Source organism: Felis catus, chromosome A3 (genome assembly GCF_018350175.1).
Source record: "Felis catus isolate Fca126 chromosome A3, F.catus_Fca126_mat1.0, whole genome shotgun sequence".
Taxonomy (NCBI): Eukaryota; Metazoa; Chordata; class Mammalia; order Carnivora; family Felidae; genus Felis; species Felis catus.
Window position 1 is genome coordinate 119,984,869 of NC_058370.1, and position 254,417 is coordinate 120,239,285.

General features: G+C 41.9%; 1 protein-coding gene and 2 long non-coding RNA genes across 25 annotated transcripts; 2 read left to right on the forward strand and 1 right to left on the reverse strand.

Annotated features, from left to right (window-relative positions):
* The first annotated feature begins 10,278 nt into the window (after positions 1-10,278).
* Positions 10,279-224,930, forward strand: DTNB (dystrobrevin beta). 23 transcript variants are annotated; one of them, XR_006595887.1, is made up of 25 exons: positions 10,279-10,346; positions 20,053-20,133; positions 25,894-26,107; positions 41,005-41,090; positions 52,591-52,745; positions 64,276-64,381; positions 68,458-68,624; positions 108,323-108,447; positions 147,839-147,916; positions 151,081-151,120; positions 154,290-154,409; positions 158,491-158,540; positions 163,799-163,888; positions 167,062-167,149; positions 176,229-176,270; positions 180,977-181,062; positions 181,910-182,023; positions 186,703-186,799; positions 192,714-192,734; positions 214,115-214,274; positions 215,107-215,196; positions 219,032-219,085; positions 222,578-222,612; positions 224,228-224,360; positions 224,477-224,796. XR_006595887.1 is itself a non-coding variant. In XM_045054839.1 (24 exons), exons 1-23 carry the CDS (start codon positions 10,280-10,282, stop codon positions 222,580-222,582), a joined length of 2,136 nt encoding a protein of 711 aa, XP_044910774.1. In that variant the 5' UTR covers position 10,279; the 3' UTR covers positions 222,583-222,612; positions 224,477-224,796. The 23 variants fall into 23 exon arrangements, 18 of the variants coding, with proteins under 18 accessions (XP_044910774.1, XP_044910775.1, XP_044910777.1 ...); XR_006595888.1 differs by having other exon boundaries at positions 219,035-219,085; XM_045054839.1 differs by lacking the exon at positions 224,228-224,360.
* LOC111559864 lies at positions 74,343-76,608 on the forward strand. Its single transcript, XR_002741284.2, has 2 exons — positions 74,343-75,113; positions 76,305-76,608. It is a non-coding gene; the product is annotated as an uncharacterized LOC111559864 (long non-coding RNA).
* Positions 221,352-223,295, reverse strand: LOC109498346. The gene is made up of 2 exons (XR_002155131.2): positions 223,183-223,295; positions 221,352-222,569 (listed from the first exon to the last, which is right to left on the reverse strand). It is a non-coding gene; the product is annotated as an uncharacterized LOC109498346 (long non-coding RNA).
* Positions 224,931-254,417: the final 29,487 nt, after the last annotated feature.

Genomic DNA, 254,417 nt, shown 5'->3' on the forward strand with positions numbered 1-254,417 from the left:
GGCTGTGTGTGTGTTACTGCCAGCAGTGGGCGAGGGTGCCTGTCGCTCTGCGTTCTGGTCAGCATTTGGTGTGGTCATTTTTGTTCAATTTCAGCCATTCAGTAGTATCTCGTTGTGTTTTAATTTGTGATTTCCTAATGAGAAATGATATTGAATGTCTTATATGCTTATTTATCATCTGTATGTCTTCTGTGAGGTATCTGCTCAGATCTTTTGATCATTTTTTTTTAATTGGGCTGCTTTCTTAAAAAAAATTTTTTTTTTTTTTACATTTATTTATTTTTGAGAGACAGAGAGAGGCAGAGCATGAGCAGGGGAGGGGGAGAGAGAGACAAACACACAAAATCTGAAGCAGGCTCCAGGCTCCAAGCTGTTTGTCAGTACAGAGCCCAACGCGGGGCTTGAACTCACAAACTGTGAGACCATGACCTGAGCCAAAGTCGGGCGCTCAACCGACTGAGCCACCCAGGCGTAATTGGGCTGTTTTCTTACTGTTGAGTTTTAAGAACTCTTTTTTGCACTTGGGATGCAAGTCCTTCATCAGAAGTGCTTTGGAAGCATTTCTTTCACATTAGGGCTTGTCTTTTCATTATCTGAGCAGTATCTCTTGCAGAATGGTTAATTCTGTTAAGATCTAACTGAACAGTTTTTTCTTTCATGGATTCTGTTTTGGGGTTTTGTATCTAAAAACTCATTTGTTTTGTTGGCTTTGGGCTTAGGACATTAAATAGCCTCTTCTATGGGCTTACAGTTTCAACCCTTTTTAGATTGAAGAAACTTTGCATACATTCTCATAGCTAGGACTGTAGTCTTTTTTTTTTTTTTTTTTTTAACATTTTATAGGCTAAGGCTGTGTTTGGTTCTTTTTTTAATTATTAATTTTGCTTCAAAGACATTTATTGTTGCATTGTTTAAAGTAGTAGATAACTGAAAATAATTGTCAATAATCAAGGCTCAGATAAATTTTTGAGGAGTATTTGACAGCTTGGAAAGATGCTCAGATATATTGTTATATTCCTCCCCCCAGCTTTATTGAAGTGTAATTGACAAATAAAATTTTATATATTTAAAGTGTACAACCTGATGATTTGATATATATGTGTACCTTGTGAGATGATTTCCACACACAATCATGTGTGATAGAAAACACATCTATCATCTCACAGTTACCTTTTTTTGTGGTAGTTTAAGATCTACTCTTTTACCAAATTTCAAATATATAGTACACTACAGTATTATCAACTGCACTTACCATTGTGTACGTTTGGTCCCCAGATTGTTCATCTAATAACTGAAAGTTTGTATCCTTTGATTACTATCTTCCCATTTCCCCTACGTCCTAGCTGCTGGAAACCACCATTCTACTCTGCTTCTGTGGTGAATTTGACTTTTTTTTGTATTACTAGATTCCACATATGAGTGAGATCATGGTATTTGTTTTTCTTTGCCTGGCTTGGTGCACTTTGTGCACTGATTTTTTTAAATTGGGTAGGGTGAAACTCCTGAGTAGGGTGATTAGGGTCCACTGAAGATGAAACGTGTTGGCATAAATATACCTAGTGGATTTCTCTGACCACAGGATGAGATACAGGAAGATGTGGGTGCAGAGTCTGAGATCATGGTATCATAGAATTTTATTTGTGCATTCACATGGACAAAGATTTTGGCAGTCGAAATGGGAAAAAGGGGTGGATATGAGATATCATGAGGAAGGAAATGGCAGGGTTTGAAATCAGAGTTAGTATGTGAAGGGAATAATACAGAGGTGTTGGTTATCTCTCGATTATGAGGCTAAGAAAAGGCAAAGTGCCAGGAGTGTGAGTGGAAGGAAGTTAAAGCGATGTGCTTACATTCATGTAAGTGTTGATTTTCAAGGTTATGTCAAGAGCACAAGGGCATACAATCAGGTATGGCAGTAGGATTAGATATTTGTTCATTGTGGAACTGTTACAATCAGAATTAGAGAGCTTCAGTTATTAGTATCCATGGAGCACTGGATGGACTTACCTATCAGTAAGGCTTAGGGAAATCATTTATAATAATCTTAGTTTATATGTACCCGATACATTTGGATTTTATGTAATCTGAATTGTTGTTGGCCTGGTTAAAGTGAAAAGACTTACTGTTTTAAATGGTTTGAGTTCCCCCCAGAAGCTGCCTCAGACAAGGATTTGAGTGCAAGTATTTTATTTTGAAGATTATCCCAGGAAATACCAGTAGGGGACCATGAAGCGAGATAGGGAAGGGAAGTTTTGCAAGTAAAGGATTTGTTATCAAGCAAGTTACAGCTGCAAGTAACTATCTGGAGCTTTCCCACTGGAGAACTCTAGGAGCCAGTATAAAACGTCCTCAGAATTATCCCTCTTGAGGGGGCAAGGTAGGTGGAATATCTACAGTCACTGGTTAGGACTGTTTCCAGAGGGTGGGAAGTCTGTAATATTTCAAGGTTGGCATGCAGGGAATAAAATGGACTTCAGAGGTCAGAGGAGGCCATCAATTTGTTGTTTGTGTTGTTCTGTTTTTGAAGCAGATGCTGTCAGTCTAGTAGACAGAATTGGCAAAGGTTAGGAGATATGGGGAAGGGTATGGATATGCCTCTTTATACTCTGCCTTGTGGTTCTAGCATCTCCAATTCATTTCCTATAGGTCATCAATCACTCTCACTCCGAGGTTTAAATGAGCCAATCTAGCAGTACATTAGGACTGGGTCCAGCTGTCCTTTTTGGAACATTAAATCCAGTGTCATGGGGGAGTGGGCGCCTATATAACAGTTTCCTCACCAACCTTATACTTGGTCCCCAAGTTCAGCTCTCAAAATCCATTCCCAGGTATGTTCTCCCAGGTCCCACCAGTACATATTATCAGGTCCAGTAGCTGTTTTGGTGAATCACCTCTTCACCTTTGGTGAATCATCCAAAGCAAGGACAGTGCCTCCCTGTTCCCATGATGCCAAGACTTGACCCTAGTTGTTAGCCTAGAATCAGTGAATCAGTGAAGCCTAGAATCAGTGAAGGGACAGATCCTGAGAAGTGTCAGCATCTTTTGAGGCATGTATCTCAGATGAGGCCTTTCATGGTCTTCAGGCAGAGGAGACTGCCATCTTGTAGCAAGGGCAAGGGAGCCACTTCTTCTGGCCCAGAGGGTTCAGGAGAATCTTGACTGGAGTGTCAATTCAATATTTTTAATAATTTACCTCCTTTCATAATCAGAATTTGGGCCTGCTTTTTAGCACAGTCTGCCTTCTAGTTGTAGAGGCTGAGGGTTCCTTAAAATGCTGCTGTGGGGTCTTTGGGCTGTCTTACCATACTTTGAGTTGATACCTATATGATTTAGCCCTTGACGTTTTCTTTCTTCTGTGCATCAATGCTACTGAGCAGAAACTCAGCCAATTTCATTGTCTTTAAGATTCTTGATACCCCTATATCTCTCAGATGCTAAAGCTATTGCATAACCTAGTCATCTTTTACCTGTATCTCTTCCTAGCTCCACCACATCAAGAATCTTAGTAATATTGATGCAACAGCTCACCAGGGGTTCTCAACAAGCCACTTACTACCAGCACTGGGAACCTTGTTGTCTGGTTGGCAAGTGATCCACTTACAGAATACATCAGAAGGACCTGTTATACCAGGGTCAAATTGGTCTTGTTTGAGTTACCCTAGAAGCAAATGCTGATATAAAGACTCAAGTGCAAGTATTTTTTGTTAGTTTGTTTTGTTTTTTGTTGTTGTTTTTTGTTTTTTTTTTTAGGTGATCTTAGAAGATACCAAGAAAGTGGAGAAGTCAGAGAAGAGAAAGCAGCTAGTAAAGGGTTTCCTATCAGGCATTGTGAGTCAGCAAACTTAATTCCAAAGAGGGACTTAGGAAGCCAGTGGAAAACATTGTTTTTTGATGCGTAAAGGAGCTGGAGTGTTTATATATTAACTTCCATCAGTGAGAGGGCTCCTCCAGGAATGTTAATTCCCTGGGACTTCTGGACTGCCCTGCAAATGTCAAAGCAGTCTTCAATGGCCAGAAAAACCCTCAGGCAAAGAAATGCAGATGTTGGCAACTGGAAGCTGATCAGTTCTACATGAAAGTAGTAGTATAGGTGAAAGAATAAAGGCAGGATATCAACAGGGTCTTCTACACTCTTAAGTCAACAAATAATGTCAACGTCATGGTTAATGTTGAGTAACAACCTCTTCTTGCACATTGGCTTGGTTTTGAGAGTTTTTTCATATACTTTTATATATAATCCTGTGTCTGAAATGTGATTAGCTTGTCTTTTCATTTCTTACCAGTTTCTTACATAGAACAAAAGTGTTTAATTTTGGTGATGTTCAATTTGTCTTTTTTTTTTTTTTTTTTTTTTTTTTTTTACGGCTTGTGCGTTTAGTGTGATGTACTAGACCATGAAGACTTTATCCTCTGTTTTCTTCTAGAAGTTTTATACTTTTATATTTTACATTTGTTTTCCATTTAGAATTATTTTTTGTGTATGGTGTGAGGTATAGGTCAAGGTTCATCATTTTGGCATATAGATAAGCAGTGTATTGAACACCAAGTTTGTCCTTCATTGAATTTCTTTTGCACTTAAAAAAAAAAAATCAAATGGCCTTTCTAGTACTGTGTTGTCTTGATTTCTGTGGCTTTATAGTAATTCTTAAAATTTGGGAGTGTAATCCTGCAACTTTTTTCTTCCTTTCCAAAATTGTCTTGTCCAATCCTTTTGCCTAGTCATATAAAATTTAGAATTGTCTATGTTTATAAAAACTTCTGCTGGGATTTTGATTAGACTGTCTGGTTAGATGGTATGTCTTTCTGTTTGTTTAGGTCTTTAAAAAATTTTTTGCATCACTCTTTTGAGTTCCAGTATACAGATCCTTTACTATACATATTTTGTTAGTGTATACCTAAGCATCTTATTTTTTGTTAGAGATATCGTAAATGCTGTTTTCAAAGTATTCAATATCTAGTTGTGCAGTGCTAATAATCAGAACTGTGGTTGATTTTTGTGTTTTGATCTTGTGTCCTGCAACAGTGTTAGACTCACTTTTTAGTTCTAGGAGCTTTTTTTGTATATTCCTTTGGAATCTCTACAAAGATAATCATGTTGTCTGCAAGTAGGGATAATTTTATTTCTTCCTTTCCAATCTGTTTGCCTTTTATTTCTTATCACTAGCTGAGACATCCTGTATAGTGTTTAATGGAAGTGGTAAGAATGGGCATCCTTGTCTTGGTCCCAATCTTAGGAGGAAAGCATTTAGTTTTCTACCATTAAGTGTGACTTTGGCTATAAGTTTTCTCTAGATGCCCTGTAGGTAGAGAGAGGTTTTATTTCTAGTTTGAGTAGAGTTTATCATCAGGAATGGACATTGTATTTTGTGAAATGCTCTTTCTGCATCTGGTATAAACATGTGTTTTTTTTTCTTTAGATTGTTGATATGTTGGATTATGTTGATTAGTTTTCAAATGTTGAACTGGTCTTGCATTCCTGGGATAAACTCCTGTTGCTTCCAAGGTTTTTATATATTGCTTGATTCAATTTATAATACTTTGTGGAGGATTTTGCTTGTTGATGAGGGTTTTTGTGTCTGTGTTCATGAGAGATATTTATTTTTGTATTGTTTTTGTCTATTTTGGGTATCAGGATATTGCTGGCTTTTTAAGATGAATCAAAAGATGTTCTTTTGTATTTTCTGGTAGCAATTGTGTGAAATTGGTGTTATTTCTTTTAACATCTTTTCTATTGCTATTCCTTCATTTGCAATATTTTGTAATTATTTTCCCCTCCTTTCTGAAGAACTTTCTTTAGCAGTTATTTTAGAGCATGTCTGCTGGCTACAAATTCTCTTAGCTTTCTTTAATTTCTGAAGGATAATGTTCTCTCAATATAGAATTCTGGATCGACAGTGTTTTTTTTCCCCAGCACTTTAAAAGCCTTGGTCTACCATCTGCGGACTTCCATAGTTTCTGATGAGAAATCTGTAGTAATTCGTATCATTGTTCCTCTCAGACAGGAGCTGGCAGACTGTGGTCTGTGGGCGGACTATTTTCTAAATAAAATTTTAACAAACCACACCCACTTGTCTACATATTGTCTATGGCTACTTTCACACTGCAGTAGCAATGGTGAGTAGTTGTAACAGAGACCACATGGCCTGCAAACCTAAAATATTTATGATTTGGCCCTTCAAGAAAAAAGTGGCTGATCCCTGCCCTATGGGTAAAATGTTTTTGGTTTTTTTTTAAGTTTAAAAAAAAATTTTTTTTTAATGTTTATTGATTTTCGAGAGAGAGAGTTCGAACAGGGGAAGGGAAGAGAGAGAGGCAGACACAGAATCCAAAGCAGGCTCCAGGCTCTGAGCAGTCGGCACAGAGGCCAACACGGGGCTCAAACTCACAGACTGAGATCATGACCTGAGCTGAAGTCAGACGCTTAACTGACTGAGCCACTCAGGGGCCCCCTTTTTTTTTAAAGTTTTTTAAAAAAAGTTTATTTATTTATTTTGAGAGAGAGAGATCTGTGGGATCATGACCTGAGCCCAAACCAAGAATTGAACACTTAACTGACTGAGCCACCCAGGGGCCCCAGTAAAATTTTCCTTTACTCTGACTTCTTTCAAGAATTTTTCTTTTTAATTTTCTTTTTAATTTTTTAAATTTTACATCCAAATTAGTTAGCATATAGTGCAACAATGATTTCAGGAGTAGATTCCTTAGTGCCCCTTACCCATTTAGCCCATCCCCCCTCCCACAACCCCTCCTGTAACCCCCTGTTCTCCATATTTATGAGTCTCTTCTGTTTTGTCCCCCTCCCTGTTTTTATATTATTTTTGTTTCCCTTCCCTTATGTTCATCTGTTATATCTCTTAAAGCCCTCCTATGAGTGAAGTCATATGATTTTTGTCTTTCTCTGACTGACTAATTTCACTTAGCATAACACCCTCCAGTTCCATCCACATAGTTACAAATGGCAAGATTTAATTCTTTTTGATTGCTGAGTAATACTCTATTGTATATATATACCACATCTTCTTTATCCATTCATCCATCAATGGACATTTGGGCTCTTTCCATACTTTGGCTATCGTCGATAGTGCTGCCATAAACATGGGGGTGCATGTGTCCCTTTGAAACAGCACACCTGTATCCCGTGGATAAATGCCTAGTAGTGCAATTGCTGGGTCGTAGAGGAGTTCTAGTTTTAGTTTTTTTTTTTTTTTTTTTTCAAAGTTTATTTATTTTTGGGACAGAGAGAGACAGAGCATGAACGGGGGAGGGGCAGAGAGAGAGGGAGACACAGAATCGGAAACAGGCTCCAGGCTCTGAGCCATCAGCCCAGAGCCTGACGCGGGGCTCAAACTCCCGGACCGCGAGATCGTGACCTGGTTGAAGTCGGACGCTTAACCGACTGCGCCACCCAGGCGTCCCTAGTTTTAGTTTTTTGAGGAACCTCCATATTATTTTCCAGAGTGGCTGCACCAGCTTGCATTCCCAAAGAATTTTTCTTTGTCATGACCTCAGTTTGTGGGATCAAGCCCTGTGTTGGGCTGTGTGCTGGCAACTCAGAGCCTGCTTGGGATTCTCTCTCCCCCTCTCTGCTCCTCTCCTGCTCACGTATATATGTGTGCAAGCTCTCTCTCAAAATAAATAAATACTTTTTTAAAAAGAATTTGTCTTTTAGCAATTTGATTATGATGTGATCATTATAATGAGTTTCTTTGACTTTAACTTGTTTGCTCAGTTTCTTGAATTTGTAGGTATGTCTTTCACTGAACTTGCCAAGTTTTCAGCTATTATGTCTTCATGTATTGTTGAGCACCATATCACCACACTGTTTTCTCCTTCTGGGATTCTGAGTACATGAGGAATGTTGGATCTTTTGTTTTTGTCCACCAAGTTCCTGAGGCTTTATTCCTTTTTTTTTTTTTTTTTTTTTTTAAGAAATCTCTCTCTTTCTCTCTCTTTCTGATGTTCAGATTGGATAATTTCTGTTTGATGTATCTTAAAGTTTACAGACTCTTTCCTTTGTCTTCATTCTACTGTTGAGTTCATCCAGTGAGCACCTCCTCTCCCCCAGTGAGTTTATATTTCAGTTCTAACATTTCCATTTGGTTCCTTTCCTATCTTTTGTTTCTTTACTGACACGTAAGATTTTAACTGACGTTTCTGGGGCGCCTGGGTGGCTCAGTTGGTTGAGCATCTGACTTTGGCTCAGGTCATGATCTCACAGATTGTGAGTTGGAGCCCCACGTCGGGCTTTGTGCTGACAGCTCAGAGCCTGGAGCCTACTTCTGAGTCTGTGTCCCTCTCTTGCTCTGGCCTTCTCCCACTCTCTGTCTCTGTCTCTCTCAAGAATAAATAAAACGTTAAAAAAAAAAGATTTTAACTCATGTTTCAAGAGTGTATGTGATTGCCAATTGGAGCATTTTTATAATCACTGCTTTAAAGTCTGTCAGGTTACTACCAACTGCATCATTTCGTCAGTGGCATCTGTTGATTGTTTTTCCCCTTGTGAGTTAAGATTGTCTTGGTTGTTTGTTTGCCAAATAATTTTGTATTGTTTCCTGGACATACTGAACATTATATTGTTAGACTTTGGGTCTTCTTTAAATTTTATAGAGAATGTTGGTATTTTTATGTTAGCATTGTAGTTTGGTGGACATCCAGATGATCCAGAATATATTTATATTAACTTTTTCAAGATTAACTTGGAAACAAAGATACAATTTAGAAGATTGTCATGAAGAATTTAGAGATCTCCAGGAATTCTTATACCCAACTTTGAAAAAAAGTGATGTAGAGAAATAGCAAAAGTAGAAAAAGGATTTAATAAATGAGATGTGTTATAAAGGATATTATGATATTCTCTTTTAATCTGTGTTTAGCATTTAAGATTTGTTATTACCTCTTCACAGGCCAAGATTGAGGAAGAGGCAGTAAACTTTTAAGTAACTTTCTTTCTTAGTAATTACAGGCTATGGGTATCAACTTCTGTTTTTTTACTGTAGGACTTAGATTTCATTTAATTTTTGCTGTTTCTACTTGCTTTTTCTTTTGGCTTTCTTTCCGTTTAAAATTCTGTTCTCTTGGGGGTAAATTGTTAAGTAACCAACATGTGTGTTGAAGAGTACTTTGTAACATATCAATGATCTAAAATGGTCAGTCTTAATTATCAAAACATTAGTTGTAGGATGTTAAGGATTGCATTTACATTTTAAATTTTCTTTAGGATACTATTTATAATTATACTTTGCTGGGCACCTTGTCTTAATGGATATGTAATTTGTGTAGCCATCATTTAATTTGTTATTCTAACATATTTAAGAGTATGTTATGTAAATAACAGCTTAATTTTGCTTAAGGAAATTGTTAGGTTTACGCTCTTTGTCTAGATATTTTTTCTTCACAGAATAAGGCAAAATGCAGCGGAAATTATCCGAGATTTTTTATCACTAGGGTCTGTGCAATACGCTGTTGGTTTTTTTTTTAGCTTTTTAGGTGTAGAGATTTGGCAATATGCATCTAAAAGCAACAGTTATGTAAGAAGTTTAGTGAAAGGGTTAGGATTTCATCTTCCACTTCTGTTTGTGTGCCCTCAAGCAAGTTAGTGTTCTTTGCAGGCTGTTTCCTTATTTATAAAATGGGTTTAATAAAAATGATAACCAGTATCTAGGGTTGTTGGAAGGATTAAATGAGGTAATGCATGGAAAGAGTTTTAACAGAGTGACAGCCTATGTCTGTCAACCTAAACTATTATCATGTGATAAAAACTTACCTTTAGGAGCTCTTTGAGTTTGGGGATAAATACCTTTTTGTTTAATATTGTTTAATATAAAATAGAATATTTTATTTATATCTTTTATGTATAAGCTAATAACTTCTTATGTTCTTTATTTTAGCTTTTCATTATAATTATTTGCTAAGTTATACTTAGTAACATGTTTATCTTTGTAAAACAGTAGGGATATGGGAAACTGTCTCAGCTAATCCAGGACTCTGCAGAGAAAATAATCAAGGTTAGAAATAAGACATAGCTCCATATTTTCAGCACAGGAAGCAAATGTATGTGCTCATTTAATTATTAACTTTGTAATTATTTTAGAAGCTGTCAGATAAATAAAAGGACAGTTATTTGTCTTTTTCTGTATCAGGCTTCCACTTTGTTTTTACTGATGTTGTCTTAAATGTGCACATACAACTTGGTTTTTGGGGCCTCTTCATAATAGAATGATAAGCTCTTGGTTGAACTGTCAAATTACAGTTGTCTATTGTATCTTTTTTTGTCTCTAGGATGATTGAGGAAAGTGGGAACAAGCGGAAGACCATGGCAGAGAAGAGGCAGCTGTTCATAGAAATGCGTGAGTCTTGAGTGCTTCTGGAGCCCTTGTTTGTATGTGTGGGGATGCCTTTTTTTTTTTTTTTCTGATCAAGTTACATCTTTAATCCTTAGCACATTCCAAGCTTTAGAAAAGGGAAAAAAGGGAGTTGAAGAATCATGGAGTTGAAGGACCTCAAGTCAGTGCATATATTGTAATTGAGTTGACTTGAATTGCTTTCTTTCTTTCTTTTTTTACATATTTATTTATTTAAATATCTACAGCCAACATGGGGCTTGACCTCATAAACTGGAGATCAGGAGTTGCATGTTCTTCTGACCGAGATGGCCAGGTGCCCTGACTTGAATTACTTTCTTAAGTAAGATCATGAATACTAAGGCAGAAATGTTACCTAGCATATCTATGAGTTTAGGGCACACCAGTCAGTTTATTTATTTATTTATTTTTAAGATTTTATTTTTAGGTAATCTCTATACCCAAGCTGGGGCTCAAACTCATGACCCTGAGATAAGAGTCACATGCTCTACTGACTGAGCCAGCCAGGTGTCCCAAGGCACACCAGTCAATTTAGACCTCTTGTTGTAACTCCATTGTTACCATGAGCTTGCAGGTGGTGATAAATAATTAATACATTATATAAATTAAGTTATACTGGATATAGATTCTGAGGTATAGAGGACTAAGTGTTGAAACTTAGAGCTATAGGAATAATTAAAAGTACAAACGTATAGTTTGGTATATTACTTTACGGTACGGTTTTAAATCTTGTTAAAAAATTATATTCTTCTATAAAACTCAAAGAGAAAGGTGGCCGAGAGAAGTGGGTCATTTCCCAGTATTTGAATGATTAGTTTGGTCTCCAATTACTTGTCTCTGTGACCTTGACTCGTGCATTCATACTTGGTGGACCACAAATTCCTTTGCCATGAAATAGGGTTATTGGTCTGTACCAGTGTTCATGATTGCTTTTAAAAGCATTGTACTCTTTTTAAAAAATGAGATCTTACAAGGACCCTCAACACGAGAGTGTCATAGAATTGGTACTGCTTGGTTGAAGAGGGGAGGCAGGAGCCCTGCCTGAGATAGCCCCTGAGATACTTGTAGAATTCTAGAATTCTGCATATCCCAGAGTAAAAATCAGTAGATAAAGTCTCAGAAGCCTCTTTCAACAAGCAAGATATTTTAAATCTTTAGAGTCTTAGTAACGGAAGGCAGAGTCTGACTTAACTGAGATCTATGTTGTCCTGTCAAGCATAAGCTAGAGAAGTATTGAAGATGTCAGGGAAGAAATTTGTGGCGTTGGGTGGGCAGTCAGTCTGGGCGATCTTTAAGGAGTTCTGTAGTTTTGAGTCTCTAATTGCTAGTCATCCAAGCCAGACACCCTGCAGTCACTTCCCTCCACCTCACCTTCCACCTCCAAAGAAATCACAAAGTGCTGTAGAGTTTTACCTCTTACGGGACTCCTGAATTTCTCATGCCTTAGTGGCTTTAAATCCAGGCTCTGCTGTGAGACTATCCGTGTTTGGATCTCGGCTCCCTCATTTTCTGGCTGTATAATCTTAGGTGAGTTACTTAATCTCTGTGCTGCTACACTTGTCTTGTCCATAAAATGGGAGTAGTATCTATTTCATAGAATTATTGTCAAGATTAAATGAGATAACGTCAGGCCTTTAACACGGACACAGAATAGTAGGTATTTAATGTGATTAGCTGTGTTTAATATTTTTATCATTGTTACTTTTCTGAACTAAAAGCAATCTGTTTCGGATCCCTTCTTCCAGTGTCAGCCCCTTCGGATCTGTGATCTGTGATGCTGCCAGTTGAACTGCAAAAATCTGTGTTACTTCCTTTATAAATCCCTTCAGTTGCTCCTCATCGCTTTCCCAAGAAAGTCCAAGCTCCTGGGCATGCCCGGCAAGGCTCTCCTGGCCTCTTTTTCCCTCTGTTCATAGGTTCCCGGTTTCCATCATACACCATGGGTGTCACTGCCCGGTCATACTGAATTGGCTTTTCCCACATCGATCATATGTTTGATGTCTCTGTGCTTTTGCTCATGCTGTTCGGCTCACCTTCATCTGACTCGTTGTTCCTGTTTGCTGTTCAAGGCTCATCATAGGGGTCATCTTTTCTATTTAATTTTTAACACATTTATTGAGGATCTATTATGTTCCAGGAATTGTTCTAAGTGCTAGGGTTAAGGTGAGAACAAAACGTAGTGCCTGACTATCCTCATATTGCTTACACTTTGGCAAGGGGGAAACAGACAAAATAAGGAATCCAAAGAAATAAACGATAATTCCTGATATTGAGAAGTACCTGCCTGGGAGTGGGGGGGATGCCTGGGTAGCTCAGTTGGTTAAGCATCTGACTTTGGCTCAGGTTATGAGTTTGAGTTCTGCACCACTTTGGGTTAGCTCTGGTTCTCTCTCTTTCCCTCTTTCTCTGCCCCTTGTGGGATTCTCTCTCCTCTCCCCCCCGTCTCTCTCTCTCTCTCTCTCTCTCTCTCTCTCTCTCTCTCTCTCTCTCTCTCTCTCTCTCTCTTTCTCTCTCTGCTCCTCACTCACTTGCGCCCTCTCTCTCTCTCAAAAAAAAAAAAAAAAGAAAGAAGAAGAAGTGGGGAGGGTGGGGGGTGGTGCCTTGGTGACTTGGTTGAGTGTCTGACTTTGGCTCAGGTCATGATCTCGCAATTTGTGGTGTTGAGCCCCGCGTTGGGCTCTCTGCTGTCGTTGCAAGCCTGCTTTGGATCCTCTGTCCTCCCTTTTTCTGCCCTCCCCACTCACATGCACTCTCTCTCAAAAATAAATAAACATTAAAAAAATAAAAAAGAAGTGCCTGGGGTGGCTTCAGGAAGCAAACATGGGCATGTGAGAGAGTACAGTGACGGTCGATATTTGGAATAGAAATTGGGTGTTCTGTGAAGAACTGGGTTTACTGCTTAGTGAATATTATTCTGATACATGAGCCCTGGATAAATTACTATTCTCTGTAACAAACTCAAGGATTTGGACAGTTTGGGAGATGTTTGGTATGGCTTCTTGTCTCTCCTGTTTTTTCACGTGAAGAATTGCATTGGTGGCAGTGATATCTGGCCTACTCTCTCATTTCCTACTCCCCCCAAATCTCCAGCATTATTCCCTTCTATGGATGCAGAAATCATCTTTTGCCAGCCTTATCATACAGTTCTACCCTCTAGGTTTTGGGTTGATTTCATGTCAAGTTTGAATCCAGTGATCTTTCTCCACTCTTTTATTACTCTCAATGGGTAATTAATAGATTTTTACTTAAAAGAGACTTAAAAAAGTTTTTAATGTTTATTTTTGAGAGACAGAGAAAGCATGAGCAGGGGAGGTCAGAGAGAAAGGGAGACACAGAATCTGAAACAGGCTCCAGGCTCTGAGCTGTCAGCACAGAGCCTGACGCAGGGTTTGAACCCAAACAACCACGAGATCATGACCTAAGCTGAAGTCGGACGCTTAACTGACTGAGCCACCCAGGCACCCCGAGACTTCACTTTTTTCGAGCAGTTTTAGGTTCACAGTAAAATTAAGAGGCGGGCACAGAGAGTTCCCATCTATTCCCTGTCTCGACACATGTACAGCCTCCCGCATTATCGACATCCCCCACGAGAGGGTACATTCATTAAAACTGATGGGCCTGTGTTGACAAATTGTAAAACCCAAAGTTCATAGTTTACATGAGGGTCCATTCTGGATGTTGTACATTCTATGGGATTATATTATTTTTAAACGAAGACAGTTTTAATTCTTGTTTTTGAAATTCTTATACCTCTTTTTTATTACCTACCTACTCATTAGGACCTCTGATATAAGAACAGGAAGAACAGGACGGATAGCAGCCACCCTTGTCTTGTTTCATACTTTAATGGGGATACATGTAGTATTTCACTGTTAAAATGATATTTGTTGCAGGTTTTGTACCCTTTATCAGGTTAAGGAACTACTTCTAGGTTCTAATTTACCGAGAGTTATTACTATTATTTTCTTTATTCTATATATTTATTTATTATTTCTTTAAATTATGAACGAGTATCGAATTTTATCAGATGTTTCCTGCTTCTCTTGAGATGAATGTATTTCTCCTTTATTCTGTAAATATAGTGCTAGGGCTAGCTATCTTTTCCTTTCAGGGTCAGAAAGTGAGTATTTTAGGATATGGAGGCCGTATAATGAGTTCTCTGTTACAGCGACTGAACTCTGCTGTTATAGCATGAAAGCAGTCATAATAATTTAATAATTTAGATAGGTTGTATTTTTTTTATGTTGTGTGGCTTTATTATTATACCATTGTTATATTTTTCTATAATCTTCTTAAGCTTTTCTGTTTTTTTTTTAAGCTTTTCTGTTTTTAGACCGTATATTTAAATTCCATACTATGAAGGGCAGTGAAATTAGTTTATTCTTTCTTGGTTTAATATTTTCTCTTGTATGGGGCGTCTGGGTGGCGCAGTCGGTTAAGCGTCCGACTTCAGCCAGGTCACGATCTCGTGGTCCGTGAGTTCGAGCCCCGCGTCAGGCTCTGGGCTGATGGCTCAGAGCCTGGAGCCTGTTTCCGATTCTGTGTCTCCCTCTCTCTCTGCCCCTCCCCCGTTCATGCTCTGTCTCTCTCTGTCCCAAAAATAAAAAAAAAAAAAAAAAAAAAAAAAAATTTCTCTTGTAGACTAAGCACTATGAGAATTAGGATCACGTCTCTTCATCCCAGTAGGCCCGGTAGCTCGATAAATATTTATTAAAAGAAGACTGGAATAAATTACATAGAAGGAATTTGGTAGTTTACAATTCTTACATGGTATAAAACTACTAAGAAAAAGGTGATAAGTTAGAACTGTAGTTTGCAACTCTGGAGGTAAAGTGAAAGCTCTCTAGGTCAGGTGATAAAATGCTGGCGTCAGGCCTCCCTCCAGTCTCAGAGACTGTGATTTTGTTTTTTTCTTTTCCCGAATTTTGTCAGTTTTATTGGTCTTTTCAAGGAACTTTTTTGGCTTTTGTCGGTCCTCTCCATGTATTTTGTTTCTTCGTCATTATTTTGTTCTCTTGTGTTTATTATTTTCTTCCTTCTACTTTAGGCAATTCTGTTGTTCCTTTTTCCAACTGCTTATTTTAACACTTTTTTCTTTCTTATATAAGCACTTAAGAACTTCTTTCCTGTGATTTTCTATTTTTGTGCTCCATGTGTTCCGATATATGCCATTTTCATGATCGCTTCTCTGTGCTTTCTTATTTCTGTTAGGAATTTAGAGTACTCTTTTAAAAAAATTTGCAAATAAATGACTTTGAATTAAAAAAAAATACTTAGCTGAATTGGGATATGGATCAGGGAATGAGAGACGTTCTAGAATCTTTGAATTTGGCGATCTTTTTTGTTACATGTTTTTGTAAATATTCCATGAGTGCTTGAAAATAATGTGTATGGTTTCTGCATTATTTAGATCAAACTTGTTACATGTTTTATTCATATCTGTTTTGTCCTTATGGATTTGACTCCTTAATTACTAAAAGACGTTAAAAATCTCTGCTTTGATCATAGATTTAAAATTTTTTCCCCTTAGTTCTCTCAGTAGTTTGAAGCTTTTGTTGGTAGATGCGCATGCATTAAAATGTTACGTCTACCTGGGAGATCAAATATTTTGTCATTATGTAGTTACCCTCTTTTTCTAGTAATGTGTTTTGCTGTGAAGTCTATTTTGTTGTTATTAATATGGCTGCACCAGTTTTTTTCTTTGGTTAGAATGCTTTGTATAGTATCTTTTCAAAACTTTCTGTAGCCTTATGTTTTGTGTGTATCCCCTGGAAACAGCATAAGCTAAGCTATTTAACAACTACCCTTGTGACCGACAGTCTTTGCTTTTTCACTGAAGAATTTATTCTGTTTAATTTTTTTATGAATACAGATAGATTTCATTTTTTCATCCATCTTGCTTTGTGCTTCAAATGTGTCCTTTCTTGGGGCGCCTGGGTGGCGCAGTCGGTTGAGCGTCCGACTTCAGCCAGGTCACGATCTCGCGGCCTGTGAGTTCGAGCCCCGCGTCAGGCTCTGGGCTGATGGCTCGGAGCCTGGAGCCTGTTTCCAATTCTGTGTCTCCCTCTCTCTCTGCCCCTCCCCCATTCATGCTCTGTCTCTCTCTGTCCCAAAAATAAAAAAATAAAAAAAAATAAAAAAAAATGTGTCCTTTCTTTTTTCTTTTTTTCTTCCTTTCTTGCCTTCCTTAGATGAATTGAACTTCCTTCCTTCCATTCTACTTTTCCCTCTTCTTGGTTGTGAGTTTTCGTATTCTTTTCCTGTTCTTTTTGTGGCTACCCTAGAAATTCTCATGTCAATTAAAATGAAGTTCAGAGCTTGATATTTATAACTTTGTTCAAAGTAATACTGGAATATAATGTTTTAGAGTATTTCCTTTATGAAAGATACACCACTTTTAGTATTAACTTTTTTTTTTTAATTTTTAAAAATTTTTGATATTCTGTTTTTAGAGAGAGGAAAAGAGCAAGTAGGGGAGAGGGGCAGAGGAAGGAGGAGAGAGAGAGAGAGAGAGAGAGAGAGAGAGAGAGAGAGAGAGAGAGAGAATCTTAAGCAGGCTTCATGCTCAGCACAGAGCTTGATGCAGGGCTTGATCCCACGATCCTGGGATCATGACCTGAGCTGAAATCAAGAGTTGGACACTCAACCCACTGAGCCACCCATGTGCCTCAGCATTATCTTTTTTAACGCCACAAGTTAGACTTTATAATCCTTTTGTATGATCAGTTTTTCTTTTGTCTCATCTATTTGACTATCACTTTCTTTGCTTGCTTTTAAAATTTCAGTATAGGTGTGCCTGGGTGGCTCACTCAATTGAGCATCTGACTCTTGGTTTCAGCACAGGTCATGATCCTAGGGTTGTGGGATTGAGCCCCGCGATGGACTCCACGCTGGGTGTGGAGCCTGCTTAGGATTCTCTCTCTCCTCTTCTGCCTTTATCCCCCATGCACACATGCTTTCTCTCTCTCTCTCTCTCTCTCTCTCTCTCTCTCTCTCTCTCTCATTAAAAAAATAAATAAATTTAAATCTAAATCTAGGTGGAGCCAGCCATGTGTCCCTACCATTTCCCTTTGTGGTATCGTTTTTCTTTCTTTCTTTCTTTCTTTTTTTTTTTTTTAGTTCACCCCCTGAGAAGTCACCACTCTGTGGTCTGTACCTTCCTCTCTGCTGGGACCTCTGGCTTCATCTCTGGTCCCCAGGGTTTCTAATTGTACTGCCGAAAAAAAAAAATAAGGAAGTCATTTATGTTTATATTTGTTACTTATTCAGACTCACTGTCTTGAAAAGTTTTTTTTTTTCCTTATTAAAAGTGGTTGTAAGTTTTCGGGACAAATGTTGCTATACTTATATTTATTCAGTTTGTAATCTCTTCTCTCCTTTCTCCTTCTCTTCTCATCTCATCAGTTAGAGGCCTTTCTAACAAAATACACTTACCTCCTTGCACCTCCCATGGTCTGCCGAGCACCTCCAGCAAATCCTATGGCTCCCTTGAACATGGTTTGGAATCCTGTGATCTATCTGAAGAAGGCTAAATGTATCAGCATGTTTACCTGGAGAAAGGAGTTGGCTTTCCCACTACTTTTATCATCTCTCTTTATCAGCTTTTCCAAAATTGTATAGCTTGTCTGATACTTTGACTTTACTTGGTATATTTTTGGGAGGAAGCAGATCAGTCTTTTATACCAGTGACATAGAACTTCCTAATTTTCAGTTATTTATCCATTCAGCAAATATTTCAGGAACTAGTCTTAGTATGTCCTACTTTTGGGCATATAATAGTGAACAACACAACAATTAAATGGTTTCTGTCTTCATCAAACTTAGTTTCCTGGAAATGGACATAAGGAACGATAGGGCAGTAGGAGCCATGACTGGGGCAGCTCGGCGGAGGGTGGGGAGGTGGGTCCAGGAAAAGATCTGGGAGGAAGTGATATCTAGGCTGAGTCGGTTCAGTGATGTGATGAAGAAGGGGCTGGAGCAGTAAGTAGCACGTACAAAGGCTCAGATGAGAGGGTTTGGCATGTTTGGGTAATTATATGTAGCCCATACTGATTGGGCTTGGGTGTGAGGTGGAATTTAAGAGTTGCATGAACCAGACCTTTTAGTTGAGTTGGATAGTTAGGTTTCCCAAACCTAGCTTGATTGTAGGACTCTCTAGACTGAAGATTCCAGGTTCCCCAGGAGACTCTGATACAAGCAGATACAATGAAACTCACCCATTTGATTTTTTGCTTTCCTTGGGGTTTGGTTATACAATAGAGATTGATATCCTGTTCTCATGAATGAAGAGAGCCATAATAAAGAAAGAAGAGTTAATCCTTTCTTATCCTTTCCCTCTACGTTTTGGCTACTCAGTATTTCTAGATTGTCTCCTATCTATCCAGGAGCTTCACCAGGCTCTCCACCTGTGGCTAGAGTTTTGCCTGTGTGTTTAGTTAGGACTTTTTGTACCATTTCTTGATAAGCTTGATATGTACTGTCTGACATATTAGTATTAAAGGGACATTTAGTGTATTTCTTATAATGAAGTATTCTCAAAATGAATGATAATGAAATGAACAGTAATCTCTTCTAGTTCAGAATACTCAAAGGGATAATCACTTTAGCTTCTTCACTGGGGACTTTCTGTTCTATTTTTTATGTGCTAAACTACCATATTTTCTGATCAGGAAATCAATATGACGTTTACATAAGGGACATTTTTAAAAAGTGAAGGCTATTCTTAGAGCAGTATATGAGGGTTTTCCTTATAGATATCTGGCAAGAGGACTGCTTCAGAAGAAGGTAAATGTATCAGAAGTTTGAGAACCTGGATGGTTGAATGTTGGTACAATAAGATTTTAATAAAGTTCTAAAGTTACTGATTATATCTTGACTTGTAGAAATTATTTTGGGATTCAGACTGCTGTTAGATTTTAAAAATGATATTATGGCCAGGGATCCCTAGAATGTCTGAATCCTGTGCCATCCCACTGTTACTTCCTTTTTCCACTGGGTTTAGAGGGATATATTTTCACAGCGTAAAAAAAATGGCAAAGGAAAACAGTGATAATTAATTCTTAACTAGCACCTTGAACTTAAGAGTAGAGATTTCTGGCAAACTGGGCTGGAGCTTATGGAGTTTCCCATTTCCCTCAACCAGTTCGCTTTGGACTTGTGTGATACTTGCTCTATGCCATTTTGCAGTACCTAAATCTGACTCTAACTGCACTGGAGAGAGAACCTGAAAGAGAGTGAGTTATATACCGTATGTGCTGACTTTTTTGTACGGTTACTTCTCCAGTGGTAAACGTGGTGTACAGTCTGATTGATCAGATTAGTAATCCTTCTGTTTGGTTAGTTGGGGATGGAACTTTCCTTTCCCAGCTTCTCACATTAGTTTCCCTAGTGTTTCTCATATAAGTGGTATCGAAGGAAAGATTCACTCTAGTTATGAGTGTTCTCCCTCCGAGTTTTGTTAGGCTGGCAGACAGGATAATATAGGCAGAACTGCTGTCATGGTGCTGGGCATGGAGTGGGCATGAAGAAAGTATGCCTGGCCCTTCCTTACCCCTTTTGTTTTCTCAGAAGAAAAGCCTAGTTGCCATGTTATATATAGCCTGTGCCCGTGCTGTGGAATAGAGTCACTTCCCAGTATTTAGAAATTAACTGGTAAGTCCAGTTGAACATATGTTGTTTGCCCTTTTTTCAGGTGCTCAGAATTTTGATGTCATACGACTATCAACTTATAGAACAGCTTGCAAATTACGATTTGTACAAAAGCGATGCAACCGTAAGTCATTTTCACTAATTTCTGTGATAGCTGGATAGTGCTCTCAATAATATAAATAAAAGGTTTTAGTATCTTTTGGTCCTCCTGTAATGTTAATTGAATTATTTTTGTCTTGAATGTTTATTAAAATGTAAGCTTTCTCATGGAAAGGACTTGTCCCTCAAAATGTTTACTAAATTCAATAACGTAATTGGTTTCAATGCTGGCATAGTATTAATGTTCTTTAAGTGGGAGAATTACTTTCTCCTTCTCACCTCTTTAATCAGCTTCTGGAAGAAAAGAAAAACAGTATTTTGATAGAGGTGTGATAAATTAATTTTCTTGATTAAAATGAATTCAACATGAATCAGCCTTTTCTATAAGTAATCACTCCACAATTGCTACTTATAAAATAAGTAAAAAATATATATGTGTATGTACGGATACATATATATACACACATGGATATAGAATCTTTCTTAATTTCCATGAAGATTAACTTATGACAGAATTATTTCACTTTTCTTGTTTGTGTGTATTAATGAAAAACTGTTTTGTGTAATGGAAAGAACGTTGGCTTTGGAATTGGAAAAACCTTAGTTTAGTCCTGGTTTTGGCATTTACTATAAACACATGATGTTGGGTAAGTCACTTTTCATCTAAATACTTCTACCCTACTTGAAGCGTTACTTAAAAGTCCTAGTATGAAATTCTCTCTAGGGAGTTTACCATGCCATCTTAAACTGAAGTCTCTGATTTCTCAAAGCATTGTTTTTCAAATTATGGGTTTTGACCCACTAATGGTTCATGAAATCATTCTGATGGGCTGCAGCCAGATTTTAAAGCACATAATAGAGAAAAAAAGAGAAAGAAAAGAAATCAGAACACAAATTATATGGTAAGACAAAGTATTTTGTGAAACTTTTGTTTTTTATATATTTAGACGTGTGTGTGTGTGTGTGTGTGTGTGTGTGTGTGTGTGTGTGTGAAATATATTTCTGTGGGTTGTGGTAAAAAAGTTTGAAAATCACTATCAGAGCAACTACCGTTTTAATAATTCTTCCTGTAATTATTTTTGGGAAATGGTAGTGTATGTGTGCAGTGTTGAGAGTCTGAAAACAGACTAGTGGCATTAGTAATGTACAGTAAAAAGATGCATTGTTCTAGAAGCTTTATTTTGTCACATATGATTTTTTTCACACGTGAGCTAGGGAGAAAGAGAGAGAAAGAGGGAGGGAGGGAGGGAGGGAGAGGGAGAGAAACTTAAGCAAGCTCCATGCTCAGTGTGGAGCCTGATGTGGGGCTCAGTCTCACGACCCTGGGATCATGACCTGAGCTGAAATCTAGAGTCAGACACTCAGGGCACCTGGGTGGCTCATATGGGCTCAGGTTGTGACCTCACGGTTAGTGGGATTGAGCCCTGTGTTGGGCTCTGTGCTGACAGCACAGAACCTGCTTGGGATACTCTCTCTCTGCCCCTCCCCTGCTTGTACTCTCTCTCAAAATGAATAAACATTAAAAAAAAAAAAAAGAGTCAGACACTTAAGCAACCAAGCCACCCAGGCATCCCTCACATATGATTCTTTAATCAACCTGAAAATTTTTTTTCTGTGGGTGTATAGTTTAAGTAGGAGTAAAATTTCAGTTTTATCCATATGTATGTTCAATTGTCCCTTACATGGTTTATTGAAAAAACTATCCTTTTTTCTTCACTGCCTCCAAATCTTCTCTTCATACTCATTAGGAGAAATGTATAATTGTTCAGGGGCGCCTGGGTGGCTCAGTCGGTTGAGCATCTGACCTCGGCTCAGGTCGTGATCTCACGGTTTGTGAGTTCAAGCCCCGTGTCAGGCTCTGTGCTGACAGCTCAGAGCCTGGAGCCTGTTCTGGATTCTGTGTCTCCCTCTCTCTCTGCCCCTCCCCTACTTGTGCTCCATCTCTGTCTCTCAAAAATCAATAACCATTAAAAAAAAAAAATGTTCATAGCAGTTTCCGCATATGCTTTTAGACTCATGTGTTCCACTGGTCTATTTGTCTATCCTACCAGTAACTGCTATTATAACTTTATAATAAGTCTTAATATCAGAGCAAGTCTTCCTACTTTGTTTTGTTTTTCTTTTTTTTTTTTTAATTTTTTTTTTAACGTTTATTTATTATTGAGAGACAGAGAGAGAAGAACATGAGGAGGAGACACAGAATCCGAAGCAGGCTCCAGGCTCTGAGCTGTCAGCACAGAGCCCGACGTGGCGCTCAAACTCACAAAACACAAGATCGTGACCTGAGCCAAAGTCAGACGCTCAACAGACTGAGCCACCCAGGCTCCCCTGTTCTGTTTTTCTTTTTAATATTGGGACAGTTTTGGTCTTTTTATATTTATTTTCATATAAATTTTAGAATCTAATTAACAATTTCTACTAAAAAGAAACAATAAAACAACACTGCTGGGATTTTTTTCCATCTTTACTTTTTTTTTTTTAGTTTATTTATTTTGAGAGAGAGATAATGTGAGTGGGGAAGGAGTAAAGAGAGAGAGGGAGAGAGAAAGAGAGAGAGAGACAGACAGACAGAGAGAGAATCGCAAGTAGGCTCCGTGCTGCCAGCACAGAGCCCGATGTGGGGCTTGAACCTGTGAAGCAGTGAGATCATGACCTGAGCTGAAACTGAGTTGGACACTTAACTGACTGAGCCACACAGGTTCCCCTCTTGATTTCTTTTTAGTTATAATTTACATATAGTAAAATTTATCCTATTTTAATGTATAGCCCTGTGGCATTTTGTTGGGACTGCACTGAATCTATAGATTAAGTTGGGGAGAATCAACATCTTTCTAATATTGACATTTCCTCCAATGAACATGGTATGTTCCTCCATTTATTTAGCTCTTTAATTTCTGCCAGTTAAATTATAATTTTTTTTTGCTTTTTTGTGGAGATGTTTGCACTTCCTCCATTGGATTTATTCCTAAATTTTTGATGATTTATGATACTATTATAAATAGTATATAAAATTTAATTTTCTTTTTCTTTCTTTTTTATTTTATTAAAAAAGTTTTTTTTGGGGGCACCTGGGTGGCTTGGTTGGTTAAGCATCCAGCTTCAGCTCAGGTCATGATCTCACAGTCCGTGAGTTCGAGCCCCACGTTGGGCTCTGTGCTGACAGCTCGGAGCCTGGATCCTGTTTCAGATTCTGTGTCTCCCTCTCTCTCTGCCCCTCCCCTGTTCATGCTCTGTCTCTCTCTGTCTCAAAAATAAATAAATGTTAAAAAAAAATTTTAAAAATAAAAAAGTTTTTTTTTTTAATGTTTATTCATTTGTGAGAGATGGAGAGAGACAGAGCATGAGCGGGGTAGGGGCAGAGAGAGAGGAAGACACAGAATCTGAAGCAGGCTCCAGGCTCTGAGCGTCAGCACAGAGCCTGATGCGGGGCTCAAACCCATGGACCATGAGATCATGACCCAAGCTGAAGTCGATCGCTCAACTGACTGAGCCACCCAGGCGCCCCTTGTTTTATTTTTTTAAATGAGAGAGAGAGAGAGAGAGAGAGAGAACTGGAGGAGGGGCAGAGGGAGAAAGAGAATCCTAAGCAGGCTCCATACCCAGCACAGATCCTGGCACTGGGCTCAGTCTCACAACTGTGAGATCATGACCTGAGCCAAAATCAGGAGTTGGATGCTTAACTGACTGAGCCATCCAGGCACCCCTAAAATTTCATTTTCTGTTACTAATAGAAATACAGTGACTTTTATATCTTGACTTGTATCTAGCAATCATTCCAGACTCAAATATCAGTTTTAGTAATTTATCTGGAGAAACTTTGATAGTCTATGTGTAGAATTTTGTCATTTCTGAATAATGACAGTTAAATTTCATCATTTCTGAAACTTACATGGATAATTACTGCTTATTTATTTTGGTTTAGGACCCAAAATACAATAGAGATGATGATAGTTGGCATTTCCTTTTTTTTTAATTGAAGTGTAGTTGCTACACAATGTTACATTTATTTCACATACACAACACAGTGATTCTACAACTCTGTATGTTACAATATGCTCACCGCAAGTGTAGCTGCCATCTGTCACCATACGGTGCTATTACGGTACCATTGACTATATTCCCTATGCTGTGCTTTTTATTCCCATGACTTACTCATTCCATAACTAGAAGCCTGTTATCTCCCACTCCTCTTCACCCATTTTGTCCATCCCCCCACCCTCTTTCCTTTGGCAAGGACTAGTTCGTTCTCTGTACTTATGGGCCTGTTCTGTTTTTTGTTTGTTTGTCCATTTGTTTTTTACATTCCACATATAAGTGAAATTATATGGTATTTGTCTTTTTCTGTCTGACTTATTTCACTTAGCATAATACCCTCTAGGTCCATCCATGTTGCAAATGGTAAGATTCCATTCTTTTTCATGGCCGAGTAATATTCCATTCTCTATATATGCCACATCCTTTTTATTTATTCATCTATTGGTGGACACTTAGGTTGCAACCATATATTGGCTAGTGTAAATAATGATACAATGAACATAGAGGTGCATATATATTTTCAAATTAGTGTCTTTGTTTTCTTTGGGCAAATACCCAGTAGTAGAATTACTGGATCATATAGTATTTTAATTTTTAATTTTTTGAGGAACCTCCATATTGTTTTCCACAATGGCCATACCAATTTACATTTGATGGTGAGCCTTTCTCATCTTATTCACACATCATAGGAAAAGCTTTCAACATTTTACTTTTAAGTAATATGTTTGCTGCAGTTTTCTGTAAATACCCTTAATCAGATTAAGGACATCCCCTAGTATTGTGTTTCTTCATTTCTGAACATAAAGTTTATTTGAAAAGTGTTTTTTTTTTTTTTTTGATGATTTCTGACAATCTCATTTTGATCAAAGAACATGGTTGATGTTACTTGAATCCTTTGAAATTTGCCTAGATTAGCTTTATAACTCAGGATAAGCTCAATTTTCAGACAGGTGGTTTGCGCTCTTGAAAATAAAGCATATTCTCTAACCACTAGGGGCAGTAATTCATATAGTGCCCTTTATGCCTACTCTTAATTATCTACATCCGCACTTATGCTTTTGTATGTTTCCTCTATCACTTACTAAGGGAAATGTGTTAATTTCTCCCACTAAGCTTGTGAAATTTGTCTCCTTGAGGTTCTGTTAAATTTTACAATATATACTTTTGATGCTATTGTAGGGGAGGCAAAACTTTTACCCTCTTAGGGTCTCTGGTTGGGCCTGAGAATTAAATGGACATAGACAGATTGGCAGTTTTGCACGCAGAGTTTTCCTGTACCTGGGAGCTCCCATAGGAAAATGAAGAACTGAAGGGGTGAGGAGGCATCAGTGCTGATACACTAGGGAGGAAGGAGTAGCAGTTGTGGAAAAGTAACTAAAATATATGGGGAGACTCAAGGAAGATAAGGGTTATTTTAACAAAGTCTATGCAGATTTCTCTTGGATTCAGTTCACTGTCTCTGGGGATAAGAATGTTTCTTTCCCTTTGGAATAAGGAGGGCATCTTTCACTTGGGACTTTATTTCCTGCTTTCAGGAAAAAAAGAGGAGTTTAACATGACCTTCTTGGCACCTGCTGTTTTTCAAGTGTCTTTAGCTCAAAATAATCCTTATGCCAAAGTGGCATGTTTTGGGGTCCTATTCTGCCTCCTTTCACTATTCTATTAGACATAAATAAATGAAAAGTTCTTAGATCTTTCTGGTGAAATAAAACTTTTAAATTGTTGGCAATTTATTTTCTTTGTGTTTCAGTCCATCTTGTTGATATCTGGAACATGATTGAAGCCTTCCGAGACAATGGCCTTAATACACTGGACCATACCACTGAGATCAGCGTGTCCCGCCTCGAAACTGTCATCTCCTCTGTCTACTACCAGCTGAACAAGCGCCTTCCTTCTACTCACCAAATCAGTGTGGAGCAGTCGATCAGCCTCCTCCTCAACTTTATGATTGCTGCATATGACAGGCTAGTACCTTACATGTTTACTTCATTTTAAGAATGTTTGTCTCTTAGTCATCCTTCTTCCAGAGTGTCTTGCTGAGTTGTCAACTTGGAATCACAGTTAAAAGGGAAATTACTCCATATGAGTTCCTTCTAAAGACTGGTTAAATGCCAGAGTGACTTACTATCACATATTAAACTCCATAAAATTATGGAGAATCACAACACTGAGACATAGTGTTTGGTAAAATTGTAAGTACCTTAGTATAGCTGTTCTCTATCCAGAGAAGTATAGCTAAGCTATGAATTTGATTATGAGGCTTTCTATTTGACCTTGAAGCTAACCTTTCTTTACTCTGGAATAGTAAATGCCCCTTGACTCTAGTCTTGTTTTCTTCTCTTTATGTTTAGGATGCTGTTTTAATTTTTTTCAGTGCAGAACATTACCTTATACACCTTATAACACTAGAAGAAAACTATTTAAATGTACTACAAATTAAAACAAATAATTGGCTATATTTGTATTCATAGAGAATTAAGTTGGTATTGTAAAAAGCAAAAAAGAAATCATAAATGATGGAAGCATAGAATTTAATGTTTATATTCCGGTAACCAAGACTTTAGATTTTTGATTTCTGCTATACTGACAGCCGTCCACTTTGGATGGGTTAATTCTTTCTGCTTCATTTTTTTCTCCCTGTAGACCTACTTTGAGTTTATACATTTGTAAAATGCTTTTGTTTATTATACTTCATAATATTGAAGATTCTGTGCCTTGATAAAACTCTGCAGGTGACAAAGTCAAGTCACAACATAGGCACTCACTAAATTTATAACATTTTTATAAGATGTTAGCAAATTAAATATTGTATCCATTTAATAGAAAATTATTTTAGGAAATTTGAATTTTTAAAACAAGAGTACACATGAGACATAAGTCCCAGAATTTGAATGCCATTTTTTTAGTAATTAGATTAGTGAATCCATAAGGTTAGTTTTATATTGTCCAAGGAATGACTCTTTGGATACAAAGACCTTAGTAAAAATGTTATTCTGTGGTGAATAAGCAGCACTTATCATGACACTAACTCAGTGAGTAAATCAGTTCAGGGTTGCACAATACAAATTAATTCAAGAAACAATTTTTTTTTATACAAAATCAGAAATAAAAGTCATCTTACTTTTAACAACGTTTATTTATTTTTGGGACAGAGAGAGACAGAGCATGAACGGGGGAGGGGCAGAGAGAGAGGGAGACACAGAATTGGAAACAGGCTCCAGGCTCTGAGCCATCAGCCCAGAGCCTGACGCGGGGCTCAAACTCACGGACTGCGAGATCGTGACCTGGCTGAAGTCGGATGCTTAACCGACTGCGCCACCCAGGTGCCCCAAGTCATCTTACTTTTAAAAAATGATAAAGCAGAAATTATATAAATTTTGATTCTATAACCGTATCAAATAAGTTAAGTGCTATGGCTAAGGAAGGAAGAAGGCAGAGCAAAGAGATGGCTAAGAAAGGAAGAAGGCAGAGCAAAGAGATGGCAAGAGAGAGAACAGGAATACCCAACTTAGGAGCAGAAGGTGCAGAGGTTCTGGGACATATTCAGAGATGGCTAGACACATCCAGAGGGAGACAACGGAAAACAGTAAGCAAACAGTAAATCATATGAAGACAATCCATTGAAGGGCATGCTACAGAGAACTAGGAAAAACAAAAAAAGATGAGTAAGTTAAGAAGAGGAAGGACTGTAGTATGACAGTGGTGAATTTGGTAATTCTCACATCATATCCTATTTAAAACTTTGGCCAAAGGCATCAATAAATCCTTATATCACTGCTAACCTTGAAATCTTGAGTGTGTGTGTGCGCGTGCACGCGTGTGCGCCTGTGTATACATATGTATATATATGTACGTACGTAATGTACATATGTATGTATATGTATATATGATAACATCTTGTTTCACTCTCTAGTAATTTGAGATTGGCTTTCACATACTAGAAAAATGAAAGGATCTGGTTATTGGAATTTTATTTTTGAAAATCGTAGCATTTTGTGAAATATTTCAAATATTAGTCTCTGTATTGATTGGCCTCTTTATTACTTAGGCTGGAGAGCGCCTTTGATATGTAGAGTATGTAGTTTTTCATTTTTTAAGTACACTCAGCGTGGAGCCCAACGTGAAGCTTGATCTCCCGACCCTGAGATCAAGACCTGAGCTGAGATCAAGAGATGGATGCTTAACCCACTGAGCCCCCCTGGCACTCCTCTAGTTCTTTATTTTAATTAATATTTTCAGGATTTCATATTTTATAATTCCTAAGTTAAAATTTGAAGCACTAATTTGATTATTCTTAAATTCCCTTACCTCTGAATTTACAGTCAAATTTTGGCCAGCCGTGTTTTGTTACAATTAAAATACATTGTAAGGCTGTAAAACAATAGTAAGAAACAAATAGGATTGAGACTTTGTTCCTCAAGTGTGTATCTTATTAGGAATTATTTTCTTTTTCTGCTGAGGATTTACAATATCTTATATTTGACAACTAAAACACAGAGAACAATGTTGTAAACATCTGTGTGTAGGACATTAGTAAAAGCTATGAGGAATAGCCAAAACACTTGGGTAGCCTCATTTTTTTCCTTATCAGGTCTTTAGTGTAATAATATTGGTGGTAGACATCTGGTCTGGTCTGAAGGTACAGCAGGCGATGCTGAGGGACAAGAACTCTTCCTTACTCTTCTTCAGTTGAGCCAATTCCATTATTTAGGGCTTGTGATTTGCAAACTCCCTTTCCATCACCAAAGTCTGTGTTAGGTCGGCGTCTTTAGTTGTAAGCAGTAGGAAGCCCACTGACGCGTGTGCTTTTGTAGCAGTGGGCGAATAGGCTCACATCACCAAGGAGCCCAGAGGCCCAGAGGCAGGCCAGCCCTCTGTCTTCTTGCATCAGAGCTCTCGCTTCCATTTTTCTCTTCGTAGTGGTTGTGGTTTTGCCCTCCTCTTGTATCAGCTTCATCCTTTTGCTACATCAAAAAATACCTGCTGTCAGCTACTACATGCTTCCTGTTTCAAGTCTAGGTAGCGGGAGAGAGCTGGTTTCTTTCAACACCAAACGAAAGTATATGAGCCTCCCTCCAGAAATGTGCATTTGGGCCATGCATGTGTAGATGTGATGCTTTTTAGCTCAAACAGATCAGGATTTGTGTCTCTGGAGTAGAGTGGTTAAATTCTTCCCCTCATTACATGATGCCTCACAGTGGGGGAGGGGGGGTGTGGTTGGACTAGCTATGAAAGAGATGGCTACGTGTCAACCCGAAACTGCTCACTGAGCATCATAAACTTGTGGCTCCCTTTCTTGTTAAACGGCCCCGTTCTCCACCCAGCTCCTTAAATCTGAAACCTGAGAATCACTTACACCCTTCCTTCTTCTCCACTCCCATTTCCATGCCAGTTACCAAGGCCTGTCATTTCTACATCTGTTTAAAAAAAAAATTTTTTTTAAATTTTACATTTATTGATTTTTGAGAGACAGGGTGAGACAGAGCATGAGCAGGGGAGAGGGAGAGAGAGAACGAGACACAGAATCCGAAGCAGGCTCCAGGCTCTGAGCAAGTGTTCAGACGGAGCCCGATGTGGGGCTCGAACCCACGAACCGTGAGATCATGACCTGAGCTGAAGTTGAATGCTCAACTGACTGAGCCACCCAGGTGCCCCCATTTCTACATCTTGACTCGTTCAGGTCTGTGTGCATCTCTCTGGCCCTACTACCGCCCAGTCTGCCACCGTCATCTTCTGCCTGGACTGCTTCCAGGGCTTCTAACTGATCTTTTTACACGTGCTTTCTTCCCTCATTCGTTCTTAGAGGTAATAAACATCATGAGCCCTACTATCTAACCCAGGAACTTGAACATTAGCAATAACTTAGGTTTATCTCTCCTGTCCCATCCCACTGACCTGCACATAACTAAAGTGAATCCGATTCTGATTTTGCGTTACTGTGTTCTTAACAGTTTTTTTCCCCACGTATATAGGCATAAACACAGTGTTGTTAAATTTTATTTTTACTAATTGTAAAAAAGAAATTCATGCTGTCTGGCTGTCTGTACTATTACCTCATTTACTTTTTTCATTCATTTCATGTTTTTTTTTTTTTAACGTTTTTTTATTTTTGAGACAGAGAGAGACAGGGCATGAACGGGGGAGGGTCAAAGAGAGGGAGACACAGAATCGGCAGCAGGTTCCAGGCTCTGAGCCTTCAGCACAGAGACTGACGCGGGGCTCGACCTCACGGACTGCAAGATCATGATGTGAGCCGAAGTTGACTGCCTAACCGACTGAGCCCCCAGGCACCCCCAGGCGCCCCCAAGTGCCCCCATTCAGTAATATATTGTAACACCTCATTCATGTTGCATGTAGCCATAGTTCAGTTATTCTCGCTGTTGCACAACGTTCTGTTGTAATACTGTACCTGTCGTTTTCTCCAGGTTCTTGCTGCGGGAAACAGCACTGCCTGGAGCGTCCTGGCTCATGCGCACAAGTGTTCTAGACTGCTCTCTTGGTCCTAAACTGAGGAATGGAATTGCCAATTCGGGGTGGGGGGGAGGTGCGGTACATGAAATTCAGCTTTAGAGGATAGTATCAAATTATTTTAACAAATTATACCAGTGCATAAGAGATCCTTTCAATCCACATTCTTTCTGAAAGTTTTAGAATTGCCAGACTTTTTAGTTTTTGCTAAGTGATACCTCATTGTCTTGATTTGCATTTTCTTGATTATCAAGCATGTCTTCATGGGTTTCTTAACCAAATATATTACTTCTGTGAAATGCCTCTTCGTGTCTTTTGCCTGTCGTTCTAGCGTGTTGTTTTTTCTTTTTGTACTGATTATAGGGGCTCTTCATAGACTCTCGATGACAGTTTTTTCTTGGTTATATGTGTTGCACATATGTTCTCTCCATTTACTTTTCATAGGATATCTTTCTCTTCAAATGTTTTTAATGAAAAATTTCAAATATTTACAAACATAGAAAGAATATCATAATAAATCTCAAGCTATCTATCACTCAGCTTCAGTAATTACCAGCACATCCCCAAACTTACCTCATCTGTATCCTCAGGATCTTCACCTCCACCCTCCCTCTTTTCATGCCTTCTTTGAAGCAGATCTCAAGTATCATTATTTCATATGTAAATATTCCAGTGCCTACATTCTAATGTGTTGCAGTACCATTTTCCCTCAGCTTTGCTCCAAGAAATACTACTGCTTAGAATGGAATGAAATTACACCTTAAATGGAACAAACCTATAAAAAAATCATACATCTAATGAAACTAGGTTTGGATAAAATCTTCAAAATACTACATCAGTATTGAACATATTAATGAAAGGTCAGAGTTATTGTTTACCATCTAAAAGAGCAGTATAAAACACTCTTGCTACTTTGAACAATCTAAAGATTTCTTTAGTGTCATGAGTTTTATGTATCTAATTTTGATGGGTAAATATGGAAAAAGTTGCTGTGTAGTTTGGAAATATGGCTAAGAACTGTTTTAAAGTCTTGCTCTGAGAATTTGGACATATTTAAACGTTTCCATGGTTTCCTCTTAATACCGAATGCTAAAAACAAAACAATATAAAAAAACAAAGCAAAAACAAACTCTTTCATTCTAAATAAAGCAGTCGTATTCCTTACATTTTGAATATGCCCAGCTAGCGTATTATGGAATGGACGTTGCTGAAAAAGATAACATTAGGTTACAGTCTTCCTCATTTGTGATTTTTAAGCAAAACTATCATATCCTGGGAGGCATAAATACTTGATATATTTATGTGCAGTATTTACTGTTATCTCTGCTTGTTGTCAGATGGATTCAGGATGGCAAGAAAAAATACAGCCAAATACAAGTGGAAGAGAACTAGGGCTGAGTGGGAAGAGTTTGAGGTTCACAGAAGCAGCACATTTAACTCTTGCAAGGATGTGAGCATAACTCGTTTAGGAAATTTCCGGGGGTTGGTGGAGAATGAGGTAGGGATTTGGGGTGTTTTAAAAAGGTGAAATCCTCAGCGGAAACCTTGTGTGAAATGGAGAGAAACAGCTGCCCTGGTGGACCAGGAGGAGGACAGCCCACCTGCCTGCCCTGCGTCCCCCACACTGCCTGGTGGGTGTCTTGATGGTGTCACCAGAACTGGTTCACTGAGTCACAGTCTGAGTACTTGGTGCCAGGATTATTCAGGGAGCAGAAATGAGTGAACTTGAAGTTCACTTACTCTTCCCATCACTTACTCATTATTTTGTAGCTTTTCTTTCAAGAGAAGTCATGCATTCATGTTAATTTTCAAAGAATCTTCTTGATTCCAGGATATGCAGGTCTGAAAAGGGTTTGACCATTAGCTAATATTTCAGAAAAACAATTTTTTGCTAATTATTTTGGCCTTATCTTACTGTTTCCTTTTTATGTGTTTATTTTTGTATTGTTTTTTTAATGTTTATTATTAAAATTTTTTAAAAAATATTTGTTTATTTTTGAGAGAGAGAGAGAGACAGAGCACGAGCAGGGAAGGGGCAGAGAGAGAGGGCGACACAGAATCTGAAGCAGGCTCCAGGCTCTGAGCTGTCAGCACAGAGCCCGATGTGGGGCTTGAACTCAAGAACCGTGAGATCATGATCTGAGCTGAAATTGGACAATTAACCGGTTAACTGACTGAGCCACCCAGGGGCCCCCTAAATGTTTATTTATTCTTGAGAGAGAGAGAGAGAGAGAGCGAGCGCATGAGCAGGGGAGGAGCAGAGTGAGAGAGAGGGGCAGAGGATCTGAAGCAGGCTCTGCATGCTGACAGCAGTGAGCCTGATGTGGTGCTTGAACCCACAAACTGTGAGATCATAACCTGAGCCAAAGTTGGATGCTTAACCAACTGAGCCACCCAGGTGCCCCTATTTTTTGTTTTTGTTTTTAAGAAAAGGCAAGAAAGGTCATGCTTCTTCTGAGTGTGTTACTTTTTCCTTGCCTTTGTTTCTCTGAAAGTGAGGAGAGAGGTAGTAACAGAGAGATCTCTAGTCCATTCGGTACCTCCAAATTAATCTGATTAAGACACCTTTTTCACCTCAAGAACCTTCCAAAACTCCCTGTGGTTTTTGAACGAGATTCGTACTCCTCACTTCTAATGGTATCAGTCCTTGATTCCCTGTACATACCAAGCTCTAAGTAAACTACTTGAGGCACTTCTCAATTTTTCTAATATGATATGCTCCCATCTCTCTCCAAGCATACTTACCCCAACCCCTACCCCACCCCGCTCAAGTTTTTATATACTCTGTAGCCTTCCTTTTTACCACCAACCCCACTTTTATCCCTTTGATGACCTATGGTATTTGTCTGTGTTATTATTTTGACCTTAAATTATACAATGCTCTAAACTGCTTCGTAAGTGTACAAATAAGGTTGAAAGCCCTTGAGAGCAGAGATTCTACCTTATACTTCTTTGATTACTTGATAAACACAATGCTGAATTCTTAATAAATATTTGTAAGGTTGAAATGAAAATTAGCAGGCATTCTGATTGTGATAAAACTGAATAATATTCTAAGTTGATTTTACTTGATTAAGCCATTTGACATTTGCCAAATGGATTCTTGATTTGCAGGTGATTATTGCATAATCCATTCACTGTGAATTTTTGTAAATTAAGATTAATTGGAAAAATATGAGTTTTTGAAAATCAACAAGAAATGTTCTTTTACTTTTAGCTGCATGTGGTAATTGGACTAGTAGCAGTGTTTGTAAAGTAGAAGTCTATTTTTATGTGAGAAGTACTAATTTATGGTTGGCAGCAGCCACAATTGTTTGTTAAAGATGTAGAAACAGCTTGTTTCTTAAGTAAAAAATGCCCCCTGTAGTCTTGTTTTCAAAAGTATTAATTTGCATAGCAAGTTCTTCTTAGCGCAAAGCTATAAACACCATCCAGATTAGGTTAGTTTAAATATTTTTTTAAAAATAGGTAGAATTTGAGACTTTGCTGAACTGAAATGAGCAAGCTCCCAGCAAAAGGGCACAGGTGAGGACGGCAAGGCTTCTGAAGGTGCCTGCATGTTAAAACATAGCAGTGTTTATTCAGGGTGACTCACTGTCTGCTTAGCTTGGCACGGAGCTCATCGTGGTGTTTTCTCAGTATTGGATAATAAGAACTCTTTTTAGAAGTCATGTGCATGGTTTATTGTCAGACCATAAAATGATAGGTCTGTAGCAGTGAATCATGCAGGGAAGTCTGAGAAAGAGAGGCATGATGTTTCTTACCGAGGGAGGGTGCTCCCTGGAGAGACTCTGGGTGGGGTTAAAATAACAAGTTTCCTTACTCCCATCATCCTCAACAAACACTACCTGTTGGCCCTTTCATTTTAGTATCTTTATGCAGGGGTTAATATTTACTGTTACTTATTTTTTTTAAATAATTTTTTCACATTTATTGAGCCACCCAGGCACCCCTACTGTTACTTATTAAGTATTCACCTACTAACTCTGAAGCTGTCATAGGTCAGATTTTCAGTTGAACCACATTTTTTTGTGATAAAACCGAATCCTATTCGAAGACAGCGGATTCTGGGATGAACTTGGATTTTACCTCGGAAGGACTGAGAACATAGGTGTTGGGGAGGTTGTGTGTGCCACGACCAAGGGCAGCTAACCCTTGAGTTTTAAATGGAACTTGACTTGTATACAGATTAAATTCAGGTGTCTGCTGGGAAGGATTGAGACTTTTTCCAAGAAGAAAGAATCAATTAGATAAAGGACATAATCACAGGGTGTTAGGCTGCTAAGTGGCTGCAGCTCCTCTCTGCTGCCTCTGATTCTAGGCAAGAATGCAGGGGCGCTAAGGCAGCACTAGAGAACACAGTGACAGTGACACTTTCCCTTTGCTTTGTTTGGGGGCAGCTGCAGGAAGTTTTAGTTAGGCTTAAAGTAGACTGAGGAACCAACCCAGTGCCAAGAAAAGCATTCAGAGCAAAGGAGTAAATGCTGACGTTTGGCCTACTAAGCAAACAGTTGAGAGGTGGGGGAGCTAAGATTCTTTCTGTTTGAAGAGAAAAATGTAAATAACGCGATTTCAGCAAGAATTCTGAGTATACCCTTTCACTAATTTTATTAAGTGATTATTTCTGTATGCTAAATTATACTTAGATTTTACATCAGTATCTTTAGTAAGTATTTAAAGTATCCTTAAATACACCATTTCTTAGTTTGTTTATATCAGTATTTACTTTTGAAAGGTGAATAAACCTTTTGATGGTTGAAACTGTGAGCCTAAAACTGTAAGCATTGTAAGTGGGAAGGTTAGTTCGTAATTCAGACCTGAACCCACTGCCCCATTTTCAGGATACACAATTATATATTTATAAACAGATTCTTAAACATGTTCAGTAAGCGTCATTCCTAAATCTCTCTGTCTGTAGGTCCTCATGATCCTTAATCTCAGATACCGCTCCTTTCTCCTTACTTAAAACACCCCCCACCTTGCTTATACGTTCCCTTTATCCTCTTGAGTTACACATTGACACGTACATGGATTTCCCCTCACCCTCAATAAAGCATGTGATGTTACGCGCACACATATTAGCACACCCCAAAAGGGCGTGCAGGCAGAAAGGGGAGAAGATTCACGGTGCGATGGGTGGGAGATTATGTGTGGATATTGCTGTGTGGCTGTACGAATAGGAAAATGATTGGAAAGTAGATCTGAGAGATGACGAACTATTACTGATAATAGTTGAGGGGTGACACACACACACTGTCCTGTTAATACGTCTGATCAGAGGTCAGTCATTGAGATTAGTAATAATCTTAATGAGCGGAGGGGTGGCTCAGTCGGGTAAGTGTCCATCTTCAGCTTAGGTCATGATCTTGGGGTTCATGGGTTTGTGCTCCATGTCGGGCTCTGTGCTGACAGCTCAGAGCCTGGAGCCTGCTTTGGACTTTGTGTCTCCCTCTCTCTCTGCCCCTCCCCTGCTCACGCTGTGTCTCTCCCTCTCTCAAAAATAAATAAACATAAAAAAAAGTATAAAAAATAACGAGTGGAAAAGGATACAAGTGCTGATCTAAGTCAGTTGAGAAGGATGTTGTTATCCTGTATTTGAATATAAGACTTTCTGAATTTGGAACTAATATCTGCATTAAAGCTGAGTAAAGAATATTTGAATAAGGGATACGAAGTATTTTAAATATTAGTATTTTAAATATTAGCTTCTAAAGCATTCTGAAGGTTTTTAAGAAAAAAGTGTTAAGTGCTCTTATGATAATTTTTAGAAGTAAAGGTGTCATAGTACCCATTAAGACCTGCCATATGGCATTTATTGCTGGGTACTGTACGTTAAATCTTTCTTGAGTAACAGAGTTGAGTTTGACCTGGCTCTCTTGTCAGCATGCCGGGCTCTGCCGCACACTTCTGTTTGCATAAATGGCATCAGTTTCTTCTTTGCATCAGGAATAGATATCCTTTTTTCTCTTTGAAGGAAGAACATGAGATTTGGAGCCAGAAAGAGTTATACAATCACAATATGATCAATTCTCTTTAATCTTTCATTATGTCCTTTGATTTTATCATTACCTGCAAAATAAAAGCTGAAGTCTTAGTATTGCCTTCAAAGTTCTGTGCTGGTAGTTTTCAGCTCAGGATGCATATTAAAATAACACGAAAAACTTTTTAAAAATATCAAGAACAGGGTAGGGTTTTGGCATCTGGATTTTTGTGTCCACATTCATGAGGGATACTGATTTGTTTTCTTTTGTTGTAATAGATTATTGTGTTTTTGGTATCAAAATAGTACTGGTCTCATAAAAGAATTGGGAAGCGTTTACTCCTTTTTTGTTCCCTCAAAGAACGTAGAAATGCAATTATTTCTTCTTTAAATGTTTAGAATTCACCAGTATAGCTCTCTGCATGAGGAGCTTTCTTATTTGGAAAGCTTAAAAATACAGATTTAGTTTCTGTGATAGATACGGGCCTATTGAGGTTATCTGTTTCCTCAGCGTGAGCTTTTATACTTGGTGTTCTTCGAGGAGTGGTTTGTGTCTGTCTGGTTCATTTAAGTTGTTGAATTTATGGACACAATGTCTTTATATTTTCTTATTTCTATCATGTTTATAGAAGCCTTAGTTGATAACCCTTCTTTCATTCTTGATATTGGTATTACCAATATCTTTCTTTTTTTCTTAGACTGGCTAGAGGTTTGTCAATATTACTGATTTATTCAAAGAACCAGCTTTTGGTTTTATTCATTTTTCTCTATTTTTCTGTTTTTTAATTTCACTGATTCCTGCTCTTATGCATATTTTTTTTTCTTTTGCTTGTTTTGGGTTTAATTTGCTGTTCTTTTTCTAGATGTCTTAAGATTATTGACTTGAGAACTGTCTTTTCTAATATAAGCATGTTTAATACTTACAAAGTGAAAAGTGCCCATACACTCATGCTTTCCTTTGGCTGCCTTCTTTCCACCCTGGACGCAACCATTGTTATTTTTTCAATATCCTTTCACAGAATGCTACATAGCATTCTAGCAATTATTTTCTTCCATGCTTTGCTTTTTTTTTTTTTTTTTTTAACTTAGTAATCTATCCTGGATATAACTCTTTATCTTTCACATATTCTTTTTTATTCTTTTTTATGATAGCATGAATAGCCAGTCTTTTATTAATGGGCATTTAAGAATAGGGCCTGGGTGGCTCAGTTGGTTGAGCGACCGACTTTGGCTCAGGTCATGGTCTCGCGGTTTGTGGATTTGAGCCCCGCGTCGGGCTCTGTGCTGACAGCTCAGAGCCTGGAGCCTGCTTTGGACTCTGTGTCTCCCTCTCTCTCTGCCCCTCCCCTGCTCATGCTCTGTCTCTCTCTGTCTCAGAAATAAATAAACTTAAAAATTAAGAATAGGGCCTGGGTCTTGGTATTTTTAACATTTTTATTCTTTTTATGCATTTCATTATGAAAAATTTTATGCATACAGTTTATATATTTTAAGTGTCTTTTAACTTCTAGGTTTCCCTTCATCATTTTCTGCCTTAAACCATTAGCCTTGTCCAGTAAAGGTAACTGTCGCTTTCCCAGGATTCATTTATTTTAAACAGTTTATACTGAGAATTAGAAAATGCCTGCAGAAGGATACCTAAAACAGAGTACAGTGTAATGAATCATTGTAAAGCAGATGTCCCATGCAGGTACTATGGAGGCCAAGGAGTCGAGGACTGTCAGCACCTGGAAAGCCTTTCGTGTGGTCCTTTTGTGTCTCCCCTTCCCTTCTCCCACAGGTAATCAGTATCCTGATTTTTATGGAAATCTCTTCTAAGATTAATTTTTACTTTCCCCTGGATACTCTCACTTCATGAAATCTGTATCTGCAAACAACGGTTGGAGCAAGTTTACCTTAAAAAATGTCATTAGCTGTGCAGCGAGGCTCCGTCTACTGTTGATGAGCCCTGCCGCTTCCTTCTTGCTTGCTGGCCATCAGGCATGCCTGCTCCCACTCTGGACTTCAGGAATGTTTTCTTTTGTTGCTTCATCTTTCTGGGCCACTTCACTTCAGGATACAAACTGCATCCAGTGGAGTTCTTAGTTGTAAGCAATAGAAACCATCTCTGGGGGTACCTGGGTGGCTCCGTTGGTTGAGCGTCCGACTTCAGTTCAGGTCATGATCTCACGGTTCGTCAGTTCAAGCCCTGCATTGTGCTCTCTGCTGTCAGCATGGAGCCCTCTTCGGATCCGCTGTCCCTTTCTCTCTCTGCCCGTCCTCCACTCGCCGTCTGTCTGTCTGTCTCTCTCTCAATGAATAAACTTAAAAAAAAAAGAAACTGTCTCTGGCTAATTTATTAAAAGGGTATGTGTGACCCACAGACTCTCTAAGAAGGCTGGGAAAGTGGGCCTGATGACCACACCACCAAGAACAGATCTCAAAATTGTCACAAAAGCGCTCTAATGAAGACACCACTGCCACCTCTCTGGGGCACTGATACTGTTGCTTGCACCCCACATACCACTGACGCTGGGCCGTGGGCCTGCCACAAGTGTCTGTGTCTCTGCCCACTCAGGAAGCTGGAGGTAACTGCTAGTGCAGCCATGCTTGCTGGTGGGATCTTTGGAGTTCCTCCTTCTACAAGCTAATGGTTTTCTGTTTGGTCTAGAGCGGGTGCGTCTTACTGGCAGAGCTTGTGGCATGTGGCCGTGTCTTAGTTTTGAAGAAAGATGGGAAAGCAAGTGGGTGAGGTTTTCTTTGTTTCTTTCTTCACACTTGGGTCATAGGACACGTATTTGTCTCATAATATAAGGCATGCTTAAAGGTAGACTTGGCATTTAGATGGTTGGTGACCAAAAAGAAATGTCCACTGTAGAAGTTCTGTATTGGTTTTAGAAATCCATTCCTCTTAGTAGCTGATGTTCTTTGTAGCTACTCGTGTGGTTTGTACAGTGCAGGGAGTGTTTGACACAGGCATATTCCTTATATTGCCAGGTGCCATATAAGATATGGAGCGGTGCCTGTATTTCTGGAGAACTTTTATTTTAAAAACCCCATCCCAGGGAAGCCTGGGTGGCTCAGTCAGTTAAGTGTCAAACTCTTGGTTTTGGCTCAGGTTGTGATCTCATGGTTAGTGAGATTGAGCCCTGCATTGGGCTCCGTGTGCTGACAGTGTGGAGCCTGCTTAGGATTCTCTCTCTCCCTCTCTCTACCCCTTCCCCACTTATTCATTTTCTCTCTCTCTCTCTCTCTCTCAATAAGTAAAAAAACTTGAAAAAAATAAAAACCCCATCCTAATTTTAGCTAATTACAGGGATTCTGGTTTTATCTTATGAATAAACTTACAGAGATGTAATAGTCGAAAGTCATACTGTAACAAGCATTAGTATTTCCTGGAGATCTTTTCACTGAGAACTTTCTGGCTTATAAACCATTTGCCTTTTTTTCAAGTGCGAACTTACTGTATAAAAGTTTTGGAAAATGGAAGGCACCCTGTTAGGACCATAAGCACTTGCTTTTCAAAACCAAGGTGATATAGTTCTCATCACTGCAGAGGTATTTAGAGGTATTTTACTCTTACTGTGAAACTTTGTAAGCGCAAGCTTTATAAAATGAACACAAAAGCCCATTGTTAGTTTACAAGTGATGACTTTAAAAACCTGCTAGTGAGGTTTTCATCTGCTGTGAAACCAGGGAATAGTTGGATGGAGGGAGCAGTGGACAGTTTGGGTCAGAGGGGCTTGAGGATACTGTCTTGTCTCTGCAGGTGGTGTGTGGCATTATTTTAGATAATTCATGTATGTTTGACATTTCATCTCCAGTTACTAAAAAAGAATTAATATTACTATCCCTTCCCCTTCAGTTTTCTCACAGCAGTGGTATGGGAAGATCTGAGACAGATACGATCAAGCTTCTTAGAATAAACACATTGTAACGTAAGGTTGTCATAGTAAGAACAAAGATGAATGTACTATAAAACCTTTATAGCAGTGTGCACCCTGTGGGTTTACTATATAACAATAAACTGTTGTTATCGTGCTAGAAGGGACACATTTCTGAATCATTCAAACCAGGTGGTGCCTCAGTTTTGAATACTAAAAACAACTCAGTTGTGGATTCAATGTGATAGGAAATTTATTTCTGGTTCATCCATTTGGCCTCTGTCTACATAGCCAGTAGAAAATTCTTTACAGAATGTTTATAAAGCTCATTTCCAAATAATTCAGGTTAGTTTTAGCACTCTTTACCTAACATGCATGAGGCCTTAATTCTACAAAGGAAAAACAATCCAAGGTTTCTAAAAATTCAAGGTAATAATTGTAGAATATAATGGTAGGGGTGAATGTACTGGTTGCTTGATATTTAGTGATACATTTGATTAATGCTTTTGTGGTCCAGATAGCAATTGTTCTAATATAATTTATTTTGCAGTGAGGGCCGAGGCAAGTTGACCGTATTTTCAGTTAAAGCTATGTTAGCAACGATGTGTGGTGGAAAAATGCTGGACAAATTGAGATGTAAGTACTTTCATATTATTTGAAAGATTTTATTTTCCAATTAGGACCTTTAAACAGTTTTAAATGAATGTTGTCAGAATTTTGGATGATGCTGTAATGAACTTTTTTGTGTTTTTACTAGATCATTCCCTTTGTAACAACTGGGAACTGGCTCAGAATATGTCAGTTATGCCACCTACTGTTGAGATGGACAAATTGGTTGAATTAATTTGTTTAGTTTTTTGTTTTTTGTTTTTTGTTTTTTTTTTTTAGAATAAAGTAACAAAACTGAAGAGATTCAGAACAGGAACATGGACCTTAAAAAAGTCTTTTGAAAATGTTTCCTATGTTATTAAAAATATTGCTTGCAGATGATTATGCTGATTGCTTTTAGTTAGAAAAGAAATTTGATTATTTTTACCAGGTTTGGTTAAGATTAGCCCTTTAAAAAATAAGCTTATTCTTCATCAGAGGGTATTTGCTATGATTAAGCTTTTCCTTAGTACCTTAGAGTGCAGCTCAGTTATTTAGAAATTTATAGTCTTTTTTTTTTTTTTTTATTGTTGCTAAGTCTTTTCTTACTGTTGGCCATTTTGTCATTTTACTGTTCCCTAAGTATACTGTAGGATTAAGTGACATCAAAGGAAGTGACATTCACAGTAATTTAATTTTGCTGCTTATGGTTTTCACTTATTCATTCATTAGATAGTTACTAACTGCCTGAGATATGCCAAACATCGTGCTAAGTGCTTTACATATATTTTCTCACTGAATGTTTAAAATTTCTTTGAGCAGCAGGTGGTATTTTCTCCATTTTACAGACAAGTTAACTAAGGGGGTAAAGCTGGGATTTCAACTCAGGCTGCTGAGCTTCTAGCCCTGCTCTAAGCTACTTTGTTGTCCTCCATATACTAATGCTGTGATGGGCGATGCACATACGATGCAGTACAAGGAGCAAAGTGCCATACTACACGTAAGGAGCTCTGGCAGGTTTCAGGGAGGTGAGATTGAAGCTGTGGGTTTTGATGAAATGTTGAGATACCCTGTGAATTGCTTTGTTGAAGAAACTGGGTCATTTGTCCAGTAGCATTTCTCATGGACTGGATTTTGACGATTGCATCCCTATGATGTTCCTTTGCGTCCTACATTTTTTGTTTTAATTAAAAGCTATAAATGCTTGGTTGTATTTAAACACAAGCTTTTGGGCAAGGTGACTTGATAGGTACCTTTGTCTTCTGTGCTTTTTCTTACATGTTACCATGGCATTGAAAGTTGGAAAGCTGGATGGCTCACTAGATATAGATATCAATATTCTAAAGAAAGGTCTTACATAGTATGTTTGGTCAGCTGTTAACGTGGTTTATCTTCATTTCAAAATCAGCGGCAATGTAAACCAAAATTTCAGTAGTAAAACTAGTTTCATTAAATACCCTTCTATGTATTTTTCACATGGTATCTCAAAATATTACTATTTGGGGCTGAAATTTCTTCATATTTTTTAATTCTAGCATGGTGTTTTTCTGAGACAGATAATACAATACGGATGAGATTATATTTCATTCAAACATAAAGGAAAAGAAAGTTGGAATTTTATCTTTCTCTTATTTTTTAAAGTTTATTTATATATTTTGAGAGAGAGAGAGAGCATGAGCAAGGGAGGGGCAGAGAGGGAGGGAGAGAGAGGATCCCAAGCAGGCTCCATGCTGTCAGCACGGAGCCCAACTTGGGGCTGGAACTCACAAACTGTGAGATCATGACCTGAGCCAAAATCAAGAGTCAGACGCTCACCTGATTGAGCCACCCAGGAGCCCGAGGAATTTTATGTCTTTTTTAATGACGATGATACCAGGTAAAGAATATACATTGCCGTCTTTATTAGTACTGGAGAAAGTGGCTGAAAATAGAAAATACATGATATAACTGCAGATTGTAGATGACTCTGGAGTCTTTCAGTTTCTGTGGTTAAATCAGCTATATTTACATGGAACTGGAACGTGGCACATAGTAAATGCCAAAATTTTGCCAAATATCAATTGTTGCTGGAGTACTAAACTAACTGCAATTCCCTGTTGTAACTGCTAGTGAAAAAGTGCAGATTTTAGTATGGTGTGAAATGTGGAAGGGATCCAGGTAATGTCAGGTTCTTCATTTGTTTTTAGGTGGCTTTCAGATTTCTTAGAGGAACACAAGTGATCATTATTTACACGGCACAAAAGTACACATGCTCAGGCCAATGTGACTTGTCACTGTATTCAGAATGCCAGATCATTGCACATCAGATATGGATTGATGAGATACCAGCCCACGCTAGGTCACTAATTACCATATTTGTGTTATGCAGATAGGTCTAAAGTATGGTTTCCTTATCTTCATGTTCAAAGTTAAAGTTTCTTTACCATCTGTAGTTCTGTTTCATTATTTTCATTGTACTATAATTATCTTCGCTTGAAAATGAGATGTTTAACATAAGTAAAACATTTCAGGTATTGAAGTCTGTCTCCACTTCTTAATTTTAATCATTCAGAGTGGAAACCACATTTATGTGGTCTATCACTCTTGTTTTTAACAGAGCTCACTGGTTATAATTTACATATTTTTCCTAACTCGGAGATGTCATCGTCTGATGCATTTGGGGCTAATTGTGAGGCTCTGGGTTGTTTATCCCTTCTGATGTTTTCAGACAACTTTGCTTTCTCAAGTTCTTGAGCTTTTTGTTGGTGGTGGTGGTGGTGTGTGTGTCCCTTTTATCACTGGTAAACATGATAGGATTATCAGAGTACCAGTCTCTAGAAATCTTTCTTTGCTTCCGATTTACTTAAAAAAATTTTTTTTTAATGTTTATTTATTTTTGGGAGAGACAGAGTGTGAGTGGGGAAGGGGCAGAGAAAGAGGGAGACACAGAATCCCAAGCCAGCTCCAGGCTCTGAGCTGGCAGCACAGAGCCCAATGCCGGGCTCAAACTCACAAACTGTGAGATCATGACCTGAGCTGAAGTTGGAAGCTTAACCAACTGAGCCACCCAGGTGCCCTGCTTCTGATTTACTTTTAATATGGAGAAAACATAAGCAAACTTCTGAGCATTCTATTTAAGGTATGAATGTAAGTGATGACTCCTGTATTATGAGAGAAGTACTGGAGCTTTTGTAGTGTGATTGGCAGTTTGTCTGCTGTGAGAATCCTTTTCTCCTTGGTTTTCCAAGTCTCAGCTATGTCCTGCTTCGTTGAGAAGGCTGAATAACAGCTTAGGTAAAAGTGAGCTATAACACTATATTGTAATATCCAATGATATTTGACTATTCACTTTCCTTCTGTTTGTTCCGTTGACCTTTGTTCTCAGTTTCTCCATCTTCCTCCCATTAACTGCATTTTCTGTTTGTTACCTCTGTTAATGTTCCTTTTATTTATTTATTTTAAATGTTTATTATTTATTTTGAGAGAGAGAGCACATAGGAGTGCATGTAAGAGGTGGGAGGGGCAGAGAGAGAGAGAATCCCAAGCAGGCTCTGCACTGTCCGTGCAGAGCCCTACGTGTGGCTTGATCTCACAAACCTTGAGATCATTACCTGAGCCAAAATCCCAGAGTTGGACGTTTAACCGACTGAGCCACCCAGGTGCTCCATGTTAATGTTCTTTTTAAATTCAGTTTTCTAGGGGCGCCTGGGTGGCTCAGTCGGTTAGGCGCCTGACTTCGGCTCAGGTCATGATCTCACGGTCTGTGAGTTCGAGCCCCGCATCGGGCTCTGTGCTGACAGCTTGGAGCCTGGAGCCTGCTTCAGATTCTGTGTCTCCCTCTCTCTCTGACCCTCCCCCACTCATGCTCTGTCTCTCTCTGTCTCAAAAAAATAAATAAACATTACAAAAAAAATTAAAAAAAATAAAATAAATTCAGTTTTCTAATTTATGGAATACACCTTAGTGTTTCTACTTTTCTTCCTTTTATTTTGATCTTTCTGCTTTTTCCCTTTTGTTTTAGATTTTTTTTCCTATAATTTTCTCTCCCTCCTTTTTTGTTTGATATATTTTTTGTTTTTTTATTTTAGTTTCAAGATAGCATTTAGAACAACTTAAACAATACTTGTACTTTTAGCTTGAAACATTTCTTGATTGGTTTTTTCAGATCTCTCTTAAGAGAGTTTCTGTCTCCAGGTAATGTTCATTTATAGAAATAGTTCACTGTTATGGCCATTAGGGACTGTATCCTAGATTCACAGTTAACTGGGATCACATTCTAAATACCAGTGATTTATAATCAGAATACAGACTTTAATTATATGCCTGATCAAACTTAGTAATGTCAGAAACCCTAAAAATAACTCAGAGAACAAAACTTACAGACTGTAAAGCCTATTATTTATGAAATCAGGCTTGTCATTTAATTTATGGGATTTATTTACTTTGTCTAATTCTGCCGTTTGTTTTCTAGGAAATTTAGTCTCTTATTCAGACCTCATCTGTCTTGCATTAAAAGATAGGAGCAGATAATTTGGGGCTCCTGGGTGGCTCAGTCAGTGGAAGGTCCGACCCTGGATATTAGCTCAGGTCATGATCTCACGGTTTGTGAGCCTGTGTTGAGCTCTGTGCTGACGGTGCGGAACCTGCTTGGATTGTCTCTTTCCCTCTCTCTCTGCTCCTCCCCCACTCATACTTTCTCTCTCTCTCTCAAAATAAATAAACATTAAAAAAAAGATAGGAGCAGATGATTCATGTAATTTATATTTAAATTCTTTAAAAACCTGCCACTCCCATTTTGAATGACAGCCTAACCTAACAGAATGTATCAGGGAGACTGTGAAAATATCCACATCCATTGACTCAGTCTGTTTCTTGAGTTTACCCTGAGGAATTAGTCAAGAGTGTGCCCTAAGTTTTATGTATATTTGTTATGACATTTTTTTATAATATGTGAAAGCTTGAAACAGTTTTAGTGTCCAAAGCACAGAACCCAGTTACAGTCTGGGATACTTACATGATTGAATGTAATGTCCTCAAATATGTGTTTCAGATCAAAATGCATAAATGTCATATAGTTTTAGGCAAAAATTTATTACGCACATAGAAAAAGAAATAATATGCCAAAATGATAACAGGCATTTTTTCTGTGTTACAGCATAAAAATGCTTTTGTAATAAGAATAATTTATATTACTTTTGGTTTTGCATGTTTCTGACATACCGCACTTTGAGTAGTCAGAGAAAAGATGGCCTGAGTGCTGATTATGCCCAGAACTGGCAGTTCTCAACGACATTTCAATTGCTTGCTTCCTTCATATTTTACTAACAGCCTGTGGAGGGGCCATCCTTTGCAGTTCTAATGAAACAGATTCACTTGTTTAAAATTTAGCTTCCTCTGCAATAGTCTTTTAACTGCCTGTCACTGCATAGTTATCCTGGCTGGTTTCTATTAACCATCCTTTCTCATCATTAGATGGAAATGACGGTTTAATTTGAATGAATGATGCCCACATTTGCATTTCTCGTATAACCAAAATGTTCTAGAACTGGAAGCAAGTAAGAGATAAGTCCTAAATCAATGTTTTGTCAAAAGGGAGGCCTAGAGGGGTGCCTGGGTGGCTCAGTTGGTTGAGCGTCCAACTTTGGCTCAGGTCATAATCTCGCGACTCTGTGAGAGTTCGAGCCCCGCGTCGGGCTCTGTGCTGACAGCTCAGAGCCTGGAGCCTGCTTCTGCTTCTGTGTCTCCCTCTCTCTCTACCCCTAACCCACTTGCATTCTGTCTCTGTCTCTCTCAAAAATAAATAAACATTAAAAATTTTTCTTTTTTTTTTTTTTTTTTTAAAGGGAGGCCTAGAGACTTGTCTGAGGTAGTTCCTGGCTGAGTCAGCACTAGAGGTCCAAGGCATTCAGACTCCATCCTCTAGCCTCACTCTGACTTAATGAATGCTGTAGGACTGTTCATGAGTTTGGGAATAAAATATTCATTTGGATTTGGTTACATACAGGTATTTATAAATATACAGATGTGTATACATGTTTTTGTGGGTTAGATTACTCAATTGGTAGAAAGATGACAGGCGGTGAGAATCATTTGCCAGGGAAAGCTAACATATGAAAGAAAATGGCATTCTGTTTATAGACTTGAATCTTTATTGTAAACAACCCTATCATCTTGCAGAAGTGTATGATTGGTTATATGGGGAGAAAAAGAGTGGATAGATGCAATGAGTAAAACCAGGGTCATTATCACCAGAATAAAAGGTTGAAACAGATGTGATGATGGTAGAATAGTAGAATTATTTTGCCATTACACAAAAGACAGAATGTTTTTTTAATTTATTTATTTATTTTTCAGAGAGCGTGCACGCGTGAGAGAGAGCATGGAAGGGGCAAAGAGAGAGGGAGAGTGAGAGAATCCTAAGCAGGTCCTGCGCGATCAGTCCGGAGCCTGATGTGTGGGGTTCAGACTCACCAACTGTGAGATCATGACCTGAGCTGAAATCAGGAGTCAGCTATTTAACTGACTGAGCCACTCAGGCAGCCCCAGAATATTTTTTAAAGTGTGTATACATATACATTTAGGGACTTGATTGTGGGTTTTTCACAAGGGAGAAAGCCTACATTTTAATCTGGAAACATCTAATGGGGAATTAGCATAGCTTTTTTCAGAGGTATATAAATAGAAAAAGAATTACTGGGGAAATTAACCAGTGTTCTGGGAAGTAATTTAGTCCCTTAATGCCGAAGGGGTTGAGGGCTTTAATTAGAGGACTAGTTTAATTTTTTATTAAATTTTATTGTCTCTTCTTTTTTTTAATGTTTATTTATTTATTTTGAGAGAGAGAGGGAGAGAGAGCATGCCTGAGCATGCAAGTCGGGGAGGGGCAGAGAGAGGGAATCCCAAACAGGCTCTGTGCTTATAGCACAGAGCCCAGTGTGGGACTTGATGTCACCAATGATGAGATCATGATCTGAGCCAAAATCGAAATCAGACCCTTAACTGACTAAGCCACCCAGGCGCCCCGCTCTTACTTACTACTTTGGTGAGATCTTTGTATTTGTATATAGTAGAGCACAGTAACTTCACTCATTGTTATGCTTCATTTAAGATTAAAAAAAATTTGCAGTACTTTTTTACTGTTTTTCGTACAGATCAAAGAAGCCTAATCTTTTAAAAAAAAATACTTTGTAAATCAATAACTCAAACAATAATAAATTAACTTCACTGTGCCTTCAATTTGGGGGTCTGGCAGTATTTCTCTTATTAAATCAAACAAAGAAACATTTTCTGGTTCTCTTATAATTGTAACATGGCCCTATTAAGTGATAATTTCTTTTTTAGTGAATTTTTAAAAAATTTACTCTGAATATATTATAGGACATAGTAACTAAGTATAATAGAAAATAATACTTTTTTGAGGGTAAGGTTGGTCATTTTATTGTCAGTTATTTCCTTTGTTACTCTGAATGAGTTAGGTATAGATGTGTCAGTGCGAGTATATACACAGATGTTTTTGTAACTGTGAAGCTGTAGATACGTGTATTTATGTGCTGGGCAGCTAAAGTTTCTGGTCTTGGATATTTCCACCATTTAGTTAGCAGGTAGAACTTAATAACTTGCTAATTTATCAGTTATTGAATACCTTGAGTGGCAACAGAAAACTTAACCGACAGCGGCTTCAACACATGGGGATGTATTTTTCTCATGTAAAATTAAGTCCAAAGGCAGGTGGGTCAGAGTTGGTACCATGAGTTAAGGATGTCATCAAAGACTCAAGTCCCATCCTCTCGTCCTGCTCTGCCATATGGCTTTCCTCCTTACGTTCATAACATGACCGCTGCATGCCAGGCCGCACGTTCTCATTCGAAGCAGAGAGAAGAAAGAAGTGCCTCTCTCAGGAAAGCAGAAGCCTTCCCAGAAATCCACTTTAGAGTTACCTTGTACAAGAGAGACTGGGAAGTCGTTTTTCAAGTGGCGCACATTGCCATTCTCATCACCGTCAGGGTTCAGTTGGGGAGCAGGCAGGGGAAGGTAGATACTGAGTAGTAGGCACGTTGCCACATCCCATATCGACCCTTTGTTTTCGTTCAAATTTTCCTCATAAGACTAGCACCCAGCTATTTAAAAATGAAGTTAGGGGTGCCTGGGTGGCTCAGTTGGTTGGGCGTCTGACTTCAGCTCAGGTCATGATCTTGCTGTCCATGAGTTTGAGCCCGGTGACGGGCTCTGTGCTGACAGCTCAGAGTCTGGAGCCTACTTCGGATTCTGTGTCTCCCTCTGTCTCTGCCCCTCCCCTGCTTGTGCTCTGTCTCTCTCTCGCGCTCTCTCTCTCTCAAAAATAAATAAACATGAAAAAAAAATCTTTAAAAAAATAAAATAAATACATAATAAATAAATAAAAATGAAGTTACTATGGTCTCCCCTCCTTCAAAGGGCATCACTTTTTCACATAATTGGCAACATCTTCAAAGCTCTGTATCTGCAGTCCTGAGCTGTGGCCCAGTACTCCGGTTCTAACTACCTGCAGGATGGTTCTGCCTGGACATTTGCTGATTGGTTCAAATACACTTATGTGCAAAGATAAATATTTGTATCTTCAGGGTTTTTTTTTTGTTTTGTTTTGTTTTTTAGTCAGGGTTGTCATTTTCCCAAACTGGAAACTTAGAATAATAACCCTAACTTCTTAAATTCCTTTATTCCCTAATCCAGTTTGCCATCAGCAGGGGTTTCCTGCATTGAAATGTCTTGGAGGTGACCCCCCCACCCCGCCCTGACCTTACTGTCACTACTGAAGTTCACACACTCGCTACCTCATTTGTGCCTCCTCCACAAGGTTTTGTAGCTGATTTCCCCAGTCCTGTTCTTCCTTTTTTATCCATTCTGCTGGTCACTAACGGTCTCATTTTACAGAAACTTAGCTTTCTAAATATCTTTTCCCTTTGTAAGAGTTTTTAAACCAAATTCAAAGTGATTTCCTCTTTCAAAGTTTTCTTTCATGCCAGATACGTTTCTTATTCTGTCTTTATTTCCCTTTATTTCTCAATCTAAATTGTCTCTCACTGAAGAATGTAGTACACTGTTTCCTGCTTTACCCCCCTCCCCGCCCCCCCCCCCCAAAAGATAACAAATTCCTGCCATAGACACTTGCCTCCTCTTCTCTGGTTGTGTCCCCCCAGCCCCCACCTCCAACCTCTTTTGACCTCATCATTCTATACCTTTCAAGGCCTAGCTTCTAATTCCTTTCTTTTAGAACTTCCCTGACAGTTACTGCCTATGTGTTTTGTAACTATTCTAAACTACATTTTGAAGAAGTGTGGTGTGATGGAGTCAGGGAAGTATAACTTTAATGTGTAACTTTAAATCTTGACTTAGTTACTTACCAACTTCTTAACCCTAAGCAACTTAACCTTTCTAAGCTAGTTTCCTTATCTATAAAATTTAAATAATTATGTGTCCACACATACACCTTTTTGTGAGAGTAAAATGAGGTATTGTTTAGTAATGTATAAGGCACTTAGTATTAGGGATTGTTGCTTGAAAACAAAAACCCAGGATAATAGTGTCTTAAACAAAGCTGAAGTTTATTTTTTTCTTATATAAAAGAAGTCCAGGGTTAGGTAGTCCAAGGCTGATGTGGTATTTCATCTGGGACCCAGGCTTTCTCTACCTTTGTTTTCTACCATTCGAGTGCATGACTTCTGTAACAAAATCACAATTACCACATAGTCCAAGGTGGCTGTTGGAGCTCCAGCCATCATAACTACATTTCAGATAGCAAAAGGAGGAAGAGGATAAGGAAAAAAGGGCCTGATTTCCAGCTTAGTCAGCTTTCTTTAACCAACCTTCCTGGAAGTCCCTCATAGCCCTTCTGCTTATAGTCTCATTGGCTACCACTTAGTCACATGACCATGACTTGCTAAAAGGAGGCTATAAGTTTTAATCTCTTAGTGGGGTGCATTGCTGTACAAAATAAAATTAGTGTTCTATTACTAGTAGAAACGAGGATAATTAATTTTGGGTGGCTACAGGCAGCCTCAGCCATGGTTACAACCTGTTGTGGTGCTTGACAAATAGACTTAACAGGCATCTTTATGTCTGTTCTTTCTGTTCCACTTAGTGTCAATTTAACACTTAATTCTTCTTTGCTTCATATGTATCTTTTTTTTTTTTTTCAGCTACACTGAAAGTTTCTTGGGGGGTAAAGACCCCCATCATACTTCTTTGTTGTGTTTCATAACACCTAGCAGAATGCTTGGCACTTGGACCACATAGAAGGAACTTAATATTTGTTTGTTAATTAATTGGTTTTATCTTCCACTAGGATTGTAGTTCTTTTAGCCTCTCATTGAATCTCCCCACCCGCCATGAGTATTTAATACTTTTTCTCCAGCTGCAAACTAACAGCTATTTAGAGAGCATATATTGTAGATTTTCATTCCTTTGATACTTTCTTGTTTTTTAATGTTAATGTTTTTTAAAAGTTACTCTGTGGAGTTGATGATTTAACATTTTATCTTTCTTTAGTTAATATATTTCAAATGTATTTTTTTTTCTACACCTAGTGCTTCAGGATAAATACCTCGAATTAAACCTAAAGAATAATGCATATATAACATATATCAATTACATATATATCTGTTCTATACTTATTAATTATGTATAGAATCTGACTTTTTAAAATGCCACACTTGGCAGGGCCTCAGGAAACCATTTTTCTGTGCATGTTTAACTCACCCATTTGTTTATAAGGAAGCTCAATACTTTGAAAAAAAGCTTAGGTCACATTTCTCTGACACATTGATTTTGAGCTGCTTGTGATTTTTCTTTTTCTCCCCAACTATGGATGAGAAGAGAAGAAGAACTAACTGGAGAGAGAAGACTCTCTCTAAGAAGATAAAGAAATAGTATTACTAGAAATTTCTTTCCCATCTGCTTGAGTCAGACTTTATGGTAAAAATAAGATCTTATAGTATCAAAGTATCTTGGGGTAGAAGAATTTATAGGAGTTCTTTTTATTCTACTTTGGAACTCACTGAATGGAATATTTTAAACATGTTTTATGCTTCCTTCAAATTTATTCCTTCACAGGAATACATTACATTAGTAGCATATGAATATATAAATATAATACAGTTTCATACCCCCAAATCAATGTGCTAATATATTCATAAACCCAAGCATGTATATGTCTTATATAAACACATACATAAATGCTAAGAGATAAAGGTATGTTGCTACAAATTCTTCTTGGAACAAAGTTTGTTATAAATAAAATAAAAAGTATATATCATTCAGTTATGTACACTCAAAAAGAGGAGGTAGGTAGACATACATGAATGTTAATTGGGTTTAATATTTAGGTAGATATTAAGTGGGTGGGAGAGAGGGCTGGGCAGTAAAGGAACTATACAATGTTAATAAGAAGGAGAACACATATTAACTAAAAGTCATAATAGCTTTATGGTACTTTTTAATGGTACTTTTTGACTAGTATACAAATAATATAGAGTCATTTATAAAAAGTTTATATTTCTTTCTAGTTTGACTTTATTTGGTTTTGTTCTCATAGATGTTTTCTCCCAGATGTCAGATTCCAATGGCTTAATGATATTTAGCAAGTTTGACCAGTTTCTGAAGGAAGTTCTGAAGCTCCCAACAGCTGTCTTTGAAGGGCCATCTTTTGGTTACACAGAGCACTCAGTCCGCACCTGTTTTCCACAGCAGGTAAGGACAGTTTTGTAGAATCTAGGACTAGAAGAGCACTCATCCATCCCTCTGCCCTTTATTAGATTTCACCAGATTGCTTCTAGTCTAGGGACATAAAGCCTTGGGTAGAGGAGGGAAAAGAGCTTTAAGTGGGAGGGGTGTGAAAAAGAGAAAGAGGGCAGACAAAAAATTCACCTACGAATTCTGGTTTGGGGAGAGGGGAGTCTTTTCTGGAAAATGGTAACATATGTAAAATTTTAAATTACCGACATCTTAAAGAAAAATGTTGAAGATGAAGTGCTTATATTATTGCTACTGGACATATATTACTTGCCTGAATGAGTTCTTTCAACTGTGAAATAGAAGAATTTTGGCGTAAAACTCTATACAATACTGGGCCATTGTTTTCTCAGCACCAAAGACAAGGAATGCTACACAGCTCTCAGCTGCCAGCTCAAAATCTCTCGAGGGTACACTCTCATTTTCATGTGAAGGAACGATAGACTGGGTTTCCTCTTTATTTGTGAGTGTCCTTGTGTGATCCTGCCCTAGAGATTGTATGTGTGAATTCCTGAGATCTTAACTGTGTCTCAGGGGTCTCCGAGCAGAGTGGATGCTGGCAGTAGCTCCATTTGTGCAGGTAGACATGAGATAAAAGGAGCTTCATGCTAAGCTTAGAAAGTTCTGGAAAGGGGGGAATTACTGAAAAATCTGTGTTAAAACTAATGAGCAAAAGATTAATGGAAGTAGGATATTGACATAGTCTGAAAGTATCTCCTCATAAGATATTTAGTTTTTATTTAAAATTTTTATTTATTTGAGAGAGAGAGAGAGAGTGCATGCATGTGTGCTCAAGCAGGAGAGGGGCAGAGAGAAGGATCCCAAGCAGGCTCTGTGCTGTCAGTGCAGAACCCGACGTGGGGCTCAATCCCATGAACTGCGAGATCATGGCCTGAGCGGAAATTAAGGATTGGATGCCCAACTGACTGAGCCCCACCATAAGATGTTTATTAATTATGAAAGGAAATGTAGTAACATTAGAAAGTTACTATGTTACAATAGAGAAATCTGTCAGATTGACATTAACCGAGTGATCAAAGTCCCTATCACCGGCGAAGGGACAGACTGATATCCTTGCCTCCTGAGCGGATGCACCAAGATGTACCCAGTATCACTGTTGTGGTACTTGGGCCAGAAAAGCACAGTCTGAGTCTCCTCTTCCTTTTTTTTTTTTCCCCCATTTTTAATGTTTGGTTTTATTTTTTACAGTTTTATTGAGATGTAATTCACATATAACATTGTAAAAGCTTAAGGTGTACAACATAATGATTTGAGATCTGTATATCTTGCAAAACATTTATCACAATAAGTTTATTAACATCTGGCCTGAGTCTCATCTTGAGGAACCATCTGACAAACCCAACTGAAGATAGTTCTACAAAATAACTGGCCTATACACTTTAAGAATGTCCATGTCATGAAAGACAAAAAACAAAACAAAACAAAACAAAACAAAACCAAAAAAACAAAAACCTGTTCCAGGTTACAGGAATCTAAAGAGATAAGAAAAACCCAATGCAGTTTATGATCCAGGGTTTCCTTTTTGTTATAAAGGACATTGTTGGGACAATTGAAAAAATCTGAATACGTTTTGTAGACTAGATAGTAGTATTTTGTTATTAAATGCTAATTTCCCTATTTTGATATTTGTATTAAATTATGTGAGAAAATAACCTTGTTTTTAAGAAATATAGGTATTTAATTTAAGGGTAAAGGGGCATCTCTTCTGCAGTGTTAACGTTTGAGAAATCTTGGTAAATGGGGAATTTTTTTGTAATCTTATGATCTTTCTAGAAGTCTGAAATTATTTAAAAATAAAAAGTTACCACATAAAAACAACAAATCTAAAAGTTTGAGAACTGAAAGAACATCGTAAACCAGATCCTTCTGATCTGTGATACTTTGATTCACAAAAGAAGCAAAAACAAACACACACATACCTTTTTTTTTCTTTCACATTTCAAGTTAAGAATTCATATTTATTTGAACTCAGACTTTCAAACACTATTTTGTAATTTGTTTAGAGATTACTCATTAGCTTTAGCACCGAAAGTGGCACCCATAATACTGGTGAGTTATTTTTAGTAAGTTCTGAGGAGATGTTCTTCCAAATTTGTACATTCTTTGGCTTATTGTTTTTGTGGAAATTTGCCTCTACGCATACTTTATCACTTTCTCAGTATAAATGACAATATCAGCTTTTAGCATAGTAAAGATAGCTCTATGCTTCATTTTATTCTAGTATAGTTTGCATTTTCTCCATAAATATGCATTTCTAAATGAGATGAGGCTTTCCATACATATGCTGGTACAGGAATGTCCTTCAGGTATTAAAATGCCCTGAAGCGATGTGAGGATGAGTGTGATAAAGAAACTACAAACATTTTCCATTGATTTTAATTTGTTTTTTAAGTAGGCTTCATGTTCCATTGTGGAGCCCACTGTGGGGCTTGAACTTACAGCTGTGAGAACTGAGTTGAGATCAAGAGCCAGATGTTCAACTGACTGAGCTACACAGGGGCCCCAGACAGTTTTCACTTAGAATTCCTCTCGGTGTTACTGCTTTAGTAGTACCGTTACATTAAACGGTTGCCCCCACAATACTCTGGGGTAATCATATCTGATGTACATGTGGCTTTTCACACAAGATACTTCCTGGAGGTCAGGCTAAAACTTGATCAAGTCCTGGAATGCTACTGTTAAGTAAAGTGTGTCAGAATGAATGGGGAAGGGAATTTTTACAAAGAAGTGTCTGTGAAGAGTAACATCTGACCAGTGGATGGCAGTTATGTGGGGTTTTAAACCTAAAGTAACCTTTGATCTGATTGTAACGTGAGGACTATAATGAGAATCTAGTACTGGAACGACAGTTTAAAATGTTGAAGAATATACAGAAATTTCCAGCTGTTAATCCTAGGAGTGCTCTCTAGGATTCTCCAGATCACCTTATGCCTTTATTGTGAGGCTTTTGAACTTACAGCTTGGCTGTTGCTTCTTATCTGCCTCTGATTCCTATAAAAAACTCAGTCTGTGCTTTGGTATGTGCCAAATTTGAAAAAGTCAGAGCAGCATCTCAGGCTAGAGGAAACTTGAGATTTCCGTGGTCTGTAAAGATGGCCCAAAAAAGGACCCTCAAAAGAAAAAGAAACTACTGATAGAATGACCAAAAATATGAGACTTTGGACAGAGGTTCATGCAGCAAGAGTTAAATCCAATGAGTTTTGGGTTTCTTTTTGAAAATGGGCTTTTCCCGTATGGTTTATTTTCCTACCTATATGTTTTATTTATTTATTTATTTATTTAAAAAAAATTTTTTTTTCAACGTTTATTTATTTTTGGGACAGAGAGAGACAGAGCATGAACTGGGGAGGGGCAGAGAGAGAGGGAGACACAGAATCGGAAACAGGCTCCAGGCTCTGAGCCATAAGCCCAGAGCCCGACACGGGGCTCGAATTCACAGACCGCAAGATCATGACCTGGCTGAAGTTGGACGCTTAACCGACTGCGCCACCCAGGCGCCCCCCTATGTGTTTTTTAACACGAGTTAACTTACCCACCATCAGATAGCGAGAGAACAGGGTCAGTGTAAAGTGGAAATTGCTCTGTTGACTCACATGCAGTTTTCCCAGCATATTAATGTTCTGGGCTGAGCAAACAAGTGATCACAATGAAACAGAATGTAGGACTGTTTTAAGAAAGAAGTGGAAAACCTGCAGAAGTACCTTTCTCTGGTGAAGGAAGCGGCTGGTTTGTAGGATTCATGAACTGCTTCACTTTCTGTAGTATTATGGGGTGAAACTGTGGATGCACAAGAAAGACGTGTGAAGACATTGTTTTTAGGACCCCTCACACCTGTGCTACAAAAATTGATTGATGGAGTTAGCTATTCCCTGGAGCCCGTATTTAGTTTTGATAAAATTGATCTGTCTTAGAAGTTGTATGCCCTTATTTTAAAGAAGGGAAAAAAATGACTCAGGACTTAGGACTGAAACGTATCATCTGATAGTGACCTTGTTGGCAGTGCCTGTGAGAGATTTAATTGTGCTATTAGTGTTGCTATTGTTTTGTTAGTCCTCTGTTTACAAGGTGGCATCTGTTTTTAGGTTTGTGCCAACCCTGTTTTTTCTCACATACCTTATTTTTAAATCCACTGCTTTGCAGTATGTGCAGCTTTTCAGTGATGTCTGTGTTGCATTACAGGAGAAATTCTTGAATTTTTCAAATGATGTGAAGAGAATTACGTGTTTCTTTATTTTAATATAGCTTGAATTCTTTTTTAAAAAACAATTTTGCCTGCTTTTCACAAACAGACCCCCAAAAAGATGTTGGACTTAACATAGTTTTAAAAACACAACAAATATTAAAGGCATTTATAAGCTAATTCAGCAGAACACATCCACTGGAATAGCTAAAATTCAGACTGACAACTAATGTTGGTGAAGGTTTGGAGCGACTAGAACTCTCATACGAGCCACTTTGGAAGATGCTCTGGTGGTTTCCTATAAACCTCAATATCAAAGATTCTTTTATCAGTTTCATAAGCATCTGAGGTGTCCGTAATAAACCACTGGAGTGAAGTTAATTCAAGAAATAGTATGCCTGGAATTTGCTTCAAAATATTCCAGACTGAAGGAATGGTGAAGGCATAAATTAAAATTAGTCATTATTGAGAATTGTTGAAGCTGGGTAACAAGCATATTATACTCTTCTCTCTACTTTGGTATATTTTAAAATTTTTAGAAAAAATCTAGCTGTTTTTTTGTGCTAATGATTATTGTCTGTATAAAGCACAGTGTTAACATAGCACGTCAAGTCTAATATTTTGGTGGGTAGACCAGGTGTATTGATTTTTCATTGTAAACTAACAAACTGACTTTAGAGACTTAAAAGTTATTAAAAAACAAGCAGTGAATATGTTAAATCTCTCCCCAATTTTTCTAAACTTCAGAGTTTAAGGATGAGTTCTGATTGTCCTTAAAAAGATGATTGCTATTTGTTGTGCTACTTATTTTTTAGGTTCATATTGACTTTAGTTTGAAGTGTTCAGTCCACCCTGCAGAGGATCTTAAACTTGATGTCCATCTTTATGGAAGACTGAATGAGTAGGGGAGAGAGGGAGATGGGAAGGGAGCAGTGCTCTTTCACTGGGTGTTGCGGGACTCTCCGTGATTCACGGGGAGGCGGGCAGTGGGTAGAGATGGGATTACATTATCACCAGTGGATTTTTCAGAACAGCAACAGTATTTCTTGTGCCTGGAGATGTCCTCTGGCTATACTTTGATCCACATATCCTCTTCTGCTACATGCCAAAATGACTTTTCTCCCCACTCCATCTTTGAAGTGAGACATTTTCTGGATATTCTGACTTTGTTTTCCTGGACGTTGTATAAAGTTTGGTAAGAATTACCTGGTGTGTGTATATGTGTATTTCCTAGGAATTCCAATTAAGCGGATTTTACAATCTCCATCAGCAGTCCCTCATTACCAAGATAATCTAGTTGGGTAATTACCATGTTTCATTGATTTGAAGACACTCTTTCACACCTTACCATCTCTGATATCCAGGTACCTCATACAGACAATAATATCTTACAGTTGCACTTGGCCAGTAGTTATGATGGGTTGTCTTTTCTTGCACATGTGTGAACTTGGTCAGAGCTGTTCCTGTTGTCACTTCAGCTGAATTATGTCCACGTTTGGTCCTGCATGTGCTGTCATTTCAAATGATATTAGCTCTCACTGAAATGCCAATAACCCCTGACCTTCTTTCTCTCCAACAGAAGCCCTCATATTTCATATCCCAGATAAAATAGCCCTTCTTCTTTGATGCTCTGAATCTTTCACTGTAGGATTAATTGTTCCTCTTCTGCATTCCCATGGCGTGTTATATCTAGTTCACTTATGCCCTGAAGGGATACACCTTGATCTCCTTCAACTTTGTATCCCCGCGACTAACAGTGTCTGGAAAATGATTGATGCTTACTAGAGATTTGTTGGATTAAATGATTTAAATCAAATATGGCATGAGAAAGTGTCTTGGTTTGAATTCTAACTGAAAGCTTAAATCTCATGGATGTATCTGAAACCTTGTTGTTGTTTTCATTGAGATTTTTATTCTGTGATTTTCTCAAATGAAACAGTCTTTGCAGTGAGGAAAATATAGTATTTCAGAAGTACTGAAGTTTTCCCCATTTTTTAACCATAATAAATAAAATCATCTCTAACAAAGAGCACAGCAGGGGTGCCTGGGTAGCTCAGTCCCTTGAGCGTCCAACTTTGGCTCAGGTCATGATCTCACAGTTTGTGAGTTCAAGCTCCACATTGGGCTAGCTGCTTGTCAGCACAGAGCCTGCTTCAGATCCTCTGTCCACCCCCCCTCCCCCGCCCTTCTCTGTCCCTCCCTTGCTTGTGCTCTTTCTTTGTCTCCCAAAAATAAACATTAAAAAAAGAGCACAGCAGCATGATATTGTTATGTCATTACAAAGTACTTTAATTTTTCAAGTTCAAAATAAATTTGTGATATGGTCAAATTCAGTGTCTGATAATAATCAAAAGGCTGACCCATAGCACTGGTCCTATAACCAGTTAATTTATGTTTGTCCTGGTCAGACAAAATATTTTTAACTCTACACAAAAGTTTGTATAAAAATATATTTTTTTTAATTTTTCTTTAACATTTATTTACTTTTGAGACAGACAGAGACAGAGCATGAACGGGGCAGAGAGAGGGAGACACAGAATCGGAAACAGGCTCCAGGCTCTGAGCCATCAACCCAGAGCCCGACGCGGGGCTCGAACTCCCGGACCGCGAGATCGTGACCTGGCTGAAGTCGGACGCTTAACCGACTGAGCCACCCAGGCGCCCCTGTATAAAAATATTTTAATCTAGAAGACTTTAAAAACATTTTTAAAAATGTTTCAGGTTTGTTAACCGTATGTCATTCATGGTTTTACTGATTACCAAGTAAGTCAGAGCAATGAATAAGAAATACTTACCTGTTGGGGAACGTGGATGGCTCAGTTGGTAGAGCATGTGACTCCTGATCTCGGGGTTGTAAGTTCAAGCCCCACATTGGGTATAGAGATTAAAAATAAAAGTCTTTAAAAAAAAAACTTACCTGTTGCCCATAAGGAAATAGGAGGTTTTAATGGAAATGATGAGGCTGGAAATTGTACCTGTGATGACCCAATGCTAAACTAATTTACTTGTTTTCTCATGTTGTTTTAGTGATAACTGGATTTCTTATTTTTAAGGGGTGGTCTCTACCCCCTTTTAAAACAGGGAAAATGTAGTCATGGGTAGAGGGAAGGAGATGAGAATGGCTCTAGGGTAATAATTGTCAGTATTGAGGATTAGAATAACAAAGGGCAGGAAGGTAGGTGACAAAAAGAAATGCTTACTTCCAGGGAAAAATATATATGAGTACACACAAGGATAGAAACAGCCTCAGTGTTTTATAGAGGAAGGCAGAGATAAATCATGGCATCTCAGCTCAGTGGATCAGGCAGCTGTTAAAATGATTAAAAATGAAGACCTTGTAGCAAAACAATTAGTATTTAAAAAAAAGTTAAGTGAAAAAACATTATATATTTTTATCTACCCTATGTACATAATTACATAGAATCATATGTACATTTACAGGGAAATATAGGAAAATGAGAATTGTGGGAAGCAGTTTTTGTAATTTTGTTGTAGTTTTTGTTATAAATACTGTGCTATAAAAATAGAGAAAAATGCGGGGCACCTGGGTGGCTCAGTCGGTTGAGCGTCCGACTTCGGCTCTCACAGCTCGTGGGTTCGAGCCCCACGTCGGGCTCTGTACTGACAGCTGAGAGCCTGGAGTCTGCTTCGGATTCTGTGTCTCCCTCTCTCTCTGCCCCTAACCCACTCGCATTCTGTCTCTGTCTCTCTCGAAAATAAATAAACATTAAAAAAAAAAAAGGTTTTTTTTTAAATAGGGAAAAATGCAAAGAATGTGTTCAACTCAAGGATGAAAAACAAAACAAAAAAGATAAAAGTGCTAACTGGTCATTTACACAGTTATTTACTAAGTCACGGAATATTTGAGCTGAGAAGTCTAGCTCGGCAGTTCTCAAACTTTTTGGTCTCAGGACCTCTTTACAATAAAAATTATTGAGGACCCCAAAGAGCTTTTGTTCATGTGAGTTATTTCTAGTAATAGTTCTATACTAGAAATTAAAATTGAGAAATTAAAGATATTGTCGTGTAAAAATAACAATGAGAAGTCTGTTAAATCTTAAATGTTTTTACGAAAAAAAGCTATATATTTGAAAACATTTTTATGAAAAAAAGCTATATATTCAAAAACATATTTTTATGAAAAAAAGCTATATATCCCAAAACAAAAAAATTTAACAAGAATGCCATGATTCTACATTTTTACAAATCATTTTAATATTTGGCTCAGTTGAAGATAGCTGGATTGTCCTATCTGCTTATCCTTTCAATCTGTTGTGATACGTTGTTTTAGTTGAAGTGTAGAAAGAAATCTGGCCTCGCGTGGCGAATAGTTGGGAAAGGGAGGAGTGCTTTAGTAGCTTTTTCAGATGGTTGTGAATCTGCCGCCTTGCCTCTGGAATGCCCACTGTTTGCCTATAAGAGAATGAGATTGAAAAGGGCAAATAATGTCTGAGAATTCTATGAAAATAGCCCCAGCCTCAGGGACTCATTGAAAATGTTTTAGGAACCAACAGGGCAGCTTCTGAACACACTTGAGAACTACTGCTCTGCCCTTTGATAGGTGACAAAACTGAAACCAGAAGGGTAAGCGATTTTCCCCAAATCACATGGTTTATTGAAGACACTACTGGGACACAGTTCTGGTTTCATTCCTCATGATTTTGGAGGACTTCACATTACAGTATGACCTTAGAACAACTTTCGTAAGCTGACCCTGAGCATTTTTATCAGGGTCTAATGAGATGTCATATATAATTGTTCCTTTTCATCTCGAAGATTAAAAAAGAAGCCTCCATGATAGGTGAGTCAAAACTTTTTAGAGAAAGTAGCATTAGAATTACAGGTAGACTTGTAAAAATTAATTTTAATATTAGATATAAAATAACAAATTAGATATAAAATATATAGAAATATTAATTAAAACATACATTTAAGTTTTGGTTGCTACCTCTTGCTAGCTAAAAAACACTTCTTAGTATCTTCTTTCTCAGTAATGTTACGGGGACACTTTTCATTTTTTTGTTGCTTTGTTACAGTTATGTGCATATCCATAGGAAGAGGCATTTTCTATATCTGGACCTCCATTCAAATGTTTGGTGACTTTCTGGTTTTGTTTTTAATGTTGTTCACTCATTCCTCCAAGATTCCACTGAGGTGTCAGAAACGTTAGGGACTTGGATGCCTGAGATGGAAAACACTTTGGAAAACTTTATTTAGCCTAATTGAGTAGATATTTTTCAAATTTCACCCACGCATGGGTATCTATAAAGGGCCTTTGTATGGTAGGTTCTTACTATTATCACCCTCATTCAGCCCTCTTGCTCGCCCCTTCCCTCCCTCAATTCAGTGTTGGCCTCCAGCCTCTGTCCTGAATCTGAGGCTTTCCTTCCTATTTCTTCATCTTTTTTGAGTTTTATTGCAAAAGCCTTTCTTGCTCTACATCTACTTTATCCTCCCTTTTCTGTTCCCTACTTACCAGTTTCTTTTTTTTTTTTTAAGATTATTCTTAATAAGAATTATCTCCAATTTACATACAATGAAATCAAGATTCTCATAGTTGCCAAACAGATACACAGAAGTGAGTCTGTAGTCTCCTGTTTGCATGATGGAACCATCACTGCAAAGGTGTCACGGTGGATCAGATACAAATGCTGGAGGTCGCCATCCTCCTGACTAGCCACCCCGGTGCCTTCACTTGTTGCTTCCAATTTGAGGTGAACGGATTAGTGATAAAAATCACTTGTTTTATAATATACTGGCAAAATCTTTGAGTCGGCTCTAACCAATTTTTCCTTTTTTTTTTTTCCTTCCTGAAATAAAGTATTTTAAAGTTTTATGGGGAAACACTCCATTTCATATACCCTGTTTTTCACCTCAAGAAAAGGTGGTGGGACTGAGAACGTAGTTACTTGGGAGAGTGAGATGAGATTCTGGGTGCCTTTTGGTGTCCACATGCTCCAGTCCTCATTCCCTCCCCCTGCCTTTGAATGGTGGGCCCAGGGCTTGTTAGAAAAGCACTACTTACTGGGCCTGTATCTCCTGCTCTCCTGTGTTCACCCTTTTGTCTCTGCCCTTCTTTAGGAATAAAGTTGGAAGTGGGGGCCTCCGTGTCCAGGTTATAATCACAGAGCTCTCCCATCTAGTTGTAAGACATTCCTCTTTCCTCCTTTTTTCTTTCCTTTTTTGGAGCAGGAAAGGTGCTTTGTGGGTTAGAGGAAATAAGGAAAATTCATTAATTTGAAAAATTTTGATAATCTGTTCTATCTATATCTCATGACTCTATTTTTTCTAAACTGTTTTCTCATTTTTTTGTATCCAGTGGAATGTAATTATACCGGTGTTTCACATACAGTGGAAGCTTCGTATGTATTTGTTTAAAAGAGAGAAATAAAGATGAAACAGAAAAATGCAGTCTAGCTGGGGAGATGATGTAATGGGGGGGGGGGTGATGGACATTGGATGTTTAGGCTCTAATTTCGTCCAATTCTTCCCTTTAGTTTTCTTTCTTTCTTTCTGTACAAGAAAGTTGTTAAATGATGTTTAAGAGTGTTTGCCCCTCACTGCAGTATTTATTTAGTGATAACACACCAATGTTACGAAATGCTGGAGATACGGTAAACAATAAATGGAGTAGTTCTGCTTTCACTGATTTTTTTAATGTTTATTTATTGTTTTATTTTGAGAGAGAGAGAGCGAGCGAGAGCAAGCATGGGAGAGGAGCAGAAAGAGAGGTAGAGAGAATCCCGAGCAGGCTCCACACTGTCAGTGGGGAGCCTGACTTGGGGCTTGATTCCATGAATGGTGAGATTATGACCTAAGCCAAAATCAAGAGTCGGGCACTTAACCACCTGAGCCACCCAGGCGTCCCTCACTGATGTTGTTTTATAATAAGGTGTGGGATGTCTGTCTCCCCCACTGGTTAACATAAATAGTAGTTTGAAGGACAGCTGAGTTCCTGTGCTGGCTTTGTGTCCTATTTGAGTAGGACCTTCACAAGTCATATAAACGCTTCTTTATTTTCTCATCTGTAATATGAAGTTAGTCATAATACCTAACCTATTTACCTGGTACAGTTGTTTTAAGACTCAAAATAATGTGTGTGGAAATGCATGTGACTATTGTAGTGACATACGGTATATTGCATTGTCTCTAGTAATGTAAAATATTGTATTTTGCTATGGACTTTCACAAGGAATTCATTACAACTTGGTTGGGAGAATTCTAGATCAACGTAATTTTGGAATTCATTAATAATATAAAGTATGTTTGCTCTTCTTCTCTTTACAGAAAAAGATCATGCTAAATATGTTTTTAGACACAATGATGGCCGATCCTCCCCCCCAGTGCCTTGTCTGGCTACCTCTCATGCATAGGCTTGCCCATGTTGAGAATGGTAAGCGGAACTTTTATCATTCAGTTTCTTGTGCTATAGGAGATACACGAGCTGATAGTATTTTGTAATGTCCTTAGCTATTGCCATTGAAAATTATAATTGACATTTGTTGTCACTCTGTCATTTGGATTTGTGATTTTAGCTTTCAAAAGAGGGATATTTCTTTCTTTTTTTAAATTACAAGTTCATTTATTTTTTTAATGCTTATTTTACTCTTGAGAGAGAAAGAGAGAGAGACAGACAGACAGAGCATGAATGGGGAGGGGCAGAGCGAGAGGGAGACACAGAATCTGAAGCAAGCTCCAGGCTCTGAGCTGTCAGCACAGAGTCCGATGCGGGGCTCGAACCCACGAACTGTGAGGTCAGACACAGGTGAAGTCAGACACTTACCCTACTGAACCACCCAGGCACCTCGATGGATATTTATTTCTTAAAGAAAAGTAAGGGAAGGGGACTTATTACTTAGGGTACCAAGAAATAGTAATATCAAACTTTGTGGTTCACACTCTTGGCTTTTCCCCCTGAGATTTCAGGTGATTGTTTTCTACTTGAACCGACCTGATTTACCCATGCCTTCCTTTTTTCCTTTAATTTATAAAATTCATAGTTCTAAAAAATTGCACATATGCAGTATCACCCACTAAAATTATAATGCTTTTAGAGTAGTTTCAAGGAGAATAGCTAAGGTAGGGTTTGGTACTTCATACATCTTTACTTCTTCCTTTACTATTTTACCTTGAATTACTCTTGGTATCTTTTCCAGGAATTTGACTAAATCTGTTTTGCTTAAAATGACAGTTATCTCTTAGTAACTTCTTAATTTTTTCTTCTGCTGTTATCCATTTATCTCATTGTTTAGGTTGTCTGAGTTTGTTAAAGGAAAGGCTGAAGTTTTTTATGTAACCTCCCTCCTTCCTCTCGGGGCCTTTGCCTGTATCTTATTCCGCCAAAGAGAACCAGTAACCAGTGAAAGGAGCTAAAAAGCAGAGCCCTTTTTCCCTTTGTAAGAATGAAATACACTTCCATACTCTTTTTATCTTCTCTCTGTCCCATCCATGTCTTCTGTTTTTAAACCTCTCAGCCTTTTGCCCCACTGTGGCTTTAGTTCACAGGTACCTTAGATTCAGGATTATTTTCTTAAAGGTCTAGAATCTCTTGACTAAACTAAAACAGTTAAATAATTTTTTAACAAGATTTTTGGATAGAGATTTATACTGTTAAATTATTACAGTATTATTAGTTCTTTTGGAGGCAATACTTTTAACCTGAAGTGTTTTAGTGCTTTTATATTCAATTTGTTTTCATGAAATCATTTTGTATTTGCTATGCCAAGTAGAAAGAATCTCTTTTGTTCTGATTTTTTTGTTATCATTGTGAACATTTTATTGTTACTTTGTATATAGTGTATTACTTGTTGATTACATTCTTATGAGGTTAGTGATATTTTCCTCAGCGACAGAGAAATAGTATGAACTCATTGCAATATCTTAAAAATAAAACATGTTACCTATCACGGCAACATTTATCTACATACCTTAATTTTTATGGCGGGAAGTAAATTCTAAAATTATGGTATTTCTCTATATTTCTATATGGTATTTTTGTTGTTGTTTGGGCTTTTTCTATGGAATTCATCGCTGGAGTCATATTGAAGTTACTATTAATAAGGACAGATATCTATTTGCTTAAGCAGAAGTTGCACTTTTTTTATTGAAAAATCCAAGCATATAATATATAAGAAGATACAACATGATGTATTCTTCCAAAAAGAATACTTTTACCAAAACTTGATCCTTTGTACATAGGTGACCTGTACACCAGTACATAGGTGATCCTTTCCTTATTCTGCCTCTCCTTTCCATCTGGTCAGCCCCTTATACTATCTAATGTAAGTGTTGGCTCTTGACTGGTGTAGAAGAAAAGAAAAATCACATAGACATGCATATTCATCCAAGATTATCAGAATATACTTGATAATTTAATATTAATATACCTATATTTAATAAGTATATATTTTTAATTTTTTGAATGTTTATTTTTGAGAGAGAGAGAGAGAGAGAGAGAGAGAGAGAGACAGAGCATGAGTGGGGGAGAGTCAGAGAGAGGGTGACACAGAATCTGAAGCAGGTTCCAGGCTCTGAGCTGTCAGCACAGAGCCCGATGTAGGGCTCAAACTCATGAGCCATGAGATCATGACCTGAGCTGAAGTCGGACGCTCAACCGACTGAGCCACCCAGGTGCCCCTATATATTATTTAATATTAACTGAAAGTTATATACAATTATAAATTCTGATATGCTGATGTTGACTGTGTTGATATTAGCTCCAGATTGATTTGAGAGTAGTGTTCTTTGGTGGAACTTTACTAGATTGTATAGTTTTAATTTGGAGCACAGAGTCTTATCAGCACTTTCATTATTCCTTAGAAATATCTTGATGACAAAATGCTTGAATTTCTTAGAGGAATTATGTCCTTTGGAGTTCTTATTCCTGATTTTACTTTTTATAGTCTTTAATGATCTTGTTACATTGTTTTCTTCACCAAGTGCTCCTTTTTTTTCTTTTCCCCCCTGAGTCTTGATGTACATTTTTGGAAACAGAACCCAAAATCCTTATTTTATTTTTTTGAGAGAGAGAGAGGGTGCAAGTGAGCGAGGGGCAGAGAGAGAGGGAGAGAGATGTGGGGCTCACTTGAAGTGGGGCTCTAGCTCACCTGATGTGGGGTTCAAGCTTACCTGAAGTAGGGCTTGAACTCACAAACTGTGAGATCGTGACCTGAGCCAAAGTCAGATGCATAACCGACTGAGCCACCCAGGCGCCCCCCAAAACCCTTATTATTGAAATAAGATTGGATTTGTATATATGTTGCTAGAAAGAGTTATTTAAATGAAGATTTGAATACTATATGCCCTTTTCCTATTGACTTCCATTTCTTGTGTTCAGAATTGAATTGCCAGAGGGAACAATTATGTTACCAACACTTAAAAGAATAAACAACTGTCTTTAATATACAGTTATGCATTGCCCACTTCCCACTCAGTGAACTGGATGTTCAGGCTGTAAGATAATCCCAGCAATCTCTATGAATCCTGACTGCTACCTGGCAGGTTTGCATAAGGTGACATGCTGTATGAACGGAGAAAAGGGTGACAGGTCCCTAAGATTCCCTTCCTCCAAATCCCCGCTGCTTTGTTGGTCTAGAGTACTTTATTTTACTGTTTTGCTACTTAGAACTCTTACCTAAAACTAACATGGTAATATGTCTAGCCTTACTTTTTTTACCAGTAACCACAAACTTGTGCCCAGGCATGTTGTAGCATTTAGTTCAGCCAACATTTGAAGGCCTTCCGTTGAAGGTACTGTGTAAAATACCATTTTCAGGTAATAGAGACCCATAGTATATCATTCCAGGTGTTATTAGCAACGGAAACAAATGTCTGTACAGCTGACAATGATAAATCTCTTTAAAAAGCAATGGGTTTGAAAAATAAATTTTAGACTGAAAGTTTCTCTTCTTATATATTTATCTGAATTTGAGAAGCATGAGTCTTGTTTTAAAGAAATTGGTTATTTTCTAAGGTGAATTGGAAGGTAATATTCTTCTCTTTAATGTTTATTTATTTATTTTGAGAGAGAGCGAGCAAGCACGCGTGCACATGCAACACATGAGCAGGGGAGGGGCAGAGAGGGAGGGAGACAGTCTCAGCAGGTTCCATGCTCAGAGTGGAGCCCGACAGGGGGCTCAGTGTCACCGCCAGGAGGTCACGGACTAAGCCTGTATCAAGAAGAGTTAGAGGCTTAACCTATTAAGCCACCGGGCACCCCTGGAATGTAATATTGTAACTTGAAAAACTTTTCTCATTTATTGTTTTCCTCCCTTATTCTAGTAAATGGCGGCTCAGTTAACTAGGAGACGCTTCAGAGTTTTCAGTGTTAGTGTTGTTTTCACTTTTGCTTTTTTGCATTAGGTGTGGTTTTCCAGTGTATTGACTTGACTCTCCGAGTGAAAGTAAGATAACTTGCTTCTCCTCCTCTCCCGCCCCTTCTCCCCTGCCCTGCTGTCTGCCTGCCACAAGTCTTCCACCCCGTGGAGTGCTCCTATTGCCGGTGTGAGAGTATGATGGGCTTCCGGTACCGATGCCAGCAGTGCCACAACTACCAGCTCTGCCAAAACTGCTTTTGGCGTGGCCACGCCAGCGGCCCTCACAGCAACCAACACCAGATGAAGGAGCACTCCTCCTGGGTAACTGCTTCGTGTGTCAGTCCGGGGTCCCCCGCTGTTCATCTTTCATCACCCACAGCACCAGGAGGGTTTCCCGATAGGTCCCTGGCAAAGAGGGACGTGGTGCAGTCAGATCTAGGTGCCAACACTTGGGATGGGTTGCGAGCGTGTTGCGCTTCATCACCTGATTTTAAAAGCAGAATCTTTAAAGTTTCAGGAGCTGGAGGTATTATTACAGTTGAAATGGAAAAGTAAGCGAGAAGTGTCTTCTTATTTTAAAACTGTGCAAAGGGTATTCTCCCAAAGCTTCCTCTCTGAGCTTTATGTGGGATTGAAAGTTCTTTTTTTTAAAGCATATTTTCTTCACGTCTGTAGGGCTTAAATGGGGTAAAGAAAGCTGCATGAAATAAAGGGGTTAATTTTTGTCTCTCTGAAGTTGGGGAAATACTGTATTTTACAGTTGCCACATCAGTGTCCTTATTTTCAAAAGTAGTCTTTTATTTGTATTAAAAAAATTTTTTTTTAACGTTTATTTATTTTTGAGACAGAGAGAGACAGAGCATGAAGGGGGGAGGGGCAGAGAGAGAGGGAGACACAGAATCGGAAACAGGCTCCAGGCTCTGAGCCATCAGCCCAGAGCCCGACGCGGAGCCCGAACTCATGGATCGCGAGATCGTGACCTGAGCTGAAGTCGGACGCTTAACCGACTGCGCCACCCAGGCGCCCCAAAAGTAGTCTTTTAAGTAACAGTATTTGGGTGGAGGTTGATGTGTGATTTTCCTATAGTGTTTACAAATCATGCAACAAGCTTAGCATCAATCATTTTTCTTCCCGTCTCTCAATTTATTTTCAGAGTCTTAAAAATGCCATATATTTTTTTAATGTTTATTTGAGAGAGAGAGAGAGAGAGAGAGAGAGAGAGAGAGAGAGAGGTGGGGAGCAGGGAGCAGGGAGGGGCAGAGAAAGAGGAGGACTTTTCACTGACTGCAGAGAGCCCGATGTGGGACTTGAACTCACGAACCATGAGATTATGACCTGAGCCGAAGTCAGGTGCTCAACCGACTGAGCCACCCAGGCAACCCCCACAAAAATGCCGTACTTTTATTTCCAAAAAGTTGTTTTAAAAACTTTTCCCTCTGGTTTTCACTTGTTGGTTGGTTGGTTTGCTAAAGGGTAGAACATATAGAGGGTCATAAGTGTAATCAGGATTTAGGTTCTTACCCTTGGTCATCCTACTGGACTTTAAGTATTTAGAAAGCTTCAATAATCAGGATTTTTTTTTCTTTCCCTTTTTTCTAATTAGTCTTTTTAAAACTCAACCAAGAACAAAAAGAAGGTAAGTTCATATCAGGGATTAGTTAAAAAAAAAAAAAAAGAACAACTTTCAATCCATGTGTGCACTTTACTTCCTACATCTCTGACATGTTAGAGGTAGTTTTTTGTTTTTTGTTTTTTTTTTTTTTTATCAGATAGGTTTTCAGTTACACTTAACCATAAAATTTGTGTTAAACTGAACATCCTATCTGGGGTTTTGTTGTGTTGTAAATTCTAATCCTGTTTTTAGTTGAGGAGTGATTATTTAAAAATTTTTTAAACAAGCAAAGGAAAAAAATACAACGTAGTAGTCTCTTCCCTTTTTCATTGAATAGAGATAATTTATAGATTTCCAAGTTGTTGCTTTTCCCTTTCTTAAAGTACAAGTGTCCCTTGGTGGTAAATGATTTGTTAATGTTTTTCCCACTGTTTTTTGTTTAGAGTCTAACTCTCAGCACTGAGATAGCTCTTTGCTCTGTTACCTTTTGTAATGATTGGATTCATTGGGATGTTTCTTTTGACAATTCTCATCTACATGTTGGGCTAGAGGATGAGGAGCTTGGGGTGCCTGGGTAGCTCAGCCAGTTAGGCGTCCAACTTCGGCTCAGGTCATGATCTTGCGATTTGTGGGTTGAGCCCCACGTCGGGCTCTGTGCTGACAGCTCAGAGCCTGGAGCCTGCTTCAGACTCTGTGTCTCCCTCTCTCTCTCTGCCCCTCCCTCGCTCACACTCACTCTGTCTTTCTCCCCTTCAAAATAAATAAACATTAAAACAATTAAAAAAACAGAGAGAGAATGAGGAACTTGTTCATCTTAATTTGAACTTGCTCATTTAGCTAATTTATAACCCTTTTAGAAATGGGAATTTTACATTTTTTTAAAATATAAGTGACTGAATATTGCTTTATGATTTACAAAGCAGGTTTTCCTGTGCTTTATTTCATTGAGCAAAAGCATACATAAAGTACAGAAATCACAGTGAATTTTTGTGCTTCTGCTTGATTCTCATAGCACTCTTGTGTAGTAAGTCATATCCCCATTTGTTGTTATTTTTATTTCAGCTTTGTTGTTTTTTAAATTTTATTTATTTTTGTTATCGTGACTTAAGATTTCAAGAAAAGTCATGAACAATACGCATGCATCATTTTGAAGTTGCTATCTGTTTTGAATTTTGATGAGTATGTGCATTATGTGTGATTGATGCATCTTGGTAACGTTTTTTAGCAGAGTGTGTGTGTGTGTGTGTGTGTGTGTGTGTGTGTGTGTGTGTGTGTATGTGACTTGTTTTCAGGATTAGAACTCTGTATGTATAATACCCTTGCTCTTTGAGGAAGATCTGAATGAATTTTGAGACTGATGTGGGTAAAGAAGTTTCCACTAACAAAAAGATGTGTAATCTCTTTAATAGTCATTTCTTTGACATTTGCCCACTGTGTTTATACGAGTATTTGAATAACTATTTCTCTGTGTTCACAAGGGATAAATTTAGTGTACGTTTAACAAGTTTGTATATGAATTTGCATTGTAGATTTGATAGGTGTTATATTGGTGCTTGGAAGTTTATTTTGATTTTTCCAAAAGTTTGTTTAATATTTTGTCTAAGTAACTATGCAGTGTAATTCATTATTCTGTCAGGCATCAATCCATTCATTTGACTTTACTTTAGAAAAAAATGCTATATGGTGATTCATTCTGTGCATTCATTATTCATTCAAAAGATATTATTTGAACTCATGCTGTGCGTACCAGGCACTATTACAGGCATATATGAGATACATCTACGAACAGAACCGGACAAAGATTCCTGCTCAGTGGGGCTTGAATTTTAAGGGGTGTGAAAGAGACCATGAGGGCTCACTGACATTGCTCTTTTCCCATTTTTGCTTGGCATGCATCTAGACTACATTTCTCAGCTTCCCTGTATCTAAGAAAAACCATGTAAATACCAGTTAGCAGTGGAATGTGAACAGAGTGATATGTGTCTTCCCAGAATAAGACCATTAATAGCCGAGGGCCTTTTCTGTCCTCTCTACCACAGCTTAGGGGAGAGAACTTCATTAGGACCCAGAGGAAGATGAAACCATAAATGAAAGGAAACTGGGTCCTTGAATGATGGGTGGAGAAGAATATCCTGCTACCCTGCTTGACTTTGATCAAGAGAGCTAGGAGCGAGAGAAACCTTGTGTTAAGCTACTGAGGTTTTAGTGTTGGCTATAGTAGCTGGTTCTGGAAGTAAGTTCTATTACAGCAAAACCTTGAGATTTGTGTTGTTGGCTTAGCAGTCAGGCAGCCCTGATAAGGACACCGATGTTGGAGGTGGGAAGGACAGAAATCTATGTTATGCAGTGGTGACCAGTGGCTAAATTTGTCATCCATAATAACTTAGAAGGTCCACTTCTTGCCACCTGAGCTCTGGGTCAAATGTTGGAAAGAATTGAAGTGCGAGTATGTGTTGACTGTCTTTTGTTAGGTCTTACATGAAAGAGATGAGCTTAAGAAAGAATTGTCTAGTTTTCAAGCAAAAAATGAAAGGGAATAGAGAAAGTTCTGACAGTTGGAGCAGTGACAGGAAAAACAGATTGCTTGTAGACCCTAGAGAGCAATAGGTAAGAGTTGAGAAAGGCTTTGAGCCACAAAGGCCTAGTGAACCTTCTCAGTCAAAGAAAGATGACAGTCCTATGGCAAAGATCGGATCAGGGCATGAGTTCTCATTCTTGGCTGTTCATCAGAATTACCTTGCTCTCACTTACATAGCTTCTGATTTAATGGGTCAAAGGTACATGAAACCTAGATAAGACAGTTTTTAAAAGTTCCCTCAAGTGATTGCATCGTGCAGCCAACGTTGGAAACTGCTGACCTGTTGTTTCATCTGGACTCCAGGTGGCTTCTGTTAGTTCAAAGCGAGAGGGACGGAGGCAAAGACATAAATCAGCCTTAAGAATTATGTCCAGGAAAGGACTTTGTGTGCGGTTACTGGCACATGGAACTGACTGGAAACAAATAGATCAAAGGCCTACTAAGTTTTTGAGGGAATTATATATTGGCAAAGGAACTAGGAGCCTGCACTTAACAAGCCCCTGACTGTTCGAACTGTAAGACTACTTTCTAACGACCCAGAACTTGCTCTGGAAAGAGGTGGTCTGTGAAGGCTGTACGGCCTCTAGGAAGGGCATGCCAGAGCCCACTTTGCCAAGGAGGATATTAGATAAGGAAGAACCTTGTGCTTGTGCTCCTCCATTGTGTGTTGGGCCTGGGGAGGGTGGGTGTGGATCATCTGCCTGATCCGTTCATAGGGTCCATCATTTGGAGCTACGCATGATCCTGATGAAGAAGACTGTGATAGACCCAGACGTCCTGGACTTGTCTTTAGATGCACGGACTGAGTGGCACTTCACATTTTCTTTTTGGAGAGGTTTGAGTGTGTTTTGTTTGTAGGAAAAGGGAGGAAACATATTTTGTGATCAGAAGTACTTATCTATATCCATGTTTTGCTTTTCTTCCTGGACCTGTACCTGGATGATCTAGCCTGTCATCCGTGCAGCCTGACACGGCCATATGACTAGTTCTGACCAGTGGGATTTGTTTGCAGGTGATCTGTGTTACTTCTGGGTCAGGGCTGTTTAAAGCAGATGTGTCTCATCTTCTCTTTACCCTTCCCACTCCCACTAGACATTGGCCACATGGGATGATCTTCGAAGAAAGTAATAGCAGCAGAAGCCCTTGCATGAAAGGGAGCTGGGTACCTAGTAGATGGATCAGAGCCCCTCTGCCAATTTACACTAGACTTGCACATGAACAAGAAATCAAAAAGCAGAATCCAGAGTATAGGGTCATAGAGGCCTTGTTGAGAAAGTGAGATTTGAACAGAGTCTTTGGTGTATGATAGTAGACATCTGGGGAAGAGGAGGCATTTTCCGCATGAATCCTGTGAGTGGGAGTGTGTTTCTGAGTTCAGGGAACAGCAGAGAAGCTTATGTGGCCAGAGTGGAGTGAACAGGAGGAGGTCTATAGGAAAGGAGGACAGCTCACAAGGGCCTTTCTGACCATAATAAGGATGTTGGCCTTAACTCTAGTGGAATGAGGAGTCTTTATTTTTTTACGGGAGGGAAAGAGAGAGAGAGAGAATGAATGAATATGAGTAGGGTAGGGGCAGAAAGAGAGGGAGTGAGAGAATCCCAAGCAGGTTCCACATTCAACACAGAGCCTGACTCAGGATCCTGGGATCCTGAGACCATGACTAGAGCCAAATTGAAGAGTTAGGTGCTCTGGGCATCCAGGTAGCTCAGTCAGTTAAGCATCCAACTCTTGATAATCAGCTCAGGTCATGACCTCACAGTTGGTGAGATCAAGCCCTGTGTTGGGTTTTGTGCTGACAGCACAGACATTGCTGGGATTCTTTCTCTCCCCCTCTCAGTGCCTCTCTCTCTCCCTCTCTCTCTCTCTCTCTCTCTCTCTCTCTCTCTCTCTCCCTCTCTCCCTCTCTCTCTCAAAATAAACAAACACTAAAAAAGAATAGTTGGACGCTCAACCAGCTGAGCCACCCACTTACCCCAGAATGTGAGTCTATAGGGTTTTGAGTAGAGGAATGGCATGGCTTGATTTATCTTTTAAAATGATCAGTCTGGATAGCATGTAGAGAGTAAAGTGGGAGGAAAAGATAGAAGCAGGAAGAGCATTTCAGGAGAGATGATTGCAGTAATCAAAACAGGATACGGTAGGATGGTAGCAGTAGAGGTGGTGACAAGGGTAGAACTAGAATTTACTTTCTGAACCTGCCTAATGGGTTGGATGTGGCTTGTGAGAAGACAGGAGTGAAGATTTTGTCCTAAACAGCTAGAAGGATGGAATTGTCATCAGCTGAGATGAGACAGCTGTGGATGGAGTACATGTAAAGGTTAGGATTGAGAGTTCACTCTGGGAATTCAGTTCAGTTGGATTTAAGTTGCTTAGTAGACATTGGGAGTTGTTGGATAGGCCATTGCATATGAGTCTAAACATAAAGAAGTCTGAGATAGAGATGTCAGCTTGGGGGTCATTGGCAAGTGGTTGATATGTAAAGCCATGCAACTGAACAGTAGCACCAAGTGAGTGGAGATAGAGGCGAGAAGAAAGAAGAGAAGAGGAATGAGAACTGCCCTCAGGGCTCATCATTAAGACATCTTGGAGAAGAAGAGGAACCTGTGAACAGTGACACAAGGTGAAAGCCAGGAGAGGGTGGTGTTCTGGACTATGCGTGAAGGGTGTTTTGAGGAGGAGGGATTGATCCTCTGTGTCCAGTGCTGTGACAGTCAAGGGAGAAGATTGAGAAGTGGCCCCTCATCTAACAATGTAGAGGTGGTCTTGCAAGGACAGTTTCTGTGGAGTGGTGGGGACAAAACCCGACGCAAGTGGGTGCAAGAGGGAGAGGGGAGAGAGATGGAGACAGAGAGTATAGACAACTGTCAGTGAATATCTATTTCTAACCTACCTTTCTTTCTTTCTTTCTTTTTCTTTCTTTCTTTCTTTCTTTCTTTCTTTCTTTCTTTCTTTCTTTCTTTCTTTCTTTCTTTCTTTCTTTCCTTCCTTCCTTCCTTCCTTCCTTCCTTCCTTCCTTCCTTCCTTCCTTCTCGTTTCTTCCTTTCTTTTCCTTTCTTTTCCTTTCTTTTTTCTTTTCTTTTTCCTTTCCTTTCTTTTCCTTTTCCTTTCCGTTCCTTTCCTTTCCTTTCCTTTCCTTTCCTTTCCTTTCCTTTCCTTTCCTTTCCTTTCCTTTCCTTTCCTTTCCTTTTTTCTTTTCCTTTCCTTTTTTCTTTTCTTTTCTTTTCTTTTTTCTTTTCCTTTCCTCTTTTCTTTTCTTTTCTTTTCTTTTCTTTTCTTTTCTTTTCTTTTCTTTTCTTTTCTTTTCTTTTCTTTTCTTTTGAGAGAAAGCGCAAGCAGGAGAGAGGGGCAGGGGAAATCCCAAGCAGGCTCCATGCTCAGCGCAGAGCACAATGCCGGGCTTGATCCCCTGACTCCGGGATCATGACCTGAGCTGAAATCAAGAGTTGGATGCTTAACTGACTGAGCCCCCCAGGTGCCCCCTAAGACTTTTTTTCTAATAGCAGTTCTTAGCAGGATTTTAGGAGACTCAATTAATCCCACGTCACTTTTCCCCACTCACAATTGCAGCCGGGAGTTGGGCACATGGCAGTCTGTTTGAGAAGGTGGTTTTAACTGTGAGGAAATAATGGACTGCCAGTAGCCCCTGAACTAAATATAAGCCAACCCAAGGTGGGCCTTCCCAGCATGCAACGGAGCCTGGAGGCTCATGGCTCTGGGAGCAGAGAAGCATGTTTGCTTTCTGTAGAGCTTGCAGCTACCAGCAAACAGGGGAGGGAACGAGGCTGAGCTAGTATGTTCATTCCTTCTCTAGAACCAACCAGTCTGGTCCGAGGAGCGAGGGGCAGAGAGTGACCACCTGCTGGGGTCCTCCAGAGAAGGTCCTCCACACGGAAACAAGACAGTGGGCCATGGAATCAGCATGGATTTTTATATTCCAGTTTGCAAGGATATAGTCATCATCTTCTCTTGGTTTGGGTCATATTTCAAGTAACCTTGCCATTAGGAGGCCTGCACGTACAGTATTTCAGTTGCTACAAAATAAGCCACTCCCAAACTGGTCACATAAAACAACCATTTTTTTTTTAACGTCTTATTATTTATTTTTGACACAATGCGAGAGACAGAGTGCAAGCAGTGGAGGGGCAGACAGAGGGAGACACAGAATCCGAAGCGGGCTCCAGTCTCAGAGCTGTCAGCACAGAGCCCGACGCGGGGCTTGAATTCACGAACCGTGAGATCATGACCTGAGCCGAAATCGGACGCTTAACTGACTGAGCCACTCAGACGCTCCCAAAAAACAACCATTTTATTTCATCCACGGGTTTGGTGTCAGGAGTTTGAATAGGGCAGGGGGGCTGGGTTGTTCCTGCTCCATGACCTCTGAGGTCTCTGCTGGATGACTGAAGTACCAGTGGGGTGGGTGCTTCTTCACTCGCTTGACCAGTGTCTGCCCTGGGATGGTTAGAAGGCTGGACTCAGCCACACTGTAGACTGGAGCCACCTGTGTGGCCTCTGAACGTGGCCTCTGCTTTCCACAGCATGGTGGCGGTGTTTTCAGAGACAGCATCCCCTGAGGGAGCATCTGGAGAACGAAGTGTTCCAAGAGGACTAGGGGAAACCCATCAGGCCTTTTCTGCCTGAGCTGTGGAAGTCACGCAGCCACATTCTGCCAACTTCTGTTGGTTGCAGTGTCAAGGCACTAGGGCCAGTCCAGCGCAGAGGAGGGAGAGGATGCTGGTGGCGGTGGTGGGGGTAAAGTCCCATCACAAGGAGCATGTGTGGTGTGGTGAGTGGGACGGTGCAGTTACGTTTGGAGATAATTTCCTGGCCTATCGTTAATACTCAGTAAGGATCTGTTAAATGGGTGAATGAAAGGACACCCAGCCGTGCATCCAAGTCTGCCACACAGGAGGAAAGCCTTACGACCCGAACAAGCATTTCTGTTTAAATGGTTAATTCAGCCATAGAGACTACCCTATATTTCTACAAAGTTATGCTTTTTAAAAGAGCACTTTGTTAAAACAACGATGCATAATGTTTACTGGGACTTTTATTCCCTTATTTAAATGATTCAGATTTGGAGAAAGATTCTTTTAAACTATTTCAAATATAGTGCTGTTGTTTTTAATCCCTGTTTAATGATCTTAACCCTGACCTTCATTTTCCTTGGTTGGGGCATCCATGCTTTTCTGTTTTACTTTATGCATCCTTCCCTCCCTCTTTTCCTCCCCCTCTTCCTCTTCCTCTCTCATCTCTCTCTTTCAGTTACTGTGAAATATGTACAACATAAAATTTACATTTTATCTCTTTTTAGGTGTCCACTTCACTGGCATTCAGCACATTCATATTATTGTGCAACCATCACCACCATCTGTCTGGAACTTTTCCATTTTCCCAAAGAGAAACTCTTAACCCTTTCTAGATATATGAGGGCTAGAAAGAAGCCATTTCCTGACCTTCCCTGTGCTTTACATTCAGATCTCTGCTTACCCTGGTCTTCACTTTACCAAGAGGTATTTGACTGATTTCCACTTGGCAGGAAGTGTGTGTGTGTGTGTGTGTGTGTGTGTGTGTGTGTGTGTTTATACAAAATACACTTGTAGCACAGCTACCATTTGTTAGCTGAGTGCCTCAGTAGAGACAGTTACATAATATGGAATATGTGGAAGTTTCGTCTTTCTTCCCAGCAGAGGGCAGACTCCACCTCTGAACAAAGTTACTTCTCGTTCTTCAAAAATCTATAAATGAGGAAGTACTTGGATTTGTTTAGCAATCTGTTAATATTATTGCATCTTTTTAAAAAATAAATATTAACAGGCAACACACGTGTCTAGGATACTTGTTTGGGCATTAGTGATATTAAATAATTTACCTTACTGACTCAGAACATATTCTGTTGTCAGAGACCAAGACCTCTGTCAGGTATTTAATTCTCATGTGACTAGTGCACTTCTCCTCACATCTCTTGAATTCTGAGAGAATATGCATTCAGTGAGAAGAAGGTATGCCGTGCCTCTTGGTACACTTCTGCCCAGTTCCAAATAGTCACATCATAATTAAATAACTCCTTTGTACAGAGTGTAAAACTAGGCAGGAGGATTTAATAATTTTTTAAATTAATTTTTAAAATTCAAGTGCAGTTAACATACAGTGTTGTATTAGTTTCAGGTGTACAATACAGTGAGTCAGCAACTTTATACCTCACTCAGTGATCATCTTAAGTGTCCTCTTAATCCCCTTCACCTATTTTACCCCTCTCCTCACCCACCTCCCCTTGGGTAACCACCAGTTTGTTCTCCAGAGTTAAGAGTCTGTTGTTTTGTTTGTCTCTTTTCCCCCCCTTTGTTCATTTGTTTTGTTTCTTAAGTTCCATGTATGAGTGACATCATATAGTATTTCTTTCTCTGACTTATTTCACATAGCATTATGCTGTCTAGATCCATCCATGTTGTTGCCAATGGTGTTCTTTATTCTTCATTCTTTATTGTGGCTGAGTAATATTTCATTGTATCTATATACCACATATTCTTTATCCATTCATCTGTTGATAGGCACTTGGGTTGCTTCCAAAATTTGACTATCGTAAATAATGGTGCAATAAATATAGGGATGCGTGTTATCTTTTTCAGTTAGTGTTTTTGTTTTCTTTGGGTAAATACCTGGTAGTGGAATTTTTGGATCATATAATAGTTCTATGTTTAATTTGTTGTGCAGCATCCATGCTGGTTTCCACAGTGGTTGCACCAGCTCATCTCCCACCAGCAGTGCATGAAAGTTCCTTTTTAGAAGAATTGGTTTTTTCAAAGGCATAGGGCAATATCCCGACTTGTGGCAAGTTATAACATGAGGTAAGGCAAATACATGAAGACATTCCGAACAAAATCTGTAAATGAGGCATTTAGCCCAACGTCCCACAGTCCTCAGAGGAGCTGCTGAAACCGTGTCCACCATAGCTCCCACCTCGTGTTCATGAGTCGCTATCACCACTGAAGCTGTCTGGCCTTGCTCTTTTGCATGGCACTGCCATTCCCATCGTGATCTGTTGGTGGTTCATTGCCCACCCTCCCCCGCATCCTTCTTACAGTTCTCCACATCTCAAGAACCTTTAGAACTGCTGCTCCTGGGGCTCCTGGGTAGCTCAGTTGGTCAGGTGTCTGACTGGATCTCAGCTCAGGTCATGGTCTCACAGTCATGAGATCGAGCTCCAAGTTGGGCTCCGTGCTGGGCGTGGAGCCTCCTTGGGATTCTCTTTCTCTCCCTCTGCCCTTCCCCTGTTTGCTCGCTCGCTCTCTCTCTCTCTCTCTCTCTCTCTCTCTCTCAAAAAACAAAAACCAAAAAACCCCTGCTGTAATCAGCAAGCTGCCCTCACTTTTACTGCTTCTTGAAACTTTTCTTTCACCCCCGTCTTAATTGAGGTTGACTGTCCTCTAGAACGTCCCCTTCTCCTGCATCCCTTCAGGTGGTAGCTATTTATTCTCCCACATCTGTGAGTTTTAAGGGGTTGGGAAGTGAAATTATTGTTAGGGTGGCTATATAATTTATCATATAAAGCAGACTTACTTGAGAGTGAAACGGGGCACTATTCTTTATGCAGGGACGACATGCATAGGCTGGGATTTCCTGGGTAAACAGTTTATGGACACTGTTTTGGTGTCCTGTTACTGCATAACAAATAACACAAAGTTAGCAGCTTAAAGCAGAAATTTGTTATTTTAGTTTCTGTATGTCAGGAGTCCAGGCAATGACATGACTAGATTCTCTAGGTCTTCCTGGGCTGAATTCAAGGTGTCAGCTCAGGCTGTGGTTATCATCAGTACTGGGAGGTCCTCATGCCAGCTCACTGGTTGTTAGCAGAACTCATTTTGTTGGAGATATGGTATCAAGGTCCCCATTTTCCTGCTAGTTTCCAGCCAGGGGTGACTCTCCTCAGAGGCCACCTGCAGTTCCTTGCCATGTGGCCCCATATGCAGCTTACAGAACGGACATTTGCTTTCTTCCAAGCCTACTGGAGCACATATCCCCGACTTTCTCTTCTGAAGCTAGCCAGAAAAAAATGCTCCTTTTAAAGGGCTCACCTGATTGGATCAAACCCATCAGGGTAATGTCCCTGTAACATAGTCGAAGGAGTGATAGTTCATCATACTCACAGGTTCCAATGATGCTCAAAGGGGAGAGGTTTGATGAGGACAAGGGTTGCTGAGAGTCACCTTAGAATTCTGCATATCCTACTACTCATCCTGGTTATTTTCTTCCTTGCTTTCCACCTTCCACTTCTAGCCCATCACACCCTGAATCTCTTGGATCAAACAACGACAAGAAGCAGGATACTGCCTTGAGGCTCATGCCATTTTAACTCCAGCCCCCCTCTTCTTTCCTGACTGCAGTTAGCCCCTGACTTTCTGGTCATTTTCCTTCACCCCTGTATGGATTGGTACCAGAATTATGGTCACCTCTTGGTTGGTTTCAGTATCTGTATAGTCAGATCTTTTAAGACCCTGGCCACACAGTTTCTTGATTTCCCCAACTCTGTCTTCTCCTCCACTGAGCCTCAGACATCCACGCCCTCACTTATACCTGGACCCTTTTGCCAACTCCACCTGCTCTACTTGAAAACCACTGATTTAGACACCCCATTCTGTGTCGGTACCCGTTGTCGTTCCAGCTGACTTGTTCATCATCTCTCCCTAAGACCGTCCCTCATGTCTTCCAACCTCTGTTCCATTGACCTGTCTGCTTTCGTTCAGTCCTCTCGTTTTTCTTTTCTCCTTACCATTTTAGATACAGCGCTTCCTTCCTGTACCATAAACTCCATTGTCCGGTGATTTTTTGTCCATATCTCTGTCAACTAAATGCATGGATGACTTAAATCTGTCTGCTTTCTCCTAAGTACTTCTGGAGAAAGCCATACAAAAGGGCTGACTAGTATTAGCATAAATTCATGATCCCCAACTTTGTATTGATTCTCAGTAGTGCAGTCCTATTACATTGCTCTGATCACCTTGCTTTCCATTCTTGGCAATAGTCAATTGAAGTTGTGTAGGAATAAAAAACTCCATTTGTTAAAAACCGTCTACCCCCACTCTTCCCTCTCTTTCAAAGGATGACCTCCTTTCTTACCACACAGAGAAAACAAAAGCCAGTAGACAGGAACTCCCATAACGAATTCTTTTTAGGTACTTGCTGCATAGCAGACGTACAGTGAAAACTATGAAACATCATTGAAAGTAATTAAAGAAGACCTAAGTAAATAGAAAAGCCTACACATTTATAGATCAAAAGACTCAATATTGTTAAGATGACAGTACTCCCTAAATTTATCTACAGATTCAATGCGATTTCCATGAAAATCTCAGCTGCATCTTTACATAACCCTATAAGCTGATCCTAAATGCATATGGATATGCAAGGGGCCCAAAATAGCCAAAGCAATCTTGAAAAAGAAGAACACAGTTGGAGGACTCAATACTTCCTGACTCCAAAACCTATATTATCAGTAAAACAGTAATCAAGACAGTGTAGTACTTGCATGAGGGTAGATGTATAGATTAATGAAATAGGGTTGACAGTCCAAAAATAAACTCTTACATTTGTTGTCAATAGATTTTCAATAAGGGTGATAAGACCATTCAGGAGGGGAAAAATAGGCTTTTCAAAATATGGTGCTGGGACAGTTGGATATCCACATGCAAAAGAATGAAACCAGACTCCTACCCTTATACCATACAAAAAATTAACTAGGGGCGCCTGGGTGGCGCAGTCGGTTAAGCGTCCGACTTCAGCCAGGTCACGATCTCGTGGTCCGTGAGTTCGAGCCCCGCGTCAGGCTCTGGGCTGATGGCTCAGAGCCTGGAGCCTGTTTCCGATTCTGTGTCTCCCTCTCTCTCTCTGCCCCTCCCCCGTTCATGCTCTGTCTCTCTCTGTCCCAAAAATAAATAAATGTTGAAAAAAATTTTTAAAAATTAACTAAAAATGGATTAGAGACCTAAATGTAAGAGCTACAAACAGGAAACTCTTAGAACAAAACACAGGCATAGATTTTCACGACCTTGGGATATGCTGCACCTTCTGGATGTGACACTAAAAGTACAAGCAACAGAAGAAAAATAGATAAATTGGACTTCATTGAAATGACAAAGTTGCTGCTTCAAAGGATACCAGCAAGAAAGTAAAAAGACAATTCACTGAAAAGGAGCCAATACTTGCAAATCACTTACCTGATAAGGGACTTGTATCCAGAATTATAAAGAACTCTTCGGACTCAACAAAACCACCAAATAACCCAATTTAAACATGGGTATAGGGAAAGTAGAGTGGTGGTTACCAGGAGCTGGGGGTGGGGGAAAGAAAGAAGGAGAGTCGTGTAATCAGTTTCAGCTTTGCAAGATGAACAAGTTCTGGAGACGTGTTTCACAACAGTGTGAATATACTTAACACTACTGAAGTGAGATGGCCAATTTTCTGTCATGTGTTTTTGTAATGAAAAAAGTAAGGTAACTTTGGGGGGGAAATGGGTAAAAGGTCTGAATAGACATTTCTCCAAAGAAGATATACAAATGGCCAATAAACCCATGAAAAGATGCTCAACCTCGTTAAGTCATTAGGGAAATATCTAATCAAACCCACCATGACATGCCACTTCATATCCACTACAATGGTTAAAATAAGAAAAAACTGACAATAACTAGTGTTAATGAGGGTGTGAAGAAACAGGAACCCCGGTACACTGCTGGAGGGAATGTAAAATTTTTCCATTGTGGAAAACAGTTTGGTAGTTCCCCAGAATGTTTGTTTGTTTTAAAATTTTTTAATGTTTATTTTTGAGAGAGACAGAGTGTAAGTAGGGGTGGGGGGAAGGCAGAGATGGGGAGACACAGAATCTGAAGCAGGCTCCAGGCTCTGAGCTGTCAACACAGAGCCTGACGCTGCAGGGCTCGAACTCACAGACCGCGAGATCAAAATCACAGACCTGAGCCAAAATCCAACGCTTAACCTATTGAGCCACCCAGGTGTCCCTTTCAGAATGTTAAACAGAGTTACGATGTGGTCCAACACTCCTAGGTGAAAATTGTCCTTTGGGAGAAAATACATGTCCACACATACACTTGTATATGAGTGTTCATAGCAACATTATTCAGAATAGCTAAAAAGTGGAGATAATCCAAATATTGGTCAATTGACAAACGGATAAAAAAATGTATGTCAATATAATGAAATATTATTAGACAATAAAAATAAATGAAGTACTGATACATGCTAAAACATAGATGAACCTTGAAACTATGCCAGGTGAAAGAAGACGGATACAAAATGTCACAGATTGTAGGATTCTATTTATCTGAAATTTATCTGGATCGGCAAATGCAAAGAGACAGAGAAGTGGTTGTCAAGGGCTGAGGAAAGGGAGGAATGGGGGTTGACTGCCAATGAGTATTGGATTTCTTTTTTGGGGTGAAGAAGATGTTCTGAAATGACATATTAGTTATGGTGGTATAACTCTTTTGGTATACTAAAAACCACTGAATTGTAATATTAAAAGGGTGAACTTTATGGTATGTAAATTATATCTCAATAAAGCTGTTATTTTTTTTTTTTTTAACCTGGTCAGGGAAAGCCTTTTTGAAGAGATGACATTTAAACTGAGATTGGAATGACCAACTTGAGGTTGGTGGTTATAAATCCAAAGTCAGACCAGTCAGCATAGTTGTGTATTTACTTCCCCAGTGTGTAGAGGGTAAAGGAGCAGAGTGGATAAAGTTGGGGTTTCGACAGAGAGTCTGACAAAGGAAGAGCTGGCAAGAGGGGTTGGAGAGTATGGAAAGAAATGAATATAATAACGGGCCATGGAGTGTAGGTTGGTTAAAGGAGAAATGAGGCCATGAGGTTAGATAAGGAACAACGTGAAGGTGGTAGGCTCAGTGGAGTAGTGGACCTGCTGGCATTGAAGTTCTGTTGAAGGAGTGAGCTAGACAGAAGTTTGTAGGAGAATGGAGCGCTTGACATTGAGATTTTAGGTGACGTACAGTAATTGGCTATAAGATGTGCCAGGATGTGACTCTGAGGCTGGTGGCCGATGTGGAGTGAGGGAAAGGTTGTTGAAGGTGAGTTCCAGGAATCCCAGTGTATAAGTTTCCTATAGCTGCCAGAACACATTATTATACACTTGGTAGCTTAAAGCAGGAGTTTATTCTGTCATAGTTCTGGACACCACAGATTTGAAATCAAGATGTCAGCAGGGCCACACTCTCTCTGCAGACTCTAGGGAAGGATCCATTTGTATTAGAGTTCTTCAGAGAAACAGAACCTATATATATATATTTATCTGTAAAGATTTATTATAAGGAATTGGTTTATGCAATTATGGAGGCTGACAAGTCTCAGGATGTGCATGATGAGTCAGCAAGCTGGAGACCCAGGAGACCTGATGGTGTAGAGCCAGTGTGGGTCTGAAGTCCTGGAAACCAGTAGAACTGATAATGTAGGTCCTGTCTGGGTTTGAAGGCTGGCAGCCTCCAGACCCAGATAGAGCAGATGTTGCGATTCAAGTCTGAAGGCAGGAAAAAGCCAGTGTCCTAGTTCAAAGACTGGCCAGAGCAATACTCTCTTATTCGGGTGAGGGCCAGCCTTTTTTTCTGTTTAGCTCTTCAAACTGATTGGATGAAGCCCACTTATAGCAGGGAGGGGAGTATGTGTTAATCCCATCTAAAAACACCCTCACAGGAACACTCAAAATGACGTCTGACCAGATATCTAGGCTCCCGGTAGCCCAGCAAGTTGACATGAAACTAACCATCACACCATTCTTTGTCTGTTCTCACTTTTGGTGGCTTTTCTTGATTTGTGGCTGCATCACCGCAGTCACAGCCTCATTGGTCACATTTCCTCTTCTTCTTTCTCTTTTCCTTTGTGTGTCTATTTTATGAGGATACAGGTAATTGCATACGGACCAACCGGATAATCCAGGATAAACTCTTCGGTCACGAGATCCTTAACTTAATTGCATTTTGCCATAGGAGGTAGCATTCACTCTTTAGCCATATAGAGTAACATTCTCAGGTTCCAGAGATCAGGGTGTTGGACATATCCTTCGGGGACCACCATTCAACCCCCTATAACTAGCATATGGGAAGGGTCAATTCTATGTGGATGTTGGAATCAACAAGAATTATGGCAGCCGTAATGTTGGACTCCACTACAGAGGGATGTTTGATGCTTTGGTCCGATGACGTGACATTCAAAATTGGGGTTTTAAGGAAAAGAGAAAATGATCTGGGAGTGGCAGTGAGATTCTAGGAGCACGTATCCACAGCTGGAGATCCAGCAGTCTGAGGGTGTGAGAGAGAAAGCAGGTGCATCTTGAATGGCTGTGAAGGGGGGGAGGGTTGGTTGGGTTGGGGGGAGTTGAGCCCTCAGGGAAAGCCAGGTTTCCTCCCAGGGCAAGAAGGTGAAGTACGACTCAGAGAAGAGGATTCTTTGCCAGAGAAGGGATTTGGGGGATGGGGACTATGAAGACAAGTAGAAGGATTTGAGAGTGAGGATTAGTGAGATGGGGTCATGTAAGGGTATTGCAGAGCCTTATAGGAATGAGAATCTAAGTGGGAGTCTTGGATTTCTTGTGGAACAAGCATGGTGTGATAACCTTATGACAAAAGTTGTGCTGGAATCAGCCCCAGATAGTGTCCAAGGCAGACCGTGGTGCTGTCGCTCTGAGTGTTAGTTGGGAGAAGCCTTGCCAGGCATGTGCAGAGCTCTGGGTGCCTATCTTTCCTCCTGTCCCTGTGGTATGAAGGTCTGGGGAGAAGGGCCCTGAAGTTCTCCTGACTGATGGCTCAGCTGACTGCCTCACTGACCAAGCTCCCCCTGAAATTGTGGACTTTCTGGTGCCAGCTGAGAGATAGAAGGAATAGGCTGGAGATATCCTGACAGCATTTATCAACATTTTCAATAGGTTGATCGGGATGTTTAAAATATTGCTTTTTTCAGCATCTGAACATCGCCCCCACTCTACTATGATATTTGGATGCACTATTTATTCTTAAATCCATTTACAGCTGCAAAAGTGCTGAGTTTGAAAGCAGAATATTTGAAATGGACCCAGCTGTTTAAAAAGATGGATGCTTATCAAAGAAAGCATTGGTGTATAGTTTATGAACAATAAGGCACTTTTTTTTCCAACCAGCCTGAATATTCTTAGAGCAAAGAGATGATAGGGTGGTTTTCCATCTGTAGAGAAATGAATGACTTAACCCGAATGGCTTCTTCAAATGAGCGGTCTCCTCTTGGTGGTCATGACTTCCCACAGCCCTTTGTCCAGCTTTAGATCATTCCTGATTCTGACAGCTGGCCACCAGCGCGGAACTGGAGAATGTATACCCTACTTCCATGTGTGGAGAGAATTACAGAGATCCATGTGATCCAGCAATGTGAATTGCCTGTTTCTACGTGAACTCATACATATCAGGAATTGTCGTCTGGTGCTTTCTGAGATCTGTTGGTGCAGATTTAGGGGAGAACTTTTTCTGCAAAGAAGTTTAATATATGTGTATTGTATATTCCTCACATTCTCTGTCCCCTTAATGACTACAAAGTATTCAATTATGGAATGTTCATGTGTTATTGATTAAACCTTTGATTACCTCTGATAAACCAGATATGTGTTCCCTGGCATTCTCTCCTGAACTGTGTTTTCTTCTCTTTCAGTGCCCTCCCTCTGAATTTTTCACACAGTTCTAGGTTTTTAAATGATCCCCCTGGACATGGATAGATTCCTGCAGTTCTTAATTTCAGCCCAGTCTTCTTATCCAGGTTAGGACTCTATGTTCAGTGGTCTAATAGACATTTCCATCTTGAGGCCTTACTGACTTTTCTCTCAATACATGTTTCTAATAATGGTTCAGTCAGTTTGCTTCCACTTCTAAGTAGACAACTGTATCACTTATAGGAAACTAACTTAGTAATTTTCCAATCGTTACAACTTTAAAAAACAAAAACAAACAAAAAAACCTCTGCCTTCTTAGGAACTTCTAGAGTAGCGGTTGCCCAAATTTGCCTGAAAAGACTCTGCTGGGCAGCTTATTAAATATACAAAGTACCAAGCCCCTACGCCTGGGAATTTTATCTTAGTAGGTCTGGGTTGAGGCAAAAGAATCTGCTTTGTTTTGTTTTATTTTTAAAACGAGTACCCCAGGATTTTTTTTTTTAATCTTCAGGCAAGTTTGAAAAGCTATTTTAGAGCAATGTTTTTTTAAAAAAATTTTTTTTTCAATGTTTTTTATTTATTTTTGGGAGAGAGAGAGAGACAGAGCATGAACGGGGGAGGGGCAGAGAGAGAGGGAGACACAGAATCGGAAACAGGCTCCAGGCTCTGAGCCATCAGCCCAGAGCCTGACGCGGGCCTCGAACTCACGGACCGCGAGATCGTGACCTGGCTGAAGTCGGACGCTTAACCGACTGCGCCACCCAGGCGCCCCTAGAGCAGTGTTAATAGTGGTGGTGGTGGTGGTCTTCGGTCCTGACTTTGGCATGTCTGCATCATGGATGGTGTTAATTGACTCCTGCCTCGACTTGTGGCGGTATTTGTGAAAGTCTCTGCAGGTATCGGGTGACCAGGTGTAGTCATACAGGTGGTGATCTAAGCCAGGCAAAGAGCTCTCTGCCCTGGTAATCCTTCAATAAACATTTCTAGTACCTGTTACATTCCAGGCTCCGGACAGCGCTGCTGTGCACAGAAGCACATGGCAGGTCTTCTGGGTTCTTTCGCCCCATGCTTTCTGCCCTCCAGCCTCTCTTTCCTGGGGCCCTGACTGCCTGTCAGTCTACTTCCATAGTACTCGGTGCTCTGCTTCTTTTTGTTTTAGCTGACGAGACCCTTTGTTTGCTGAAACCTGAAGTATTGGTCACATTTTCTATTTTGCCGTGCAACCTGTCACTGCTTTTGAGCCAGAGAACTGTCCGCTCAGTCTATACTAGAAGCAACTTGTAAATCAAATGATCGATAACACACTGAAGTTCTGTCTTACGGAGTAATGTTTGAAAGCTTTTACATGTATCTTTGGTCTGGGACTTTTATTTATCGTTTTCACTCGCAGGCAGCACTCTATCAGTATTAAACTACTTGCAGGTGCTTTTCCACCGTGTTTTCTTACCTTTCTTTGAATCTGTTGTTCTAGCTGCCCCTTTCCTCCTCTCCTCCCCCTCTTCCTTGCCACCTTCTGTAGAGCCTCTACAATTCAGCTTAGCTGCTGCCTCTTTGCCTGGTTTCCCAGGCTGATTTCTGTATCTGTTTGTGCTCTGCTGTGGTACACTGAACACCTCTTTCAAAGCACTTACCACCCCACTGTAAGTATCTGTTCATTTGTCTGTACGTTCCATTATATCGTAAGTCCTCAGGATGTCATAGTCTCTATACCTTAGTGTTTATTAAAGAACTTTCTAGGGGCTCCTGGGTGTCTCAGTCAGTTGAGCGTCCGACTTCGGCTCAGGTCATGATCTCGCAGTCTGTGAGTTTGAGCCCCGCGTCGGGCTCTGTGCTGACAGCTCAGAGCCTGGAGCCTCCTTCCGATTCTGTGTCTCCCTCTCTCTCTGCCCCTCCCCCACTCATGCTCTGTCTCTCTTTCTCTCTCTCTCTCTGTCAAAAATAAATTTTAAAAAAATAAGAAAAAAAAGAACTTTCTAAAAGTTGGCCTTCCCCACTTGTTCCAGTTTTTAAACTACTTTAGGTCATGGACATGTTCATTTTATGCCCACCTGACTCTTTAGAGATTGATAACATCCAGTTCTGGTAGCAATGTGGAGAAGAGGACTCTAGAAGATTCTTGGCAGGAGTGTGAATGGATACATTTGAAAAATAAGATTTTTAAATGAATACAACCTTTGACCCACAATTCCCCATCTAGGAATTCTTCCATAAAAACATTTGCACCAAATATATTAGGATCTCTGTATGAGGCCCATCCCCACCCCCCAAAAAGGAAATGACCAAAATATCCAATAGTAGCAAAATGGTTAAATTTTGTTATGATATATAATAACTATACCTATGAAATTCTGTATATGCAGTCAAAATAAGTGAAATAGATTTTTGTGTACAGATATGGAAAGAAGTCTGTAATACATACCCATTCTCCTTCCTCCTCAGAGGTGACCTCTACTGTGATTTTGGTGTTTAGTATTTTCATTCATATTTTTGTATTTTTTTGTTATACATATGTATGTGACTATTAAAATATATAGCATTCTCTCATATGTATATATATATTTTTTACATTTAAAAATTTTTTTTAATTTTAATTTTTTATTTTTTAAAATTTACATCCAAATTAGTTAGCATATAGTGAAACAATGATTTCAAGACTAGATTCCTTAATGCCCCTTACCCATTTAGCCCATCCCCCCTCCTACCACCCCTTCAGTAACCCTCAGTTTGTTCTCCATATTTATGAGTCTCTTCTGTTTTGCCCCTCCCTGTTTTTATATTATTTTTGTTTCCCTTCCCTTATGTTCATCTGTTTTGTCTCTTAAAGTCCTCATATGAGTGAAGTCATAAGATTTTTGTCTTTCTCTGACTAATTTCACTTAGCAATAATACCCTCCAGTTCCATCCACGTAGTTGCAAATGGCAAGATTTCATTCTTTTTGATTGCCGAGTAATACCCCATTGTATATATATACCACATCTTCTTTATCCATTCATCCATCAGTAGACATTTGGGCTCTTTCCACACTTTGGCTATCGTCGATAGTGCTGCCATAAACATGGGGGTGCATGTGTCCCTTGGAAACAGCACACCTGTATCCCGTGGATAAATGCGTAGTAGTGCAATTGCTGCGTCGTAGGGTAGTTCTAGTTTTAGTTTTTTGAGGAACCTCCATATTATTTTCCAGAGTAGCTGCACCAGCTTGCATTCCCACCAACAGTGCAAAAGAGATCCTCTTTCTCCGCATCCTCGCCAACATCTGTTGTTGCCTGAGTTGTTAATATTAGCCATTCTGATAGGTGTAAGGTGGTATCTCATTGTGGTTTTGATTTGTATTTCCTTGATGATGAGTGATATTGAGCATTTTTTCATGTGTCGGTTGGCCATCTGGATGTCTTCTTTGGAGAAGTGTCTATTCATGTCTTTTGCCCATTTCTTCACTGGATTATTTATTTTTTTGGGTGTTGAGTTTGATAAGTTCTTTGTAGATTTTGGATACTAACCCTTTATCTGGTATGTCATTTGCAAATATCTTCTCCCATTCTGTCAGTTGCCTTTTAGTTTTGCTGATTGTTTCCTTCTCTGTGCAGAAGCTTTTTATTTTGATGAGGTCCCAGTAGTTCATTTTTGTTTTTGTTTCCCTTGCCTCTGGAGACATGTTGAGTAAGAAGTTGCTGTGGCCAAGGTCAAAGAGGTTTTTGCCTGTTTTCTCCTTGAGGATTTTGATGGCTTCCTGTCTTACATTGAGGTCTTTCATCCATTTTGAGTTTATTTTTGCATATGGTGTAAGAAAGTGGTCCAGGTTCATTCTTCTGCATGTTGCTGTCCAGTTTTCCCAGCACCACTTGCTGAAGAGACTGTCTTTATTCCATTGGATATTCTTTCCTTCTTTGTCTTGGCCATACGTTTGTGGGTCCATTTCTGGGTTCTCTATTCTGTTTCATTGATCTCGAGTGTCTGTTCTTGTGCCAGTACCATACTGTAGTATGATTACAGCTTTGTAGTATAGCTTGAAGTCTGGGATTGTGATGCCTCCTGCTTTGGTTTTCTTTTTCAAGATTGCTTTGGTTATCCAGGGTCTTCTCTGGTTCCATACAAATTTTAGGATTATTTGTTCTAGCTCTGTGAAGAATGCTGGTGTTACTTTGATAGGGATTGCATTGAATATGTAGATTGCTTTGGGTAGTCTCGACTCTTTCTAATATTTTTAAACTTATCAAAATAATATCACAGTGCATATATTTTTCTGCAGCTTCCTTTTTACCCACATTGTTTTTTAAATGATCTCTATGTTGTAGTTATTGTCATTGCCATATCGGATTTAATTCTGTTAATATACCACATTTTACCCTCCTATTGACTGACCATTCAACTTGTTTCTAATTTTCTACTTTTCCAAACAAAGCTTTAATGGATTTTCTGGTGCAGGTCGTCCTGTGTGGTGTGGAACTTCTCTCAGGTGTGTTTTTAGGGGTGGGATCCCTGATTTGGGGCACTGTGCACCCTCGGTTTTACTAGATATTGCAAAATTGCTTTCTGAGGTGGCTTTACCTCTGTGTACTGCCACCAGCAGTGTATGAGCCTTACTGTTTATCCACATCTTCATTTATAAGGAATATATTCGTTTTAATTCTCTTATAGAGCAACAAAACTCTTAACAAATTGTTTGAAGAGGAAGGGAATATGAACTGCCAGTTAGAGCTACAGAGAAGGAAGATTCTATCCATGGTATCAAACTGATGTTTTATAGGACAGTCCACACTCAGCATCAGATTTTTCACTGCTGTGTAGACTGTGAAGAGGGCCACCTCCCACACAAATACAACGCTTTCCACTCAGGTCAGCTTGATACGGCAACTCAGTTGGGAGCAAGGCGTGGTGTTGAACTGTGTTTTTGTCTATACGCATTCACAACTTTTTCAGTTTTAATTTACTTGCGTTTAATGTAGCACTCGTTTGTGCTTCAAGTGCCACTGTCACCCAGTGTGTGTAGAACCATAAATACTGTGTTGGCGATCATGGCATCCCTAGGTGGTCAGTCTGTTGATACTGACTTCCCATAGGTCTGTCTTCTTTTTCTCCTGAAAGAGGGGCTGAAGCTGTTCGCTGCTCAGTCCAAGGTACTGCTGTTCTTTGATAGGTACTGCTTCCTACCCCATCTCTTGGTGGACCAGCTGGAATAGCAGTGGTTCCTTTTTTGTGGGTTAAGAGGTTGTTGTAACTTACAAGCATGTTTCAGAAGCCATATGCCAACTAATTACATTTTATTTTACCTAACCACACTTTCATAACTGTCAGAGAGCTAATACTCTTACATCTTGGAAGAGTAACAAAAATTACATGGATTACATTTCTCTCATACATTAATCAATTAAAATTATAGCTTTACAAACTAAGTTAAACTGGAGCTTAGCAATTCGAGTTTTTTACTTTCTGAAGTAGTTATTCTGAAGACCAAAAGTAATAATATATCACAAGAGATATTATAAAATTTTCAAAATAAATTTTTATTAATTTTAACTTAAAAAAAGAAGTGGGCATTCTGTTTCAAGGCAGTGGACTGAGGTCCTGCTGTAGCCGTTCCTTCTTGTCCCAGCTACTTAGAAATGATACATTGGAATTTTAAAAATAATCTGCAAGTATACTAGAGGGGGTAAAAAAAAAAAAAAAAAAAAAAAAAAAAAAAGAAGGAAAACCCGTGGCAGGCCCTAGACTGTGAAGAATCCCCATGAAAAGCACATGGGATCTATTTGCAAAAGAAAACCTTGTTCCAAAACAAGGTCAGGAAAGTATTGCTGCTCAGGATAGGAATAGCATCTAGAAGAATAGTGTCTATTTCGACTTGGAAGCAGTTGTTAAAGGGAGCTGTGAAGGGCTCAGCACAATGACAGAGTGATCCCAGTACCATTGCATGGTGATGGAGGTGTCTCAGGCAGGTGTAGTGTATATAGGAACTGGGGTTGGAGAGACAGGGCTGAGTTCCAGGTGCTTGATGAATTCCAGAATAAGAAGCTCCCATGCTCTGAAGACTAGATACAAAGTCTTTCCATGAGGTGGTACCTCCTGTGCCCCTGCCACTCTCACTGAAGACACGTCTTCCTTCTGAGTAGGTAGTGCACACAGATAGACTGTCTGAACAGAGCCTTGACAACAAAGATGAGCACTTTGCTAGAAATCACCAAAAACCAGAGGAACACAACCTTGCAGAGGAGATAACAGAAGAATTTATCTCAGACATAGAATTAATAGAATAAATAGAACAGATTTTATAATATGTATAGTTGAAACCTTTGGAGAGAGGTGATCCGTTATTTTATCTACCAAACACAATTAAGTATTGATCCGGGAAATTACAATTTTGATTGTCAAAATAAGATTCATTACATGGGCTAATTGATGGTGTTTCCAGCTAAAGAGCAAATTTGTGAGCTGGAAACTAGAGCAGAGAAATGTTCCTAAGCACATTGCAAAAGGATAAAGTAATAGAAAAAAACAGTTAAGACGTGGAGGATAAATGGAAGATTGCCATTTAATAAGAATCCCAGAAAGAGGCTGAGGAGAATGCAGACAGACTATATTTAAAGACGTAATAGATCTAGTTTTGAGATGGTTGACCAAACACTACTTCTTCCTTCTTCTGCACCAAACCCATAGAAATGATAAAACTTTAAGTTAGATGAATAAATTCCCTTTAAAGATTGAAAAGAAAAGGAAGGGTGCCTGGGTGGCTCAGTCAGTAAAGCGGTTAAGTGTCTGGCTCTTGATTTCAGCTCAGGTCCTGATCTCACGGTTTGTGAGATTGAGCCCCGCGTCACGCTCCGCACTGACAGCGGGGAGCCCGCTTGGAATTCTCCCTCTCCTGCTCTCTCTGCCCTTTCCCAGCTTGCATGTGCATGCTCTCTCTCTCTTTCAAATAAATAAGTAAAAACTTAAAAAAAAGAAAAAGAAAAAGAAGCCATAAGACATCTTTAAGCAGAGAAGGTATACATTAAATGAGAAGTTGCAGAAATGAGTTGCTCCCACTGCCTGTTTGAGGTCATCACTACTGCCGGGACCCCGAAGCTGATCTGCCTACTTTGTCAGAACAGATTTCGCATGAGATCCTCTGGCCGGAAGGCCACTGCTGGCTAAGGTGGCAGCTGAACAGTCCCTGTGGGAGATGTTTGCCTGGCCAAGAACCATAAAACACCAGAAGAAGCCTAGCACTGTGAAATAAAAATAGGAGAACAACACGTTAGGAAGCAGAACAATGAGAAAGAAACTTTAAAAATAGGTCAATTTAATTTTCCTAGAGGACCAAGGATAGACTTCCATGGTTCCAAGCATGCTTCCATGCTTCCATGCTTCCGAGAAACAGAGGTTATGAAATGGTCAACAGTAATTAAAATGAAAAATATGGTTGTTGAACAAGCTCATTGGATAGGTTATAGCAAACTGGATATAACTGTGAACAAATTAGTGGACTAATATAGGGTGAGAAATTCTCTCAAAACTCAGCATCAAGAGATAAGAGTTTGAAACAAAGGTTGAGGCATTTAGGACCATGTAGAAGTTACAATATTTATCTAATAGGAGTTGCAGGAACTGAAAAAGTGCAAGCCCTTAAGTGTAAAGAGCCTACTACATGTCAAGAAGAATATATTTTAAAAGGAACAACACAAAACAACACCTATATACATCCCGGTGATAATGAAGAAGAGAAATTCCAAAGAGATACCAGAGAGAAAAGACTGATGGTCTACAAAAGAATGAGAATCCAGATAATATTAGATTTAATCTCTGGTTTTAAGAAAACAGTAGCACAGTGTCTTAAAGATGCTGAGAGAAAATAAATCAGAACCTAAATTCTGTTTCTGCCCACACTATCTTTCAACAGTGAGGGCACTCATAATAACATTTTTAGACTTGAAGGACTTTGACAGCCCTTTGCTGAAAGAACTAATTTAAAGATAGATACACTGCAGTAAGAAAAAAAACAAAAAATGAACCAAGAAGGTAGCAAGAGGATAAAAGAGAAAAGAAGAAGCAGAGAAAGCAGGAAAACAATGTTAAATCTGAGTAAACATTGGTTGTAAAAGAGAAAATGACTTTTAGCAAGTTGTAACTTTAATCAGTAAAGATAACAACATGGGATTTGTGCTTAGGTGGAGTGAAAAGGAAATAAAAGCGTGCATAGGATTGCAGGAGGAGGATGATAAAATGTAATCAACTCTATAAGAAAATATGCGCATTAAAAATGAAAGGGCAGGGGCGCCTGGGTGGCGCAGTCGGTTAAGCGTCCGACTTCACCCAGGTCACGATCTCACGGTCCGGGAGTTCGAGCCCCGCGTCGGGCTCTGGGCTGTTGGCTCAGAGCCTGGAGCCTGTTTCCGATTCTGTGTCTCCCTCTCTCTCTGCCCCTCCCCCGTTCATGCTCTGTCTCTCTCTGTCCCAAAAATAAATAAACGTTGAAAAAAAAAATTAAAAAAAAAAAAATGAAAGGGCAGCTACTAGAATTCGATATAAAATCTAGACCCTTAGAAGGGAACAAAACGTAAGAGACTCTTAAATATGGAGAACAAATGGAGGGTTACTGGAGGGGTTGTAGGAGGGGGGATGGGCTGAATGGGTAAGGGGCATTAAGGAATCTACTCCTGAAGTCATTGTTGTACTATATGCTAACTAACTTGGAGGTAAATTAAAAAAATAAATTAAATAAAAATTAAAAAAAAAGAAATCAAAAGAAAAAAAGAATAAATCAGTCATTCAAAGAAAAAAAAAAATCTAGACCCTTAAAACTATTAGAAGAAAAACTGTAACACACACAAACTGGAACAATCCAAAAGGAGACGTGAAAGTAGAAAAAAAGAAGACCATGGTAAATACAAAGCACAAAATAAGTTGCTATGAATAAATTTAAACATACATATCAATAATTACAATAAATGAAAATGAATTAAACTCACCTACTTAAGAGGTAAAAACTCAGATTTAACAAAACAACAACAACAACAACAAAAAGCACACAGTATAGTGTTTTAGGCAAGGATTCAAAAGTTGACAAAGGGACAAAAAAGGCAGTATAAAATATTAATATGAGACAAAACAAGGCAAACAACATTGGAAGGGACAAAATGGGAGTTCAAAATGCTACCAAAAGGTATAATTTACAAGAGTTGCTCTCAGTTGTGAGCCTATTTGTCTTGCTTTTAATAACTGCATGTCTATTTATGTATGTGTATAAATATATACATTTTGAAATTATTGTGGAGCCTTTCTCCATGGTGTCCCTCATTCTGCACTTGTGACCTTCAGTCTGTTCTAAGTATAGCAGTCACAACGATCCTATGAGACACCTCACATCCTTGCCCGTTCCACACACTCCTCCGGCTTCCCACCTCATTTGGGGTGAAGGCCCTACACCACCCAAGCTCTGCTGCCTCCTCTCTCCTCTTTGCTCCGCTCCCAGCACACTGTACTTCTTGCCATTCCTCCCACTGACTCTGCTTGTGAAGCTTTTTCCTTCCAGTGTCCCCATGCCCCAGCCCCTCCTCTCCTTCTGGCCTTGCGTCAGAGTGGAGCATTCCCCGACCCCAGTGCAGTAAAAGTAGAAATCAGCAACAGAAAGAAGAAATAACCTGTATACACATCTGGAGTTCTAAACTTATGGGGTAAAGATAATGGATAATCAAAATTATCAAAATTAAATGACTGGAAAGCACATGTCTAAGCCTACGTCCTTAAATAATACACAAAGGAAGAATTATTATACCCTTAAGTATATAATTTAGCAAAAAATTATAGAAAATAAACAAAATGAGATTTCAACTCTGAAACTGAAAAAGTACAACTAATAAACCTAAAAAATATGACTAAAAGAACTTTATGCTGATGAGTCAGAAGACCTAAATGAAACGGACAATTTTCTAGGAAAACAGATACTAACAAATTTAGTATAAAAGGTAGAAAATCTGAATAGGTTACAAACCAGTCATAAATATTGGAATGAGAATCACAGATCTACACACTAAAGAAAACCTCAAGCTCAGACTGTTTTACAGGTGTTGTTCTCTCAAATCTTCAAGAAATCGATAATTTTCATTTTATACCTGCTATGGTGGAGCACAAGAAAATACTGGAACCCATCTAACCAATTTTACTAGGCCAGCATAACTTCCATCTACAAATAGGCACCAGAAAACACCAGAAAAGAAAACAATAAGCCATCCTTACTTAAGAATATAGATGCCCAAGGGGCATCTGGGTGGCTCAGTCGGTTGAGCTTCTGAATTCAGTTAAGGTCATGATCTCACAGTTCATGAGGTTGAACCCCATGTGTGGCTCACTGCTGTCAGCACAGAGCCTGCTTCGGATCCTCTGTCCTCCCTGCCCCCGGCCCCTCCCCTGCTCATGCTCTCTGTCTCAAAAATAAATAAATATGTTTTAAAAAGAATATAGATGCCCAAATCCTACATAAAAAAATTAGTAGTGGCACCTGAAAGGCTCAGTTGGTTGAGCTTCCAACTCTTGTTTTTGGCTCAGGTCATGATCCCAGGGTCATGGGATCAAGACCCCCATTGGGCTCTGCACTGAACATGGAGCCTGCTTAGGATTCTCTTCTCCCTCTGTCCCTCTGCCCCTCTTCCCCACTTGTGTGTTCTCTCTCTCTCTAAAAAAAAAAAAAAAAGTAATTTGATGCATGATGAGTAGCATTTATCTTGGAAGCACAAGAATAATTCAACTTCTGAAGTTCTGTCTGTTGCTCCAACTTAAAACTGCTGGCTTCAGCAACATGGTAGACTGAGCTAACTGTAGTCTCCCATCCCCAGTGACAGATAAGCATGTTGGATTAAATGTAACGACAACAAAACTAAAATGCAGAATTGAACTTGAATAAAAGAGAAATATCTGGCTATCAAAAATTAAACCCCAAATTGTGGTGTCCCAAGAGGTTTCAGACTGGATACTGGATTTAGGCCAGTGGTTGGGGTTTAATGCCCCCATGGCATGGGAAATCTAACTTGGATCCATTCAAGATGAATAGAACTGATATTTTTGTAAAGGCTGGGACTTTAGAAGAGCAGCCTCCTTGAAAAAGAGGGACTAAAAATACTCCAGTGGCTGGAGAAGGTACAAATGGGACTCCCATACAAAAAGCAGTCTCTGCTAAAGGTGAACTCATTATTAAAAATTGCAAACTGAGTTATGAAATTATCAGCAAGAGAAAAATAGGAGTTTTAGTGTGCCAACAACTTTAGAAAATTCTACATTTAAAAAGATAAAGAAGTACATTTAGGAAGAGTGACATTTTAGAACGGAACAAGCCAATATGAAAAAGAACTAAGTTGAGCTTCTAGAAATAAAAATATTAAGGTTCATTAGAGGTTAAATGGCAGATTAGAGACAGCTACAGCAAAAATTAAGAAATGGGAAACAGATCTGAAGAAATTAACCAGGATACAGAATATTGAACACAGATACAGGAAAATGGAAAATGTGAAAGGCAATTAAAGGATAGAGCAAGAAGATCAACTTAGAATTCTGTACTTAACTAATCTATTCAAGAGCAAAGAAGAAAAAAGATCTATTTTTGCAAAGATTCTTAGTGGCTTTGCCCCCATAGACCATTGCTGAAGGAACAATAAAGTATATACTTTTGGGAAAAAATAGATTGAAGCAATAAGGAAGAAATGGGATACAAGAAGAATTGGTAAATGTGGGTAAATGTAAATAAGCATCATGTGTAAAATAATAATAATAATCAACTAATTTTGGTGGGCTTGACATAAGATGCAGCTAGAGAACTAATCAACGATGACACGAATGTGGCTGAGGCATGAGTAGAGGGAAAGGATTTTAAGTTAACAGAGTGAGAGTACAGATGCTAATTAAGATTGTGGTAAGTGTTCATGTTAAAATAGTTAGTGGAGGTTCCTGGCTTGTCTGAGGATTTAATAGGCTTATGTTTCTGCTTGGATCCCCTCCGTGGTGGCTTGGAGCTCAGGATGATGGACTCAGAGAGAGTAATTTGAAGCGAACATGACAGAAATGGCCTCCGAGGCACCAATCCTGAGCTTTTTCCATTAGGCTGTTGTGCTCCCAAGTGTCAGGGCCTGTCAGCATGTGCCCTGAGCTGAGCTGAAGCCTGTGCTGTGCAAGCAATTAGCTTGAGGCTGATTGAAAATACCATCATCTGAGCTCAACAGCAGCAACAAAAATTGGGGGGGGTGTCTTAGTGCCTGGCCCACAGTTATCTGAGGAAAGCAAGTTTTAGCCCTGGTGCAGGAGCATACAGGGCAGCAGTAACAGCGCAAGGCACTTCTCCCTCCCTAACTTGGAGTCTCCTTCTCAGTTGGAAACTCTGTGTCCCCATCCCTCAGCCAGGCTTCTCCTTCACAACCTCCATGCTGGTGCTTGGTGTCCCCAGTCTGTTGCTGACTCCTTGCAAGAAGAATGTCTCACTGTCCGGGGCCGTCCCTCCTAATCTCTATGTGTTCTTTTCTCTGAGTGATTTTACCTGTTGAGAGGCTGTGTTATACTGTGAAAAGAATCAGACATGCCTAGTTTATATGAGCTTTAGTTTCTACACCTATAAAATTGAGACTGTTAACACCTAATTCATAAGACTGTTGGGAGGGTTAAATGAGCCTTACTTTGTGTGCAAAGCACCCTCAGGAACTTGACCCTACATTCTTTTTTTTTAATTTTTTTTTTCAACGTTTATTTATTTTTGGGACAGAGAGAAACAGAGCATGAACGGGGGAGGGGCAGAGAGAGAGGCAGACACAGAATCAGAAACAGGCTCCAGGCTCTGAGCCATCAGCCCAGAGCCCGACGTGGGGCTCGAACTCACGGATCGCGAGATCGTGACCTGGCTGAAGTCGGATGCTTAACCGACTGCGCCACCCAGGCGCCCCCAATTTTTTAAAATTATTTTATTTTTGAGAGAGACATAGTGCAAGCTGGGGAGGGGCAGAGAGAGAGGAAGACACAGAATCTGAAGCACATTCCAGGCTCCAAGCTGTTAGTCCAGAGCCCGACACAGGGCTCAAACTCATGAACTGCGAGGTCATGGCCTGAGCCAAAGTTGGATGCTTAACTGACTGAGCCACTCAGACGCCCCGACATTACATTCTTAATAACCACTGCTTCTAGTTCAGGAAAAAAAACAAATAACAAAAAGCAACCACTAAAAAAGTGGACTCAAAGAGTATAATTGCCAGAAAAGGAAAACAAAATGAGAAAAAGATAAAACCTAAAAAGTAAGAAAAGATAAAGATGTAGGGAAAATAATGACATAAATAATAAACCAAGTGATATAATAAGGTATAGAAATAAGTAAAAGTATATTAGTAATCAGCAAATTAAATTTTCCAGATAAAAAGCAGCAGTTGTCAAATAGATATTAAAAATTTTTTTTTTTTTACATTTATTTATTTTTGAGAGACAGAGACAGAGCACAAGTGGGGGAGGGGCAGAGAGAAGGAGACACAGAATCCAAAGCAGGCTCCAGGCTCTGAGCTGTCAGCACAGAGCCCGACGAGGGGCTCGAACTCACAAACTGTGAGATCATGACCTGAGCCAAAGTCGGACGCTTAACCGACTAAGCCACCCAGGCGCTCCTTGTCAAATAGATACTTAAAAAAAAAATTTTTTTTTAAGTTTATTTTGAGAGGAGAGAGAGAGAGAGCACGTGCATGCACAAGTAGGGGAAGGGCAGAGAGAAGGAGAGACAGAATCCCAAGCAGGCTCCAGGCCATCAGTGCAGAACCTGATGTGGGGCTCGAACTCAAAAACTGTGAGATCACGACCTGAACCAAGAGCCAAGATCAAGAGTCAGATGCTTAACTGACTGAGCCACCCAGGCGCCATTTGATAATAATCAAATGGTTATTATTATTTTTCTATTTGACTTCATGCTGCTTATAAGAAACAGTAAACAAACAAACAAACAGAAAGGTTGAATGTTAAGGATAAAAAAAGACATACCATGCAAAGTACCAACCAAGAGAAATTTAGTGAAACTATATTAATTTCAGAAAATAGTTTCAGGGCAAAAATTTTTACCAGAGAGGCTAAAATGGTACATTTTACACTATGCTTGATCACAATAAAGTTGTTTTTTGTTTTTTTAACCAGAGCTAGTTTGCCAAAGGTAGAGGATGCAGTTAACAATTCTCCACATGGGGCACGTGGGTGGCTCAGTTGGTTAAGTGTCCAACTTCGGCTCAGGTCATGATCTCACCATCTGTGGGTTTGAGCCCACATCAGGCTCTGTGCTGACAGCTCAGAGCCTGGAGCCTGCTTCGGATTCTGTGTCCCCTCCACTCCTCTTTGGCCCTCCCCCGCTCGTGCTCTGCCTTGCTCTGTCTCTCAAAAATAAATAAGTGTTAAAATTAAAAAGTTCTCCACAAATACACCTTTACTAATGTAGCTGTAAAATACATAAATAATAGAGGCACAATAAGAAGTTGAAAAATACGTTGTTAAAATGGGTAATTTTAACACGCTTCCCTCAACAACTGTTAGAATCATTAGACAAAACACAGACCATAGGAAGTTTGAGTGTATCCATTAATTACACATTTTTTTCAAACACAAAAAAAAATTGACCACATTAAGGAAGCCTCGAAAGAATTAGTATCACAGACTATATTCTGTGACTATAGTACATTTGACTTAAGAATCAGTAACGGAAAGATGACAAGAAAACTGGTACGTTGGTTACTGAAAACTTAGTTGAAATGAACAAATTCCTAACACAATCCTTCTTACCAAAACTGGTTCAAAATGGAATAAAAACCCCAAATAGTGGTATAATCATTAAAGAATTTGAATTAGTAGCATAAAATCTTTACAAAGTAAACAACCAGGTCCAAATGACTTGACATGAGTTTCAACAAGCACTCAAAGAAAAGATGAATTCCAATATTATGTAACATTTCCCAGATTCCAGAAAAAATAATGAGCATTCCAGTTTCATTCTTGAGGCCAGAAGAACCTTGATACCAAAACCTCATAGGACAGCAAGAAAGGAAACTTATAAGATGTTTTCATGAACAGAAATAAAAGCCTAAACAAAATACTATAAAACTGATTCCAGCAGTGTGTACAAAAGATACTACAGCCTGATCACCCTGGTTTTATTCCAGCAATTAGAGATAAATTATTATAACAACCAAATTCATAGATTGATGGATTAAGTCCATATAATCATCTCAAAAGACTTATAGAGGACATTTAATAATACCCAATATCCATTGATAATTTAAATACACACACACACACACACACACACACACACACACACACGTATACACACACACCCGAAAACAGTTTCAAAACAAAAAACCTTAGCAACCTAGAAATAGAAGGAACTTCCTTAACCTAATATAGGATATTTATAAAAACTGATAGTATCTATTATTTTTACTGGTGAAATGTTGAAATTATTTAAGATTGAAAACAAAACAAAGAGGCTTGCTATCACTGCTTCTGTTCAGCATTTTATCGGTAGTCCCATGCCGCATAATAAACAAGGAAAAGATGTTTGAATTGAAAGGAAACCAAATTGCCATTATTTGATGATGACTGTCAGTGTAGGAAGCCTGAAAGAATCTCCAGATAGATCAGTAGAACTAAAAACTTCTTTGTATCAAAGGACATAAACACAACATAATGAAAAGGCAAACGATGGAATGGGAGAAAATATTTGCAAATTGTATATCTGATTAGGGGTTCATATCCAGAATTTATAGAACTCCTGTAACTCAGCAACAAAAAACAAGCAACTCAATTGAAAAATAGGCTAAGGACTTGAATGGACATTTCTCAAAGATGATATAAAAATGGGTAGCAAGTGGCAGACAACCTCTCCTTTGCTGTCCAGCTTGCTGCTTCCTTGTGATGTATTCAATAAAACTTTTATTTCCTTAAAAAAATAAGTGGCTGGGGCACCTGGGTGGCTCAGCTGGTTAAGCGTCCGACTTCTCGGCTCGGGTCATGATCTCACAGTTTGTGAGTTCAAACCCCGCATCAGGCTCTGTGCTGGCAGCTCAGAGCCTGGAGCCTGCTTCAGATTCTCTCTCTGCCCCTCTCCTGCTCATGCTCTGTCTCTCTCTGTCTCTCAAAAATAAATAAACTTTAAAAAAGTAAATAAATGGCTAACAAGCATATGAAAAGATATGACATCACTAATCATTAGGGAATTGCAAATCAAAACCACAATAAAATATTCCTCACATATATTAGGATGGTTAGTTTTTAAAAAGAAGTGTTGGTGAGCGTGTAAGGAAATTGGGACCCACCTTTGGTGGAATGTAAAATGATGCAGCCACTATGGAAACCAGCATGAAGGTTCCTTAAAAAATTAAAAATAGAATTACCAATGATTCTACTTGTGGGTATATACCAAAAGAAAGCATAGTCTTGAGATACTTGTACACCCATGTTCGTAACAGCATTATTTACAATAGCTGAAACTTGGAAGCAACTCATGTGTCCATTGATGGATGAATGGGTATGCAAAATGCAGTATATATGATGGAATATTTTTCAGCTTTGACAATGGGAGAAATTCTGATACATGCTCCAACATGGATGAACCTTGAAGACATTATTCTAAGTATCTGAAGCCAGTCACAAAAAGGCAAATACTGTAGGATTCCACTTATGTGAGGTTATCTATAGTAATAGATAGTAGAGAGTTCATAGGACCAAAAAGAAGACTGGTGATTGCCAGGGGCTCAGGGCAGGGGGAAATGAGGGGTTGTTTAATGAGTATAGAGTTTCAGATTGGCAGAATGAAAAAATTTTGGAGATTGTTTGCACAACCATGTGAATGTACTTTACTGGTAAACTGTACACTTTAAAATGGTTAATGTGGTGGGAAGCCTGGATGGCTCAGTTGGTTACACATCCAACTCTTGATTTCAGCTTAGGTCCTGATCCCGGGGTTGTAGGATCAAGCCTCTTGTCAGGCTCCATGCTGAGCGTAGAGCCTAGTTAAGATTCTTTGTTCCTCTCTCTCTCTCTTTTCCCCTCCTCCCTCCCCTGCTCTCACACTCTCTCTCTAAAATTAAAACCAAACCAAACAAAAACTTCCTAAAAAAATATGACTGTTAGTCAAAAACAAGTGAAGTAGGAGTTATTTGCAAGATCTAACTTCCATAGGTCTTCCACAAAAAAATATAAACAACTCTTACAAATCCATAAGAGAAAGGCAACCCTATGTAACACTACACCAAAGACAGGAGTAGGCATTTCACAGAGGAAGAAACCAACTGGCTTGTAAATATTGGAAAAGATGCTCAATCTTTTTGGCAGTCAGGGTTGCAAATTAAAATCATTTATCACCCATTAGATTGGCGAATGTTAAAATGTCTGACAATAACAAGGGTTAGCCAGAACGTGGAGATTTAGGAAGTCTCTCACACAGCTGATGGGAATGGAAATTAGTGTAACCACTATGTAAAAACAAGTGGCGAGTGCCTAGTGAAATTGAATGTGTATAACTCGATCCAGTAATTGCACTCTGATAAACTCTTACACATGGCTACCAGGAGACTTAGACAAGAAAGCTTATGGCAACACTGTGATAGGGGAAAAAATGGAAACAACCCAAGTGTTTATTAGCAGTGGAATGGATTATGATATAATTAAGCAATGACATACAGTCAGTTGGTGAAAAAATGAATGACATGTATCAATAGGGATGATTTGTAATGTCATTTTAAGTGAGAGCAGCAAGTTGTAGAAAAATATATCTATGTAAGTCTATATAGGTTTTAAATGTATTAAATCATGTATTTATGCATAATCACGAAAGTAGTAAAATCAAGGACATGATTAATACAAAATCCAGAATACAGGTTACCAGCAGAGGAGCAAGTGAGGTGGGAGGGGGCTCTTAGCCTAAGATCCCACAGCAAGGCTTCAGAGTGACAACCATATTTCGGTTTCTCAGGCACGCTAGTGGGTAGGTGGGTATTTATTTTATAACTTTTTAAACTGCACATACACATTTTATACACTCTGATATAGACTTCTTTAATCGTACCCTGTAGTATTTTGAAGAAATGGTAGGAAATGTTTTGAAATTGACTAATGTGGATTAAGGTATCGAAAACGGGCGAAGTTTGAAAATCATCACCTCAGAGTGTTTAGAAGAGATTTACTTTTTTAGGTTAAGGCTTCTCCATATATTTATCAGTTTTAGAGTCCAAGTGAGGGGAAAGGTACAGAGACAGAAAGTGGCATCTCTTGCAGAGTATTTTACACCAGGTGTGGAAGACACCAGTCCCTGCGCCTCGCCTGCCTTTCTTCCTTCCTCACTCCCTTCTTCACCTCTGTAAATATTTGGTGACTGACTGCCAAGTCCTGGGCATTGTCCTACAGGTCCGGGAGCCTGAGAGGTAATGTCCCTATCTTGGTGCTTAAAGCCGTTTTTGGATTCATGCTTACAGGCTTTATTAATCTTAGCCTCCTAAACTAACTAGATAGCAAAATTCACTTCAGGTCCATATCATAATTTATCTTTGTAAGGAAGCCATTTATTTACATATTTAGACAACCTAACTGAATGCATGTCTTTAAAATTTTCGGAGTAAGGGCGCCAGGCTGGCTCAGTCAGTAGAGCATGCAACTCTTGATCTCAGGGTCGTGAGTTCAAGCCCTACGTTGGGTGTGGAGCTTACTTAAAATAATAAACAAATAAATAACATTTTCAGAGTAATATATCCTCTTTGGTTCGGTCCTAGCCCTTAGTTAATATTGTAATTCCTGAATATGTACATTTATTCTCAGTCTTTTTCCCTTTCCATACATGTCAAAACTCATGATATGTTCTAATCATTTAGAATTGACTTTGATGTATTAATTTTACCTCCCTATCTATATTTTTGAGACTCAAAGTTGGATCTGATCTTAAGCCTTGACTTTAAAGCAGTATTTTCAAATGAATTACAAGCACACTACTAGAGATTATTAGGTGGTACAGAGGGAGCCATTTTTTATTTTAATAGTTATGTAGTTATTTTAATGTTCATTATAAAATATACATGTGAAACCTGTGATTTCATGGTTGTTTTTGCTCAGGATGCAGCTAAAGCAGTCTATATGATAATCCATCTCATAGACTACACGAATTAATGGCCCAGGGGGTTCTCAGACAGCAAAATATCATGAAATTAATACATGGATCACAGATGTAGTGTTTAGTTGTAAAGGTGAATTAAGGTATTCTCTGATGTCCTCTCTTTCCTACTTGTGTTGTAACTCAAGAAATAGGTTTATCTGGTTTGATCAGGAAAAAGCAGTCTAGAAAATTCATCTAGGCCAGTTGTTCAAAAAACATATTCCATTATGGAACAGATCCTGGAACTATACACATGATTAACATGTAGATCCTACCTTTCAGGAGCACCAGTTTCACAGAAATAGGCATGAATTAAAAAGTGCATGATAGCATCGTTAGCATAACAGTGGAAGTTTGTGCACAGTAAGTGGGTAGCTTGGAAAGGTGGTCTCTGGCTTATGAAACTGTGAGAAAAGTCTGCCCGGAGCAAGACTTGCAAGCAGTCTTGAGAGATGAGCAGAAAATTTACAGAAAAATAGACTGGCAAAAGGTGATCTCAGAAAGGCACACGCCAAGGTACAGAGACCTAAGAGAACACGGTGTTTGGGGCTAACTGAGCAGCTTGTCATTTATGCTAGTGTGAGGAGAGGCGGGAGCCAGGTAGGAAAGCTTTTATGTGGAATGTGATGGTGGGTACTTAGATCTTATTCTATAAGTGATTAGGAGTCTTTGAAAGATGTTAAACAGAGAAGTGATGTGAGGTCTGGGGACAGTGTAGAAGTCAGAGGGGAGGATCAAGTCACATTTCAGCCTGTTGGGCAAAGGGGAAATGGAGAGCACTTAGGGGGGATTTTCAGGTTTTTGCTTTGTTTAGCTTCATACGCTTTTTAGGAAATACTACATTTAGGCTTTGCTCAGAATTTAATGTGTTGAAGGGGTTAGTGGTAGGTGATTTGGAGCCAATATATGAAGTTTCTGAAGAAATTGGTATTATTTAGTCCGTGTTATAAACAAGGTGTTAATTAACTTTCCCTTCATAGTCTTAAAGGCAAAGAGTTTTGCTTATTTTGTGTTAAATACGTACAAGTAGCATATAAAAAGTTAAGTGGAGATGTGATATCGATAAGGCACATGGCTGCAAACAAGTTCTGTTTTTCAATTAGAGTGCTACATATGGTAATATGTTGCAGAGAGAGTAGAATGAAATATTTACACCTTTTTGCATTTAACATCCTGCCAAGAAAATTTCAGACAAATATGTTATTTAAAGGGAATTGGGTGGGCAATAAAATCAATATATGAAGAGCTTCCTTTATATATGGGTTTCCAATGTGAATGTTCTGAATAATTTAATTGTGGCATATTGTTTACTAGTGTGTATATTTACTGATACATCTTAGACTTGATAGTCTTTGGATTTGGCGTGTGTGGTTCTACCTTACAGAGAAATGTATTAGTATGCCAACTTATTCTTGTACCTTCCGCATATCTGAATTTACAGTCACGGGTCTGATGCTGACTGCCTGTCTATGTGAGGGCACTCATCTGTGTCTGTATACATAGCCAGACCCTTAGCACCAAATGTTCTGCCTCACGTTTATTTTGGGAATATTCTCTTAATAGGCATGTTTTGGGATGTGACTTCGTCAGCTAATTTGCTAACATTCAAAAGCCACGAGCTCTCAGCATTATCTTAGCCTTTTAGTATTTTAGTCCACCAAAAATTTCTGACTCTGATTGGGAAATTAACTGTAACATCTTACCAAAAATGATCCAGAAGCATCAGAAGAGAGAGTTCATGCAAAGGGCACAGAGAGATGTTCAAAAGGAAAGTTAACGTTAACTTTATAGTCTGACTGCATGGTAGAAATGAGGGAGTAAGTATAGAAATGAAGGACCACAAATGACCTTGGGACAACTGTAGGTCCCATTCTGTAAGGCCCGGTAAGGTTGATTATAATGCAACTTAGCTTGTATTTAAAAGATATTTTCTTTAGTTCTTGTCACCAAGTTCTTTGGAAATTCCTTTTCATTATTTTGAAGATTTAATTTCTTATTTCCTTATTTTCTACTTTGACACAGAAATCCCCTGCAAAGAAGCTGAGCCATGCAATTAGTAAATCTTTGGGGTGTGTACCCACCAGAGAACCCCCACATCCTGTTTTTCCTGAGCAACCAGAGAAACCACTTGACCTTGCAAATATAGTGTAAGTATACACCTGGATATGGATATGGATTATACTGAAATGGAGACCTTGCTGAATTCTTTTGGATCACAGCCAACTTACCTAACATGAACATTTAACCCTCTGGTTTTTACTTTACTTTGGGGGAGCTTAAGACTTCAAGATTTTGGGGCACCTGGGTGGCTCAGTCAGTTGAGCGTCCGACTTTGGCTCAGGTTGTGATCTCACAGCTTGTGAGTTTGAGCCCCGCGTTGGGGTCTGTGCTGGCAGCTCAGAGCCTGGAGCCTGTTTCAGATTCTGTATCTCCCTCTCTCTTTCCCCCTCCCCTGCTCATGCTCTGTCTCTCTCTGTCTCAAAAATAAATAAACGTTAAAAAAAAAAAATTAAAAAAAAAAGACTTCAAGGTTTCATTTATTTAAATCACCATAAATATTTACATGGAAGCATATAGCTCCTGAGCCCTGAAGTCTAAGTGATAATGATCACAAACAGAAACATTAATTAATATATTGAAGAGTAATTATTGAACTGGTTTTAGCAAGGTTACCTTTTGTTGTTAGCGTGTTCTTCCTTAAATCAGCGGTAGTGATCATTTCTTCTCTATGGCTGTAATGCCCACAGAGGTGTTTAAAACTGGTTCAGACAACATGGAAATGAAAATCAACTTAATTTGTTGGTTTTTTTATTTTTATTTTTTGTATTGAGAGAAAATTAGGAAACACAAGATTGTATTCTGTAAACAAAACTGGTGTTTTATTTTTACTTTCTTTGAATATTCATGCTAAATGAAAGAAAGCCAGACAGGATCAAAAAAGAGAAGTAGAGAAAGAGGAAGAGTAAGGAAGAGGAGAAACAATGAAACTTTAAGATTCAGCCTCTAAACTGGTTTCTTCACTTTGAATTAAATGGTGATGTTATGTGTCCTCCTGGATAAAGTCAGTAGGCTTTTGATCATTAGTCTTTCTCGGGTGTCGAGAAGTTTTTCTGTTGGAATAGACATCTGTTTTCTTTAACCTCCTTAAAAAAGCAGTTAGGGTTCTTGATCTTTTATTTTCTTTCTCATTCAATAATCTGAAAAACTTCTTTTAAAATGATACATACCTATAGATTAAAAATTTTAGAATAAAAGAGCATAAAATGAAATGCAGCACATTCAACACACTTCGTTGTGTGTTGTCTGGCTTTTAGATTTGCTGGCAGATACTTCGATATCTCTGATGTATTCAGAGCCCCATTTTTTGACTTCCCAATTTTGGACACTGTTGAATTCCTTCTGTTGTGTAAGGAACCAGTCTCACTTACAACTCTACGTATCAACCCATCCCAGTTTTTCATGATTATATTACCATTTTTAAAGTTGATTACCTGTTATTTTATTTTACTTTTACCTTTGTAATTTTAAATACTAATCCTAAACCTCTGTATCTTGTAACTTCTTTTGACTTGCACTGTGTGAACTGAGGAAATTAGTACCTTCTCTCTACTTCTCCCTTCTCTTTTTGCCTCCTGACTTCTGTCATCTATCTTTTGTATTGTCAATGCTGATATTTCTGTTCTCTTCAGTGACCATAACTAAGTCTTCTGAGATTCATTAAGGGTCAAATCTAAAAGTTGAAAACCCGACAGCAGCACTTACAGTTCATGTTCGTTGCAGAGTCAGTGCGCTTCGGTTCTGTGAACTCTTCCTCGTGGTGCCGGCGCCCCCGTCCCTGTGCAGGTACCTCCCGTCGGGGTGCAGGGGGGTCGTCTCCCGTACACACCACTGATTGCTCAAAATCAGGCCTGTTGACTTTATAACTGGGTTGACTTTCTTGTACTGTTTTTTTGCTCGTCTTTTGGTTTCTTCTTCTTACTGGGAAAAAAATAGATACTTTTGTTCCCCACTGTGTTCCATAGTGAATTTTACCTATTGCTTGTAATCCACTTTTTGATTAAACTTTTCAACCTTTCCCCTTTTTGGTTAGTGTTTGTTACATTTTTTGATTAAAAAAATTTTTTTTTTGCTCCTCCAGTATTGTAGTGGTTTTCTCATTCTCTCTCTCTCTCTCTCTCTCTCTCTCTCTCTCTCTCTCTCTCTCTTAGTTTTGAAGATGTCCCTTTCACTAATGTTTTTAGTTTATGTAGAATGGACTTTTGTGTATGGTGTGGTATAGAATATCCAGTTCTCTTTCTCTCTCTCTCTTTGCATTTGAATAATAACTTGTGTCAGGGCCATTTATTGGGTGATCAGTCATTTCTCCACTGACCTACATTGCCACGGTTGTCGTAAATGAAGTGTCCAAATGTGCATGGTCTGGTTTTGGACTCTCCTGTTCCTTTGGTCAAATTGTCTATCCTTATACCAACATCATGCTATCTTAATTACTATAAGGGATTAGGTAATTTTTTTTTAGAATGTCTTGTGTATTTTTTTGCCCTTTGCTCTTTCATATAAATTTTATTGACAGTTTATTGAGTCCCTCATAAAATTTTGTTGGGATTTTGACCTGAAATTCATGGAATCAAAAAATCAAATAGAGAAGAATTGACATCTTTATAGTATTAAGTCTTCCATGTCATGAATGTGTTATATCTTTGCATTTATTTAAATATCATTTTGTGCTGAGGTATCTGGGTGGCTCAGTGGGTTAAGCATCCAACTCCTGATTTCAGCTCAGGTCATGGTCTCATGGTTGTTAGATCAAGCACCACATCGGGCTTTCTCCCTCTCTCTCTGCCCCCTCCCCACTTGCCCACTCATTTTCTCTCTCTCTCTCTCTCTCTCAAAATAAATATTAAAAAAGTAAATATTAGTTTGTGCCTTTCATTAAAACTTCATAGTTTTCCCCAGAAAGTTACTATATATGATAGATTAATTCTTAGGTACTTAAAAAAATTTTTTTTATGTTTATTGTTTTTGAGAGAGAGAGACAGAGTACGAGCAGGGGAGGGGCAGAGAGAGAGGGAGACAGAATCCGAAGCAGACTCCAGGCTCAGAGCTGTCAGCACAAAGCCCGATGCAGGGCTCGAACTCACAAACTTTGAGATCATGACCTGAGCCAAAGTCGGACACTTAACCGACTGAGCCACACAGGCACCCTGATTCTTTGGTACTTTTAAAAATTCTTCTGTATATTTGTTGCTGTTGCAAATGGTGTCCTTTTTTCTACAGGTTTTTTTGAGATATAATTTACATATGATAAAGGCACCCACTTCAAGTGTACAATTGAATGAGTTTTGTCAAATGCATACACAGTCATGCAAATGGTATCTTTATTGAATTATGTTTCTTAACAGTGTGTTACTGGTATGTGGAAATGCAAATTGTTTCTGTATTTTAATCCACTATCTAGTCATCTTGCCTCATTTGCTTATTAATTTTAGTAATTTGCACTCAGATTTTTTTGGATTTTCTAAAATAATTATATCACCTGCAAATAATGATAGTTTTATTTCTTCCCTCCCACCCCTTGTACTTTTATTTTTATTTTTTTAATCTTTATTTATTTTTGAGAGAAAGAGAGAGAGGCAGTGGGAGCGGGGGAAAAACAGAGGGAGAGAGGGAGACACAGAATCTGAAGCAGGCTCCAGGCTCCGAGCTGTCAGCACAGAGCCCAACACAGAGCTTGAACTCATGAACCGCAAGTTCATGACCTGAGCCGAAGTCGGACACTTAACCGACTGAGCCACCCAGGCACCCCTCCAGTGCAATATTAAATAAAAGTGGTTTAGTAGGCATTCTTGTATCGTTGCTGATCCCAAAGAGATGGCTTTCAGCATTTATTCGTATGTTATTTGATGTAGGTTTTATAGAAGAAATTGTTTATCAGGTAAAAGAGATTCCCTTGTATGCCTAATTTGCTAAGAGTGCTTTTTTTTGGGGGGGGGGGTCATGAATGAATGTTACCAAAGGTTTTTCTGCATTGACATGATCATATGAGTTTCTTTATTAATGTAGTGAATTACATTGTTTTTTAAACAACCATATATTCCTGAAATAAATACAAGTTGACTCTTCTTTTAATACATTGCTAGATTTCATTTGCTAATATTTTATTTAGACTTTGCCTATGTTTAGGAGTTCCAATTGTCCTGTAATTTCCCGGGGTTTTTTTGTTTGTTTATTGTTGTTTTGTTTTATTTTTAAGACAAAGTTTTCCCAGGGCGCTATCTTCAAAAAGCTGAAGAGCATTCTCTCTTTTTATATTTTTTGGAAGAGCTTTTCTAAAATTGAAATTATGTACTTGCTCTTTCAATATTTGGTACAACTCACCAGTGATGCTATCTCTGCCAAAAGCCTTAGTGGGAAAATTTTTAACTGTGAATTCCATTTTTAAAAGCAATTATAAGACTTCATTTTTTATTTCTTTTTGAGTCACTCTAGAACATTTTATATTTGTAGGAATTTGTCAATTTCATCTGTATTTTCTTTTTTTTTAAATTTTTTTTTAACGTCTTTTTTTTTAACGTTTTTTTTTTATTTATTTTTGGGACAGAGAGAGACAGAGCATGAACGGGGGAGGGGCAGAGAGAGAAGGAGACACAGAATCGGAAAGAGGCTCCAGGCTCCGAGCCATCAGCCCAGAGCCTGACGCGGGGCTCGAACTCACGGACCACGAGATCGTGACCTGGCTGAAGTCGGACGCTTAACCGACTGTGCCACCCAGGCGCCCCTCATTTGTATTTTCAAAGTTATTGGGACAAAATTCATGACGTTTTATCTACAGTATGTGCGCTAATGTCCCTTTTTCATTCCTACTCTCACATAATTATAGTTTTTCTCTCTTTTTTTTTTTCCCTCTTGAACAAATCTTGCCATAGGTTTGTCCCATCTAGTGGACTTTAAGAGGACCAACTTCTGGTGTTGACGATTCTCTTATTGTATGCATTGTATTTTTGAATATTATTTGTTTCTACTCTTTATTATCTCCTTTGTTACAATTTCTTCGGGTTTATCTTGCTACTCTTTTTTTTAACTTCTTTGAAGATACGGTTAGCGTATTCATTTCAGGTTTTCCCCGTCCTTATATAAGCATTTAAGGCTGTGAATTTCTCTAAGTAGTCCCTGAGTAGTGTCCAAGTTTTCTTATGTAATTTTTTTTTATTGTTCTTTGAAAAGTATACTTTCCTAATTTCCAAACATGTGAGGATTGTCTAGTTTCCTTTTTGTTATTAATTTTTAGTTTAATTTAATTTTGGTCTCAAAAGCGGTCTGCACTGTTCAGTTCTTTCAAATTTGTTGAGACAGGCTTATATGTAGTATATGATCCAGTTTTTATTATACTCTTAGTAAGCATGAAAACATTTATTCTATGCTTGTTTGGGTTTAGAGCTCATAGTGAATGAATGTACGTCAGGTCAGGTTTGTTAATCATGTTGCTCATATCTTCAAAACTATACATATTTCACTAGGAAGTTGAAAATTTGTTCTTACCTAGTAACTATTTATTCCTAATAATTCTGTATGTTCTCAAGTCTATTTTATCCACTACACCTCTTTTAATATCTTCTGCTATATTTGCATAGCATAACTTTCCGCACCCTTATACATTCAACCTTTCTGTGTCCTTAGGTGTTCAGCATGCTTCTTGTAAATTAAGAGCTGGATTAAAAAATGTCATCTGACAACCTGTCTTAACTGGCGAGTTTTTTCCATTTAAATTTATTATTATAATATTATTATTATTATAGTTAGTCATTATAAGTAAAATTGGCTTTCATTATTACAGTTAAAAGCATTACACCATGGTAATTGGATTTTTTTCTCCTCTCTTATTTTGTGCTATTTATAATATTTAAAAAATTCCCCTTTATTTGCATATCTTACTCTGGTCACCCTTTCCCCAGGAGTAATCATTCTAATTAGAATGCTCATTGTATATCTTTTTCCCAGTACATGTTCTTGAAAACTACGTAGTGTTTTGTACGTCCTTTTAAAAAATTTATGTAAAGTGGCCCTATGCAGATTATACCTATTCGTTCTCCCTGTGATGGACATCCAGTTGCCTCCGTGTAAAATGCTGCGGTAAAGACCTCAGATGTTTTTTCCCAGTGGAACAGGGTAAGACTTTCTTTAAACCTAGGGTACAGTTATTGGGTCAAACGTTGTGTGTATCCTGACCAGAGGAAGTGTGTTGGGGAATCCAGTAGTTTAGTGTATTCTTTCAGTTAATCTCTCGCATCTGAATTCAGGCCCCACATGGCCATCTCTACGTGGTGTGCCTGGGTTCAGAGACTTTCTGGTCAGTTTCACTAGAGAATAACCTCTAGCTGTTTTACCAGGCCTAGAAAAAAAGTAGTCATTTGGTTGTGTGGTATTGGGGACTAGGGTGCTCTGTTTTGTAGGTGGACTTTAAACCAAACCTCTAATTTTTAATGCAGCCACTCTCCCTTCTTTCAGAGGCACCTGGCATCTCTAATTATTGAACATTCCTGGTCTTCTGTGGCTCAGGAGAACGTTCACCTCAGGTTTCTTCTCTCTATATTAAAAAAGCCCTCCTCGGGGCGCCTGGGTGGCTCAGTTGGTTAAGCGTCCGACTTCGGCTCAGGTCATGATCTCACAGTCTGTGAGTTCGAGCCCCGCGTCGGGCTCTGTGCTGACAGCTCAGAGCCTGGAGCCTGTTTCAGATTCTGTGTCTCCCTCTCTCTGACCCTCCCCCGTTCATGCTCTGTCTCTCTCTGTCTCAAAAATAAATAAACGTTAAAAAAAAAATTTAAAAAAAAAAGCCCTCCTCATCTCTGGTTTCTGTTAGAAACTTAAGTATGAATTCAGTTTAGGACTGAGGGCTAAGAATCTGAAACTTTAATATTTCTTATTGATTCTTATCATTTTATTATGTTTACCTCGGATCCTTTTTTTAAAATTTTTTAATGTTTATTTATTTTTGAGAGAGAGAGAGAGAGAGAGAGAGAGAGAGAGAGGCAGAGAGAAAGGGAGACACAGAATCCGAAGCAGGCTCCAGGCTCGAGCTGTCAGCACAGAGCCCAACGCAGGGCTAGAACTCACAACGCATGAGATCATGACCTGACCTGAAGTTGGACACTTAACCCACTGAGCCACCCAGGTGCCCCAGATCTTTCTTGTTGTTGTTGTTATTAAGACTTTATAGATAAAGTTGTGGTTTCCTGTGTTTTTCCTAATCCCATTACCCTTTCTCTCTCCCATAGAGTAGCCCCTAACATTTATTTGGTATTTATCACTCTATACATATTCTTACACTTTTACCAGATGTTCATGCATCCGTAAAATAGCATTATAAAACTTTATATAAGTGGTTATGTTCTACATATCCTTTTGTATGTTTATTTATTAAATAGTATGTTTTTGAGATTTATTGAGAATCTCAAATGACATTCCACCGAATGACTATACAATAAATAATCCATTCTCCTGTTGACAGACGTTGAGGTTGTTCCTAGTTTTTCACCACAATCTACAGTACTGGTGTGAACATTCTTATACAGAGAATTTCTCTAAGGTATGAGTGGAACCACAGGGTCCTAAGATACGAATATCACATAATCAGGATAGATTAGGTGATAATGCAGTGGAAAATTAACCCTCAAATCTCATAGTTTAATGCATGGATGTTTGTCACTCACACGAAGTCCCATGTGGATGGGAAGGACTCTAGAGCAGCTGAACTATGGACAGTGGCTAATGGTTTAGGCTGCTTCAATTTTTGGCTCCACTGTCTTAACATGAGGCCTTATTGATCGATCCCTGCAGCAGGGAAAGGAGCTTATCGGGAACTCATACCCATCTTCCTGTGCTTTGGTTCAGAAGTGACACATGTGGGGTGCCTAGGTGACTCAGTTGGTTAAGTGTCTGACTTCAGCTCAGGTCATGATCTCACGGTTCGTGAGTTTGAGCCCCACATCAGGCTATGTGCTGTCAGCACGGAGCCCACTTCTAATCCTTTTTCCCCCCTCTCTCTGCCCCTCACATGCTCACTCTCTCTCAAAGATAAATAAACATTAAAAAAAAGGGGAGGGGTGCACCTGGGTGGCTCAGTTGGTTAAGTGTCTAGCTTCGGCCCAGGTCATGATCTCACAGTCTGTGAGTTCAAGCCCCTCATCGGGCTCTGTGCTGTCAGCTCAGGGCCTGGAGCCTGCTTTGAATTCTGTGTCTCCCTCTCTCTCTGCCCCTCCCTCACTCATGCACGTGCACACGGTCTCTCTCTCTCTCAAAAAAAACATTAAAAAAATTTTTTTTAATAAATAAAAAATAAAAGAGACGGGACATGCTAGAAAGTCTAACCTTGTCAAGATGGATCTTAGTGTAGAGAATAATGTTTCTTACTAAACTTTTTAGTTTAAAGATCAAATTTGTTATTTTTGTTTGTAATCTGGCTTCCGTTTCATATTTTACATTAATGTGCTCCTCTCAAAATTAAAAGAATATCTGTGTCTATAAAAAATTCTTATTTCTGGATTTTTTTTTCTTTTTTGTTGTTGTCAGATAAAAGACAAGAATTTAAGGGTTTTCTAGGGCACCTGAGTGGCTCAGTTGGATAAGCATACGCCTCTTGATTTCAGCTCAGGTCATGATCTCACAATTGGTGGGATTGAGCCCCACATCAGGTTTCATGCTCATGACAAGGAGCCTGCTTGAGATTCTTTGTCTCTCTCTCTCTCTCTCTGTCCCTCTCTCTCTTTCTGTCTCTCTGTGTCTTAAAATAAATAAACTTCAAAAAAAATAATTTAAGGGTTTTTCTTTCCCAAAATGGATAGCCATTAGTCCCAACTCCATTATTTTCCTGATTTGTTGCAGTTTTAATTTTGCTTTTCTTTTAGCAACTGATACTCACCTTAACACCCTGAGAAATAATATAAATCACATCTGTGTCTATATTTGTAAAATAATTCTCTAGCAAGATGCCTTTACCTTATGGCTTGTCTTTATCTTACTGGCACGTTAAGAAAAGCTTTTGTGAAGAATAACATTTTTGGTGAAGCCTAAAAGATGAATGGGGATTAGCCATGTTGGAGGTCAGTGGAGGAACATTCACAGCAGAGGGGGAACAGTAGGACAGAAGAGAGGGAAAGGCTGCAGAGGTGGGCAGAATCCAGCTGAGATTTTGGACATGATACTAAATTGGAGAGTTTTAGGTAGGACAGAGATATATTTGCATTTTGCATTTGTAAAAGTCACTGCCTGCATGGAAATAGGAGAGTAGGACAAGAGTGAAAAAGAAGAGGCCAGCTAGGAGGTTTTTTTCATAGGCCAGATGAGAGATGATGGTGGTTTGGATTCTCATGGTGATAGTGAGAAAAGTTTGTGAACACATAAAGAATTTAAGGTTTTACCATTATTGGACACCTAGAAATAAAATTAAAACCCCAATGGAAATGTGGGACAGGAATTGAAGTTAAGTATGAGATAAAGTATATTTTAATGTTAATTGCTTACATTTCATGTTAGATGTAGAGATTTATCCAGATCCTCATAAATTCAGGACTCAAGTGTTGTTGATATTTGTTGAGCACACATAGTATTCCAAGCCCTTTGCTCACCTCTCCTATATATGTCATTTCATTTAACTCCTATAGCAACCTTTGCAGTATAAGTATCATTAACCATTAATGGGTCAGGAAACGGTATTGGTGAGTTTCAATGACCTGTCTAAGATCACACAGCTCAAAATGATGGAGTTGGGACTGGAGTCCACACTCAGCCTCTTTCCATCACACCTCACTTTCCTAATAGGCAGACCCAGTAAGAAATTTTTACCCTGGAAACATACAGTCATCAGACCATTGTTTGAGCCCTACGGTTAGTTTTAGAGTGAAGAGAGAACATTGAATAGCTGTATGTTGGTTGACTGAAAAATAGAAGGGAGGCAGTGTGGTATGATAGAAGAAAAATTAGATTAAAAATAGAGACATCAGGTGCACCTGGGTGGCTCAGTCAGTTGAGTGTCTGACTTTGGCTCAGGTCATGATCTCATGGTTCGTGGGTTCGAGCCCCATGTCAAGCTTTGTACTGGCACTGCAAAGCCTGCTTCAGATTCTGTGTCTCCCTCTCTCTGCCCCTCCCCACTCACTCGTGCACTTGCCTTCGCTCTCTTTCAAAAATAAACATTAAAGAAAAAATAGAGATATCAGTTTGCTTTACTGTAAGGTGGTAATAGTAATAATTATCTCAGGATATTGTTTAAGGTTAATGTATTTGAAAGTACTTCTAAGAGGTTAGGATGCTGTAATACTGTATTCTAAACTTTTAAAGTCTTTTCCTCAGAATTCAGTAAATCATATCACAAAAATGTAAACTCCAGAAAAGCTGGGACTTTGTCTGATGCTTCGCTGAGTTCCCAGTGCCTAGAATAGTGCCTGGTGCGTAGTCAGCACTTCAAATGCATTGAATGAATGAATGACACTAAGATGTTTTATCTAAACAGATACCTCCCTCATCCCCTCCCCTCTTTATGTTTGTTTCTTCAGAAAATAGTACAGGTCACGTATCTACAGTAAGTCTCCACTAGATGTCAGGCATATTTCCTTGATTGGCTCATTATGGGTATTTTTTTTTTCCCCTGGAGTTGAAAATATTAAGTAAACAAGGTTTTTCAAATAAACCTCAAACAAAACCAGTTCACTTATCATCCGTACTCTAGCAACTTTTCTTACTTGTCTCTCAGAGAAATTAGGTATTTCCTTTGGCCAAAACATCTTTATAAAACTTCTGATTCTTGATGTCTGATAGACTTTCTGCTAGCCTAATTCAAGCAATTTGCTGTTGCTTAAGATCTAATTATCTAAACACACAGTCCTTATACCTAATTTCTTTAATTAGCGGTTAATCACTATTACATTGCAGTTTATGGTTATTTATTTCTGAGAGAAAGCAAAACTTCCTGGTGTTGTCTTAGTGTATGTATTCCTCTGAATTTTGTCAGGGAAGAGCATGACCAGTGTCCCACTGGACACACCTGTGACTGATGTGTTCTCTTAAACAGGGATTGGCAAGCTACAGCCTGCATATTAGACTTAATCTTAATAGGTTAGACTTAACCTATTGGCTGTCTTTGTGTGGCCCATGATCTAACAGTGGTTTTTATATTTTTAAATAACTGGAGAGAGAAAAAATATTTTGTGAAATAAATAGAAGAGTAACATCATGTGGAAATTATATGAAATTCAAATTACATTGTCCATAAATAAGTTTTTTGGGACAGTCCACACTTACTCCTTTACACATAGTCTTTGTCTGCTTTTGGGCTGCAGTGGCAAAATTGAATCTTTGTAACTAAGGTTGAATGACCCTCAAAACCTAAAATATTGTACAGCCTAGGAAATATAGTCGGTGGTACCTGTAATAGCAATGTGTGGTGACAGATGGTAGCTACATAGTGATGGGCATAGCATAACATACAGACCTGTCCAGTCACTATGCCATATACCTGAAACTGACCGACTGAGCCACCCAGGCACCCCGCAGTCTTTTTCAATTAAAAAAAAATGAGGCACCAGGGTGGCTCAATCACTTGAGCATCCACCTCTTGATTTTGGCTCAGACCTTGATCTCATGGTTTGTGGGATCGAGCCTCCTGTTGGGCTCTGCGCCACCAGTGTGGAGCCTGCTTGAGATTCTCTCTCTCCCTCTCTCTGCTCCTCTCCTGCTCACATGTGCATGCACACATTCTCTCCCTCTCAAAATGAAAATAAATAAACTTAAAATAAAAAATGAGAATATTTATTATCTGGCTCCTCATAAAAAAAGTTTGCCAGCCCCTACTCTGAAGGAAGGGTTGGTAAAAACTGCAAATTTAGAGTACTTTTTGCTTATTGGTATTTTGTTTTTCTGAATGCTCATCATCATCTTTGATGGTCCAGGTTGTTTTTTCAGCCCAAGGATTAAGGTTAATTGATAACTTCTTCTGTTGAAGCTCTTGGATAATGTTTGTTACCTAGAAACCAGACTGCCTTATTGTTTCTTGCTGCTTATGCAAATATAAATATTAGCCTATTTGAACTGAGCCAACTAGTTTTCTCTACACTTAGCATCAAAAGAGAATTAACCTAGATAATAAAAAAAGTTATTTAAATTGTAATTAAAAATTTTAATATGGTTCTATTTTGTTCAATTTTAACTGCCCTTCTATTTAATACTTAGACTGTCTACGCATTATTTTGATTTGATCAAAACATATCCTCTTTTATTTCAACTTCATAGATTTTTTATAACTTTAGACAATTACGCTTGAAACATCTCATCCTTACAGTATTTGTGAACTTATTAGCATAATATGATAATTCTGCCTGCTTTGTTCTTATTCATGACTTTAAGTAAATCAGTAGAAATTTGTGAGACCAGGAATAATGTAAGACCATTTATTAAAACCCTATGAAATTTGTAAGACTCTGAAAAAATAAGTCTAACTACTTGTTTATGTTATTTAGATATTAAGGCACATTTTTGTGATGCTTTTATTTTTTTATTTTTAAATTATTTATTTTTAAGAGAGAGACAGAGAGACAGAACGCGAGGGGGGGAGGGGCAGAGAGAGACAGAGACAGAATCCAAAGCAGGCTCCACGCTCCAAGCTGTCAGCACAGAGCCCAACGTGGGGCTCCAACTCACAAACCATGAGATCATGACCTGAGCTGAAGTCAGACGCTTAACTGACTGAGCCACCCAAATGTCCCATGATGCTTCTTTTAAAATGATGGATAAATCTGGATTTGGAGATGGCTTTTGTGACAAGGATGCTTCTGGGTAATTGTCCTGTGCCAAACTCAGTGCCTCATTGTTTGCAACTTTTTTTATACACTGAATTTGGGTGTTTTCAAAGAGAGTTATTAACTGGCTTTAACTGTATTCCCAAACAAAGTGTGGGGTGCAGTAGACTTTATAGTACTGATTTGTTGGTCTGGATTGAAATCACTGTCTTCCACAACTATTTACTGAATGTGTACTGTGACTGGGGCTCTGTGCTTGGTGCTGAGGGTAGTCTTATTTGAGAAAACTGACAAGATGATACTTTTCTCTTAGATCATTGGATGAGTCTGATGTTCTAGTCACTTGAAGGGAGTATCACATTCATTCTGGGTGTCTTGGTCTTTTGAGATTGAACCTGTTGGGAAGGTTATAATTTTGAGCTGTTTCCAGCAGGTTAAGTATTATAATTTGACTCTTAGATCATAGCTCATCCGATACTAATTCTGTCTTGCATTTTGCTGTAGTGATTTTGAAAAACCTAGGCAATGGTGACATAATCTGCTCACCAGTGGGCCATCAGACACCTTATATTTCAGGTCTATCTAATTTAATCTTTGGAGAAAAGAAAAGCTGCTTTTCATTCTCCTGTTCATGTAGCCCGGAATGTGAAAGCTCTTACGGTTCTTAAGGTAAGCTCTTAGCATCATCTGACACTAATTCTGTCTTAACGTTTGCTGGGATGATTTTGAAAACCTAGCACCTGAGGAATACAAGATTCTCTCAGAGCTTTGAGCCTCTCTTCACCCTGGTTTGGGTGTTCTTTGCTTGGCTCCATTTCAGGAGGATGGTCCAGGGGATTATTCGCTTCTGGGGTTGGGGCAACTTGCTAGCCCTGGAAGTACATCCTTCCAAAAAGAGAGATGGGGCATAGAGAGCACTGATACCAAGGGTCATGTGTCATGTTAGGTAGTCCTAGAAGTAGGATAAGATTTTTGCCTGAACTTCAGTGTGGAGCTGTAAACACGAAGCCACACATGTGAGTATATGTGTACCTATCTGTGTGTGTGTGAGCATGATGGGCAGGTGAACAGGAAATGTGATAACTGATTATGGTGCAGTAAGGAGAAATAATTATTTAATGTAACAAACCTCAGGGTTTAATCCTAGGAGGGTAACTATTTACAAGTGGCTGTGACTTTGGTCTGCGGAGTTTCACCTCCCTGCCTTGGGATTTTCCTCACTCTGTTTACCACTACCTGTGCTTAACACAAGCTGTGCTTCTAAACTCTAAATTTAACATGGTCGAAACATCATCCCTTGTTGTTTTTTTTTTTCTCTCTTCATTGTGGTAAATACACATAACATAAAATTTACCATCTTAACCATTAAGCGTGCAGTAGTGTTAAGTATATTTATATTGTTGTGAAACAGATCTCTAGAACTTTTACAACTTGCAAATCTGAAACGACACATCTATTAAACATCAACTTTTTGTAGTAAAAAAACTACAAGCCTGTGGTAACCCCCATTCTACTTTCTGTTTCTATGAATTTGAGTACTTTAGATACCTCATCTAAGTAGAAGCATGTATTTTTTTTTTCTTTTTGTGACTTTCTTATTTCACTTAGCATAATGTCCTCAGGGTTCATCCATGTTGTAACATGTTTCAGGATTTCCTGCTGTTGTTTTTTTTTAAGGCTGAATAATATTCTGTTGTATGTGTATATACCACATTTTGTTTGTTCATTCCCCAGCGGACGTTTGGTTCGCTCCCACCTTTTGACTGTTCTGAATGGTGCTCCTCTGAAGATGGGTGTACAAAGAACTCTGTGAGACTCTGCTTTCAATTCCTTGAGACATATACCTGGAGATGGGACTGCTGGATGTTACAGTAGTTCTATGTTTAGTTTTTGAGGAACCTCCATAGTGTTTTCCATTGCAGTTGTACCATTTTACATTCCTACCAACAATGTGCAAGGGTTCCAGTTTCTCTACAAACTCACCAACGCTTGTTTTCTATTTTTTATTGTTTTCATTTTATTGAGTTAGTCACCCTAATGGGTGTGAGGTAATATCTCATTGTCATTTTGATTTGTCTTTTATTTTTTTAACAGTTTTACTGAGGTACAATTTACGTACCATAAAATTCACCCACTGTGACAATTAAATAACTCCTAGTAAATTTATATCATTTTGCAACTGTCACCATCATTCAGCTTTAGAGCACTTCTGCCATCCAAAAAAGATTCCTGGTACCGATTTTTGGTTAATCCCAGCTCCTACCAGTAGCCCCAACACAACCGCTGATACACTTTATTTCTATAGCTTTGTCTTTTCTAGCAATTTCATATAAATAGAATAATGTGTGGTCTTTTGTTTATGGCTCTTTCATTTAGCATAATATTTTTGAGGCTTATCCATGTTGCATCCAATATCAATTGTTCATTCCTTTTCAATGCTGAAAATATGCCATTGTATGAATATACTACATTTTATTTATTCCTCAGCAGTTGATGGACATTTGGCTCATTTCCAGGTGTTGCTTGTCTATGAATAAGGCTGCTATGAACATTTGCATCTTTGTGCGGACATAATGTTTTCATTTCTCTTGGGTGGATACCTAGGAGTAGAATTTCTGGGTCATGCAGAGTAAGTGTATATTTCATTTTTTAAGAAACTGCCAAACTGTTTTTGAAAGTGACTGTACCGTGTTGCATGCCTGCCGGCAATACATGAGAGTCCCAGGTTCCTCACATTCTCACCAGCGCTTCGTACGTTGTCACGATTTGGATTGTAGCCATCCTACTTAGTGAGTAGTGGTATCTAATTGTGGTTTTCATTTGCATTTCTCCAGTGACTAATGATGTTGAGTACCTTTTCGTGTACTTACAAGCTACTCATGTGTCTTCTTTGATATGATGGTCTATTTAAGATCTTTTGCCCATTTAAATAGTCTTGTTTTTGAGTAGTTTTAGATTTACAGAAATGTAAAGATAGAACAGGGAGTTCCCGTTTACCCTGCACTCGGTTTCCCCCGTTGTTAACATTTTACAGGTGAACCAATATTGGTATCAGTATTACCTGAACTCTATTCTTTATTAAAACTTCATTCATTTTGCTCCCAATGTCTGTTTTCAGTTGCAGTTCCCATCCAGGATGTCACATTCCATTTATTCATCATGTATCCTTGGGGTCCTCTGAGCCGGGACACTTTCTTTCACCCACTGTATAACTGGGTTGTTTATCTTACTGAGTTTTTAAGAGTTCTTCATATATTCTTGTCGTAAGTTCTTTATCAAATATATGATTTGAAAATAATTTTTTCCAATCTGTGTCTTATCTTTATATTTCCTTAATGATCTTTTGAAGCAAAATTTTAATTTTGAGGAAGCCCAATTTGTTTCTCTTTTTTTGTTTTAAGGATTATGCTTTTGATGTTACATCTAAGAAATCTTTGCCTGACCCAAGGTCACATAAGTTTTCTCCTATGTGTTCACTTAAAAGTTTTATATTTTTAACCCTTACATTTTAGTCTGTCTATAATCCATTTTTGTGTTACTTTCGAACTAATTATGATTGCTAAAAAAAAATCCTTGAAAAGTAATCATTCTTAATATTGGAGAAACCTGCTTTTATTTGAGCTTTATTGCTTCCCAAGCCAAACCTAGAGTATAACTATAAGGTAATTTCATGTAGACATTGAGCCTCAAAATTATATATTTCATCGAATGGAATTTCTTTTTTTAAGTTTATTTATTTATTTATTTATTTAGTAATCTCTATATCCAGCGTGGGGCTCAAACTCACAACCCCAAGATCAAGAGTCATATGCTCTTTTGACTGAGTCAGCCAGGCACCCCTCAAGTGGAATTTCTCAATAGAATGTGTATACTGTGATCTGGTTGCAATTTAGAATAATCTGAATATTTCTTGACACCTTTATAGGTCTTTATATTGCTCACTTTTGATTAGTAAGTACCTGAGTTTAGCACCTACTAAATTAGCCCTTTTCATTTTTCTTAAACCTCAAATCTATCTACATGTTTCTAACAAATTAATCTTCTTGAGTTACTGCCTTTATCATATTACTTCCCTATTTAAAAGTCTGCAAAACTCCACTGCCTGTGGAATTAAGGGGCACTCCTCATGTTGGAATTCAAGGCCCTGTGTAATCAGGACCCACCTTACTCTTTGAATCTTATCTTCTGCTAAATTTATGCAATATGAAGCCTGTGCTTCAGCCAAACTTGCCTCCTTCTTACCCTTTAAAACTTTGTATCTCTTCCTGCCTCTCTGAGCAGGCTCATGAACTTTCCAGGCCAACTGCCCCCTTTCCTCAATGCCCTTCTTTGCCTCTTTCAGACTTTTCCACTTTTGTATATCCATGAGCCAAGCTTAAATTCTGCTCTATCCATGAAACCTTTGAATCCTAGAAACAGCTAACTCGTATGGATCTCTTCTTTCCTTCCCTAAATTCCTTTGGCTTTTGTTGGTTTATCAGTCATTTGAACACCAAAAGTGCTGTTCTTTTCTCTAAGGACTTTTTGATTCTGTATCAGGCCTGGATTCCTTAAAGTTGTAAGCACGTGCTTTGCATCTTCATTTTCTTAAGGGCTCTGATCGAATGTCCTTTGTGTCTGCTATGTTCCAGGTGTTTGTGGGACTAAACTGTACTGACTTGTATGCTTCTTGAGTATGAAGCACAATTGTAAATTCTCATTGAATTAGGTTAAGTTTGGCAAGCTACTTGTAGTCATTCTCTTCAGGGTCACATTTTGGGACCTGGCTTGTTTATTGGTTATGACTTTGCAGACCTTACTGAAGCTTTGGAAAGCAATCAAGGAAAGGCTGCTTAGATTGTAAAACTCTGTATTTTTTATGAGCTTTTGGAGAGGTTTTATTTTACTATTCAGAATAATCCTAGAGGTCAAGATAAGGTCAAAATAAGGCATCTTCTCCTTTGGTAAAGTAACCTTTCTCTTTTGTCTTACTTATTTTTTCCCTTCTGGATAATGCTAATGGATCATCTTCAGGGTAAAACTGGGTATTTTATCTTCAAGCATGAATTTCAGGAACGATTCTGTTGAATCGTATTGAATGGTCTTCCTCCTTGGTTTTTCACTTTTTTAATGGAATTCATTTTGGAATTTAAGTGACTTCTTTCTCTTTAGTCATTTCTTCCCAGCTGTCACCACCTCATGTTTAATTCTCTGTAAGTCCAGCTGTTATTTTTCACTCATGTCCTGTGTCCAGTTTATCACCAGAAAAACATTCTTGTTAACAGCTTCTCCATAGAGTTTCTTGAGATGAATATTTAACATCTTCATTTTAAGAAATTGATTAATTTGCCATTGATATCATCTCTGTGAACCTCAGACCTTTTGAGGGCTTAAAAGTCTAGAAGTGGTGTAACGTGGAGGGGTAAAAATGTTGCTGACAGATTGACACTGAGTATGAGAGAGAGAGAGAAGTCGATTTGGCCTGAACAACTGGAAAAATAGAGATCGGGATACCTAGAGGTGAAACAAGTTTGGGTAGAATGGGAGCTCCATTTGGGTTTTTTTGATACCCAAATAGAGATGTAGGCAGTTTATATATGTCTGGAGGGTGTTCATGTGTATAAAGTTTGGGAGTATAAATTTGGAAATTGACAATTTGGAGGTAATGTTTAGATAGAGAGGAGAAGCGGCGCCTGGGTAGCTGAATCGGTTAAGCTCGGGTCAACTTCAGCTCAGGTCGTGATCTTGCAGTTCATGGGTTCGATCCCCGCATTGGACTCTGTGCTGACAGTGAGGAGCCTGCTTGGGATTCTCTCTCTCCTTGTCTTTCTCTGTCCCTCCCCTGCTCATGCGTGCTCCCTGTCTCTCAAAATAAATAAATAACCTTAAAAAAAAAAAGAGAAGAGAAAGCATGTAAGAATCAGATCCTGTTACTAGTTTCTTTATTAGATGATCATTCAGTTAATTTATTTTTTAAAATTCTTTTTTCCTAATATGCAGAGTTAAGGCAATTCTTTATTTTTTTATTTTTATTGTTTTGAAGTTTATTTATTTATAAACTACACCCATTGTGGGGCTTGAACTCACGATCCCCAAATCAAGAGTCACATGCTCTTCTGACTGAGCCAGCCTGGTGTCCCTAAGGGGATTTTTTAAATTTCCAAACACATGAGACTTTTAGGGGTGTTCCTTGATGCTTTCTGATATTATTGAATTTTGGTCAGAGGTGGTATTCTGTGTGATATAGATTCCTTGGTAGAGTTGAGATTTCTTTTAGGGTTAAGTATGTGAACATTTTTTTCTAAACATCTTGTGTTTGTTTTAATAGATTCTCAGATTATTGAGTGCAGTGTTCCCGGTATTCCCATTAGATCAAGTTTATTAATTATGTGTGTAAAAAAGATTAAATTTAATCTTAAAAATAAAAAATGCATTAAGTGTCTATAGATGGAAATGCCAGCTGGCTGAATATTATGGGAGAAGCTTTTGGTACATTTTCCATTAAAAGCATTAGATACAGAGGAATTGTTTCTTAGCAATTTGGACAGAAATGACCATGATGTACTCTGGAGAACTGTGTGATGACTCAGAGAACCTTTAGTGATGACGAAGACACAGATATCAAAGATGCATTCAAAGAGTTTGGATGAAATTGAGTCATGAAAGTGAAACAAAATTCTGTTTCTAAATTATTGTGTCCTTAAATGTTAAGTAGTGGCAGAAGGAAGGAGAGAAATGGGATAAATAGAAGTGCAAGTAGCAACAAGCTTTTGATATATTTTTTCTCTTTTAAAAATAGGGAAGGCAATCTTTCCCAAGAAAGGATCTCCAAAAACTAACTTGAACATGTAAACCTTTAAATGAATCAAGTCAAATGGCTTCCTGGTGTGGATACAGTGGGAGTAAGTTACAAATGGGAAAGTACTGGTGGATCTAAAAATTTAACATCTTCAAAATGAAAAACACCCTAGACTCCAACTAACACGTGCTCCTGTCTACGGGAGCTGAGCTTCTGATGATTGCGTCCGCCTGTCATTTTCCCCAACCTTTGTTATGGTGGCAGAGGAGAAATAGTGACAGTGAAGACCTTGGGCGAGGGAGCTGTACCAATGCCATTGTCAGCTGTACTGACAGACAAAACAGAGGCATGGGGTGTGGAGCCCATAGCAGTGAGAGCTATCACTTAGGTAATAATTAAAAGGCCTTCACGATCTGTTGCTCCGTCCTTGCAGTGTTTAGGTTTAGAAACTTTTTCAAAGCCAAATAATGTCATATATTAGGGATTTTTCTGTAACTAGAGAATAATGGGTTATTTATGAATATCTCTGAACCTTTGAACATACTAGTACAAGTTGAAATTGGGAGATACGTATCCTGCAATTTTGTTCTTTTGAAAGATTGTCTTGGCTATTTTATTCTTCTCTTATTTCTATATGAACTAAGGATCAACTTGTCTAGTTGTATAAAAAAGGCAGCTGTGATTTTTTGACAGGGATTGCAATGAATCTGTAGATCAATTTGGGGACTATTACATCTTCCAGTCCATGCACGCGGAATGGCTTTCCTTTATTTTTTTAGACCTTCTTTAATTTCCTTCAATGATATCTTATAGTTTTCAGTGTACAACAAGTCTTCCCCTTCTTTGATTAAATTTATTCCTGAGTATTTTGTTCTTTTTGATGCTGTTGTAATTGAAATTGTTTTCTTAATTTCGTTCTTAGATTACCCATTGCTAGTTGATAGAAATGAGACTGATTTTTTGTATTGACCTTTTGTCATGTGGCATTGTTGAACTTATTAGCTCTAATAGTTTTGGGGGTTTTATTTGTTTTTTGTTGGATTCTTTTTTTTTTTTTTTTCAGCCCCACCCCTGTTTGGGGAGTTCTTTAGAGTTTTCTATATATGGGATCATGTCATCTGCAAATAGAGATAGTTTTACTTCTTCCTTTACAATTTGGATACATTTTCTTTTTCTTGCCTAATTGTTGTGGCATACCCTCATTATGGAATGATGATTTGGCTGGATTTAAAATCTAGCCGAAAGATGTTTTCCCTTCATTCTTTGAAGGTATCATTCCTCTGTTATCTTGTAACCAGTTTTGATGATAACAATCTGATTCTCCTTCCTTTCTGTTGAATCTCTCATATTTTACGAGTAACATTAGTTTCCTTTATAACATTAGTGCTATAGTTTTTACTATAATTAAAAAAAATTTTTTAACGTTATTTTTTTTGAGAGAGAATAAGAGAGAGAGCGTACACGTACAAGTACGGGAGGGGCAGAGAAAGAGGGGGACACAGAATCTGAAGCAGGCTCCAGGCTCTGAGCTGTCAACACAGAGCCCGACGTGGAGCTCGAACCCAGCAGCCATGAGATCATGACCTCAGCTGAAGTTGGACACTTAACCAACTGAGCCACCCTGGCGCCCCTACTATAATTTATTTTTTTATTTGTATTTTTTATTTATAATAGTTTTACTATATAATCTATCTGGCTATGAACTCCTTTTTTTAAAAGTTTATTTCTATTTAATTTGTTTTATTACTCAAAGGATTCTTATTCTCTAAAGGCTCATATCTTTCATCAGTTCTGAAAAATTCTCAGCCATTATCTGTTTCAGATACAATTGCCTCTTCATTCTCTTTGGTCTTTCTGGAACTCTGACAGAGAGTTTAAAACTGAATTTCGCTCTCATGTTTCTTAACTTTTAAAGAAAATGTACGATCCGCCTTCCATTGGATTCAGTATTATATTAATCCTGTGTTTGGAGTGTTTTTTTTTTTTAATTTCAATAATTATGATTTTCATTTTTAAAATCTCTAATTTGTTTCTTTTCAAAACATTTTATGGATGTGGGGTACCTGGGTGGCTCAGTCAGTTGAGCATCTGACTTTGGCGCAGGTCCTGATCTCATGGTTTGCAGGATTGAGCCCCACATTGGGGCTCTGCACTAACAGTGCAGAGCCTGCTTGGGATTCTCTCTCTCTCTCTCTCTCTCTCTCTCTCTCTCTCTCTCTCTCTCTCTCCGCCCTTCCCCCACTCACATGCACGCACGCTCTCTCTCTCTCTCTCTCTCTCTCTCTCTCTCAAAATAAATAAACTTAAAAAAAGAGAACATTTTATGGATGCTATTCTATGCCTTAGGTGCCTGAGGATATTAAATATATTAATTTTAAAGACTTTTATAGATGCTCTGTTTTCTCGGTTTCTTTGGAGGGAGGGTGAGTTGAGGGTTTGTTCTTCCAGCTTCCTCAAAGGAGGCAGCAGTCCTTGTGTGGGGGTCATGGAAGCTTTGCACAACCCTTGCTCACCACAGTGGCTTCTTGTTTATTTTCTTCCTTGGGGGATACTTCTTTTTTTAGATTTAAAGAGTTTCCTTTTTTTGCTTTGCTTCTAGCTATGTATACATCAATTTATTTTTATATCTTCAAATCATTTTTCTTTGGTGCAGGAGGGTAAGCTCTCTGCATGTGCTCAACCTGCCACCTTGAACCTGAAGTCTCTCCACTACTTCTTTAGCTGATTTAAAATTCACTGTCACAGCACTGTCTTCAAAGGTCTCTGTGTGGCCTTTCCAGCAGAGACTTTGATACACATTTAATGAATGGTGTGTGGTTCTTTATTCCCCTTGCAAACTCCCTAATGTATTAGGGCATTTCAAATTACTTTTAGATTCTTTTGGCCCAGAAATTAAATACCAAGACTGCTTTAACAGGCATCGCTGGCCTGATGTGTTTAGTCCATATGGGAGGGAAGTGCTGCTGTTTTCATGTGCTCAAGTGCACCCCTGAGCACACTGTTTCATCATCATTAGGCCTCCTGCTCAAGTGTTCTCACCATCCCAAATGGCCTGACCATTAGCTATCCTTTGAATACATATTCTCAATTTGAAATTCAGGTGAGGAGGTGCCTGAGTGGCTCAGTCAGTTAAGTGTCTGACTCTTGATTTCAGCTCAAGTCATGATCTCACAGTTTGTGGGATTGAGCCTCACGTTGGACTCCCAACAGCATAGAGCCTACGTGGGATTCTCATTCTCTCTCTCTCTCTCTCTCTCTGCCTCTCCCCCTCTTGTGCTCTCTCTCCCACTCTCAAAATAAATAAATAAATAATAAAATTCAAGTGAGCCCTGCACCTTTTAGGTTTAGCTAATCCATTGTTTCAAGTAGATTAGAATTATAAGTAGAATCATAAAATGTCATTATTGAACCAGTATTTGTTGAGCACCCACTATATGCCAGCCGTGTGTTAGGTGTGTGGTGTGAACCCAAGGGTGCAGTCAACTCTGTGGGCCCCGTTCTCAGGAAGTTGACAGCCTCTTAAGTGAGACCAATCAAGAAGTCAACGCGAATCACATATAATTGCAAACCGTGATAAGTCCTATAAAGGAAAAGAACAGGCTACTATGCATGAGCATAGCAGAGACTTCTCATTTAAATTGTGTAGTAAGGAGAGGAGTTTTTAAACTTTTTTAAAAAGCAGCAGTGGAATATTTTGTGTATATGACATTTTATGTGGAGCAGAGTGGAGCTGCTTTTATGGAAATGAGGTTGAGATCTGATCCTCTTGCCCTCCTTCATGGTGACTGAAGCACCTCATGGAATCCTTTGGTGCCCAGGGAGCATATGTGGAAGCCACTGTTCTAGAACCAGCTCCCTTCATTTCACAGACCAGTTAGCTGAGGCACAAAGGGCTTCATTGTCCAGAGTCATGTAGGTCACTCAGTCTGCTTAGTGCCAGAATCAGAACAAGAACCCACCTCTCCCAAACATGCATTCTTTTTTTTTTTTCAACGTTTATTTATTTTTTGGGGGACAGAGAGAGACAGAGCGTGAACGGGGGAGGGGCAGAGAGAGAGGGAGACACAGAATCGGAAACAGGCTCCAGGCTCCGAGCCATCAGCCCAGAGCCTGACGCGGGGCTTGAACCCACGGACCGCGAGATCGTGACCTGGCTGAAGTGGGACGCTTAACCGACGGCGCCACCCAGGCGCCCCTCCCAAACATGCATTCTTTTCACTCCCCCCTGCCTTTCTTCCCCCTTCATGTGTTTTTATTATAAAATTAAGGTATTTCGATCTCTGTTGTGCTGTGGTTCTTTTTTTCCCCCGAAATTAATTTTAACCCATTGCTGTTCACATTGCCCTTCACATTCTGTGCTCTGCTCCCCCTTGTCTGTCCTCAGCGTTTGTAACCGTGAGAGATATTATCTCACTGCTATTTTGTTTTTATTTTATTTCTGATATATCATCTAAATCACCTCTTTCATTTTCTGCCAAGAATTCAAACACATACATCCGTTTTATTTTTCAGGTTTTTAAAATCGGTATCAAAGTGTTTATATTAACCAGTTAGCTGTCTGATGTGTCTTGTTGTCTTTTCTTGCCTCTTCACGCATCTTAGCAAATGATAGAATTTTTGCTAGGCACTTAGGTTTTTAGTCTGGGTTTCATTTTGACTTTCCTGTTTTTAGTGTAGTACTTGTATATCTTTTACCATTTTGTTTTGTTTTTGTTTTACTGTGGCAGAGAAGTCAGGGCCTATGTGACATTTTTGCTCAGACTCTTAGGAAGTATAAGGAAGTGGTAAAATAAGACGGACTGGGAGACTGAGGCTGTAGTGTCTGGGCAGTGACTGCAGAAAGGAAGGTGTTTGTCCTCATTTGGGAGACTGGTAGGGAATCAGTGATTTGAAGCAGAATGGCACGTGAGAACTGTTCTTAGGAAAGCAATTTTAGCCATGGGAGATCAGATGAGTAACAATCAAAAGTTCTGTGGACACCAGCGGACTACCAGAAAGCCCTTACGATGTTATTGACGTTGGGCTGGCCAGCTACGGCAGTGTGGGGGTGCCGATGGAGGTGGAGACCGGGGCCAGACAGATGTAAGGGCTACTGAGGAGATGAAAGAGATAGGAGGGCACAGGATGACTCAGAGTGTCAGGGACGTCCTCATCCTGGGAGTGCCCTGTTGGAGGTGTCCCTGAAAGCCCATTCGGCAGCTCACACTGCACAGCCCTTCTCAGCTGCCCTCTGATGAGCTGCCCTTCTGAAGCCAGGAGCTCTTCACATCCAAGGGGTAGGTAGACACCATCGTCTATTTTTTTTCACTCTGCCACCGTTCCCATTAACTCCTCCTCAACAAAACGAGACACCAAGCCTTCCTAACTCTCCCTTCCTCCCAATCCTACCTACCCAGCTTGCTTGGCAGGTACAGTACCGCAGGCTGCTTTCCTGTCAAGCAGTTGGCCATTAGGAGAGGAGGTGGGGGATGCTCCTTAATGGCCCCATCAGAATGGAATTGCCGACTGGATTAATTGGGTCAGTAATTTGCAGCGGAACTTGGATTCTCTTGCAAGAGGTGTGTTTCATGTTTCCGCTTCCAAGGAGTGGTACCTACTCTGTGTGTGACATCTGCCTTTCTGTCATTGGCTGCACCCGACTGCTTGATGGGCTTGCTGACGGATGCAGACGTGTGTTTGCCTTCTAATGAACTGTGCGCTCGTACCTCCTCTCCCCAAGATGCTCCGTGGGATAAACTACCTTGTGGAGAAGATTCTTCGTCATGCGATTGTTCTGTTTCCTTAGAGACAACAGCAGTGTAATACACTAGATGTCAGATCCATAGAGAAAGAAGAGGCTTTTGCTACAGAACGTAAAGGTTTGATAGCTTTTCCTTGCCTTTATGTTTTTGCTGCTTCAGCTGCTGGGCTGATGACGATTATGTTTATTTTTGGCAGGGTGCAAGGGCCTCTGGAACTTCCCAGGCATTTATTATAAAGGGAAAGCCCACTGTTATCTTTTCCTGTCTGCTTCGTTATAAAAATACCTGAGAATCAGCATGTCTTCTCTAATAATGTATCTGTTTCCATTTTTGAACACAGATTTCAGTAACGATCATGTGAACAGTCAGGAAATGACAGTGTTGCAACATGTGTTGACTCTTCTGTGAACAGAAACTTGTTGAAGTTTTTAAGTTGCTGTCTTTTCTCATTTTTCTAGAAATACAAGAGTTAACATCTATATAAAGTATTGACAACTTCCTATCTAAGTTTAATGAATAAAGAGAACAAAGAGAGAGGGATTTAGTGTGGAAAGGTTTTTGAAATAAAATAATACATTTCTGTTGATTTAGTTATCTGTCTTATTAGGACCCTTCCCCTGCTTTTTCAATATAATAACAATTAAACTGATCCGTAGTGCTAAATAATCTAATTCAATAATTCATTTTATAATTCTGTCCTTTTCCAGAGTAGAGCAGGATATCCAGGTTCCTCAGGGTCCCTCTAGCTGTCATCTGGTGGTGAAAGTTCTGTATAAGAATGTGTTTGTGGTAAACCTTTCCTTCCTGAGAAATATTTCATTATAAGTATTATACCACAAATGGCTATGATGAACTGCTAGAAACAGAAATTGAAGCATGTATATCTTATTCATAGGTCTTTATTACATTGATGAATTAGTTGCAATGTGTTTAGTTAGATTAGTAGTTGATTTGGAAACTGAAATCTTTCCTCTTGCTTAATTAATTGTAAATGACCAATAATATCATGAGATGTACTTCCCTAGAAGTCAGAGAAACTTCATTATAAACAAGTAATATCATATTTATACTACGTTTACAGTACCATATATTTTTTTTAACCTTATGGTTTTCCAAAAGGCAGTTTTGTTTGTTTTTTTATTTATTTGCTTTGGCGGATAATCATAGAATATAGTGGAGTAACAGAGATGGTTGGTCTGGTACATAGAAACAAAGAACAAAACATCACGCTACTCGAGGAGCATAAAAATGATCTCCATTTGTCATGACTGTTGTCAAGAGGCGGGGTGTTTTTTGAGAGAGTAATAGAATCATAGAGATAAAAGGGATCTTAGAATCTGTCCTTCTTCATATTTCACCAGAGCTATGGTGTGCCATTATTATAGATCATTGTAACTCTCGTGTATTCTCTTCATCATAATGGAATAATTAGATAAACTGGTTTTCTCATTAGATCACATATTGTCTCAGTGTGGGGTCTGTGAATAGTTTTATAGACTACTAAATTTTGGAAGTTAGTGACGAAGAAGACAGAAACATATACTACCTTCATCCTAAAGTAGTGTTTATCTAGGCTGATCATCCCAGCAGAGATCCCACAGTGCCTGGACCCTAGACACTGACAGTTAACCTTGACTTTTGAAGAAAGTTAATCTTTAAATAAGTGAATATTTTTCACTGATTTGCCCTGCAACCTTCCCCCCCCCCCCCCCCGGGAATAATAACCTCTTTATAGAATTGGTCCTCTCTCAGACCTAGGTGTGCTGTTCTGAGAGAACTCCCAATCAAAGTATTGGGCCCTCTGTCTATCAGAGTGGGCAGATGACTTGAGGTGTTTTCTGGGAATTTCAAATTGGAATTAGGGGAAGAGGTTTTATTCTCCAGTGGTGAAGCTACAGTATTAGGCAGAAACTATTTCTTGTTAAGCATAAAAAGCCATGAGATCTGTATAGACTCTGACCCAAAATGAGATCTCAGCAAAGAGTCAATGTCCTAATGACGTTCCAGTGTCCTGGAAGCCAGCTGTACCCTCACCCTTCATGAAGTTGACTTATGAATTTGTGTTATCATTGGTTATCATTTGGTGATGATACTCAGGAAATTCCCCTTTTTTTCCTAAGTTATTTCATGTTAGATTTGAAGTCAATGGTCCTGTTCTTCCCTGAGAGCTCTGATCTGAAATTTTCATTTGGGTAATATAGGAGTGCCTGCTATAGGATGGTGAGTCTGTAGATTTGAATTATTCAGTGAGTTCAGAACCAGAAAAAAAGTGGGTTCCAATTCTGGTTCTGCCACTTACTAACGTGACCCGGAACATGTTAATTCTCTTCTTTGACCTTTATTTCCTTATTAGTAAAATAGAAATACCATGATGAGCAGTAGCAAGAATTCAGATAATGTATCTGAGGACCTAGCTCAATGCTAATGCAATGCTTGGACTCAACAAGTGTTAGTTCATTGACCCTTCCCTCCCCAACCTTCTCCAGTGTTCTAAAAGTGAAGAAATAAATGTAAACTATTTAGCAAATCTTCTAACTTCATAAGATTTTTCATTCTATTTTGTGGTGCTGGTCTTCAGTTAATTGTTGGAAATAATTAAGTTGTTGTCTTTGTTATAAATGATTTTACACATTTTTGGTTGTACACGATAATTGTCAAATCAGATTTGACTTAAGAATTACAGTACATTAAGCTGAAAACTAAATGCCTGTTGTTGCGACGACTGATGATTATGAGGACTGACTGGTTTATAAACTTGTCATCAGAGACAACCTTCAACTTCATTTTGTTTTTTGTTTTTTTCTCAAAGTGAACAGTGCTAGGCATGAATGAGCCATTGATTTTGGTGTGTTTCTCTATTGATGAAGTCCTTGTTTATTTATATGGAGTTTGTAGTGATCAGAAGGGCTTTGTGGTGATACTATAACTTCAGGAGCAATTTCTCTGGTAGGAGAAGTGAGAAAGTGTAACCTTGCCGAGTCTATGAAGAAGGACATTCCAGGTAGGTATCAAGGGGAAGACTTGAAAGCAGGGGCTGAGAATAATTTGCCTGAAAGATATGAAAGGCCTAAATAGTTTGATAGATTAAAGCATGAAGTAGTCTTCAAGGTAGGTTTTGAATCTGTCTTAAAGTATGGTGGAATCTGCTGCATAATCTTGAGGATGAGAATAGTATGATCAAAGTGAGTAGGGAAGAGCGGTTCAGAAGCAACACAGGGGTCTAGGATTGAAGGCAAATAGCTGGCTACAAAAAGAGTTAACTAAAATCGTTAAGCACTTCATCTGTGAAGCATCGTTGTGGGCGATCATCAAGTAAATGAAAGCATACAGCATAATAAAATCTTTTTCCCTTTCACACTAACAGTAATAAACAGAAACCAAAAAATCTGGTTAAGAAGTCCCCAAGCATGTGATTGGCAGGTAGCTGTCAAGGTAAAAGAGAATTGCAGGATCACGGTCTTAGCCTCTACAAGCAGGAGAATATTCTGGGAAGAAGAGCAAGATAATGAGCAAATACTTTTAAAAGTCTAGGGTAGGGTTAAAAGTATCTCACTGTCTGGATGACTTCCTACAGAATAGGTTCTGTCAAAGGACTTACAGAAGTGACAGCACTTACAGGTGCCCAGGACCTCAGTGTTCTCTCAGGCTTCAGTTGGCTTTGTTCTTGTGTCTCTTCATTCACACATAATTTTTTTTTTAATTTTTTTTTCAATGTTTATTTATTTTGGGGACAGAGAGAGACAGAGCATGAACGGGGGAGGGGCAGAGAGAGAGGGAGACACAGAATCGGAAACAGGCTCCAGGCTCCGAGCCATCAGCCCAGAGCCTGACGCAGGGCTCGAACTCACGGACCGCGAGATCGTGACCTGGCTGAAGTCGGACGCTTAACCGACTGCGCCACCCAGGCGCCCCACACACATAATTTTTAAGTAGCAGTTTTGCTTAAACAACAACATTATACTTTCACATCCTTGGTTAGAGAGTTCTACCCAAAAAGTATTTACCTCTGGATCTAGGTCAACTTAGAAAACCAAAACAAGTAATTACACGCAGTGTTGGTCCTGAGCCCAGTCTTAAAATCTCTCTCTCTTTTTTAATCAGTCGTCTGGCTGATAGAATAGATAATTTGCTCATTAAACCTATGTATTTTGTTAGACTGAGATGAGGAATCCATAACACCTTTGAAATTAAGATTAGATTTTAAATTCATCTTAATAAATTAGGATCCGTTTTGAAGGATCTAACTTACCCAGTTTTCCTTGGGGCAGCCTAGAGGTGGTGAAAGATGAGAGCTCTGCAGCCAGATGGTTTGAGTTCAGATAGACATTCATGATACAGAGCTTTAGGGATGTGATAGGGGAAAGAGTAGAGCACCCCAAAACTACTCCAGGTGTATATTGTTTTACCTTCCTATAGAAACAACCTTTTAAGAACTTTGATCTAACACCTTGCTTTTGTTTATAATTTATAGACTAAACAGTCTTAAGTAAGCTTTTCTGAAAGTGCAGTAATCAAAGGTAGCAGAGACACTACACCATGGTTAAGAACAGACACAGGAGCAGTACCTCCTTGGTTCAGATCCTCCTTCTGCCAGGATTTGGCTGTGACCTCAGTGTGCCTTAGTGTCTCCATCTGTAAAATAGCGTTAGTAATAGTATCTGTCTCATCGAAGGCTGTAAGGTTTAAGTGAGTGAACCCTTGGGAAATGTTTGAACTGAGTGTGACACATATTAGGCACTCAACAAGTGTTGCTGTTGTTGTTATTTAAGACACCCCATTCTGCTGATTCCATGACACAGTCACAGATGAAAACTTGCTGTGGCTGCAAGCAATACCTATATACTTACCCAATATAACAGCTAATAGTGTCATTATTTCATTCTCCAAGAATAGTTTCACCAAACCTGAATTTAACAGAAAGATTACTTCTTATACACTGCACTCCTCTGTATTCTGCATCATGGTGCTAACTTGTGACCAACAAATATTTCCCAGAAGCCTGCTCCATGTCTCATACTCTGCCAGGTACTTGAAATACAGTGATTAAAAAAAAAAAATCACACAAATTTCTCACAGTCTGGTAGAGGAGATAATGTGCCCTGATCTAGTATGTTTTATTAACTTTCTTTTGGGGGATTGTGGTGGTGAGGGTGCTGAGGGGATGTACAATTTTGCATCTACTCAAATCATTTAAAGGTCTTTTGTCTACTCACAGTCCCTCAGTTAAACATCTTCCTTCAATTTACTTTCTTTATGATAACAAAAAATAGTATAGGCTCACTTTAGACAATTTGACTCGATGTTATAGCTTCTTTTTTTTTTGCCTTTTTTTTCTGCTTTATAATTTTTTTAACATTGAGCATCCTTTTCTCTGGAAATCAGGAAAAATTAAACCGGAGAATTTGGGGAAGTACAGGAAAGTATAAATAGAAGGAAAAAACTAGCCATAATTCGACTTCTCTTAACATTTTGACATATTTCCTTCAGTTACTTTGTTTACTTTTATTATTTAGCTGAGAACATGCTGTGTGTATATATAATTCTATTTACAGGGTTACTGTGAAGATAAAATGATATATTTACAGCTCTACACACAGTGTCTGATAGGTATACATCAAACATTCAATAATTGTTAGTATTACCGTAGTTATCATGCCCTTTTTTACCTCTTATGTGGTAAGTATTTAGAAAGTCTTCATAGGGGCGCCTGGATTGCTCAATCGGTTGAGCATCCTACTCTTATGTCGGCTCAGGTCCTGATCTCAACCTGTCTGTGTTGGTGAGGCTTAGTGCTGACAGTGGGGAGCCTGCTTAAGATTCTCCTCTCTCTGCCCCTCCCCTAGCTTGCGTGCATACATGCTCGCTCTCTCTCTCTCTCTCTCTCTCAAATAAATGAACATTTAGAAAATCTTCATAAACATTGTACTTTATTTTTTAATTTTTAAATTTTATTTAAATCCAAGGTCCTTAATATATGGTGTAATAATGATTTGAGGAGTAGAATTTAGTCATTCGTCACTTACTTATAACACGCCGTGCTCATCCCAACAAGTGCTGTCTTTAATGCCTATCACCCATTTAGCTCATCCCCCCATCCAGCACCCCACCAGCACCCTCAGTTTGTTCTCTGTATTTAAGGGTCTCTTATGGTTTGTTTCCCTTTCTTTATCTTATTTTTCTTTCCCTTCCCCTATGTTCATTTATTTTGTTTCCTAAGTTCCACATATGAGTGAAGTCATGATATTTGTCTTTCTCTGATTTATTTCGCTTAGCATAATACACTCTAGTTCCATCCATGTTGTTGCAAATGGCAAGATTTCATTTTTGATCGCCAAATAATATTCCATTGTTTATATATACCACATCTTCTTTATCCATTTATCAGTCGACGGGCATTTGAGCTCTTTCCATACTTTGGCTATTGTCAATAGCACTGCTATAAACATTGGGGTGTTTGTGCCCCTTCAAATCAGCATTTTTGTATCCTTTGGATAAATACATGGTAGTTCAATTCCTGGGTCGTAGAGTAGTTCTAATTTTAATTTTTTGAGAAACTTCCATACTGTTTTCCAGAGTGGCTGCACCAGTTTGCATTCCCACCAGCAATGCAAAAAGGGTTCCTCTTTCTCCACATCCTCGCCAACATCTGTTGTTGCCTGAGTTGTTCGTGTTAGCCATTCTGACAGGTGTGAGGTGGTATCTCATTGTGGTTTTGATTTGTATTTCCCTGATGATGAGTGATGTTGAGCATCTTTTCATGTTTCTGTTGGCCATCTGGATGTCTTTGGAAAAGTGTTCTTGTCTTTTGCCCATTTCTTCACTGGATTATTTTTTCTTTGGGTGTTGATTTTGATATGTTCTTTATAAATTTTGGATACTAACCCTTTATCTGATATGTCGTTTGCAAATATCCTCTCCCATTCCATCAGTTGCCTTTTAGTTTTGCTAATTGTTTCCTTCACTGTGCATTTTATCTTGATGAGGTCCCAGTAGTTCGTTTTTGCTTTTGTTTCTCTTGCCTCTGGAGACATGTCAAGTAAGAAGTTGCTGCAGCCAAGGTCAAAGAGGTTGTTGCCTGTTTTCTCCTCTAGGACTTTGATGGCTTCCTGTCTTACATTTAGGTCTTTCATCCATTTAAAAAAATTTTTTTTAACATTTATTCATTTTTGAAAGACAGAGAGAGACAGAGTGCGAATGGGGAAGGGGCAGAGAGAGAGGGAGACACAGAATTTGAAGCAGGCTCCAGACTCCAAGCAGTCAGCAAGGAGCCCGATGTGGGGCTCGAACTCACAGACCGCAAGATCATGACCTGAGCCGAAGTCGGCCTCCCAACCGACTGAGCCATCCAGGCGCCCCAGGTCTTTCATCCATTTTGAGTTTATTTTTGTGCGTGGTGTAAGAAAGTGGTCCAGGTTCATTCCTCTGCATGGAGCTGTCCAGTATTCCGAACACCATTTGCTGAAGAGATTGTCTTTTTTCCATTGGATATTCTTTTCCTGCTTTGTCAAAAATTAGTTGGCCATACGTTTGTGGATCCATTTCTGGGTTCTCTATTCTGTTCCATTGATCTAAGTGTCTGTTTTTGTGCCACTACCATACTGTCTTGATGATTACAGCTTTGTAATACAGCTTGAAGTCTGGAATTGTGATGCCTCTAGCTTTGGTTTTCTTTTTCAGGGTTACTTTGGCTATTCGGGGTCTTTTCTGGTTCCATACAAATGTTAGGATTGTTTGTTCTGTCTCTGTGAAGAATGCTGGTGTTATTTTGATAGGGATTGCAGTGAATATGTAGATTCCTTTGGGTAGTAACAACATTTTAATAATACTTGTTTTCCAATCCATGAGCATGGAATGTTTTTCCATTTTTTTGTGTCTTCTTCAATTTCTTTCATAAGCTTTCTATAGTTTTCAGTGTATAGATTTTTCACCTCTTTTGTTAGGTTTATTCCTAGGTATGTTATGATTTTTGGTGCAATTGTAAATGGAATCAATTCCTTGATTTCTCTTTCTGCTGCTTCATTATTGGTGTATAGAAATGCAACCAATTTCTGTGCATTGATTTTATTTCCTGCGACTTTGCTGAATTCATGGATGAGTTCTAGGAGTTTTTTGGTGGAGTCTTTTGGGTTTTCCACATAGAGTATCATGTCATCTGTGAAGAGTGTAAGTTTGGCTTCCTCCTTGCTGATTTTGATGCCTTTTATTTCTTTGTGTTGTCTGATGGCTGAGGCTAGGACTTCCAACACTATGTTGAATAACAGTGGTGAGAGTGGACATCCTTGTCATGTTCCTGACCTTAGGAGGAAAGCTCTGTTTTTCCCCATTGAGGATGATATTAGCAATGGGTCTTTCGTATATGATTTTTATGATCTTGAGGTATGACCCTTCTATTCCTACTTTCTTGAGGGTTTTTAATTGAAAAAGGATGCTGTATTTTGTCAAATGCTTTCTCTGCATCTGTTGAGAGGATCATATGGTTATTATCCTTTCTTTCATTGATGTGATGTATCACATTGATTGATTTGAGGATATTGAACCAGCCCTGCATCCCAGGAATAAATCCCACTTGATCATGGTGAATAGTTCTTCTAATTCTCTTGATTCTTTTAATAACTCTTGCTAGTATCTTGTTGAGAATCTTTGCATCTATGTTCATCAAGGAAATTGGTCTGTAGTTCTCCTTTATAGTGGGGTCTTTGTCTGGTTTTGGAATCAAGGTAATGCTGGCTTCATAGAATGAGTTTTATCTCAGATGGGATTGTGTTTCAAAACCCCACACTTCAGAGACCCCTGTGGCTTGGACCCCCGCCGACTCTCTGGGGGAGGATCTTGCTGAGCAATGGCCGGGTGCCAGCTTGCCCAGAAAATGTTCCTGCAATCTGACAGCAGCAGAAGTTCAGAGATTATGGCAAATCACAACACACAGCTAGCATGAGGTTTCATCACACTCTGGCATCTTTGTCCCAATACCAGCAAATGTGGCTGCTCTATGGGGTCCACTAGGACCTTTGCCTGTGGGAGGCCATATGACCTCTACCAAATGCACTCCCTGCAGGGGAACCACTTCTCCCCGCATGGCACCCGTGTGACAGAGCCCGCTGCCTGCTCCTGGGGATTTGCCCTGGTTCCCCACCAGAGCACCACCAGGACTGAACTCCGGAACTTCAGACTCCGTGCTCCACTGTTTTTAGAATCCTGATGCTATTGAAAAACACTCCTTTCTTCCTGTCCGTGGTTTTGGGGAACAGATTTCTTGTTCAGTCACCTGCAGGTGTTTTTACTCTCTCTCTCTCTCTCTATCTCTTTCTCTCCAGCTACTTTCGAGGGAGTGTTTTTCTTGCACTCTCCCAATACACCATACTCTCCCCCTTTCTCTGTCCTCTGTCTGCAAAAACAGCTCCCTATGCTCCACGGCTTTTCTCTCCCCCAGTTCACCTCTCCGCATTGGGTACCTGCCAAGTTCTTTGGCTCAAGTTATGCAGATTGTTGTGTTAATCCTCAGATCAATTTCCTAGGTGTGTAAAATGGTTTGGTGCTGATCTAGCTGCATTTCAGGGATGAGACAAGCTGAGGGTCTCCATGCTACCCCTCCATCTTAACTTTAAAGTCCATAAATGATTTTTAAAGGGGGTATGCATTAGGAAAAAAGTCCTTAGGGTGCCTGGGTGGCTCAGTCGGTTAAGTGTCTGACTTTGGCTCAGGTCATGATCTCATGGTTCGTGGATTTAAGCCCTGTGTCGGGCTTTGTGTTGACAGCTCAGAGCCTGGAGTCTGCTTCAGATTCTCTCTCTCTCTCTCTCTCTCTCTCTCTCTCTCTCTCTCTCTCTCTGCCCCTCCATTGCTTGTGTTCTCTCTCATAAAATAAATAAATAAATAAATAAATAAATAAATAAATAAATAAATAATAACTTTTTTAAAGAAAAAAACTCCTCTTTCTCCTCAAGATTCAGGTTCATTAAATTGAGGGTAGAGCTTGCATATCTTATTTTCAAAGCTTCTCAGATGATTTCTATGCATACCCTTGATTAAAGTTAGTGATTTATTCACAACCTTTTTGGGTCACCTTTTCAAAGCCCATCTATAGGTACATCATCCTTTGGCTTAAAAGCTTTCCATGTTTCCCCCAATGCCATTGGTATAAATTCCAAACTTCTTAGCTTGTGGTAGAACAGGCTTCATTCACATCCTGGCCCTAATCTACTTTTCCAGAGGCATTTTCAGCTGTTCCCCTTCAAGTGCCTTTGAGTCCAGCCAAATAAGTTAAACCCACATATGCCATGTACTTTTGGGCTTCTGTGCCTTTTCCCATACCATTTCATCCATCCAGGGTACCCTTAACTTTTTTCTGTATCTGAGAAACTCCTCAGTGTTACTTCAGCCTCACTCCCATTGCCCCTCCTTTCCTCCAAGAGTAACTGCTCTTCTTTGACTTCTCAATTTTAGCTGCTTTCACTACTTTGCATTATGATGATCTGTTTACATACCTGTCTTCATCAATATGTAGTTAGGTTATTGGGATGAAGATAGCCTTACTTATCTTTTGTGAGTAGGTACCCAGGAAGAATGCTTCTTTCTTTTTGATTAAGATTTTAAAAATTCTCTCCATGTCTTCTTTTGTATCGACTACTTCTGCCTAGCAGATTGCCTTCTGTCTGTATCATCCATCTATCTCCTCAAAAAATTGGCACGTCTTATGAACAAAGAAGGAACCTCCCAAATTTGTACGAAGAGATGGTTGGCGGTCATTTGGGTATCAGGGAACTCATTAGTGTCTAAGGATGCCTTGTTGAGATCTTCATCAAAGGTAGATATAAAACATCTGGTGACATGTTCAAGGTATTCAACACGGTTTTGCATGTTAAAGAAGACCAACAAAGCTGATCTGATGAGTTGTGTCAATTCTGCCTTGTAAGTTTCTGAAACTAGTACTGTTAATGTCTACTTCACACCTGGAAGCATTTTTTCAGCTGTGTCCTACTGGACATATGAAAAAATTTTTTAAGCCAGAAGTCATTCTTGGTGTATCACATCTCCTAGGACCACATCTGAGTTGTTGGTTTTCACAGTGAATTGTGGGTCTAGTGGTAGATCCTAAGTAAAGACTCCCTTTATGTTTTCAAATTCCTCTTTCATCTTGGACTATGAACACATAGTACCTATTTCTCTGGGGAAATGTGTTGGAAGTTCACAAAGGGTATGAACTTTTGGGGGGAGTTAAGATTAGCTTCCAACTTACAATGTAGTCATTACTGTCTGGTTCTGAGTTTAGAGAAGAGGTTTTGATGTATGTGCTAAAAGATAATAATTGAGCATGGGGCCCTTTGTTTGTTGAGCATCGACTCTTGATTTTGGCTTGGGTCATGATCTCACAGTTTGTGGGATCAAACCCAGTTTGGGATTCTCTCTCTCCCTCTCCCTCTGTCCCTCCCATTTGCATTCTCTCTCTGTGTCAAAATAAATAAACATTAAAAGAATGATAATAATTGAGCATGCTATCTGCCAAGAGATAGAGATGATTGTTAACAAGTCTTGTGGCATCAGACCAAACAAAATACTACAAATCATGAAATTTTATCACATGGATCCATGTGTAAGAAATTTTTTTTTAAATTTTTTCTCTTGTCATTTTTCCTCTGAGAATGTCAGAAAGGAAATTGAATGTAGTAGTATCTTCAATATTGAAAAATACTAGGTATCTGTATTCTGAAAGCATGAACATGTCCTTATCTTATTTGGGAAATGGGTCACTAATAATAATATATTAAACGAGCAAAGCCCATTCTGTTTTCAGGACCAGAATGTTTCTGGTGCCCTCAAGGATGAAAAGCTGTGATGTTGGATTTGTTTCTTTCATAGGAATTGTCTCCTTGTTCCATTTGGACATTTAGTCCATTAGAACTAAAGTTAATCTCTGTTCATTTTTATTATTAACCTAAAATGATTGATTGATTGATTCATTGATTATAACTCAGCACAGCTACTTGGCATTAATAGGCTTGAAAGTGTGGGAGGCAGTATTGGATATCTGCCTGAAAGATAGGTGGGGAAATATATAATGTGGAATTAAATTCTAGCCTAGAAAAGCATATTTCAGTTCTGAATGTCTTACTTTGCAACTTGTCACATAAAGGGAGGAATGTGTAATAAATAAACATAGTACTGTGGCTTAAAAGTCAAGAGACCTAAATCTGTTCCCTGCAAATTACTTTAACAATTTAATTACTTTAATAATAAATTAATCCTCTCTGTTAAATGGAAAACCATTAAAAATATTTCCCAGGGTGCCTGGGTGGCTCATCGGTTGAGTGTCCAACTCTTGACTTTGGCTCAGGTCATAATCTCAGTTTGTGGGATCAAGCCGCATATCGGGCTCTGCACTGAGAGCACAGAGCCTGCTTGGGATTCTCTTCTCTCCCTCTCTCTCCCTCTCTCTCTCTCTCTCTCTCTCTCTCTGCCCCACCATGTGCTTTCTCTTGCTCTCTCTCTCTCTCGCTCACTCTCTCTCAAGAATAAATAAATAAACAAAATATTTCCCTACCCAGAAATAAAATAGGTTAAAAAAAAAAAAAAAGAGGAGTGTATAGATAGATACAGAGATAGGTAGGTAGGTAGTCCTTGGCTTAACCTGAAATTTTTCCCTTGCATTTTTGAGTGTATTGTAAAACCTGCAAAACAGTAAAGGCTCTGGTCCCTTAATATTCACCAAGACTTGCTAAGTATAACCTCTACAAAATCACTTTACATAATTAACTCAGCACTTAAATATAAGGAGAAACCAGGAGCTAGTTCCCAAGCACCTAAATATGAAAGAAGGACTTCTTTGCTTCACTTTTGGCTTTGATGGACAAATTTCTCTGAAAAGTACTTCTTTCAACTTAGGAAAGCAAGTGAGAGATTTCCCAGGAGTAATATTTAGCAATAGTCATGTGGCTCCAATGCAAGACAGTAACCCTTTGTAGCTGAGCTTGGTGGGGAGGAAAAAGAGCAAAATCATAGATTCCTTTTGGTAAGTTTGGATTCATTCTTTTAAGACTTTCTCAAAAAGGAGCACTAGATCTTGAGTCCAGAAAACCAGTGCTACAGACGAGTTATCAAATGTACTTACCTTAAAATTTAAATTTAGATTATGTTATTAAAAAAAAGGCATTCTAGGGGTACCCAGGTGGCTCAGTTGGTTAAGTGTCCAACTCTTGATCTCAGTTCAGGTCTTGATCTCAGGATTGTGAGTTCAAGCCCCACATTGGGATCCACAGTCTGCATGGAGCCTACTTAAAAAAAAAAAAAAGCATTCTGATTAGAGGATAAGTATAAAATATGGATTGATTGTTAAGATTCTAGTAAAGCATTAATAAAAGAATTTAGTACTTAACAGCCTGTTTTGGTAAAAAGTATGCAAACTAAATCCATCTTGTTCATCTGTGATCTTCCCTTTCTTGCCGATGACAAACGTGTGCTATGGCTATAGCATCTTTTGGCATCAGAGTCTCCCCATCACCTCCCAACTTGATCCTGTGTTTATGTTGGTCTGTTTTGATGGGCTTTTTCCATCATTCTTTTCTGCCCTCCCCCTGTGCCCACCTGCCAGTTTCTTGACTCTGCTGTGCTGCCTTCCTGCCCATCTCTTCTTCCATCACGGGCCCATTTTTGACACATTGTCCTTCTTTCTGTTCCTGCTTTGTCTCACTCCCCTCCTGAGGCTTGCACTGTGCTGTCACCTGATTCAGGTATGCCCAGGAAACCTAATCCTTTCCACTGCCCTCATCATCATGTCTGTCCACCCAAATCTAAGGGAAGACAGTGAACTCTAACCAAATCAGGAACAACATGCAAGTTGCCATTGTGACCCTCATAATATACCACAAACGTCAAACACCTCGTAACCCTGGAAACACCTAAGATACAAAGATACTAATTAAGTAGCAGAACTCAGTCTCTTGTGCACTAAAACTACGGAACAGAATCCGGCGAAATTACATCCCTGTCATGGTGTGTATGTGACCAGTCGCTCCTCTTGGTGCAGTGCAGCTCTGTGGTCCTTTGGCTTTGAGTGAAAGAACCCTTCTTGTTGAGTTTGCTTGGGCTGCACCTATCCATCTCCACCCTTCCTCCCTGTGAATCCTACTGTGCTTATCAGAAGCAATGATAGTTGGTTCCTTTGCCCCTATCACTCTTTCATTTGTTTCCCCGGTCCTATTGGTAATTATTAATATAATGTAAATGTCTTTCCTTTCAGTCCTCCTCGTCCTCTGGCCAACATGAACGACACCATGGTGAGCCACCTGTCCTCTGGGGTGCCCACCCCCACCAAGAGGTATGTAGGGTCTACGCCTCAGTCACTGCTCAGAGTTGGGTACGGGCCTGGCCGGGGAAGCAGAGATTCCACAGGGCAGAATTCTCCTCCTTTAACTGTCTTTTAAAATTATTTTGTGATTTTTTTTTTTCTTCTTTTTTTCCCCACTAACTCGTAAATGTAGCACCAAAGGAGTCTGCTTGTGAGTGGTGCCTGAGGTGGAAACTCTTCATTTGTGACAAGCAGTGAACATAGTGTCAAAGCAGATTTGGCACTTTGGAAAGCCTCTTCTTTAACATTAAATAATATTTTGATGATCATGAATTTCAACAATTTTGCATTTGCATTCTTTAAATGTTGAAGATCACTTCTGCTTCTTGATTAGACTGTGTGAACTGAATTAATCCCTGATAATTCTCCTAAATCAATGTGTATATGATTCATAAACATTTAAGTTGAAAAGCTTGGGTCTTTCTCTTAGTTTTACAGAGAGTCTCCTTTAGGGTCCTACAAGGAGCTAGAACTGTGTAGTCCTTTCTCTTCTTTATTTAATTTACTCTTCTCCAAAATTCTCTCAGGCAGGACTTAAAAGAACTCTATAAAATGGCTTACTTTCTGTTTGATTTAAGCTGTTCCATAATGAGAGTATTGCAGAAACTCCCTCAAGGGCACAGCCATTAAAGAATCCTTTCTAACAGTCATCACCCAAAAAAGAACAAAAAAACAAAGGCATTCCAACCAACTCCCCAAGTTCTTCCTGAAGAAAAACTTTGTGCCATATGTACTGATTGCTTTGGATTAATTCAGCTATAGAAATGTCATCTGCTTAATAATACTGTGACTTAACATATAATATATGATACTTACGATCAACTGTGTTTGTTTTCATTGGCTAAAACTCCTGGAGCACTCTTTCCCAAATTTGACTGCTGAGAAGATTCAAAAGAATCACGTGGGTCAGTTATTAAAAATACAATTTTCTGGGACCACATCAGACCCAGTGGATCCTGAGATCTTGAGAAGTTACACCTCTAACTAAGTATTCCAGGTGATTCTTATCATCAAGCAAGTTTGGGAAAGAGTCTTAGAAGGAAGCTATGGAGTAAACTGGAATAGAGGGTTTTGGGATTAAATCAGAGTGACCTGATAATGTGTTGTCCACTAGGAAACTCAAGACGACCAGGTAAGAGTCCTTGCCTACAGCCTTGTTGAGACACTACCGCTTCTTTTTTTTTTTTTTTTTTTCATGTTTATTTTTGAGAGAAACAGAGACAGAGCATGAGCAGGGGAGGGGCAGAGAGATTAGGAGACACAGAATCTGAAGCAGGCTCCAGGCTCCCAGCTATCAGCACAGAGTCTGACACGGGGCTCGAACTCACAAACTGCGAGATCGTGACCTGAGCCACCCAGGCGCCCCCCTTACCGCTTCTTTTGAGCAGATTTAAGTGGTATTCTTGACTACAGCATAGACTTGAGCCTGACTGGCTGCCTTTAAGTCCTGGCTCTCACCTGACCTTGAACAAGATTTTTATCTTCTTTTTTTAAATATATAAAATGGGGACAATGATAGTGTCTACCTTGTGGGGTTATGCGAAAATTTAAGATAATTGTTTTCACTATTTAAGAAGTAAACTGATGAGGGGTGCCTGGGTGGCTCAGTCAGTTAAGCATCTGACTTCAGCTCAGGTCATGATCTCACAGTTCTTGAGTTCAAGCCCCACATTGGGCTCTGTGCTGACAGCTCAGAGCCTGGAGTTGCTTGGGACTCTGTCTCCCTCTCTCTCTGCCCCTCCCCCACTAGTGCTCTGTCTCTGTCTGTCTCAAAAAATAAACAAACATTAAAAAAAATTAAGAACTAAACTGATGAGAGAAGAGGTGGTGAAGAAACAATAACTTATAGATGACACTCTTTTTAGCAAAGTCTAGTAGACTTGGTCCTTCCTAGAGGTGGTTATCACAGACTTTGTAGGCATTGACCAGCAGAACAAAGGCAGCCAGAGCCCTTAGCAGGCCAGAAAGGAAGACTGAGCACTATAATTTATGAAGAAGAGTAGTTGCCATATGGGAACAAGATGCTCCCATCCTAACAATTTAGTCCTTAGAATTTTAGATTTCATTTATATTCAGGATGAGATTATGATGTAACACGTGGGCATCAATTGCATAATCCGTAGGTTTGGCTTTTTGTGGCCCAAGTTACCAAACCAATGTAAATTTCCAACTAGTATTCTATTTACTTCCTTAAGGATTCATCAGTTTTTCTTTTTTCCTCCAAATGTCATTAGACGTGTGTCTCCAGAGTCTGGTGAAAGCTAGGAACCCAGCACATCATCCCAGTCATACAGAACCTTTCTCTGCTGGGGCAGAGAATCCTCAAGGAGAATAAAGCTACTCTCCAGAATTAAGAAGTTTCCTTTAGGACTCAGCATACGACATAAATCACTGAATCAGACAAGAACATGCACAGTAATAAAAATGCAGGAAAAATGTAAGAGCTACAGTTTCTGTAAGAGCTACAGTTTCTGCCTTTTCAGGAGGCAGTGCATATGAAAGTAGTGATAGCTCCAAGGGTCAAAAATACTATGTGAGTCCAAATAGAAGATGCTCACAAATGTAAGAGTGACTTTTTAAAGAAGAAAAACTTATCAATGGCAAAGATGCTGGCTGTCACATGAGATGCTGTGAATTATGTTCCTGAGAGGGTCCACTGTAGGGATTTGCTCTATATAATATTCTTCTAGTATTCCTATATTGAAATTTCTATAATTGGAAAGAAATTTCATCTTTGCTTTAGACTAAATAGTTCCTGGAAATTTGCTTTCTTTAAAAAAAACCAGAAGAGGGACGCCTAGGTGGCTCAGTCAGTTGAGCGTCCGACTTTGGCTCAGGTCGTGATCTCACAGATAGTGAGTTTGAGCCTTGCGTCGGGCTCTGTGCTGACAGCTCAGAGCCTGGAGCCTGCTTCGGATTCTGTGTCTCCCTCTCTCTCTGCCCCTTCCCCGCTCATGCTCTGTCTCTCTCTCTCTCAAAAATAAATAAACATTAAAAAATTAAATAAAATAACAAGAACAATGTACTTAAAAACAAACAACAAAAAACTTTCAAAACTTTAAAACAGAGGCTTAAAGTCTCCCCCTTCTACTGGATTTCCTCCAAGGCTTGCTTCTGTCCCTCTTTTTCCCCAGGGTTCAGAATGTGAATGGTGGTATTAGTCTCTGGACTAAGGTACTGTATTATTTTATTTATTCATTCATTTTTATTTTGAGAGAGAGAGAGAGTGAGTGAGCCGGGGGGCGGGGCAAAGAGAAAGGGAGAGAGAGAATACCAAGCAGACCCTGCACTTCCAGCACAAAGCCTGACACGGGCCCAGACCCATGAACAATGAGATCATGACCTGAGCCGAAACCAAGAGTCGGATGCTTAACCAACTGAGCCACCCAGGCACCCACTGTTATACTGTTTTAAATCATAACATATATTCAGACCAATTCGAAAATTATGCCAATATTTTCTAATGTCTTCTAAAGCCTTAGCGTTATTTATGAATATTTAAACTTTTACAATTCTGTGGGCAGTTCATATAACTATGGCAGTAACAAAAACTTCCAATATGACACTTTTTGCTTTGTGCATTCAGTTGGTATATTAGTATTAACTCTTTTAACTTCGTGTATTAAAATTTAACTTAAAATGCACAAACCCAATTAAGCAAGATGAAAAGGTTGTAAACGAACTGCTCTATAGCATTGTGCTCGTAGTTAGTACCAGGTAGATCTTATGGTATGTGTTCTTACTATAGTTAAAAAAACAAAAAGGAAAACAAAAAGAGACAAACCCACAAAGACAAAGGCAAAAGCAGAAAGCAAAGGCAGAAGTGTCCACGGATCACAAAAGCAACTTAAAAGCCGTCGGGATGTCTATCTGTGGCTTCTCCATCTCTTGGTTACTCACAGAATGCCATCTTCATTCCCTACTGCTGCGAAACACCTACTTCTCAATACCGCCGATGGCTTCAGATGCACAGCCACGGCGTTGGCACTCAAGAAGTTATGCTTTTTCTCCCTTCGATTAGAAAACTCCAAGGAAGGGTTCTTAACTGTCCTGGATTGGATTACTGCCCACCCTTGTGTATGTGGTAGGCCACACCCATTAAACCTACATCATCAAAACAGGAGGGAGTGTGTCCCCAAAAGATGGTCATACTGTCAAGAACAGAAGAGAGAGATCGTGGGAAGGACAAATAACAGAGGCTGTTGGCAGACCACCGTTTTGCTACCGAGCACACAAATGTGTGCAAAAGTATATACATACACACACCTTCTCATACAGGTTTCCTCTCCTAGGGTTTTCCTTCCCATAATGTAGCATTCCACGTACAACTGCAAATGGGTGCATGCCTCTCCCAGGAGTCTGTCCACGTGCTGTAACAGCCCTGGACCCTGGTTACATAGATTATGTCCATTCACCCAGGTCAGGTCTAGGTGTGTCTTTCTATGACTCCTTAGCCCCTCCTGCCCTGAAGCAAATGATAAGTTGTAAGCACTTTGCACCCAGTCCACAAAGGTAGAGATCAGAAAGTAGGAGAATTGTAATTCAGACAGCGGGAAAAGAGAGGTGACGGAAAACATGGCATATTAAGCCACATCTGCTGTGTTTCCTTGTGAAACACCACCAAAAGGACAGTGTTGGGATTATTTTGAGTAAAAACCCACAAGAAGAAAGAAAAATGAAAGAGGAGACCATACCAACAAGAATTTGGAAGCAGCAAAGCAGGTGGGTGAGTGGAAAGAGATTTTACAGACTGGAGAAGACTACAGCATAAGCGGATGGGGAGAGGAGCCCAGAAGAAGGCCCGCTCCAGGAATTAGAAGGCAAAGGGAGGATGCAGAACGTTTAGCTGGTAGTCTGTACAGGAAGCGCTTTGAACCACAGACTATCCACATGACTGGGTAATTGTCCCTACCCCGCTCTGCCAAAGAGTTGAGGTTTATATTTGGGGTTTTTGGAACAATACAGCCCCCAGGAGATCCTAATTGTCTTCATTATCTCACCCTTGGTGGGCTGAAGCAACTGGCTTCCAGACAACCCATCTCCCTTCCTTCGTTCTGAAGACTTCGGGAAATCACTGTTCCATCCTGTTATTCCTCTCCGGTGCCTGGAACTCCAGCCATCAGGGGCACAAGATCGAAGCCCCACGATCCTTAAGATCACAGTTGAACCAGTTGCTTTTCTTAGTGGCCACGTAGCAAAGATAGATGTGTCCCCTCCCTGGGATGGAGTGTTGCTGCCATCCATTCCTCAACCCGACTCAGCTAGTTCCACTCAGTGTTACTCCCCACTTCTAGTATCAGTTTCTATTTTAGTCAGAACCCTTGGCTATAAGTGACAGAAGCTCAGTTTGGATGAGCTTAGGGAAAACAAGAAGATTTTTTTGTTTTTGTAGCCAAACTGGGGGAAGAAAAGCAGGGCTGTATGTGGCTGGGCCTCAGGGATGACCAGAGCCAGGGGGGCTATAACTCACTTAGGTGTTTCCCTGTCTCCCTCTGCTACCCTCATGCTCCTTGCTCCTCCCTGTTGTATGTCAGCTGATTCTTCCCTATAATAGTTACCTTTCACACAGCAGGGAATATATCCGTGAGACCTGTGTGTTCATATTTCATAACCTCAACCCTATAGCGATTGCCTTTCTCTTAGTTCCGACTTGGAAACTCCCAGTGAGAGTTCTTTTTGGTCCATCTTGGATCATGTTACCCATCCAGGGGTTTTCTGTTTGGTGGCCCTACCTAGATTACCACGGTTGAATGGGTAGGGGTCGGTTTTCCAAAGAAGGGGGTCTGCTGTCTGTGGAGAAGGTAAGGGTGCTGAAGAGACATTAGCTATAGACTTCTTTTTTGGGTGATTTCTGAAAAAAAAATTGCATACCTAAGTAGATTATATCACTCGCGCATTAGCATAGATTTGTTTCAGGAGGCCCTTTTTACCCCCCTACCACCTCATTTTTATTTTCCTCAAATATTAAACAGTGCTTTCTAGTCTGTTTGGTTTATAAAGATGTATTGTGTGCCACCATCTTTGGGTAGCAACACGTAGCTATTAGAGCCACTAATTCTAAGAAGTTACCAATTACTAGGAATCATAAGTAAAGGCACGATTTTATCAGTCAAAAAATTTTAACTTAACACATACTTCACAAGAAGGAGAAGTATTTTTTAAAGGCCAGAAAATGCCATATTCTATATTATTTCTGAGCTGAAGACACATGACCAAGTTAAGAGATGCGTTGCACTATAATAGTATTACAATGGCTTTCTGAGTGGGTGCCAAGGTAAAGGTTTTATCTTGTTATCTACAGAATACTGAAGAATGACAGAAGCCACAATCTGTTGTTTTTTAGACTGAGAACAACAGAAATATTGGCAAAACGAAGAAAGGAGGCAAACTGAAATTGGTCAAGCCAGAAATTATCCATTTGTGGACTCAGGCTATTGGTGCTCTTCCCTCCTGTGAAATGAGAGTGAGTTTGGTTGAAAAGCAAGAATTAATGAGGGTTTAAGCACGATCATGAAACAACTTAGCTTGCATGAATTCTTCATGAGAATCTGAGACAACACAAGAATTACTTTTTTCTCCAATCTATTTTTGAGAGACAGAAAAGCAGAGTAATTGAAAATTAACACATAATTTTATGTGACTGCAGGGTCCTCAGTGTTGGCAGATTTCCAAAGTCCATCTGATGGCCCAGGCAATCAGCCAGGTTTTAGCTGCCTCTGGGTTGGGATTAAATTCCATTTCCATTCAAGCATTTAAGGTAAACCCTTCAGCAGTTCTAACTCAGGTTAGTACAAACAGAAAGCTTGAGTATTTCCAAGTCCATACTTTAAAGCTTAAGGTTGGAAAATTGAAGCTTACAGAAGCACAGTAACTCCTCTCCTTGCACTGAAGTAATAGTTACCTCCTCTCATTGGACTGAAGCTGGAGGTCCCCAACCTGAGCAAGAATTACATCCATTATGGACTGTCAGCAGAACAGAGGGGAAGAAGGAACAGGTCTGGGGAGAAAAACTGTTGAGTTCAGCATTGCGTGTTCAGACTGAGATGCCTGAGGGATCCTGAGAGTGATCCACAGAGTGATCCAAACTCTGTGGAGTTTGGATGTGGGGGGCCAAGGAAGGGAATAGATGATTCTCCTCTAGGTTCCTTTCTGGCTTACGGTACTTATGGTCGAAACACGGGAGGAAGATTTGGGCAGGAAGATAGCAAGATTATGTTGAATTAGAAGTGCCTGTGGGACACAGAGGAACCAGACCATAGCATGAGTTCTTGTCATCCAGATTCTTCCAGCTACCTCACATTCACACTAGCAAAGGGCAGGCACATACTCAGATCCAACAAATGTACAGAACCCCCCCCCCACACACACACACACACACAATTTTACACATTTTTCACATTTGGAGGCTGTTAACTTGAGTATCTTGACCATATCTGCTCTTAAGAAGCTGACTCAATGCAGGGCACCTGGGTGGCTCAGTTGGTTAGCATCCAACTTTGGCTCAGGTCATGATCTCACTGTTGGTGGGTTCGAGCCCCACGTCAGGCTGTGTGCTGACAGCTCAGAGCCTGGAACCTGCTTCAGATTCTGTGTCTTCCTCTCTCTCTGCCCCTTCCCTGCTTGCTTGCACTCTCTCTCTCAAAAATAAATAAGCATTAAAAAAAAAAAAGCTGACTCCATGCGGTATGCTGCTTTGTAGTGAAAGGGGTGTGCCAAAGGCTTGCACTTATAATGGAAATTCCTATAGCAATGCTGAAATTCCTATGGTGATCCAGTTTAACCATGGCTCTTCACTCCTTCTAACATCAAACTATTACAATATTTTAACTTAGCCGTAGTAAAGCAGATATTTAAAACAAATCAGTGCTGTGGTATAAATTCCTACTTTTTTCATGGATCTTACTAGGAAATCTCCAGTCTACTCCCCACCTCACCCCCAATCTAGTCCTTTCTTTGTTCCCAGACATTTTACTGAAATGCAGATCTAATGATGTTACTCTCCTGGTTAAAATTTTCCAGTGGCTCTTTGTTTCTACAGCACTGTCCAATAGCATAGAAACCAGAATGGTAGCCATTAGCCAAGTGTGGCTGTCAAGCACTTGAAATGTGACAGAGGAGTGAATTTTAACTTAATTTGAGTTAATTTGAATGTAAACAGGTACATGTGGCTAGTGGCAACACAATTCTACAGGATTAGGCCCACATTCTTCAGTGTGGCTTTGGAGGCTGCTCCAAGGTGATGGTTGCTAGTCTCCCCAGCCCTACCTTATTTCATTCTTTTTATTTGGCTTCTACACCCAGAATTACTCAAATCATTTACAGGTCCCCAAGCAGGTTTCTGCACCTGCTCCTTCCTTTTTGTGCCTTCCCTTCCTTTTTCCTTTTATGTCCCTCTCTTTGTCATCTAATTCTTCCTTCTGAACTTAGCTTCAGCTCCTCCAGGAAGCCCTCCCTAATACTCTACAACTAGGTTAAGTGTTCTTCCTCTGTGATTCATAGCATGTTGTACATATCAGTGTATCATAATTACCTGTTTGTTCCATGCTTTTCTATACTATACGTTCATTGAGAGTGAGGACTCACGAGGCTTTATCCAGAAACTTACTCCTTTTCTTCAAGTCGTGCTGCTGTTTTGTATCTTAATCAGTACTTCTTCTGTTAGGAAAGGGGTTTTCTTCTTCAATTACTTCAAGCATGTGGCATCTTATTAACGTTGCCTGCTTATTCCATTCAGGGCAGAGAAATAAAGGACATGAGTTCTACTGAAGTATCTGGTTCTACTCCAGTACTGCATGATTCACTATAGCTGCCCCCACCCCTGGTTATCTGTAACTTTCCTCTCCAAGAGTGAGAAACCCGGCCCCCATCACCCACCATCCCTGTGCCTATTTGTTTAGCCCTGGTAGCATGGATAGTGGTTTCATAACTGTTTATTTCTTTAATAGATTACTGGGACATAATTCATTCACCGTACAATCCATCCACATAAAGTGTACGATTCAGTGGGTTGGGGTATGCTTACAGAGTTGTGTGGCCATCACCACAATCAATTCTAGAACATCTTCGTCACCCCCACTACTAAAAGATCACTCACTGTGGTGTGGAGAATCGACTGTAGTGGGCAAGAGTGGAAGAGGAGGGCAGTCAAGGGCTGTTGGGTGGCACTTGGTGAGACTTGCCAGATAGAAAGGATGGCAGCAGTGGGGGCAGTGAAGGGGGCTGGTTTCGGAGAACAGCCAGTAGGGCTGATTAAGGAATTGGATGTGGGGCACGAGGAAATGAGAAGAAGAAACAAGAAGACTTCTGCTTTGAGCTCGGTGACTGGGTGAGTGGTGGTGTGTTCCTTTCAACTGGTCAGCCTGGGAGAGTGGCAGGCGAGGAAGTGGGTGGAGAGAATGAGCTCTGTTTTGAACATGTTCAGTTTGGGATGCCTGTTAGGCCGCCAAGGGGAGATGCTGACTAGGCCCTCTAATACACAATCTTGGAGCTCCAGGGGGAGGTCAGAGCTGGAAATGTAAACTTGTGAGGATTACAGTAATACCTTTTGGTAAGATTATTCTGAGAATAAGCAAAAGAGCATATGTGAAAGTCTGTGATAAGGTCACAGGTACTCTGCTGATAATGACTACTACATTATCTTCTGTAATCCTTCCTGTACTCTCTAAAGTCAGTAATACATGAGGTAGATTTTATATTATTATTTTACAGATGAGGGGACTGAGTCTCTCTGTGGACAGATTAAAGCCCAAGTTCACATAGCAAGCAGGTATCAGAGTATGGATTAAACCCAAGCCTGCCTCACTCAGAGCCCATGCTCTCAGATGCTGTGCTCTCCTGCCTCCTGCCGAGCAATGAGTCCTGCTCCGGGGCTACAAACTGCCACTCCAGAAGCAGCCTCTGCTTCTGACCTTGTCCCACCACAACTTACCCTTCATCCCCACCCTCACCACTCACATCCCTTTCCCTTGTGTCCTGACCCCACAAGTGTGTCTCTTAACTTCTGCCAAAGCACCCTCTCTTGCTGCCACTGGAGCTTCTTCTGAAGCCACGAGACACTCTGCCTTAGATTCAAAGGCCCCCATCATCTTGGAGAGCAGGTGTCACCCTGGAGTGTGCATCTGGAGCACCTAGAAGCTTGTTTCAAATGCATAGAGCTGGGAGGGTGTCTTGGGAAGGAAAGTATGCTGCAGAGAGAGATGTGCTCATTTCATTGTCACTCCTCTTTTTTAACTCTGGTTTATTCTACTCACCCTTGCTTTTGCTGATCTCCCTAACTGGACAACATTCTATTCTTATGTCTTCTTCTTCCTTTTTGTTTGTTTTGTTTTGTTTTGTTTTTTCTGTTTTGTTCCTTAAGTAAGCTGTACACACAATGTGGGGCTCGAACTCACAACCCTGAGATCAAGAGTCACATGCTCTACTGACGGAGCCAACGAGGAACCCCTATTAAGTTTTCTTAGAGAAGAACAGTGTCCCTGTCATCTTAACACTTACTATATTAGCCATTTTACATTTATTTGTGTGATCATCTCTTTTTCTACTAGACTGTTAACATCAAGAGAGCAGCAGCCGTGTCTGGATCCTGCTTACTGTGGTATGTCTTCCTCTCCTGGCACGGTGCCTGACATCCAGTAGGTGCTCCAGACATTGACTCAAATGCCAAATTTCCATCAGAAATACTACTAGAACTATTGTATATTCTGCCGTGAAAATCACTTACTTTTATGGATGGAATTGACATGTGTCAGCCTAGAATAGAACAAATTATTATTATTATTATCATTATTACTATCGTTATTATCATTATCATTATTTTATGTATTTATCACTTGTGTGGGATTCCAAACTATTCCAAACTACTGACTTTGCTTTAGAAAAACAGATTTCTAAAGCAAAACCTACTTATAAGTTGGGGGTTGTATATAGATTTATATTTTATCAAAAGGAAAGAATTTAAAGGAAAAAAATCTGGAAACACAGGTACACCTTTCAATGGAGTATATATTATCACATGTATATCTAACATAACACCCATACCCTGACACAGAATTGTCAGAAAATACATGGACACTTAAGTGCCTTGTTTACTGTAGATGGCTACTGATAATGCCTTTCATTTTGGTTTAGATTCCTCATTATCTGGCCAAAGACACTAGTTCTGAATAGCAGTTTTCATGGAAAGTTAAAATGGAGTTTAGTTGGACTATTGCTTCTATAGTGAATGCCTACAGTTTCTTTTCTGCCATTCCCTTTGGAACGCACCTTGGTCAGATTTTCACATCCTGTTCGCTGCCAAACCAGTTCTTTCAAGGAGACCAGTGACTTCCTCGGTGTTAAATTCGCTGATGAATTCTCAGGACTTATCTTAATTGATCTATCCATGGCATTTGACATAGATGATCGCTCCCTTCTACTTGAAACGCTTTCTATACTTGCCTCCAGCTATTGTGCTCTTCTGCTTTTCCTCCTCTTCCTTCTTGGCCCCCTTTGCTAGTTATTCCATACCTCTTTGAACTCTAAATGTTAGTATGCCACAGGGAGCACTTCTCTTTTCTGTTTGGCCTCACTGTAGGTGATCCCTTCCAGACTCACAGTTTTTAATACTGTCTACATACCAGTGACTTCTAACCTTATTTTTCCGGACCAGACCTTTTTTGCTGAGCTCTAACCTCATTATCTTCCTCCTCAGTGGTATCTTCACTTGGATCTAATGCATACCTTAGTTAGATGTCCCAAGCTGAGTTCTGTATCTTCCCAACCAAACCTACTTCTCTCAGGGTCTTCACCAGGTCAGTTAATGGCGGTCTCATTCCTGTAGTTGCTCGGTCAGAAGTCTTGATGCTTATTTCGTCAAAAATGTCAGATTATTAGATCAGCTTTATCCAAAAACACTGTCAGAATCTGTCCAAGATCTTGCTATTTCTTACACCTCTACAGCTACTGCTACTTTGCTGGCCACTCTTGTCTCTCATATGGAACGTTGCAGGAAGCTTCTAATTAGCTGCTGCCTCCCCATTCTCTGACACTTTATCTTCCATAGTGCAAATGATCTTATTAAAATATAAGTTCTTTCATACCCTACCTCTGCTCAAAACCCACCAATAACTTCTCATATCAGAGTAAAAGCTGAAACCCTTATGATGACCTTATATAACACTGCTACTTTTCAATCTGTCTTAGAAAGAAGCACTTTTGTTTTGTTTTGTTTTAATTTTTAGTTTGAAGTAGACAAACACTTTACAAAAGTATGATACAAAATGAGTTACTATGGGAGAGAATTCCACGCTGGTCATGGTGAAGTAACTGCTATAAGATTAGCTCTTCCACTATAAACGTCTAGAAAACTATTCTGAATATAACACTGTTTTCAGAAATTAGACAGTAAGTAGGGCAGGACTCTTCTCCAAGGGAAAGGAAGTAAATGAGGAGAGCCCTATGATTGCCCAGGCTTTCTGCTGGGAGGCATTTACCAAACTCCAGTGCCAGCGACAAGCAGAGTAAGCCTTATTTGCTGAGAATAAGAAGACAGAGATTGGAGTTTCGGGAGGCTATCATTTGCCAAGTAGAATACCGGAGGGGAGGAAGCATTTAGAGAAAGAGCTCCATAAATCTGCATACAGGTCTGTTAAGTCTTTGGCTGAAAACAAGCTGCTTGTGCATAGAATGAGATTTCACAGGACCACCAAAGAACAGCTACCTGGGAAAGAACAACTCAACTCCCAGGGATTTGAAAGTAGAACAGCTACTCAAGCTCAGGCCGTTGTTTGGGTTCCAATCAACCAGAATAGAGACATCATGGAACACTTGGAGCAGCCCGGAAAGGCCACACCTTACGAGCAGGGTGAAAATAGCCCTAGATAAAAATTACCATAGAAAGGAAAATATTAACGTAATGAGAAAAATGAAAATAAAAAAGAACCAAGTGTAAACATATTGGAAGTTTCTGAATATATATTCTACTTCAATGACAAAGTTTTAAATTGAAAAATAGAACTTTTAGAGTTGAAAGGGATAGTACCTGAAATGAAAAATTCCATAGATGGACTTAACAGTAGATCAGAAATTGTAGACAAAAAAAGTCCACTGAACTTAAAAACACAGCAATACAAACTATCTAAAATGAAACACAGAAGGGGCACCTGGGTGGCTCAGTTGGTTAAGCATCTGACTTCATCTCAGGTCATGATCTTATGGTTCGTGAGTTCGAGCCCCGCGTCGGGTGAGCTCAAGCCCTGCTTCTGTCTCTCTGCCCCTCGCTCACTTGTGCTCACTCTTGCTCTCTCTAAAATAAATAAATAATAAATTGAATGAAACACAGAAAAGTGGCTGAAAAATTAACAGAGCTTCTCAAGACCTACGCAACAATGTCAAGCAGTTTAAAAGAGGGAGGAGAGAAAAATTATTCCAGGAAATTTTTTTTCCAAATTTCCAAATAAATTTTTGCAAATTAAATGAAAACCATAAACCCATAGATAAGGAAGTTCGGCAAATTGTAATCAGGATAAACAGAGAAAACCATACCAAAGCACATCACAATCAAATTGCTGAAAACCAATGATAAAAAGATATTTAAAGCAGCTAGAGGAAAACAAAATGTTATATACAAGGGAACAAAGATAAGGTTTGTTTGTTTTTTAACTTTTTTAAAATATTTATTTTTGAGAGACAGAGTGAGACAGAGTGCAAGTGGGGGAAGGGCAGAGAGAGAGGGAGACAGAATCTGAAGCAGGCTCCAGGCTCCGAGCTGTAAGCACAGAGCCCGAAGCGGGGCTCGAACCCACGAATGGTGAGATCATAACCTGAGCCAAAGTCGGACACTCAGCTGGCTGAGCCACCCAGGTGCCCCCAAAGATAAGGTTTTGAAGTGATTTCTCAAAAACAATGCACGCTAACAGAAAATTGAATGGCATCTGAAAGTAGTGAGAGAACCCGTTTTTATTTCTTCTAAAATACATAGATTTCCTAGCTTTATCCACTGAAAAGTTCTAGAAACAGTGATGATACTCCAGGAATAAAGAGCACCCTAGTACCCTGACCGTGGTCTCTAAATACTCTTTCCTAGTAACGGGAACCTGGAATCCTTGAAAGAATAGTTGATTCCAGATGTGGCGCAGGACATGCACAAGACGAGACTGGGACATTATACTGTGCCAAGCAAGGAAGCTGATAATATCTAATGGATATATTAGATTAACACAGGAGCCTACTTATAGGGGGCTCCCACTGGCCAAAGACAGGATAATTTGAGCATCTAAAATATTATTATAATGGATTGAAGCAATTGGGTACATAAAAATCTATGAGATCATTAATGATAAAAAAAAAAAAACAAAACAAAAACTCCTTGGTAATCATTGTAGGTTACTAGGGCCCTAACTCATTGTTCTGAAATTTGTTAAGTAATAAATGTCAACCATTTGTTTTACCTTTCTTGAATGAATGATATTTCATGATAAACAAATAGAGAAAACTAATAAATGCAGAAAAGATGATAAAATTGGAAACTGGACGTTTGCAACCCCACAAGAACTAATGAATCTAGGAAAGACTCATTAGTAAATGCTAAAGCCAGTAGGTGAAAAATTGGTGGGGAACTTTATACTAGAGAGATGTGACCAATAACTTCTGAATTCACTGATCAATGTTTATATTCCATTATGTGGCCCTATTTGATTTGTAAGTGCACCGTATTACCTATGACAGATTCTAGCCTCTTCTCAAAAATGAAACAAAAGCAAAAACATCAATCAAATATCCAGATCCAGCCACAGGGAATAGAGAAACAAATTGAATGGCAACAAGGAAGCAATCAGTTAAATCCAGAATGTAGGATATGCTGTTTTCTTCACAAATGACATGAAAGAAACAAGGAAAAGGAAGATTAAAAACAAGAACATACAAACCAAATGCAAAGTGTGTGAACCTTGCTGGGATCTTGATTTTAAATGTAAATGGATATTAAATTGGAAATTTTTAGATGGGTTGGATTAAAACTTTTTCTTAAATGTGTTTAGGTGTGATGATGGCATTATGGCTATATAAATTAAGTATTCCAAAATGAAATAATAAACTGGGATTTTCTCCAGCCACCCCTTTCAAGGCAAAAAGTTGAGGGATAGACTCAGCAAGTTGACAGAATGTTGATTTCTTTGAGGTTGGGTACGTGAAAAGTAGTCATTAGTTTATTTTGTGCACGTTTTAACATTTCTGGAGTAAAAAATTTTTAAAAACTCATGTGCAGGGTCCTACGGAACGTCCATAAAAGAGCCTCACTCAGAATGTATACAGTGTTTTACAATGAGAAACAACTCTGACAAGTTTGGTTTAAGTATCAGTTTTGTGGGAGAAAATAGAATGATGCTAAAGGCAGTATCCTTATAAAAATAAAAAGGTTTAACTGGTATCATGAGGTGACACTGAAAATCTCTTAATGTGTAGACAAAAGCTGTAAAAGCATTAGAGGGCGTTTAGTGATGTTAAATAGACCCAGGCTGCCTGTTTTCCTGCCAGAGGGCATTCCCTAAAATGGTGCGTCCATCCCAGAGCCCAGAACCTGAGTAAGACTGGTGGGCAAGGCTCCTTGGCGACCCCTCCTTGGTTTCTTCTGCTCAAAGGCTAAAGTGTCAGTCAACCAAGGCTGTTTCCTGAGGGACTGCTTTTGTCCAAAGGATTTGTGAAATGTATTCTCTATGGTCTAACACCATATTCCATTATGCATTGTGTTTTTTTATTTTCCTTATCATGATTTTTTTTTCTATTTTTCTTTGAAGTTTGCCCATTTTAATCCATGTTCATTTCTCGCTCTGTATGTGTCTGTGTCATGCTTGCTGTCTTTGCCTCCATTGTTCCTAGGTTACAGTATAGCCAGGATATACCCAGTCACTTGGCCGATGAGCATGCGCTGATAGCCTCCTATGTGGCCCGTCTGCAACACTGTGCACGGTCAGTGGTAGCGCAGCAGCAGCAGGCGGGTAGCCAAGGGCTGATCAGAGGGAGGGAGAGCTATGTTACCTGGGGTTGCCAGCTGGAAAAAGCTCTGCATGTGGGGTTTTTCTTGAGAAGCTACCAGCTATGTTTGGCAGAGCTTAAATAATTGCTAAAGCATTAGCTTCTGAAAGAGAAGGAGCCTTGCCAAGCCCGGGCACTTACCTAAACATATAGTCAGAAATGCTCTTATGAAGTGGAGTTCGCTTCCTTCGGCCCACACGTAAAGGCTGAGCAAATCTCAGACAGATGTGCAGTCTCAAGATGCACATGCACAGAGTTACCTGATGCCACGTCTCACTGTTCATTCTTGTCTAAATAATGACCCCTTTCTGTCGACATTCAGGGCTTAAGGTTGATCAACCCACAGATGTCTCACTTTGTCTTGTCTAAGGTGCCATCACCCTAGAACGTCTTTACGTGCTACATCTTCATCTCTGTCTCCCAGATCCATCATTGATTAACTGAACCAGTGGTTTTCAGCAGTGATATTGGATCATTGTCACCCCAAAGCCTTTTCCAAAACATATATCCCTCCTCATATTGTATGTATTATAATAACTCCATGTACCCCTTTCTTTGACAACTGCGGTAGGGACTCACTGTTAATGTGAGAATATGCCTGGTTCCTCAGTGGGTTAGGATGGAAAAACATTTGATAACCACTAACTCTAGCAAAGTTAACCCTTTAAAAGGATTAATACCAATCTAAGTGCTGTTACATTCAGGCAGACACAAAGCTACCTGTCCACTCTGTGCCCACACCTACCACCATTCTGCAAGGAGAATAGCAGGTAAAGTTTAAATCATATAAAGCCATCCCTCCACTTCACCTAGCAGCAAATAAGAGTCACTATGCCAAACGGATTCTTAATTTTAGAGAGGAAGCCATAATTTATTAACTGAGCACATAAGAGAGCTGGAGCCTTGCATTTTGATCTTAGTTTTGCACAGAACCTGCGATGGCTTCATGGGAAGGTCATTTGAGCTTGTTTTATTTCCTGCGATGACAAGAATAATTAATGTGAAATATATATCTTTGAAAAGGATTGTTTTTTATATTTCATACCATTTCCCATAATTTTACCAGTGTGACTAAATAGCATTGATATGTTTAGGCATTTATCTCTAAAGTCTACTTCTTTACTTCCCAAGTATGTTTAATATAGGCCTATCCTATAGGAGGGAGGGAAGGCCTGATAATTATGCATTGTATCACAAAGAGTGTCTCTTCAACAGATGATTTCTGTACACTCTGTCTCAGCTCCTGGGATCTAGGAATAGAGGTGTTTCACCCCTGGCAGGACAGCTTACTTATTATCAATAAGGGCATTTGTGTAGGTGATTAAAAGTTTCCATGGTGAAAATAGGAGCAGAATGTTGGGCAGGGACTGCTACCTGATATTTCAGCCCAAAGAGATTTATGGTGGGTCTAGCTTAGGTCCTCAAGCCTCCTCGCTTAGGGATTAGGCTTCCTGCGCAAGAACTGCTGGCTGGGAGGCCTGGGGGAACATGAGGATTGGGTGAGTACTGTATCTCTTCTTGAACCTAGCTTCATGCTTCCTCAAAGAAGTCAGAAATTTCCTGGCTAATTCTGAAAATGAAAGTTAGCTCAAGCAGAAAAATAAGGAACCTTTCTAATTTTCCTCTTAATTTTCATTGACCTTAAAACCTCTGATCAGCATAAAGTTCTAGTTTCTGACTGGAAAGCATAGCCAAATAAAGCAACCGTGTCGTGCACACTTGTGTATAAATGACAAACAGAATTAACCTTCCTAGGGGGTGGAACATGGTGGAGGAGAAAGGAGCTCTTTTGCATAGAGGGAAAAAATGAAGTGTTTGTTACATCCCTTGCCAAAACAAAGGGCAGACGCTTTCAGTCCCATTTCTTAGGCTGCCACTCCCTCTATAATATTATCCACTTGTATTGTTAAATGTTCATTTTTGTTGTTTATTCAGAAGGTAAAGGTAGTTCTCTTATTTCTAACCAACATCTTTAAGGCACAAATATTACAGTTCAGCCTTGACCTTGGGGCCTTGGCCCTAATGTATTAAAGCCAACTGATGCTAGCATGTTCTTATTACAAGATCATCTTTTCAGAGGATGATGAGACATGCTGGAGACTGATACTTGCATACCTGAAATTATCAAATATTCTAAAGTGGCACAGGCAGAAGACTTAAAGCACCTTAAAAAAAAAAAAATCCATCCTAGAAGAAAGACCAAGTTAATCTTAAAGAATCAGCCACAGAGATTGGAAATATAGAAAGCTGAAAACATCTAGGAAAAATACATAAATAAGGTCAGACACATCTCTATAGATTTAACATCACCCTTCCCAGATTCCCCTCAGTAATTATTACAAGATAATGTAATGGATAAATGACAGTTGATGTAACATGCTAAATTAAAGGAGTGAATTATTTCATAATCCAGTCCGAAGTTCATTGCATCACATATATACAGAGCTAGCTTCTTTCATCCAGGTGCAGCAGTATTTGCTATCCCAACTAGGTAGGTCTTTCAGTTTTGGGGGTACCAGCACTCTTTTGAAAGAGTAATGAAGTAAATTAATTTACTCTAAGATGAGTCTATAATGGTAACAAGCTTGGTAAAAGAAGAAAAAGGAGCGTTGAAAGGGAAGGTTTGATACCATGGATTCTTCTCTGACTTTAGCATATGTTGGACTTGCCCTTGCCTAGGCTTCTTACTTCTGTTCAGCCAGTGTTAAGTACTTTTCCTTAGCCCTGTTTTTCATGGTGCTTTAGTTTTCTCTTGGTCTTTTTAAATTCAAGACCTATGTGTAAAAGTCACAAGTTCTTCCAAAACATTTGATTAGAAACCCCTCTTTCAGATTTTGCAGATGGTCTGTCTTTTCTCAGACCTTGAATTAAAAAAGAAGTGCCCCTTCTGATGGTGTAGGAGCAGGGAGATAAGTGTGGCGTATGTGGCCTCATCATTTCTCTAAACCCCCTTTCTCTCAGAGGACCATTAGTATCTATGACCCAGGCTTCTGTTTCTTTTGCTACCATACTTGTTTACAAGCTTTCTCCCATCTGTTCTTTCTAAAAGAAAAACAAAGGTAGGGGATGTTTAATGCACACCTATTGAATTTTTGTCTCCTTCGTAGTGTCCTGGACAGTCCTAGCCGACTGGATGAGGAACACCGGCTTATAGCTCGCTATGCTGCCCGGCTGGCTGCAGAAGCAGGAAACGTGGTGAGTAAATGGAAGGTCCTAGCAGAGTAGCAGAAATTAGCATTATTTTAATATGCAAATGGTAGAGGGATGGTAAACTTGAAATTTAGGAGAATAGATATAGGTACCTCAGGAACAAAAGGAGAGGCATGGGTTTAGGGAAGGGATTACAGTGACCTTTAGTTTTATCTATAATATCCTCCTTAAAAAATGAGTCAAGAAAAGAAAATCAAAGAGCTAGAATTTGGTTCTTTAAAAAAATTGAATAGGGGCACCTGGGTGGCTCAGTCGGTTAAGCGTCTGACTTCGGTTCAGGTCATGATCTCACAGTTTGTGAGTTTGAGCCCCGCAAAAGGCTCTGGGCTGACAGCTCAGAGCCTGGAGACTGCTTCAGAGTCTGTGTCTTCCTCTCTGTCTTCCCCTCCCTCACTCATGCTCTGTCTCTCTCTCTCTCACAAAAATAAAAACATTAAAAAAGAGGATCAAATAAATTAATAACCCTCTAGAAATCCTGATGAAGAAAAAAGGAAAGAAAACACAAATTACCAGTATCACAAATGAAAGAAGGGACATTGCTACAGATCCTACAGGTATTTTAAGGATGATAAGGAAATATTATAAGCAGTTTTTTGCCAATAAAGTTGGCAACCTAGATGAAATAGACAAATTCCATGAAAGACACAAGTTAGGGGTACCTGGCTGGCTCAGTTGGTAGAGCATGCAACTCTTGATCGTAGGGTTATGGGTACGAGCCTGATGTTGGGTGTAGACATTACTTAAAAATAAAATCTTAAAAAAAAAGGCAAATTAACAAAACTGACATAAGAATAAATAGAAAATCTAAATAGTCCTAAATCTGTTAAAGTGATTGAATTCATAATTAACTTCACACAAAGAAAACTCTAAGCTTAGAGGGCTTAACTATTGAATACTATCATGTATTTAAGGAAGAAATAATAACAATCTGACATAAATTTTCAATAGAGGAAGAAGAAACACTTTCTAAGTTTTATCAGGCCACTCTAACCTGATACCAAGACAAAAAAGGCCATTACAAGAAAAGAATATCAATAACCAAATTCTCTCATGAACATGAAAAAATCTTTAACAAAATATTAAAAAATTGAATCTAGCAATATATAAAAAGGATAATACACCATGATCAAGTGAGATTTATCCTAGGAGTGCAGATTTAACTAATACATAAAAATCAGACAATGTAATTTGCCAAGTTAGCAGTTTAAAAAAGAAAATTATAAGATCATTTCAGTAGGTGCAGAAAAAGTATTTAACAAAATGCACTGCCCTTTCTCTCTTCTTTTCTTTTCTTTTCTTTTCTTTTCTTTTCTTTTCTTTTCTTTTCTTTTCTTTTCTTTTCTTTAATCTCGGTAAAGATTATTGACATTGAGAATTTTTTTAAAAAAGGAAATAGTTCTATAAAATGCCAATTATTACGGACATTAATTAAGAGTCACGAGTCATGAAAATATCTAAAGCCTTTCTCAACTTATTTATATTTTCATTCTTACTGCAGGTAGTGTGCTTGCTTTCATTTGTCCTATTTCCAAATAGAACAGGATTTTACTATTTTGGAAATTATTGAATAAGGCTTTGACCATTTTTTTTCTATTTTTTATTGTTTATTCACTTTTTTCTATAATTTATTTATTTTTTATAATTTACATTCAAGTTAGTTAGCACATGGTGTAACAATGATTTCAGGAGTAGATTCCTTGAGCCCCTTACCCATTTAGCCCATCCCCCCTCCCACAACCCTTCCAGCAACCCTCTATTCTCTATATTTAAGAGTCTCTTATGTTTTGTCCCCTTCCCTATTTTTATATTATTTTTGCTTCCATTCCCTTATATTCATCTGTTTTGTATCTTAAAGTCCTCATATGAGTGAAGTCATATGATTATTTGTCTTTCTCTGACTGACTGATTTCGCTTAGCATAATACCCTCTAGTTCCATCCATGTAGTTGCAAATTGCACTGCCCATTTTCAGTATGCTAGCAGTAGAAGAAACTTCTTAAATCTGCTAAAGAACACCTACAAGAAAATCTACAGCTAATATAATGAAAGGTTAAATTTTGGACTATTTCTCCTACTTAATATTGAGAACAAGACAAAGGTGTCCACTTTCACCACCTCTATTCAAAATTGCCCTGGAGGTCTTAGCCAGTACAATATGGAAGAAAAGGGAAAAAAAGGAAGAAAAGGGTGTGAATATTGGAAAGGAGGAAGTAAAGCTGTTATTATTTACAGATGACATGATGGTGTAGAGAATGTCCTAAGGAATCTACAAAAACACTGCTAAGACAGATACATGACTTTATAGCAGTGCTGCAACATACAAAGTCAGTGTACCAAAATTGATTGTATTTCTATCTACCAGCAGTGAATAACTAGAAAACTAAATTTAGGAAAAACAGCATTTACTGTAACATTTAAAAACATCAAATACTTATGGATAAATTTCATGAAAGATGTTAAACAATAAAATATTGCTGAGAGAAATTCAAGAAAACCTAAATAAGTAGAGAGGTATGCCATAAAATATTCAGATTTAATATTGTTAAGATGGCAAAATTTTCCAAATTAATCTACAGATTCAATACCAGTCAGAACCTCAGTAGACTTTTTATAGAAATTGGCCAACTGATTTTAAAACATATTTGGAAACCAGAGGACTTAGAAGAACCAAAAGTCTTTAAAAAGAACAAAGTTGGTGGACTTAACCCTACTTGACATCAAGACTTGCTATACAGCCACAGTAATCAAGAAAGTGTGGTATTGGCAAAAAGATAGACAAATGAGTCATCCATAAGATAAGCTCATATGTATAAGGTCAAATGACTTTTTTTGACAAGGCACAAAAGACATTTTGGGAAAGGAAAATCTAACAAGTGCTTCTGGAACAGCTGTATATCTATATGAAGTAAAGAATCTCAAACCATCCATAGAAACCAACTTGAAATGTATCATAAATTTAAACCTAAAAGCTAGAACCATAAAGCTACTAAAAGAAGGCTTAGAGAAATATCTTCATGACCTTGGAGCAGGCAAAGAATTCTTAGAGGGATCATGAACCATTAAAAAAAAAATTGATAAATTGGACCTTTTTGAAAATAAAATCTTTTGCTCATCAAAAGATACTATCAAAAAAATAGACAAACCAAAACCTGGAAGAAAATATCTGCAACACATGTCTGATAAAGGGCATACTATGTAAAGAATTCCTGCACCTCAATAATAAGACAACTCCCAGTTTTTAAATGGTCTCAAGACTTGTCCAGACCCTTCACAGAAGAAGTTATACAGATGAGCAATAAGCACATAAGAAGGTGCTTGATATCATTAATCATCTGGAAAATGGCAATTAAAACCATATTGACCCACCAGAATGGCTAAAATGAAGAAGATTGACAACATCAAATGTTGGAGAGGATGTGGCACAAACAGAATTCTCGTACATCAGACACCAAAAGTGCGTACTGTTTGATTCCATGTATATGAAATTCTAGAATAGGTAAAATTGATTTATAGTGATGGAAATCACATCAGGTACTGTTTCTGGGAACGAGGATATTGAAGAGAGATAAAGAAAATTTCTAGATTGATGGAAATGTTCTGCATTTTAATAGAGGTGTGGGTTACAAGTTACATGCACTTGTCAAAACTGATTGGAGGGCGTATTTAAGATATGAGCGTTATATCTCAGTTAAAAGAAAAAGGAACCAAGAATGGTGAATATGGAAGAGTTTGTATTGAAAAATGGCTAGCTACCCAGGGATTTGCCATATGTTTACTATAAATTTGAAGTAATTTATAATAAAATGTTCCCTTTTTTCTTTCGTTTCAACCCTTTCCTTGAAGAGTTATATGCATATTAATATACATTTCCCCTTCCTTCTGCACACATATTCATCGTATTCATTTGGCAACTATTTATTACTTATTTTATTTACTATGATGAACAAATGATTCCTGCCCTCAGGGAACTAACAGTCTAGTGAGAGGGACAAACATTAAACAAATAATCACACTATTAACGTAACTACAAACAATTAGGTGCAGTGCAGGGAAAATAGAAGGAGCTGTGAAAATGTATAGCAGGTCCCTGCTTTATACTGTATGGCTTCTGTGAGAAAGTGTTACTTGTGTTGAGATCTGAAAATAAGTAGAAGAGAATTCAGTTTCCTAGGAGCTAAAAAGAACTGAAACCCAAAGCAGCCCATGGGCTGCTGTTGCTCCCACTCCAGCCCTGTGCTTGGATTTTAATTGTCTTGAGGTACAGTGGGCAAAGCCTTGTGCATATGCAAAGTGGAGAGTTGGAAATGAAGCTTTCACATTAAGCTAGGCCCCCAGAAGCACAACCCGGTGAAAGTATGATACAGAAGACATCCATCTGCTGGCACAAAAATAGAATCGGAAAGCTTACGGGTCTCCTCCTGTAGGAGCAGAAGAGGTCTCCCCTAGGAAATCACAACCTTAGTCCTGTCTGTGTTCGTGTTGGGTGCATTTACATAACTTCATAGTTTGAGAAACACCCAGGTGAAATTTTAACATGAAATTAATCCTCTGGCATGGAAGAGAAGCAAAATATAAATCCTCTCCTAAGGTTAACGTTCACAGTTAAGGCCAAGCAGACATGAACTCCTGAGCATCTCTGTAAAGGAAGGAATCCAACTAGACATGAGAATCCCAACTAGACATGAACTCCTGAGCATCTCTGTAAAGTTAGACCCTCAGTGACTTTAGATATTAGAATTATTGGCTATAGAATAGCTGTTTAAAATTTCTTCAGACCTGAAAGAAGGAATTAAAAACGTAACAAAAGACTAAGAAGACCAGAGATGAAAACAAACCAAATAGAATATAAACATTTTTAAAAACTAAAGTTGTTGAAATGTAAAACTCAGTGGATGAGTTAAAGGTCAGATCAGACACAGCTGCAGAGAGAATTAGTCTGCTAGAAAACATATGCAAGAAAGTTTCCCAGATGCAACACAGAAAGATGAAAAGTTTGAAACAAGGTTTTCAGACTTACAAGATAACCAACAGCCATCTGATTGGAATCCCCCTCCCCCGATCCCCCCCACCACTAAAAAAAGGAAAATAAAATTATTTTCTATTAGGTGAGAAAATATTTAAAGAATTAATGGCTGGGCACCTGGGTGGCTCAGTCGGTTAAGCATCCGACTTCGGCTCAGGTCATGATCTCACGGTCCGTGAGTTCGAGCCCCACGTCGGGCCCTGTGCTGACAGCTCAGAGCCTGGAGCCTGTTTCAGATTCTGTGTCTCCCTCTCTCTGACCCTCCTCCGTTCATGCTCTGTCTCTCTCTGTCTCAAAAATCAATAAACGTTAAAAAAAAATTAAAAAAAAAAAAGAATTAATGGCTGAAAATTTTCCAAAATTGATTCATGACATGAATCCTCAGATTGAAACATAACAATGAGTTCCAAACTTGGCAAATAATTTCGCACCTAGATGTATCCTAGTGAAACTACAGAATACAAAGACAAGGTACTCAAAAAGTAACCAGAAAAGATAGATACCTGCAAAGAATTGATAGATTTCTCAACACCAACAACAATTCAACAGTTTTTTTATAAACAAGAAAAACCCGCTTTCTTTAAAAATAACACTTCCAATCATATCCACTGTTGCTGATGTTTATGTTGAAACTTTTAAGAATTTTCTTTGTGAAAAAAGACAGTTGAATATCATTAATGTACTGAAAGTAACTAAACCTGTCAAAGGAAAAGGGGAAAGACTTTTTTTGGCAAGCATTGAGAAAGGCCCCAGTGAGATTCATGCTGAAAGAATAACACTGATAGCTAACATTTATTGACAGTTTACTATGTGCCAGTCATTATTCTAAGTGCTTTGCATATATTAGCTCATTCATTCTGCAAAACAATCTCATGAGAAAACTAAGCCTCAGAAAGGTAAGGAAACTAACTACTCAAGGTGACAGTTGGTCAGTGGCAAGCTGGGACTGGGGTACTAGTCAATCAACTCCTGAGATTTAGCTACAGAAGGTTGTAGTTCGGGAGGAGCATTAAATCTGGAAGAAAGAGCAAGACAAATGGAAGAAGGATCTGAGGCTGAAACAACAGACTGTGTGAGCATTAACCAGGTAAGGAACACCCAGTGTGAGCCAGGAGGGTGTTTCAACCTAGGTAAAGGCCCTGAGGTTGGAGGTTTCAGCACCGAAAAGATGTCTGTGAGGCTGGAGCCCAGAGAACAATACTTGGAGTGAAATTAGGCTGGACAGGCAGGCCAGATCTCTCAGGACCGTCTTCTACAAACACAGTATACTGATTTTAGAAATGTGTGCCAATTTATGTTTACTTCTTCATAGAGAAATAGTGCTTCCAGTGGAGAGTCTGGCTTTGTTTCTCCCCCGAAAAGTAATTTATTCCTTTAGATTTGTTTAGGCTTCGACATCTTTTCCTTGAGTATCTAGTATTAGGTCATATATCTGACTCCCAACATTACAACTCTAAAGGTTAGTGAAATGGAACAGAATGGAGGGCAGGTGGGGAGAAGTCTGTGGAAAAGAAAAGTTCCATTTAATTAGTTAAACCTTACATGTGTCCTCAGTCACAACCATTTAAGTTATTTTAGAAATTAATTAAATTTGTTGAGACAGCATTGTGGTTGAATGTTTAAAATTAAGTATATTTAATGCCATCATGTAGTCTCGTTGACTTTACATCGTACTTTAAAAATACCGTAAATAAAAGCTCCAAAGCCATTTGACCCTGAAAAGGAGGTCACGTTCTCCTTTCCTGCAAACAAGATAAGTCTGTTTACACTTGATAGTTTCTGATGCCACTTCTCTAATTCGTGTGAAAATGATAATTGTTAGAATGGTCTTGAGTGGAAATACTGATAAGGTCCCTTTCATCTTCAGTTTATTTTCCAGTGTGTGGTTATCTTCTAAATATTGGGCCTCTCAGGAAGGATTCTTCTTGACTAGATTTCTGTTAAACAGAGGACTACTAATCTGCTAATCTCTTGCCGATACAAGTGCTTTGCATAAAATGGGTGTAGTGCTCAAAAGAATTTATTTATAGCCTGCCAGATAGGCTTTGTATTGACGTTTTACTTTTTTTTTTTTTTTTAAACCTTCTTTCACAAAAAAAGACCATTAAATCACTTAAGCAGCCAGCATGGCACCCTGTGGAGTACCTCAGTGTCAGAGCCATCCCTTCTCTTTTAGTTGACAACATGGCCACTGGAAACCTCTTCAGGCTGACCCTTGAACAAAGAAATTCTAGGTTGTTTAGATGAGCCAGGAGAGCTCATTTGTTTTCCTGGAGTGCCTAAATTCCTTTAAAAAAAAAAAAAAAACAAACAAAAAACTACAGTGTGTGGTAAATCGTAGTAATAAGAGCAAATTCTTAAAATTTCATCACAAACATCAGCAACACTAGATGTAATCAGAGGAGAGTTTTTTGTTTCTTTATTTTTTAAGTTTTTTTTCTTTATGAAAAATGTGAAATTCCTTATGGAAGACTTGGAAGAAATGTGAAAGGAAGGGGAAACATTTTGTTGTCATCCCACCCAACATGTTTTCAAGAAGCTTTTTTTTTCAGATAGCCCAGCCTTCACAGCCTTATCATCACATCGACTGCTCCAGGCATGCACCATTCCAGAAATATCCTTATGGCTTCTTGCAAGTAAAGATCAACAGTATCCATGTGGTGTTTTGCACACATTTAATGACTCAAAGCCCCTGTAGAATAGTAATTAATTATCAAACGTGGGTACATGCTATAATCGTGTGAAGCATTTAAAACGTAGAGATCCTTGGCTTTGCTTCCAACCTACTGAATCAGAATCTCTGTGTTTAGAGCCCATTGATTTTTTTTTTTTATTTAAAAAGGAAAAACAAAACTTTTTGTAAACAAAAATGTATAGCTAGCTAGGGAACCACTGCCCTAAAAGTCATTGGGTTTTTGAGAGGATTAGTAATCCACAGTCTTCTAGTTAGTCTGAGTGAGATTGGGGTGATGGGAGGGTGCCGCTGGAGTATGAAGAAAGCATAGCTGATATCAGGCACATCTCTCTGGAACTCCTCCTGCCAAGCTCATACAGATGGGAAGCCGCCAGCCCTTTTTTAGGAGGCTTCAGAAATGCATGCTACCAGATTGCAGTTTGCTGACTGCATTGGCTTTCCTTGGTTTTTAAAAATTTGCCCAGGTTTACACAGAGGGATCTTGTTTTTACCCTGTATTTTTCAGATGTATTTCCATCTCATTAAAGATGATGGAGCTCTCTGAGATTACCTAAATCTAAGAGAATGCTAAGTGGTCCTCTTCACATCTCTTTCTGTAAATATTCCCATTTTACAGCTGAGAAAATAAAGGTGTAGGAAAATAAAATAAGGTCTGCATAGTGAGTAAACAGCAAAATTTAGGATTCCTCACTAGCCTCTCTACTTCCATTCTTATCCCACTACAGTAATAAACTTTATTATAGAATACTTTTAGATTTACAGAGAAATTACCAAGCTACCACAGACTTATATAACCCATGCTGTTTTTCCTCTTATTAACATCTTAACATTAGCATGGCATGCTTATTGCAATTAATGAGCCAATATTGATGCATTATTATTACCTAAAGCCCATACTTTATTCAGATTGTTAGTTTTTGGTTTTTTTTTTAAAACGCTTATTCATCTTTGAGAGACAGAGCATGAGCGGGGAAGGCGCAGAGAGAGGGAGATACAGAATCTGAAGCAGGCCCCAGGCTCTGAGCTATCAGCACAGAGCCCGACGCGGGGCTCAAAACGAACCACGAGATCATGACCTGAGCCGAAGTCAGACGCTCAACCGACTGAGCCTCCCAGGCACCCCAGATTTTGTTAGTTTTTATCTAATGTCCCTTTTCTCTTTCAGAATTCCATCCAGGATAGCACACATTACATTTTACTGTCATGTCTGTTAGGTTCCCCTTGGCTGTGACAGTTTCTCTAACTTTCCTTGTTTTTGATGACCTTAACAGTTTTGACGAGTACTAGTCAAATGCATTGTAGAATGTCCCTTATTTGGGATTAGTCTGATGTTTTTCTCATGATTAGACTCAAGTTATGGCTTTGGAGGAGGAGGAGGAGAAAGAGGAGGTAAGTGCTGTTTTTCTTCCATTGTACCTGGGGTACATAGCGTCAACATCATTTATCTATCACTGTTGATGTTGACCTTGATCACCTGGCTGAGGTAGTGTTTGTCAGGTTTCTCCAACATAAAGTTACTCTTCCCCTCTGTCTCCACACTGTCTCTTTGGAAAGAAGTCTCTGCAGACAGCCCACGCTAAAGGAGTGAGTGTTAAGCTCCACCTCCTTGAAGGCTGAGTATGTACCTACAGTATTTGGAATTGATTCTGTATTTCCTTGTTTAGAGCCCTGCAGTGGCTTCATACTAGATTCAGAATGAAATGGAAACTCTCCTCCAAGGCTAAAAGGCCCTTGGCGATCAGGGTCCCGGGGTCATCTCCTAGAGTCAGCCACCATTTTCACCAAAGCCCACATCCACTCCATCAGTGCTGACCTAAACACACCCAGATGAAGCAGCTGCAGGCCTTGCTTGGCCTTTACCTAGCACACCCGTCCCTCAGATCATCACCCGGTTAGCTTCCCCGCTTCACTGAGTCTCAGAGAGCCTTTTCATAACCACCTTATTCACAAAGAGTCTTCTGTCTCAGTTCACTCTGTTTTATGACCCTGTATTTCTTCATTGCATCTATCACTACTGATGGTATATACTGTCTTTGGTTCCTTATCTTTCTCTCCCAGCATAATGTAAGCTACCTGAAGGTGGGGCTGTATCTTATTCACTAATGCATCCTAGTTCCTAGCACATAGTAGGTGCTCAGGAAATATTCGTTGACTAAATGAACAAACTTGTTAATTTTTGAAAGAAATCATCTTTAGGTCTCTTGTGGTTAAAGTATTCCATGTCTTTGTGAACTAATAATTCCCTTTCTGTCTTGTTCCCTTCAGTATCCTAGAGGCATTTTAGAAAGAGAGACCTGGGTTGTTGTTGTTGTTGTTGTTTTTCTTTTAAGGAGCACTGTGAAGTTTAAGATAGTAAATAAATACAGTCCCAAGTTTCTCTGTTATTTAATGTAACGTGACTGTGTTTCACATTTGATTGGGGGAAATCAGCCGTCATCAACACTTACCACTGGGGGCTCTCCTTGTTGTCATCTCCAGGTGGAGAGGCTCTGAGCTCCAGCTGGAACTGCTGCCTCAGGATAGAAGTCTTTGACCCGCACTTCTTTGTACTTGAGTAACAATACTTCTTGGTGCCAAAGAATCTCTCCTGGTTAGGAACTGCTGATAATAACTCTTGATTCCTGTGTTAACCTCTTCTTTGAAAGAAACCTCAGCATTGCAGTAACTCAAAACTGAAAAGATTCTTTAGAAATCTCCAATGAAATACTATGAGGTTTTTGTTTGTTTGCCATGATGAAGCCAGTTCCTTTTGAGAGTCCGTTTCCTCATCCAAATTTTCCCCAATCTCACACTAATAAGGAGCCATTCGCTTCAACTCCAGTTTTCAAGAACTGGAAATCTGTTATTCACAGCAGATTTAGTCTCAGGCAAGCCACTTTTGTGAGGCTCAGCTCTGGCTCTCACAAGAGTCTGAAAAGAATATAGAAAATTTGTTCAATTGGCTGTTGGTCCACTCTAGAGGAAGAAACATCACCTTTTTTCCTTCTTTTAAGAAAAAAAATATTTGGTAAAAAAGCCTCCCACCCACATTTGCTATGCTGTTTTGCCCCTGTTTATTTAGGAAATGCCACATGAAAAGAACTATTTATTGCATCTTTAAGCTCTAGACAGGAAACAAGGTTTCTGCTTCATGGTAGGTCATGTTTTGGGCAGAACCAAGAATGTGCAGCGTGAAACATAGCCATCTCAGAGCCTTCATTTTGGGCTTCCGTTCTGGTTAATCAAAAAAAGGGAAACGTCATCTATTTATCCATTTTCCTAGTTTGTGTTGATTGGCTTTCATATTCTTAAAGGAGGCAACAAGGGTCAGAAATGTCAGTGGATATGCAAATCATAACCACAAATGATTTCGCCAGAGAAGATATGCAAATGGCCAGTAAGCACATGAAAGCATGCTCAATATATTAGTCATAGGGAAAATGCAAGTTGAATCCACAATGAGATACCACTTCACACCCACTGGGATGACTATGATCAAAAAGATGTACAATTACAAGTGTTGACAAGGGTATGGAAAAAATGGAACCCTCATACATTGCCAATGGGAATGTAAAATGGTGTAGCCACTTGGGAAAGCGGTTGCTGTATAACCCAGCAATTCCACTCCTAGATATATACCCAAGACAAATGAAAACCTATCAGCACACAACATGTGTCCACAAATGCTCATAATGACATTATTCAAAACAGCCAAAAAGTGGGAAGAACCCAAATGCCCATCAGCTGTTGAATAGATAAACAAAATGTAGTATATCCATGTAACAGAATATTATTCAGCTACAAAAAAGAAAGTATTGCTACATGCTACAACACAGAGGAACCCTGAAAACATTTTGCGGAGTGAAAGAAGCCAGACATAAAAGATCATGATTCCATTTATATGAAATATCCAGAGTAGGCAAATCCATAGAAATAGAAAGTAGGTTAGCAGTTCTCAGGGTGTGAGTGTAGGGGGAATAGGGAATGACTGCTAATGGGTACGGGGGAGTTTTTTGAGGTGATGAAATGTTCTGGAATTAATGGTGATAATCTCACAAGCTTGTAAATATACTTAAGCCCACTGAATTGTACACTTTAAAAGGGTGGATTTCATGGTATGTAAATCATATCTCAAAAAACCCACAGTTAAATATTTCACATGCACTAGAATGGTTAAAACAACAAAAGAAAAAAGACAGTGACAAATGTTGGCCAGGATGCGGAGAATTCAGAACCCTCATTCATTGTTGGTAGGATTCTAAAATGATACAGCTACTTTGGAAAACAGTTTCATAGTACCCCAAAATATTAAATACAGGGGGCGCCTGGGTGGCTCAATCGGTTGAGCGTCCAACTTCACCTCAGGTCATGATCTTGCGGTTTGTGAGTTTGAGCCCCACTTTGGGCTCTGCTGACAGCTCAGAGCCTGGAGCCTGCTTTGGATTCTGTGTCGCCTCCTCTCTCTGCCCCTCCCATGCTCATGCTCTGCCTCTCAATAATAAATAAACATTAAAAAAAAATTTTTTTTTAAATATGAAATACAGGGGCACTTGGGTGGCTCAGTCAGTTAAGCGTCTGACTTAGGCTCAGGTCATGATCTCACATTTTGTGGGTTCGAGCCCCACATCAGGCTCTGTGCTGACACCTCGGAGCCTGAAACCTGCTTCGGATTCTGTGTCTCCCCTCTCTCTGACTCTCTCCCACTGGCACTCTGCCTCTCTCTCTCTCTCAAAAATGAATAAACATTTAAAAAAAATTTTTTTTAATTTTTTTTTTAACGTTTATTTATTTTTGAGACAGAGAGAGACAGAGCATGAACAGGGGAGGGTCAGAGAGAGGGAGACACAGAATCCGAAACAGGCTCCAGGCTCTGAGCTGTCAGCACAGAGCCCGACGCGGGGCTCGAACTCACGGACCATGAGATCATGACCTGAGCCCAAGTTGGCTGCTTAACCAACTGAGCCACCCAGGCGCCCCTAAAAAAAATTTTTTTTGGATATTAAATACAGAATTATCAGATAACTCAGGAATTCCACTTCCAAGTATTTACTCAAGAGAAATAAAAACATATCAACACAATGACTTGTAAATGATCATTTTTAGCAACTTCATTTGTAACAGTCAAAAGCTGGCAACAGTGGAATACTATTCAGCAGTAAGGTGGAAGGGGCTCCTGATTCATCGAACAACAATGACAGACCTCAGGAACATCATGCTTAGTGGAAGCCAGAAACTAAAGACCACATGTTGTATGATTCCATATATATGAAGTTTCTAGAAAAGGCAAAACTGCAGACAGAAAGCACGTCAGTGGTGGCCTGTGGTTGGGGATGAGAGTGGCAATTGACTGCAAGCCAGCATGACGGATTTTTTGTGGTGATGGGAAATGTTCTAAAACTGGACTGTGGTGGTTGGTTGCACAACTGTTTAAATTTACTAAGCCTTGGGGCGCCTGGGTGGCTCAGTCAGTTAAGCAGCCGACTTCAGCTCAGGTCACAATCTTGCGGTCCATGAGTTCGAGCCCCGCGTCGGGCTCTGGGCTGATGGCTCAGAGCCTGGAGCCTGCTTCCGATTCTGTGTCTCCCTCTCTCTCTGCCCCTCCCCCGTTCATGCTCTGTCTCTCTCCGTCTCAAAAATAAATAAAACATTAAAAAAAAAATTAAAAAATAAATAAATAAATTTACTAAGCCTCATTGAATGGTATACTTAAAATGGGTGGATTTTATGGTATGTAAATTGTACCTCCAAAATCTGTTTTATTTTTTAATGTTTATTTTTGAGAGTGAGAGACAGAGAGAGAGAGACAGAAACAGAGCATGAGTGGGGGAGAGGCAGAGAGAGAGGGAGACACAGAATCCAAAGCAGGCTCCAGGCTCTGAGCTGTCAGCACAGAGCCCGACGTGGGGCTCGAACTCACGATCTGTGAAATCATGACCTGAGCCAAAGTTGGACACTTAACCGACTAAACCTCAGGTGCCCCAAAAATCTGTTTTAAAAAATCAGTAGTCTAAGTTTCTGGATATGTTTTAATTACACACACACACACACACACACACACACACAGAAAAAAACAAAAACAAAAACAAAAAAACCCCTTTGCTTTCTTCTCACTGTAGACCCGTCCTCCTACTGACTTGAGCTTTAACTTTGATGCCAACAAACAACAAAGACAGCTTATTGCAGAACTGGAAAACAAAAACAGGTAAGAATGCAGAGGCCAAGCCAGTTTCTAAAGTCCAAGACTGTCATGTGAGTATCTGATTCTCCTTTTCCTTGCAGACTAGTTGTATTTTGACCATGAAGGAGGATCCCACCTTAGTGAATATAGGCCAGACCAACTCATGGGAATGCCCCTACTCTGATTTGGAGATCTCTGCATGCTGTACATTCTGGTAGCCCAAAGCCCTGTTCCTGTGCCCTCATGGATTCTTTCTCCCTTGCCTTCTCCCACCTACCAGCTCCCCTCTCATGATTCCCTTTTCCACCCCACCCCTCTTTCACTTTATCTGGTCATCTTATCCTGGCCCACTGTGCTGTGTGTGACTGTCTGCTCTCTCCCCACAAAGCCATTTAAAGTCACAGACACCAGACGGCACACCAGTATGCCCTGAATAGTAGAAACCGGGACAAGGAGATTAGATGTAAAGTAACAGGTTTTGGAAGAAGAAATGGCAGCTCTTGTCACTCGGGGGCTCAAAAGGAAGAAGGGAGATGGGGGGGAGTTAGCATAGGACCCACATTCAGAGATTGCAGGGAGTTCGTTTTTCCTTTCCCTAGAAAGAAAGAAAGTCTTCTAGTGGCTGTTTTCCTTTAGTGGAGATTTTTCAAATTCTTGAGAAGAGTGTTTATATGACTTTCTCTACCACAAAAGATTGTTTCATTGAGGAAATATGAAGTGTGGAAATATCAAGAAGGTGGCTATTCCACATCTCGGTCATTTGGAAGCAGTCAGAACAAGATTGGTGGAGGCTGTTCTAGAATAAAAAGACCTGACAGGAAAGAGCTGTGAAGCGCTGTGCAGCCAACTTTCTTTCATCTGGCCTCTCCAGGGAGATCCTGCAAGAGATTCAGCGTCTCCGTCTGGAGCATGAGCAGGCTTCCCAGCCCACCCCCGAGAAGGCCCAGCAGAACCCCACGTTGCTGGCTGAGCTGCGGCTGCTGAGGTAAGTAGGGATACTGCACCACTGTCTGCAAAGGTTGGTCTGTGGTAGGAATTTACGTGTCGGGAAACAAAACGAGTAGGATGGAATCTGTTTCTCAATGCAACTAGTCCTGTTAGAGCAAACAGTTAAAACATTCCAGTCATCCTGTTACTGCTTCAGGTGTTTGGATTCTGAGAACTTCAGCCATCGTGGCAGAACCAGGTCAACACCAGCGTCCGGCTCCACGCCAGGCAGAGCAGTGTTTACACTTTTATGATCGCTTTAAGAAGACTGTGCTCCGATCCGTCTTCTTATTTTGTTAATTAGTCTGACTTTGAAGACCCTTGGCAGGAATAATGCTCCTCTGTCCTATGAGTATATTCTCCCGGTGCTTCACAGTCAGAGCAGGACTCTGTTGAAGGGGAAGGGTGCTTGTTACACAGGCACGTCTCTGAGATGCAAAACCACGTGGGAATCCCTTGCACCACCGCTGTGGAACCTTCCCACTTCGACATAGATATAAACGGCCTCGGGGCCCGGAGACTCAGGGCTCAGGACCCGAATGCGGGCAGAGAGCTGCTTCAGCCCCCACTGAGATGCTATTTTGGAGCGAATGGAGAAGTCTGCCAGAAGAGCCTAACATGAGAGTGATCTGATCAAAGTTATTAGGATCTTATTTCCTATCAGTCTTAAAAAGATGTGTGTGTACTCTTTGGTAAGTGCAGACATTTTTTGGACGCTAAGTTAGTGACTGGCTTCTCACCAGACCTTTAGATGTCCAAAGAGTATCCTTTCTGTGTAGGTTGTAACATTTGACATTGCACAGTTGATTTTTAATGTGCCATCATCTGGGGTTCTGCATAGCCGGATATCCTTTTGTAATTCTTCCTTTGGCTTAGGTCATGTAGCTTCTCAACCATCATTTCTTCTCCTAGAGAATGGAGATGATTGTTTTTCTATAACTGTCTTTCTTTCTAGATTTATATCATCAATAAATAAGTCATAAAGAATTTAAACTGTGCAGATGAAAATCATTAGAGATACAGAGATTCCCATTCTTCTGAAAATTCATTTTAGTTCCTAAATTTAATTGGGCTTGAGGATTTGGTTCCTAGGCCCTCCGTTGCATGTCTGGGATGTTAGCAGCTTGGTGCTACTCTCCGAAGTCTGGGAGAGCATGTGCAGCTGACTCAGTCCCAGTGTTAACTCTGAACTCTCGGCGTAAGATACAACTGTTCCCTTTTCCTCACCACAGCCCAGGCACAAGTAACTGTTTTATATCTAGCAAAGCAAAAAATGATTATACTCCAATCTTAACTGTTGCTGGAAGTGGGATCGCTAAAAGTCCTTAATTCAGCCGGAAGTGTCTGGAAAATGTCACAGATTTAGTAGGCGGAGGGCTGAGCCCAGGGATGTCATGTAGGCAGCAAGAAGCAAGAATTTACCCTAAATCTGAGGAGGGTCTAAATCTTGAAAAGTCCGGAAGTGTTTAATCTGAAAAGCAGCTTCTGTTATCACTAAAGAAAGAGAGACTATTTGGTAAGCGTGCAGGATCAATTGCTTATGCACACAGACAAAACATATTGGCTCTCCACTTCACACTATATACAGAACACACTACCAGATGGATTAAACATGGAGACAAAACTTTAAAACTTTTAGAAGAAAATGTGAGAGAATTTCTTTAGGATTTTGGAATAGAAAATAGTTTCTCAGAATCACTTACCGTGAAAGAAGTTGGTAAATTCATCTATATTCATATTGAGAACTTTTGTTTATCAAAAGACACATAAAGGGCAAGATTCATTTCTACGTATCTGACATCCTTCTGGTTTTGATCAATATATACGAATCCAGGAACTGCCAGGTACCCAGCTAGTGTAATAAAACGAGATAGAGAATTTCATTCTTGGGATTAGTGGTTATGAATTCTGTCTTTCCCCCATGATTGTTATTTTTAATTTTTATTTTTTTAAGTTTTTTAATTTATTTTTGAGACAGAGAGAGACAGAGCATGAACGGGGGAGGGTCGCAGAGAGAGGGAGACACAGAATCTGAAACAGGCTCCAGGCTCTGAGCTGTCAGCACAGAGCCCGATGCGGGGCTCGAACTCACGGACCGCGAGATCGTGACCTGAGCCGAAGTCGGACGCTTAACCGACTGAGCCACCCAGGCGCCCCATGACTGTTATTTTTAAATGGTACATTCATTTCAATAATATATATGACAAATGTGTAAGATATGAAGCATAAAGATAAAATGAATACCCATGAACCCACACCTTTGTCATGTGTTGTTAAAACCATGTCGTGTGTGTAAGTGCCCCCAAGCCCATTTCCTTGCTTCCACGTTCCCCACAGAGCTCTCCTCTATCCAGAATTTGGTTTATCATTGTCTTGCTTTTTAAACAGTATCTATCATCAAATATACGTGTCTTCCCACATAATAAAGTGTTTAGTTTTGCTTTTTGTTTTTTGCGCTTTATAGAAATGTTGTTATATGCATAGAGTGGAACCTTTCCCCCCTTCAGTACTACGCTTTAGGATAGTAGAAGGACAACATGGGTCCTTCCGTGTTGTTGCTGTAGCTACATATAGTTCCTTCATTTTCACCACATAGTGTAATTATTTGGTTGTGCATAGCACAGGGAAAGAGTACCGCATCCAGTCTTGGAAGTTCAGAGAAGAAAGGCTCTCTAGAAAATCGAATGAGTCGGTTTTTCTTTATTGAATTTATACCTGTGCTGGAAATTTAGGGAGTATGAAGACTAGAAAGCAATGATCCCATCTTACAAATTTGTGATCTAGTTTTGGAAATAAACATAAAATAATTTTCTGGTCAGTTAACTAATATTATATAGTGTTAATAAATAGTATGGGCATTATGCTATAAGAAATCTAAGTATGAAAATATAGAGAGAGGCTAGAAGCAATTAGACCCATGGAGGTGGTGGAAGTTGAGCTAGACCATGGAAGGTAGGGTTGATTTGGATGGAGTCTGGGACAAAACATTTCAGATTAGAAGTGGAGTTGGGGTTCAGCATGATCCCCCAAAGAGGTATGATACATTTCAGAGAAGGGAAAGAGTCTTAGAACTAAGAATTTGTTTCAGGCGTCCATTGAATTAATCTTTAGAGTGCCAGTGATAGGAGATAAAATTAGTTGAGGAATTGAGACCAGATTCTGGAGAGCCTTAAGTGATAGGTGAGTGGAAATCCTTGGAGGATTTCAAACAATGATGCTGTTAACTTCACTAGATGTTAATTGAGTACATACTGGATGTGATATTCTCTTAATCATTCAATACATGCAAAGATGAGTAAGACTCATCCCCTGACCTCAAGGATTTTGCATCATGGTAGGTATGACAGCGATGCAAGGTAAAATAAATGAGGTGCCACAGGAGCACCAGTTGTTGTAGTGATTAATTAAGCAGGATCTGATACCTGCTGAAGTAGTTAGGAGTAGCTTCCTGGGAAGAGTGACATTTGGGTGGGACACTAAGGAGTGAATAATATTTGGAAGAAGTTAGGGAATTGCTGGGATTCGTAAAATGACAGGATCTGCTTAAGGAAAAGTGAACCATCAGCTGGACATCCAGACGTGGAAGGGAATAGAAGGTGAGGCACTAAGGATAGGCATGCAGGTGGGGTCTGGAGCAGAACTCTGATAGAAATAGAATGTGGGCCACACATGTAATTAAAAACTTTTCTAACAACCACAGTGAAAAACTGAAAGGAAATAGGTGCCATTAACTTTATCTTTCATACCCATGGTCTTATTTGATCCTCCAGATATTGCCATAGTTGTTTGTAATTAGTCCTATTTTAGTGAAGAGAAAATTGAGGCTCTTACAGGTTAAGTGACTTGTCCAAGGTTGCAATATTTAGTAAATGGTGGGCCTCAAGCCTCTTGATTTCTATTCCACTTCACCATAACAGATGAAATCAGGATTAATCAGGCTAAGAGACCATTGCACGTGTGAGGTAAGGCGTGCTTGGATAAAGTGAGAGACGGGAGAGAAAGACACATACATTTCTAGGAAAGAGTCATCTAAGTCGGATGACTGAATATAGGGTATAAGCAGGAAAGTATCGAAGAGGACGGAGGTTTTCAGCCATGACAGCTAGAAGAAATGAGGAAAGAGAACCATTTGCGGACTAAAGTCTTAAGTTCGGTTTTGGACTTACTGAGCTAGAACTGACGCGAAACCTGGCCTCGGAGAAAAGTGAACTCTCTCAGACACAGAGCCACCCTGGTGTCAGTCTCACTCTTGAGGCTGGCATCTGGTGCTGGAAGCATCAGCTACTGAACCCTGTTTCCCCTGAGCAATTTTCATACGTTTTCTCCACTATCAATTTAAGTTCGGACTCGTTTCATGTATCTTTCTAAAATTGACTTCCTGAGGAATTTTTAAAATCACTTTAACAATGATATTAATCATGCTTTGTTCTGTATATGGCCATGTGCATTTTCCAAAGCATTTTTACATACTATTCTCACAACAGGAAAGTGAGCAAAACAGATATTATCACCACTTTCTACATAAGGTATCAGAAGTTCAGTAACTTGCTCAGCATCGCAGACCCCAGTAAATAGCGGAATCGGGTCTGAAGCCCATTTCGCCTAGGCTTAGACCCTTCCTTGAGGGTCCCTTGGTCTTCAGAGCCTCATTCTGGATGGGCTTCTCCTCTCGGACAGGCAAAGGAAAGATGAACTGGAGCAGAGAATGTCGGCGCTGCAGGAGAGCAGGCGCGAGCTGATGGTTCAGCTGGAGGGGCTGATGAAGCTGCTGAAGGTAAGAGAGAGCCCTGGCCGCTCCCCCACGCCCCCCCCACCCGCCTCCCTCCCACCGCTTGTTCCCCTTCACCTCCAGTTCAGCTGCTGCCGCCCCCCCCCCCCCTGCCGTGCTGCCTGAACAGGGTGCCGCTAAAGGCGTAAATGGCTCTGCCCGTAAAGTTAGACACGACTCCATAAAGTCATCTAATTAGTGTAAAGCCTGATTATAAAAAATGAGTAACTGGAGTTAGCGTCATGTCCTTAAATAGTGGTAGGCAGGTTTATAAATAGGATATTAACTATATGTAAACAAATGTTTCTCAACTGTTTGAAGTTTCTTTTAAAACAAATTTTCAAATATTTTGCCTAAATACTCAAGAAGGATTAAGAGTCCTATTTTAGTAAGTATTATCGTGGCAGACCAAGCTAATCAGACTAATTCTAATGAATAACTTTATTAGGAGGAACAAAAGAGCATCCCAGCTCTATGTTTGTTATCTTGGGGCTTGAATAAATTTGGAATGATTCAGATGTCACTATCTTTGTTGGCATATTACAACATGCGACAAATATATCGCAGCCCCTATACCTCAGAGGAGAGAAAGGCACATTTGGCATTTAAGTGTCCTCACCTGGACAGTTTGACTGGCACTCCACAGAAATATCTACCCAGATACGTAGCAGCAAGACCAGAATACATTTGTTCCTGCTGTTAGTTCCTCCAGTCTCTGTGTCTGTGCTGAGAAACCACTGTATTTTGTGGTGCCACACCGAGTTCGCAGCCAGAGTGGAAATCACAAAGTGTGGATTACCTCAAAAGCCAGGCTGAGGGGAGTAGATTGAATCCTGTGGTAAGAGAGTCACTGACGGTTTGGGAAATAATAGTTTGGGAAAATATGCAGAGCGGATCAGAGAGGGAAGAAACTAAAGGAGAAATGGAGATAAATATAACTGTCTAGCCCAGTGATTGTGCTGCATCACAATCTGTGAGTGTGAGTGTGTGAGTGACAGGGGTCCAGACTAGCAGTGCGGCTCAAGGAAACATCAGCTTGGAGACTTTTCTTCAACTTCTCTATGCTAAACGAGTCCCTTCATAGTGAAGCAAGTGGTATTAGCAACTTGGGTAAATGTAGCGTTTGTGTTTTAAACTGACTTTTGGGGCGCCTGGGTGGCTCAGTCGGTTAAGCGTCCGACTTCGGCTCAGGTCATGATCTCATAGTTCGTGAGTTCGAGCCCTGCATCGGGCTCTGTGCTGACAGCTCAGAGCCTGGAGCCTGCTTCACATTCTGTGTCTCCCTCTCTCTCTGCCCCTTCCCTGCTCATGCTCTGTCTCAAAAATAAATAAACATTAAAAAAAAAACAACAACTGACTTTTGACTTGCTCAAGACAATCGCTTCTTTTAGTCTTAAACTGAATCTCTTTTTCTAGCTTTGGTCCTGGGTATTTGGGTTGTTTTGCATGGACATGTTTCTACGTTAACCCTGTTAACGGAATTTCTCTTGAGAAGTATTTCGTGTCTAAATGGGTCTTGTTTAAAGAAAACCTGGCCCAGATCCCTCTAATAGTTGTCAAGTATCCAGCTAATCCAACCCAATCACCCACTCAAGATGGCAGAGAGGGACTTAAATGCATTTGGCCGGTATAGCATCTGGAGCCATGTGGGGCTTTGAAAGTCCTGCCATTGTGGGGTAGTCCCCTGCAAGACGGGAGATAATAGGGGATCCACTCATCCCTGGCCTGTGTCAGACTTGCTTGTAGTAAGTTGCTTTCAGACATTGCCCAAACATAGGTGGGAAGATACCCTAGGGTAATTTTTGTTAAAGGCAAAAGGTTTATGCAAACTGAAGGGAAGTCAGAATGCATTTCCCCCGAAGTCCCACGGTGTGCTTTCTCGGTAACTGCGCCGCCCTCAGTCTCCATTAGAGTTCCTGGTTCAGAGCCCTGTGAATATTATTGTGACCTGGTTCACTTCTGATGCTTGTATTCAAGGGCTGGGCAGAATGAGCTGAGGCCTGGAACTCTGATCCCAAACGCTGAGCTTCTTTGTATTTCTAGCTACTGTCTTACAGTTATAATTTCGTAAAATAAGCAGGATCCTTGTGCCCCATTTTGTAAAATCCCCTGCCGGCTTCTTAAATGCCTTATAATTTACTTACCTGATAGGCTGAGGCCATTCAGACTGGGGGGAAGAATTTGCAACACAGAGCAGGAACCTTGTGTCTTTTTACCCATTGATTGGAATTTACAGTTGAAAATTTCATGCCTCTCTAATGTCCAGCTTCCTAAAAAGATGACAGCACAATCCTAATTTGTGTATTATATGCACTCCTAGAAGGTCACCCGTAGGAATCATTGACTTCCATGAAAATTTCAAAGATGTTTTCCTACTATTAAGAAAATATATTCACTAACCCATAATAAAAATACACTTTAGAATCCTAATTTTAATTTCAAAGGACTGTCCTGCCCTCGTTGATGTTCAATCTGCTAGCATTTAATTCTCTCATAAAACAGCTGTAAGCACTTAGTCAAATGGACAATGAAACCACATGGTCTGGGATACTCATAAATTAAAATACACTGCACAGTAAATTTCCATTTCACAGGGAGTTCTTTCTACTGCTTCAGTGAAATATTATGTACATTATCTATTTATCTGAAAAATGATAATTTAAAGAAGGATGTATATGAAGTGTTCCCATTGTTTATTAATTTATTCAATAATAATCTTAAGTCCTTTTTTGTAAGAAGGCAGGGTAAAAATTAATCAGGCATTTATTTAACAAGAAAATATTGGTTCCTAACTGTCACATTTAGGTATTTGGCAGTAAGACCAAGGAGTTCCAGGGACCTTCTTTCTTTCTTTTTTTTTTTTTTAAGTTTATTTATTTTTGAGAGAGAGAAACAGAGTACGAGCAGGGGAAAGGCAGAGAGAGAGAGAGAGAGAGAGAGAGGGAGAGAGAGAGACAGAATCTGAAGCAAGCTCCAGGCTCTGAGCTGTCAGCACAGAGCCCAACACAGGGCTCGAACTCACGAACTGTGAGATCATGACCTGAGCCAAAGTCGGACACTTAACTGACTGAACCACCCAGACACCCCTCAGGGACCTTCTTAATTGTATTTTTGGTTTTTTGGTGGCATGATGCAGACTGACACCCAGGTACCCATGGTCACAAGGTATCTTTTCCTTACATTTCCCCCCCTGATTAATGTGTATGGAAAACCTCTGTCCCAAACTTATTTAAGCTGGAAGTGGTTGTATGTTGGTATTTTACTTTCTAAATCATGTCCCCAGTATTTTTCTGCCTCATTTTTCATTTTCCTAATACTGCTTTTGAAACAGAGTCACCAGGTGAATTCTGCAGTTTTGGATTTCAACCTCATTTGCAAATGAGGTTTAAAATATAAATTATCATGTAGATAACTGCAGTAGCTACGGTGTTACTTTGGCCGCCTAGCCAGACATCCCCCATGTGGAAAAGTCTCACATGTTTTTAGGTGACATAAGCACTTTTGGATTTGTGATTAAAGTATTATTATTCCCTTTAAATCAACCTTGGCTCCTGTGCCAGTTGCCATCAGTCAGTGTTTACTGACACGACTGACTGACTGAAAACAAAAACCTTATATCTAAGACCTCGTATCTGACCTGTTAAGTGTGTTGGCAGAGCCTTCAAGGCTTTATCTGAGTAACTTCTGTGAGTTTAAATTGTAAAACACCATCCTCAGTAACACGTTGTCAAAGCCCACCCTCTGCCAACCCCAGTGCCCAGCAGAGGCCCCTACCTCCTGAAAAGGCTGCCCTGTCCACCATTCCCGTCCTAACCTGACATGTGTCTCCTGCAGATTATCATGATGTCATGTCCTGGGACAAACTATCCATAGCAGAGTTCCCAAATGTGCAAATGGGAAACATTGCTTCCTGAAATTTCCCTATTCTGTTGAGCCAAAGCACTGTTACCTTGCCTGGAGAAAACAGTAAAAATAGGGAGGTGTCTTGGAAACAGTCCTGAGAACTTTTGTCCTTGTCTTCTGACCTCAGCTGCAATTTCAGCCTGTCAGGATTGCCTCATCCCTCCCCCACCATCTCAGTGTCCATTTCAACACTTAGTGCCAGCAATAAACACACATTTTAAGTGGTTTAATAACTCTTCCTACGGCTCTTTGCCCTGCCGAGTGAATGGAGAAAAGTATTCTGCCTTACAGGGAAGCCTGGCTAGGAAGGGAAGGCTCTTCCCAGCTGTGGAATTCTAAGCTCTTCTGACCAGAGCCACGTGCCAGATGTAAAAACTGGAAGATGCTAACTTCTTTTTCTTTTTTTTTTTAAGTTTTTTTAAAGTAATCCCTGCACCCAAGGTGGGGCTCGAACTCACGACCTCAAGATCAGGAGTTGCATGCTTTACCAGCTGAGCCAGGCACCCTAAGATGCTAACTTCTTAAGGCTTACTGAGCTAACGCTCAGGGCCCTCTTTGCCTGGGCTCCTGTGAGTATAGGTTTGGTCAGGCATCTAGCAGCTGGCTCTGATTATGAAGAACATCTTCTTGTGCTCAGTTGGAGTCTCCGGAAGAGAGTTCTTGGTGCCTGTTTAATTTCTAGTCCATGTCTCTTCCTTGCAGGAATAAAATTATTTTTTTCCAATTTTTTTTACTTCCTCTCCCCTTTTTGTAACTGGTTGGATTTTCTGAAACCGTTCTTACCATTGGCCCCAGATCTGCAGACCCTGTAAAAGCAGAAGCACCCGTCCGTCCCTAAGACTTCCTACACACATGTTCAGTAAAGACTGCCTGCACGGCTGGATCCGATTTAAATAGAACCATCGCGGCAGCTTTTAGATTTGCACACCCTGGGCAAAGAGCAGAGGTTCCCTGACCACAGTTACTCATGATGAGGCAGAGAAAGAAGAAGCAAAAAGGCCCATTAAAAGACAGAGTAGCTGAAGAGCAAAGGACCACGGAGAGACGGACTCAGAAGTGTTTCTCTCGTCTTTGCTGTGCTTCTTCCCGCGGCGCCCAGTGGTGCGTTGTGATAGCTGAGAGTTGGCAAGTACCCACTCTGCCCGCCGTCACTGTGAGGCTCTAAAAGACAGAGACCACATCTTATCTTCAGGTTTCCAGGGCCTTATGCATAAGAAGTGCTAAATGAACCTGTGTTGAATTAGTGGAAAACCGAGGTCGAGAGTTGTTTTTGAAAAGCCTCTCAGGGCCCTGAAGCAGCTTCCAGTTTGTTGGAGGAATGGGGATGGGATGTAAGCGCATCCTTGGGACAAAACCACAAAAAAGCAGCCCCAAAGCAAGTGGAGAGGAGGGGACTAAGGAAGAGAGTCTGGTCAGGTGAAATTGCTAGTTTGGGGGAAGTTTTTAGGGCAGTGGCTCTCAAACCAGCAGGCATCAGAATCAGCTGAAAAGCTCTGACACATGTTGCTGTGCCCCACCCACCCCAAGAGTTTGGATTCAGGTAGTCTTGGCAGGCGCCCAAACTTTGCATCTCTGACGAGTTTCCAGGTGCTGCTGCTTTGCGAACCATTGGCCTAGAGGAAGGTAGCTAACACATAGGAATATTAGGAATGGGGAGATTGATTATTGGGCTTCTGGGTCCTAGTTGAGCTATTTCTTTCAGTCTACCCTAAACAGCTATGTGAGCTCGGGCGAGTCAGGCTCTCTAGGCCTTTTCTGTCCATAAATGAGGACGTTGGATTAGATGGTTTCCCAGTTCTAGAGGCTAGCCCTGAATGAACTGGGTGGGACAGAGGCCTGCCATTCGCTCTGTGCAGTTGATGGTGCCCGATGACCGTCTGGGCCTTGGTCTCTGAACCCGTGTGCCTAGCCTGGTTTGCCTGATTCTTCCATCATTTCTTCCAGATGTTTTGTGGTGATGGCCATTAACCTCTCTCCTTTTTCCCTCTGCCTTTTTTTCCATCTTCAACACCTCTAGGAGGAAGAGCAAAAGCAGGCAGTAAGTGAACTTGGGAATTCTCCATCTGATTCTTGCTCCTTTTGCATGTTCTTCTTTTCCTCAGAGAACTGTTACATTCTTTCTCGTCTCCTCCCTGCACAAGTTCACCTCTGCAGAATTGGTTATGTGTAAAACCCTCAGCCGTTCGCTCCATAGTCGTGTAAAACGGCCTGAAAGTCCACATCATGTTTACCTCATTAGCAGAGCATGTTCTTACTTGAAACCAGAGCTCGTTGAATTTTTGTTAAAGTACACATCTGTTGTGTTTATTTAACTATGCATGATTAGCCAGGCTACAATTGCATTTCCCTGCTTTTGCATTCGCTGCTGCTTCATGTCTAGAGTGACTTTAATTGCTTGAAACAACTTTCGGGGTTGTGGGAGTGACCTCAGGTCTAAATGCTACATCATGAATGATTGTGCATGGAAATGTATAGTTTTTCTGATGACTTCAAATGTCCTTTAGTCTCGAACAGGCTTCTGGATGCTCCAGCCCCAGGAGCCTTCTTAACAAAGTTACCAATGAGAAAGCTAAGTGACTGGTTATGCCCTAAGTGATTTCCTGTTCAGAGTCTGCTCCCGGGGGAGCTCTGGTTTTTGAGCTGCGTGGCTGTTGCATGGTGTTTAGGGAAGGTTTATGTTTGTTTTTATTTTTCCGGACAGCGCTTAACCCACACAAGAAAATCAATTGAGGGCCTATCCACAATAGTAACACCATATGTTTATATAACATAGTAAGGTTTTCAAAGCATACATTTTTTTATACAAGCTAAAGCTGATTTTTAACTTACCTCGGGGCTTTAATTTTAAAAGAGAGAAATATGAATGTGTAATTCAAAAAACTTACTTGTTTCTTTTTCAAAAAACAAAGTGATCCATGTTTTAGATTAAGAATAGGAATATATAGGGGCGCCTGTGTGGCTCAGTCAGTTAAGCGTCTGACTTCGGCTAAGGTCATGATCTCACAGTTAGTGAGTTCGAGCCCTGCATCGGGCTCACTGCTGTCACTGCAGAGCCTGCTTTGGATTCTCTGTCCCCACCCCGCCCCTACTCCCCTTACTCCCTCTCTCTCTCTCTCAAAAATAAATAAATATTTAGAAAAAAAAAGAATAGGAATACCCAACAGTATATTTATTATTTTCAGTTAGGAGGGCAATGAAATAATAGAGTGGAGAGGAAAAGAAAGGAAGGTAAAGATCAAATGGGGGAAGAAGCAAGAAAGGAGCAAGGGAGAGACAGACTGTCAGAAGGAAAGCGGATAGATTATGGGATTAAGATAGGTGATCAACCCAGAAATCTCAGTGGCTTTACTGTAACAAAAGTTTGTTTAGTGTTGTTTTTGCTTTGTTTGTTTGTTTATTTTTTTCCTCACTGACACGTAGTTTATTGCTTTGATCTTAGGGCACTTCCTCAGTAGGTGCATTCATATGGGCAAAGCAGGAGAAGACAGCATGGAAAGTCAAGCCCAGTCATTAAATGTTTCTCCCAGGAAGTGACACTCATACTTCTCTTTCCCTCCATTTCATTGCCCAAAGCAAGTCATATGACCACACTTAACTTCAAGGGGGGCATAGACGTATAATCCTCCAGTTTGCTTAGAAGCCACAGAGCCGCGGATGCTGGTAACGCCGACCACAAATAGGAGGATGGGTGCGCTTGTGTTGAGGGAAGGAAAGAGAACATCTCTCCTTCCTTCTCCGTTCTCCCGCTGTTTCCCTGACAGTCTCCTCTCCTTCGTGGTGCTCCAGGGCATCACCTCACCTGTAGCTGCCGACAGCCACTGTTCCCCTCCTTCTCTCCTCTCCTCTATACCCCAAAGATGCACGTTGCAGCTAAAACCACTTGCTGGGAACTTACTCCAACAATCTTCCCAGACTAGCATCTCCTCCCTCTGGGAATGTGCCGGCTCAGAGTGAAGAACCCTACACCTTACCTGAGAACTCTCTTTCTGAAGAGGGCGGGCTTTATGAGTATCTATTTTAATGATAGCAGTAGAGCTTCCAATAGACATTTCATTCTTAAAAAACATTATGGATTGCCATGTAATCCAAGAACGAGAAATTGCCACTGCTGGTATGTTATTTCTCAGGTTGCTTTAAAGCTGACCTTGAGCAGACAGGGACTTAAATAACCTGTTCGCTTCAGTGACCTTTGAGTCTGTGTGAGATCATCATGCCCTTGAAGTCGGCAAAGTAAGAGGCTAGACCCAGACTGCTGAAGCTTGCCCCTAATGAACCACTTGTGTGTATGTCTTAGAAGTTCTCCATGGCCGTGGTCCTGAGTTCACGACCTTGTCTTCGTACTCTCTTAGGACCGTCCATGGCACAAATTGGTACAAATTGTTTTTTCCCCATGATATAGGTAAGACATACTGCTCTGTGGATATAGGTTTAAATATCCTCTGTTTACATCACAGGTTAAACTGGACCCACCCAAGGCTCAGTGCTGAGGCTCAAATTTGAAAGCTCAATAGCTTTATATAATTCAACATTTTAAACAAGTAGACACATAAAGCTTTAGAACTAGTGCTTCTGTTTTAGTCTGTCTCCTTACTGAGTGAGATACAAAAAGGTATTTAGCACAGAGCTAAGTTGTAACTTTTTCTTCCTTCCTGGGTTCTGGCTGGTATAGTTTAATCTCTTCCCCCATCATAATGTGTTACCTATATGGGTGATAAAATAGTTGTGAGAGACTCCTACAATGAAGAATTTACTAGACACGCTTCCCAAAATCGGCTCTATAAATCCATTATAGAGAACTTTTCATGTAGTCGTCTTCTTGCTTCTTTCCTCTTTAGGGATTATTTTAGCTTTGGGGGGATTTGAGAGGAATAGGTAATGACTGTGACTTAACAGCTTTGGTGCTGTGGGTCCACCTTCAGCCTTCAGCCACTTCTCCAGGGCTTTGAGTGGCATCAGCACCTCAGCTGATAATTCTTCTGTCTTTCCTCTCTCCCTCCCTCCCTCCTTCCCTTCTCTTTTCTCAGATCCAAGAGTTATAATTAAGGGAAGAACTGCCTGGCTATTTCAGATAAGACTTCACTGAGTGACTCTTCAACCCACAATATACCCTACAGTTTAACAGGCTCAGGAATTAGATTGTATCAACTGAGTCAGGGTTAATCAGGCCCGTGATAATCATCAGACTGTAATTAAAGGACTTTGTCTGCCTTTTTCACTACTGCCATCCCCAGTCGCTAGCTAGTGCCTGCCACAGAACAGATACTCAATAAATAGTTGCTGAATGAAAACTAGTATTAACGAAATTCACAAGATTTCGAACTAAAAGTGGTGTGAATTTGTAAGTTTATTGATTATAAGGCACATAACTGCTTCGAGTACTTAGAGCAGTGACTTTGCTCAAGGTACTCCTGTTCCCTACCCATTCAGAAGACTAAATCATGGTTCAGAAACGCCCTTTATAAAAAGGAATCAGAAAAAGGAATTTCAGGGTCGCCATTAATTATGATTAATGCTATTACCATTTCTGTCTAAAGAACAGATATTGAGTATGTAGAATAAAATAATCCTCTCTTTTTTTTAAATACATATAATCTATAAAATGTGGGGTATATGTATTTATTTGTATCACTTGAAAGTATTTTGATAATTGCTTAGTAAAAACCTGGTGCCTGCAGCCTGGTTAGGGGATTCACCAGCATGTTACAGAGGAACTCACCAAGGTAACAACAGCCTGACCAGTAATGCTGGTGATGGTATTTACTGCCAGTGGTGCACTTGAGCTGTGGGCTACTCCAGTCCTAGTCTGGAGGGATTTCAGATGTCTAAATTCATGCTAGTTACATCTCAGTGTTCCATTTTTCCCAGTGACTCAACACACCATAAAATTGTACTGCTGGATTGCTAACACCAAATAAAATGAGCTATCCAAGGCAAGAGGTACAGTTTACTCATGAAAGATGTTGCCTGGAACATTTCTCTGAATTCTCCTATTAGACATCACTACTTTTTATATACAGATCAACATCAGGCTTAAAGACTCTAACTTTAGATAGTAAGATATAAGAATAGAGGGCTCCCATGGGGTTGCCTTGATCCAAATTAGTAGTATGGTAATGGTCCAGAGGGTTAGATAGATGGGACTCTGAAAATTGTGTAATTAGAGGAATCTTGGGGATTCCACTAAGAGAGCATTGACACGCTTGGAACCTTTCCTTTTACTTCAGTAAGTTGGAATATCAAGTGGGATCTTGCCACATGCCCTTTCTGATTTCCAGAATCAGATGAATAACCCACTACAACTACACCAAAGAAAGCATGGTGTGAGCTGGTTCTTAAAAGCCTGCGTCTCTGATCTGGCTCCCCCAAATATACCTCAGAGGAAGGGTGCTCAATATTTAGTTAGCCACGGTTGACCCATGAGGGTTCTAACAAACTTCATGAATATTAACTTTGTAAATTTAAGAAAAAGTACTTTTTAAAAACCCTATACAACAACAAATAAAAGCCTCCTTTGTCCATTAAAGAGATTATTGGTGAACCCCTTGATGTGCTCATGGACCACTTCTCCTCTTGCTTCACTTAACCTTTAGATACAGTCTCATTGGGAAGTGATTCAAATTCACATGCCTCTAAATCTTCTGGACTCTCTGACCCCACCATACTCTAAAATAGAAGGCTGAATCTACTTCTACCCCGAGGCAAAGAATTGCCATTCACTTATTTATTCAGCAGTGTCTTACTACATATGTTCGAGACAGTGAACTTGGCGTTTTGGAGGATAACAAGAGAAATCCTACAAAAATACCACCCTCAAATAGTATGAACATTATTTCATCATTGGCATCATGCCTTAAATACAGAAACACATGCCAGGTCAGTGGTATCCTGAGCTATAGGCACCACTGCTATCCCTCTAAGTTTGTGAACTCCACAGATGTCTTTTGGTAAACAAAGATCAGTGTGATGTACTATGTGACTCTGCCATAGACCTTCAGCCTGGGTTCCAGTCCTAGTCTGTGTAGATGACCCCACGTGCTAAATGCACGTAGATTGCCTTGTGAGTCTGTGAAGTGTGCTCATTCACCAGTCCCGGCTCCTGTACTCACTATAGGAACCTGGTAGTTTGTTGCTTTGTTTTTCATTCAGTTTTTTCCCCAAAGGAGAAAATATTATTACAGTATTAAAAATAAGATTTGTATTTCACTCCCCCAGAACTCCTTGAATACCTACAAGGAGTTTACAGTGTGAGGATACAGGGGGAAATCGCTTTGAGTCTCCGCAGTATTTTTCATGACCCGCGTCAAGGACAAACTGAGAGGTTTCCTTCCCTGCTTTTCTATTTCCCTCCTGCACTACATTTCTGTCTTTCCCTCTCTTGGACAGAATGCATGCAACATATGAAAACTATCTTCCAAAGTCTCCAGGGAAATTCTCTACACACCAAGCTGGAGAAATTGTCCTTCCACTGGAACAACATTGAATTCCTGGGACACACTGTCTCACCCAGAATACTACAATCTGAGTCTCAGCAAAGCATCAGCAGAAAAGAATGAGTGAAAGGTTTTAGGTTCTGAGCCTGAGGATCTAGGAAAATGATGGGAACACTGACTGAAGAAGTAAGAAGAGGAGATGATCTGGGTTAGGGAGGGGACTTTGACCTGTTTTTGAACATACTGAGTTCTGAAGATTAGGCAGGCACTCAGGCTTTTTGCCTGATCTACCATATATTTGGGGATATGCAGCTGGAACTTCATTGGGAAAACATGGCTAGCATTGTAGATTTGGAAGTCTTCAACATAAAATTAGGGTTGAAACCATAAACACGAGGCCTAGGGAAAAACCATAGTAGAGAAAAAGAAGAAAGAGGAGGTGGGAGGGGTAGGATTGTGGGTTCTTGGTGAAAGCTCAGAAGCTTTCAAGAAGGAGAAAATTAATAAGACAATAGGATAAGGAAGCCCTTGGATTTGCCAATCAGGAAGTTACCAGCAACCCTGGAAAGAAAATTTTCAGTAGAGTAGTAGTGTAGATAGCTCTGAAAAATAGGCTTTGTTTTGTCCAGCCGCCACCCTGCTTTGGTTTCAGCCCAAAGAAGGAGAGGGAATTAAATCTTCAATCCTCCTTATTGAATTACATATGAATGGATTGCTCTTGTGATTCAAAGGTCCTTCTCATCAAAACCACTTTTCTGTCTAAACATGTCCATAGACTTTACAAACCTGTTTCCTCATCTGCAAACTTCAGCTTCACAGTCCTTTGATGCTTTCGTCACCTGTACCAGCCAGTATGTTGGGGAAAGGCTAAAGCCAGAAAGGGTCTATAGAAAACCAACTGGGTTCATTAGACTGCTGTCTCCTTTTGTGACTTTCAAATGCACTGGGCTTTTCTTTCAACACCCAGCTCCTTCCTCAGTGTTTCTTCATGCCAGCCTTCTACCTCCTCCTTTCCAGACAAAAGAAAGCATCCTAAGAAAATATCCGCTGCTTCCCTGAAGCCCCCTCCTTTGGTTTATCTCTCGGGCTTCCACAGGAGGAGAGGAATCCCTAGTGCTCTTCCTGGTAGACCTCACCCCAGCATCCTCTCTTGGTGTGGGATTGGATCTATGATCCTTCGCTTGGAGAGCATCTGTAGGCATTTCATCAAAGCCTGATCCTGCACCAATCTCTTGGGTCTTATAGCTGACCTCGGGCTGGTTCTGATGTTCCATATTAACAATAACACAACAGTAGGGAGCCTTCTCTCCTAGAGTCCTTAACTGAAATGAACATCTACTTAGTTTCAGCTACAAGAAGCATGTTATAAAAGGTACACTAGACTTTTTTGCACTCTTCTCCATTTGCTGCCAATCATAGTCTGGCAAGTAGAATTACTGTCATTTGGCATTACCGTATGGATGCCCCGATGCTTTAAAAGAAAGAGAAGGGGGAAGGGGAGAGAGGGAGGAAGGGAGGAGGGAGAGAAAAGGAGGAAGAGAGAGAGAAAGAGAAGAAAAGAAGAAAAAGTAGAAGCTTGTTTTATAAAATTAGAGGCAAAGAGAGAGACGGTTAACTGTAGCTAACGTGGTACCTTTAATAAGAAACCACACCAACTCACCACAGCTCTACCAGCTGGCTAACCGTAAATCCTTCAATACTTTTATTATTTTGTATTCTTATTAACTTAAATATATATGTAACATTCACTATTTATTCATTGCTTTCACATTTCCAATTTCAACTGCCGTATTTAACCAACTCAGACCTGAGGAAACCAAGAGACAATCTAGGAGACTCTGAGGCCTGTAGCCGCCCCCCCCCCTCCCCCAGGACATCTTCCAAATGTGCAGAAGATACAAGAGTTTATTCTTGGGCCCCTTGAAGATCCTAACCTAACCCGAGGCTACTGGTGATCTGCCCTTCCTTCCACAGCAGCCTGCCACCTGGGAAAAGAAGATTCTGACTCACCTTCAGCCAGGTTTCTCATCCTCAGCACTGTGGAACTGTGGGCCACATAACTCTGGGGAGTCTGGGGGTGCTGATTTGTGCATTGTAGGGTGTTTAGCAGGACCCTTGACCTCTACCTGGTAAATTCTAGTGAGAGCCCCCTCCCCAAGCCCTAGCAGGTGAAATTACCCCCAGCTGAGAAGCACTACCCTGAGCTCAGAGAACCTTGCTCTGAGATACAGCCTGAGCCGCCGAGGCATTCTCAGAATCCCTGATTCTGAGGTTTACATGTGGACTGGATGGTGAACGATTCCCAGGCACCTTCCCCGCAAATCAGTCCTCTGGCCATATTTCCTGTCAGCTCCCTGTCTGCACACTGTCTCAGGTTTCTGCTCATCCACGCACTTGTCAAGGTCCAGGCAAGTTTTTCTCCAAAAGCCTGCTTGTGTCTCTCTCCTTCCACTTCCTACCACCTTTCTTCATTCCAGCCTCCATCATCTGTCACCTGGTCTGTTGGAAGAACCTCCGCATAAGGGCTCCTTGTGCCCTATCTCTTCCTCCTCAGTCCCTCCTTCACGTTGCTCCAGAGCCAGAGTCCTAAATGCATGGCACTGGCCACGCCATTCTCTCCTCTGGAACCTTCCTCTAGCTCCCTGTGCCGCTGCCCCCAGCAGGGGTCAGTAGGCATTTTATTAAAGGGTTAGACAGTATGGGGCGCCTGGCTGACTCAGTGGGTAGAACATGTGGCTCTTGATCTTGGGGTCTTAAATTCAGGCCCCACACTGGGCATCGAGCCTACTTAAAATTAAAAACAAAAAAAAAATTTTTTAAAGGGTTAGACTGTAAATATTTTATGCTTTGTAAACCAAATCAGAGATATTATGTAGGTACTTATATAACCATTTAAAATGCAACCATTTCAAAATGTGAAAACCATTCTTAGCTCATGGACTGCAAAAAACAGGTGGTGAGCTGGATATGGCCATAGGCTGCCGTTTGCCATCTCCGGCCTAGTAAATAAACTAGGTGACTATTTATTTAAGGCTCGGATGATGGTAGGCCACACTGCTCTTTCCTACCACGTGTCTATGTGCTCCCTATATGCTAGCCCCCACACACTGCTCCTTACCCCCCGCAGGCAGCCTCCCCTCCCAGGCCAGCTGCCTGTGTTCATGCCCTTTCCTCACCTGGATTGCCCTTCCCGAGCCTTTTCTGCCTATTGAAATTATAGCCCTCAAGATACTCTCAGATGCCACCTCTTCTGTGAAACCTTACCCTGTTCCGAAGCTCAGAGTTACATTCTCTCGATTCTGTGCTTTTCCTTTGTGCCTCCACTAAGGCATGGATTTCACTCTCCTTTGTATGCTAATTGCATACATGCCTAACAACCCCAGGGGACCGTGAGCCTGCTAACAGTGGACACTTTGCCCCTTTGTGACCCCCAGCACCTTTCAAAGTAGAATAATGGCAGGTGGTCCTCTATTGAGCTGGTGTGTGAAGCATTTTGTGTTCATCCACACCAGCCTGTGAAGATATTATCTCCATTTTGCATATGAAGAAACTGAGATGCAGAGAGGTTAAGTAAGTTACCCAGGTGCATGCTGCTAATAAATGGTAAAGCTGACATCCAAACTAGGTCTCCCTAACTACAAAGCCTGGACTCTAACTGCTGCATTGTGCACAGCAGGGACTCAGCAAAGAATGGTGCTGTTGAATAAGGGTGCCATACCTCACCATATGAGTTTTGCATACCTATAAGTAGCCTTTAAATTTGACTCATTGGAGTTTAAAATATCCCTGATAGGTTCTGGCTTCTTGCCTGATCACCGATTGAGCTGTCTGAATAAGGACCATGCTCTCCTGGCAATTTATTCTCTTTTTGTTTCTAATATGCAAGCTGAGTGTTTTGTATTCATTTTATAGGGATTTTCCCTTCAGTGAGGTCCCTGATCATTTCACCGAGAACTGGCTTTGAAATCCTACAATGAGAACTAAAGGAATACCATTCTCAAATAGAGTCGGACAGACTAGGAGAAACAAACAGAAAGAGGGTAATCTAGTCTTAGAATTTATGAGCTTCCCTATCTGAAAGTTTAAATTTCAACTTCTTTTGATCTTTGGGTTTATGGTGAGTTGTAGTGGGTTGTTCTTTGTCCCTGGAGCTTAGTATGCTTTCCTCCTCCTACTAAGGAAGATAGCTAGACAACTTGCCTCCCACCCCTCGAAGCCTTGAGGTAAGCTTTGTCTTCTGCAGTGTAATTGGACTTGAACAAGGACAGAATCGACCCACTGCCAGTACCGAGACCATAAACATCCAGCAGTCCCATGGGAGCTGTTTCCTGTTTTACAGCAACTTACCCCATGAGCCACCACAGTGAACAGTGAGTGACAGGCTGTGTGTAAGCCCTGAGTTTCCTGAAGTGATGTGGGAACAAACGGGTGCCAGCCCGCTGCAGAGGGACTGCTGGCACACTTTTTGGTGGCCCCATCCTATCCTTCCAACAGACCTACACAGTACGTAAATGTACGTTCATGGTATCTGTGGTGGAAAGAAAAGAGAGACATCGTAAAACTCGTCAGCTCTTCTCTCTGGTGTTTAGACGCAAAGTTTACCTTGAAAAGCTACACAGCACTTAAGTCACACAGCACCTTTGCTCAGATAGGAAGGTCTCCTGGCGTGCTCTTTTGCTGTTTCTAATTCACCCCGGAGGGAATCACAGCCTGTTTCTTTGCTCACTGCCATGCGCTTGTCTCTCTCGTCTCCTCCACCTCGTTCTCTGCTGTCTGCTTGCTCCCATCCCTGGTGCTAACTGCTAGCGGTCTCAACTGTTGTCGTGTTAGGCACGCAGGACGGGCAGCGCGGCCTCCTGTCTCTCTCCTTTCAGCTGCACATTTGATGTGATGGCTGCACTTTCCGAGCAGAGCCACCCAACACCAGATCGATATAGTATGTGGGGTTTGTTTTACCTTTTCTTGAAGGGAGAAAAATCTGCCCCAAGTCCATTCTTTAGGGGCGCCTGTGTGGCTCGGTCGGTTGAGCATCCAACTCTTGACTTCAGCTCAGGTCATGACGTCCGGGTCATGAGATTGAGCCCGGAATCAGGTTCCAAGCTGAGCACAGGGCCTGTTTGGGATTCTCTCTCTCTCTCTCTCTCTAAGTAAATAAATCGACATTAAAAAAAAAAAGTCCATTCTTTATACATCCCATTCCTCTATACAGTCAGGGTTGCCTTATCTAAATTTCAGACTTGCAGCTCCTTTCTCCCAGGGTTGATTTTTGTGGATTTTGTTGTTGTTGCTGTTTTTCTGAGAGGGCCTCTGAAAATCAGCAGCAAAGAGGCCAGTTTGTTTAATTTAAATACACTGCAGCAAAATGAAGGTAATTGTCCACAAAGGCCATCTGCTCCCTGGCAGGTATCCACGAGTCAGAGAGACAGATGGAGGCTAAAACGCCTCCTTCTGGTACCATGATAACAGCTTAGCTCAGAGTTTCAGGTGGGTCTGTGTTTGTGCAGAGGATACAGTTATCAGGGCTCCATAGAGGGCAGTAACTCAAAATCAGGCTTTTTGCCACAAGCCGCTCCAGGCTCGATTACCTAACTGTAGCGTGTACCAAGGAGGTAGGAAAAAATTCATACCTGTCCCATGAAGAAAAAGAAGGGGAGGAAACTATTTCTCGAGCCCCTCCTGTGTGCCAAGCACCATGCCGAGGATGCCTGAACACAGCTGAGTGTGGTGCAAATCACCCTTCTGCTAAGGACAGTGCCTTTCTCCCTTTGGGGCCGGCTCTCTCTGCCACAGCCTGTGAGCTCCTGTCTCTGCTCACAGTGTCCTCAGGTCACCTTCTCTGGCATACTGTGTACCTGCTTTGGCTCCAATATTAGATTTGTGTCATAGACAAGAGACTAAGTCATAATCACCGTACTCTCCTTTCGGGTCTCGACTGAAACATGGGTTCCTCCAGGCCTCAGCAACACCGTGCTATGCTTTGGTTTTCTGCTAGCCATATGAGGCCGTTAGAAGACCCGGGTACCAGTCGTAGCCTTCCTACTGATTTATTTGGAACCTTGTGGCCGCTCTAGGCCTCAGTCTCTTCAAATATAAAATGAACGTTGGACTGAAAGAGAGGCTATTTTCTTGGGGTCATGAACATTCTGAAATTGTAAGCATAATCTCTGAGTCCTTTTCTTAGAATGTGATTGATACCCAGTTTTCTCAGGTTTTTAGACTCTTTTGCTAATTTAGAAGAAGTGAAGAGCCAACAGACCAGAGAGCTTCTCAGAATGTATTTCTCGAGCTCTGTATTTCTAGCAGAATTGTTTCTAACTACAAGGGACCTCTGTATTCAGAGAACCTGAGTGACAGGGCATGTATTGTGTTCAGTCATTGGTGACTGGCCCGTGCTGCATTCAAGCCTTTGTTATAGGTCGTATTACAGCAAGATCCCACTGTCCTTGCATCAGGAAACCTTCGAACACCAAGTAGCGTATTGCAGACCTTCCCTAGCTTCCCCAGGCTAACTGCCCCTGTCCTGGCACCTCAAACCCAGAGGCGCAAGATGGTTTTACACCCGCATCGGAGAGTTTATCCCCATCCCCTGGAGCCGCCTGACTAGTTCCCCCACCTTTCCTCCATCGCAGGTTCCAACTGCGATGCTGCCCCCAGCCTGCTCCTGTGACCATTTATTCTAGATTGGTTTGCAGTGACTGGAGTGCTTGGCAGTCTCTGTGGGGAAGTCCTGCCTGCCTGAACATAAAGCCCATCTGCGCTTCTGAGACATGGTGAAATTTCACAACGCAGTGCCCCAGGCAGATTGTAGTGTATCTGTCTGGCCCAGACCTGTCGAGAGGGCAGAGGGTGAACAATCCCTACCCGGGATCGTAGGTAACTGACAGCACGCCCAGAGTGCTGCGCTGCACTGCAAACAGGGTCTCGAACTCTGTGTGCTCTGCACACTCCAGTTTGTGGGCGTGTAACTAGAAGGGGCTTATTGAAATTCTGTGCGTCTTGAGCTAGAATCATCCTTGTTGCAGTCACCTGCTCCCTGCACCTCCATAGAGGCTCTGTGTGCATGAATCTAAACGGACAGCATCTCTGGTACTCACTGTACTGGTGAGAAGGGTATGTTCGGGGGCGCCTGGGTGGCTCAGTCGGTTAAGCGTCCGACTTCAGCTCAGGTCATGATCTCACAGTTCGTGAGTTCGAGCCCCACGTCGGGCTCTGTGCTGACAGCTCGGAGCCTGGAGCCTGCTTCGGATTCTGTGTCTCCCTCTCTCTGACCCTCCCCTGCTCATGCTCTGTCTCTCTCTGTCTCAAAAATAAATAAAACATTTTAAAAAAATTAAAAAAAAAAAAAGAAAGGTATGTTCGGTATAGAACATGCCATTATCTGACCCTGAGATGGCTGCCGGGAACCCTCAGAAGATCCTTCACCGACAGCCTCTTTGTGACTGGAGCAAAGCCGTGATTACTTGACATCACTGAGATGACGTGACTTGGCCAAAGGCATAGAATCATAGAATTTTAAATCAGAAAAATACTTCAGAGATCATCTGCTTGATGCCACTCAGTTTACAAATGAGAAGACTGAGCCCCAGAAAAATTAAAAAGCAGGTGCTGTACAGTCAAAAGAAAACCCCAGGTCTCCCAACTTGCAGGCCATGCCCTTCCCACCGAATCACACCTCCTCTTTGTGTGTCTACCCCAGAGTGGTGGAGAGAGCTAGGATTCCATCTCAGAGCCTGCAACTTCCCCCTCCTCTTCTGAGTCTTTGAATTGGCAGCAAAGAATCGTCTCTAAGGCCTGTGATTATTGACAAAGCAAAGAGGTTGGGACCTCGGCATCAGGACAGGCTCATTTACTCAGGGACTTAGACACATTCTCTGATCGGGTAAAATGTTTTTTGATTATATATCCTTGCGTCTATTCTCATTCACAGTCCTCTTTCCCTGAGTCTCTGGGCTTGATCTCTCATGTTCCACAAACTTCCCTCCCATTCCTTCTCCATCAAATGTCCTTCAGATGGGACTGACCCAATAATGTATCAAGAAGAAAATCAACCTGAGAATATGAGTTACCTGTTGCTGTATCACAACTTACCCCAAAACCTAGTGGCTTTGTGGAATAAATATTTATTACTTCACAGCTTCTGTGGGCCCGGAGTCCAGATGCTGGTCCTCACAAGCTGAGGGTCAGGGTCTCTCACAAGGGCTACAGGCATCTCAAGGCTCAACTACTCACATGTTGTTGGCAGGATTCTTCGTGGGCTGCCGGACTGAGGGCCTCAGTTCAAGCCAGCTGGTGGCTGGAAGCCGCCTCAGTTCCTTGTCACGTGAGCCTCTCCACAGGGTGGCTCACAAGATCGCAGCTGGCTTCATTAGACTGAACAAACAAGAGAGAGAAAGAGTGTATGGGCAAGACCTAAGTCACAGTCTTTTATAACCTGATCTCAGAAGTGACATCCCATTCTCCTGACTCAGTAGCAGCAGTCACTATGCACAGACCACATTCAAGGAGAGGGGATTAAACAGGAGTGTGACAGCAGGGAGCAAGGTCATTGGGAGCCTTCGCAGAGGTCTGCCCACCAACCACATTTACTCATCTAGTTAAGTATGTCACACAAAGCTTTATTGATGACTGATAGATTTAGTGCTCCCTGGAGATTACTGCCTGCTCTGGCTCCATTCCCACTTTCCATTACTGAAGAAAAAGGGTCAGAAACTTGATATACCTCATTGTCATTTAACAAACATTTATTAAGCATTTACATGTGCTAAGCACAATGGTAAGGAAGATAAAATTTGAGAGGTGAGGTTAATGCTGTCAGAGTTCTGGGGAGCATGTCAGGAATCTGACCCTAGAGGAGGTGACCATGAAGCAAATGCCCCGAGGGGCAGCAGGAGCTAGTCTGACCACACTGGGGGTGGAGAGCTTCTGACCAGAGGACAACAGGCAGAGAGGCCTGCAGGCAGGGGAGAGCAAGCCTTTCTGTAGATGCAGCACCTGTCGCCCATCCTGCTTCTTTATGTCTAAACCACCCAGTGGCAGCCATGGGCATGCCTGCACCCATGTGTACCTCCTCCAAGACCAACCCCAGTCTCTAGGCCTTTCTGAAGCCGTGGCTTTGGGCCTCGGGCCTCGGGCCTGACTTGAAGTATGTGTGTATCAATTGGCTGCGGTTTGTGCCTCTCCCGGGGCAGTTGGGATTTACTGACCTACCAGGATGCCAAACTGGTGTGCTCTTCTGGAGCCTGAATTCACACAGGGCTCTTGATGGTTCCATCCCAGCATTGTTGTAATCCAACGTGACCCTAAAGCCAAGGGCTGGTGCTTGAGATTCACTGGGGAGAATCGTGCCTTCCCAGCAGTCTTCATTTTTCTCTTTCTACTGCTCTGAACAAAGACAACTTCTGAAGCCTGTTTTTTATCTTCCTCGGAAGGCATGTCCTGGGCACTGATCCCAGTAAGAGGGCTTGATTATTTCCAAGCCGATGGTGGGCAATAGGTTTCATTTTCTGATCCTAGAGTTTTAGCCACATGTGGCTTTAGCTAGAGTTTTAGCCACATGTGGCTGGCCACCTCGTGCATCCCTTTTGCCTCATCCCCCATCATCATTTTCCTATTAAAATGCTTTCAGAGGTTCGGTTTCATGTTCTTAAAAAGCAACCTAGTTGCTCATCTTGGGTTTTGCGACTCTGACATTCAGTCCTCAGGCAGCGGTGCCTGGCCCAGATCGCACTGAGGGAGATTTAGGGAATACTTGTCGTGCTTAATGCTGGGTCAGCCCTCTGCGGGGACAACAGACAACTGTCACACAGTGAAGTGCATTTGAATTTCACAAGCCACATAGATACGCAAAAAAGAAATCTTTAGCTGGACTTCATCCCTCTTGAGTGCTTGCTGTCTGAGCTGGACACAGTCTGGGCATCTCCAGGCAAACTCTGAAGCCAGTCATCCCAGATTCTGGCACCGAGATGGGTGCTGTGCCCTGGGGACTATGCTGAGTGCTGTGGCATCAGGGGAGGGGTGTCCGCGGCTCCGACTCCATGTGTGGTGAGGCAGCCTGGTCCTTTGCTTGTGGCCAAGCCTGGTTCTTCTAGGCAGCACTCCTCACTCCCCGGCTGAGGCAGCCGAATTCATAGGCTCCCCCGGCAGCCAGGGTGCACACGTGATCTCTTTTAGGCTCTAACTCTTCCTTGACTGAGAGACCACTTCAGGCTCGTTGTCTCTGCAGCTGGGAAACCATGGGCTACAAGGGTGCATGGGGTCCTTCCTTGATGCTGTCCGAGCAACCCAGGCATCGATCTTCCACCCATGCCCCTCAGCTCTTGGAAGCCCAAGAGAGGTTGGGGCTTGGCCTGGGTCCACCGCGTCGGCGATCTCCTGCATCCCACACTGTGCTGGCTCATAGGACTTCCCTGCAAGGGACACACCACTGCATCAGACTTTCTTGCTTTTCTGCACATTCTCTTACCTCTCTCCCAGCTTCATTATCTCACTTGGATTGGGGCTGGAACTGCTGGATCTGGCTGTTCATAAGCACTTTCCAAACCAGAGTTAATTGTATACTTTATTATTTGTCCCCTCCCCCCCAAAAATGGCCAAAAGTCGGGGATGATGGTAATTATAGGGTAAAAGACAGAGGTGATTCCCCAGGATACAGTGATTAATATGTTATCCAACCAAAATGGGATTCCTGAGATGTTTATAAACTAGTTGGGAAGAAAAAATATATACCCTGAAAAAAAAAAATAAATGATAATACATGTTTCATGTACGCTGACAAAAATAAAATATTTCACAAGATAGAACATGTTTAATTGTCAGAGGAAAATTATTATAAAAGTTAAACAGCAAAAAATAGCAAAAAGAGATTTCATAGTATTTCCTTGAATGGATAAGCCACATTCTGTTAATCTATTCACCAGTCAATGAGCTTTTGGCTATTTCCTCTTTTGGCCTACCAGACCATAGCTACTGAATATTTGTGTCTGAGTTTTGGGTGGACATATGTTTGCGTTTCTCTTGGACACATACACAGCAGTCAGATTGCAGGGTTATATGGTAAGTTTATGTTTACCATTTTAAGAAACTGCTTACCTGTTTTCCAGAGTAGTGTACCATTTTATGGTCCCATCAGCAACATACAAGCGTTTCGGTTTTCTCATGTCCTTGTTCGTCTTTTTGATTGTAGCTCTTTCAGTAGGTAAGTGGTATCTCATTGTAATTTCAGTTCTCATTTCCCTATTGATTACTCATGTTGAGCATTTTTCGTGTGATTGCTGCCCATTTGTACATCTTCTTCAGTAGAATGTCTGTTCAAGTCTTTCCCTGTTTTGTAATTGGGTTGTTTGTTTTCTTATTATTCAGCTGTAAGAGTTCTTTCTATGTTCTGGACACAAGTTTCTTTTTTATTTTTTTAGTTTATTCTTGGTGTTTTTTTTCCATTTCTGCTTTATTGATATACAAACTTGTAAGATTTTTTTTTTAATGTTTATTTTTGAGAGAGAGAGAGAGTGAGCACAGGGGAGGGGCAGAGATAGAGGGAGACATGGAATCCAAAGCAAGCTCCAGGCTCTGAGCTGTCAGCACAGAACCCGACGTGGGGCTTGAACCCACGAACTGTGAGATCATGACCTGAGCCAAAGTCAGACACCCAAATGACTGAGCCACCTAGGCGCTCTGTCATTTTCATTTTCTTTTAATTTTTTGAAGACCCTCTACTCTGTTTTCTCCAGTGACTGTACCGATTTACATTCCCACCAATAGTACACAGGGGTTCCCTTTTTTCCATGTCTTCACCAGTACTTATCTCTTACCTTTTTGATAATCATCCTAACAAGTGTGAAGTGATGCCTCATTGTGGTTTTGATTTGCATTTCCCTGGCTACCTTTTCATATACATATTGGCCATTTGTATGTCTTCTTTGGAAAAATATTTGGTTCCTCAGTCCATTTTTTTAAATTATTTTTCTAAACAAAATGTTCGTTTATTTTGGGAGAGAGAAAGAGTGAGAGAACTTGAGTGTGAGCAGGGGAGGGGCAGCAAGAGTGGGAGAGAAAGAATCCCAAGCAAACTCCTCACTGTCGCCACAGAGCCCGACACAGTCTCGATCCCACCAACTGTGAGATCATGACCTGAGCTGAAATCGAGAACTGGACACTTAACCACCTAAAGCACCCAGGCACCCTGCCTTAGTCCATTTTTTAATTAGATTGGGTTTTTAGTTTTGTTTTGTTTTGTTGCTGTTGGGTTGAATGAATTCATTATATATTTTGGATATTAACTCCTTATCATATATATGATTGTAAATATTTTGTCCCATTTAGTAAGTTGCCTCTTCATTTTGTTTTGTTTTGTTGTTTTTTTAATTTTTAAACATTTATTTATTATTGAGAGACAGAGCACGAGTGGGGGAGGGGCAGAGAGGGAAACACAGAATCTAAAGCAGACTCCAGGCTCTGAGCTGTCAGCACAGAGCCCGACGCGGGGCTTGAACTCACAAACTGCAAGATCATGATCTGAGCCAAAGTCAGACGCTTAACCAACTGAGCCACCCAGGTGCCCTGACCTCTTCATTTTGATGATGGTTTCCTTGCTGTACAGAACCTTTTTACTTTTGATGTGGTTCCACTTGTTTATTTTTGCTTTTGTTGCCTTTGCTTTTGGTGTCATATTCAAAAAAATCATTGCAAAGACCCACAAGTTCTTTATCAGATATAATTTGCAAATATGTTTTCCCAGTCTGTGACTTATCTTTTTTATTTTTTTCTAGTGGTGTCTTTTTTATAATATTTTTATTGAGATAAAATTCACATACCAAACAGTTCACCATTTTAAAGTCTATAATGCAGTGGTTTTTAATATATTCACAGAATTGTGCAACCATCACCCCAATTGACTTTAGAACAATTCCTCGCCCACTGAAAGGACCCCACATCCATTAGCACTCACTCCTCATTCCTCCCAAGTCCCCAGCCCCAGGCAGCCACCAATCTACTCTCTGTCCCTATGGGTTTGCCTGTTGTGGACATTTCATATAAATGCAATCAAACAATATTTTGTCTTTTGTAACTGGCTTATTTCACTTAGCATAATATCTTCAGGTTTTGTCCACGTTGTAACATGTATCAGTACTTATTCCTTTGCTTGCCGAATCATATTCCATTGACCCTTGAACAATGGTGGGGGCCTTAGGGGTACTGACCTCCTGCACAGTTAAATATCTGTGTATAACTTTTGACTCCCCCAAACTTAACTACCAACAGCCTACTGTTGATCCATATGTTACCCATGACATAATCAGTTAACACGTATTTTGTATGTTATATGTATATGTATTCTTACAAAAAAAGTTAGAGAAAAGAAAATGTCATGAAGAAAATCATAAAGAAAATACATTTATAATGCTGTGCTGTATTTATCAAAAAAAATTGGGGTGCCTGGGTGGCTCAGTTGGTTAACATCCAAACTGTTGATATCAGCTCAGGTTGTGATCTCATGGCTGTTGAGATCGAGCCCCACGTCAGGCTCTGCGCTGAGCGTGGAGCCTACTTGGGATTCTCTCTGTCCCTCTCTCTTTCTCTCTGCTCCACACCCACTCAACATGTACTCTCTCTCTCAAAATTAAATATGGTTTTTTAAAAATCCACATATAAGTGGAGCCGTGCAGATTAAACCCATATTGTTCAAGGGTCGGCTGCATTCCACATTTTATTTAAATCATTCATCCGTTGGTAGACCCTTGGATTGTTCCCACTTTTCAGCTCTTATGTATGATGCTGCCATGAATACTTGTGTACAGATTTTTGTGCAGACCTGTGCTTTCATTCCTCTCAGGTATATACGCGAGACGTGGAATTGCTGGGTCGCATGGCACTCAGTGTTTAATCTTTTGAGGAACTGTCAGGCTCTTCTCTAAAGCAGCAGGAACGCACCATCTTCCGTTCTTGCCAGCAGCGTGCAGAGGTTCCAACTAAGCTGCATCCTTGTTAACACTTGTTATTGTCCACCTTGTTGATTGTAGCCATCCTAATGGATGTGAAGTGGTGTTTCATTGTGGTTTTGATCTGCATCTCCCTAATGGTTTATAATGTTGAGCATCTTTTCAGGTGCTTATTGGACATTTGTATGTCTTCTTTGGAGAAGCATCTGTTCGGGCCCTTCGCCCATTTTTAAATTAGGTTACTTGTCCTTTTATTATTGAGTGTAAGTTTTCTTTCTGATTCTAGATAGAAGCCCCTGATCTGATAGATGATTTGTAAAAATCTTCTCCCATTCTGTGAAGTGTCTTATTACCTTCCTAAAGGTGTCCTTTGAAAAAAAGTTTTTAATTTTCATGAAATCCAATTTATCATTTTATTTTGTAGTTTATGTTTTAGGTGTCATATCTAAAAAGTCATTGCTTAACCTTTTCTTCTAAAAGTCTCCTGGGTTTCATGACCCATTTTGAATTAGTTTTGATATACAATGTGAGGTAAGGGTCTAAGTTCCTATCATTTGTATCACGGAAAGATCTCAGAAAGTATGCTAAGTGATAAAAGCAAATTGCAAAGTGATATGCACAGTATGATACCATTGATGCAAAATTTTAAAGTATGAAGTAGCATACATTATTCATAGTTATATAGGTACACATAGGAAAAAGAATTCACCCCAAAATCTTTGACGATTGTTGCCTCTGAAGGGATGAGAGGAGAGACTGGGACTGGACGCTAATAGGTCTTCAGACTTCTCTGCGGCGTTTCTAAGTTGAAATGAATTTGACAAACTATGAACAGTTTGCAACGTGGGTGTTTATCATGTTATGCTTTTTAGCTTTCTGTATATTTTAAATTTCTCAAATTAAAATACACACACATACGCTCACACAAACCAAAGGGTTAGAGAACAGACTGTTTCTTTGTGGCGCCACTCGCACGCCGGCCGAAGCGCTGAGGTGAGGCTTTGTGCTCGGAGCCCGTCGGCGTGTTTGGGGCAGATTCTGTCGTGTGGGGTGTTTCTGAGCTAGATCCCCAAAAGATAAATCTCTTCATTTGAACTCATTTGCCCACTTTGGCTTCTATTTTCCCAGTTTTGCCTCCACAGAAAACCTGCCCCGTGTCACACCCGGTGTCCCTTGTTCTGAAGAGCAGCATCGGGGCCCAAATCTCAGTGAGCTTCCTTTAACTAGAATTTTTAAATGTGATCCCCTTGCTCCAAGCTTCCTCCGAAACGGTACCGGAGCCTTCACAGGGAAAGTTCGGCTTCCACCAGGTGTGTGTCCGTCCTCACCTGTCCCCATGGAATGGCCCCGACAGCCTCACTGTGTGCTTTTGGCAAGTGCGGCGACCCGGCCCCTGGGAAGCAGCCTGCAGCGGAGCTCGGACACGCGCTCAGGAGCGTGATCCCCTCGGGCTGGGACTTCAGAGGTGCCGGGTGCCCGCCATCGCCCTGGGAGTGGAAGGGCCTCTTCCGGAATCTCCGTGAGCTGTGTTGGCCTGACACAAAGCTCTTCCGCTTCCCTTTGTGTTTTTCTACCATAAAATGGGCACAAGAACATACACCCTTTCTATTCATTCACAAGTTATTGTGAGGGTCAGGTGAGGTCATGTCCGTAAATGTGTTTGCAAACAAAAAAGAAAGATGTTTGTGTATCATTTTCCAACTGTGTGGCCCCAGCCCGTCTCAGATCCTGGACCCAGCCACTCTGCTCAGGCTGTCTGCCTGCGAGGACCCCCTCTCCATGCTAGCCTCTGCTTTTCCTCCCACTTTTAGTCCAGTCTAATGGGCTTCTCTCTCCTTCTCCCGCCCCCACCTTCCTTCCTTTTTTCCTTTTCTTCCTCTCTGCAGTCCTGGAGGCAGCCTGACTCCTTCCTTTCAAATGTGATCACACAGTGCACTGGCCCACTGAACTGAGCTCTTTCGGCTGGCTTAGACTGACTGAGTAGAAGGACTTTCTCCTTCCTCAAAGAGGTAAGATACCTGAGGTAACACGTTTCATCTCTCTGATTCTCCCAGGCTCAGGCCACAGGATCACCACATACATCCCCCACTCACGGAGGCGGCCGCCCGATGCCCATGCCTGTCCGCTCAACGTCTGCTGGCTCCACCCCCACCCACTGTCCGCAAGACCCACTGAGCGGAGTCGGGGGAGACATGCAGGAGGCCTTTGCACAAGGTGAGATTTGGGAGCAGAGCTCACTGGAGAGCTAGAGGGGTTTGGAAATGTGAATGAGATTCCTACTGAGATTTTTCCAGTTTCTTTTGTGGGCTTAGCTTTAAACGATCAGATTTTCATATACAGTGTAAATAAGTCAAGTGCTGGTCCCTTCTCATTTAGATGGGCTGGTCTCCCAACGGGAGGTCTACAGGCTTCGTAAGTTTGTGAAGAGCAGGCCTCCGGGGCTTCTATGATTTTTTTTTCCCCCCGGGTTACGGGAAGTGCCTTGTCCTTTGGGCTTTGCCTCCTCTGGAGGAATTGGGTGGTATCATTCCTGGAGTCATGCTTTGCCTGGCAACTCTTTAGAGCAACTAAGAGAAGGAAGAGTGGAGCTCTAAATAGGGCCTTGCTGAAGGCACACTCAGCACAGGATCACTACAACTGTCTGAGGGGCTAGCGACCAGCCGTGTCGTATAGTTGGGGGAAGACGCCGTGGCTAAGGAAGTCCTGTCAGGGAGACAAAGTACTGCCTGGTGGAGCTGGCGGAGAGTAAAGTCCTACATCAGGCCAACGAGCCTGGAATCCGACTCTCATTCTGGAATCCAACTCCCTCGATCGTGGCTGAGAAGCGTGCCGCTGACGGGTTCCTACTCCTCAGGTGGAAAAGAAGAGGGAGGAGAAGGAGGACTTGGGTGCCTCGTGCCCCTGATGTGCCCGGGAGCGGGTGGAGATGCCCCATCTCCCCTAGGTGCCCTGCACCGCGTCTAGGGCCTGGCAGACCGAGGCGTGCGCTCGGCTCTTTCTCCACGCCCGCCCACCTGCCATCGCCGTCTGCTCTGACTGTCCTCAGGTACGAGGAGAAACCTCCGCAGTGACCTGCTGGTGGCCGCTGATTCCATCACCAACACCATGTCATCCCTGGTGAAGGAGCTCCACTCAGGTGAAGCCCAGAGCTCCTGCCCGGCCTCACGCGCCCCTTTCCATCCCCACGCCCTCCTCACGTCCTCGCCACGTGGTAAAACATCATCACGTAGCACACGCCACCTCAGTTCACCACTCAGCCTTTTTGCCTTCTAGGAACACACTGGACGTCTTGGCCCAGGGAGCCTCTCTGCCACACGTGATCACACAGAGACGCTGACACGTTATGTTTCTCTCAAGAATGCTCCTTGCAGGACAGACCCAATCCAGACTTTAAAGAAGTTCAGAGCCCCACGCACACACAGTTAGCCCCTTCCCTGCTTCATTCGTCCTCCACCAGCTCTCCGTCCACAGCCTCTCTCCCCCCAGGGCTGCGCGACCGCCTCGTTCTGAGGCTTTCCTGGAAGACTGGAACTGAATCAGCCACAAAAGCTTCTGGACTCTCTCCCAGTTGCCTTTCTGCTCTCTCCTATTTGATTTGGTTTTGAAACCCTATTCTCTCCTTTTGTCCACGACTAGGCTCTGATTTCATGTGACGTTTGTGACCTGAGTCTGTTGCTCCTTCGCTCCTCTGTCCAGTCTTCCCTGTGGCTCCTTCCTCAGTCTCTCCATCACTTAGCTATTTCACTGATTTTCCAGACACCCTTACCTCATTGTTCTCTTACATAAAACCCATGAGAGAGAGAAATAATAAAAGGCCATTCCCCTATCGTCATATTTTCAAGACTCCCCATGACTCTCTTCATTTTATAACTGCCAGGTATTTACTAATCGGTGTAGAGTAATCAGATTCCCATGTTCCGTATTAAACACATAGGTTCCCTTCCTGAGCACTACATATGGCCCTCCTTTGTTCTTTTCACCTAATATAATGCTTTTGAATATGTTGAAGTCGCTTAACAAGGTTATTAAATAAAAATATAAAGCAGTGTTTCCATGGACTGTTCAAACACATCCACTGAAATCATCAGTCCAGGCTCTTAGGGAAGGGAAGCCTTGGGTATTTCTTCAGACCTGTGAAGGAGAAAGCATACACCTTTAGTGTTGTCATGGGTCTGGCCCATGGCTTCACTCTCAAATCTGCCTGATTCCACTTAGAAGAGAGTAAGCGTATGGCCTAGGTTGGTTTTTTCAATGCAATTAAGATGCCAGTTCTCCCGTGGAGGGGGTGTGAAGGTGACAGAGTCTCCATTCTGGTCCCATTCCTCAATCCTCAGAAGCACTGCCCCCTCTTTATTGTATGATAAACACACATAAATACAAGAGGTGACTGCCTTTGACATGACTTCACGGGTGATTAGAGAGTCCCTTCCCTAATAGAACTTTCCACAGATGCCAGAAATCCCACTTTTTGAAAGAATTTCAGGCCATGGACGTTAATCACACCGTGCCTTGTGACTACTTACTAGGGTTTGGGCAAAATCAGTGGCTCATGAGCTCATCACACTAGATGAGAGGTAACCGGACACCATTAAACACACGGCACACAGAGACCGAACAGCTCCACAAAACTAACAGGTCACAGGGATACCCGGCAATCTCTTATGGTAGGAAAGGGTGGTTTTAACAAAATGATGTGATGTATTTGGAAGGCGCCTTAGAGAGCATGTCGTCTAGTCCCCTTCAGAAATGCAGTGAGTGATTATCAGGAGAGTGATTTGCTTGAAGGGGCGAAGCTGGTCCTAGAACTTAGGTCTGAAGAACCTGAAGCCAGGGCTCTTCCCACCACAGAACCCTTCCGTCCACACGGGACAAGATGTCAGATTCACAGCCCCACGAGGGCCCCTTTCACTGACTCTGTTCCCTCCCAAGCCCTGAAGTCCACAGGTACATGTGGACTAAGTCCACACATGACAGCACCTTTGCAAAATTCAGAAACAGATTCCCTTTACATGCGAGCTGCCAGTTTCTCAGTGAATGGAAGAGGCTGGCCCAACACCCACACACGTTTACTGTCACCACCAAGGGTTTTGTTAGGATGAGGTGAGATGTTCAGATTGTCTCTACGTATTTTCCATATCATGTGAGCATACTGTTTATAGGTGTAGCTTGTCCTCCTCGTCTTTTTCAAAATACTTTCACAAATAGTAGAATCTGAAGGTTGGAAAACATCTTAGAAGTCATCTAATCCAGGTTGCTGCCCAATGTAAAAGTCCTGTTTGAATATTTCCAGTGAGCTCATTCATGACCAGCTGTCATCATGAGGAAGGTCTTTCTTATCAGGGAGCCAAAATTTGCCTCTCTGTAAGCAGTTTATCCTCATTCCACCCTCTGAAGCCACCCAGAGTAAGTTCAGTCCTTCCCATTCCTATTAATTTGGCCTTTCAAGTGTTTGACGACAGGTAACATGGCTGTCCCTACGCCTTCTCTTTAGGTGGCTGTTCGATGTTCCTTCAGCCATTCTTTTTTTGAGAGAGAGAGAGAGAGAGAGAGTGCAAGCCGGGGAGGGGCAGAGAGAGGGAAAGAGAGAATACCAGGCAGGCTCTGCGCTGTCAGCACAGAGCCCGACAAGGAGCTCGATCTCACAAAACATGACCTCATGTGACTTGAGCTGAAATGGAGAGACTGAAACGTAACAGACTGAGCCACCCAAGGCGCCCCTCCTTCAGCCATTCTTAACGTGACGTGGTTTTCACTTCACCATTTTGCTTGCCAACACTGGGATATGGTCGAGAGTTTCAAGGCCCCAATTCAAAATGAGCTCCCAGAGCTGAGCACATTCCTCCCTATCACGGGGGATGTGCTCCCTGCAGAGCCCAGCTTGCTGCTGGCTCTGTTGCTGGCTTCCCTGCTGACTGCGCTGGGGGTGACACCTCTTCTCCATGCCTGCTTTCGCTCAGGGAGGCTCCAGGGAAAGCAACCTTTGAGGACATTAGCTTTTAACACACAGCCACTTTGCTGTTCAGTCATTTTAAGTTTGTTATCAGCCAAAACTTCTAGTTTGGGGTGGTTTTTATCTTTAAAAAAAAAAATTAAGTTTATGTATTTATTTATTTTGAGAGAGACAGACAGTGTGAGTGGCAGAGGGGAAGGGAGAAAGGGAGAGAGAGAATCCCAAGCAGACACCATACTGTTTGCACAGAGCCTGACGTGGAGCTCGAACTCACCAAACTGGGAGAGCCTGACCTGAGCAGAAACCAGGAGTCCGACCGAGCCACCCAGGCGCCCCCTTTTGGTGGTTTTTTTCTTTTTTCTGTTAAAAAAAAATGTTTTTTTAATGTTTTATTTTATTTTTGAGAGAGAGGCAGACACAGCACAAGCGGGGGAGGGGTAGAGAAAGAGGGAGACAGAATCCGAAGCAGGCTTCAAGGTCCGAGCTGTCAGCACAGAGCCCAGCATGGGGCTTAAACTCATGAACGAGAGATCATGACCTGAGCCAAAGTTGGAAGCTTAACCGACTGAGCCGCCCAGGCACCCCTGGTTGTTTTTTCTTAACAGAAGCCAGTGTTAATCTAGGTATTCTCCCACCATGAACTTTTATGGTTGCTTTCTTGAACCTGAATGCAAGGTATTAGATGTATCCCTAGTGGGTGTCGTCACCTTAGGGAAAGCAGGCATGGAGAAGAGGCAGCCACCCCCGACCTAGTCACCAGGGAAGCCAGCAACTGAACCAGCAGCAAGGTGAGTGACCTCAGCTGTGCTGCCCCTAAGGGCGTAGGGCTTATGGGTAAACAGTGCTAGGGTGTGCACCACGCAGGGCGCGTACTAGGTGAGCGTCAGCACCCGTGCAGGCCTGGGACCGTGAGCCTTTAGCTAGGGCTTCGTCCCAAGCCTTCTGAGTTACCGCCTTCACCCTCCCTCTATGCTTGTGCTGTGCTGAAGGGTCACTGGCCTCCTTGGACTTGTTTTCACAGCAGAGGAAGGTGCAGAGGAAGAAGAAAAGAAGATGCAAAGTGGGAAAGAAAGAGGTAAAGGCAGCTCACAGGACCCCTAGTTTGAGTGGGAGGCAGAGCTGGACAGCCCCTGAGGGAAACTCCCCTCCCTTTTGTTTCTGCTTGCCTTCCTGCTGCCCCTTCCCCCAAAGCTTTCCAACCCCCACAGTTCCTTCTGCCTACTTTTCCCAACCGACCATCAAGGTTTGCCCTGGAGGTGGCGGTGTCAGGCGATCAAGAAAAGCCTCCTGATTTCCAGATACTGTGATAGATGGTTCGGATATAGGAAGTAGATACCAGCAGAGCACAGAACATGACCCTTTGCCTCCGGGAGTTTATAACCTAGCCAGAAAGGCAAGACAGAGATATGCAGAATAAATAGGAGATAAAATGAAGTAGCAGGAAAAGTTAATCATCAAACTTTGAGTGTGTGATTATAAATACAAGAAACATTTCTGAAAAGGAAGTGATTCTTGTGGGCAGAATAGCCAAATGGTTTTCTGGCCTCGATGGAAGAATTAAAAGCAATAAAGAAAGGTGTCAGCAAAGGACAGTAATGCCTTCCTCATTTTCTTGTATAGAAAACTTGCTTAATAACTTGTTATGAACAAGGAGCTGTGCTAAATGATGTCCACGTATTATCTCATTTGACACTTAACAATCCTGTGAGACACATAACAGTGTCCCTATTATACCACTGAGAAAATAGGCTCTCAGAAGTATAGATCACGTAGCTGTAAAGCAGCAGAGATTCAGTGTGAACTGGGTCCTTCTGACCCCACTTCACACACTTAATCTTCATGTGTCTGTGCCATGCTGAACAAAAAACATTTGGGAGTTATATGAGCTCTTATTTCGGTCCTATATTAATATGTCTATTTCTGGATTCCTCCAAAACATAAGCTCCACAAGGTAGAGATTTCGGTCTGTTTTGTTCAGGATGTATCCCCAGTGCCCAGAAGAGTGCCTGGCACATAGTGAGGTGTCAGTAAATGCTCACATACAAGGAAGTAAGCCAGGTGATGTACTAGAGAGTGCTTCGTCAGGGACAGAGCGGGAGCGGCCGCGAGGAGGCTGGGCTCTGGAAGGTGCGCCCACTCTCTCTACCCCTGCTGAATGCTCTGCACTGAGCACACCTTTCCTGTTTGATTCCACGGGATTTGAGACAGGGCTCAGAGCGGCTCAATAACCTGCACAGATCATAGCTGGCAGAGCCGGGAATCAGCGCCCATGCGGCTGGTAGACGAGGTGAAGTGAGAGAAGTCGTAAGGAAGGGTGAGAAGAAGTGGAGTGGGAGCTGCAGGCAAAGAAGGTGGGAAGGGAAGGGAGGGGGGTGCCTGGGGGTAGGGTCTACCGTGCTGCTTGCCACGGGGGCTCGCGAGGCAGGAGAGGCAGGCCTTCAGAGTTTGCCACCAGACTCTGAGACTGTCCAGGATCCTGGGAGGAGTGGAGAAGCGGAGTCCAGGTGCCACAGTCCTCTAGGGAGTCAGTGAGACCTGCGAGGCAGTGGACGGCAACTGTGCGGGATTGAGGACCACGGCATATTTGGCATGGCCGCCCAAATGTCAGAAGTCGAGGTCAGCTGTATTTGAGACATCTAGCAGTGCCACAGGGAATGGTAGAGAAGACCCTTTCCTTGCCGAGAGCAGACCAGGGGGAAGGCAGAAGGGTTGTTGTCCAAGAGATGAAGCGGGGAGGAGACGCACAGAGATAAGTTCACACTCCGTAAACACGTGCTCCAGTCACACGCGTGCGCACGCATGCGCGCGCGGGCACACACACGCACACACACATACACACACACACACACACACACACACACAACTCATCCAGATCCTAGCGTTCATGTGGAATGTTCTTGGCTGAAGATGTAACATCTGCTGCTTTGGCCTCTCTTCCCATTGACCCTCCCTTCCCAGTAGCTTTTCCCATGGCTTCTCCTCAGCCTCCCTGCATTGTGTGCAGCACACGGAGGGTGGCCCTGACCACTTGGGCCTTGCCATGACCATGGACTGCAGCCCTGGTCTTGGTTCAGGGCTGGATGTGGGCTGCATCTCACACGTGGACGGGCATAGTTCCCCTTGCCTGGTGCCCCCTGCTCTCAGGGGCCCCTGTCTGCACCTGTGTTCTCTGCCAGCATCTCTCCTCTCTGCCCCTCTTGCTCTTAGTGTCTCCCCCTCTCTCTTCCAGTGCACACACCAACGTTTCTGTCTGTCCCCGTGAGACCTTGTGGGAACACCTTGAGTTTCCGTTGCTGTGGCTTTAGGTGCCATCCCAAGGAAAAGAGTGTTAAGAGCCAGGGTGAGACTTGAGTAGGGTTTTAAATGTTTGACTCTTGGCATTGTACATACAGGTCTCAGGATATGTCTTCTTAGCGGAACTGTGGCAGGTATGTGGGTGGAGGTACAAGCCAGGTATTTTTACAGATGGACCTTCCGATGGTCTGCCGTGGTCTAGACATGAGATTTTACTATAGACCAACATGGCGGTAACCGCGGTCACTGAGGCGTTGGAGAAGAGTGACTGTCAACCATAGAGAGAGAGGAGATGTGCTTCTTTGGGGTTGAAGTGATGCTGACCTAACATAAACACAATTTGGTCAGCACCCCACCAGGCAGGCATAGTCTGCTCAGTGCAAAAACCCTAAGGGTCAAATGGGCACTTTTGAAGAATTCGTGACCAAGCCAGACTTCACCAGCACGTTTGCCCCTATCTCAGCCCCCTCACTGCCTTACCCTGGATCTCTGGCTGGCTGCATTCTGGGGAATGCTTCTGCTCCCCTGGGGTGCCGCACTGACTTCGCGACCCCTCACTGCTCGCCTGGGGTGTTCAGAGTCCTTGTCGCCAGGACTACACAGATGAAACAGACTGACACGGTACTTCAGAGCCCGAAATTCATCTCGGCCACTCCAGGGCCTCATGTTATGCTCCTTTGTCCTTCAGAACTGCCTCTCCCAGAACCTGCCACCCATGGTGTTGGGAGCTGTAAATCCAGTTTGCTCGCTCAGAGTACGCTGGTGTATGTCCTGTAGGCTGACAGCAGCGGCCCTCTGTGAATTCTCAGGCTTTTGTGGGTGCAGTCGGTGTTCAAGATTTCAGGGGGAGCAGGAGTGATTGAGCATCCCCAAGCAGACACGCCTGCAGGCAGGAAACACCGCCAGTATCGAAATTTAATTCCTTCTCACCTTGGTCACTTTCAGAACCAGATGGGCTGCGCCCCCTGATATAACTGCTCCCTAGATTTAGGGTGGCTTCATTTCCATTTTAGTAGTAGTATTTTCCCTCTCCCGAGAGACACTTGTTTCTCCATGGTTGTTCTGCGTCCGTTGCAGGTGCTGGTTGTAGGTAGCGTGACTCTCCTGGCCCTTTTCATACTTGGTTGGGAAAAGCCAGCATAGGGGGCAGAAAGGGGAGAGTGAAGTCCAGAAGCCCGTGGGTGCGTGGGCCAGTAGTCCCCGGGGAGAAGATGCAGGCTGGTGAGACACCCCAGGCGTGACTCCGTGTGTTGTTTGTGTCCGTGCTGCACAGGTTAGCAGAGGAGCCGGGACAGAGAGGAAGCGCGGGTGAGTACAGTGTTCTCTGCCCTCCCCACGGCCCCTTTCCCTTTGTACCCACGGTCCTCCTTTCCCTCCTCCCTTTCCTTGGTCTCACTTTCCAAGCCAGCCACCCTGAAGGGGAGAGATTCCAGTTAAAGTTTTTCTTAAAGAGCCCAGTTCACCTTTTCGCTTTGCCCCGGCCCCGCTATCATACCCTCTTGGCCCCTCTTCCGGGCTCTGGCCCATCTTGCTCTACGCTGGGTCTGGCCTGGGCCTCGGGCATCGGTTGGTATCACTGGTGTCTGGATGCAGCCGGCAGACCCAAGAGCTGCCGGCCGACACGGGCTCTGGGAGCCAGTGGCCAAGGCCGTCCCGGCCACCTCTGCCACCTTGCTGGTTGCCCACAACCACCGTCATTTCTCTCCCAGGGTCTGTGCCGGCGCCCCAGGGTTCCGACACCCAGAGCTCTGATCTGCCTTGGAACCTGGCCACAGACACGTATTTCCGCAAGCCATTTCCTGTGGTGCCTGCCAACCCTCACCCCCTCGTCCTAAAAAATTAATGAAAATACAGATTTCCCTCTGGGACAGTGCTCACTGCTTTAGGAGGTAGTCTCTCACGTCTTTCCATCTGAGGACCTCGACTCTTCTCCCAGTTCCAAGACAGTGAGGCTCCGGGGCCTGCTTGCTAGAAAGAAGGGATGAAAATAATTGGACAACCAGTCTGTTCAGAACAGTTCTTTGGAAGATAGATGTCTTTGGTTTGGCCGCGAGATGTCTCTTTATTTGTCAATCTTTCTTTCCCTCCCCTCCCCCACTTCTTGTGTTTAAAAGTTAGGCCGTCTTCCTCAGTTACAGATCTTCCAGGCAGAAAAGCCAGGGCTGCAGCCCCATGATCCCAAAAAAGGAACGTCTCCAGGCCTTTTCCTGCCGGCCCCACCCCCCACGTGCACCCGGCCCTTGAGGGGCTCTGTTCTGCCAGCGCTGCGGGACCTGCCGTCTGGGAGCCTGCACTGACTCAGGGATTGTGCAAGCCTCTGTGGGAAGCACCCAAGCTGCAGAAGTTCTCCCGCTGCCCTGGAAATCTCAGGGCCTCCGGGGCTTGGGCAGGGTTTTACCTAAATTCACTGCACATTCAGGCAAGGCCCTTCCCAACAGCAGGCCTAGGCCGCTGCAGCCAACGAGGGAGTCAGGAGCTGACTTGCCCCTCGGGAGCTTGCCAGAGCCCCCCTCCCCGGGGGCACAGAGGAACTGGGGGATAAGGATAGGCACGCCAGAGCCATCTGGCCCCCCTCTTCCTGCAGATGAGGGAATGAAGAAGGCCCACGGCCTGGGAGCTTGGTGCCAGAACTAGAAGCGGAGCTGGGTCTCCTGACGCTGTCCTCAGACCTCAGATCGGGAGTTAGGAGAAACTCATCAGGAGTAGAGAGTCAAATGAAAAGCAGAAAAACTCAGGTGGCTCAGTTTCACAGACCCTTAAGTTCTGCCCTCTTCCGGCCTGAATCTAAGGCTGTCGTCCCTGCCACGCAGTGTTTGTAAGCACCTCTCCAAGCTCAGTGCCCTTCTCCTCGGTCACAATCCTTCTTCCCAAAAAAGCACCACATTCCAAACCTCGCACTGTAAACCCCGTTCTTTCTTCCCAGAAACGTTTCCTGACCCTGTGACCCCAGCAGCAACTCCCAAAAAACTCTAGGTACCCCCCACAAAAGAGAAAGCCCCTTTCCCTTAAAAAGGAGCACGAGTATTATCGACTCTTTGCATCTTCTGAGTTGAAAGGTAAGCATCCCGACAGCCCCATCCCAGGACATTGCCTTGCCCCAGCAGATGTTAGCAGCATTTGCTTGGAGACCCTCTGCAGCACCCGTGAGTAACAGCATGTCTGTCCTGCACAGGCACAGGGGACATGCAGCAAGCTGGCGTTGACATGAGGAAGGCGAGCTCTTCCCCCAGAGGCGCATTCCTGTCCATCTTTCGGCTGCACACCTGGACCAGGCTTGCAGGCTGCCAGACGTCACTACCTGGCAGGAAGAGGGGAGCCCAAGCCGGTGGGAGATGGGAGGGACTGCCTGATGCCGCTGCCGCCGGTGGGCCTCCCCCTTGCACAGTCCTGCATGAACTAGCATCTTCCTCACTCCCCTCGGGCCACGGTCTCGTCTCTGCAACAGGAATTTACCGGGAGGTTGAAAAGAGAAAAGAAACAGCACGAATCTCCTGTGTGTGTGACCTGATGGAGTTCTTGCTGGCGTCTTGCCGGCACATCGCGTGCTCCCTGGGGTGGGGGCACAACTTTCCTCACCACCTTTGACCTTTAAAAACCAACAGGTTTTCTTCCCTGTGTCGTGCAAAGACAGCTTCAGGCTTTACTGAGTTTTACAGATATTCACACCCTGGCCACAGTGCTAAAAATAGCCTCCTTCCTTTCTCTCATACTGGTTAGCTAGGCTTCCGCCCCGGTTGGTGCCGCCGCTCGCTGCTCAGCAGCCTAGGCGGCAAGGGGGAGCAGAGAGCAGCCCGGGAGAGGATTCTTTGCAGCAAAGCCCGCCGCCGGCCGGCCAGGGAGCGCTGGCCGGTGACCACCAGAGGGAGCACTGACCCCCGGGCGCCGTGCTCCCGCCACCTCCCCCTTCGCAGGGTTCCATTCTGCTCTGGCACACATGATAATCAATCCCAATTCCCGGTGATTTTCATTTATTTTTTTTCTGCTCCCTGGGCTCCAGGATGTTATTTTTAGTAGTGGAACGGCTATAAATATTTATAAAGGGCAGCGACTGGAATGAAGTGAGAGGCCCCACAGCTGGCTCTCTCATCCCCCCAACACACACGCCCCTGCGGACCCCTGCCCGCTGCCTGCGGAGCCAGTGGGCTCAGCCCGTAGCCACCCACGGAGGGAGTCACGTGGAAACCGCGTGAGGGCGCAGCCAGGGTGAAACGGGTGGGGTTGACTCTCCATCCTTCCCTCTCACTGTCCCCGCGTCCTCATTACTCCCACCCAGGAAGGAGGTCAAGGCTTATGCCGGGAGTGCTGTGCGCTGCTAGGCCCAGGGCCTCCATGTCATGAACACTACGTGTGAGGGGCAGGTGCAGCCTGGATCGCTCCAGCTGTGTGAGAGCAGAGAGGAAATGGGAGCCTGCGGAGAGGCCCCGCGCCCGTGGAGGGCTGGCCTTCCACAGCAGCTTCCGAGCGCTGCCTGGGCCCAGCCGTGACCAGCAGTGAGCCGAGGCCCCGGAGAGCCAACAGGGGTTCTGGTAAAACAAAAGCACGGGTGAAAAGGTTCTCCCACCCGCTCAGGAAACAGGGATCCAGCCTTGCCTGGAGGGCCAGATGGGGCAAGAATGAAAGTAACCATATGGAAAGTTCTGAGGGACACTCCGTGCCAACCAGTGGTGAGATTAGGTACGGGGTGGGGGGCGGGGGTGGGGGGGCGGCAGGGCTACAACAAGGTCTCAGGGATGACTGTGTGTGCTCCCCCCACAATCCTGACTTCCCACACTTTGGACCCTGCCCCCGAGGACAGAGCAGGACCCCACTTCCCGATTCCTCACATGAACTGCTTGCTTCTTCCAGAGCAGAAGGAGCCAGAGAACAGATTAAAAGCACCAGTGGCTCCAAAACAGCCGAGGGCTAAGGTGCGCGTGGTGCATGGCAGTGTCCTCTGGGCCCCCTGTGTGTCCCTCCACACCTGGGAGGTTGCCCGAGCCCACAAGGCCCCCCGCCACGGCTCGGCAGGTTCTTGCACCAAGGAGCAGCCTTAACGTCCTCAACCGCAGGAGAGGCTCTGGACTCCCAGCCTCTCACGTGTACTTGGAGGACGATAAAAAGGACTAGAGAGAGCCACGGCGAGGAGCTCAGACGCCAGCATGACAGTGCATGGGGTGTTGGGTTTTATATAAACTCTGGTTGACAAGTGAGTTCTTTTGCAGCTAGAATATCCACCATTATCTAAGGCCCCTGAGGTGCCTCCTGACTGCTTGGCATGTGCTGTAGAATGCAGATCCGTATCAGGAGCTTGAAGCTGGTCCCTTTCCTCAACTCTGACCTGGAACACAGGTGTCACCCTAGGTAGGGGACACTTCCTTCTTAATTGCTCTGTGACCATTTAGGAGTCTAATTTAACCTGAGTAGATGATCTTTTAAGAGAAGTGACGTATACTGTCAGCATCATAGGCCCCCTGGGCTGCCGTTTCCTAGCCGTGAAGACCCCTCGAGAGGTCCTAAATGCGTCCTGGGTCTTGAGGAAGCTGCAGGCCCACCAAGTGCAGATCCCAAAGTCCCAGCCGTGCTGAGGTTCCATTTATTTCCACAGCCCCCTCGTCTTCTGCTTGCACTTTATCCACCGGCAGACTCCCCTTCTTTTGCGTTGCTTACTCCCTGCTCCTGCAGTCCGTGACGGCTTCAGAAAGGTACAGTTGCTATGGCAATGCCTAGAGCCATCTGAATTCCTGCTGCACCTTCTGGAAGAAAAGGCCTTATGAAGAACCATTCAGTGGATTCCAAAGCTAGCCAGCCTCCCTGGGCCTCTCCTCTGCCAGGGGCCAGACGCCTGTTGCAAACTGGAAGTGTGGGAGACAGGTAGCCCATCTTCCTTGGGATGAAACTCCCATAGCTGCAAGCCACACGCACCTCAACAGGCTCTCCACGTGTGGATCAGAAAACTAAGGCTTCCTACCTGGGGCTCTCAGGGAAGATACAAGACCAGTGGTTCTGAAACTTAGAATCCCCCGGAAGGCTTGTAATGTATGTATGGATAGCTGGGTTCCACCCCCCAGTTTCTGATTCAGTAGCAGTTGTAACAAGCTCCTGGGTAGCATTGGTGCTGCTGGTCCAAAGACGACGTGGCGAGGACCACAGTACACATCTATGAGGAGAAAAGGTTCAGGAGCCATCGCCAGCAGGTGGAGAAAGGCCAGAGTCGGTGGTCTATTCTAAAGGAAGAAAAAGAGGGGCCTCAGCAGTCCCTTTTCTTGGTTAGGTGCCCTGGGGAGCATGTGCCAAGACCAGTGGTCTTAATTTTTTTTGTTTTTTTGTTTTTTTTCTGTGGTCTCCAACAAGCAATTGGACCTGCCCCATAGACGTGTTAAGAGAGGGCAGCATTATAAGACAGGCCATGAAGGCGTGGAAGAGCAGTATCCCAGATGCCCAGTGACTGAGTGGGTCTTGCACGGTCTGGTCTTAGCAACGGGGGAGGCTGAGGGCCTGCCTGGCTCCAGAGGGAGTGGGGGGGAAGTGGCATAACAGTCCCCCGGCCCCCACAGCGGGGGCTTTTACACCCAGATGCTTTCCCCAGAATGCAAACACTATATTCGATGTTAAACCGTATTCGGGGCCCAGCCGGGCTGCTTACTTCCAGCCTACCTGAAGCTCCAACTCCCATGAGCAGAGTCCATTGCCCAAGAGGAAATGATTACTGGAGGGCCCAAGGTGAGCGCGGCAGGCCTTCCCAGTTATGAAGAGCAGATCCCAGGGGTTGCGATGCCTTCTCTGCACACTTAACCCTGCCTGGAAAACCAGGTCTGTGGGTGGTGTGCCGGTGTCTCTCCTGCCCGGGCATGGCTGCGAGCAGGTGGAGTGTGCCGGCACCATCTGCCCTCTGCCTCCTACTCCAAGCGGGGACGGCCAGGGCAGGGCCACAGGGTAGAAGAAGTGGACGTCGAATCCGTTTAGAAGTTCCAGGAAGCGATACCAGCTTCTCAGTTGTGTGAAGGTTTGGATGGGTGGTGAGCGCTTTCGTTTTTGAAAGTGGGTAATTCCCGAGGGAGGCCGTGAGGAGAACTGGGACTTGCTGGTGGTGGGAGGGCTCTTGAAAGGCAGGCGCCAGAGAGCGTCTTGGTATTTCTGAAGTGAAGGGAGCCTAGCCCTGCTAAAGGTAGAGATTAAGAAGTGACACGTACGAGCGCCTGGCTGGCTCAGTCGGTAGAGCACGTGACTCTTGATCTCTTTGTGAGTTCAGGCCCCACGTTGGGTGTAGAGTTCACTAAAAAAAAAAAAAAAAGTGGGGAGAGGACAAGTTAGCTTGATGTGGGACTGTCATTCATTCGAGAAGATACTTCGGAGCTCTGACGGTGTGCCGAGCCCCAGGCCCCCCTCTCCAGGCCTCAGTGAACATGGGGCCTTAGAGGTTAAGGTTGAAGCCTGGTCTGAATTCATAACCAGGGCATGGGGGTGGGCTTGGGGGGGGCTGCACTGCCTTCTGAAGCCTGTCAGACTGGGGACACACATGGGACAGCGCACCGGGGAAGGGAAACGGTCACTGCTCAGAGGGGTTCTGGACACAGGCCCAGGAGAGGACACAGGCCCAGGAGAGGAGACGAGGACGGATGCGTCTGGTAGAATTAGAGCCTGAATCCCCTGCAGAGTCCTCAACCAGAGGAACCTCTTAGGACCTCGGCCTGCAGCCATTGGCGCACCTCCCGGCCGGAGTTTGAAGGCCCGCGGCCTGTGGGAGGATGGTCGGCGGACTCGCTCCTCCCCACCCCCACCCCAGTCCTGCTGAGGGGCACGGTGAGTCCTCAGTGCACCTGCACATACGTACAGTGGGGGCCTCTGGCTTTCGGGTTTTGGCCACAGGCGCTGCAGCTTTCCCCCCCTCAGGAGAGTGAATCCTCAGACGAAGCACATGATCTGGGGTGGGGTGGGGTGGGGTGGGGTGGGAAATGTAGGGGGTACGTCTACACCAGCGGGCCTCAAGATCACCTGTTCACCGTGAGCTGCTCGTTCGAGTCCCAGCTCCTGGGTCGTGTTGACTCCACCATGGCCCGAACCCAGGACTCCTGTCACTTAGTCTTTCCCTCCCTCCTCCACCACAGCTGGCATCCTTGCCCACCAGGCGTCCATCCCCTACCAGCAAGAACTCTATCTGGGGTTGGACCCAAAGCCTCTGGAAGTCCTCCCCACCCACAGCTCCTCAGAATCCTGGGCCTGCTGGCCGGAGCCCCACTCTTCCTGATCCCTCAGAAAGCCGGCCCTGGGGCTCCTCTTCCACAGAGCCTGATGGCCATCGGTGGCAATGGCTGATGTCTTATTCACCAGCGTGTGAATGGCCTGGGTGAGGCCTTGCCTGCCAAGGCTCCTTGGCCTTTGAGGTCTTGCCTCTGTGAAGCTCCCCTGATGGGGTTGGCCCTGTGGAAGAAGGTGTACTCACCTGGGGCTGCCGAGAGGGGGGGCACGCAGAGAGGAAGTAGCGAGCCAGGCAGGGCCGAGGAGCAGCTTGGGGACAGGGCGGGAGCCAGGTGCAGGTGTCAGGTGCCCAGGGGGTCAGCCTGAGCTTCCTTCCAGCTGGATGAGCTTCCAGCCAGCCCAGCTCCTCGGAACCAGATTCGGACTGGACAACGGAGTGTGAGGAAGGAGGCTCTGGGCTTGGGGACCTCATTGGGTTCCCCGTCTTGCCATGACGGCCGGCCGGCATTGGTCCTATTTTGCTCATTGCCTAGGCAACCACCTGGGTTCACCCTTTGCCACCCACCTACCCTGGGAGCCCACTCAGAAGAGGAGAACAAAGACAGGAATACAGAGAGCAGGGAAGAGTGAGGGACATGTGAAAGACCAGAGAGAGGAGAGTAAAGAGGAAGGAAGGGTGGGAAGAGGGGCAGAGCTCAGGTGAGGAGGGGAGCTTTTCACCCTGGGGCGCAGGGGACAGGACTGCAGGTGGAGACAGGACGGGATTTGGGGAACAAATTCCCACTCCTGAGTCCCAGGCTTAGGGGATTTCATTCCTGTCCTGTTGCCACAACTCACCCCCACATTTTACCCTAATTAGTCCCCACTGGAAAGCGCTGCATACGCCTTCCTCTGGGATTCCTACCCCCAGCGTGGCCCTTGGCCCAGAAGTCAGAGGCCTTATCTCGCCTGCCCTCCCTCCTCTCCGAGTCCCACCCTGCCCCCAGCCCAGTTTATAGAGCTCAGTTGCAGCCTCCAAGGGGGTTGATGGAATTTCCCTGGGGGGTGTCTTGTTCAAGGAGTCTCTTATCTTCCTGCCTTCAGCCATCACTGGAGAGTGGAGGGGACTTAGATTGGGGTCATTGGGAGGCCTCTGCAGCTAGACTTTGCAAACGGGGGGTTTAAAGCCAGGGTGGAGTTGAGGAGGCCTTGTTTAACATTTCTGTTTACTGAGGCCCCTACCCTGACCTCCCACAGGCCACCTCACCTAACTGGTCTCTCCCTGCCCCCGTTTTATGATGAGATTGGGTCTTTCTTCACCTGCATGTCCTTTCAAGCGGGGACAGCAACCTGGACAAGGTCACTCTCTGGCCATATTGTACACACAGAGCTACCTTCAAAAAGGCTTAGTACACCCAGGCACACCCAACACAGGAACTCGCTTCGAGCAGGGACCTGGAGGAACTCAGAAGTCACAGTCAGCCCTGAGGCCCCATGTCTGGAGAGGACTGTCCAGGCACCATGAAGAGATACGAGCAAAAAACAAATGGAACTCTACCTTGAGAAACCAGCCAACAGAGCTGCTTGAAGACATCTAGGAGGGAGTTAATGAAGCAAAATACTGGAACAGGGGGAAAAAAAAAGAGAATTATGCACATAATCAATTGTCAAGTTTTAAGATGCATGAAGCGTCAGGCGTCCTGATGTCACCGGGTGATGACAATCAGGCAGGTTTCTTAAAGCAGGCTTTGCTCTAAAGAGGAGTGAACAGAGTATGTTAGATGCCTACTGTGCGCCAGGTGTGTTCACACATGTGGCTCTATGTAGGGTCATCCACTCAACCACAGCTGTGATGTAGGCATCCTCAACGCAGAGAAACCGGGCTCAGAGCGGTCAAATAACTTGCCCAAGATCACAGGATCCTCTCTGTCTGCCTGACTGGGACGCAGCTCTCCTTCCCACCGTGTCAGACTGCTGAAATGGCAGAATTTCAGCACCATTTCAAGGAAGAGGAAGAATATTCCAAGGTGGGGGGAGGAGGAGCAGGGAGATGGTTCAGGGGAGGAAGTGAAGTGTTGAATCAGTTGACTTCGCTACAGCCTGGTTTGCCTGCTTTGAAAAACCACAATGAAGAAATAGTCACCCAGATTTCCTTATATATATAAGCAAGTATAGATATTTAATCTTAACCAAGATCGTATCTCTAATTCCTAATTTCACCTCCGCCTCTGGGTGTGCCTTTCTCCTATGCTCCCCAGTCTGTGCAAATCCAGCCTGTATGTGCCACAGACACTTGAGTTTGTCCCCCACCCCACCCCCCGCCCTGAGACCCATAAAGGCCCCATGAGACGAAGCCTAACAAGAAGAGAAGGTGGAAACGTTAGCGTGGACCAGCCCATATATGTCATGTACGTGTGCTGACACCGTTCCAAGCACAGGGACTTAATCCCCACCACGCCCCTTGAAAGCTACTAGCTCCGTCGTCCCCAGTCCACAGATGAGGCAGCTGAAACAAGGAAAGGGTTTTGCCCAGGGACACAGGGACAACCAGTGGTGGGGACTTGAATCCAGGCAAGCTGTCTCCGGAGGCATCTCCCAGCCACCATGTCTCTCTGGCTAACAGTGACTGAGCCAGATGTCGGTGCCTGGCGCTGCGATGTGCTTGCAACGTGTTACCTCACGCAGGAAACAAAGAGATAAAGACTCCGCTCTGGTTAAGCCGACTGGTCTTCCACTAAGGCCCACCCTGCATTGTGGGCACATCACTCACAGGGGCCAATATTAGCATCGGGGGCTCCCCGGCCTCCACCTGACTGCAGGGCAGGATTGGAGAGTTCTCCATCCACTGTCACATCTGGCCTTGACTAAAGAGACTTGCGGGGGAGGGGGTTCCACCAGCAGCCCCTGGGGATGGAAGCAGGGGGGAAGGCAGGCAGAATCCCTGACAGAAGCAGTGGGACGGGAGGGTGGGAATCAATGGGAGTTTAATAATTGGCCCCACCGAGACGCACCGGAAGGATGAGCCGGCCTTCCTTCCTTCAGTTAACATGCATCATGGGAACTGGCTCCGCTGCTTAGGGTCACCCTGAACCTTAGGGCAGGGTGTTGAAAGACACCCCAAGAGAACACACTAATCCCTCTATGCCTCACTTTGTAGCCTGGTCTTAGGCTAAGTGAGCATTCACCACACCTACCCGGCCTAAGCCGCATCACAAAGCCTCCTCGTTAACTGACAACGATGTTTCTATCTAATCACCAGGTTTCCCCAACCCTGGCAGGAGGGTCCCTTCCCCACCCTATTCACCCTAGCGGAGGGAGGTCTGTCTGGAGCTGTGTCATCCGGTGACTGACCGAACTGGTCTGGCCAATCACAGGAGATCCCCCTCCTCTCTGCTTCTCAATTGCTTGCAGAATCAGAGGAGTAAATAAGTACATATTGCAGAGTTCTTCATTTGCCATCCACACTTGGTCGTGTGTGTAAAATGTCTCTGTCCCCAAGGTGGGAGGGCATATATGTAAAAAGGCAAAAACACAAGGTGATGCTTGTTAATCACCAAACACAAGGTCCAGAAAAGCGCCCCGGGGAATCAGGGAAGGCGGAGGAGTTCACCCACAGGTAAATCAAATGATAGGAAAAGACGAAATAACAGAAAACATCGTGTCTCTTATTACGTGAACTCATTCCTTCACTTGCTCACTCAGCCTGTCCAAGGCTGCTTTTAGATAGAATTCCAGTGAGTTCTTTTACTGTTTCCTATGCTTATAGGGTCTTAAATATGCCTGGTCAGCTCCTTCAGTGTCTTCATTTTTTAAAAAACACATATTAAAAGCTATTTTTGAAGCAAAACCCTCCTCTTGGAATGAGACTTCCCATCACTGGCCCTTGCCTTTGAAGCCACAGTCCCCTGCTCTGAGCCAGCGTACCTCCTCCGAGGTCTCGCTCAGTCTGGAGGCCTGCGGGGTGGCCGTGTGCCTCATCTGTTTTCAATTAAACCCTCAAGCTGAAGCTGGGTACATGGCTTTAGCAAGTTGAGTTTCCAAAGGGTCAATCTTATTTTGAACCAGCACGTCAAAACAAAATCAACTCAACCTAAAACACCTACAAAGCAAATAAATCCATCTGTTTGGAAGATTTACTTTAAAAATGCTAGGGCAAAGCAAGGTGCAAAGGGCCCAGGCAGCTTCCAGGGAGGGGAGGGGGATCTGTTTCAGCTTCCCTAAAATAGGAGGCGAGGACTTGGCAGCCCAAACCAGGATGCTGGCCTCGGGTGGTTAAGACTAAGGCCTGGGGTGACTCCTGCCTCCTCCCCTCCTCGGGCCCAGGACTGGGGCAGGTGACCGAGAAAGTGCACACTTCACCCGCTCTGGCCTCCTCATCTTCGCCCACTGCCGATGCCAGGCCGGGAAGAGCATTACAAGGCCACGGGCATCAGAGGCTGGGAAGGGCAAGGCTCACTCCTCAGACCCACACCGGGCCAACGCCTCATGGGTGGGGTTAGCTGGTGACTCCACGGTGACACTGACGCTTGCTCCTGCCCCAGCCTCATTTGCCTGCTTGGCCCTCTGGGGAAGGAGCACTTTGAGGATCATGACACCATAGAGGTCGGGTGCTCATCATCATTTGGACTGAGGACATAGACACTCTGCTTGCTGTTTGGGGTCTAAGGAGGGTGTAACAGAGAATGGCCCAAAGTCATTTGCTTTGGCCCGAGGGGTGTTTTTAAAACAATTTAATGGTTTGCAAATGGTGAAGCATCAGAAGATTTCACAGAAAAATCCAGATTTACAGCTTCTCTGGAAATGTTAGACTATCTGGCTATTCTGGTCCCACAAGTCCCCCCATGGCGACGATTCTGCTGAAGACCGCCAGACCTCCCCCCTCTCTCTCTCGACTGTGCCTGCGCATCCCAGGGCAGCTGTGCTGGGGGCTGCTGTGGGCATGGATCCTGCTGCGTGGTGGTGTCCTTGCACCCCCTGAAGCCCCAGCCAGAGAGCACCCACCCCCTGACCCCCACTCCCACCTCCCCACCATTCCCGAGCTGCAGCCTGGAAGGAGCCTCCCTCTGGCCCCACCGAGAACAGCCCTTTTAATAAGGGCCAAGGCAGCTGAATTTCTGGGGAGCACAGACTTGTGGGAAAGCATCCACACCCACAGGTACCCCTTTACCGTGCAGAGCCAGAGTTCTGGGACAGAAGGGTCAGAGAGGGGCCTCGCTGCTGAGTCAGAGACAGTCCCCTTTGCCGGGGTCAACTGCTCCCGGTGGCTGCTGTCACTGTGCCTTCAGCCACCATCACTCTGGGGGAACTCCGACAGCAAAAGCCCCACACCCCAAATCTATATGTGGACCACTGTTTTGCTCATCAGCGGCCGATGTAAAATTTGCATAGGTAAATGCCGAACTATGGTGTTCCTGGCAGACGTGACTTTGGGCCACCCCATGGTGATGGCAGGCCTGGTAGTGACTGTCCAGGGTGGCCCTGGGCTCTAAGCAGGAAAGGAGAGGTAGTTTTAGGGAAACAAACAACTGAGGAAGAATATGAGAGACGCTTCAATGTTGTCACAATCAGGAAGTCAGCGAGCACCCAGCCTAGACACTCACCTCCCTTGAATCATTTATGCTTTGTGTCTCCATTCATTGAACACATGTGACCTTGAACCTTGGAGCTTCCACCTCCAACCCCACTCTGAGTGGGGCAGAGGGAGAGAGAGAGAGAGAGAGAGAGAGAGAGAGAGAGAATCTTAAGCAGACTCCACACTCAGTGCGGGGCTCAATCCCACAATTCTGGGTTCATGACCTGAGCAGAAATCACGAGTTGCACAGTCAACCGACTGAGCCACCCAGGCGCCTCTTACCTTGGAGCTTTTTAACATGTGCTCCCCTCGTCTTCCAGAATGGACTGTAGGCTCCCTGAGAGCAAAAGAAGACTTCTTCAAGTCTTCTCACAACAGGAAATACTACGTTCTCCAACATTCCCCGTGACGAAAATGAGTGCGTATGGTCAATTACCTAAAGCACAAATGATTTAATGAATATAGATGGATATAACGTAGTTACATTTCTGCCCCTCAGCCAACACCCATAGAATCCTAGGATAGTATCTGAACAAAGTTTACAAGTAGTATTGCTATTTGTTGCTTTTTATTAAAAAAAAAAAAATCCATCTAGGGCGCCCGGGTGGCTCAGTCAGGTTGAACATCCGACTTCGGCTCAGGCCGTGATCTTGCAGTTGGTGGGTTTGAACTCCGCATCGGGCTCTGTGCTGACAGCCTGCAGCCTGCTTCAGATTCTGTGTCTCCCTCTCTTTCTGTCCCTCCCTCCCTCACACTCTCCCTCTCTCTCTCAAAAATAAATAAACATTAAAAAATTAAAAACAAATGAAAAAAAAATCCACCTGCTGTCACCTATCTTCCTGATTGTCGTCCTCCACCCGCTGCCACTCCCAGCCTGGAGCTAGAGCGTTGAAGCCAGGTGTCCTCTCCTAAAGGAGCCTGGGGACCTCCTCAGGATTCCATAGACGCTGACGCCTGCCCTGGGGGTGCGTCCTGGCCCACGTGAAGCAACGATTTGTTCTGTGGCAGTGGCCGCTGAGGATATTCCCACTTGGGAACACCCAGAGGGGGTAAAAACCTTCCCAGACACACCAATCAACTTGAGAGAAGGAGCAAGAAGACTAAGGGCTGAGAGCATATTGGGTGCTGACTCTGAGCAAACAAATGGCCGATGTATGGTGACCTGGAGAGTCCACTGGCCTGGAAATGAAACTTAAATAGGAATCAAATTATTGTGTAGACTGTGCCTAACTAATATGGGCAAAAGACTGCTTTTCAGTGCAGTTAATGAATATGTGGTTTAAGATGATGCAGGGAAGCATCCGCCCATAGAAAAAACTCCGGGAGGCTAAAGGGGAGGGTGAGGACCACGTAGAGAGAAGGGGGAGCCGGGGCTTGAACTATCTGGCCTTCTCCCGCTGCCCAGGAAACACGGGCTGCCTGTGGACCCGGGCTTCCCGCTGGTCATCTGGGGGCTCCCCCACCCTCGCTCTAACTCTAACTCTGCCTGCACTCTGGCTGTTTATGCCCTCCAGCTGACCTGCCCATGGATGTGACCGGCCCAGCTCCTGGAGAAAGTCTGCTCCAACTCAGTTGGAAGCCATCCAGTCCTGTTGGGGCACCTCAGGCTCCCTGGGCTTCCCCCGTGACCTCCCCAGACCTGGCTTCAGTTTATCCTTTTGAATCCTCTCTCTTTTCTCTCTCTGTGAGCCTGCCCCCTGCGTGTCCCTCACTAAGGCTCCTCCTTCTGCCTCATCTTTCCTCCCAAGCACCTTCACCGGCAAGGACCCCTGCCCTCTTCTCTGAGCTTGTGCCATGGTCTCTCAGAGGCCTGGGTGAGGTCCCGTTCCTCGGGGAACCTTCCTTGGGCTCCCCACCCCTGTCCTGGTCTTCTTGGGCAGCCGTAGGGTAGAGTGGAACACACACGGGCTTTGGAGGGCAGCCATGCCTGCATTTGAATCCTCACGCAGATCCTTTCTAGAGTGTGACCTCAGACAGGTCACGCCTTGTTCTCTGCATCTATAAAATGAGGATCGAGGGGCGCCTGGGTGGCACAGTCGGTTAAGCATCCGACTTCAGCCAGGTCACGATCTCGCGGTCCGTGAGTTCGAGCCCCACGTCGGGCTCTGGGCTGATGGCTCAGAGCCTGGAGCCTGTTTCCGATTCTGTGTCTCCCTCTCTCTCTGCCCCTCCCCCGTTCATGCTCTGTCTCTCTCCGTCCCAAAAATAAATAAACGTTGAAAAAAAAAAAATTTAAAATGAGGATCGTTCCGACGTACATGGTTGCTATAAAGATTGGGGCACCTGGGTGGCTCAGCTGGTTAAGCATCGGTCTTCGGCTCAGGTCACGATCTCTCAGTTCGTGGGTTCAAGCCCCTCATCGGGCTCTGTGCCGACAGCTCAGAGCCTGGAGCCTGCTTCAGATTTGGTGTCTCCCTCTCTCTCTCCCCCTCCCCTGCTTGTGCTCTCTCTCTCTCTCTCTCTCTCTCTCTCTCTCTCTCAAAAATAAACATTTAAAGGGGCGCCTGGGTGGCGCAGTCGGTTAAGCGTCCGACTTCAGCCAGGTCACTATCTCACGATCTGTGAGTTTGAGCCCCGCGAGTTCGAGCCCCGCGTCGGGCTCTGTGCTGACTGCTCAGAGCCTGGAGCCTGCTGTCGGATTCTGTGTCTCCCTCTCTCTCTGCCCCTCCCCCGTTCATGCTCTGTCTCTCTCTGTCCCAAAAATAAAAAAACGTTGAAAAAAAAATTAAAAAAAAAAAATAAACATTTAAAAAATAAAAAAAGATTAAAGGTCCGAATGGCACTCAGCACATAGCACCGATCCATAGCCTTTCCTTTCCTTCCTTCCTCTGACCCTAAGCGCACCACCCCCTCAACCCTGCAGGTGCTGCCCCTTCGGAGCCTCGGCCTCGGGGCGGGCTCCTGAGCCATGCTTGGCGCTGGGTGGCCCCCAGTCACCCCCGTGATGCCTCCCAGGGCCAGCGAGAGCTGCGAGGGCTTGGGGACCAATTCATCCCCCTGCACAGACACGCGAGGGGCCACCATCAGGTCCGAGCATGGGGTTCTGAGCGCCGAGCGGCACCTCTGCACGTACCGCAGACTCCACCTCACAGGAGGAGCCACTTCTGGGCCGGGGGTTGCTCCAGGGGTGCAGGGAAGGGCCAGGACAGGACGGGAGCGCCACCTCACAGGCCGCACCGCCCGCCACCAAGTACCTGCACACCCCTCTCTGGTGACTGCTGCCCCCTCGGTTGGTGAGGCAGCCTTTTCAAGCCTCTGAAACAGCAGAGTCTGCACCAGCCTTCTCTCAGGGCAAAGGGGCCTCTCAGAGCAATTTATCCTTCGTTGGAGGTACCCGCTCCGTACATTCCACGTTTAGGCTGAGGGAGGTTTCTCTACAGGCCCAGGAGAATCTGCTTCATTCATACATTTAACAGATATCTATAGGGCACCCACCTACTACGCACCAGACATATCCCAGGCCCTGGGGCTACAGCAGAGAAGGACCAGGTGCCTGCCCTGTGGAAGCTTATATTCCAGCGCGGGAGCCAGGCAGCAGATGGTCGTGTAACGTCAGCAGGTGGAAGTTGCTTGGGTGGGGGAAGGGAGGGGGGAAGTGTGGTGAAAGTTTAGAGACTACGGGGCGGGGAGGGCAGCGTGTGAACTTTTCAGTGTTCTCAGTCTCTGCCCCAATGCGCAGGAACCGGCACCTTTTTAGAGGAACAAAGAGAAAACACAAGTATACTTGGCAGGAAATTCCTCTGGTCGGTATCCAATTGCGAACCAATTCAAAAGAGTCCTGGCAGGTTATGACCCTCTGGGTCCTGTCCCACCATTGCCAGCCACCCAGGCCAGACTCTCCCGGCGACTAATCCGGCCTCAGACTAAAACCCTCCTGCTTCCTTTTTTCCTCCTCCTTCTCTCTGAAGTCCACGCTGTGTTCTGGACTCCAGGCCTTTGTTTCCCTGACAGGTGTCGTTTGTTTGCTTGTTTGTTTTGCCAGCCCTTCCTTGGCCACCTTCTCCAGGGACAAGGTTTATAGTCCCCCTGTCACATCCAATCCCAGAAGATAGCTTTCTAGCTGGAGCAAGAAAAGAATGTTCTGGAAGCTACCTACTTTCCGGTGCTTTCCTCCACACCAACCAGACAAAAGCCCAGACTGGCCACCTTGGCTGCCAGAGAGTATCTACAAAACCACCTCAAATCTCCTTCTACTCCTCCCTGGCTTCCCCATCTTCACAAGGGAGCCCACCGGTGTTCTAGAACGAGATCAGTTACACTTCAGTTTCGTACTCTTTGGGTGAGTGGCTCTGTTGCCTGTACTCAGCACTATACTTCCTCAAATCTCCACACTTCTCTCTCAGAGCACCAGCCACTTCTCATTTATTGCCACAAAGGAGTTTTGCGTTTGTTAAAATTTGACATGGGTGTGCTTGCTAAATCATGTCTGTGAGCTCCTTGAGGGCAAGGCCCATGTCTGTTTTCCTCACCGTTGACTCCGCAAAACCCCACCCAATGCCTGGCAGATCGTAAAAGCTTAACCAACAGCTGTCAAATGTGCAAATAAACTATACCCAAGATGCAATTATTATGTTGGTAACACACATACGACAGAGACTAAGGAAACAAAAAAAGGTAAGTCTGAGTGGTAGATCCTAAACCTTAACTCCCTTATAAATAAGTGATGTATTTACATTTTTAAAAGTTTTTATTTATCTATTTTGAGAGAGGTAGAGTGGGAGAGGGGCAGAGAGAGGGAGAGAATGAATCCCAAGCTGACTCTGGGCACTGCCAGCGCAGAGCCCCACGAGGGGACTAGAACTTCCCAACTGTGAGATCATGACTTGAGCTTAAACCAAGAGTCGGAGGCTTAACCCACTGAGCCACCCAGGGACCTCATAAATGATGTATTTATTGTAAATAGGTGTGACCAAGGATTTTCCCTGATGTGCAAATTTATGAGGTGTCTTGTAAGGGTATGAGAAATGGAAACTCAGTTTTAGTTGTAAAGAAAAAAACAAAACAAAACATGAAATACACACGCGCTTCCTCTCGCCCCTCCCTAAAACCTGCTCTGGACACGAAAAGAAAGCGAGACTGAACTCAACCAATCAGAAGTCAGCATTGCCGAGGCCCCTCCCCGCACATGGGTGACAGACAGCGGGCTCGGCGCTCAGCGCCACCTGGAGGTCGAGGAGTGCAAATGTGGCGCCTGCCGAGTGGGTTCTTTGCCCAGCCAGACCTGACCACGTCCCTGTGGCCCCTAGAGATGCTGGCCTCCGGTCCCCACGCCCACTCCGTCACACCCACCCCCAATCAGACTGCTAAGGGGTCGTTCAGGCAGGAACCTCTGAGGAGCTCCCGACAGCGCCGTTTATCTGATTTACTCCAGTGACATCCCACAGCTTTCCCCTACTTTGTTGCAAATTATCCCTGCTTGACCGGAAGAATGGATTTGGTGAGTAAAAGTGTCTCAGAAAAGTGATACAATAGTGGTTTTAAATGCTTCCATAGCATCGCCTTTGGGCCCCACCTCCATTAAGCAGATGGATGTGGCGAGGGAGTGGCACCCTTTCCCTGGTCCCCGCCCCCCAGCTAGTGGCCCAGAGAGCCCAGGGCTGGCCCTGCACCCTGACCTCCAGGTCCCCCTCTCTGACGGGCCTTGCCTGTCAGCCCTGCTCTCCCTCACCAGGTCAGGGCACAGAACTTAAATAATCCTTAATCATTTCATATTTCCTTATTCCTCATTTGAAAGGAAGTCTGAGCAATACACCTTCCAAGGACACTGAAGATTTGCTTGGCTCAAGGTGGATTTTCCCCTTGTGTCACTCAGCACAGCCCCTTGGGTGCTGCTTGCCCTCCTCGGCAGGAGAGGTTTGTTCTGGAAGGAGGGCTGCCCAACATCCGGGAAGTCCAGGTCCTCTCAGGACCCCCCTCACTGCCCGCCCTCCCCAGATACGGGGAAGGGCAAGAGGGGACGAGTGTGGGGAAGAGGGACTTTTATTTTATTGAGTACCTGCTATGTGCCAGCTACCGTGTTAGATTTCTGGCCAGGACAGCGGCATCCTCACAAAAGCCCAAGAAGTTTGGTTTAAGAAATATATTTATCATTGGAATATCACATATTAATTTTATACAAAGAAGCATATCCCTTTAGGCTCTTCCTCTATCACCTAGCCCTACTTTTCTTGTCTGTGGCCAAAAAGAAAAAAAAGGTGGGAGTCTATGGGTGTAGAATGGAGAGGCTAAGGTACGCCACCAAAATCACCTGAGAAGGGACGTGAGGTCCTGTACCGGAGGGATTGTGAGGACTGGAAATGAGGTTCCAGGCCTTTCCCTGGTGGGCCAGGAGGAAGCTCAAGGTTTCTGAAGAAACTGGCTCTGGAAACTCCAAGATGACGTGCCCTGTCACGGGGGAGTAGACAGGGCAACTCCGGGTGCCCCGCTCACCGCTGGCTTCTGGGAAGGGATGGTCTGTGTCAGCCACCAAATCTGGGAGATCTTCTGAGCCTGGGGTCCACTGGGGTTGGTGGGGGAGCCACTTGGTCTAAGACCACCACAGTGGTGAGAGAGGACTTGCTTCTCGGGTGCCCGAGTTTGCTCTGGCAGAGCCAACAGTCACCCCAGGACTAAGACAGGCCATTCCTGCCACTCCCGGAGTGAGAGGCCTCACACCCTGGAATCCCTGGGTATCAAAGTAAAGTAGACTGTGCTGGGGGGAAACTGAGGCAGGCACAGCTGTGGGGGCGGGGGGAGGGGGATACCTGAGAAGTCCCAAAGCTTAGCTTTTCCCTCTTTGGTGCAGCCTAAGCCCTGGTCTCTATTTCTTTTCCTCGTTCCAATTTCCTCCTGGCTACTTTGTTCCCAGGAACACACGAACCCCCAGTTTGGGTCAGAAAAAGCTCCCAAGGCCCAGCTTCTCCTTCCCCTCTCCCAAGCCTCTTTTTCCCTCTCCGCTGCTCTCTTGCCTTGCTCATGGCCTCCCATATCACCACGGCTACAGGTGACATTCAGCTCCTGGGAACTCACTAATTGTGGGATAAAAGACATGGTTGGTCTCCAAGTAAAGAAATTTCAGGATGTCTGGGGATAGGCAGGTTTTCTGAATGCTCCTTGGATGCTGGGAACCTAGGACATTTGGGGGGAAGGTACTGCAGGGGCAGGGCAAGGGTGCGGCCGGCCCCGGGACGGAGCTGTGAGCCCAAAGCCCCACATGTGGCATGGCAACAGGTGAGCCGGCCAGCCGGGTGCATCAGCTTGGCCATCCTCCCGTGCCCAGAGGAGCCCGGGGCCCCTGGAAACTCCACGTGGGCACCGAATGTGGCTGGGAGTCCAGGATGGTCCTGCTGGCCCCTGACTTGCCAAGAGACCTCTCTGCGCCTCCGCGGCCTCATCCTTCAAACTGGGATAATGGTCTCTGGCCCGAGGGCCTTCAGGTTTGTGGTTAGGATCTCATGAGAGCCCAGCCGGAAAGCCCACCGTAAACATTGTGTCCCATCGAGGGAATTTTCGTTATTCCTCTCTCCCCTTCTGAGACGAGGGACAGAGAGAAGTGGGAAAGCAATTCATAAAGGCACTGTCAGCACACCTGAAACTAACATAACACTGCATGTTAATCATACATCAATTGAAAACATGAGGCTTGCATTAAAAATTAACAAACAAATGAAAGTACCGTCCGCTGATGTTTGTGGAGCGCTCGCTGTGTGCCCGGCTCCGCCCGGGGCACTCAGCATGCCGTTAAATTCTCCCAACAAATTCAGGAATCGGGCAGGACCGTCACCCCCCCCCCCCCCCCCCCCCCCCGCCATGTTACTCCCAAGCATGGCCAGGCCAGCATGCGCATCCATATCTGCCTGAAGTGAAGCCCCTCCCCTTTGCCCCAACACCATCCAGGGAGCTCCTGACCTGGGGATGCACCCTCCTGGGAGTCTGACCTGGGTCCCGTGCTCTCTGCAGCTCACCGTGGGGGCCTGGGCAACATGAACTTCTCTGGGCGTCCATCGTCTCCTTCGTTTATAAGGAGTTTGCTCTCCAAGTCCCCTGGCAGGTCCTCAGGGGGCATGTATGTCATCCCTGCCCTCGTCCTCTGTGTGGTTAGAAAAGGAATAGATGTGTAGAAGGGAGGCAGACCTGGGGTGGGGTGGGGGGCTGAGCCCTAATGTGGACCTTGGGATTCCCACAGCCTTTGAGCATCGCCACCTGTGGTCTGGACTCAACCGCCCGAGGGGTGGGGGCCGGGGGGTGGGCAATGGAGGCTATTACCAAGCCCATGTTTCAGAAAGCGAGTGTCCAATAAGGAAAAAAATGACTTCCCAGGTGGAAAAGCGAGTTAGCGGCAGAGCTAGGGTTGGGAGCCAGATCTCTCAACCCCCAGGCTGTTCTCGGCTCCCTGGGCCCAGGCCCCAGCTCGGAGCAGAGGAGGGAGAATAAGGCAAGTGGAACTTTCTGAGACCCTAAGGGAGAATCCTGGCCTTTGCCAGCATCCAGAGCCTGCCCACAGCTCTTGGCTCGTGGCCCCTTCCTCCTCCTTCAAAGCCAGCAACGGTGGGTCGAGTCCTTCTCATACCTTGTCATTCTGATGCGACTCTTCCGTCTCCTGCTTCTAAGGCCCCTGTGATTACACTGGACCCCCTCCCCTGGGATAATCCAGGTGACACCCCCACCTCTAGGTAGGCTGATTAGCAACCTCAATTCCTCTTGTCCTGTGACCTAACATTTTCACAGGTCCCGGGGATTAAGATGTGGACATCGTTGGGGGCCATTATTCCAGCTATCATACGCCCCTTGTCCCAAAGGCGGCATCCCCAGATGGTCACACGTCCTGCACATCCGTCGGGTGGGCTGTGATGTGCACCTGCGGCTGTCTCCTATGCACCTCTCGGAAAAGTTCGTGTCCAGCCCCAGCCTCATCCTTTGAGGATTTCCCCTCCATTCCATTTCTTGCCTCCTGTGTGCCCCCTGGAAGTGTGCCCAGGAGGTGCCCGCTGCTGATGAGAAGGCCCTGGTTCCCATATTCTCAGCTCTTCCCTTTCTGTGTGTCCCTCCAACAAGTGGACCCACGGCCTCTGGGCTGGAGGAGGGACAGGGAGACAGGTCCAGATTGCTGGCCAGGCTCAGCAGGGGAAGGCAGATGCCTCTGCAGATGGGACGGGGAGACGGTCACTGCTGGTGCATCAGTCAACAGGCCGCCAGTCCAGGAGTGTGCAAAGGGCTATGGAATCGGTTCCTGCCCTCCTATCCCCTGAGGAGGGTCCTGTGCCCCCCTGGTGAAATGGAGTTGGTTTCGGTTGGCGAAATGGAGATGAGGGGCCGGCGCTGCCTGCTTGTGTGCTCTGCTCTGCTTGGGGGTGAAGGTGGGGGGTGGAGGAAGCACACCTGGGCAGACAATTGAGCTGGAATCATCCGGGGACTGGGGTGGAAGGCGTGAGTTTGTTCATGTCCCCCGAAGTGCTGGGCCAGTTGGGAATTCGGCATCACCACTTGTCTCCCTCCGTTCTGTCCCCTACCCCTCGCACTCTCCTGACACCATCCTCTCAGGGGCCACCTGGGGCAGTCTTAGGTCAAGTGCAGACACCTTGTGTTTGCTCCCTGTAGTAGGCAGCTTCTAAAATGGCTTCCTGGTACGCACACCCTCGTGGAATCCCTTCCCCATGAGTGTGGGCTGGTCCTGGTAACTTGCTGTTTACAAAGACAATAGGATGAAACTTCTAAGATTCTGATACAAGAGTCTGTGTCTCCGCCCTCTCCCTCTCCTGATCACTGTCTCTCGCTCTCTCGGGCTTGTCACTCTGATGAAGGCAGCCACCATCTTGTGAGCTGTCCCGTGGAGAGGCCCACATGGCAGGGAACTGAGGGCTGCTTTCAGCCTTCAGCCAACATGGAATACAAGGCCTCAGTCCAACAACCTCCAAGGAACTGAATCTTGTTAAGAACTCCCACATGAGTACACTCAGAAATGAATCTTTCTCCATGGAACCTGGAGATGGCTGGAGCCAGCTACCTGTGGGAGACCCTGGCCCAGATGACCCCACTGAGCCACCCACAGATTCCTGACACGCAGCATCTGTGAGACAACGAATGTTGCTGTGTAAGCCACCAAGATTTGGGTTAATTTGTTATGTGGCGACAGATAACAGATACGGCCCTTTCTCCTTGACCCTGTCGCCCCATCATCCCTTTGTCCTTGGCCTTTGTGTACTCATCTGGTTCTCCCCTGGCCTTCCTGAGCCTCCTTCTCTCTCCTTTGCCATCATCGCTTCCGCCCCCAGGTGGAGGTCCACTCCGGTGTCTCTGGTCTCCGCACTCCTCAGGGAGAGCCCACCTATTTCTGGCTCCGGCAATGTGTAAGTACCGCATCTATCGCGATGTTCTTCCAGTCGTCTCTCCCCTTCCAGCAGCTCATCTGCATTCAGCTCCATTTCTCCTCTGGCCCCTGAATATATATTTTATCTGGATGTTACTATAACAACCCAAACCAGTGAATATGTCCCTTCTCGTCATCTCTGTTTCCAGTCAGCAGTAGATGTTCCTTCTGGAAGGCAGCTGATAGCTGGCCCAGACCCCCTGCCAGTCTCCTCGCCTCTGAGCTGCCTCACTCCAAAGCAGACACACCTTCCTTAAACACGAACCTCAAGATGTCAGATTATTGATCGCTCTCGCGTCTCCATATTCATTCCCATTGAACTTGCCTGATGTTTCCCACCAATGTCCCCCCACGACTCCAGCAGCCAGGCCAGGGTCTGCAGGCTGGTTCTACCATATTCGGCCTGTGTGCAGGTTGGTTCTCCTCCCTGGCCTCAGGTTTCTAACCTGAACCTAAAAACTGGACAGGCCCCAGATAACCTTCAACAGGTGAATGGTTAAACTGTGACACATCTGTAGCATGGAATTCTACCCAGAAAAAAAAGAAAAAAAAACAAAAGAGCTATTGACACATGCAACAACCTGGATGAATCTCCAGAGACTTATGTTGGGTGAAAAAAGCCAATCCTAAAAGGCATGACTCCATTTATCTAACATCATCGAAACGAGAAAACTAGAGAAATGGAGAACGGATTCGTATTGTCCAGGGTTGGGGAGAGGCACAGGGGAGGTGGGTGTGGCTTGAGGAAGCCAACGTGAGGGGATGGAAATGTTCTGCCCACTGACCATGTCAGTGTCAATATCCTGATTGTGAATAGGACACTTGAGTGTTGAGAGAAGTTTTCGGGGGGGAATCGGGCAAAGAGTATGGAGGATTTCTCTGTAGTAGTTCTTACAACTACATGTGAATCTAGAATTATCTCCAGAAAGGGGCGGCTGGCTGCTCAGTAGGTAGAGGGCGCGACTTTGAATATCAGGGTTGTAAGTTCCAGCCCCACATTGGGCACAGAGCTTACTAAAAAAAAATATCTATATAGATATAGATATAGATATAGATATAGATATAGATATAGATATAGATATAGATATAGATATCTATCTATATATCTATCTATCTATCTATCTATCTTCAGGGAACCTGGGTGGCTTAGTCAATTAAGGATCTGACTTTGCCTCGCAGTTCATGAGTTCGAGTCCTGCATTGGGTTCTATCCCATCAACACAGAGCCCGCTTTGGATCCTCTGTTCCACCCCCGCCAAGCCCCTCCCCTGCTCGAATTCTCTCTCTCTCTCTCTCTCAAAAAAAATAAACATTAAAAAAAATCTCCAAAAAGTTTAATTAAAAAAAGATACCCTTTTATTGAGTTGCATGGAACTCATCTTAAAACCTGGAAGGTACGTTACTAATGAAATGAAATGAATGAAAAAAACATTTTACTCACGAAAACATCTGTACCGGCAAAGTACTGACACAAACACAGGTTTCCAGTCTTTTATCTTGACATTGAATTACACACCCCACAGAGAGCCAGGTGGGCTGTGGGGTGGCTCAGCCGCTCCCCGGAGCCCAGGAGACCCTATTCACCAGGTAGTTCCTTTCTTTCCCCTTCCCTCTGGAGGAGCAGCGAAAGGGGGAAACGACTTGGGTGAGGGGAGGCTGCAGGAGAGGCAGGAAAGTTCTGTAAGGCAGGGTCACCCAGTCTGAGGGTGCAGGCCAGCAGCAGAGGGAGAGGGATTGAGGGGGAGTGGCCCCAGGCATCATGTTCTTAACCTCCACATACCTCCCCAGATATTGCCCTCTCGTCCCTGATGCCCTCACCTACCTAATCCCAACTGGCCTTCAGCTTGGCTTGTGTCTCAAAGGGATGACCTCTGATTTATGGAGAGGTAACACACACACACACACACACACACACACACACACACACACGAAGAAAGAGACCCACAGCCTGAAAGAAAAATGGTCAAAAATAAACTGATAGTTCTTAAATGCAAAGGGCCCTTAAACATATGAAAAGACGATCGACCTCCTCAAAATGAGAGACATAAAAGACACAATGTGTGGTGAGACCACTGCTCACCCACCAGGGGGACGGCATTCTCAACTGGCAACATGCTTTCTCATACATGGTCATGGCAGGAAGGCAAAATGCTACAACCCCTGGGGGTGATTTTTTTTAAACTTTTTGTTTAAAAACAATCAAACTGGGGCTCCTGGCTGGCTCAGACGGTAGAGCACGCGACTCTTGATCTCGGGGTCGTAAGTTTGAGCCCCACATTGGGTGGAAAGATTTAAAAATAAAATCTTTTCTAAAAATGCATTAAAAATAAATAAGAAGAACATCTTAAACTTACAGAAAAGATGCAAACAGTAAAAAAACTTATTTTTTTCTAAACTTTTCATGAATGTGTCAACACATTGCCCAATAGCCTCCAAAAAACTGTAGTATATATTTCTTTCAAATAAGGACATTCTCTTTCACAATTAACTACAGCATAAACATCAAAATCAGGGACGTAACATTGACCCATTACTACCAGCTATCCTCAGACCCCATTCAACTTTCTCTTATTGTTCCAATAATGTCCTTTATAGCAAAAAGATTCCATCCGAAATGCACACACACACTTTGTTATGTCTTTAGTTTCCTTTGATCTGGAACAACTCAATCTTTCATTGACTTTCGTGACCTTGATATTCTGGAAAAACACAAGTCAGTTATTTTGTAGAATATCCCTTGTTTTGGATTTGCTAGGGTCTGATGGCTGTGTCCTCTCAAAAGCCATACGTTGAAACCTACCCCCCCAAGGTGATGGAATTAGGAGGCGGTGCCCTCATGACTGGGATTAGTACCCATGTAAAAGAGCCCCCAGAGTGCTAGCTTGTCCCTTCCACCATGTGCGGACCCAGAGAAAAGATGGCTGTTTAAGCACCAGGAAGCCCTCACCAAACATTGAATCTTCTGGTGTGACAATCTTGGATTTTTCAGACCCCAGAGCTGTAAGAAGTGAATGTTTGCTGTTTATCGGCCACCCAACCCATGGTACTTTGTCACCGCAGCCCAATGGATTAAGATAAGGTTTGTCTGATGTTTCCTCAAGATTAAATTCAGGTGATGCATCTTGGGTTGGAATATCAAGAGAAATGGTGCCCTGTTGTTCTCACTGCATCCTGTTAGGTGGGATACCATTTCAGCTTGGCTCATTACTGATGATGTTAACTTTAATCACTTGATTCAAGGGATGCGTTTCAGGTTTTTCCATTGTAAAGTCACTCTTTTTCCCTTTGTAATTAGGCAGTATTTTGTTGGGAAGTACTTTGAGACTATGTAAATATCCCCTTCCTCATTAAACTTGCAGTGTATTCATTTGATTCTAGCAGTGTGGACTCATAGATTCCTATTTTATTCGGTGTTGCCATCATTGATTCTGACGTTCAAATTTTCCCACATCTTGCCAGCGGGAGTCCCTCCCCTGTATCCCATGATTCTGTGAGCACTCCCTTACTTTTTTTTTTTTTTTTTTTAATTTTTTTTGCGCTTCCTTACTTTTAAGTGTGACGTGTTCTGGCCTCATCTCGCTCCTTGCTTACCCATCTCGGGAATCTGCCATTTCTCCAAAAAAAATTCAGTTCCTTTTAGTAAAGAATGGTATTTAGAAACTAAGATCTGGGCATGAGGTGTGCTCATTGCTATGGAGGTTTTATTACTTGTAGGTGCTCTCAGTGAACAGAAAAATGGAAAATATAGGCAGATACACATACACACATGTGTATATATATATATGTATATATGCATACATTTTACATCCATATTAATTTCTAGATCTGTCAACACACAGTGTGAGGCTCATGCTGGGGTGAGAGGTAGAGGCTGAGGAGTCTCCTGGGGGAAGGGGCTGAGCCAGCATCTCGAAACGGGGGAGGTTTATGACAGTTGCTGTGGGAAATCCAATAAGAGGACAGAAGTCCTGAATAAAAGGACCGTGTATTGGCACACACAAAACCACACCAAATGAATTTGTGTCTTTCTGATTTTCTCTGTGAGTGAGAAGGATGCCATTTTAAGGGTTACAAAGCATTTTCCCAGCCGCTCTTTGTATTCGTGCTTACGACTCCTGTGGGGGGCTAGCAAGGTGGTCCACCCAGTGCTTTGGGTCCTTGGGAGGGGGTGGCTAGTGGCTGGTCCGTGGAATGCCCAGAAAATGAGCTGACTGGCCACTGGCTGAGGCCTTACGGAAGTGATCTCAAATTCCCAGAGCCAGGGATTGCTCAAGGTCTGAAGGAATCCCCAGGAAGCCATGATCGCACCAAGAGGAAAGCTGACCTCCCCCAAAGAGACTTCCTCCCCGTAGGCCCTCCGGCCCAGCCATGGAGGACCATGAACCAGGGAGATTCTCCCAGGACCCGCAACCTGGATCCACTGTGGAGGAGTGGGTGTGGTGGAGGCAACCCCTGAAGGCTCTTTCCCTTCTCCTCTTGCAAAGTCAGTCCTTACTGGGGATAATCTGTTTTCTGTCCGCCATCATAATTTCGGTGTTTTGGGTGGTTAAATTTGTAATTTAGCCACCGTTATAGAAAAGGAGCCACATCCAAACCTCATTGAGAGAAATGCACATTACTCAGAGATCCCGATTTTAGAGCTGGTCATGACTTGGACTATCTTCTTTTGGGAAGGAGATCAAGTGCATTTTTAGTTGTAGATGGCGTGGGTTCTTCATTTTAGGAGGAACATTTTAAAAATGTCTTTTTTATTGAGGTGAGATTCACATACCATCAATCATTTAAAAATGCACAATTCAGTGGCACGTTGATGTTGTATCATGTATATATGTATATACAACATGCGATGTTGTACAACCACCGCCTCAATCAGGTAGGCAGGGCATTTGGAAAGTGCTTACACGGGGAAAGAAGGATGCGTAACGTGTTTGTCCGGCCCCCTTCCTTTGGGGGAACAGCTCTGCTCCTACTCCACGGGGTGCTGGCTGGATCCGTCGGCCCCAGCCACCGCCTGTCCTCACCTAGGGGGGGTGGGCATGTGATTCATGCTATCCTACTGGCTGTAGAGCCGGGTTCGGGGTGGGCTTGTGACCAAAGCCGGAACAACCGGAGTAACCCTTGGAACTTGTCTGCTAGGCACGGCACCTTTAGTGAGGGTGGCGATGAAAACCAAAATGGGACAATTATGTGTCTCAGACCTTGAGGCTCGAGGCGGGGGAGGGGTCGTTGCTAAAGGACGGGGAGCTTTATGTCCTGGAAGCATTCGGGGGCTTCCTAAGGGAAAACGATGTTCTTCCACTGGGATTCTAAGCTGGGAGGATGTATACCTGAGGCTGTTGGCTGCCATCTTGGCGTCTGTTTCGAGGAGGAGAGGAAGGGCCAAGGCAGTGGGGGAGCAGACAAGAGTGATGGAGACGGTGAGGCCTGGAGTTAACATTCGAGACCCTGGATTTACCTAGTCCTGAATCTCCAACCCTGGGCTTCCCAACCGTCTAAACTCTAAACTACTGAATCCCTTTGTTTGTTTAAACCAGTTTAGGCTGGGATTCTGTCCCGTGTGACTTGAGAGTCTTGACTAATATAACAACCCACATGGAAGGTAGGTGGAAGTGTCACCATTTGCTATAGATGAAGAACCTACGTGGATAGCGGTCCATGATGCAGCTCTCCTGGTGGGTGTGACAAGTGGTGAGTATTAAGATGGCCCGAGTGATGAGTCACTGTGGGGTTGAAACCACCGGGCGGGATGGAAGGTGAGCCGGGTCTGGACATTAGGACGAGGTGCTGCAAAGGCAGGTGGAATGGTTTCAGAAGCCAACTGAGGTGGAGGACGTAAGGTCTACCGGGGTGCGGGGCCCAGGGTAGACTCTCATCTGAGTCAGACGTGTGGGAACCGAGTCTCACCCTCTAGAATCCCTGGGTGGAAGATGTTAGAGGAACATGTTGTCAGTGAAGGAGTTGGAAGGGCCCCTGCGGTAGTCATTGGTGCTGGTTGCTAAATACGTCTGATTCTCGCTGCTTTAAGGTCTGTGGTAGTGATTACTTCCTGGATCCTGAGAGCTGAATGGAGCCGTATGACTGGTTCCAGCCAATGAGTGACAAATGGCTCTTGTCAGTGTGATACTCTCCAGTGCTCTCCTTGAGATGGTGACTCTTCCGTCAGCCAGGGTCCCAGAATATTCCACGGACTCTACCCTTCTGCACACTTGCCACAGACACGTAACAGGAACGAGAAAAGAAACTTACGTGATTTTTTTTTTAAGTAATAGATCTAATAGATTTAATTTATAGTTGTACCATGCTCAACTTTTGTATTGCGGTAAAATATGGTTAACATAAAATTGCCATTTGAACGATCTTTAAGTGCACAGTTCAGAGGCATTAAGTACATTCGCATATTGTGCCACCATCACCCCCCTCCACCTCCAGGGCTCTCCCCATCTTCCCAAACTGAAGCTCTGGACCCACGAACACTAACTCCCCACTCCTCCTCACCCAGCCACCCCGCCCCGCAGCCCCAACTTCCTGGCAACTACCATTCTGCTTTGTCTCTGTGACTTTGACCACTCTATGTACCTCATGTAAGTAGAATCGCACAATTTTTTGTCCTTTGGTGTCTGACTTATTTCACTTAGCATAATGTCTTCGTGGCTTATCCGTGTTGAACAGGGATCAGAATTTCCTTCCTTCTTAAGGCTGCCTAATATTCCACTGTATGTAGGTGCTACATTTACTCATCTATTCGTGAACATCTTCACCTTTGGGCTATTGTAAATAAGGCTGCTATGAACGCTGGTGTACAAATGTCTAGAAGAGTCTCTTTCACAGAAGGGGAATTGCTGGGTCATATGGTAATTCTAGGCTTAATTCGTGTGAGGAACCATCACGCTGTTTTCCATAGAACTTTTGTGATTTTAAATCACCAAAACTTGGGGTTGTTTGTTATCGCAGGATAACCTAGCATATCCTGACCGACACTGCCCCTCGCCCCGGATAATCTAGGATCAACCAGGGTCCTGCAGGCCACAGTGGAACAGACAGAAGTGAGGGGGTATAGGAGCCCAAAGGCTAACTCGATCTGAGCCAGACCCAGTGTGACATGGGGTGTGGACCAGTAGGGTTTGCCACAACTGATATGCCTCTTCTTGGGACCACCTGGAGGGTCCTTCTCATGCCAAAGACATCAGGGCCACACTCTGGAACCAACCCTGTAGCCACATGGTTGCTTCTCACTGGACACAAACCCCTTCTAACATAGCTTGGGCCTCTTGACCCCAGCAACACAGATATCCAAGGTCATGCACATCATGGGCTCCCAATGATTCCATCATAAATAGTTCTAATCAGCAGAAACTTATATTTGCCCTTCTTGATCCTGAGGATTTCAGCTTGTTAAGAGTAACTATAATGTGTTAAAAGTATGGTGTGGTGATCTCAGAGTCAGATGAACCAGGCTTTGAATCCTGATTCTGCGGCTTCCCGACTGCATGGCTTTGACTAAGCCTCAGTTTCTTCATTCGTAGAGTGAGGATAATAGAAACTACCACACAGAGTTGGCAAGGGCTAAGGGAAATGTGCCAAGTCTGGTGCCTGGTGTACAGGACACGCTCAGTAAACAGTCGCTATTTGGGGGCACTATTCTGTAAGCCTTTGAGGAGGGGAGAGGTATGGTGACATCTTTCTAAACACGGTTTTCCCCTTCGCCAAGCTTTGGACTATTTGTGGATGCCCGCCTTGACGTGGAAAGCAAAGTGGCAAGGGGCTTGCAATGTGCACCTTCATTCAACCGATGTTTATTGAGAACCTACTGGGTGCCAAGTGCTGGGCTACATAGGTGGTTCCTATCCTCACGGAAGAAACAGTACAAGTTTCTAGAACTGGCCAGGTGGAGTCCATGCATACAGGGCCTGCCATCGGTGGCATGGGGGCGGGGGGACACTTGAGTGAGGCCAGGACAACTGTGTGGAGAGTGGCCTCTGACCTTGAGGCTGGGGAGTGGGGGAAGTGCACAGGATCTGGAAGCATTACAGAGCTTCCAGAAGGAAAACCTCTTGGATGAAAGTTCAGCTCTGTGTCTCAAAGAGTGAGGTGCCCTTTGAGGTGCCCTCCGCGGGGTGAAGCTGGTGGGGGAGAAGGGAAAAGTAGGACTGGTTTCAGCAGCGAGGGCCTGAGTGCCCATTTTCAGTAGCCCCCACCCACAAGTGGGAGGGTGGGCGCCTCGGGAAGGGAGCACTCCATGTCCCGGGTGAGGGAACTCAGGGCACTGCCATGTAGCTGAAGTGCTAGGTGGAATGGGGGTGCACAGTGGAAGGGGCTGATGGAGGTACAGGCAGAAGTGGAGAGCCAGTCTGGGGGGATTGGGGGCCCAGCACCAAGCCTTAGAGGTAGCGATGAACAGAGGGTGGCTGTGCTGATGGAAGTAGACGGAGATGCCCCAAGTCAGAAACCTGGAGCGGGAGAACTCTCTGGGAAATGAGAACAACCCCCGCAGGGAAGGGGTGAGTAAGCGTGAGGGTGGAGTGTAGGTGTGCACAGAATCTTAGAGCTGGAAGGGATCTTCAATGTCATTTAGTTCAACCTCCCACCCCACCAAGTCTTTCAGTCTTCCACTGTCCAATTGAGGGCACTCAACTCTACTTGGACGCGTCAAGGTACGGGGAGCTCACTCCCTTTAAGGGGACTCATCCTATAGAGGTGCCCGAGCCTCTAGGACGGCCTGGATGGACCTGGCGCCCCGACCTTGGCCCTGTTGAGTGGGCTGGCCTCCACTCGGCGGCGGCACCTGGCGGGGGTGGCGGGTCGGGTGGGGATTGCTGTGCGGATGGGCCGGCGCTGCTGTCCCCAGCCCCAGTGCTGAGGCAGGCAGAGTGCAGTGGGCTCTGGTGGAGGTCGGGAGAACTGCAGGGTGAAGGCCGCCGGGGGCTCCACGGGCTGCTGGGGGGGAGGCACTGACACCGGCCCAGGGAGAGGAGGGGCCGCTGTCCCTGCGGCCAGTGCTGGATGCGGGGACCCAGCGCAGAGGCAGCGCCAGGTAGCGGGGCA

Excerpts from the sequence above, each read along its gene's own strand:
- DTNB (XM_019827822.2), top strand. The coding sequence starts at position 10,280 with ATGATTGAGGAAAGTGGGAACAAGCGGAAGACCATGGCAGAGAAGAGG. Across the intron at positions 52,746-64,275 it reads GCACCTGTTTTCCACAGCAG|AAAAAGATCATGCTAAATAT; the intron begins GTAAGGACAGTT and ends TTCTCTTTACAG. Across the intron at positions 147,917-163,798 it reads GTGCCCACCCCCACCAAGAG|GTTACAGTATAGCCAGGATA; the intron begins GTATGTAGGGTC and ends CATTGTTCCTAG.